The sequence below is a fragment of the Colletotrichum truncatum genome (genome assembly GCF_014235925.2).
Source record: "Colletotrichum truncatum strain CMES1059 chromosome Unknown Contig_0003, whole genome shotgun sequence".
Classification (NCBI taxonomy): Eukaryota; Fungi; Ascomycota; class Sordariomycetes; order Glomerellales; family Glomerellaceae; genus Colletotrichum; species Colletotrichum truncatum.
In genome coordinates this window covers 1-247,518 of record NW_027222400.1, presented here as the reverse complement: position 1 = coordinate 247,518, position 247,518 = coordinate 1, and the positions used below count along the sequence as shown (strand labels likewise).

At 48.5% G+C, this 247,518-nt stretch overlaps 67 protein-coding genes across 67 annotated transcripts; 38 read left to right on the top strand and 29 right to left on the bottom strand.

Moving 5' to 3' along the window:
- Window positions 1–260: 260 nt before the first annotated feature.
- CTRU02_204944 (transposase) lies at window positions 261–1,589 on the bottom strand (the record flags this gene model as incomplete). Its single annotated transcript, XM_070204457.1, has 3 exons — window positions 261–1,006; window positions 1,046–1,147; window positions 1,196–1,589. The coding sequence occupies 3 exons, from the start codon at window positions 1,587–1,589 to the stop codon at window positions 261–263; spliced, it is 1,242 nt and encodes a 413-aa protein (XP_070061561.1).
- An 8,868-nt stretch (window positions 1,590–10,457) lies between these two features.
- Window positions 10,458–12,113, bottom strand: CTRU02_204943 (transposase; the record flags this gene model as incomplete). Its single annotated transcript, XM_070204456.1, has 1 exon — window positions 10,458–12,113. One exon carries the CDS (start codon window positions 12,111–12,113, stop codon window positions 10,458–10,460), a length of 1,656 nt encoding a protein of 551 aa, XP_070061560.1.
- Window positions 12,114–12,406: 293 nt separating this feature from the next.
- On the top strand, window positions 12,407–14,062 carry CTRU02_204942 (transposase; the record flags this gene model as incomplete). Its single annotated transcript, XM_070204455.1, has 1 exon — window positions 12,407–14,062. The coding sequence occupies one exon, from the start codon at window positions 12,407–12,409 to the stop codon at window positions 14,060–14,062; it is 1,656 nt and encodes a 551-aa protein (XP_070061559.1).
- A 795-nt stretch (window positions 14,063–14,857) lies between these two features.
- Window positions 14,858–15,372, top strand: CTRU02_204941 (uncharacterized protein; the record flags this gene model as incomplete). Its single annotated transcript, XM_036732233.1, has 2 exons — window positions 14,858–14,948; window positions 15,035–15,372. 2 exons carry the CDS (start codon window positions 14,858–14,860, stop codon window positions 15,370–15,372), a joined length of 429 nt encoding a protein of 142 aa, XP_036576009.1.
- A 2,554-nt stretch (window positions 15,373–17,926) lies between these two features.
- Window positions 17,927–18,340, top strand: CTRU02_204940 (endoribonuclease l-psp protein; the record flags this gene model as incomplete). The annotated part of the gene is made up of 1 exon (XM_036732234.1): window positions 17,927–18,340. One exon carries the CDS (start codon window positions 17,927–17,929, stop codon window positions 18,338–18,340), a length of 414 nt encoding a protein of 137 aa, XP_036576010.1.
- A 4,131-nt stretch (window positions 18,341–22,471) lies between these two features.
- On the top strand, window positions 22,472–23,548 carry CTRU02_204939 (uncharacterized protein; the record flags this gene model as incomplete). Its single annotated transcript, XM_036732235.1, has 1 exon — window positions 22,472–23,548. The coding sequence occupies one exon, from the start codon at window positions 22,472–22,474 to the stop codon at window positions 23,546–23,548; it is 1,077 nt and encodes a 358-aa protein (XP_036576011.1).
- A 298-nt stretch (window positions 23,549–23,846) lies between these two features.
- On the bottom strand, window positions 23,847–24,295 carry CTRU02_204938 (glyoxalase bleomycin resistance protein dioxygenase; the record flags this gene model as incomplete). Its single annotated transcript, XM_036732236.1, has 2 exons — window positions 23,847–24,019; window positions 24,079–24,295. The coding sequence occupies 2 exons, from the start codon at window positions 24,293–24,295 to the stop codon at window positions 23,847–23,849; spliced, it is 390 nt and encodes a 129-aa protein (XP_036576012.1).
- An 821-nt stretch (window positions 24,296–25,116) lies between these two features.
- On the bottom strand, window positions 25,117–26,719 carry CTRU02_204937 (monocarboxylate permease; the record flags this gene model as incomplete). Its single annotated transcript, XM_036732237.2, has 5 exons — window positions 25,117–25,284; window positions 25,344–25,782; window positions 25,842–26,083; window positions 26,146–26,158; window positions 26,211–26,719. 5 exons carry the CDS (start codon window positions 26,717–26,719, stop codon window positions 25,117–25,119), a joined length of 1,371 nt encoding a protein of 456 aa, XP_036576013.2.
- A 1,984-nt stretch (window positions 26,720–28,703) lies between these two features.
- CTRU02_204936 (homocysteine S-methyltransferase) lies at window positions 28,704–29,768 on the top strand (the record flags this gene model as incomplete). The annotated part of the gene is made up of 1 exon (XM_036732238.1): window positions 28,704–29,768. The coding sequence occupies one exon, from the start codon at window positions 28,704–28,706 to the stop codon at window positions 29,766–29,768; it is 1,065 nt and encodes a 354-aa protein (XP_036576014.1).
- Window positions 29,769–30,046: 278 nt separating this feature from the next.
- Window positions 30,047–31,084, bottom strand: CTRU02_204935 (uncharacterized protein; the record flags this gene model as incomplete). The annotated part of the gene is made up of 1 exon (XM_036732239.1): window positions 30,047–31,084. One exon carries the CDS (start codon window positions 31,082–31,084, stop codon window positions 30,047–30,049), a length of 1,038 nt encoding a protein of 345 aa, XP_036576015.1.
- A 5,587-nt stretch (window positions 31,085–36,671) lies between these two features.
- CTRU02_204934 (h k atpase alpha) lies at window positions 36,672–40,520 on the top strand (the record flags this gene model as incomplete). Its single annotated transcript, XM_036732240.1, has 8 exons — window positions 36,672–36,892; window positions 37,017–37,084; window positions 37,172–37,711; window positions 37,795–38,065; window positions 38,128–38,368; window positions 38,422–38,828; window positions 38,891–39,239; window positions 39,294–40,520. 8 exons carry the CDS (start codon window positions 36,672–36,674, stop codon window positions 40,518–40,520), a joined length of 3,324 nt encoding a protein of 1,107 aa, XP_036576016.1.
- A 4,405-nt stretch (window positions 40,521–44,925) lies between these two features.
- On the top strand, window positions 44,926–46,551 carry CTRU02_204933 (hexose carrier protein; the record flags this gene model as incomplete). The annotated part of the gene is made up of 2 exons (XM_036732241.1): window positions 44,926–46,196; window positions 46,254–46,551. 2 exons carry the CDS (start codon window positions 44,926–44,928, stop codon window positions 46,549–46,551), a joined length of 1,569 nt encoding a protein of 522 aa, XP_036576017.1.
- A 3,208-nt stretch (window positions 46,552–49,759) lies between these two features.
- On the top strand, window positions 49,760–51,584 carry CTRU02_204932 (uncharacterized protein; the record flags this gene model as incomplete). Its single annotated transcript, XM_036732242.1, has 4 exons — window positions 49,760–50,586; window positions 50,640–50,873; window positions 50,931–51,153; window positions 51,258–51,584. 4 exons carry the CDS (start codon window positions 49,760–49,762, stop codon window positions 51,582–51,584), a joined length of 1,611 nt encoding a protein of 536 aa, XP_036576018.1.
- A 1,975-nt stretch (window positions 51,585–53,559) lies between these two features.
- Window positions 53,560–54,227, top strand: CTRU02_204931 (uncharacterized protein; the record flags this gene model as incomplete). The annotated part of the gene is made up of 3 exons (XM_036732243.1): window positions 53,560–53,841; window positions 53,892–54,108; window positions 54,163–54,227. 3 exons carry the CDS (start codon window positions 53,560–53,562, stop codon window positions 54,225–54,227), a joined length of 564 nt encoding a protein of 187 aa, XP_036576019.1.
- Window positions 54,228–56,780: 2,553 nt separating this feature from the next.
- CTRU02_204930 (nmra-like family protein) lies at window positions 56,781–57,927 on the bottom strand (the record flags this gene model as incomplete). The annotated part of the gene is made up of 4 exons (XM_036732244.1): window positions 56,781–57,037; window positions 57,103–57,455; window positions 57,517–57,755; window positions 57,823–57,927. 4 exons carry the CDS (start codon window positions 57,925–57,927, stop codon window positions 56,781–56,783), a joined length of 954 nt encoding a protein of 317 aa, XP_036576020.1.
- A 767-nt stretch (window positions 57,928–58,694) lies between these two features.
- On the top strand, window positions 58,695–61,172 carry CTRU02_204929 (uncharacterized protein; the record flags this gene model as incomplete). Its single annotated transcript, XM_070204454.1, has 6 exons — window positions 58,695–58,754; window positions 58,815–58,942; window positions 59,022–59,167; window positions 59,189–60,515; window positions 60,565–60,871; window positions 60,924–61,172. 6 exons carry the CDS (start codon window positions 58,695–58,697, stop codon window positions 61,170–61,172), a joined length of 2,217 nt encoding a protein of 738 aa, XP_070061558.1.
- A 1,102-nt stretch (window positions 61,173–62,274) lies between these two features.
- Window positions 62,275–64,114, top strand: CTRU02_204928 (uncharacterized protein; the record flags this gene model as incomplete). The annotated part of the gene is made up of 2 exons (XM_036732246.1): window positions 62,275–62,496; window positions 62,546–64,114. 2 exons carry the CDS (start codon window positions 62,275–62,277, stop codon window positions 64,112–64,114), a joined length of 1,791 nt encoding a protein of 596 aa, XP_036576022.1.
- Window positions 64,115–64,538: 424 nt separating this feature from the next.
- Window positions 64,539–64,997, top strand: CTRU02_204927 (uncharacterized protein; the record flags this gene model as incomplete). The annotated part of the gene is made up of 1 exon (XM_036732247.1): window positions 64,539–64,997. One exon carries the CDS (start codon window positions 64,539–64,541, stop codon window positions 64,995–64,997), a length of 459 nt encoding a protein of 152 aa, XP_036576023.1.
- Window positions 64,998–66,660: 1,663 nt separating this feature from the next.
- CTRU02_204926 (litaf-like zinc finger domain-containing protein) lies at window positions 66,661–67,180 on the top strand (the record flags this gene model as incomplete). The annotated part of the gene is made up of 2 exons (XM_036732248.2): window positions 66,661–66,962; window positions 67,024–67,180. The coding sequence occupies 2 exons, from the start codon at window positions 66,661–66,663 to the stop codon at window positions 67,178–67,180; spliced, it is 459 nt and encodes a 152-aa protein (XP_036576024.2).
- A 1,098-nt stretch (window positions 67,181–68,278) lies between these two features.
- Window positions 68,279–71,398, bottom strand: CTRU02_204925 (opt oligopeptide transporter; the record flags this gene model as incomplete). The annotated part of the gene is made up of 9 exons (XM_036732249.1): window positions 68,279–68,494; window positions 68,563–69,076; window positions 69,137–69,392; window positions 69,444–70,241; window positions 70,293–70,626; window positions 70,682–70,890; window positions 70,948–71,108; window positions 71,171–71,226; window positions 71,312–71,398. The coding sequence occupies 9 exons, from the start codon at window positions 71,396–71,398 to the stop codon at window positions 68,279–68,281; spliced, it is 2,631 nt and encodes an 876-aa protein (XP_036576025.1).
- Window positions 71,399–77,281: 5,883 nt separating this feature from the next.
- On the bottom strand, window positions 77,282–79,046 carry CTRU02_204924 (chromate transporter; the record flags this gene model as incomplete). The annotated part of the gene is made up of 4 exons (XM_036732250.1): window positions 77,282–78,554; window positions 78,630–78,751; window positions 78,818–78,865; window positions 78,924–79,046. The coding sequence occupies 4 exons, from the start codon at window positions 79,044–79,046 to the stop codon at window positions 77,282–77,284; spliced, it is 1,566 nt and encodes a 521-aa protein (XP_036576026.1).
- Window positions 79,047–79,846: 800 nt separating this feature from the next.
- CTRU02_204923 (uncharacterized protein) lies at window positions 79,847–80,898 on the bottom strand (the record flags this gene model as incomplete). The annotated part of the gene is made up of 2 exons (XM_036732251.1): window positions 79,847–80,563; window positions 80,719–80,898. The coding sequence occupies 2 exons, from the start codon at window positions 80,896–80,898 to the stop codon at window positions 79,847–79,849; spliced, it is 897 nt and encodes a 298-aa protein (XP_036576027.1).
- Window positions 80,899–84,633: 3,735 nt separating this feature from the next.
- Window positions 84,634–86,990, top strand: CTRU02_204922 (tbc1 domain family member 12; the record flags this gene model as incomplete). Its single annotated transcript, XM_036732252.1, has 2 exons — window positions 84,634–86,418; window positions 86,487–86,990. 2 exons carry the CDS (start codon window positions 84,634–84,636, stop codon window positions 86,988–86,990), a joined length of 2,289 nt encoding a protein of 762 aa, XP_036576028.1.
- Window positions 86,991–88,434: 1,444 nt separating this feature from the next.
- On the bottom strand, window positions 88,435–90,828 carry CTRU02_204921 (eukaryotic translation initiation factor 3; the record flags this gene model as incomplete). Its single annotated transcript, XM_036732253.1, has 3 exons — window positions 88,435–88,860; window positions 88,929–90,459; window positions 90,557–90,828. The coding sequence occupies 3 exons, from the start codon at window positions 90,826–90,828 to the stop codon at window positions 88,435–88,437; spliced, it is 2,229 nt and encodes a 742-aa protein (XP_036576029.1).
- Window positions 90,829–91,726: 898 nt separating this feature from the next.
- Window positions 91,727–93,520, top strand: CTRU02_204920 (T-complex protein 1; the record flags this gene model as incomplete). The annotated part of the gene is made up of 4 exons (XM_070204453.1): window positions 91,727–91,729; window positions 91,786–91,949; window positions 92,024–93,398; window positions 93,461–93,520. 4 exons carry the CDS (start codon window positions 91,727–91,729, stop codon window positions 93,518–93,520), a joined length of 1,602 nt encoding a protein of 533 aa, XP_070061557.1.
- A 1,787-nt stretch (window positions 93,521–95,307) lies between these two features.
- Window positions 95,308–98,478, top strand: CTRU02_204919 (capsular associated protein; the record flags this gene model as incomplete). The annotated part of the gene is made up of 4 exons (XM_036732255.2): window positions 95,308–95,348; window positions 95,489–95,550; window positions 95,625–95,917; window positions 95,998–98,478. 4 exons carry the CDS (start codon window positions 95,308–95,310, stop codon window positions 98,476–98,478), a joined length of 2,877 nt encoding a protein of 958 aa, XP_036576031.2.
- A 6,888-nt stretch (window positions 98,479–105,366) lies between these two features.
- Window positions 105,367–106,878, top strand: CTRU02_204918 (fatty acid desaturase; the record flags this gene model as incomplete). Its single annotated transcript, XM_036732256.1, has 2 exons — window positions 105,367–106,405; window positions 106,469–106,878. 2 exons carry the CDS (start codon window positions 105,367–105,369, stop codon window positions 106,876–106,878), a joined length of 1,449 nt encoding a protein of 482 aa, XP_036576032.1.
- A 3,728-nt stretch (window positions 106,879–110,606) lies between these two features.
- On the bottom strand, window positions 110,607–111,110 carry CTRU02_204917 (uncharacterized protein; the record flags this gene model as incomplete). The annotated part of the gene is made up of 1 exon (XM_036732257.2): window positions 110,607–111,110. The coding sequence occupies one exon, from the start codon at window positions 111,108–111,110 to the stop codon at window positions 110,607–110,609; it is 504 nt and encodes a 167-aa protein (XP_036576033.2).
- A 2,433-nt stretch (window positions 111,111–113,543) lies between these two features.
- Window positions 113,544–114,746, top strand: CTRU02_204916 (deuterolysin metalloprotease; the record flags this gene model as incomplete). Its single annotated transcript, XM_036732258.1, has 3 exons — window positions 113,544–113,772; window positions 113,831–114,510; window positions 114,576–114,746. 3 exons carry the CDS (start codon window positions 113,544–113,546, stop codon window positions 114,744–114,746), a joined length of 1,080 nt encoding a protein of 359 aa, XP_036576034.1.
- Window positions 114,747–119,520: 4,774 nt separating this feature from the next.
- On the top strand, window positions 119,521–123,350 carry CTRU02_204915 (serine threonine kinase irei; the record flags this gene model as incomplete). The annotated part of the gene is made up of 2 exons (XM_036732259.1): window positions 119,521–119,667; window positions 119,829–123,350. The coding sequence occupies 2 exons, from the start codon at window positions 119,521–119,523 to the stop codon at window positions 123,348–123,350; spliced, it is 3,669 nt and encodes a 1,222-aa protein (XP_036576035.1).
- Window positions 123,351–124,918: 1,568 nt separating this feature from the next.
- CTRU02_204914 (E3 ubiquitin-protein ligase hel2) lies at window positions 124,919–127,371 on the bottom strand (the record flags this gene model as incomplete). The annotated part of the gene is made up of 2 exons (XM_036732260.1): window positions 124,919–126,901; window positions 126,964–127,371. The coding sequence occupies 2 exons, from the start codon at window positions 127,369–127,371 to the stop codon at window positions 124,919–124,921; spliced, it is 2,391 nt and encodes a 796-aa protein (XP_036576036.1).
- Window positions 127,372–128,564: 1,193 nt separating this feature from the next.
- CTRU02_204913 (DEK C terminal domain-containing protein) lies at window positions 128,565–129,593 on the bottom strand (the record flags this gene model as incomplete). Its single annotated transcript, XM_070204452.1, has 4 exons — window positions 128,565–128,753; window positions 128,833–129,288; window positions 129,382–129,521; window positions 129,581–129,593. 4 exons carry the CDS (start codon window positions 129,591–129,593, stop codon window positions 128,565–128,567), a joined length of 798 nt encoding a protein of 265 aa, XP_070061556.1.
- Window positions 129,594–131,166: 1,573 nt separating this feature from the next.
- On the top strand, window positions 131,167–132,317 carry CTRU02_204912 (short-chain dehydrogenase; the record flags this gene model as incomplete). Its single annotated transcript, XM_036732263.2, has 4 exons — window positions 131,167–131,253; window positions 131,310–131,909; window positions 131,964–132,129; window positions 132,184–132,317. The coding sequence occupies 4 exons, from the start codon at window positions 131,167–131,169 to the stop codon at window positions 132,315–132,317; spliced, it is 987 nt and encodes a 328-aa protein (XP_036576039.2).
- A 382-nt stretch (window positions 132,318–132,699) lies between these two features.
- Window positions 132,700–133,845, bottom strand: CTRU02_204911 (uncharacterized protein; the record flags this gene model as incomplete). Its single annotated transcript, XM_036732264.1, has 1 exon — window positions 132,700–133,845. One exon carries the CDS (start codon window positions 133,843–133,845, stop codon window positions 132,700–132,702), a length of 1,146 nt encoding a protein of 381 aa, XP_036576040.1.
- A 1,808-nt stretch (window positions 133,846–135,653) lies between these two features.
- On the bottom strand, window positions 135,654–136,722 carry CTRU02_204910 (uncharacterized protein; the record flags this gene model as incomplete). Its single annotated transcript, XM_070204451.1, has 4 exons — window positions 135,654–135,884; window positions 135,937–136,035; window positions 136,090–136,610; window positions 136,662–136,722. The coding sequence occupies 4 exons, from the start codon at window positions 136,720–136,722 to the stop codon at window positions 135,654–135,656; spliced, it is 912 nt and encodes a 303-aa protein (XP_070061555.1).
- Window positions 136,723–138,521: 1,799 nt separating this feature from the next.
- On the top strand, window positions 138,522–141,481 carry CTRU02_204909 (carbohydrate esterase family 9 protein; the record flags this gene model as incomplete). Its single annotated transcript, XM_036732266.1, has 2 exons — window positions 138,522–139,748; window positions 139,808–141,481. The coding sequence occupies 2 exons, from the start codon at window positions 138,522–138,524 to the stop codon at window positions 141,479–141,481; spliced, it is 2,901 nt and encodes a 966-aa protein (XP_036576042.1).
- Window positions 141,482–142,011: 530 nt separating this feature from the next.
- CTRU02_204908 (extradiol dioxygenase domain-containing protein) lies at window positions 142,012–142,984 on the top strand (the record flags this gene model as incomplete). The annotated part of the gene is made up of 3 exons (XM_036732267.2): window positions 142,012–142,051; window positions 142,105–142,416; window positions 142,488–142,984. The coding sequence occupies 3 exons, from the start codon at window positions 142,012–142,014 to the stop codon at window positions 142,982–142,984; spliced, it is 849 nt and encodes a 282-aa protein (XP_036576043.2).
- Window positions 142,985–143,408: 424 nt separating this feature from the next.
- On the bottom strand, window positions 143,409–145,029 carry CTRU02_204907 (uncharacterized protein; the record flags this gene model as incomplete). The annotated part of the gene is made up of 2 exons (XM_036732268.1): window positions 143,409–144,357; window positions 144,416–145,029. 2 exons carry the CDS (start codon window positions 145,027–145,029, stop codon window positions 143,409–143,411), a joined length of 1,563 nt encoding a protein of 520 aa, XP_036576044.1.
- Window positions 145,030–148,301: 3,272 nt separating this feature from the next.
- CTRU02_204906 (membrane transporter) lies at window positions 148,302–150,264 on the top strand (the record flags this gene model as incomplete). Its single annotated transcript, XM_036732269.1, has 4 exons — window positions 148,302–148,677; window positions 148,756–148,925; window positions 148,980–149,580; window positions 149,636–150,264. 4 exons carry the CDS (start codon window positions 148,302–148,304, stop codon window positions 150,262–150,264), a joined length of 1,776 nt encoding a protein of 591 aa, XP_036576045.1.
- Window positions 150,265–151,213: 949 nt separating this feature from the next.
- On the bottom strand, window positions 151,214–152,215 carry CTRU02_204905 (Endo-beta-1,4-glucanase D; the record flags this gene model as incomplete). Its single annotated transcript, XM_036732270.1, has 1 exon — window positions 151,214–152,215. The coding sequence occupies one exon, from the start codon at window positions 152,213–152,215 to the stop codon at window positions 151,214–151,216; it is 1,002 nt and encodes a 333-aa protein (XP_036576046.1).
- A 3,899-nt stretch (window positions 152,216–156,114) lies between these two features.
- CTRU02_204904 (cytochrome c oxidase-assembly factor cox23) lies at window positions 156,115–156,585 on the top strand (the record flags this gene model as incomplete). The annotated part of the gene is made up of 4 exons (XM_036732271.1): window positions 156,115–156,197; window positions 156,258–156,365; window positions 156,451–156,478; window positions 156,538–156,585. 4 exons carry the CDS (start codon window positions 156,115–156,117, stop codon window positions 156,583–156,585), a joined length of 267 nt encoding a protein of 88 aa, XP_036576047.1.
- Window positions 156,586–157,182: 597 nt separating this feature from the next.
- On the top strand, window positions 157,183–160,543 carry CTRU02_204903 (uncharacterized protein; the record flags this gene model as incomplete). The annotated part of the gene is made up of 8 exons (XM_036732272.1): window positions 157,183–157,317; window positions 157,376–157,660; window positions 157,716–157,796; window positions 157,850–157,939; window positions 157,990–158,345; window positions 158,398–159,530; window positions 159,585–159,703; window positions 159,755–160,543. The coding sequence occupies 8 exons, from the start codon at window positions 157,183–157,185 to the stop codon at window positions 160,541–160,543; spliced, it is 2,988 nt and encodes a 995-aa protein (XP_036576048.1).
- A 359-nt stretch (window positions 160,544–160,902) lies between these two features.
- CTRU02_204902 (uncharacterized protein) lies at window positions 160,903–161,634 on the bottom strand (the record flags this gene model as incomplete). The annotated part of the gene is made up of 3 exons (XM_036732273.1): window positions 160,903–161,204; window positions 161,266–161,404; window positions 161,497–161,634. 3 exons carry the CDS (start codon window positions 161,632–161,634, stop codon window positions 160,903–160,905), a joined length of 579 nt encoding a protein of 192 aa, XP_036576049.1.
- A 482-nt stretch (window positions 161,635–162,116) lies between these two features.
- On the top strand, window positions 162,117–163,555 carry CTRU02_204901 (prenyltransferase and squalene oxidase; the record flags this gene model as incomplete). The annotated part of the gene is made up of 3 exons (XM_070204450.1): window positions 162,117–162,822; window positions 162,905–163,224; window positions 163,286–163,555. The coding sequence occupies 3 exons, from the start codon at window positions 162,117–162,119 to the stop codon at window positions 163,553–163,555; spliced, it is 1,296 nt and encodes a 431-aa protein (XP_070061554.1).
- Window positions 163,556–163,916: 361 nt separating this feature from the next.
- On the bottom strand, window positions 163,917–166,928 carry CTRU02_204900 (uncharacterized protein; the record flags this gene model as incomplete). The annotated part of the gene is made up of 5 exons (XM_036732275.1): window positions 163,917–166,252; window positions 166,315–166,462; window positions 166,531–166,648; window positions 166,718–166,746; window positions 166,881–166,928. The coding sequence occupies 5 exons, from the start codon at window positions 166,926–166,928 to the stop codon at window positions 163,917–163,919; spliced, it is 2,679 nt and encodes an 892-aa protein (XP_036576051.1).
- Window positions 166,929–168,682: 1,754 nt separating this feature from the next.
- On the top strand, window positions 168,683–170,017 carry CTRU02_204899 (acetylornithine deacetylase; the record flags this gene model as incomplete). The annotated part of the gene is made up of 2 exons (XM_036732276.1): window positions 168,683–169,763; window positions 169,833–170,017. The coding sequence occupies 2 exons, from the start codon at window positions 168,683–168,685 to the stop codon at window positions 170,015–170,017; spliced, it is 1,266 nt and encodes a 421-aa protein (XP_036576052.1).
- A 136-nt stretch (window positions 170,018–170,153) lies between these two features.
- Window positions 170,154–171,317, bottom strand: CTRU02_204898 (S-methyl-5-thioribose-1-phosphate isomerase; the record flags this gene model as incomplete). The annotated part of the gene is made up of 1 exon (XM_036732277.1): window positions 170,154–171,317. The coding sequence occupies one exon, from the start codon at window positions 171,315–171,317 to the stop codon at window positions 170,154–170,156; it is 1,164 nt and encodes a 387-aa protein (XP_036576053.1).
- A 550-nt stretch (window positions 171,318–171,867) lies between these two features.
- Window positions 171,868–176,568, top strand: CTRU02_204897 (tmem1 family protein; the record flags this gene model as incomplete). The annotated part of the gene is made up of 3 exons (XM_036732278.1): window positions 171,868–171,901; window positions 171,969–174,814; window positions 174,865–176,568. The coding sequence occupies 3 exons, from the start codon at window positions 171,868–171,870 to the stop codon at window positions 176,566–176,568; spliced, it is 4,584 nt and encodes a 1,527-aa protein (XP_036576054.1).
- A 724-nt stretch (window positions 176,569–177,292) lies between these two features.
- On the top strand, window positions 177,293–177,640 carry CTRU02_204896 (uncharacterized protein; the record flags this gene model as incomplete). The annotated part of the gene is made up of 1 exon (XM_036732279.1): window positions 177,293–177,640. One exon carries the CDS (start codon window positions 177,293–177,295, stop codon window positions 177,638–177,640), a length of 348 nt encoding a protein of 115 aa, XP_036576055.1.
- Window positions 177,641–179,588: 1,948 nt separating this feature from the next.
- Window positions 179,589–184,058, bottom strand: CTRU02_204895 (reverse transcriptase domain protein; the record flags this gene model as incomplete). Its single annotated transcript, XM_070204449.1, has 1 exon — window positions 179,589–184,058. One exon carries the CDS (start codon window positions 184,056–184,058, stop codon window positions 179,589–179,591), a length of 4,470 nt encoding a protein of 1,489 aa, XP_070061553.1.
- Window positions 184,059–184,513: 455 nt separating this feature from the next.
- On the bottom strand, window positions 184,514–184,684 carry CTRU02_204894 (uncharacterized protein; the record flags this gene model as incomplete). Its single annotated transcript, XM_036732281.1, has 1 exon — window positions 184,514–184,684. One exon carries the CDS (start codon window positions 184,682–184,684, stop codon window positions 184,514–184,516), a length of 171 nt encoding a protein of 56 aa, XP_036576057.1.
- Window positions 184,685–185,107: 423 nt separating this feature from the next.
- Window positions 185,108–186,978, bottom strand: CTRU02_204893 (benzoate 4-monooxygenase cytochrome p450; the record flags this gene model as incomplete). The annotated part of the gene is made up of 8 exons (XM_036732282.1): window positions 185,108–185,273; window positions 185,344–185,504; window positions 185,567–185,831; window positions 185,887–185,997; window positions 186,049–186,220; window positions 186,272–186,667; window positions 186,725–186,794; window positions 186,856–186,978. The coding sequence occupies 8 exons, from the start codon at window positions 186,976–186,978 to the stop codon at window positions 185,108–185,110; spliced, it is 1,464 nt and encodes a 487-aa protein (XP_036576058.1).
- Window positions 186,979–187,395: 417 nt separating this feature from the next.
- On the bottom strand, window positions 187,396–188,304 carry CTRU02_204892 (uncharacterized protein; the record flags this gene model as incomplete). The annotated part of the gene is made up of 2 exons (XM_036732283.1): window positions 187,396–187,936; window positions 187,988–188,304. The coding sequence occupies 2 exons, from the start codon at window positions 188,302–188,304 to the stop codon at window positions 187,396–187,398; spliced, it is 858 nt and encodes a 285-aa protein (XP_036576059.1).
- A 729-nt stretch (window positions 188,305–189,033) lies between these two features.
- On the top strand, window positions 189,034–190,872 carry CTRU02_204891 (major facilitator superfamily transporter; the record flags this gene model as incomplete). The annotated part of the gene is made up of 3 exons (XM_036732284.1): window positions 189,034–189,915; window positions 189,966–190,315; window positions 190,374–190,872. 3 exons carry the CDS (start codon window positions 189,034–189,036, stop codon window positions 190,870–190,872), a joined length of 1,731 nt encoding a protein of 576 aa, XP_036576060.1.
- Window positions 190,873–192,357: 1,485 nt separating this feature from the next.
- CTRU02_204890 (major facilitator superfamily transporter) lies at window positions 192,358–194,043 on the top strand (the record flags this gene model as incomplete). Its single annotated transcript, XM_070204448.1, has 3 exons — window positions 192,358–192,592; window positions 192,691–192,791; window positions 192,856–194,043. 3 exons carry the CDS (start codon window positions 192,358–192,360, stop codon window positions 194,041–194,043), a joined length of 1,524 nt encoding a protein of 507 aa, XP_070061552.1.
- Window positions 194,044–194,370: 327 nt separating this feature from the next.
- CTRU02_204889 (uncharacterized protein) lies at window positions 194,371–194,736 on the bottom strand (the record flags this gene model as incomplete). The annotated part of the gene is made up of 1 exon (XM_070204447.1): window positions 194,371–194,736. One exon carries the CDS (start codon window positions 194,734–194,736, stop codon window positions 194,371–194,373), a length of 366 nt encoding a protein of 121 aa, XP_070061551.1.
- Window positions 194,737–195,368: 632 nt separating this feature from the next.
- Window positions 195,369–197,024, bottom strand: CTRU02_204888 (transposase; the record flags this gene model as incomplete). The annotated part of the gene is made up of 1 exon (XM_070204446.1): window positions 195,369–197,024. One exon carries the CDS (start codon window positions 197,022–197,024, stop codon window positions 195,369–195,371), a length of 1,656 nt encoding a protein of 551 aa, XP_070061550.1.
- Window positions 197,025–202,729: 5,705 nt separating this feature from the next.
- Window positions 202,730–204,043, bottom strand: CTRU02_204887 (Inorganic pyrophosphatase 1; the record flags this gene model as incomplete). Its single annotated transcript, XM_070204445.1, has 7 exons — window positions 202,730–203,059; window positions 203,109–203,185; window positions 203,231–203,297; window positions 203,353–203,413; window positions 203,468–203,651; window positions 203,705–203,864; window positions 203,918–204,043. The coding sequence occupies 7 exons, from the start codon at window positions 204,041–204,043 to the stop codon at window positions 202,730–202,732; spliced, it is 1,005 nt and encodes a 334-aa protein (XP_070061549.1).
- An 8,461-nt stretch (window positions 204,044–212,504) lies between these two features.
- CTRU02_204886 (uncharacterized protein) lies at window positions 212,505–213,195 on the top strand (the record flags this gene model as incomplete). The annotated part of the gene is made up of 4 exons (XM_070204444.1): window positions 212,505–212,544; window positions 212,589–212,641; window positions 212,695–212,898; window positions 212,947–213,195. 4 exons carry the CDS (start codon window positions 212,505–212,507, stop codon window positions 213,193–213,195), a joined length of 546 nt encoding a protein of 181 aa, XP_070061548.1.
- A 129-nt stretch (window positions 213,196–213,324) lies between these two features.
- CTRU02_204885 (uncharacterized protein) lies at window positions 213,325–217,254 on the bottom strand (the record flags this gene model as incomplete). The annotated part of the gene is made up of 3 exons (XM_070204443.1): window positions 213,325–215,229; window positions 215,302–215,539; window positions 215,609–217,254. 3 exons carry the CDS (start codon window positions 217,252–217,254, stop codon window positions 213,325–213,327), a joined length of 3,789 nt encoding a protein of 1,262 aa, XP_070061547.1.
- Window positions 217,255–221,588: 4,334 nt separating this feature from the next.
- Window positions 221,589–222,335, top strand: CTRU02_204884 (Intracellular hyphae protein 1-like protein 2; the record flags this gene model as incomplete). The annotated part of the gene is made up of 2 exons (XM_070204442.1): window positions 221,589–221,648; window positions 221,703–222,335. The coding sequence occupies 2 exons, from the start codon at window positions 221,589–221,591 to the stop codon at window positions 222,333–222,335; spliced, it is 693 nt and encodes a 230-aa protein (XP_070061546.1).
- Window positions 222,336–229,528: 7,193 nt separating this feature from the next.
- Window positions 229,529–230,638, top strand: CTRU02_204883 (uncharacterized protein; the record flags this gene model as incomplete). The annotated part of the gene is made up of 3 exons (XM_070204441.1): window positions 229,529–229,889; window positions 230,211–230,420; window positions 230,499–230,638. 3 exons carry the CDS (start codon window positions 229,529–229,531, stop codon window positions 230,636–230,638), a joined length of 711 nt encoding a protein of 236 aa, XP_070061545.1.
- A 303-nt stretch (window positions 230,639–230,941) lies between these two features.
- On the top strand, window positions 230,942–231,853 carry CTRU02_204882 (uncharacterized protein; the record flags this gene model as incomplete). Its single annotated transcript, XM_070204440.1, has 2 exons — window positions 230,942–231,478; window positions 231,512–231,853. The coding sequence occupies 2 exons, from the start codon at window positions 230,942–230,944 to the stop codon at window positions 231,851–231,853; spliced, it is 879 nt and encodes a 292-aa protein (XP_070061544.1).
- A 708-nt stretch (window positions 231,854–232,561) lies between these two features.
- Window positions 232,562–233,080, top strand: CTRU02_204881 (uncharacterized protein; the record flags this gene model as incomplete). Its single annotated transcript, XM_070204439.1, has 2 exons — window positions 232,562–232,745; window positions 232,833–233,080. The coding sequence occupies 2 exons, from the start codon at window positions 232,562–232,564 to the stop codon at window positions 233,078–233,080; spliced, it is 432 nt and encodes a 143-aa protein (XP_070061543.1).
- Window positions 233,081–233,206: 126 nt separating this feature from the next.
- CTRU02_204880 (uncharacterized protein) lies at window positions 233,207–236,144 on the top strand (the record flags this gene model as incomplete). The annotated part of the gene is made up of 4 exons (XM_070204438.1): window positions 233,207–233,409; window positions 233,524–233,639; window positions 233,820–236,030; window positions 236,101–236,144. 4 exons carry the CDS (start codon window positions 233,207–233,209, stop codon window positions 236,142–236,144), a joined length of 2,574 nt encoding a protein of 857 aa, XP_070061542.1.
- Window positions 236,145–240,527: 4,383 nt separating this feature from the next.
- On the top strand, window positions 240,528–242,318 carry CTRU02_204879 (uncharacterized protein; the record flags this gene model as incomplete). Its single annotated transcript, XM_036734132.2, has 3 exons — window positions 240,528–240,589; window positions 240,714–241,250; window positions 242,000–242,318. The coding sequence occupies 3 exons, from the start codon at window positions 240,528–240,530 to the stop codon at window positions 242,316–242,318; spliced, it is 918 nt and encodes a 305-aa protein (XP_036574144.2).
- A 4,347-nt stretch (window positions 242,319–246,665) lies between these two features.
- CTRU02_204878 (uncharacterized protein) lies at window positions 246,666–247,272 on the bottom strand (the record flags this gene model as incomplete). Its single annotated transcript, XM_036734133.2, has 3 exons — window positions 246,666–246,803; window positions 246,870–247,045; window positions 247,131–247,272. The coding sequence occupies 3 exons, from the start codon at window positions 247,270–247,272 to the stop codon at window positions 246,666–246,668; spliced, it is 456 nt and encodes a 151-aa protein (XP_036574145.2).
- Between the last annotated feature and the right edge of the window lie 246 nt (window positions 247,273–247,518).

Genomic DNA, 247,518 nt, shown 5'->3' with positions numbered 1-247,518 from the left:
GTGAGACAGACAAGCGAGTGAGACAGTAAACCAGACCTTCGCGACAATAATATCGAAATCTATAACAAGAAATCTTAGATTGATTAATACTACTCGGATTCCTGTTCTTCGGATGTTTCCTCAATAAATTGACATGTTCTCGCGTTGTGGCCTGTATTCCCGCATACGCCACACCGACGATGAGTCGTCTCAGACCTCACTTTGCGACCACTACTCCGTCGCGTTTCCTCTTGTAGTTGCGTGTCTGCCTCTCTTTGCGACTATATATCCTCTCCAGTAGATATAGTAAGACTTCCTCCTTTCTGTAGACGTGTTTTCTTAGCCCTTCGACGCCGACTTAATATTGCATTCTCCTCTCGAAGGATTTGAACCTCTGACTCTAGTAATGCTACCCGATGCCCTAGTCCTTCTGTCCCTCTGGCTAGCTTACTCACAGCACTATAAATTGATGCTGGAGAGCTGCTTCGGTGGCGTGAGATTCGACTCTTAATAAAAGTAGACTGTGATCTTGCTTCGCTTGGGTTGCTCGGCGTCCTAGAGATCCAAGGGTCTGGTGTCTGAGGGACCCCCTCCTCAGGCGTTGGCGTTCGGAACTTTACATCCAGCTTTGAGAGAACACTTTCTGCATTCAAAGGGACAAGTCCAGCTCCTCGGAAACCTCCCTGGATATTTTTCCTCGTAAAAGACTGCTTAAAAGCTTCGTGAAATGCTGTAAAGAAATCTTCCTTCGAGATATGGGTTGTGCCTCGCCGCATCTTATTCTCAATTTGCCGACCGTAGGCATTCTTTAACGGCTGAAAACAACCAACATCTAAGGGTTGAAGTAGATGAGACGAGTGAGCCGGCATGCACAGTGTAATAATGTTGTTTTCTTGACAAAAGAGCTCGAAGGCTGCGGAGTGGTGACTTTCATGACCATCAACAACGAGGAGGCGATATTTCCCAGACGTACGTGGTTTTGTATAAATGTCGAAGTGTCTGATCCAGTCAATACCTCTCTCGTTTGTTGTCCATCCATTTTCAGACGTTGCAATAGCCTAATCGCCCGGAAGAGAGGTTTCTGTATACCAGCTTGAGAGGTGATACTGGCCTGCAACGATGATGTATGGCGGGATGCTCTCCCCTTGGGAATTAATAGCCTGGATAACTGTAACCCATTCCCTATTGCCAGGCTGTGTCATCTTCGTATTTGAACGCCTTTCAGCACTTGTAACAACCATTCCAGAAGCAATAACGCCCATCATAAAGCCGGTCTCATCAAAGTTGTAGATATCAGCATCAGCAATACCATACTTCGCAATTGTATTCTTTACAAGCGAAAACCAGCCACGAATCACCTCTGGATCTTCGCATTGAGCTCTCTTATAGTCATACTTGCGAAAGAAACGCGTCCTAAGCTGTGGTTGTCGCTTGACGAAATTAGAAGCCCAGCGCTTCCCAACTGGAGGCGCGTCGCGCTCTGCGAGAAGTCGATTGGCCATTTCTTCCACACCACTCAGCCGGGGAGGAAATGATCGCGCATCTAGGTCGAGAATATACTCAACTATTGTCTTCTCTTCTAAATCTGATAAATTCCGTGAATTAGGCATGCTGTCGCGTCGTGAGACTATTCCCTTTAGTCGCCGGCTTAATGTTGCGTGACTGACTGTATAGAGTGCACCTGCGGCCCGAGCACTAAGTTTTGGGTCATTTCTCATTGCTTGAAGGGCAATTTGTAACCTTCTTTCAATACTAGCTGATTCCATGATTTATTGTAGAGGAAAAGGTGCCGGTCGCGTCAAGGTGCGACGGTCGCGGTTTACTGTCTCACTCGCTTGTCTGTCTCACTCGCTTATCATGTACGTTAGTATATTATTATATATATTTAATACCGTCTATATATCTTTACTAACTATAGTTATATATAGATAAGAACGAAAATATCGAGATCAAGCTTTATTATAACTAAGCAAGACCTTATAAAATCCTATACGACCGTATAATAACTAAAGATAACGTAAACATATATTTATATAATATTATAGATGCTTACTAAGGTATATAGAATTAGGAATCTAGCGTATAGAAACGATAGGTATACTTATAAGAATAAGAGAATAGATATAAGCGTTTATAGTTAGTAACTTTAGTTTATAAGTTAGGTATTTCTATATAGGGTTTAACACCCCTATATAGAAGCGTAAGACTATCTATACCTTTGCGTTTTTAGGTTTTTTTTAAGATACCTAATTCGTATTTCTTTACTAACATCTATATTTTCCCGTTCTCCCTCGTAAATCTCCGTATAGACTATTATAATACCTTATTATAGCTAGCCGGCTACGTATCGACCTTACCCTTTTTCAATCTATTATTACTAAAAAGTTCTAGAATAGCTAGACTTATTCTAATATAATTATATATCTTTCCAAATTATTCTAAATTTAGGTCTCTCCGTTAATATTTAAACGTTTCTTATAAAGCTTAAACCTCCGCTGCGAAGTCCGTATAGAATTTTCAAGTACCTTACTATAATATATCTTTTAGCTTTTCTTTGATTATAAGCTATCTGATTTAGATATTCTTTTATACTTACGGACGGAAGGCTTTATAGTCTTATAACGTAGCTTAGAAGATATTCGAAAATGCTATAAACTATAGCGCTATTAAACCCCCGAGCAGCTTTAAGTAGTATTTTACTAAGCTATAAACTTCCTTGCCTCTATAATAAGTAATAAAGCATACGTTATATAAGACTTTAGCTAAGAATTCCTCTTTATATATATATACTAACATAGCTATATTATTAGCTGCTCGGTCTTATATAAAGCATATCGTATAGTTTTTCCTAAGGAAGTTATAAACTAATTAAAAGAGATCTAATACTAGCGGAAAGGTTAGACTATGCTAGGTCTAAACTTTATATAGTTACTTAATATATATAATAAACTACTTCCGTTTAGGTTTAAGATATATGCTAGCATCGATATATACTCCTATTATATTATATAGTTTTACGTTAGGTTTTCTATATATATAGCCTGTTCTATATTAGCTTAATATCTATCTATACTTCTATTACGAAGTATTATATTATAAACTATTTATTTAGACCGTAGTATAGAAACTATCTTAACTACTAATAGTTATTAGTATCTATTATAAGACTATATAAAGAAGGCTTTTTTATAGCTAGGCTAAGACGTTTTTATTTAGTTCCGTAACTATTAGATCTTTAATAAAAGTATTTATAATGTTAAGATTAAAAGCTAGTAGAACTAACTTTATTAAGCATAGTCTATAACTTAGAAAGTATATATTATTTACTTTTATATCTATTTATTTACTAATAGTATTAAGTATATTTCTATCGATTATAAGCGTTAGGTTTATTTTATAACTAATCGCTTTCTAACTATATTACCTTATTATTTATCTTTATACTATTTATCTATAAAGACTTTACTTCTTTTATTTAACTTTAGAATAACTATCGTATTTGCTTATAAAAAAGTCGCCTATATATTATTTCTAGTTAACTATAGAAACTTTATTATTATCTAGATTATTAAACCGTATAAGACTTTGCTTAGCTAATCGATTACGTAAAGATTTAAAAACTTTAAAACTTACTGTTGGAACGGTAGGTAGGAATCTCGTAGATAGTACGATATCCTTATAACAGGGTATTAGAGTAAGGGAACTTGTACTTATGAAGTAGGGCTTTAATAGTAAAGAATGTATAGGCTTATATTGAAGCTGAGTTGGTTGAGGAACTAATAGCTAGCTAAGGGAGAGAATTAGGCTAGTTATATAGTAGTATAACGTCGCCTATAATAGCTAATATAGGAAGCTATAAGCTAGGTTTAGTATACGTAAGTATATACGTCAACTAGCTTATAAAGCAGCTTATAAATCAGACTAGAATCTTCTTTAACTAAATAGACTTTTAGATAAGGTTAAAGAGAGTATTCCATAGGGATCTGAATATCATATGTTTAAACTAGCAAGCAGCCATTCTTAGCTAGTTACTTTTGTAAGTCCTACTAAGTCTTAGATAAGACTAAATAGGATAAATAAGTAAAATAGAAGTATAATATACTTATACTTCTAACACCCCCTCTTTTATACTATTTAGTAGAAAAGATAAAAGGGTAATTCTAGTTAATACTAGAAGAAGGATCTAAACCTATAAGTTTAATAAACTTAATAAAGTTAGGTCTAGATAGAGGCTTAGTTAACCCGTCAGCCGGCATACTAGTAGAAGGAATATAGGATATAGAGATATTTCCTTTTTCTACTTCTTGCCTAGTATAATAATAGTATATCGCCGTGTGTTTTGTTCGATTATGATATTCTGGGTTATAGGCTAGGTTTAGGGCTCCGTTATTATCGGTTTTGATTGGTATCGGCTTATAGTTAAAGCCTAGTTCAGATAGGAGACCTTGAAGCCAAATAGCCTCTCGTATAGCCTCTTGAATGCCGTTAAATTCAGCCTCAGTTGTAGAGAGGGCTATAGTTGATTGTTTCTTAGATTTCCAGCTAATAGGGCCACCGTTTAAAGTAAATAAGTAGCCGCTAGTTGATTTCCTAGTAGTAGGGCAATTAGCCCAGCTGGAATCCGTATAGCCTATTAATTCAGGCTGTTGAATATTCGATTTAGACTTATAGTTAATACTAAAGTCTTTTGTAGTTGAAAGGTACTGAATTATACCTATAACTGCCTTTAATAGCGGTTGAGTAGGATTATGAAGAAACCGGCTAATAAAGGAAACACTAAAGGCTAAATCAACCCTAGTCATATACATAGTGTAAATCAAAGAGCCAACTAGATGTTGATATAGTTTTAATAGCTCTTTAGAGGGTTGATAGTTAGGGTTATTCTGCCCTAAGTCTTGCTTTAGAATTCCGGGAGATATAGGGATATCTGAGCCTTTGAGGTGTTTAAAGTTGTTGTTTTCTAGGATTTGTTGAATATAGTGGCTTTGAGAGATTTGTAAAGACCCATTAGGTCTATCTCTAGTGATCTTGAGACCTAGAAAATAGCTGATTTCGCCTAGATCCTTAATTTCAACGAATTTAGAAACCAATAACTTAAGCTTCTTTATTTCGTTAAGATTCTTAGCGAATATAATAAAATCGTCGACGTGGTTACTATGATAATAGGATTGTCCTTATTATTATTATAGTAGGTTGCCTCGTCGGATTTAAGAGGTTGTAGGCCTAGTTGTTTAAATATAGCCTTAACCTTAAGTTGCCACTGTCGAGGGCTCTGTTTTAGGCCGTATAGGGCTTTTTCTAGCTTTAGAACCTGATTACTAGTAGGATTATATCCTATAGTGTTTTGTTTAGGGTTCTGTTTAAAGAATTCAGCTAGAAGAATATTAGAGGGATCTAAATAGATATCTTCCTCTAATTCGCCGTTTAAAAAAGCTCCTATGATATCGATATGATGAATTTCCCAATCGTAATAGGCGGCAAGGGCAAATAAAACCCTATAAGTTGTAGGGTTAGACCCTATAGCGAAAGTCTGGAAATAATCGATTCCGTAACGTTGTTCAAAGCCTCTAGCCACAAGGCGGGCTTTATATTTATCGATTTTTCCATTAGGTAATAATTTCCGCTTAAATACCCATCTAGCCGTTATAGGCTGGGTTGAGGCTAACTTAGAATTTATAGCCTTAAAGGTGCCTTTAGAGATAAGTTGGGAAATCTCTTGATATATAGCTTTAAGCCATTTGTCTTTTTCAGGGCTTTTAAGAACCTGTTTAATAGTAGACGGTTCCTTAGTATAGTAACTAGAAAAGAGATAGTGAATATAGTTATTCTCTTTAATAGTTATATATTCCTCCTTGTTCTTAATAGAAGGAAGCCTGATTTCGATTTTGTTTTCAAAGTCTTTAGAGACTATAACGTCTTTAGAGACGTCTTTAGAGGGTATAACTTCTTTAGCTTCTTTAACGTCTCTAGAGACGTCTTTAGAAATACTAGAAGTGATGGATTTAGAGGAATCTTGAGCCTCTTGTTCCCCCTCTCTTATAGTATTTCGTATAAAACGAATATGAGTAGCCCTTATGATTCGTGATTTATAAGGCTTAGTAGGGCAGTATATAATATGAATATTCGTTGCCTCTGTATAGAGGTATATGCCCTCTTGAGTATAGGTATAAACCTTATTCGATTTGACTTGTTTTTCCTTAGGATAATATATATAGACCGAATCTCTTATGTTATATAAGGAAGATAAATCAGGTCGATTATCCTTATTAGGAAATATATAGTTGAAAAATGCCTCGTATGGTGTAATAGGGAGTCTTGAAGTAGCTGTATAGTTTAATAACTTAATAACAGCTTTAAAGACTTCATCCCATAGAAATAGAGGTAGTTTTAAAGCTAGTAATATAGTTCTAGCCTTTTCAACTATGATTCGATTTGCTCGTTCAGCTATACCGTTTTGTTCTGGCGTGTATGCAGTAGTAAGCTCTATAACTATCCCTTTAGGTTTAGTATAGGCTTCTAATTCGCTTATAGCGAATTCAGTACCATTATCAATTCGTAATGACTTAGGGTACTGGTTATACTGCGTATAATAATATTCTAGCTTATTTTGTATAAGAGATAAGATTTTATCCTTAGTAGGACTGAAATCTATATCTCTATAGCTAGTATAATCGTCAGTATATGGGATAGCGTAGATATTCCCAGCTATAGTAGAAGGCGTAATCTTAATCGTATCGATACATAGTCGATCGAGAGGTTTAGTAGCCCTGTTATAGTTAACTATAGACTGTTGTCTAGTTAACTTAGCTTTCTCACAGCTAGGGCACTGTAAATCGTCCTTTTTAAGCTGGTTGATAGGAATCCCCTTAGTTATCTTAGCTGTCTTATATAGGTAAGAGTAACTAGGATGTCCTAATTTGTTATGCCAATCCATAGTAGGATTAGTAGGGTTATTACCCTTAAGATTAGGGTTATTTTGACCCTTTAGACCCTTAGGGTTAGGGTAACCTTGTAATTCCTCAAAAGCCATATAGTTAGAGGCTTCAGAATCGGAAAGTTCATCGATTCTAGAGGATAAATCAACCTCGTTATAATTAGAGGTAGTAGACTTTTTAGTCTTATTAGTTGAGGAGGACTTATTCGTCTTCTTATTCCTCAAACTATGAATATCAGGTTCTAATTTCCCATATATAGATAGGAAAAATCCCCTTTTAGGGATATTTAAGGCAGCAAAGGCTTTGTGAGACGGGGTATATAAATAATTCCCGTTAATATAGCCTCCTGAGAGATAGTGCCTTAGACCTGAAATAGTATTTATAGGGAAATCCGGTATATATAAGGCTTGTTCAAGCCTAATAGTTGACCTTTGACCTTTAAAGTAGAGCGGTAGGTCTATAGTACCTTGGCCCTTAGGTTTTATAGGTCCAGCGCCTGTTTTGACTTCTGGGAGGTTGTCTTTAGAAGTATAGGCTGTAAAGAATTCTCTACTGTTAGCTATGTGAACAGTAGAACCGGAATCATACAGCCACCAGTTCTTAGGACTAGAACTAGAACTAGGGCTATTAGGCCTCTTATTAAAGTAACTAGCATCAATCCCACTATAATATTCTAAATTATAGAAAGAGTAGGAGTTGCTAGGAGGCTGTTGGTTTTCCCTTTTATTATTGCCTTTTAAGGCATTAGGTCTATAGTTAGACCTCTTAGTCTTTTTAGACCGTTGTTGAGACTGTTGCCTATGGATATAGGAATTAGACATAGGGGTGTCCTCATCACGCCTATTTTCATCTAATATATCCGTAATAAGGGCTTCTAAAGTAGGTATCTCTTTAGAACGTAAGGCAGCCCTTTGCCTTTCAGCCCAAATAGGAAATGATTTTGATAAGGCAGCTATAAAGACCGTATTTTGGTCTATAGTCTCGATTTTTGCTCCTACAGAGGCTAATTTAGATAAATAAGCCTTAAAAGAGCTAATAAATAGATTTAAAGAGCTATAATCCTCGAATTTAATAGCGTGGAATTCGAGATATAGCTGTTGCCTTAGAACCGGCCCGGAACCTTCATAGGTATCCTTTAGTAACTTTAGGGCTTCTGCTGGGTCTTTATTATTAAAAACCAGGCTAAGAGGTTCTGGCTGTAAATTTTGCCTTATAACTAGTAAGGCTTGTGATTTTTGCTCTTCGGTTATAGCTGAATATTTCTCTTGATCCTCAAAGTATTGGGATAAATTCAGCAATTTAAAATAGATTTGAAGGGTAGTAATCCAGGTATTCCAGTTATCTATACCCTTTAATCGTTGATTTTCAGGCATTAAACAGCCTGTAACGGCTCTTATAGCAGTAGTAGTAGTCGTAGTAGTCGAAGACATATTGACTTTTAATAGGGTGCTTATTGCCCTTAAATATAGGGACTTATAGCCCTTGGGTACTTATTGCCCTTGAGATAGGGGACTTATAGCCCAAAAACTGCTTATAATATAGGGAATTTATCCCTTAATAGGCTGCTGAAGATACTAAGGAGCTATGCCTTGAGTAAATAACAGGTATTTTGCCTTGTTATTAAGTGCTAAGCCCTAGGATATGCCTTTATAATAGGGTATATAAGCACTAAAAGCAGCAAGTAATATCTTAGAATAATAGTTTCTAAGACGTAATCCCCTTAATAGTCTCGTATTTAGTAGTACTAAGGACTTACACTTCGTCTGCCTTAATAGTACTAGAATAGAGTTAAAGTTTTAGACTTTTCGTCTTAGGGGAATATAGCCGTTATAATAATAACCGTTATAATAATATACGGTTTAAAAGAATAATAAATATAAATTCCTAAAACTTATATCGTTTATAGGAATAAAATAGAGTTTAAGATATTTAATAACCGAAGAGTTGAGGATAAAAGAATAAGTAAAGTTATTACTCCGCTGGGCTCATAACCTGTTGGAACGGTAGGTAGGAATCTCGTAGATAGTACGATATCCTTATAACAGGGTATTAGAGTAAGGGAACTTGTACTTATGAAGTAGGGCTTTAATAGTAAAGAATGTATAGGCTTATATTGAAGCTGAGTTGGTTGAGGAACTAATAGCTAGCTAAGGGAGAGAATTAGGCTAGTTATATAGTAGTATAACGTCGCCTATAATAGCTAATATAGGAAGCTATAAGCTAGGTTTAGTATACGTAAGTATATACGTCAACTAGCTTATAAAGCAGCTTATAAATCAGACTAGAATCTTCTTTAACTAAATAGACTTTTAGATAAGGTTAAAGAGAGTATTCCATAGGGATCTGAATATCATATGTTTAAACTAGCAAGCAGCCATTCTTAGCTAGTTACTTTTGTAAGTCCTACTAAGTCTTAGATAAGACTAAATAGGATAAATAAGTAAAATAGAAGTATAATATACTTATACTTCTAACACTTACTTAGAAGTAAAGAACTTAATTTAGATTAATTCCTTCTATACGAAGTTTTTTAAGTTTATAAAGGTATTATAAAGCCTATATAAACCTTTCTACTAGTTATAAACTTCTACGGTATATAATATCTACGTATTAAAGTATATAACTTCTTATAGTAACGTTTTAAAGAATATATTAAGGCTAGGATTTAACTAAAACTTTACTTATTACTAAAATAAAATAAAGGTATTAAATAGGTAAAAGAATAGTTCCGTAGCCGCGGGATTAATATAAATAAACTTTATATATTACTATTCAGAAGTAATAGTAGTTTAGAAATAGATAAAACTTAAGTATATAAAGTATACCTAAACGATTATTTCCTCTTATTATACTACTATTTTATCCTCTTCCTTATCTTCCTAGCTACCCCCTTTAAAAGTTATATCCTCCTAAATAACGTCTATATAGCCTTACTACTTAACTTATAAGTATATATGCTTATATAACTTTATTCCTTCTCTTTCCTACTTTATTACTTCTTATACTTTAAAAGAAGGCTTTCGTTTAGTTTAAGTTTAAATTCGAGTTAGAGGTTTAGGCGTAAGCGCTTTCGTAAACATATTAATAATAAGTAAAAGTATTATATTAGTTATTACTATATTAAGCATATATTATTTTAGTTATAACTTTTTTAATACTTATAGTTTAGTAATAAATAGATCTACTTAACTTTCGGAAATAAGTATAATAGTATAAACGTCTTTATTAAAGGTAATTAAGGCTTTATAAAGAAAGGTAAAAAGGTCTTTAGCTTCGTACGCTACCCTACGAAACTTATATATATCTATAAGATTTTTTAAAGTAATAGGCATTACCTTCTAGTTTCGGTTAAGGAATTGCTTCTTAGACGTAAACTTTACTAAGACCTTACTTATTATATCTATATATAAAGTAAACTTAGAAGTTAATAAAAACTAACGTACATGATAAGCGAGTGAGACAGACAAGCGAGTGAGACAGTAAACCAGACCTTCGCGACAATAATATCGAAATCTATAACAAGAAATCTTAGATTGATTAATACTACTCGGATTCCTGTTCTTCGGATGTTTCCTCAATAAATTGACATGTTCTCGCGTTGTGGCCTGTATTCCCGCATACGCCACACCGACGATGAGTCGTCTCAGACCTCACTTTGCGACCACTACTCCGTCGCGTTTCCTCTTGTAGTTGCGTGTCTGCCTCTCTTTGCGACTGTATATCCTCTCCAGTAGATATAGTAAGACTTCCTCCTTTCTGTAGACGTGTTTTCTTAGCCCTTCGACGCCGACTTAATATTGCATTCTCCTCTCGAAGGATTTGAACCTCTGACTCTAGTAATGCTACCCGATGCCCTAGTCCTTCTGTCCCTCTGGCTAGCTTACTCACAGCACTATAAATTGATGCTGGAGAGCTGCTTCGGTGGCGTGAGATTCGACTCTTAATAAAAGTAGACTGTGATCTTGCTTCGCTTGGGTTGCTCGGCGTCCTAGAGATCCAAGGGTCTGGTGTCTGAGGGACCCCCTCCTCAGGCGTTGGCGTTCGGAACTTTACATCCAGCTTTGAGAGAACACTTTCTGCATTCAAAGGGACAAGTCCAGCTCCTCGGAAACCTCCCTGGATATTTTTCCTCGTAAAAGACTGCTTAAAAGCTTCGTGAAATGCTGCAAAGAAATCTTCCTTCGAGATATGGGTTGTGCCTCGCCGCATCTTATTCTCAATTTGCCGACCGTAGGCATTCTTTAACGGCTGAAAACAACCAACATCTAAGGGTTGAAGTAGATGAGACGAGTGAGCCGGCATGCACAGTGTAATAATGTTGTTTTCTTGACAAAAGAGCTCGAAGGCTGCGGAGTGGTGACTTTCATGACCATCAACAACGAGGAGGCGATATTTCCCAGACGTACGTGGTTTTGTATAAATGTCGAAGTGTCTGATCCAGTCAATACCTCTCTCGTTTGTTATCCATCCATTTTCAGACGTTGCAATAGCCCAATCGCCCGGAAGAGAGGTTTCTGTATACCAGCTTGAGAGGTGATACTGGCCTGCAACGATGATGTATGGCGGGATGCTCTCCCCTTGGGAATTAATAGCCTGGATAACTGTAACCCATTCCCTATTGCCAGGCTGTGTCATCTTCGTATTTGAACGCCTTTCAGCACTTGTAACAACCATTCCAGAAGCAATAACGCCCATCATAAAGCCGGTCTCATCAAAGTTGTAGATATCAGCATCAGCAATACCATACTTCGCAATTGTATTCTTTACAAGCGAAAACCAGCCACGAATCACCTCTGGATCTTCGCATTGAGCTCTCTTATAGTCATACTTGCGAAAGAAACGCGTCCTAAGCTGTGGTTGTCGCTTGACGAAATTAGAAGCCCAGCGCTTCCCAACTGGAGGCGCGTCGCGCTCTGCGAGAAGTCGATTGGCCATTTCTTCCACACCACTCAGCCGGGGAGGAAATGATCGCGCATCTAGGTCGAGAATATACTCAACTATTGTCTTCTCTTCTAAATCTGATAAATTCCGTGAATTAGGCATGCTGTCGCGTCGTGAGACTATTCCCTTTAGTCGCCGGCTTAATGTTGCGTGACTGACTGTATAGAGTGCACCTGCGGCCCGAGCACTAAGTTTTGGGTCATTTCTCATTGCTTGAAGGGCAATTTGTAACCTTCTTTCAATACTAGCTGATTCCATGATTTATTGTAGAGGAAAAGGTGCCGGTCGCGTCAAGGTGCGACGGTCGCGGTTTACTGTCTCACTCGCTTGTCTGTCTCACTCGCTTATCATGTACGTTAGCTTATATCTTTCTATGTTATAAATATAGATAGAATCTCTATTCGAATATATACTCGGGTTTAGTTTATTAAAAAGTTTATTAAGAAGTTATAACGTACATGATAAGCGAGTGAGACAGACAAGCGAGTGAGACAGTAAACCGCGACCGTCGCACCTTGACGCGACCGGCACCTTTTCCTCTACAATAAATCATGGAATCAGCTAGTATTGAAAGAAGGTTACAAATTGCCCTTCAAGCAATGAGAAATGACCCAAAACTTAGTGCTCGGGCCGCAGGTGCACTCTATACAGTCAGTCACGCAACATTAAGCCGGCGACTAAAGGGAATAGTCTCACGACGCGACAGCATGCCTAATTCACGGAATTTATCAGATTTAGAAGAGAAGACAATAGTTGAGTATATTCTCGACCTAGATGCGCGATCATTTCCTCCCCGGCTGAGTGGTGTGGAAGAAATGGCCAATCGACTTCTCGCAGAGCGCGACGCGCCTCCAGTTGGGAAGCGCTGGGCTTCTAATTTCGTCAAGCGACAACCACAGCTTAGGACGCGTTTCTTTCGCAAGTATGACTATAAGAGAGCTCAATGCGAAGATCCAGAGGTGATTCGTGGCTGGTTTTCGCTTGTAAAGAATACAATTGCGAAGTATGGTATTGCTGATGCTGATATCTACAACTTTGATGAGACCGGCTTTATGATGGGCGTTATTGCTTCTGGAATGGTTGTTACAAGTGCTGAAAGGCGTTCAAATACGAAGATGACACAGCCTGGCAATAGGGAATGGGTTACAGTTATCCAGGCTATTAATTCCCAAGGGGAGAGCATCCCGCCATACATCATCGTTGCAGGCCAGTATCACCTCTCAAGCTGGTATACAGAAACCTCTCTTCCGGGCGATTGGGCTATTGCAACGTCTGAAAATGGATGGATAACAAACGAGAGAGGTATTGACTGGATCAGACACTTCGACATTTATACAAAACCACGTACGTCTGGGAAATATCGCCTCCTCGTTGTTGATGGTCATGAAAGTCACCACTCCGCAGCCTTCGAGCTCTTTTGTCAAGAAAACAACATTATTACACTGTGCATGCCGGCTCACTCGTCTCATCTACTTCAACCCTTAGATGTTGGTTGTTTTCAGCCGTTAAAGAATGCCTACGGTCGGCAAATTGAGAATAAGATGCGGCGAGGCACAACCCATATCTCGAAGGAAGATTTCTTTGCAGCATTTCACGAAGCTTTTAAGCAGTCTTTTACGAGGAAAAATATCCAGGGAGGTTTCCGAGGAGCTGGACTTGTCCCTTTGAATGCAGAAAGTGTTCTCTCAAAGCTGGATGTAAAGTTCCGAACGCCAACGCCTGAGGAGGGGGTCCCTCAGACACCAGACCCTTGGATCTCTAGGACGCCGAGCAACCCAAGCGAAGCAAGATCACAGTCTACTTTTATTAAGAGTCGAATCTCACGCCACCGAAGCAGCTCTCCAGCATCAATTTATAGTGCTGTGAGTAAGCTAGCCAGAGGGACAGAAGGACTAGGGCATCGGGTAGCATTACTAGAGTCAGAGGTTCAAATCCTTCGAGAGGAGAATGCAATATTAAGTCGGCGTCGAAGGGCTAAGAAAACACGTCTACAGAAAGGAGGAAGTCTTACTATATCTACTGGAGAGGATATACAGTCGCAAAGAGAGGCAGACACGCAACTACAAGAGGAAACGCGACGGAGTAGTGGTCGCAAAGTGAGGTCTGAGACGACTCATCGTCGGTGTGGCGTATGCGGGAATACAGGCCACAACGCGAGAACATGTCAATTTATTAAGGAAACATCCGAAGAACAGGAATCCGAGTAGTATTAATCAATCTAAGATTTCTTGTTATAGATTTCGATATTATTGTCGCGAAGGTCTGGTTTACTGTCTCACTCGCTTGTCTGTCTCACTCGCTTATCATGTACGTTATAGGTAAATAATAATATCTATAGTTAGGTTCGGAACTAGTTTCTTCTAGGTTTGCTAGATACTAGCTATATACTCTTCTAAGCCTTTAATAAGAATAGTAAGGAGACTATTATCTAGCTATATATCTAGTATATAAAGTACTTATTCGATCGGGTTAGTTATAGTATTAGAAAGTCGTATACGTAATAAAATTATAGCCGTTAGAGTTTTGAAGTCGTTAGTATTTATAAGGTTGATTTCGTCCGGTTCTTATACTTAGGATAAATCGATTAAACAAAATGCATACGTCTTCTACTTCTATAGCAGTTTTGCTAAGAAGTAGTCTAAGTTAGCCTGCTTAAAGCACCTTAAAAACATATTCGTATAAAATATAGTAAATATTATTATTAAGAATTAAGAATATACTCCTATATAGCCTCGTAAAACTCTATATATATATATACGAAACATAGAATTTGCTTAAATTTATGATAATTACATAGTAAAGATAAGAAGCTTAACTATCTATACGGGTGGTGTATGCTTATCTCGTTTATGCATCCTAATTAGGCAATGTTTGAATTTTGACCCAGTGCGCCCTGCGGACTGCCGTAAGTCAGTGCCATATTTAGTGTCTTCGCCCACCTCACCACCATTTTCTTTGTTGAGGGTGTAGTAGATTCTCCAACGTCTCCAACAATCACTGTCATGGATGATCACAGAGATAGGACACACATTTGTTCATTTTGCAATCGGGGTTTCCGCAAGCCCGAGCATCTCCAGCGGCATAGAAGAATACGTACGTAACCGTTTCCGTGCCCAAGTATAGTTGGGTCCATGTTGCTGGTGAATAATATCACTGATTCCAACTCGGCTGTATTTCAGATACAAAAGAGAAGCCATACTCGTGCGAATGTGGTTCATCCTTTGCCAGGAAAGACATGCTACAAAGGCATAGACGTATTTATCACAACCCAGATAGCGTCTCGACGAATAACAATGTCCAAAGATCAAGTCGTGCTGGTATTCAACCCATGGATCCACTAAGCGATACAGCGTCTCAAACGCGATCGCAGACTGTCTCGATTAGAAGTCACACAAGACCTGAAGAATATGAAGCGCCTTTAGAAACGCCAAATGACGCCCAAGAATCCATAATATCTTTAGGAGAGGCAGTGCCGCTGCCCCCCGAATATCATAGTCTAAGTGAGCACCCAATTTGAGCAAAGCAGTAATGAAATGGTGGGCTGAAGTGTAGTCTAGAACCCTCTTTTCAGGATTCTCGATCTTATGAGCATGTGCTATTTGAATTTGAGAGATTCTTTCGTTGCAGTGGACTTCAAGATATAGCTCGCAGCCTTCAACGAACTAGTGAGGTTCTGGAAGAACCCGATGCGCTAGGAGTTTCAGACACAGTAGGCAGGACATATTCTTTCGTCAGTCCCGAAGTCATGGCGCCGCAAATAACAGGTGCCAGTCCGTCTGATATGACAAGGTCCGAAAGAAGTAGGGACCCCTCGCTGCTCTCGATTCACAACTATTTTGGTCGCCTTGTTTTGACTGACCACTTGCAAGACACCTGTGACATCGAGTTTGCCTGGCAAGACTATAAAGACGAGAACCCAGAATTCGTTTCTCCGTCTACTCAATCATGCCTTAGATATCACAAATCCTTTTTAAACAACAACAGGTTACCATTGCTTCACTCCAGTATTGACCTAGGGACTTTACACGTCGCGTTGCAATCAGCCATATACGCCTTGGGGGCACTGCGTCTGTTTGAGAATCGGAACGCGATCATGCTCTATATGGCAAGTAAATTCTTTGCTTTCCGATGTTTAAACAGCCCTTTTGAACCTATGACCAACGGCAATCTTCAGTAAGTCAACTCCCTGCTCGCACATAAGTCATTCACTAAGCTGCTTCCAGGCTTTGCTATCAGCTAACGGATACATTCATTTTGCTTTGCGAATACATTAAACTGGAGCAGCCGCAAGATCTAGTTACTGAGATCCGTTTACTTGATACTGGTTTAAACTTCTGGTTGCGCGTCGTTAGGAGCTCGGCCGATGACTTACCCAACGCTGATCACCGCTCTCTCATCATGACTGAGATGTCCCGGCGCAGTCGAGCCTTTGGCATGTGTACCTTGATGACCCAGAGCCTTATCCTTGGATCATGCGGGATCTCCCTGTCCACAAGCCTTTATACAGAACTCCCATGCTCACCGTCTCTTTGGAAACAGCTTGCTGAGGATACTTGCTTAGAAACTCTTGACAGTGATTACTGGCAGGTAAACGAGGCCGCTAATGCTTGCGAGAAGTTGATTCAGCAAGCAAATACAGAACATGATGCGTCTATAATAATCAACGATCGTGGAAGCTACCAGGACATCTTGCCTGAAGCCATGTGGATTCTGATTGGATGTATCGCGCAGCGTATGAAGTTGACACAAGAGGCAGCTCAACTTCCTCTCTTGGAACGATCGGCCTATTTAGAGTATCAGAGTCTTATGTAAGTCCACACGATATCTTTACGATTCGAAACAAATAATCATTCTGATCATGTTCAGGAAAACTGTGGCTCTTCTTTTGAAGTTTTGGGCGACCAAACAAAGCGTGCCTACACAAGAATTGAACAACCAAGTGTTACTTCGGGATATAGAAAGCCTTACACGTCTTATTTACCACCAGGGGGTTCTGGGCTGTTGTGTTTTTGATACCGAAACATCGAGTACCGACAATTCAACACTGCTCGCAACCGCACTAAAGACCTGCTCCGGGATCTTTCAGGTCTCTCTAGATCTTCTCCTGTTGGCTGTGGAAGACTCTATCAAGCTCCTGGAAAAGCCCGCAGACACAGGGTTCGAATATTTTGTACGCACTTTCGCCAGTACATGGGGGTTTGAGTCGGTACTGTCCGTATTTTATGCTGCTGTTGTTCTGGGTGAATGGACCCTGCAAACCGCAACTAAAGAATTGCCAAGCCAAGGTTTGTGGACCAGAACGCAGTCTTTGTGATTTTGCTAACGAAATAAAGCCGAGAAGGCCTTTCTTGAACGAGTTAGGGTGCTGGTCCCAATGGCATGGTCCTCTCTGGACGACGGTTTCATCTCATCAGCTGAGCCTGGAGTTCTCGCTTATGCAATTTTTCACTTCTGGGCTCGTGTTTTTCAGGCACTTGAAAACAACGACTTTGCACAGTCATTGGGAGAAACTCTGAAGAACTATGCTCAAAAAATACATGTTTTCTAGGTAAATTAGAAATGATGTGTCTGTTCTGTTTCGTGGCCGGCGGGTGTGCTGTCGGTGCTCCTAATACGGCGACTCTCCAACATCTCCAACTTACCTAGGTCTAAAAAAATGTTTGTGGGGCTCCAGTGACAGAGACCCCGAGATGTAGAAGCAAGAAACAAATGCCGAACTTAACGTATTTAAAACTGGGCTATTGACTTTTCTCTTTGATTCAAATATTCATTTCTTTTTATTCTTCTTAGTCTGCTCTCTTCATAGGTGCTGTAGTTGCACGTCCAAACGACGAACATCAAAAAGCCGCGATCCGCTGCCGACAAAGGCCCCCCATGTGCTGGCGAAAACGTATTTGCTGTATGGTAAGGTCTCTGGACAGCATATCAGCATTCAATTCTCCACGCGCATAACTCCGCTTCCCAGTAATACCTCTATGATATTCTTCAATTATTTCAAAGTAGTTGTTAACGCTTCAAGCGCCTAGAACTGTAAAGTCCACGCATCCACTGTTTCGACATATCCCAACACAATGTCTTCCCTCCAGTACAATAATCCTCCTGGTGCTGCAGAGAAGCACAGCGAACTCGGACACTACTCACAATCGGTTGACCTCGGAAATGGCATAGTCAAGTGCTCAGGGCAAGGAGGTTGGGATCCCCAGTCTGGTGCACTTGACGCGACCGACAGCGACAAACAGATTCGTCTGGCAATGGAAAACGTCGATCTTGTTCTTAAAGCGGCAGGCTTACGCGGGTGGGAAGATGTGTACTTATTACGGTCGTATCACTGTGATGTTAGAACTTCGTGGGAACCAGCTGCAGAGGCGTTAAAGAAGCGCATTCCGGGCCACCGACCAGTTTGGACAGCAGTCGCCGTTCCACAATTGGCCTTCCCTGGCATGCTAATCGAACTAGAGGTCGAGGCTAAGCGTCAGAATGAATGAAGAGTTCCAGTGTCTTAGTTCCATAGAAATCATAAAAATCATATTTCGTCTGCTCCTTCGTAAGGACCTTAACAGGATAATGTCGAGATTCATGTTAGTAAACTATATCTACCCGTATTGATAGGTTCTCTTAGACATTTCATCAGATCTCCCCACACCTTGTCTACAACTTGACACGAACACGTAATTTTCGTGACGTACTATACATCGTCGGCAATCTGGAGTTGGTCAGAGTACTTAACTTAGCATCGCGTAAGGACGTTGATTCATCTAGCATACTGAAATATTGAACGCGGCATGCGGGATCTCTGTTTACTAGCTATGAGTAAGGCTTATGTTAGAAAAGGCGTTGCAAGTGTCGGAATTTCGGGTGGAAGTGACCCCGTGGCCTCCCAGCCGCGGTGGGCTGCCGGCCACCAGGCGTCAAGTGGGTAGGCGATCTCAACAACACACATGGCGAGCAAACGGAAGAATATATATCTTCTTCCCATTTCAACCCCCCCTTCTACAGCATTTTCTTACATAGACTGGACGATTTTTTAACTTTAACACACAATTGGAAGGAATTCGGCTACTGCACCCATACAAGCAACCCTCTGATTCCAGCAAAATAAATACATAAATTAATAGTTTCCGAGTTGTTTAAATTCCTTAGTGCATATAATTTAGGATCTATAAATTTAAGTAACATAAGATAATGACTTACTTTTATGCGCTTGAAACTCGAGTAATTAAGTAGTGTTACTATTTGGGTGATGTTATGGTAGGCTTAGATAGCATCGTAATAAAGTACCCGGGCTTTGGCGGTACCTGAAATAAGTTAAATGCAGTGAAGGTAAGTCGATGTGACTTTTGCATCATTAGCTTTCGATAGCTGCTCCAAAATGTCGAGCAAAAGGGAAAAAAAGACAAAGAACGATTGGTGCGCTACCCCTCAGACGGACTTCTGCATTCTTTTTCCTACGTATGTGGCTGACCGATTGTTGCCCATAGGTCTGTAGAGCGGAATCTGCTCTGTTTTAGATGGGTGATTGCGCGGCAGCATTGCCAGCCGCACCAACATCGGCGATGAAGGCTCCGTGGAGACTAAAAGATAACGCGATGAGTGCCTCATGGGACGTTGAAATTGCAGGATAATTTTCATTGGCTTCAGCTCAGAGAAATTTTGTCCAGTACGCTTTGGTATTTTTAACAATAGTCATGCCTAAAAAGCTTTAGGGGAGGTTAAGAATGCAATCAAAAACAGTAATAACATTAAAGACCGCCACGTGGTGTGGCTTAACATACATGTCGCCAGCCGAGGTCTGCTCATGGGGCTGTGGAGGTGAGATCGATTCTTTGAATAATGTAGGCAGCCGCGCGGCACGTTGACAGGGATTGAAGAGTGGCTCGTTTTGTGGTAGGGCGTCAAACGGACACCGGCAATAAGTTCAACCAGCGTTGAGCTTGGCTTGCAAGCAAGCCATGAGCACATAAACATAGCAGCAAGGAAGGACTCATAGCTCTTGGAAAGTTATCTAACCTCGCCTAAAGTTTCATCAGGTAGCTATATGATAGTTAAATAAGGCAACGACCTCATGTATCATAAAGGTGGCTCCTCAATGCCACTGTTTTCGAGAGTGCTGTTACCAGAGCATTCGTCAAGCAACGGGGCAGGTCTTTTAATAATTTGAATTACAAGCTCCTGGCTGAAATCTGCCGATAAAGGCTCCCTGGGGAGAAAATGTGGTATTTATTTGAACAAGCAGCCAAGCGGCATCTTCTCGGAAAAGGGTCATCAAGCGGGTATCGGCAGTGAATGCTTGGCTTACTTGTAAGTTACGAGCACGTACGCATAGAGGCGGAGATGCCTTAATACATCTTGAAAAGTCACTTGTGGGTATCAACGAGGCATCAAGGGGCGGAGCGAATTTCTCCTGCCTCCGTTGATCGCTTGATTGGGCCGGTAGCTGCCGCCCTTATATCGAAGACTACCAGGCCTGAAATACCAAACCAGCAGTCTGTCAACCTGACACAGGCATACGTAGAGTCAGAGTCATGCAACCATGCCAGTAGAGGCAGGATTGTCACTACGAGAACCTGCGCTAGTCCATGTCTTGACGTTAGTAGATGCCCACGGCAGTCACAGTCCTGAGAATAGGTAGCACATGAGCTGATGTGGAGGATATCTTGGCCTCAAGATTTCGGTTTTGCAAATGTTAAAAACGCGGCAAAAGTTTTCTCCTAGGCTTCAGAGTGCTTGTGCACGGCGAGAATGCTTTGAACATCGGCAAGCCAATGACCGGCAGGGTACTTGTGCAGGGCTTCAAGCTAATTCTTACACTCACAGATAACTAAGAAACGGGAGACATACGTGGGATAGCGCCAGGCGGGTGCTGATACTAAAACCAGTTGGCGTGGGATTGAGTTGTAGACTACTTTCGAGCCCCTGATGCTGTGAAAGATGCCAATGAGGTCCATCGATTCGAATCCCAGTTAAGGGACCAAGCCCGATAGAGCACGGAGCCATAGGATTTCGGGGAGCTCGCCGACGGCCGAAACCAAATCTGCAAAACGAAACACAGTGTGCGCTATGCCCACTCTCTTGGAATCAGAACTCTTCATCTCGACGACAACCCACCGCACAGAAAGGGAGATGATCATCCAACATCCAGCCACCAAACAACGAGTGCCCGAACACGAGCTTGACGTGTCATCCATGTTACATAAGAGTTAAATTGACAGGATGAACATTTGTCGGCTCCCCAAAGAACACTCTCTCGAGATGAGCTGTTCTCGGCGGTACAGCATCCCTTTAGCATCAATGGGCGGAAAAATATACTGTTTAGTTGCAAAACTTTGCCTGAGATAAAGGGATCCTTGTCTTGTCATCAGACTCGCCAATGCAACTTAATTGCTATTTACCTTACGCTGGTTCATGCTATCGGAAACCAACTCCCGAAACCTCAGTTTATTAGCCACGTTGCCCCTGCGATCCACGGGACCTCGATGCGAGGCTTTATAACTACAATCTCAATCTTTTGAGAATTTCACAGTATGAGTGAAATATTTTCTCTGCTAACAATTTTTTAGTCAAGATAATAGAAGGAAACGAGAAATACACCAAATTCCATGGTTACGAACAAAGAAGCAACCTATTTCCAACTAATTACACCAGAGGACGCCTCGATGGTGGTTCACGGAAGTGCTGCCCGAAGCCAAACGAGTTGTAAGCTGGTTCCTGAGGGACGTGCGAATCCATCCTGTATTTCATGATTTACAAATGTGAATGGCGTCTGTAAGTCACTATATTTGGGAAGAAAGATATTTCGGGGTGGTGGCTGAGGTGGATGGACTGTTATCGAGGCTGAGCATGTCTTTACCGTTACCGTGACCACGTCTAAATTCGATCAACACATGGGTGGTCGTGGGGAACAGCCATTGTGGCTGGTCCCCGAGCTTCTCGGATTTTCGTACTGAGGCCCATATCCTTGCGGTGACTCGTATTACAGCACGACATCTTGAAGGGGCCCACGGTTAAATTAAGCCCCCAATAGAATTGACAGATGAAACATAAGGGCTCCTTAACGCTCGGAACAAATTTGTCTGCTTAGGTCTCGGCTGTGTTTTTCATCCTTATTAACTGCGGATGCTTGCAAAAGACTTTTGATCGAATGCTTTAGTTTCCATGGGATAGAACGAAGAGAAATCATGGGTTGAACATGGCATGCAGGAAGCTCTTGATCTTATTTCATTTTAATCCTGTGTATAGGGCTCCCTTTGAGCTTCTTCCACCTTCAGGAACATACAAAAGTAATTATGCAATAGATTCGCAAGCAGACGTCACATGTGCTGTACAGTGGAGAGAAAGAACTGCGATGGTGTGGAGACGATAGCCCTAGGCTCTTGAGGCACCACCAACATCTGTACTTGAATCTCTAGGACTAGACCCGTTAAAGAATACGAACTGGGCGCATACAAGCAAGGGTTTAGGTATGAGGGCATCATTCAGCATTCTTGAATGGATCCTGTGTGCTGCTAGTGGCGAAAGGGGTAATGTGAAGCGATGTTGATAAAGGATGTCGAATACCAATCTTTCAGCTTCTGCGATGAGAGCCATCCTGTCCTTACCCCCTCTCCTTTCCTCTCATTATGCTTCAATCAAAGTTTCCTTCGTCTCTGACGTCTTTATTCCTCGTCAAGGTTGTTCTAGCCATCGTTTTTATTTTGATTGCGTTTCACTCTTTATATGTCTATTCCGAGTTAAGAACGGCAACGCGAATCAACCACATCTCATCACCCGCTTTGCGGGCTCCCAGAGGCGGACGATGTCTCCCACAGTATTCACCAAGTCTTTTGAAGAAACTGGAGTCTCTGAAGTCTTCATGCCAACCACCACCAGCCCAAACTTCTCAATGGCGGGTAACCACCGTAACAGCTCACTTTGGTAAACTTGAGAAGCACTACCAAAACGCCCTGCAGACACACGTCCTGCATACTATGCTCCACCGCACGAAACTCGAAGTTATGTGCGCGCCCGTAATTGACGACCTCTGGAACAAGCCTGCTTTCATACTGTCCCTTCTTCTCGACGAAATGCTCAAGAGACCAGAGGACCGAACGGACTGGATCTTCTGGGTCGACCGCGATACTCTGATTCTCGACGAATGCCGACCTGCGTCTAGCTTTCTGCCACCATATACTGTCGACGCTGATGGCGAGGCTTCGAAGCAAATAAAGGACAATGATGTACAGCTTCTTGTCACGGATGACTGGAACGGATTGAACAATGGGGTTTTTCTGCTTCGCGTTGGTCGGTGGGCCGTCGAGCTTTTCAGCGCAATAGTCGCCTTCCGGCACTACAGGCCTGACGTTAAACTACCGTTTACCGAGCAGAGTGCCATGGAGATCCTAATCAAAGAGCCGAAATTCAAAGACGCCGTGCAATTTGTTCCTCAACACTGGTTCAACACCTATCCTGGCGGCAACGCAACTCGATTCCTAGAAAGAAACGACGAAGAAGGCCTGGCCGACTACCAAGCTAGACGAGGAGACTTTTTGGTTCACTTTGCGGGGGTACCAGCGAAAGATAAGAGCATAGACGACTGGGTGGATATTTTGGGTGGGATGCCGGATGTGTGGGATGCCGAAAAAGTACAACGGAACACAACGACAGATGTTGAAGCGTTCTGGGCGAAAATAAATCCTCCCGATACTTTGCCTCTGTAGATATAGCCACCCTAAGCTTTCGTACTGCATAATGATCACTAATCATTAATTCCATGTCAATCACGCTTCGTTTCAGTAAAGCATATTAGTATCCTGTCTAAATTGTGATGACATCTAACACGACAAATTTGCATTCGGTTACTACCAAATTATTTCTTCGACTTCAACTTTTCCTTACAACGCCGTCCTACCGCAATCCCCCCCACACAGACTTAAATGCCCGTAAAACCACGAATCTCTTTGATAGTCATCGAATAATTGTTAAGGCTACATTTCCATGCCTTCTTTGAATGATGCTTTACTCAGCAACCTCGGGCTTGTGGCAGACGACTTCAACATTGTTTCCTGCGGGATCGAAGACGAAAGCTGCATAGTAATTGGGATGATACTGAGGTCTTGGACCAGGGGCGCCGTTGTCCTTTCCGCCGGCGGCGAGAGCAGCCTTATGAAATTCATCGATAACCTTGCGATCTGCAGTCGAAAGTCAGCTTTATCGAATTTGTGTTGGGTAGGATTTTGGTACTACTTACTTTCCGCCTTGAATCCAATGTGAGTGGGAACATCGACCTTCTCGGCCTTGTGAGAGGCGATCCAGAAGTCTCCAGCGTGGATGCCTAGGCCGCAAGCGTACTCGTTGGGTTCGGCGAACTTCTTGAGCCCAATAGGCGCAAGGGCGGCGAGGTACCATTCGACGACTTCCTTGTGCATGCTGGCAGGGACATAAATGCCAATGTGATCGAGAGACATGTTGACGGCGGTGATAGTAAATGGCTAGATAGATGACGGATTTTGTTGCCTGTTGCTGAGATTGCTGATATCTGAGGGAAATGCTTGGAAACCTGATGATGAAGGAACGAGATCACGGGAGGCCAGCGGGGTATTTTGTAGACAGATGACGTTCGTCTCCCAAAGCCAAGATCTCGCGCATTGGATAAGACAGTTCCCGTGTTGGACGGGCAGTAGGGCGGCGCGAAGGGAGCGCGTGAGCACGTGGAGTGAGACCTGTATCAAAAGGATCACCGCCTTAAAGACCGGTGTGACTCAAGTTTCTTATCATTTGCTGGTATCCTAGCTCAGTGAAACGCGGTAAGTACATAAGCTGTGCAGCCAGCACGCATACTTCCCCGGCCATCGCCCGGGGTTATCGGCGGGGTAACTCGGGGGCTTGCAGCGCCAAGCGGGGCCGCGCAGGCAGCAGCGGCACGGAAGCTTGTTCGTGCGATGGACCTGCGGGGTTAAGGAGGAAGTGAGACAGAGCTGATGGCAGCTGAACAGCAGGGATTGAGAGTTTTGGCGTTTCACAACCTCCCAAGTATTATAGGCGGTCGAGTGTGAATAAGGTCGGTTAGGGAATTCTGGGATTGCAGTGTGGTATGAGCATCTCGGCACACTAATCTCGTCTGTCAGTCGGTCTTCGGGATCTTGAGTTACAGTAGAAACATTCTATTCTATTCATCTATCTTGCTCTAAGGAAACGGGGTAGAGTCCACTCTCTACAGATAGTTTCTCTCTCTCGTTGAACACCACATTAACCCCGCTGCTGCGCTGAATCATGCTATCCAAAATATTTAAAGTTTGACCAAAATACTCCTGTTCATGCGGAATCTAACCATGGCAACAAGACCTGCAGAAGCCAGTGACAACGATCCCGCGTAGAACATGGCAGGTCGATACGCCTGAAGGCCATTATCGGCGCCTCCGTATGCCTCCAAGAGATATCCAGCGATCGGAGCACCCTGTGCGACTTCGTTAGCCTCTGCTTTTAGCCTTCCAATAAGCATGACAGCAAACTTACCATGAGATAACCTCCAGCCCAACCCGTAACGATCATGCTCATGGCCACAGACACACGCGCAGATCCAAAGACGTTCCCCACTACCGTGGGCATTGTTGAAAAGAAGCCACCATTAGAGATGCCGTTCACGATTACAAAGATAATCATGGGAGCTAGGGTAGTCGACGCGGGCCAGATCGCAAGGATACTCACAGCGGACAAGGCCAGTGAGACGAAGAGGACATTGAGTGCGCCAAAAGCGTCGCACAAGACGCCGCAGCAGACACGACCCACCGCGGATGAGAAGTTGAAACCTGCAACTAGGCCAGCACCAGTTGAAGAGGACAGGCCAATGGATTTGGAATAGAGGGGCAGGAAGAAAGGAGGGACAAAGAGAGGGAATGTGCCAACGGCACCGGCCAGGAAGATGACGACAAATGTGTACGATTTGAACAGGCGCCTGTCAATACCTCGTCAGCCTGGGCGACCTGACCCAATCCAGAGATTGATAAGACTTACCACTCAACGAAACCAGAGCCGCGGACAGGGGTACGCTCTTTGACAAGCCATGCTGCCGGGAGGCCGGTAGCTAGTGTCATCAGAGCAAGGACGCGATAGGCCCAGGCCGGACCGAGACGGTTGAGGAGAGCATCAAGGGCAAAACTGTTGACGGCACCACCGAGGCCGCCGCCGGCAAAGACAATGCCGTTAGCCAAGCCGCGCTTACGGCTGAAGTACTGCGCTGGAATTACGGATACAATCTACTGCTGTTAACCATTCATGCACTACGAACAAAGCACCGTGCTTGCTTCGGTCGACTCACGGAGAAACACAAGCTAAAAAGGTGGTCAGCATTGTCATTGTGGTATGGATCGAGACAGTATTTACCTGACACCCAAGCCAAGCATGACACCGCTAGTGGCAAACAAAGCCCCGATATTCTTCACGGCAAAGCTACTGAGAACCTCACTCAGACCCATGAGCGTTATTCCCAAGAGTCCCGTTCTCTGGGGCCCGAAGCGGCGCATGACACGCGAATTTACGATAGCCAAGGCGGAAATGAGAGCAGCGGCAAGGGAGCCAACGAAGGAGAGCACGGCAGGTGTTGAGAGGCCCTCGTCTACAAGAGCGCTTTGGATCACACCCCACGAGTATGAGGTGCCGATTATCCACCATGCCATGATGAAGCAGCCCGTAACCACCACCCAGCCGTACCCTCCTTCCGGGACGGAGGAGTCGGCAAGGCGGGAGGCTTGGAGAATTGGATCGGTGCTACCGTCATCATCTGCCTGGTTAGTCAAAGGCGGGGATTTGTGATTTAGCTGAGCGGGGAGAGGGGCTAGTTCGATGCCGGAGGCGGAGGCCGAGGTTGTCGCTGTTGTTGTGATCGTCGCCATGTTAGGCTTTTCGTTAACGCTCAATTGTGAGGTTTCTGATTGAATTGAGCGATTGATATTCCGGAAAAAAAGGGAATTTTAGTACAAAGGTAAGATTCTCGGCGAATGACTCGACCCCGAAGCTGGTGAAGAAAATTATCTTCAAGGCCCACTGCCGTCCAGCGCGCCCTTTCATCAACATGCTAGAATATTACGCTAGCTCCCGGCTCGGCGGAGGACCCCCGGACCCTTAGTCCTGCCCCACTTAAACCCGGCATGATCCATTATCCCCGGGCTTTCGGATTCAGAGTGACCGTAGATATTTAAGGTGAGGTGCCTAACTGACCAATGAATAAAAGTTTTAGGGGTATGCGTAGGCCGTTTGTTGGACCGATAGGAAACTGTGGCCGAAAGGCAACTAATCGCTGCTTATGCTATCTAGTAAGGGTCTTTAAATCGCAAATTGTCGAAAGACAGCTTAGGTGATTCGACGGCATAGTCTTGAAAGTTTACTACATTGTCTTCAGAGGCATCAGAGAATGATTCTTGGTGGGGTTTTTCAGCCTTCACCGTGGGTTAAAGTTAGACGGCGTTACATCGGTGGGCACGGAGTATGCGGATCCACGTTACGCACGGAATTCAGCGGGTTCCTCGGATCGTCCCCTGTCACATTGGCCTTGTGAACGTAAGTGGGTGTGCTCCTTATATCTCATTTAGATGTCTGCATTGTAATAACTGCTATAGTCATTCTAATGAATTAACAGGTCCAAGTGCTTCTTTGCCATTGAGGTTGTGAGCCTCGTTTGTGAATATCCACAGGCAAGTCTGTCATGTGTGGCATCAGAAGCCGTCATTGGCCCGCCAGCAGAAGGAATTCGTTGAAATTCATTACCCCGCGATCTCAAGCATGAAGCGATGACACATCGCAACCGTCTAGGGTTCAGCCGTGAAAATGGATATCACTGCGAGGAAGTCCAGAATACATTCAAGTTCCACTCCCGCCATTATACTCTTGCTCATCATTGCGATCAAACGTATGTGGCGAAACAGGTAGAAGTACATGAAGCTGTGTAGGTAGATATTGATAAGACATAATAGCTTATTTCACATTACACACACGCGTGAGGTTACGCATTAGCGCTGGATCCTCCCGTGCTAGTCTTTCATTAGTACCTGGCGCAGAAGATCCTCACCTTTTAAGCATGAGATGACAGAAGTTAATTTTTGCAACATTACATCAAAGCGTGAGCTAGGTATTTCATACGGAAAATGGCTTTTTACATACATTTACCTCTTAGGAAGTCAGTCATGTGAGATTGTGTGTGTTTGTGTGTGTATATGTGTGTGTATTTTTCCCTTTCTTTCATTGGTGATGAAATTGAGGCCCCCTTCGGCACTGCGAATTGCCCGTAAGTCTTGGCATGGTTGAGGCCGCCAACACGAAATCCAGGCCCAAAAAAAAAAAAAAAGAAAAACAACCTCGCGATGCTGCGACCCGTCTCATATCTCAGCCGATGGCACCTTCCCTATATAATGTATCGAGCCTTCCCTCGTTCTGTGACGTATCGTTCCTTCTAGTTGGGATTAATTCATTGGATGCCCTTTCCTTGAAAGGCTGAAAAGAACGAAGGAGGCAGTGATGCAAATTAACGGAAGTCGCTGCCGGGTGATTCTTGGCAACTGGCGAAAACAGGTGTTAGTCAGCAGGAAGTCGTCGTAATGCTTTCCCAAATTTTTCTCCAGGGTGGAACCCTCCCAAGCCCAAGCTTCCCACCCGCTCCTCCCCCTCCAAGACCCCAAGACCCAAGAAATCCCCAAGCCCCCAAGACCTTTACTTTACGCCCGTCGTGGTCAATCTTCCATACTCAAATTGGCCCTTCTCCCCAGACTCATTTATTCAACGAGCCCAATCCAATACTGCGCCTGAATCGGGAAGTCGAGCCAGTCTCATTTCTTTACCGGTCTAGACCTTGCTCTCTTCTTCTCGTTTTCGGATTGCAGAAAAATGACTGGCAATACTGAGAAATCTAGGGTCCTTATCCTCGACGGCGGGCTGGGCACGTCGCTGGAAGACAAGTATGGCATCAAGTTTAACTCATCCACCACGCCTCTTTGGTCGACTCATCTCCTTGTCGAGGGCCAGGATACGCTGCTTTCCTGTCAGAAGGACTTTGGCGACGTACCCGTTGACATTATTCTCACAGCCACCTACCAGTTGTCTGTTCATGGCTTCGCCAACACCCGTACTGCCAAGTTCCCCAACGGCATTGACAGAGCCACCATTGGCAACTTTATTCAAGATGCCATCCGCATCGCTGATGAAGCTGGACGCGCCCACGCCACCACCACCGCCCTCAGCATTGGTCCCTATGGAGCTTGTATGATTCCTGGCCAGGAGTATAGCGGCGCCTATGACTCGGAGCACGACTCTCTTGAGAAGCTGCGCGGCTGGCATCTGGACCGCCTGCAGCTCTTTAGAGATGCCGGCGCATTTACCTCTCCAGTCGGCTTTGTCGCAGTCGAGACTATTCCCCGCGCCGATGAGATCATGGCCGTGAGGCAAGCCCTGGACAAGAGTGGCGTACTGGCTACTGAACCTGCCATCCCCTTCTGGATCGCCTCGCTTTTCCCTGGCGAAGATGAGCGTCTTCCTGATGGATCCTCGATCGAGGAAGCCGTGAGAGCCATGCTCAGCCCCGACGTCGCTGCCAGTCGTCCATGGGGTATCGGTATTAATTGCACCAAGGTCTGGAAGCTGGAGTCTCTGGTCAAAAGCTATGAGTCGGCTGTTCAGGCGCTAATCAAGGAAGGCGTTATCGCCGATACACCGGCCCTGATCCTCTATCCTGACGGCACCAACGGTGAAGTTTACAACACCACTACGCAGAAATGGGAACTGCCTGAGGGATCAAGTCACCCTGCCACATCATGGGAAGCTCAACTCGCACAAGTGGTTGCTAACGCCGAATCTCGTGGAAATTGGAAACAGATTGTTGTTGGTGGATGCTGTAAAGCAAGCCATGCTGATATCGCCAGGCTCCGGGCCACGGTAGAAGGCCTATCTCGGTAATATAGGAAGAGTGTCTCAAACTCGGCCCCAGTTTCCGGCCCCAATCCCCCGGTATCGTATCCATTACCGAACTCCTTCCGTTCCGAGACCGTCCTCGCCTCCGAACTGGTTGTACCACATGCACCTTGCACCAAAAGGAAAACCCATGCAAGAAAGGACCCTCTATCCGGTGGTATCGCCGCCCAATGCAGAGAGGGAATCATATCCCCTCATGGCCAGTACGGCCAAAGCCAAAATTTTACATTCATGTCGTCGTTGCCAAAATATTTTCCTCATTGTCACGTTTTTTTCCATCTTTGTCTTACTGTTGTCGCTTGGGCTTTCCACTCGTCGAAGCTTTTTTGTCTTCTTTTCCGCTCTTTCTCGTCCCAGGCCGTGATGGGCTGGATGGGTAACCTGGCGAGCATCTCATCCATGTCGAAGTCGCGGCGCAGCTCACCGTTGACGCGGATTTGAATGCTGCCGATGCCTTCGTAGAGGGCGGCGCCGTAGTCGGCCCAGTCACGATACATGGAAAGGAGACCGCCAATCTGGCTGCACATGAAGAAAGCAAGCTTCTCAGCTGGTATCAGGTATTCCTTGCCTTCCGGCGGACGGGGCCAAGTGATCCCACGCTTTTCGCGGCTTTCCGCGTCCATCACCATGTGGGTGAAGCCCTCAAACAGGTCAAGAGCGCGGCGAGTGCTTCCAGGCACAAGTCGATCGTGCTTTTCGTTCATGGGCGGCGCGATGACGTCTATTATCAGCTTCCTAATGGTGAAGTCTGACGAGTCGGCTACGACACTGCTAAAGGCGGTCGGGCCGTACCGCAAGTAACCGGATAACATGGCATAAAAATTCCAGACGATGAATGGTGGACCGCCATCACCACCGCGAAACTGTTCCTCGTTTTTCCAGTCCGGATGGACATCGGCGGGGGGATCGAAAATGCGGAATTGAACGTGGACGCTGTCTGCGTGGCGGGTCGTTCTTGGCACGGCAAGCCAAGTCGGCCACAAGCCACATTCCTTGACGTACATAACATCCAGACGGCAATGGGTTCCTTTTGATGCAATCAGGGCCTTGGCTTCATCGTGCAATTGTTGATTGACGAGCAGAATGGCGGTGTTGGGTGAGCCGGCGGGCGGGGCTGGGTTTTGCGGTCGCTCGACCCAAATGTCGTGGCCATCCGAAAAACCTTTGCCCTTGTACTCGCGCCTTTTGCGGTTCTGACTGGTGGAAGGGTTCTGTGGCGGGTCGCGGTCGGGCAGAAATATGACTTGGTCGAGGATCAAGTCGCGAATTTCCCTTGGAATGCTCAGCAAACCGATGGCCATTGTTTGGACGGGATGCTGTGCTAGGTTGCGTTTTGCAGTTGCGGTTGCGGTTGGAGTTGGTGAGAATGCACGCAAACTCGAGGCACCGTCGGAGGTGAGAGGATTGTGTTGCACAGAGAGGGGGGCGGGCGACGACCAAACGATGGGCGACCGACGGACACTATTACAACCCCCCAAGAAGCCAGAAAAGCTGGGCAAGCTGCGTGCATGCGGAGGGCAAAAATTTACTCCGAGTGCGAAGCCGTGCAGCGACTGGACCGACCTGGCTGGACCGACGTGGGAAGCACCACAGAAAGGACGCAGTAGACTGACTTGTGCAGTAGGGGTCTGGTCGATTGAGGCGCAGCAGCAGTGGCAGCGGAGTCGGCCCTTTGGAACGACGTCATTCAGTTGGGCGACCGGCCTTCACGTCCGGAAGTCGAGGCGGTGGCGGTAGTGGGAAAAAGCCAGGGTAAGAGAAATAAACAACAAACGGACAGGTTCTGGGAGAAATATATTGGAGGAGTGAAGAGAGGATAAGGAGCGAAACAATTCGAAGCAGATCAAAGAGCAGCAGAAGAAGGATGAGGGGAAACCAGCCAGTCGGTGCACCACAAGGTCCTCCTTTCTATCTATGCCTGGGGGTCGGATAAATCAGCGCCATGTTGCGCCACCCTTGACGGGCAAAAGAGGTAATTTTGAGTTTTTACGTGCTTTGCTCATTGAACTCGACTGGATGAGATGAGGTGGACACGGTGCCGAAAGAAAAATGCACAATGGATGGATGGATGAATTTGGGGTAACGGGCTGGGTATTGTACTGAGTCGAGGCCTTTCGGTCTGGTCTGGCCGGGCTCGCCTATTGTCCTTTTTTTTTTTTCCCTTCCGTCCCTTTTGGTTAACCTAAACTACTTTCTTGGGTCATTAACTTCGGCTGGGCTGGAACAGTAAGTATGGTCGACATGGATTGGCAAAGAATGCCATGCGTATGCCTATGCAGTACTGTACATGCGAAAACGCTTGACAACAGGCACCAAATTTAGGGATGTGGTCCGTGTTGCCCTTGGTTCAAATTGTCGGCAGACCCCGACTTGAGTGTCCAGCAACAGTCATCAAGCAAGCTGGGGAGCAGTCAGGGCCGCTGTACTGGCTGACTGAGAGTAAAATTGAACGGTGTGCGTGGCCCACGACCTTTCTTTGTGCGGGCGTACGCCGGTGACGAATTGGGGTACTGTGAGCGCTACTCCTCTTTGCGCCCCTCAGCGACAGCGACGTATTCTAAACCTGTTACGGGTGCAATCGGCACCCCACGGACTGGCTATACGATACACGTTACGTGTTTTACATAGTACATGACCCCCGTGAGGTCACGGTCTAGATGCTCCAGGTCTGCTGCAGTGCCGCCATGTTGGCTGACTGCTGCGCCTTTCTTGTCTGTTGGCAATGTTACGGATGCGCAGCCTGTACGTACATTGCGGCAGCACATCCATTTGCTATTCAATACGTACGGATACGGGGGGAGGGGGATGAGAGCAACGAACATGGCCAGTAAGTAGAGTCAGTTACTGCAGTGCAGTGCCAAAAGAATGGGCGGTAATGCGCTGGTGTGTGTGTGCGTGTCGGGGCAGGTCTTGTCCGTCTTAGTACTGAGGGTCTACCAGGGGGCTCGACATGCTGTCCTGTCGGGTCTGTCCCCTCTCTCACGCGAGCAGGATCCTCGTCTTTCTCACCAGTCAATCAATTTTCTCGGAGGGGGGGCCCCTTGGGGTCGGGGCTGGGAAAACCTACCTACCCCTACCCACCAGTTCTCTCGCCTAACTGCGTTCCAAGCAACCCCAAAAAGAGGTGCAGAGAGATGTCGGTCTGGGCATGCGGGACTTTAAGGGTGTGGTGCATCTCGTCTGCCGTAAGGAACCAGGGCAATCGTGGAGAATCCTAACGAACGAACAGGAACCAGGGTGCGAGGCCAGGAGGCCGCCTACTAGTACAATGCAGTTACAGGCGCGTGATGAGATCGGCACTAGTTTCGAAGAGACACAATCAGAAAAAAAAGGTGGATGTCTCTTCAACATCAGACAACAACAATAAGATGCAGCATTACCCATAGGGTTACTCGTTTGGGTGATGAAGGGTTAAAAAAAAAAAAAAAAAAAAAAAAAAAAAAGGCTCAAAGCACCCATCCAGTCGGGGCAGGGCCTGTGACCTTTTTTTTTTTTTTTTTTCTTTTTAATTCCCCGGTCTTTCTCATACCCCAGTAAACGTCCACAACTGGTTGGTTGACCGGCCCCGGGTTGTATATGCTCGGCAGGTGGGCTTGAAACATTTGGGAGACCTGCAAGTGACTGGCTGGCTAGCTACGCTGCGGTGATTTAGACTGATTGGTGACCGAACCAGATGCAGCACTTGCATACGCTGCTCCTCGTCTTTGGCATGACTAGCTTGAGGGTTTAGTTAGAAAGGGCGGCGTTCCTTTGAAGATGAGGGGAAAATTGTGGCAGTGTGGAAAGTACTAGTACGTACAAGCTGGATGAGCTTTTTGAAGATGAGGTGGGAGGAGAGACCAGGTTTGGCCAATTGGGGGAGGGATATTCACGGTTACGGCCAAAATGACCTGCTGATGAAGTACAGATCGAGTAGTACTATTGGCGGCGGGAAGGGAGCAGCGTCAGCAGCAGCAGCAGCATCAGCGGCCAAGCGAAGGAGAAGCACGGAAGAGGCGTGGAGCGGGAGCTGATTACAAGCTAGGAGCTAAACAACCGAATAAGCGGAATGGCTTGTGGAGGTTCTAGCGATACGTCGTCCACGCAAGGTAAGGTACGGCATGGTCTGGTCCACAGGGCAGCAGAAGCAGCACCAGCAACAGCAGCAACAACAACAAGGAGCGGTGGCCGCGGGAGTCTAGAATGGCTGGGCGACTTAGAAGAGGTATCGGCGATGCTGGCGGTGCCGGGAATTTGTACAATGGTGGCAGTGAACTGCAACTAACAAAGGACAGTAGAGCAGAGAGCTACCGAGGGTTGAAATCGTCGGACACTTTTTCATGTAGCGGATATTGGGGAAAGTTCCTAGACAGGAAAACAAACAAACAAATAAAAAAATAAAGGTTCCAAAGAGCCTTGGCAACAAAAGTGATGAAGGTTCTCTCCGACCAGCAATGACGCGGTGACGCCTCGATTTTCCAGACCGAGTAGAAAGGGAATTTTAGCTTGCAGCACTGCCAACAAGCCCACAGAGGGAGAGAGAGAGAAAGGTCAGCAGCTAAAGCAATTAAACGCGCAGCTTGTGAAAGAGCTATGCCTCCCCCCCCCCCCTCGAATGTGGGAATCCGGGTCATCGGTGCTAGCCTCTTTGCAGCAACCCGAGGCAGGCCCAGTATCTATTACACAATGGGCGAGCTGGGTAGGGAATGGGTGAAGCGAGGTTTTTTTTTGGGGAGGGAGTAGGTGAGGTGAGGGAAATTGGTAGAAGGGGACGGATTTGGGGGGGAAGAGAAACAGAATTGTGGCAGTGCTGGCCAACCAGACCCTTTGAATTTTTTCTTCTTTATTTTATCTTTATTTTTTTTCTCATCCGCCCCATGGGTACGGAGCATAATAGTACAGCACTCACTATCGGTAATTTATTGTAAGTGAAGTGTGAGAGCGAGAGTGAGTGAGTGGGTGCTTAGCGGCCGCTGCATGCAACGGCCAGCAAAAGGTGGGTGAGAGGCCGCACCCCCCCCTCCAGAGTGGTCTCCATCTCTCTGCTTTTGCCGAAGCTTGATCTATTAATTCCCAGCTAGGAAGTTGCCTTGACCACATAATGGATGGAGTCAGGACACTACAGGGCTGGAGAGGTGAGGAGGAGGAGGTGGTGAGGCAACGGAGGGTGTGAACTATCTTAGGGCGTAGATGGTGGAAGGGTTAGGGGACCTTACTCCCTCCGACTCTCACTCTCTCTCGCTCTCACTCTCACTCAGTCATGTATCTCTCTCACTTGCCTCTCCCGCGTGGTCTCCGTCATCCACCCACCCTCGTCAACTAGACACTCGGCCGGGGGGGCAACAAGACAAGATACAAGGCCGCAAATCCAAAAGTGGATTCTACATAATAGTATCCACATCCACATCTCATCCCCCTCCCCCCTCCCATCCCGTTCTTAAGCAAGTTCACGGGCCGGGGTACATACCCATCCCATGCTTTAGTCTAGGGCAGAAGCAAAGGAGAGAGGCGTGTGCAACGAGAGGAGTGTGGAAAAGGGTGAAAATAAATAAAAATAAAAAAGCACGGGGCAGGATGCGACAAAACCTTGATTGGTTGTCACTGGCAAGTCACAAGAGAGCCGCCTTTGTGCCAAGAGATACTTGGATATCCAACTCCAACGACTTCAACTCGTTGTAATTTCGCATCAACACTATCCTGCTTTTCTATGAGCGATTTATTCTTGCATTGCCATCCTTTTTTTTTTCTTTGCCCTTTACTCCTCTTACTCTCCGTCTCCTCTCCCTCTACCCCCTTCCAGCAATAAGCGCCAGCCCAGCCTTGCCATTGCGGCCGCACCACCACGTAACGTTGTTTTCTGTGACACGCTCTCACTCCCCTTTCCACTCATTTCAAAACAGCAATCCGGCTTTCTTGACCCGGCCTGGCTTAGCCCACGGCCACAAAAGAGCTTGAACCTGACTGACTCTGCATCATCGTCATCATCACCCCCCCCGTCCGTTGCCCTTTGCAGTGAGGCTAAAGGGAGGCATCCCGCTCTGTCGCTCACAGTACGGCGGGCACGTTGGAGTTGCTGTGCCATTTCACCGCCTCTTAGCCTCTCAGATACAACGCCCATCTAACCTCCATCCATCTTCGCACGTCGCTGTCATCGGCTTCCTTTACATGGCCCTTTTGTTCGTTGATGGATCAAGGCTCAGGCGGCTTTTCCCTCTAGGCTACACTTTCCTGTTTGACTTGTTGTAATGTGCACACCCCCATACCATCCCCCATTCCTCTCCCATCTCTAGTCAGTCTCCTCACTCCCTCTCCCCCCTGGTGTCAGAGGAATATGAGGGACTTACCAAAAAAAAAAAAAAAAAAAAAAAAAAAAAAACCGCCGTTGCAAAACCACCCCCCCAAATTCTATCTTTGTGCTATGTTTCCATTACCTCTTACTTACCGTCCCAAGTAAGTCGATCCAACTCGAGCAAAGCGTTACAGCCCATGCCATGTGATATCTGCGGATGCCGCAATTTCCGCTGCGGCGGATGTGCCACCTTTCATGACTGAGTTTGGGTTGGTCTCTCGTAAATATTTGCAGATGGAAAATGCCAAGACCCATGATAGATCTGCTTGCGACCGTCCCTTCCTGCGTCCGGTCCCTTCCATGTCATGCCTTGACGTTGTCCACGCGCAAAAGTGTATATAAGACCCTGCCGGCTTTGCGGTGTAAAGGGCGTTTGTAGTCCAGAACTGTTCCCAAGCTCGCCCTCTCTTTCTCACGGACTCTCCCTTCTCTCCTCGTCTTACAGACAAAACACTACATTGCTCGTCTAGAGAACCATCGTCTTCTTGCACCCTCTGTTAAGCCCCTTTCCACAACCCCCATCCGTGTTGAAGAAACTCCCCACTCCCCTCAACCAGGCCATGGACGAGTCTGAGCCCAAAACCGAGAGCCAGCCGGCTCAAGGAGGTGAACGAATTCGTTGGGATGCCGACGAGGAGGCCGGTAGGAAGCCTCATCGCTCTGGCCCTACTCCTGCTCTCCATCATGCTCGTTCAAACACCTCCATGTCGATTCACTCGGTTCGCTCTCGACGCAACTCCATTGATGTCGCTACCGAGCTTCCCATTCAATACCGCACGGTGTAAGCGCAGTCCAACAGTCTTTTACTAACCCTCAAGCCCAAGAGGAAAAGCAAATGAGAATCAATGGAAAATAAAATAAAAAGATTAAAAATGTCATCGGCTTGATGCTGATGTCAAAAAAAGGTCCATTGAGATAGAAGAGTTCAAGACTAAAACCGAAGCGGTCAAGAAGGCCAAAAACGTCGCTACAGGTTCGTGAAGAAAACGCAGACAACCCAAGTGTGCAATGTGATGACAGCAACGTGCTAACTCTTGTTCTCTTTTTTTTTTTTGCTTAGAGCTCTCGGAACTTGAGTGGCACACTCTGTCCGTCGATGAGATCCTCCGCCGCCTCTCCTCCTCCCTCACCGATGGCCTCTCCCCGGACCAGATCCAGCGCCGCATGGCACACTATGGCAAGAACGCGCCTTCTCCCCCTCCCTCGCACAATACCAAAAAGTTTCTCGGGTACTTCTTCAAGGGTTTCGGTACGGTCCTGCTTGTGGCGTCTATCCTTGTCTTCATCGCCTGGAAGCCCCTCGGTAGCCCGCCCGCCATCGCCAACCTGGCCCTCGCCATCGTGTTGCTCGCCGTCTTCTTCATCCAAGCCGGCTTCAACATGTGGCAGGACTGGTCCTCTTCGCGTGTCATGAACTCTATCAAAACTCTGCTTCCCGACAACTGCATGGTCATCCGCGATAGCAACCAGGTCGAGCTCGTAGCTGATCAGATCGTACCCGGAGACATCCTGATCGTCAAGAGTGGCAACAAACTGCCTGCCGACGTGCGCTTCCTCAAGGTGTCATCGGATGCCAAGTTTGACAGGTCCATCCTGACTGGTGAGTCAAGGTTCTTGCTTTGTTCTGTTGCGATGTGTGGGAATTAGGATAAATAGTATGCTGATGTGTTGATCAAAAAACAGGCGAATCGGTCCCTTTGCCCGCTGCTGTTGATTCCAGTGATAACAACTACCTCGAGACGCGATGCATCGGTCTCCAGGGCACGCACTGTGTCTCTGGTACTTGCACTGGCGTCGTCGTGGCTACGGGTGACAACACCATCTTTGGCCGCATTGCGAAGCTGACCAACGAGCCGAAAAAGGGCTTGACGACACTAGAGCGCGAGGTTCTGCACTTTGTGCTCATCATCTGCTCCATCATGTTCCTCATGATCACTCTCGTCTTGATTGTCTGGTAAGTGCATAAACATGATGGCTTTGAAGTGGACAGTTTGCTGATAAATCGCGTGCGCGCAGGGCTGCCTGGTTAAGAAAAGAGCATCCCAACTGGATTAATGTGCCCAACTTGATCATCTCTTGCGTGTCGGTTGCTGTGGCTTTCATCCCCGAAGGCCTGCCCGTAGCCCTGACGGCTAGCATGACCATCAGCGCCAACATGATGCGAAAGAACAAGATCCTTTGCAAGTCGCTCAAGACTGTCGAGACCTTGGGATCCGTGTCTATCATTTGCTCCGATAAAACCGGTACCCTGACTCAGGTAAGTTAACAGATTGACGCAGAGGAGACAAAAACAAGTTAACAAAATGTCAGAACAAAATGATTGTTACCGAATGCGCCATAGGAACGAACAAGATGACAGCTCAGACTGCCAGAGATACCCTCGCGGTGAACAAGCACAATTCCCCCAACAACAACGCCCTTGACCAGCTTCGAAGCATTGCGGGTCTCTGCAACGCCGGACAGTTCGACGCTGCAACCAGGCACCTGCCCCTGCACGAGCGTGTTATCCACGGTGACGCCACGGATCAGGCCATTCTGCGCTTCTCTGAGGGTTTGGGACAAGTTTCTGAGCTGCGCCGTTGCTGGTCTACCAAGTACGAGCTTGCATTCAACAGCAAGAACAAGTACATGATCCGCGCTCTGGGCCTGGCCCACCCTGACGGGTTGTCGCTTGCCCTGCCTTCCGATACTGCCTCAGTCTTTCAGCCTGGTGATGTGTGAGTGCTCTGACAGAAGGCTGCAAAAAAGAAAAAGGAGATAAGCTGACTTGCTTTTGTAGCCTTTTGACCATCAAGGGTGCCCCTGAGATTCTCATGAGCAGACTGAGCAACTATGTCAGCCCTTCTGGATTCACCACTTCTTTGGACCCAGCAACGCGTGCTTCCATCGAGAAGATCAAGGATGAGTGGTCTGCCCAGGGACGCAGAGTTTTGCTTCTTGCGCGCAAGGCCATTTCCAGATCCGCTCTGAAAAGCCATCCTTCTGACAGCGCTTACGAGATGGAGATCAACAACCAGGCCAAGTCCGGTCTCACCTTGGTTGGCATCGTTGGTATCGTCGACCCTCCTCGCCCCGAGATTCCAGAGGTTATGAACACACTCCGCGGCGCCGGCATTCGTATCTTCATGGTGAGTGATATGTTGGCACTGAAATACCATGATCAACTGCTAACCCCAGGCTAGGTTACTGGTGACTTCGCCCTTACTGCACAAGCCATCGCGGCCGAGTGCAACATCATCAGCGTCCCTCCTTCGCAGATTGACGACATTTCGGCCCTTCGACGCAATACAACAGTTGATCCCTCCCTCAAGCCCCACATGGACGATGTTGAATCTTCCCCTCGCCAGGCGATTGTCCTCTCCGGGCCCGACCTGATGACCCTCAACGACGACCAGTGGGACCAGCTGGCGCAGTACCAAGAGATTGTTTTCGCACGCACGACGCCCGAACAGAAACTCCGCATCGTACGTGAGCTCCAAGCCCGTCACCAAATCGTGGGTATGACCGGTGACGGCGTCAACGACGCGCCCTCCCTGCGCGCCGCCGACGTCGGCATTGCTCTCGGATCCGGGAGTGACATCGCCATCGAAGCCGCCGACATGGTCCTGCTCGACTCCTTCTCCAGCGTCGTCGAGGCTCTGAGGTACGGCCGCATGATGTTCGACAACCTCAAGAAGACCGTCGCGTACCTGCTCCCCGCCGGATCTTTCTCCGAGTTCTGGCCCGTCATGACCAACGTCCTCTTCGGCATCCCGCAGATCCTCAGCAGTTTCCTCATGATCATCATTTGTCTCTTTACCGACGCCGCCGCCGCCATCGCCATGGCCTACGAAGCGCCCGAGGCCGACGTGCTCCTCCGCAAGCCCCGTGTCCCCGGCAAGGACCGCCTCGTCGACTGGCAGCTCGTCGTCCAGGCTTATGGCCTCGTAGGCGTCCTCGAGACCCTCGCGAGTTTCGCAATGTCGTACTGGTACCTCGAGCGCAACGGCATAAAGTTCACCGACATTTGGTTCTCCTTTGGCGACCTCCCTTCTTCCATCGACCAGGACTTTTACCAGCAGAAACTCAACGTCGCGAGCTCCATCTACTTTGTCAACCTGGTCGTCATGCAGTGGTTCAACCTCCTCGCCGTGCGCACCCGTCGGCTGTCGCTGTTCCAGCACCCGCCCGTCGGCAACAAGCGCACCCAGAACTGGTACCTCTTCCCTGCGGTCCTCTTCTCCCTCGTCATGGTCTTCTTCTGGTTGTACGTGCCCGAGTTCCAGGAAACCCTCGGCACGGCCATCGTCCCCGTCGAGTACTGGTTCCTGCCCATGGCTTTCGGCCTCGGTATCCTGCTCATTGACGAGGCGAGAAAATATGCAGTGCGCGCGTGGCCCAACAGTTTCTTTGCGAAGACGGCTTGGTAAGGGGGTTAACAGGGGGCGTTAGAGTCTGGGGTTAAACGGTCATGGATGGAAATACCCATGTGTTGGGGTGCAACGCATACGGAAGGCTTGGCGTGTGGCGGCATACATCTATTTTTTTATTTTTCTCTTCCTCTTATCTTTCAGTACAGCAAGCGAGCAAGCGATGACTCTTAGGCACTTACATCGTTATATTAATGCTACGTTTTTATAATACCGTTCTAGCAAGTGACTTCAGTGAGAGACGCCTTAGTTGTTCGTTAAAGGTAGGCAATTCACTCCTAAAGTCTTTCACGATTTGAAGACGAGATGTTGTCCGGTAAACTTTATTGTGTGTACTTTGTTTCAGGGGGCACCAAAGGTAAACATTGTTGGGTCTTTTTCTGTTTTTAGCTGCAAGTATCCAAATGCGCATTGTTACAAGTCTAGCATTAGAGCTGGTATTTTTCTGTTTTTCTGTTCTTTTCTTTTCTAATGTAACTGGGCATAGTATCGGGGCACACTTGCATTCAATTTTGTGAGTTGTTCAAAAACTGCAAATATGAACTTCCTTACTCGTACCAAAAGATCGGCACTATTTAATTTCTGTCGTTCTATAATGCAGTGCCATATTGCAAAAGCTTGTGTTGTCCCGTCGCCATCTGTTATAGACGCTAAGTCCTTCTCGATACTACCTTGCCATCAGCAATGAAACATGGTGCAGACCTATCCCTGCCCCTGCCGGTGTGGCCGATATACCTGCATGACTACGCATCTAAGCGTTTTCTACAAGGAACTATCCGAGGGGACGGACATGCTAACGGTGTTTCTACCCCAGTCCCCTTGCTGATCGGATCTGCAGATCGCAACGTGCTTGCAGCAGGCAATCGCTTTGGCTACTTAGCGTGAGTTCTTCCGTTCATCTATTTTCAGACCAGTTGCTCGGTTCACCACAACTAGGTAATATAACCCGAAAATTTGTACTGTTCTCTGAGGTATGTGTTGTTCCGCGTGAAACTATTTCCAAGCTAACGTGGTATTGCCGGTATTGCCCCTGACTAAAGTGATAGTATGCAAGTTGCGAGACTTGGCAAAGATCACTGCGGCATGACTACTGGCAGACACACAGTTATACATCCTTTTTTTTTTTCCCGTATGAATGCAAGCTACTGGGGTAGTAAAAAATTGATATTGACAGCTATTTTTTGCCTTACCAGGGCTTTACAGACAAAAATGTCCGAAAGCAAGATTCAATTGACAAGCATTTGATAAGAGACAGAATTGCAGTAACCAGGATGTAACTTAGACCATGTGATAAAGAAAATTCCGGTATGAACAAACCGCAGAGGCTTAGAAACTGTCCGCTGCAGTGGTTCAAACTTGTTGTAATACCGCGCATATGCCCGTATTTGAAGGTCTGCATTGTACCCAAGTTGGGGACAGTCTATTTGTCTCTGGTCAAATTAGACCGTTGTATGGCCAGCAACCGAGTAAACAATAAGGGGTGTTTTTAGGTTTCAATTTTGTATTGAAAAGCCAAAATCTCTGCTGCCAGTACGCAGGCTGCGTATTGAACGTCAGCACCCTTGCTTTCTCTGGGCCACGACGTCGTGTAGACCAAGAGCGGGCGCAGGGCTTTCAGCATGCTTGTGTCCAGCATAGACCGATATGCCGATTTTCAGCTCCAAAATCTAAATCGAGTTGAAGCTTCGGCTATTCAATAAACTCTGCACTTGTTGGTTCGCCAAATACATTCACAGACTTGGCCGCACATCACGAATGAAGTTTCTCCGGTATACTCCCCGTTTCGTTGGCTCATTTGAAGCACAAAGATGCGCCGCTGACAACTTGTGGCCATCGGCGTTGGATCCACTATGTGCATGGCCAACTTGCACAGGGAGATGCACACATGGCCTTGCACTGAGCGTGGCCCTCCTTTTTGAAATATCCTTCACTTGATTTGGCGGGCTCGCTCTCCTTTCCTAAGCCTGGGCTTATCTGACCCAAACACCCGAAGCTGCCGTTAATCCAGCTGTCACTTACCCTGTATGGGAACAATTATGACAATCCAGGTGCTACCTGTCGTCAACTTCGGAGACTCTCCGATTTCCACTTTGCTTGACGTCATTTGAATTTTCGTATGCTCAACGGCTAGCGCCAGACTGTCTGGCTATGTCGAGGAGGGGAATATGGCCGTCCAGCCAGTTTCAAGGCAGCCTCGTTCAAGCAGAGCATCAAGACAACCACGGGGTGCGCATACGGGTCCGCGCGCTGGCATCTCGGCGGCATTAAGCTCATGTGCGCCTTCACCCCGAATCCGGGGGACGAGAAAGGCACGGAACCGCTCTTCTTCTAAGGTTTCAGAGCATTACGGGGGGGCACGGTTCGCAACTTCGTTCGTGATTTCTCGCCCGCTCTGCCCGTTGGGAAGACGATCACCCCGCGGGGAGGCCTGCGTTATCTCGCCATGCTGTTCGCGTTTCTGACCTTTGGCAAAGTGGGCAGCACGAAAACTAGACGGAATGTAAGTTACGCTAGAAAACCATCCCGCACTTCATGCCATCCGATGATTTGCTGACCTTTGGAAGTTACAGACCTGGACCCATCCCCCGCGCTCTGCCACGCTGCGGGATTGTGCCCGTGGAGAGAAAGCATTGCAAGATGATGATGGTTTTGGAATGCGGAGGCGGAGGCAACGGGCGCAAATGTTGGAGTAAACATTGAAGATGGCACACGAGATGCCACACGAAGGACGAAAAGGTTTTCTAGGCACGTTGCGGGTTCACCAAGGAGTTGATCATAAGACCCTGAGAAAGCTTGTGCAACAGGGTGGGACCATGGTCGATAATTGACACATTATTTACTGTCACATCGAACTGATCGGAATTGATCAGAAGCTGGCAAGATTCCACGTTTCAAGTTTCTGTTCTTGGCTCTCCTACTTGTTGAGGCAACGTGGTGGACAGTCATGAAAGATTTTTTGCTTTTTGCTGGACCGTTGCCGCATTGCAAGGTGGGCTCGGTAATCCTCCGAAGGCTGCAAACCAGTCTGGCTGGGGCGGGTGGAATGCCGAATCTCGCATGTAGGATCATGCTCCAATCCCTATTGCCGCTTTGCTAAAGGTCAAACTACATCGGGCGTTTACTAGCTGCGAAAAAAGGAGGCGACCCAAAGGCGAAGCCGATCGGCTCGCTCGTCGCGTCATTCAAAGTACCAAGGGTAGGCCGGTTGAGATGAGGAACACAAAAACAGCCCCCAAATACTTAAATATTTTGTCACGTCCACAACATGTAATACAACAGAAATGAATCTACTGATTTCAAGGGGGGAGGGATAGCTTATGTTTTGAGTTCGTCGTTTGATTGCGCTGTGCTAGACGGGATAAAAAGTTCTTGTTGGACTTAGGCCGTTATCCCCGTTCGCCGCTTTCACGAGTCAGCCATGTGTTCGTGACGTGGGGGTTCACCTACCTGCTCATCCACTGATATCGGACCTTTAGGTCGCCTCTTGGCTGACGTTGGGGCCTTGGCGACCGCGGTCTGCCGTCTTGGCTGTGCTTAATTTTCGCCGCATTCCATGGCGTCAACCCCATGATTGTGAACAACTTCAACGACATTTCATCCAAAGCGCGATATGCCCCCTTGTGGGACATTTTGAACTCACTTTTTTCTTCACTAAACTCTCCACTGCATCCGACAAACACTAAGACTTGCATTGAGGCCAGTACGATGGATTCTATTAGTTGTTTACGCTGTTGGACCGACGCAAATGCCGACTCCGCAGATGCAGATCATAGTGAGAGGGATTAAAAGCACCAAGGCGGACCCCAGGAGGATTTTTTTATGAAAAAAGCGACCAATACTCCAGCAGGTGGGACGACAACCCATCTGAATGTCTCCATGAAGGAGGTCTTCTAAAGTCATCAGACGGAACGGGTGTGGCTGCCCTCGGTCGACTTCCGTCGTGAGCCCTGGCCGACTCACCCGGCCACGCACAACGGAGCGCGTTCGGCATTGATGACACAGGCGACCTGGTAGAGCTCCTCCAGGGCCCCAGTGACACACTCCAGACCTTTGATTCTCCTCAACGTTTCTCCATCTTTTCGGCCCTCCACACGTCCGGTCCTTACGAACGGAGAAGTAAGCTGCTTTGGATTATGAATCTGACTTTACGGTCAGAATCCCGCGGGGTCTCCGCACACCTCTCCCCACAAGGGTCATAATGAGATGAACGCGAGCGGTGTCTGAAATTCCTTTTAAGAGAGAGGCCATCCTCTCTCTATGAGATCGTCTCTTTGGTTCTCTATCCCATCCTCGTCGACTGTGTGTCCCTCCTCCCCCCTTAGACACCCCCCCGGCTGTATCTTGTACCTATCTTTTCCCAAGTGCTCGGGCAACATCCGTGCGTACAAAATATCAGCCGTCGACAATGGGCGCAAACTTCTTCGGCCTCACGGGCAAGGCCCTGAGCGTTCTTCAGATCGCCCTGATCGTCTGTCCGTCGTTTATTCTTTTCGGATACAACCAGGCTGGTCTTGGTGGCTTGCTCACCACGGAGGACTGGACCAAGACCTTCCCTGAGATCGATACGGTTCACACCACCGGCTCCACCAAGAACAAGAACTCGACGCTTCAGGGCTTTGTCGTTGCGACTTTCACCATTGGTGCTCTGATCGGTTCCCTATCATGCTCCTGGTCCGGTGACAAGTTCGGCCGTCGAAACATCATCTTCTTCGCCGGTGTCTGCTCTCTTATCGGCGAGGTCCTCGAGTGCTCTGCCTTCTCGCTCGCTCAGCTTATCGTTGGCCGCGTTATCGTCGGTCTGTCCATCGGCCAGCTGTCCTCCATCGTCCCAGTTTGGCAATCCGAGACCTCTGGGGCCAAGAACCGTGGTAAACATGTCGTCCTTACTGGTCTCTTCACTTGCGTCGGATATGTCCTTGAGAGCTGGATCAACTTGGGTTTCTGGGAGTTCAAGACCGGCCCCGTCACCTGGCGTCCTCCTATTGCCATTGCCATCTTCTTCTCCCTGGTTCTCATGGGCAGCATCTATTTCCTCCCCGAGTCCCCTCGTTGGTTGGTCATGAAGCAGAGATCTGAGCAGGCTCGCGGTATCATCGCCGCTCTCCGTGGCCTCGACGAGAACTCCATCGAGGTCCAGGCCGAGCTTGCTGGCATTGAGCACTCCCTCGAGGAGACCACCCAGAACGCTGCCAAGCTTACCGACATGCTCAAGATGGGCGATGACAAGCTTCTCTACCGCTTCGGCCTCTGCATTCTCCTGCAGTTCTACCAGCAGATGTCTGGCAGCAACCTCGTCTCTGTCTACGCGCCCATCCTGTTCCAGCAGAACCTTGGCATGAACAGCGAGTCCTCCCGCGCCCTTGCTGGAGGTGCTCTTACGTGGAAGTTCCTCTCTTCTTTCATTGCCTTCTTCACCATTGACCGCTTCGGTCGTCGCGCCGTCTTCATCTTCAGCGGTTTCGGCATGGCTGCCTGCATGATGTCTCTGGCCATCACGACCTCTTTCCCCAAGGACAACAAGGCTGCCCAGATTGCTGCCGGCTGCTTCATCTACCTGTTCAACACCTTCGTGCCAATTGGCTTCCTGGGCGCCAACTTCCTTTACTGCACTGAGGTTGCTCCCATCCGACTCCGCATGGCCATGTCTTCCATTTCCACCGCCAACCACTGGCTTTGGTAAGTCTACCACTCGAAAATCTTTCAAAAAACATATTGACTAACAAAATACCTTAGGAACTTCATCGTCGTCATGGTTACCCCCGTTGCTCTTAACACCATTGGCTACCAGTACTACATTGTCTACGCCGTCATCTCTGCTTGCATCCCCATCAGTGTCTACTTCCTCTTCCCTGAGACCATGGGTCGCAACCTCGAGGAGATCGACATGCTCTTCCGCCAATCGCCTTCCGTCTTCGCTACTGTGCGTTTCGCCAAGAACCGCCCCGTTGCGATGCCCCAGGAGTTCGAAACCGAGAAGCCTGGCAACAAGGCCGACTACATCGAGCAGAAGCCAGAAGACTCTTCTGCTTGATCGGGTAATATGAAGTAATTTGTGATTGGGGTTTAAGCATTTCACCCCAATAAAAGTCAAAAAGCAAGCGGTAGTGATTTTAGCAAGTGTAATAAAAAAATACACAATCTGGTTTGATTCAACCAGATTACATAATACTTAAAAACAATTCGGTTCCAATTTTTTTGGGTGAATGTGTGTCCTCCATTTGTGTCAAGCTTCGATGAGCGCCCGTTGTGGGTGACTAGCGTGTTAGCTTGGCAGAAAAAAGCTTCTCGATCGTGACAAGAAAGCTAGACCAGACCAGAAGGGGGGGGGGTTGCAAGACTGTCGAGTTATCCAATGGGCTCCTTGCATTGTCATGATCCATTCATATCCGGCTCGCCTTGAGCTGCATGCATTCGGCGATATTTCCAGCCCCCACACCACCCCTGTTCTGGCATGAACGGCCCTGGCTCCGGGACCCTCCCGGGTGGATGACGCCAACGAACTGATTATTTTATTTGGCGGAGTCTTTGGTCCTTGATCCAAAGTACGGATTTATGTGAATAATCTCACAGCCAGTTGCTGAAAGCTTCATTATTATTGTCATATCGGTTGAGTGAAGCGAGTTCTATCGCCAACTTTCGAAATGCAACAACCGAGTCCACATCGAGTATACGGCAGTAGAGCACGGCGCTGATGGAGAGGGATGTCTAAGCCTCTAAGTCTTCGTCAATTCTGGTCCAGATTACCTAGGTAATTCATGGAATAGTCCGAAAGATTCAAGATAGACGTGGCTAGCTCCAGACCTTTATTTTATGACCTTTAAGTAAGCACGCATCATCCAGAAGTATTTTTGAAGTATCTTCATGGCAAAAGGGAGCGTGAGAACTAGAAATAGCTTAACATGAATATATGGGCTTGATCAAGGGCTGAGTGGACACCACAGGGCATTTCCATTACAAGTTTTATTAATCTTTCTTGAGTTTTGCCACTTTTCATATCATTCGTCCACAACCGGGACCATTTCTGTTCTCAAACGGTTTAGTTCACCTCGTATTCAATGGGTTGTACATCTATCATCGGCAGAATAAGCTACGCTCTGCATCTAAGCATAGTTGCATTACTGTGGCCAAGTCAAGTGGGGGCATGTCACTAAAACCACTAGACAGTTGTTCACTTAGACTAGGCTCACATGAATGTCTTCGTCAGTGCGAATTTTACCAGCCTCCTCACCTCCAGCAGTAAACCTGGGTTTGTTATCCGCCATTAGGATAGCTTTATCGTAAGACCCGATGCTGTGAAAGTAAGGCCAAACACGCCGCTTCTCACCCCATACTACAAAAAGCACAAATCAAAAGCTATGTGAACATCGTCTTTCTTCTACCTTGCCACTTTTGACTCAACCTCCATCATGGACTACGTGTCAACATGACGCGGCACGTCATCAAACTATTCTACATCGCGGTCCATTCAATGGAGGGTTTAGCCATTGCGAACGGCGCTTCTTCTGGTCTTTAGCATCTTTCCGTTTAACATCGCGGGAGATCTCATGGATTTGTGTAGTAATTACACCACATTAAGGATTATGAAGTCTTCCTTTGCAGCACAGTGAGCCACTAAGTAAGACGCAGACTTTCAGCAACAAGTCGCTTCGTCAACGGACTCTACATATTACTTGATTCACAATTTTTACTGTGAACCCTAATCAAACACAGTCATCAAGGCAGGCACTTTCCAATCCCTGCATCCGGTCGTACAGTGCCTGACGTTTTATCTGTGCTAGCAGTCGGTGTATCGAAGAATGACATTAATAAAGCCGAGTTTGAGAGTCGGTTCGTTTTAAGTGATGGATATAATGCAGCGTCCAGAATCAAACTCCGGATCCGGTAAAGATTCATCTCCTATGATGTCAGCTGGTAATTCTTGATGTGCTAAGGGTTAGGGTTATCAACTCTCTTCATCATCAGCTTTAGCCGATTTAAAGAGACGTTTGCAAGGTATAAAGTAAGGGTTCTTGCCTGCCATAATAACGCGGTACACTCTTTCTGGAAGCAGTGAGTAGCCGCGACTGTCTGTTACACATACACTTAATAGTGATTAAGCCTGGCATACTTGAGCAATGCCCTCATAGAATCAATGAGAGCATGAAAATTTCCGCTCAAAATCTAAAACCCTCCAAAGATTCATTTTGATATTGGTTCGTGCATCATTCACAACAAAGTGGCCAAAACTGTCTGCTTTCGATGAGCAGTAACTTGGGTAGTTTGTTTCATTGATACTTATTTTTTGCTTTACGATGAGCAGCCTTCTGTGTACCTGGGAATTCGAAGCCTATTCAGCATATAGATAATTTTCCGACAACTGGTATATAAGTCTGTACGTGGCACGATAGGCGCACGGCACTAATCTGCCGGATTCTTTTAAAATATTATCTAAGTATTCCTTAGTTTGGGAGACATACGACTCTGACTACCTGGCTGTCATTTGTGAACTTGCTTCATCGTCAATTGCCTGTTGGGCTGACTAGACTGGCGAGTCTTTGCGTGGGATACTAGTAAATATCTCTTAACCCCTCCTAATGGCCAGGTAAACGCGGGGGAGGAGGCGTGGCACAGGCCCGAATAATCAGCCCAATGTACGGAAGCGGGGCGAGCCTTCTGAGATTGGATTACTTCCGCGGTGGTCCATCCGAAGAATGAGCTGACTGCGACCTTGACGTATGTTTTGGCGTATATATTTGATTCTCCCTTATTACAGAACTGTTGCCGCCTCATCTCTTTGAAGGGTTAATGGGCGATCTACGAACCGTCCCGATATCATTGACCCTCTTCCCCAGAAGTAGCAAGATGTTTCGTTCGTCCCTTTGATTACTCGCAAGCCAACTTACTGTGCCACACGTCAAGAGCTATTTCGGAGCCCTCGGATATGAGTCATGAAATTAATGAGAACCATAATATGTAAGTAGCACATATAAGATTATTGAAATAAACCGGATAACCCAGTCAATGGAAGGGCGCGCTAAAATACGAAAATCCCTTTTTTTCGGAATTGTAATTCCGCCTTTTGACTAAATGTCGGTCAAATGATGCTTCAACCATCCAATTCCTGACCGTCACATTTTCTTGCAACCTGCATGCATGTGAGCTCTTGGAATGACTGCTCAGCTGTCTTAGGAGTCACCAGCAGCAAAAACCACTCAGTCTAACCCCTTTCGCCCATCCGCTGCTGCGGACCTCCCAAAACAATGGCTACCCAAACCGCCACCGAATTGCAGACGTTCGAGCCTATCGCGTCAACATCCGGTGCCGCGTTTCGAAAAAGCCATGAAGCCCCTACGCAGATGGCAGTATCGCCCGGCATACCTCTAGTGACTGAGACGTCGGCGATGATGCCGGTTCTGCTTTCCAAGGGCCGTGCTGCCATTGTCATCACCCAGGTCTGTGGCCAACTGTTCTTCAGTAGCTTCTGCAATGGCATCGTCGTCGTCGCCTTGCCCGCCATGCAACACAACTTAGGCCTGGATGAGGGTCTTCTTGTCTGGCCCAGTTCCAGCTACTTTCTCACAGCGGGATCTTGTCTTTTGCTGGCCGGTTCCATTGCCGACGTCGTTGGCAACAAAAGGGTGAACCTTGCCGGGTCCTTCTTCAGCGCCATATTTACCATGGCCTGCGGTTTGTCCCAGACTGGGGGCCAAATTATTGCTTTCCGCGCCCTGCAGGGCGTCACGTACGCCGTCATCACCCCTTCGTCTATTTCCATGATTTCCAACAACATTGGAGAGGGACGGCCACGAAACATGGGCTTTGCTTTCATGGGGTTTTCCCAGCCTCTAGGCTTCTTGTCTGGTCTGGTTCTGGGCGGAGTATTCACTGATAATGTCGGATGGCGACCAGCTTTTTACTTTGCTGCGGCTGCCAGTGGGACTTTGTTTGTTCTTGCGATCTGGGCTTTGCCAAAGGATGTACGGTCTTCTTCTGGCCCTTCAATCCCGAAGCGACTCGCCTCGGAGATTGACTCTGTTGGAGTACTTCTGGCGAGCACGGGATTGGCGACCCTGTCGTATGTTTTGGCGTATGTGTTTGATCCTCCCCTAGCAAACTACATAAGCAGCTGACCAGCCCAAGATCTCTATCAGCCGATATTAATAGCATCCGCAAGGCCCCTACCATTGCCTTGGTTATCATAGCTGCATGCTCCATTCCATCTTTCATTGCCTGGATGCACTACCGAGTTAAAAACAACAAGACAGCCCTGATCCCTAACTCTCTCTGGCGTAGTCATGTTTTTACCAGCTGTTGCATCATGGTACTTCTCACCAATGCCCTCACAAACTGTATGGAGCTGTACAGTAGTCTGTTGTAAGTCACCCGCCCTCCTCCTTCGCATCGGCAGTAGCCCTTACAAATACATTGCAGCTTCCAACAGGTTCAAGGGAGCTCCGCCACCAAGGCGTCACTCCAAGTTGTGCCGTCCCTCGTCGCCGGTGCACTTACTAGTATTGCAACAGGACTATTCGTGCACCGCATGCCAGTCTTGTGGATGTTGTTGATCTCAACAGCAATGAGTACCGTGGCACCGCTTCTGATGGCCCTCATCCGGGTAGATCAGCTGTACTGGGAAAACGCCTTCTTCGCACAGGTAAGCAATTAAATCACTGCACTCAACTCGCAAGCAATGTTTCCTCCTCTGCTAGAATGAACTCCAGATCTTTCGTCGCCAGACCACTAATGCCTCGTCACTAGATCCTTACACCAATCAGTTGCGATATTCTGTTCACCGTCGGCCTGTTAATCATTTCCGATGTCTTTCCTAAGCATACACAGGCCCTGGGCGGCGCTGTATTCAACACCTGTGCCCAGCTAGGCGCTGCGATGGGAATGAGCGTAACTCAAGTCATTGCCTCGTCCGTGACTAATCAGTCTGAATACACCGACAAATCTTCGCCTGTCGCCCTCATGAAAGGGTATAGAGTCTCTTTCTGGACTATGTTTGGCTGGATGATGTTTATCTGTCTAGTGTGCATAGGAGGAATGCGCAGAGTGGGTGTCATTGGCGTTAAACGGGATTAAGCTGTACCTACCTCTTCCAACTCCCTCTCTTTTTGGCATGTGTATATCAGAATCTGGGGCTGCCGCAACAAAGAACCCAAAAGTGGGTTGCTATCATTTTTAGAGTACATGGCCCGCATAGTGGCTATTAGCTCTCTGAGCTTTTCCATAGACGTGGTAGACAAAACATAGAGATCTTTCTGAGGCCACAAAATTGCAAACACCTTCGCTACGCCTCAAATGTCCAAGTCTGCAGTAAGATGCGCCCCTCAGATTCGATCTCACATATCTCTTGTCTCATCCTAACTAAATCTTAGCTCATAATGTTAGTCACATGGGGTACATTTCCGCAAGGTAAGGTTCAGTTACAACGAAGCATTCTGCGCTACAAATCTCACAGATGGGGTTTCCTGCTACTGACGGTCGAGGTCTCTGAGGGGTTACGTACTGCAGGGCAACATAGAATGTGGAGTAGCCTGAAGGGGGCTGCATGCGCACATGTCGTGAAACATATCTGCAGGGCTGCATTGAGCCATCCATTACACGAAAAATGTGTGGTGCCGCCGGCCGGTCACCAGCCCATGAGTATTTACTGCGACAACTTCATCACTTATGGGCTTCATGCAAATTTCAATAATCTTAATTATGAGGACTGTCGAAATAACGAGGGTGCAGTTCCGTCATCATTCAATCGTCATCGATGTATCAACCTCGCATGATCAAACCTTATGTAAACGGTTAGCCGCATTACATAAACGAAGCTATCGGCCTGAGGGCTGGTATTAATTCACTAGATTCAGCTCAGCAATCGGTATTCCTATGAGAACATAACTAGGCTCATGCCAGGGTAAGAATACTCTTTGATGTACTAGCCATACCGAAGGCAGAAACGCCTCTTATTCCCAGATCTGGAAGTAATGTCCATTCTACTTGTACGGGACATAACGTTCGGTCGATAACCATCACATGCCTACCCTTTTCCAATAACGCAGCATTTTAGTCTGAGAATCCGTACTATTTATTAATTTGACACCCATGAAAAGACTAGTTCAATCAGGCTTGAAGAGTCTACAGAAAATGTCGGAACTCTGTGCTTAGGATTCATGTAACAAACAAGACTACGGGACAGCCGACCTTGCCGAAATACCTTACCGACCAGTCTTAACCAGACACTCAATCTATCGCTGCTTCAGTGCAGGTCTAAATTCGCTCCCGCATGTCATTGGTTAGTCCGAGAGCATCACCATCGTTCTTGATATCTTGATAATGTTAGAATCGCTACGCACTTCTTCATCCAGCTCAAGATGTCGCACACCTTGCTGATTGAATAAGTGAAGTTGTGGTATCAGTCCGATTTGACCACAAGGGTATCGTCATGCTCATTAATGAAGAAACTATCACTTTCAACAGGTCAGTGGCCAAGCCAAACACTATCTTGGCCGCTTCTCCCACACGCATTGCTACAGTAGCTGAACTTCGGGAAACTATCGAGTACTCCAAAGCTATGTAAGCAGGCGACAGGGAAACTAGCATCTTTTTGTAAGAAATATTGAATCTTCAGCCCCTGCTCTAGCGTGAGGGGTTGTTCTTACCTGCAGCAATACTAGATCCAATACGGAAGGAGTCAGCCAGCACCAAGCGCTGGAGGTAACATCAACAGGGCTGATATGCAAGGGTAGCACAGCAGGGTAGCACCATATCTTGTCAGCTCTAAGGCCATAGGAATGGACCTTGCATCTCTGCTGCAGAAATATTCGATATTCAACGGTCTCGAAGCCAATCCGGACCCGAAAACAGTAGACTATCAACGGTTCAATGCAACAAGCTGATGCATTGTCTCGTATTCGGCATTATCTCAGCGCGCATAACCGTGGCACACTGGTCCGGAAGGATATATCATGAGAAAGGGTTCCCGTATTTTGATGGCCGACATGTTTGTCGTTGCCCCATATTCTCTCTCACTCAAATTCCCGCTCTGAGAAAACCTCCGATCAAAATGCTGTCTCTTATTACCACAACCTTGTTGTCGGCCGCAGCTGTGGTCTCCGCTTGCACCCCGCCAACTGAGCCTCTTTCCAACAACATCACCACTGGCTTCAGAATCCAAGTTCAAAACCCTTCCGCGCCAATCGTGCACAACCGTTACCTGAACTTGTGGGCGGCAGGAGGAGGTGATCAACACCTGTATCTCAGCCCTGCTGGAGCTGATGCTTTTGACCTGACTCTCGTCAACGGCGTCATCTCCAGAGGTATCATCCATGCGGTGATCAATGGAGAAGTACGATACATGCTTTTCAACGCTGTCTAAATGCTAATGAAGACTTGCAGTACACCGCCGATGACAACACCACCAAGCTCTTCATGACTCAGCGTGGGGACCCCAAGGCATTCTTCCAACCTATCTACGGCTGCAACCCCGAGACTGATGCCGTACAAATCGAACTGGATTTCATCTCCAGAGCCGCTCTGCCCGGTGGCTTCATCTGCGTCAGAAGTGCATCTGGTGGAAGACACGAGTTCCGCTACTCTCCTCCTGGCAACACCGGTGCGTATATTCTATCTTTGAAAACCAGAAGCCGTACTAATGCTTCTTATATAGTGATTCGAGAGGACCGCCCTTGCTACGAGGTCACTCTGGCTCTTGTTCCAGCTTCCACTTCCTAGGCATGCAGATGAATTGGGCGTCTCCATACTGCCCGTAGATACTTAATCTTCTATTCGCGCCCGAATGTTTAATGAGCCAACGAGATTATGGTAATTGGTAGAAAGAAAGTACCTATAGATATGAACTCAAACATAACTATAATACCATGGCCCGTTGAAGTGATTCGCTGCTATGCTGTGACATGAGACTTATTATGTGAAGGAGCGTCGTCATGACCCTAAATTAATTAGGAGCCTGACAGGATCGATGAGTATTGCTGACTTTCTTCAATCGCAAACAAATGAGTTGATTTTATGACAATTAATTAGAACGTGGTTCTTGTTTCTGTTCATTTTAATTTGGCATATTCCAAGAGCACCTCGCAGCTTGAGGTAACTTGGGAACTTTTACCCCAATCGGACCTATGCGCACCCCTCGTATATCAAATACTCCATTGTTCTGCAGAAATATATCAAAGTATTTACCTACTCAAGAACAATACTACTTCGATTATAACTCTCTATTATTTTCAAACTTTACAAATCGTTCTTCATCTAGGAAAAGTTCAAGTTTTGAAACGTTACGTAGTTATCACACCTCGGCAAGCGCAAACACGTCCCAATCATCTGGCAGGTCGGCAACTGTCGTCTCTATGACTGATATAACCATTTAAAAGAGACTTATCACTATGTAGGAGATGTATTCTGTGCCTCCCTTTTTTTTTTTTTTTTTTTCTTGTGATAGAGAAGTCTCAAAGTCTTGGCTTCAGCCTTTGGAAGCCCTCTCATGATGGCCGATCAACCCAACAAAAACCGTACCTGAAAACTTCAGAGTTCCTGTGGCTTAGTCATTTGATTTCAAAATTAAATAAAAAAGCCTAAGAATCAGGCACTACCGTAGTTGATAAGGTTTAGTATCTATTAGGTGTGTAGCTACTTATCTAGACGTTGATGCCCTACTTCCCAAACTGTCTATTCTACACGCGCATCATAATCGTGATTGTCGGATCATTCAGACACTGGCATATTTTTAGAGTTCTCTTCGCGACCTCACTTGTGGTTTCATTTGGTTTAGAACAATATTCTTTACGCTTGTGTCTGATTGAGAGCTGAAAAAGAGGATGGCGTGCGAAGGATTGCGCATGAGGAGGATTGTGCTTGAGAATTTATACTAATTGGAGACCTGATCGTCAGGCTGCATTGTCGCAGTAAGGCTTTTTACGACTCAGCCATGCTCTCTCTGTACAGCAAGCCAAGTGTGATTATGCCTGGCGCTGCCCGTACCCTTGTCTACAATAATCCAACAGCAACGCTGTTACCGCTTTAGGTGATCAGCTCTAGGCAGTCAGCTCTTGGCAGTAGCCCTACGACTATTTTTATTTCTACCACTTGTTCGGCCTCTACAATGCCCATCAAGTCAAACAACATTATAATTAACGCAACTAACCATCTAATTCCAGCATACAAACCCAACTCACACTCAACTCACAATCCAGATCAACCAAAAAAAAAAATCATTTACGAAGATGCGCTTTATTTCTCTAGTCCCCATTCTTTTCTGGTCAAGCCAGGGTCTTGCTAACCCAGTCCCGACACTGGAAGCAAACGCTGATACGGTCGTCTCCACTGACCAAGTCGACAACGTTCTTGACTCTCGTCAGATTCGGATCTCTTTACCTGCGCTTCATGCCTTCACCGACCGAGTTTCTGCCACACAGGCAACCCTTCAAAAATCAATGAGCGACTTGATTTGGGAGTATAGCCGGCTACAGAGCGAATTCCATATTGGAGCCTCCCCAAACATCCATCAGACATTCGTACAACTGGCGGATGGCTGGGTCGACATGAACCGGCAGCTAGGGTACTTCCATAGTCAGCTGCAGCAACTCTCGAAGTCTTATTCAAGTCCTTGAAACATTTTTTGGAAACATTTGCGGCGGTGACTGAATACAATTTGTTGCGCGACATACACAGAACAGTGTTGGAGACTTTTTTTAGGATTCCGCTTCGCTGAACCTGACTCAGGGCAGGCCTACAGCCTTTGAACATATCTTTAGTTGTTATCTTTCCTATAGCCTAGGCCCTCAATGGAATACAAGACGGAAATGCTACGTCATTCGTGCCTCTCTACTGGTGTATACATCAACAGAATGTTCCGTCATCAGTTGCAGCGCCCGTGCTGGGTCTGCTATTCATCTGGTTGAAGGTTTGATGAATCATGACTAAGCCAAGAATGCAGATGTCCTCGCTAACTAAACCTCTGGCTGGCCACATGTCTTTGTGGCCATGTTACTTGCCGGGTATTTTGATGAAGTAACCTTTAATGATTGCTTGAAGAGAGGCGATATAGCTCCAATGGCTTCGCTTTCCTTTACAAATACTCAAGCCAATAGTCCGTTGTCGTAAACAAACAGCATGCATATAGCCATTTTGACTACTGCAATCGAGTGTCGTCTTCATCAAGGGCATACACGAACATATGGACTCAAACGCTTGTCAATATTTGTTTTTCAGTCATCTAAGTAATCAAGTCGTGGTCTGTACAATTATCATATCAGATTGGGCCCTACTGGCTTAAGCCTTCCAGGCTTTATTCAAAATGTCTTCCACCTTCCAAGTCTTGATCTCAGGGAAAACCTCATTCAAAGTCTTCGTACCAGCGGGAGGTATATCAAAGGCCCCTCCCTCAAACCACAGGCCAAATGTTGAGGCTATGCCCTGGTAAATTTCCTTTGGCAAGAACGGGTACGCCGGAATTTGTCCAGGAAGTTCCGTGGGTTGGCGGGCCTTCAGTTTCTCCACGCTGTCATAGGCGACATTGAACTTGGTACCTATTACATCTGTTAGTCAACCATTTATGAATCCAATCTGGTTGATTTAGGTAAAGTGCGCTGACCCTTGGCTTTTTCCGCATACTGAAGGAATTCATTGAAAGTCACTTTGTCTCCAACAATGTACAAATCGGTATCCCACTTCTTCAGATCAAGTGCAGCTGCCACGAACTTGGCAACGTCTGTTGTATGAGTAAATGCTGCAGGGACGTTTCCGGATCCAGGGATGGCCGCCGCGTTGTTAGGGATATCGATGAAGAGAGTGAAAGGGCTCATGTGAGACTTCTCAGCCTGCAGTCCCCAGTAGTCCAGGAAGAAGCCATTGTGTACGACAGCGTACTCAAGGTCCTTGGTCTCGTTCTTTAGAAAGGCCTGTGCCTTAAGCTTGTGGGGAACCGAGCCCAGATCGTTAATTTGCCTTTTCAATTGTTAAATTCCGACGAGCCAACAATGTATCGTTTTTAAAGCAAGAAACTTACCCTTCATGATGAGGAACACCCCAACCGCTGGTAATGATTCTTTTAGTTGTCTTTGACGCATCGGCGGCACGGATAAGCTCGATTTCCTGGGGGACTTGGCCCGGAGGGGGCATCATGTTAATTGCCGAGATGACAGTGTGCACATTGTTATCCTCCAGAATTTTGGTAGTGGCTTCGACATTGGCATAGTCGAGAACTAAGATTGAAGCTCCAACCTGCTTTTCCAACTCAGGATTTGCCTTTTTTTTTTTTTTGCGTTAGCATATGTATTGCAGAGGCATACTTTATGGCGCTTAGGCAGCTTACCTTTCTCGCTAGAATCTTAACATCATGCTTGCCGGTAGCAACAATAGCCTCAACAAGAGTCTTGCCGACGTTTCCAGTCCCGCCCGCAACTGCAATGACAGCCATATTTTCAGTTGGTGTGGTTTAGATGGGGAGATCGGGTTATTGTGTAGTGGCACGTAAAACTGGTAGAAGCTGGTAATGTACTTTATAAACTTCAATTTATGTTATTAGCGTACTACTAGACTACGATCGTAGAAACTGTTCTCATATATACTGATTCTGATTGTTGCAACGGACACAATTCACAGCACTTTGAATCCGCTAAACATCCGTCGGTCGAATTGTTTTGGCTTTCATTATCTAATTTTGGAACCTTCTAAACGCCATCGCAATGCTTGATTTGCAAACCATCTGTGGGGAAAGTGGAGTTGCTTTGGGGAAGACTTTCGGCTACAAAATGCTTCCGGCACAGCTGTAAGCGGAGTGGACGAATTTGGACCAGATTGCTCTCGGGAAGTTCCTTGGGCTGAACAGGCCCAACTTACCTAATATGGTGATTGTCCGGAACCAAATTACTTCCGCACATTACGTGACCGGACCAATCATGAAACCTCTTTCTTTGACATCCTTCGATTACCTACCCCATGGGAAGAGAGGTCTTTTGAATTTGCAACCCATTCGACTCCGAGGCTTCGTATAGGCTTTACGTTGATCTCTGGTTTCGCGGGCTTTCGGCAGCATTTCTCACCCGTGGCACATCAGACAAAACAAGTCACCACGGGGCCCGGAGCAGTGGGTCACTTGGCATTCGGTAAATCGGACTTGCTCCGAAACGGATATTCCAGACTCGGCGAGTGGCCGGGGTGTATATTCCGGATCTTCACGCGATGATGGACTCTGAATCTGTTCAAAGCGGCCGAGCAAGAGACAAGGCATCGCGTATTTCGCAGGTATGCATCGTCAAGTAGGTATGACAGACGCTCGCTTCATCGGCTGACACAGAAACTCAGGCCTGCTTAAGATGTCAATCAAAAAAGATCAAGTGTGATGGGAAACAGCCGTCTTGCACTCCATGCACAACTCGCAGTCATGACTGCCAATATCATCAGGTGCAGAGGCGGCGCGGTCCAGGCCGAAGGTATGACATCCTTAAAGTTGCTATCCCCAACTAATCAACCTACTCAACGGGACTGGAGAGTTGACTTACTTTTTCAAAGCAAAATGTACATCCAAGCTTTAGAGGAACGGTTGTCAAAAATGGAGGCTGTCCTTAACCAGGCCAGACTACCTCGTCCAGATGCACCACTTACCAGGGTATCTCCATCAGAGACCGATGCTGCTTCAGTATCAGTAGCCCCTGGACCTGCACCCTCTTTTTACCCAGGAGCCATCATTGCTCCAAGCCAAGCCAGCACAGTTAAATTCAATACCCTGCAGAGCTCGTTTAACAAAATGACAACCAACCAACCAGTTGTGGATGGGTCAGCGCCACCATTGGCTGTCGTTTCCACCACCCCTAGCGACTCATCCGATCAACAACCAAACAAACCGCCTGCGCCTCTAGATATCTTTGAAGCGCCCAAACCGGCGGCAGCGAAAATGCCCGTATTCGCCATTATTGCGAGTCGCATGAAGGAGATCAACTCCGCTTCGTACTGCTCCACGTTCAACAGACAAGTGTTTACTCCACGTCTTGATAGGGAAGAGGCGATTGAATTGTTGATGCCTCTTTACGATGACGTGATTGCCAACTACCCGCTTCTCAACTTTCATTACTTCGCTGACCGATTTGAGACTGTACCGGACGCTGAAGAGACGTTTAACAGTACATCCGGTTGGGCGTACATGAATACTGTCATCGCTGTTGGTACAAGGTGGAAGACAATCAACAGTGCGTTCCAGGAAGTTTGCCAACTTGCATGGCCTTTTTTGAAAAACGCTTTCTCCGTCCTTACAGAGCTCATGGTAAGAGGCAGCGATCTCTTGTCGGTTCAGGCTATTGTGGCTATGGCTGTGTACATGCAGGGTACCACTTGTTCAAGGACGGCAGCACTCCTGTCCTCTGCTGCGGTGAGGCTGTCGCAGAACATCGGACTTCATAGACAATCTTGCACAATGATGTCGATGCGCGTGCAGGAAGTAGAAGCACGCAGTCGGGTTTTCTGGGCCGCCTACATCTTGGACAAAGAGATGGGCCTCAATCACGGGCTGGACTCTACCCAGGATGACGACGATATTGAGACTGAGCTGCCAACCGGCTTGGGAAATGGAGTTGATATCCTTAATCTACGGGCCAAACTTGCAATGGTGGAATCATCTATTCGAAGACGGCTATACACGACGAAAGGTCTTCGGTTAGCTGAGGACGACGTGGTCAAGGCCATCATCGATTTAGATGCTCTACTAGAGGAGTGGAGGTTAAGTTTACCAGTAGACCTTCAGCCCAGTTACGACACTCCACAGGCTGGTTCGGATATCGCCCCAGACGTTTTGAATTTGCACCTAGCGTTTTACCGTTGTGTCCTGATGGTGCATTGGGCTGCCAGACGCCACAGTCAATACAAAACTGTCGCCATTCTCATGGGAACACCTGCGGGGTTCGAGATGCCCTACATACAATTATCGTTCTCCCAGAAGCGATGTCGAACAGCTGCATATGCTACTCTAGGCCTTTTCAGAACTATCTCAATACCCCAATATTCAGATCTTTGGTAAGATTGGAAACGAAGCGTTTCGAAGACAGTCAACTAACGAGCACAGGCGGCTTCTCTGCTACCCACTGTGTGCAAGTATGACGTTGTTCACAGATGTTCTTGAAAACCCAGGTTCATCACGTGCACGGAGTGACCTAGGGGCTACCAGGTCGTTCGCACATTTTCTTCAGAGATTTGAGAAAACAGAAGGATGTGATTTGAAGCGGGTGTTAACTGCATGCGCTATGATGCAAAGAACTGCACAGCATGCTGTAGACGACGCTCAAAACACCATGCGGGCCCAGAATCTAGTCGGAAGTAATGGTGGTGGTGTTTCACTGATACCAGGTTTCAGTTTAACCGAAGACGCACAAGTAAGACATCAACTTGCAACAAGCCCGACATTGGTATCTGACTCTAGTACAGGCTTTACAATCACTGCTTGGCGCAGCTACACATCCCATGTATCTCATTCAAGGTCTCATGGGAAACCTCCCAAACAGAGACCAAAGTCTCACTGTCAGACTGGCCCACTTGCTCGGAACCCCCTTTGAACGAGGGAAGCCAGGCAGTCCGCTTGGATCCCAGGCACTGCAACCAGAAACTTATGGTTTCGGTTTTGGACAAGGAGAAGCCGGGAATGACCCGACAGCGAACTGGCCAGAACATAAATAATAATTCTCGAGTACTGCAGTTGAAGTTTACACACTATTTCCACTCAAAAGCGTGAAGGACAGATCCGGATGGGACACAGGCGAGGGAGGCCGCCCTTTTTCCAACGCCGAGACACGTCCACTATACTAGCGCAGTGTAAGCAAGGGGTTGGAGCTGAATTTGTTTATTCAATTCACAGCGAAGTAAGGGCTGCATCACGCTGGGTACATTATGTCGAATAAGAAATGAGGCCAAGCTGTGGCAAGCTTCTTTCGGTTGCTGTGGGTTCACGCCATGCACTTCTTCGGCAATTTGAGCCGAGAGGGCCCAGAAGAAAGCGAAAAGTTCATCTCATCAAGCAGTGCCTTTTGGAGCAGTGTTGTTCAGCGAACCAAGATGTGGACGCCACTATATTAACAACCAAAATTCTCGTATTTTACATAGTTAAATAGATAGCTGGTTTGCTGTTTGGTGTGTGATTAGGTTTACCTTCATCACAAGCCAAGCCGAAGTCAAAAGCTCCAGGCCTTCCCCATGCTATTATATGGGCTACCCCGCCAAGTTCCGGTTGGTGGCACCCCGCCGCTGTATCCGGAGCCAGGGGCGGAAATTCTCTAATTACCACCGCGCTTCCGTCTGTATGACCAGTCGGAATCACATAAAATCCTAGCCAGGGACAGCCCACTGAGCCTGGGCAAAGGCTTTTCGTCCTATGAAGAAATGGACACGGTCACCCATAGAACATGTTCGCCCCCTTCCGGGCGTACCTGTCTTGTCGTAAGCTGCAGGGCGTAGGAGAGTCAATTGGCCTACCCTGCGCTGCCTACGTAGCGCCAACACTTTGCCAGGGGAGCACACTTACAAGCGACATACGTCTCATGACAAGACATACCGAAAGCCCCGAATGCTTTTTCCCACAGTCATCTTTTTCCGTTTAATAAAATGGAGCTGGGTTGTTTCCCACGCGTTGGGTCCGCGAGGAACTTCCAACCCACACCAACTGTGTAACTTCGCCTTTTACCATCACTTCACCATGACAGTAATCTAAGCCCCGAGCGATCTAATAGATTCTCACGCGTCCGCTCCTTTCTACCTTCTTCTTCTTCTTCTTCTTCTTTTCACAATGGCTGTTGTCAAGAGTTTGGCGACGGGTTTCACGGCTTGGGCAACAAAACAGCGCTCGCCAGGCTATAGCAGGATATACGCTGAAAATGATACCGAGTCACTGCCATCCCCTGCCTTTCGTAAGAGAAAGTCTTCAAGATGGCTTCCGAGTTTGTCTCCTAGAATGTTGTTGGCCGTAGTGGCGTCCATTCTACTCTTTTCTTGCATTCTGTTCACGGTGGTTTGTCGATTCCCTTTCCATCTTGCACCACGCGAGCTAATGTCGACAGAGCCATGATCGTGTTTCGACCTCCGAGTCTTCGCCTTTACAGGACGGTTTAGCACCGCTTCCTGCGGTAGAAAAGGGTGGTCCCCGCCGCCTGCGAGTTATCGTACCGGCAGATGGTCCTTCGCCTGATTTGTGCAAGATGCTCATGTCGGGTCTTGTTTCCGGATATCCCAGTCCGGTTATCGTCAACTGGGGTCGCGATTTTCACAAGTCCCCAGGATGGTTTGGGGGCTCACATCTCGGCAAGATAGACGGCGCACTCGATTTTCTCGACGCCATCACCTCCGACCAAGCTCCCGAAGACGAAAGATTAGGGCCAGATGACCTGGTTATTGTAGTCGACGCTTACGATCTTTGGTTCCAGCTGCCACCTTCCCTTCTCATTCGAAGATATATGGCCCAAAACTACGCGGCGGACCAGCGTATCCGCAAGGACTGGGGTGCTGATTCTCAGACCTGGTTCTCCTCCAACGGCAACACAACCGAGTTCGTCCCTAAGCAATCGATCATCATATCCACTCAGAAGAAATGCTGGCCCGATCCAAGCCTTGGTTCCGACCCCCACTGTGACAAGTTACCCCAGTCGACCGCACGAGAGGATCTCTATGGTTCACACACGGATGAGGATCCTCTGCAATTCCATGACGTACGCCCGCGATACGTTAACAGTGGCAGCTTCATGGGCCCCGTGGGCGACATGCGCCGTATGCTCCGCCGCGCTCAGGAAAAAGTCGAAGAAAAGCGTGCTGCAGGAATTGACATCTTCAGTGATCAAGGCATCTTCGCCGAGATCTTTGGTGAACAAGAGATGTGGCGAACTTCCAAGCGCGAACATCGTCGGTCGGGAAAGATATCCGAGGCCGAGAACGCTGAAATCATGCTCGAGGCGGCGCATTTCGATTACGGGGTCGGTCTGGACTACATTCAGGACTTGTTCACCCCGACCGTCTTCGAAGAAGACGACGGAGAGTACATCGTTTTGAGCAACAAAACTGCTCTTGAGGTGGCGGCCAATGAGCGGGTCATTATTCCCCCACGTGTCGAAGGTGTACCAGAAGATATGCTGGAAACGCGCATCCCACTCTCAGAAGCCGGAATCAATACTAAACTGGGATGGGCTGATGTGCCGCTATATACGGACTTCTGGACTACCTCTGTGCCGGTTATAGTCCATCACAATGCCCACCGAAATGGTCTCAAAGGCTTGAGACTTAAAGACTGGTGGAAGAACAACTGGTTCTTCCCGTATCTTCGACACCTCATGGAATTTCAAGCACGGCCCAGGGCGCTTGAGCCTCTATTCAAGATCATGGGACAAGATGGGGCGAAAGATCTTGTTTACTGGGCACCTGCATCAGATGCCAACAAGAGAAAGCCACGAATCTTTAACAAGGAGAAGTTGAAGAAAGAGGGCCTTCCTGAGTCAAACTGGAATCCGTTGTGTACGAATGAGGGTAATGAGGAATGGTGGAAAGAAGTATTCCAGGACGGGAAGGGTTCCGTTGACCCTGAAAGCTCTGATGCCAGTGATAAGAATACACCACCAGAGACCGAGGATGGTCAACGGTGAGCGTCCTGTTGCAATTAAGATCAAGAGCAGCATCTGAAAAAAAAAAAAAAAAAAAGAATTGTGCATATCTATATTTTCTAAGCACTTAATATGATAATTTTTTGTTCTCTGAGTCTCTTATGCTTGACTTTTGCAAAAAGAATTGTGGCGTAATTAAGCATTTTTCACAGAAACTGGTCTCACGTCATCTGGCATTTCGGCTCTTACCGAGGCTATCTAGGCTGAGGGCTACATGACCTTGGGCGGGTACATCTACCAATAGCAACAGAGTAAGAATATGTAAGCACTAGTTGAAAGCAGGAAATAAAAGGCATCCCGTTTCACCATGCTTGTTGAAACCCGTCTGTTTCCTTCTTCCTAGTTGTGTTGTATTCTCAATTTGAACATTCTACACATACCAAACAAGGATCACTTCGACATTACAATGGCACAACCGAACATTCACAGCTTTTACCGCATCTGGTTCACGGTGATAGACCCTCTCGTACTCGTTGTCAGTGCCGTTGGCTGCGTAGTTTCTCCAGCGGCTTTATTGGATGGCTTCATCCCAGCCACGATGTCAAAACCGGATCCAGATCACGGCTTCCTCTTCCAACAGATTGCTGCTCTATATCTGTTCATGGCTACAATCATGATTGGCGTCCTACGTACCAGTTCGGACATGAAGATTTGGAGGACAGTCCAGGGCGGCGTTCTAGTCGTGGATATCGCGCTTCTCATAATCATCTATGTTAGTCTAGATCATCAGGCTCGGCTTAGCCCGTCGAAATTGAGATTGCAAGACTACGGAAACGTCTTGTTTACCGGATGGGTGGCTGTCGTTAGAGGTCTATTCTTGGCTGGAGTAGGGGTTCAGGACGTGACGCCGAAGAAGAGCAACTGAGCGCTTGGGCGATGAAGACACGCTGCTAGGCCGAGAACTGTCGCATTTGAGTTATCCGGCGTCATTGACTTGGCAGATAGCGCAGCCGTCACGTCTCACGTGTTGCTGGAGAGGCACCAGTGGGGAAGCACTGGTGTGATACTATCAGAAATAATAGAGACGTTGGTAGAGAATGCAGAAGTGGTCCGCTCAACTTGCCGCTAGTCAAGCAAGGTTCACTAGATATTGTCTACAGTCTCTTGCATTGTCAATCACTGATTCTTTGTTCTATCGCGCTCGAAATATCACAAAACCAGAGGTTCTAGCCCAGCAACCGTTGCCGCATGCGGTGTTTTAATTCATAAGATTTATCTCATTTACCTAACGAAAATAACAATAGCATGGCAAAATTGTAGTTTGTTTACAAGGACCGTCTTTACTAGGGATGAAGCTTGGCTACTCAACTACAAACCCACGCACTTATACGAGTTACTTACAGCAGAACATTTCAGGCTTATGCTTCTTTATTACATAGTATGATGTAATCATTAACCCTTGTCTAATTAACCGGCACATTGAACATGAATGGCCAGTTCCCCTTATCACCGTGCTTCTGTCGCGTACCTTGGCCGATACGAGGGCGGGATGTCTTGGCAGCAGATACGTGGGGCTTCTCTCTGGCTGGCTCTATCTGGACCAGGCTTGAGGCCAGGAAGGGGGTGGACCAAGGGCCGCGTAACCTTCTTTCGATATTAGATACATCACCGAGTCCGAGGTAGTTGATCTGATCACTCCATCCATTGTCTCCTCGATAGGTAATGTACGTTGTCAAGCTGAGAGATCCCAAGTGCGAGGGCTCCTCTGCGTTCGCGAGTACACTCCATCTGACTGCGTACCACGTTCCCGGATCTACTTTAAGCCACTTTTTAGTTTCTGTCAATCTCTGCATTTCTTTCCAGCTTTAAACATCTATGGTGGCTACCTTAGTCGCACCGTCACAGGACCAGAGCTGTGGATGTGGAGAGTACGTTTTGAGCAATGATGCCCCATCCGGATGGGTCTGGATCATAAGCCATATCTACCTTAGTCGGGCGAGCCCACTGCTCAAACGATTACTGTAGCTGCAGGTGGAAAGCGAACGGCGATCGACAGGGAAGACGAGGCTGGGTTGCTATTTTGAGGCGTTCTAGGCAGCAGCATTTAAGGTACTACTTTGCCCGAAGGATTCGATTTCCGGATTCGGTAACCGTAACGCCAAGCATCCAAAAACTACTGGTCGTAAAACAATCGTATTGCGTTCCTGGTGTAACTTTTCCGCGATTCAATTGGTTGGGCCTGGGAGGGGGGCCAGCCAGACTGGCGAGTTCGTGGGTAGTGCATTAACAGTCATGTAAGTGACGCGTTCGCTTCTCCATGTTTCATCAAAGAGAATGGCTACATCCGTCTGTGGTTATTGGTGGATGAAGTTGTTGTTGTTCGTTGATCTGGATACCATGGTCTGGGATGAGGGTTCTACTTGAACGCTCTCTTCCCGGTGGTTTTATCTTGTTCGACCATCAACCAGTTCACTTTGCTTTCGTCTCAACCTTCATTTTAACGCACTAATGAACAAGCAAACAGCCGGTAAGCCTCTAATATTCAGACAGATGTCGTATCTTTTTCCATTAACAAAATCGCAGACATCATGGCCAACAACCAGATCCCAGAGGAGCCAATCATCCGATCCCCCTTACCTCTCTACCAATCCATTCACACTCCTCCTTCAACCATCGGTTGTCAACACACAGGCAGTGGCCACCCCAGCCACTGCCACGCCCACGCCCCTTACGCTCAGCCATGTCACCACGGAGAGGCCATTGGCGAAGGTTCCAGGGCCAACGTTGTGCCTCTCCCCATGTTGGGCAGATGGCCTGCTCTGGTTGAATGTCCTGGCTGCAGGGGAGTTGCTCCCACTACAACTGACCACACCATTGGAAAGGGAACACAGTAAGACAACAATATGCCTTTGCCTACCTCGTCAGTCACGGTCAACTAATTGCGCGTTTAGCTGGATGGCGGTTCTGCTCTTCTGCACCACGGGACTTGGCGTGTTCATCCCTTACTCCATGAAGCCGTTCAAGAACGTGCGTCACAACTGCTTGCGCTGCGGACGCACTCTCGCTACCCGCAGGTTTGGGGGTGGCACCAAGGCGCACCTGATGTAAGGATGAGAGGGTACCGAGTTCGATGAGGTTCCATGGTCATTTCTTCGGTTTGTTATCCAGGGCGAGTGTTCACTCTTTCTGTCTGGTTACAGAATGATCTGTGAGCGGAAGGGATGGGTTGTTATTCGGCTGAGCAATAGAAAGTCTTGAATAAATACAACAAAAAGTTGATATGAACCGGACTTCTATTGAGCCAAGTTACATTTACTCGAACAAGTAATGTATTTGCAAAGCAAAAAAAAAAAAAAAAAAAAAAAAAAACAGGGAGATTAAAGTATGTTGTCAGGTTTCTACGAAGGTCCAATAATAGCCGAAAATGTGAGTTGTAAGCAGGGGTGTTTTCACAGAGATACAGTCGTGATAGGAGTTCAACATCACCTTCGTAGGTTTTCAATCACATGAGACGTTCGACAGTAAACTCATTCCAATATTTTTGATGACATAACTCATTTCATAATATGAAATGAACTGTATAATTCACGTGTGATATGATATCGGTTTCACCAGTGGCAAACGGACACATTTATGATTTTGTTTGGTATCACAGGGGTGGCCGTAAGAGGGATTAATGAGGGTAAAGGTGGTTGCTTGCCTTGTGTCTGATGTCTATCTGTAGAAGAAGTTCCAGCAAAAGTGCTGGAGGAAGTGGCTGTTGACCTCATAGCCGTCAGTCGGTCTGCCTGTCATGTGGGCAGCGCGAATGCCGGCAGGACTGCCGGCGACGGAGCCTTTTCAACCCGAAGTTCCGGCTATTCAATCAGTTTCAATTAAACAAATTTCACAATTTCACAGCGCAGCTTGGGACCAAGAGGTTATAGTCAGAGATTGGTATTATCAGGTTACACTAAGAGAAGCAACCTATTGCGACAAACATGTGGGGGGAATCAAGAAAAAACAAAATCTTTTTTGCAAATTCGGCCGTAAGCCGCTTTCTCTCATCTATTTCATTGAAATGCGTCAAGATGTTCAACGAGCGCGGTTTGAATTCAAAACATTGACCTAGCGGGCAAGCCCGCAGGCTAGTCCGACCCCGAACGACATCACTTCTTGTCCAACCAAAGCAAGAAAGCCCAGTGAGACCAGCAGCAATGAAGCAGCTTAGGGGGCCGGGACCTGGGAGGGGTTCCACCAGGGGTAAAACCGCTCGCCCGGGGCAAGGGTCTTGAGAGTACAAGCCTTGCCCTCGCAGCCGGCGGCGATCTGCTCAGTACCCCACCAGGGAACCTCAGCACCGACCCACTGGACGGTGAACAGCATGAGGATACCGGCGATGGCGATACCGGCAGAGAAAGAGGCAGAGAGCACAAAGTTGTACTGTTGTAGTCAGGTTAGCCTGGGGGGCTGTTGTTTTTTGGGTATCAGGGGTTAGGAGGGAAACGTACCTTAGACCAGAAGGCGAGGTAGCGGTTGCGGACGTAGATCCATGACAACCAGGCAATAGGGACAGCGGGCCAGGCGTAGGAGAAGCTGTACGGGGCCCAGTTGACGCCTCCGTAAAAGAGGGCGACGGGGTGGAACTGGCGGAGGTAACGGTTCTTGGGGGCCCACTTGATGCAGTAGTAGAAAATGATGGGCAAGGCGATACCGACGGGGAATCCGAGCAGCAGGTAGTTGTACTGTCCCTGGTGGCCGAACACCTTGAGGGGGCCAATAGTTCCCCAAAGGACAGCGGCGGTGAAGAAGGTGTTGGGGCCCGGGCAGAAGAGACGCATGGGGGCATCAGGGGTGCAGATGTTGGGAATGCTGATCTGGAAGTTGATGACGGCGGTGCAGATGAAGGTAGAGATGAGGGTGGCGACCATCTGGCACGCGAAAGTCTGCCTGGGGGGGATCTTCAGGTAGTGGGCAACCTTCAAGTCGTTTGCGAAGTGGACCGCGTGAGCGCAGGTGACGTATCTGTAATGAGGCGGTTAGCTCTAAGATCCAAAAGACAAAGGCACCATGTGGCAGACGTACCCGAAAGACTTGAAGAAGTTCATGGCCAGCGCGTTACCCTCAACCCACATACCACCGATAAACTCGGCCAAGACGTTCAAGGTAACCTCGATACCAGTCATAGCCTTGATAATACCGATGGGGATGACGAAGATGACAGCCAGGAAGACACCGTAGGGGACGACACCAGGAGTGGTGTAGGTAGGCCAACCAGCAACACCAGCAAAACCAAAGCCGGCAGCAACGATCAGCGTTCCAAGGTACCACCACTCGGAAACTGGCTCTGTTAGCATCTATACGAGATCTATTTGTACGTCGCATTACTCACCCTCAGGGTACTTAGACATAAGGCGGTTGTGGATATCCTTGTACTCGCCCTCTTGCGTACCATCCTCGGAGGTATTCTTCTTGCGACGGATAGTATTCCACAAGTTCTTGAAACCCATCATAATTTCGTAGCGGTGGAAAATGGCGACGTGCGTGATGGCAGCGCTGTACAAGGCGAAGAAGGAGCCATAGACCAAAGTGTTGGCGGCACCGAGATAGGCAGCCGAGTAGTCCATGTACTTCTCGTGGTCGTACATGCCACGGTCGTCAAGCGCTCTTGACACATTGTAGAGCTTGCCGAAGTGGTCATAGACACGGTTGGAGTTGATGGGGATATACGCGGTGTTCCAGGCGTTGGTGAAGTAGATACCCATAATAACGAATCCAAGAAGCCACATGCCCAGGGTACGGTTAAAGGTCGAGAAGGCCGGCACCATGAGAGGGTCGACACTGTCGAACAGCATGACGTTCCAGTCGAAAGTCGGCCAAGGGTTGAACATTCCCAAGCCGTTGCGGAAACCGGTTAGGATCTCCAGGTTGTGGTTGCTAGGGGAGATCCAAGTCATCCAGCTGAAGAAGGTGAGTACCTCAAAAATGTAGTTGGGGAACCAGAAGTAGATGAACATGGCACCGAATGACCACAAGAAGAACTTGTAACGGGTCATGGAGTACAGCTTCTTGAAAGGTCCGGGCACCGCAGTGTTGGTCTCGTTGTGGAGGGCCGAGTTCAAGGCGATCGTGACAAGAGATGCGGGCCACACGCAGTACGAAGGGTAGACGATGAACCGACGGGTAAGACCTAACCGCTGTCAGTGACTATATTTGGCTCCGGATTAATACTAAAACTCACCAGCAAGGCCGTAACCGATGAAGTTGGTAGACAGAGCAATCAAGATCTGGTAGGCGAAGCTCTTGGCGTACGGCTGGTTGAAGTACTGTGGCAGAACCTGAGTCCAGACAATGTACTGAGTGTAAGGCAGAGACTTGGCGGTGTTGGCCATAATGGCGATAAGCATGTGCTCCTTCTTGTTGAAGCGTCCGGGGTTCAAGGGCAGCTTGACGCCGAATCCCACAGGGATCATGACGTTTGGCATGAACTTCTCCCAAGCCTTACCAACTGGGAAAGCCAAAAGCTGGGCGACGTTGGACTCGATACTAATGAGCGGCTGACGGACACTGAAGAGCTGTTCTTGCCGTTAACATAGTGTTTAACCAGCCATTGGAGGTTTTGTGACTTACCTGGTTGATGAAAGCGAGGAAGACCGAGAAGAGGACACCAATGGTCCAGGCGCGGATAGTACCGCAGGGCATCGACGGGTCGTCTTTGTTGTCGACGACGGCTCGTACCTCTGCGTACGGGCTGTTGTTGGTGATCAAGGCAGCCTCCAACTTCATTTCCCAGATGATTTCCTCGTGCTTCTCGGGGTTTTCGAAAATGCTCTCGTTGTCTGTCTGGGAGTCAATGCTGTGGCCCTTGAGTTGAATATACTGTTCGAACTACTTACCGAGAAATTCATGAATTTTCATAAGAACGCCGTGCGGGAAGTTGGGGTCACGGTCGTGAATCTTAATCACGGTCTGCATCATGGTGCGCACTCCCTCCAAGGAGAGGTTGGCCGCGACGGCCTTGGCTTCAATGAGATCATCCTCGGTGACGTTGAGGTGTCTGAGGTAGCACAATGTCAGCCAGCTTTATCTACATTAAGGAACTTTTGAATCACGACTTACGACTCAAGTGCCTGCTCCTCGGAGTCAAGACGATGAAGCTCCTCGTAGTTGGTACCCTATGAAGAATGTTAACCAGGCCGCTGCTTGTGCTCCAACCACGTTTGGTTGGTTTGTGATAGGGGCGGCCGTGAGGACACTTACAGCAGGGATCTTCTCATCAGTCAAAACTCCCTGCTCCCTCCCAATCTCAATGGGGGCGACGGGCGGGTCGTTCTTCTCGTTCGCCATTGTGCTCTTGTACGACGTTGTCGTATGGCAGTTGGGGGTAAAGAGCAAGAGGCCACAGGTCAAGAGCGAGTCGAGTCTAAGGAGCGGACCTCATAATTAAATATTTTCAAAAGTAAGAGAAGGATGGCGAGGTCGCTTATCAGCGGTGCCACACGGTTGGTGCCCAGCTGCCAACCGGGTTGGTCTGTACGGATACACATGATGGGCTTCCATTTCTGGTAGATGCGAGCCGGCTGGTGAGAGGTGGCAAGGTTTCGTGGTGTTTTTCGGACGCATGCCCAGTCTAGGCCGCCTGGGCACAGTCTTGGCCAGTTGCCAGAGAGGATCGACCTTCTCGGTCAGGCATGCGGCCGATGTCAAGGGGTGTGGAACGCAGATATGCAGGAGGGAGAAGATTGGCTTACCAGCCGGGGTTACTCGCCTCCTTCAAGGACAAGACCGGGTGTGGCAGAACTACGCCCAGACGTAGGTAACATTCAGGATGTCACGACATTGGCCAATTGCTGGATGTTTTGCGACATGAACGAGAAGGCGGGGAAGCGTGGAATCAAGTTGCCAGGATACAAAGAGACACCACAGCCTGGGACCAGGGCATGGGATCCTTGTCATGTGTACATTCGGGTACGTGGGGGAGAGGATCACTGCTAGTAAAATGGGGACACAAAGTGCACATGGCCCTTTGCTCTAGGGATTGTTACAGTGCATGGGAGTACAGAGGGGAGATTTCAGCTGAAAATCGAGTGCATGCCGTACCTGTGCTGGAAAGGCGGTGGTTTTAGAAAAGATTGGTCGACATTGTGATCAGCCCTCACTTTGACTTTGATGGGTTTGATTAACCTCACTTGATGGATAGCAAGAGCGGAAGGTTTGTGTGGAAAAAGTCAATATGTCGTCATCCAATGCGACAACGAAGCGAGCCATGTCGCTTGCCGATTGAGGAATTAGGTGAGAAAAATTGGGACGATACCAGCAGCAGGTGGCAGGGAGCAGTAATGGATATGAAAAGGCATTTGTGTCTGTGAGTAAAGATGGCAGCTACGACAAGCTCAAAGCCTAGTCGTAGGGCAGCAAGGGACGCTCCTGGATAGAAAGCTAGACGCTGGATTAGACGCAGAAGCGCCGAGACTCGCAAAAGTTCCGCGTGGAACTTTTGTTCCACTTGATCTTTGGGGGAGTGTGTGTGTTAGCAAGCCAGGAAGCATGGGTTCAGGATAACTGCTTGGGTCTCGAGAGGCGTCGCCAAGATAAGGATGGCTGCTTCGACATTGGTGGTTGCAAGGGGGAGGTACCGAGTATATGGTTCGGACACAAAAGAAGTCGTAACTTTCTTTGATTGTTGAAGAGGCCGCCAAGAACGTCGACTTTCCAAAGATGCAAAAATCAAGGAGTTCCATGTGATGTGTGATGATGGCAGACTAGAGCCAGAGCCCTTTTGAGGTTGATGTATTTTTGGGCCGTAAATACACAAAATGAGGATGTGAGACGGAAAAGAGCGAAACGATGGGTCGGATAAGATGAATCACGTGCTTGACTGCATGTAAGTTTAAGGTTAAAATTGGCGCCAACAAAGTCCTTTGGTAATCAACCGTAATAGGCGCTTTCCGTAAGCTTCATTATCGACCTGCCAGCTGGGGACTAGTTCTGGCAGCCGTCAATCTCCTCACGAACCCCTCTCTCTCCTTCCCCGACTGATAGGTAAATTCTAGCTCCACCTACCTTCCTGGCCATCCATCTTTGATCCTTCCCAACTCACTAACAACAACACATCATCTGCTCCGTAGAGTGTGTTGGGAACTAATACGATACGAAAGCCTCCGAAATGGTCGTTGTGAATGATAGTAACGATAATCATCGTCAGCATCGCCATTGGTTATCAAATCTTCTATCAGCCTTCTGCAGCCCAATTTGTGACAGGAACTTTTGCGAATTGAGATGGCGTCAACGAGGGTCATACCGCCCACCACACGAAGCGGGGTGGGTTATGCAAAGGAACAAATTGAAACAAGCTGGCTCTAAGAGAGAGAGAGAGGGCAATTGAGCATGATATGATAGGCTACTTCCAATGACCAGACATACAGATACCTATCGCTCCTTCCGATTGAGAATGATTGCGCGGCAAGCGAGCACTCTTTGGCAGGACCGAGTAAGCAGTATGAAGTTGCCCTCTTCTTGGTATCGGCGGATTTCCCTCTAGCGGCCGTTTCTACAACCCTGCAATCACCCCCTCCCTCTTTCTTACCACCCCCCCTTGTACGTCGAAAATGGGCGGGTATCGGCAGTGCCCAGATCTTGCCCAGAACCAGTCGAATCATCTCATTGCGTGGACACACTTACATCCTGCTTTTTACATCCCGTTCGGGCAGGAGGATAACGCTCACGCTATATAAAGTCGGCATGACCACTCTCTTGGCTTTTCTTGGAGTTTTCTTGGAAATTTCTTGGGTCTTCGCCCAGCCCTCAGCGTTAGGCCTGTTGGCTTTATCCTATCCTACCCTCCCCAATCGTTTGACCCTTTCTCCGCGCTGCAGTCTCTTGGCGTTTCTAGCCTATCTCTTCTGCCACTCACTATTCCTCTCTCCCCTTCTCGCCCGACCACCCTTTCGCGAACTCACCCTTCCACCGCTCTACCAATCCTATTTCGGCGGCTTGATAGCTACGGGCAAATAACCAACGCCTCGCAGTAGCATCGATCGATCCCTTCCATGGCTGATATGTCCCGGCTTGTCATGCTGCAGGTGGCGTTGACGGCCACCCTCACAGAAAAAGGAAGGTATTCTGGAATCCGAGCAGAACCGACCAAGCTCAGCTGATGGTCCCTCTCGATTGCGATACGTCAACCACCCCTGAAACTATCGCAATATTGCGCCAAGCCCCCGGGAACTCTGTTTGAGTGCCTTGTGTGTTTTGCTAGCCCTCCTGCGCCCGTATCTTCAACCACCGTCAGCAACCAACTATACGGCAGATGCTACCCGGCCTCTGCCCACTTTCGTCCACGCTACTCTTACGAGCCCTCCTCCCAAGGGCATCTCACGGTTACTCTGGCAGCGCCCTCGGAAAGCTCCTTGGACCCACAGGTCACACTTTAGCCTGTCTCCTTTATTCTGGGAGGCCGCTTGGGGCCTGGACTCAAGACCCTGAAGATTGTATCAAGGTCGCTTACCTCTGTCTGGTGAAGCGCGAGCAGATCCCCGGCACAACACATCAAATTGGAATCCACCCCTTCTTTTCCGACTCACCTCGGAGAAGATCGGCTTGCTTCCAACAACTTTCTTACTCCGCTACTTACTACGATTGACACTCTTTTGACAGTGCTGTGTGGCTGCGTACTGTTATCGGTATATCATCGCCAGTATCGCCACATAGATCGACGACAAAGAATGCGGCAGTGCGGAAGTCAAGAGGTGTTTTCTTATGACATTAGCCGTATGATGTAGGGTAAGAAGCAGCACTGAGCAGAATATCAGGGACCGTTGCCACCTGACCACTCACGTCCAATCTGTCTAGTACACTGGTTCTCATAGGAAGGCTATCTACGCCATCCCGCGAGTGACGGAGCAGACTTCTTCTTTGGGTGGCCAAGATCTCACATTCCGGGGTCTGCAGGAGACAGGGAACAGCTGCAGAACGCTATGTAGAATGCGTCTTAGGTTCGGATGACGCTCCTGTCTCTGGGCGCGCAGCCTTAGAACGTTGGCTCTCGATTGATATCGTGCACGACACCCAGCATGCGGCCTTCATCAGGATGTCTGATGCTGACTTCCCAAGAGCCGCGGCTCTCTTCATACACCATCCTGTGCGAAGCCTCTGCTACCCGCTACACTGCCCAAGCACTTTTAATAGCACCTTCACTCTTGGTGCTCAAGCAGAGCCTTGGTATTGCTGGTTAAGCCATCACTTTCCGTTCAGCTTCCTTGTCGGGCTCATGCACCACTGCAACATGTTTGCGGGGTACGAGAGCCTCTGAGGCAACCAGATGCTTGGACCGCAACCGATATGCCATTTATGGCCTGCCAGGTATCACCTCCTGCCGTTTGTGATGCCATCATCGTATGTCAGGACATTAGAAGTCTTGGGAACCGAAGTTGCGAGACCGAAACGCTGGTACCAATGTGGTATTGCCTAGGTTTGTGTACATGAAGCCCATGTCATTGAGTCTATTCCACATCCGACGGTCCTCGAGGTCTGCTGATCCCAGTCTCGGACAATCCATGATAAGGCTGTATATCATCACCAATCGAGACAGACAATAGAAAATGATGGCCGTAAGATTCGTCGAAGAGCTTCATCGGAGGCAAAAAGCATGATCGGACCCATGCTCAGAATTGAAAAAGAGCACAGTAAGCAGGTCGCCTTGTTACGATAGCCGGGGCTTCCCATGAATTGGGTTTGCGGGCGCAGCTCGGTTCTCATCATGGACCGCGTGGCAACCTCTTCCCGTTGTCGCCTCCTACTGCGCAGGTATGCAATGCAGGCCTCTATGTTCCCGGCAGCAGCAGTGGGTTAACCCAGCGGATCAATAACTCGGCGCATCTCGATGTCACCACATCTGCGTCTCGATCTTTTGTTCGGGGCCCGCGAGGTTGGCACGGCCTGGTAGGAACCAGGACCCCCCCTCGCCTGTGTCTTATCTAACCCAGCGTGCCACTCTCTTCCTAGCTGGGCCGCATGTTGCCGCTCAGTCGTCATATCGGATCCGAATGGCAATAGATAAGCACGAATGATGTTTGCCCCGATTCCGAGCTTATCCTCTTCCCAAACTGAGGCGACTCGGCGACTGATGCGGCACGTCAGTCGTCGTTGCTGGCCAGATGCCAGGTGTTTGTCGTCCCAGATTATGCCTGTGGTGCAGCAGCAGCCTAACTGGCAGTCTTGGACAACTATCTGGGTGATTTGCGGGCTCTTGTGGTGCCGACTCTGCACATCTAAGCAATCCGCCTATCGAACCAACAATGTTTGGCTTGGTTTTTCCAGGCCACATCCTCAGTAAAGGTAAAGGTGAATATGAGGTTACCATCGTCATTGCATCTGTCATCTTCAAGGCTCCCAGAGAATCATCTCCTTTTTGGACAGAGTCGACGTCACGATTGTTCCGAAACTTTATCTTGCCGTTCTGTTGTAGTAGATGCCAGGACAAATGGCATTCGAACAATGCCGATTAGCACTGTTTTGTCACCTCTCAGTCGAGTTCCGTCTTCAAATCCTTCTAGATGTATTGGCTACATAGTCAATCTTGACCTGGGAAGTTTCCATGAGCGTTTTTACCGGGCTACAGATCAAGTGTGGCGGCTTCGCTCTGTTGGGGATTGCATCATATTACAACCAAGCTGGGCGAATAGTTGGAATCATGTCTCGTCGGGCTTGATGTGGAGAGTCTGCCAATGTGGAAAGAAACATTCGGTCGCCACTGGAAAGGCGACTTAATCCACAGGTGATATTGCCTTTTTCTTAGTGCACGAAAGACTTCATTATTGGCTTCAAGGATTCGGTGCTCTGTTGAAGATATCCTCGCGTTATATTCCTCGGACCTGTCCGACGTCATTATAATTTGGCAGTCATCAGAGGAGCGTTTTCTTGGGACTATGAATCCATGAAGATAGGTCGAAGTAGAACCCTAGGCTTAAATAGTTGGGTGCTTAGAGTGTAACCAACGATATCAGAAGCAATGGGTGTCTGCCGGTGATTTACAAGATCTCACATTGTTACTCGCTCTTATATTTACAATAGCTAACTGAATAACAAGTAAGCAGTTTCAGGACTTCTTTCGGCGTTCTTTTCTAGCGACACTTGAATCGACACGCGTATCAAGTCAGATATGAGAACCTCCAACATAGGCAAAACATCGTGGGTTCACATAGAGTTCGGCCAACCTGTCTAGGCATCTCTCTACCCCCGCCCCGAAACAACGCCATACCGAACCAGTCCCATCACAGCTCCAAGCAAGATTGCAAACGGCGCCGCGACACCGTAGTACCTGCCCCCGATGTAGGCCGTCGCCGTAATAACAACCCACCACGGATCATCTCCCAGACTACGCCCGGCCTGGAATCCCTCGTCAAGGTAGCCGACTTGCCATATACGATAGACGGCGGTATATATTAGACCTACAGCCATTGCGTTTACGCCACGGACGACAGCCTTCACCCACGGCCGACTCCGCAACACGCCCCAAATGCCCATGGTGCCATGAACCAGCACAATGCCTGGGGTAAAGATACCGATAAAAGCGATGAGGGCGCCTGCGATAGATGACTGACCCGCATTGATCGCAGTCAGTCCGCCTAGAAATACGGCAAAGTTAAAGTTTGGTCCAGGGAAAGCTTGGGCAATGGCCAGGCCGATGAGGAAGTCTCGCGGGGAGACCCAGTTCTCGGTCACGATATACTCCCGCAACAAGGGGATGACAACTGGCCCACCTCCAAAGATGATGGTACCGGCGAGATAGAGGTTCGAAAACAGCCTGTAAAGGATAGGCAGGTCCTTGACCACTCCGCGGACAATCATCACCACGATGAAAGTCAACAAGAAGGAAAGGGTAATGGCAGTGCCGGCTTTCCAGGAGAAGTCGAGGCGGAACTCCTTTGGGACAACACGAGGCTCCGAGTCGGCTATCGATCTGTGGGTGGCATCTTCATCCTGCGACGGTGCGCTTTGTCCCGCCCCATCCCCGGATTCACGGGCGTTTGGCTGCCCCGGCACCGAAACGCGGGATGCTGTTGCCGAAGACATCCCGACGACACCCTTTCCGGCATCTTCACCCGGGCTATCTTGTAACTCGACTCCTCGGGCATCTTCGTCTCTGCTAGACCTCTCTCTCTTTTTCCCGGTTACAGCTCTCACCATCGCCAGCACCCTCCGCGCAGGCTTGTGGACCCAGCGGTAATCATGGACGACGGCCGCACATCCGCCCGCCACCATGAGAACAGGAAAGTACCATAGGGCGTTATACATCATGCCCGCCGCCGCGGCGAGGAACACGAGGGTGCGGGTGAGCTTGTCAGTGATGGCCTTTTGCGAGAGCTCAACGGCCGCGAGGGCGATGATGCCCACGGTGGCGGCGTTGAGGCCAGAGAGGAGGGCGTAGACAGCACGTGGCAGAGAAGAGCCGATGTTGGAGACACCGACTGAGAGACCGTACATTCCTAGCGCACCGGGGAGACTGGCATTGTCAGAGAGATGCGTTGCCGAGACGTGTGACGAGTGTGTAAGTGAGTGAGACGTTGATTTGACTTACCTCCAGATGAAGAAGGCCAGGACGGCGCCGAAAAAGCCGTTCTGAATCAGGTTGATGCAGTACAGCATCTTGGTGCTTGCTGGACCCGATAGGGCCTGGCAGATGCTGAAAAGCTCTTGATACTATTTTTTCGCGAAGGGGTCAGCATCTCCGACTTGTGTCTGTGTCTGTGTCCAGCGGTGGCATACCATCTGCTCGTCGATCCATCGCAATCGCAGCACGAATCGGTCGTGAAACTACTCGCTCGTAAGCAAAAAAAGTCATTTGCCATCGACGGCGGAAGCAGTTACGGACAATCTTGAAGTGCACCGGCGGCCCTCCGAAGGAGGTGAAGCCGAGATGCCAATTGCGCCGGAGGACGTTGGCGGCGCGGTCGGCGGTTTGCCGCAATCGGCCTTCCCAAGATGGGGCGTGCATGCTGATTTTACAGCTGATGCTATTTATTTTCTTTTTTTCTTTTTTTGTACGTCTCTATATGTAGCAATGCGCCGATTCAATTCCCCTTCCCAGCAAGTTTAATGCCGCTGTAAGCGATGGGTCGCGAAGAAATGGCGAGGACATGGATCACCCGCAAGTTCTCAAAAAGTTTATACTGGGATCAGCATTTCGACGCACGCCATACCCCGTGACTTGGGGGAGCGCCAAGCAAATTGCCAAACCCGTTCTGGCTGCTGCTGCAGCTGTGAAGACTTGAGAGAGACCAACATTTAGTGGCGTAAATTGAACTTTTGACCAACACAACATGGAGTCGTAATGCCGATTATGTGTGAGATCTTGCATCTCTGAGAGACTGGAATATGGCTGGATCGGTCGGGAGGGGGAGAGAGCTTATGCATCAATGGTTGATTCGATCGGCTCTGTTTGCCGTGCCGATCGTCATCAGTGTTGTTGAGGAGGGCTCTCCCCGAGGGAGGGACCGGGAGGGTAGAAGACGGGGTCTGGTCTCTCGTGAGACCCAGAATAGAATTCTTCAAAGTAGATCACTGATCCAGAACACTGTGGGTGTTTGTCCCCAGGGGATGTGAGACGATCGGCGGGTTTGGAATGTTTCTTCTGCGGAAACCCGCATTGGCCCGGGGACGGATGGGGTAAAGTATTGGAATTAGACATTATGATATAAAAAAAATAAAGTAAAATAATCATCAAAAATAGCAAACGCTGGTCTATCTATCTAGGTATCTATCTAAAAGTGCGATAATATCTGGAACTTGGGTATATCAGGCATATTCTGTTTTCAACCGAGACCCCGACGGAATGCTACGATTGCTGGCCGTGCTCCTGCGGTTGCTGCGAGAGCGTGCCAGAAAGACGCGGACGACGTTGACTGCGACGGCCAACAACTCGGCGAGGACACCGCACCAGGCGACGATCAGGAAACGCAGTCCGATGGAGGCGCCTGCGGGGATTTCCGGGAACTGGTTGAGGTACCTGACGAGGGAGCTGGCGTTGTAAGTCAACAGCGAAGCCGAGGCGATGTGGCAGGCCGCGGGCAGGGAGGACGCGCCCGTCCTCAGCCACGGGTGACGCTTCTCGACGCCATTGTCGGAGAAGAAGGCGAGGCAGCTGAAGACGGCCGGGGTCACGAAGTCGAGGACGACGGCGGCGATGTAGATGACGAAGGCCGGGCCGTTGTTGAGGGTCAGGCGCGGCACGGAATCAAAGGCCGCGAAGAAGGCCTTGCTGGCGCGGACGCACGTGTCCTTGGCCAGGGTGCATGTGTTCATCATGTGGCCGGCGACGTAGAGCGAGCTGGTGACATCTCGGAGAGCCGCCGGCATCTGCAGGGGGTGCAAGGGCTGGACGAATACGTAGCCGGCGGCGTTGATTTCGGTGCTGGTCTCGAGCCATTCCCAGGCGAACGAGTTTAGGAACCAGCGCATTCTGGTCAAATAGGGAAGCGTGGTACCGGCGTCTTTTGCGGCGATCCCATTGAACTAAGAAGACGTTCACTGGTTAGTAAGGGTTCTTCTGGTTCTTCAGCCATTTTTTTTTTTTTTTTTCCCTCTCTTTTCCTCTTCCGTGCCAACGGCGCGAAAAAAAAAAAAAAAAAAAAAAAAAGAGCTTGGGCGGTTATTAGCGTAGCGCTTACAGAAACCATTGAGAACGATTTGCCGAGCAGGTCGTCTCTACCACCATGGCTGCCTCGAAGGATGCTCGTGCCGCATATCAGGAGCAGCAGGGCACAGGCGATGGCACCGAGCTTGAAGAGTGTGAAGGCGCATGTGGCGGCTTTTTGGGAGGCCGTGCTTGGTGATCGTTTCGAGGCCATCGACGGTTGTACGGAGGGGGCTTCGGTCGAGGGGGGAGGGGTTGATTTTGGTGGTTATGCTTGGCACTAGATAAGCTCACTTTTGGTTCATGACGGCTTCAGATCTGTTTATTTCGGAGAAGAGGAAAAAAAAGGAAATTTCCGTATATTATATGAGGACATTCTATCTGTAGATGAGGTGAAGTATGTAGTGTGGATATGGAGGGGAATGAGTGAGAACATGGTGTGAAGTCTATTCTCGTGTCGTGCGGGCTTTCCGTGATAGTGGCGCGCTTACTGAGGGCGACAGATACGACTTCGTATCGGGTGCATATACCAGCCACTTGCACTGGACGAACCCGCTGTAGGCAGCTATCGTCGGCATTGTCATCCGTATTCTGTCGATAGGATGCGATAGTGCGTGTAAATGGGGAAGCCGATAAAAAGGGCGGTGTCAGATAAGCCGCAGAAGGTGGAAGACGAGAGAGAGGGAAGAAAAAAAAGAACAAAAAAAAAGAGATAAGCAATTGTTAAGTTAAGCATTTGTCGCATCATAGGCTCTCGGATGGTGGCAGATCATCGTGGGGATCAGAAACCACCGGTTCGTTTCAATTGAGAAGTGCTTCTGACCTGTGCCTGATCTACCTACTGAGCGTGTGTGTCTACTAGTATGTTCGATGTGTGTACACGAAAGAGGAAGTGGTGTGATGTTAGGTAAGCAATATGATGATGCTCAAAATTACATAAGCAGGTCCATCTTCACATGGATGAAGGTGAAGGGGGGATCAAGGTAATTCCGAGGGTGGTTCGCACTGGATGCAATGGACTAATGACAGGTGGATAAGGAGCTCTGGGCTCTGGGATGAATCTGGGAGTCGCGATGGCAGTGCCCGGTGTAAGTGGGGTGAGTCGCCAAAGAAGTGGAGATGGCGGTACTTTTCTCCAAGTACCGCCGTTCCCCTTGCGAGTACGTACCTTGGCGAAAATAGGGCCTGCACCAAGGTGGATGACGTCCAGAGTCTCGACTCGTCTGGCCGCCCCCCCCCTTTTTCTTTCTCGCTGGCAACACTGCTCATATTTGATAATGTCCGAGTGGATCAGGCACATATTAGCTTGGACTCCACGGCGGTCTCTGAGTGGCTGGCCATCTGGGATGAACCTCCTTGCTTGCGAAAGCATTCAGGCACGTTTGGTACCTGAACGACAGCGGTAATATCAGGGGGAGCCACCAGCAACGGTTAGCCCTTTCTTTTCTTTTTTTCTGAAATGCCATTTGTGCTATGCATGGTTGCTGTTGCTACTACTCCTCTACTGCCGGTGTTTTTTTTTTTTTTTTTTTTGTATAGCTTTCCGAGAGTAAACCTGTTTCTCCCAACTAAGCACTACCAACACCAATGACATCCACCACACACACACACACACACACACACACACACCACTAGAAGGGGAAAGGAAGGGGAGGAGGAAGAAAAAGTGGTGTGCACTTACACCTAATTCGCTATAACCTGCATTCGTCCAATCTACCACCTGCATTGATCCCCCCGACCGTCACCATCACCTCACAACGGCCCTTACGAATTGTGCACGCTTCCCTTATTCAGTTATTACTTACACTTACGTCGTACTACGTACTAGGTTTTCGGACAACTCGATTGTGTGCTGTCGCTGCATATTGTTTACATCACCCCATCCGCAGCTAACAAACTAGCGCAGGCACAAATTTGCAATTGATCAGCGCTACGTATCTCCCAAACTTGATGAACCAGTACCACCCGTCCCGCCCCCAATCCAAGTCCAGACTCTTTTTTATTTTGCATTTGCATTTGCGGGAGATTGGAGAGATTAGGTCCAGCTGAGAAACCCCTCCCTCCCCCGTAGCGTAGAGAAACGGAACCACACACATGAAGAGAGGGGGAAGGAGAAGAACGAATCGAACAGGAGAGAGGAAGAGGAAAAAAGAAAAAAAAAAGAATTCTTCTCCACGCTCAATTCTATTCGCTCGCTGTCGCTGTCCGGCTATCTTTCAGCTACTATTGTTCTCACCTGTCCCTGCTGCAATGCCTATACGTACATTTGCAACAGCAGGCTACCTACACTAAAAGTACTCCCAACTTTCTCTACCTCCCCCCGTAGTGTAGACAGGAAACCTGCCCATCTCCCGCCCGTCCACCTCCATGATCCATATCCATCCAACTGGCATCCCATCCCATCCATCTGCATCGGATCCTGTTTTCCCCTCCCCTCCATCTCCCTCCTCCCCCCCCCTTTTGCCCCGTTTCTGAGTTTCTGCCCTGGTTTTTTCTTGACGACACCGCCGGCAGGTTGTTCGTCCTGTTTCGTCCATACCTTCCTGGTCCTTGTTTGGTGTTGCTGTCGTTGATTGTCGCTCATTTGCTGCTTGCTTGCTTAGCATCCATCAATCTACCGTCATTTCGCCTCTATCCAATTGCCAATCGCATCTGAACCCCCTCATCTCCTGTCATCTCCAGTTTCTCGACTCTCCGCTACCTACCCGCTTCACTCATGTTGTAATCCCGAGATCCTGTCCCCAAAATCCTGTTCCGAAACGTCCGCCTTACGGCTCCCACGCTCGCTATCTTACCTTATTCTTTTTTATTCTTTCCCCCCCTGTTGTTCTCCTACTACTCCTCTATTACTGCTATTACTGCTATTCCGGATACTACGGACTCCTCCTCCAACGAAGCAGCCCTATCCTGTCCGTGCCCAGAGGCAACCTGCTTTCTGTTTATTGTATCTTTGGTTCACCGGACATTCTTACGGCCATCATTACGGCATCCGATCTGTCTGCGGCATTGTCGCTCGCTTTTCTTTCCCTTCGCCGCTCACGGATGTTTTAGCCGTTTTCTGTATCTGTACATTCGACAAAAGTCATCAACATTCTTCGCAATCCCTCCCCCCCTCGCTACCCCTAATCCGACCAGAAACCCATCTACCGTCGCCGGGATCGTCACCTAGGCCCAGGCCTCACACACGCACACCCCCCGCTGTTCGTTTCTGCCTCTCCCGTCTTGAGACGAGGCGTCTTCGAACGACAGGTACACACACACGCGCGCACGCACGCACGCTCGCAGACAAACTCACCCGCACATACATTACATACATACATTTGCGCACTGCGCATCAAGTAGCCAAGCGCCGCACTCAGCAGACACATTCAGCCAATCTGACCGTCTATTTCCGTCAATCTTCTGTTCGACACAGACAGCTCTTCCAAACCTTGTGACCATTGACACCGGCCACCCCGCTACGAGTATCCCCGTCATCTCGAGACACTTGACCTGGACTTCTCGCACACTGAGCATCAAGGGGTCCGTACCCACAGACGCTGCCTTCGTCTCGTCTCATTATCCCTCGTCAAAAAGACAGGACGACCAAGCACCAGCCAAGCCCAAGTCAGGGATCTGCCCGCGACTCTCCATCCACGACCGGGTTCTACCCTTCCGCATAACTACGCTGGGGAACCACTCTTCACGGCACATCAACATTACACCATACAAGCCCACTATACAAATCAGCATAGCATAGCCCGTACCTTGCTCCACGTCGACGCCTGTCCGCAATTATACCCTGACATCCACCCTGTTCAGGCCTGTTGCCCCGTCCTCCCCCAGCCTGCGAGGAATCCCAAGCAGGACGTCTCGGCATACTCTCCTGCTTCGAACCATTGTTACCTCCAAACAAGCTTTTTTTTCCTTTCGTTGTTTTCCCCCTTCTCAACACCGACTTGACGATGCAATGATGATATACGGGCACCAAGACGTTGATCTCGCTGGTCCCAGTCCAGGTTCTCCTCCAGGCATGACGTCCTCCAAATCGTCAAAGTCCTCTTCGTTCAAATCCTTCCATTCCGACGACAACAGCGTCCTGGATGACGTTAGTCACTTTGAAGATATCGGTCTCGACGACGATGCAAACCACTACGAAGCACACCGCGTGCGCGATCCTCATGCCGTAAAGAACCCTCACGGCCAGCCCTACTCGAGATCCTACTCCAACGAGTTCCGCTCGACATCATGGAAGCGTCCTCCCTCTCGCTCTCCTCCCGTGACGAGGGACCTGGCCAAGCCCAGGAGTACCATCGTTACCGCAGACCTGGCTCCCAATTCTCGCTCTCGTTCACGACCCCCTTTTCTTTCCCTCAAAACCGACAGCCACGCTCTCAATGGCCGCAGCCCGAGCGCTGGCCGCCTTCCCGATTCTCGTCGAAGCCCGGTGAACCCGGCGAACCACCGAGGCTTTGCAAGCCACTCGACAACCTCTCTCCCCTTTGCCCGTCGAAACCGCAGCCCGAGTCCCAACTTCTCGCTACTTCCGAGGGACCCCAATATGCCCATGAAGCCCCGGCGGGGCAGCTGGCAATCGAACCAGGATAGGAAATCAGTGTTTGATCTGGAAAAGGAGTGTGACGAGGACGACACAGACGACATCCCCGACGGTCTCATTCTCGACAACGTCCCCATTTCTCCCCGTCCGCGTTTGGAGCGGACACCAAGCCGCCCAACGTCGTCTGGGGCGTCGAGATCACCAAACAGACCACAGCAAAAAGAGCGCGTCCGCAGCGTCGGAAACGGAACACCCCCTGTCCCTGTTGACTCAGGAAGTCTACGATCCCCCTCCTGGAAGTCAGACACAGCCCTCTCATCCATTGGAGAGAATGGCAGTGCACCAGAACCACTCAAGACCCGGGCCAGAAGCTGGAACCTCGCATTGGCCGACCTCAGCGCCGAGGCCAAGGACTTGACGGAGAAGCTCGAGGAGCACTCGGATTATGTTCGCGAGCGTGCCGCAGAGAACGCCAACCCCTCCGGGCGCCCAAACACTTGGAGTGGCAAGCAGCTCGAGCAGCACACCCAGAAGCCCAGGGTCAAATCTGCCTTGCCCGAGCTTCCGCCGATCCGGCATCAGACGAATATTATGATCGACCCACTTCCAATTTCTAAGGAGAAGGAGGCCGTCTTGAGTCGTACCCGGCCATCATGGCTGCCGCCCAAGGACCCCGCAGAAGAGAAGCGACACCTACGCGAGTACAAGAAAATGATGGCACGCAGTGCCGAGGCCGACCGCCGCCGCGAGGTATCCCGTCAAGAAAAGAAGACTTCACGTGACACGGCGGCCGACAACCTGATGCGGGTTTGGGACGACGACATCATCCCCAGATGGAAGGACGCCGTGCGGGAGCGCCGTACGCGTGAAATGTGGTGGCGGGGTATTGCACCGCGCAGCAGAGGCACGGTATGGGCGAGGGCAATTGGCAACGAACTCGGCCTCTCCGAGACTTCTTACAAGGCCGCCTTGGGTCGTGCTCAGGAGATGGAGGGCCGCGTCAATGGCGGCAGGGGCGACTCGGAAGACATTCGGAGGGCTGCGTGGATTTCCAACATCCGCAAAGACGTGGCCGAGCACACATGGCAAGATCTTCGCATCTTCCAGGTCGGCGGGCCGCTTCACGACAGCCTCGTCGACGTGTTGTCTGCGTATGCTCTGTACCGAAGCGACATCGGCTACGTCAGGGGATGCAACGTAAGTATCTCCATGCCAACACTTACAAAACCGCTCTGGACTTTGACACTAACGTCACTTGTGTATAGACTGTTGCTGCACTATTGCTGCTGAACTTGCCTTCGCCCGCGGCGACCTTCATCGCCCTGGCCAACGTTCTCAACCGTCCGCTGCCGCTCAGCTTCTACGCAGAAGATCCCGGCGCCAAGGCTTCGGCCTATAACCTCGTGATGCAGACCTTGAGCGCCAAGTCCTCTCAGCTTCAGGAACACCTTACCAAGGACATCTCTGAGGACGACGCCGACTTTTATCTCGGCAACTTCTTCATGGGTCTCGGCACAAATCACTTGGCCATGGACGAGGCCGCTCGCCTCTGGGACGTCTACGTCTTCGAGGGCGACGCAGTGCTGGTGCGGGCGGCCGTCGCCATGCTCATGCGCCACGAGATGGCGCTGCTTGGTATCAAGTCCCCAGGCGAGGCCAAGAAGTACATTGAAGGAGGCAGCAACAAAGACGGCCGCAAGGCCGTTGTCGGAGATGAAGGCTCTGAGGACCGCTGGATGAAGTTGGTCCGGGAGGCAGGCAAGGCCTGATCACCCATATTCTCCGACATCACAAACCGTTTTAACGCTTGATGAATATCTCGGACTTTTGGAACATACGACATGATCCTAACTGTTTATATCTAATCTCCCGGGCGCGGTCTTCTGGTGTTACAGGACACCGCGACCCCCAACGGAGCAAAATCTTACACATACACATTAAAAGACACCAAGCCCAAAAAGGTTACAGGTTTGATGGGCGTGTATAAAGAAGCACCGGCGTCAGTGGCGCGATGGCACACATCATTTTATGGGAGCTGGTTTTTTGTAGCATTTATTGTGTTCACTTCTTCTTCTCTTTCCCTTCACAGCAACTTTCACTTCTGGTTTGGGAGGCGTTTATCTTGTACCTGTTTCGTCGACGGGATTGTTTCGCAGTGCGCGGGCAATTTCCCTCTCATCAAGACGGCAGGACAGACACGGATGGATAAATGGGATTGTAAATGTACATCACACACATACACACATACGCGCGCCGGACCTCAACCGTCCATTCCCCTATTCTCATGTGGATAAAAGAAATGTCTTTTGTTTCCCCTTTGGATACACGGGAGTTTTTTTTTAAACCTATATATACCTGTATAGAATCTGCATTTCGCTCGTTTCTACGGGAACCAGCGAGAACGGGAGTTTTTTACTTTATTTTTAGCTGCTGGCATGTTGACACTTTTTTTTTTTTTTTTTTCTGGAGGGGTAGTGGTCGCATTTACTGTCTAAAACATTCCTCAGCGTCGCTTGCGATGCGATTCCGCATATTCTATTTTTACGTTCGGTTTTTTCTTTTTTTGTTTTTTTTTCCCCCGGGAAGTGAGGGGGAAACCCAGGCGGGGGGTTTTCCGTACTCCCAAAGGAGAAGGGAAGAAAAAAGAAGAAGAAGACTCGGAACGCATTATAAAGGTGTTGAACACCTTTTTTTATCGTCTTTTTTTCGATATCCTATTCGTATCATAGTCGTATTGTAGAAGAAAGGAAGAACCATTTACTGTAAAAATCTATTCGCCTATTTCATCTGTTGCATGTCTCGACTTTATTTAACTTGTGCAGAATAGGTACAAGTAAAAAAAGCATAGGAGGTTCAAAATCGAGGCTGGCACATATACACAAATGGACACAGTCATGCAAAATCATCATTCGCTGATTCTCACGACACGATGAATAGCGACCAAGAGTTTGGGAAAAAAGTTGTGTGTTGTCTTCAAATCCATAATGAATTAGCCGTCCCTTTACCGCCTCAGCCCTCCTCCACCTAACCGCCCAAATGAACAAACAACTGGGGAGGGGCTGGGCGCCTCCTAATGCTTTTCAACCCTCTTCCACTGCTGCCACTGCTGCTGCTGCCTCTTCTCCTTCTGCCCCTTTTGCACATGATCCTTCTTCCCCTGTTGCGGCTGATGATGATCTAAACCCCGAGAAACAAGAAGAAAGAAGAAATCCTTTAGCTGACAATCTCCTCCGACTCCTCGAGCACCTCCTCCACAATCTCCTCGATGACCTGCTCCTCGCCCTCCGGGACGGCCTGGGCCTTCTTGGAGAGCAGGTAGGCGACAATGTCTTTGGGCAGGCCGAGGTCCTCGCGCTCGAAAGAGAGCTCCTCCTCGATCGACTCGCGCCACGCGAACCACTCGGAGAGCTGGCGGCGGCGGGCCTCGACGACCTCGCGGTCGGCGGACGCTCCACGGTCCTGGTCCTCCTGCTCGAAGACGCGGCTGTACTCGCGGAGGTTCTTGCGGATCTGCTTCTGCTCCTCCTTGGTGAGCAGTGTCGCGGGGCGCGGGCGCCACGCCCACTGCTTGAACTTCTCGACGGGCTCCTCGCGCAGCGCCTCACCCTTGAAGTCGTAGATGTGGTAACCGTTCTCCATCTGAGGTTCGGGTCAGTAACAATTATTTAGAGAAAGCACGAATGGGGGAAGAGAGAAGTTAAACGTACGGAGTGCTTCCAGGCAGAGGCCCATGATGCGACGAAACGGCCTGAGGGGTCCCACTCGATGTCGGTAACACCGTAGTGGTCGCCCGTGTTCATGAGCTGGAGGTTTGCGGTCAGGTCCTTGTCGGACTCGGGCTTCTCGCCCTCGAAGTCGAGGTCGAAGAAGTCCAGGTCGGAGCTCTGCTGGTTGTGGACGGTGGCGATGACGACAAAACGGCCGCGAGGGGACCAGTAGATGGCGTTGCTGTTCTTCTTGTCCAGAGTGCGGAGGTGCTTGAAGTTGCCGACGGCGTTACCCTTGGCCTTCTCGGGGCAGAAGAAGGCGACGGAGGTCTTGGGGGCAACGGCCGTGGGGCCGGCGGGCTCCGTCGTCGTGATGATGACGAATCGGTCGCCCTTGGGCTCCCAGGCGAAGTTGATGACGGTGTCCTTGATGGTGTCGACAACCTCGACGGGGACGCCCTTCTCCTTGATGCGGAAGATCTCGAGCGTCGTGGCCTGAGACTTCTTGGACTTGGAGTGACGGTCGACCTTGACGCAGAGGTAGGAGGCGTCGGACTGCCAGTGCAGCTTGGCATCTGAGACGCTGAACAGAGGCAGTTGTCTGACAACCTCCTTGCTGGGGATGCTCATAAGACCGACCTTGGCGGGGTTGCTGCCGATTTCAGGGGTCCAGTAGGTGAGGAGCTGCTCGTACTGCTTGACGCCCTCTCTTTGGGGGGTGGCGGGGGCCCAGTCGAAGTCCATGATGCCCTCGATCTTGATGGAAGTCTTGTCGAGGAGGTTCATGCGGGGGAGCTCGTAGATGGAGATACCGGTCTGATAGTTGAGACGGGCGACGTACTTCTCATCGGCAGACCACTTGAAGGCGGGCCAGAGGAGCTTGCGCTGCTTGGCCTCATCCAGACCCTGCATGTCCAGGTTGGAGAAGGAACGCAGAGGCTTACCGCTCTCAACGCTCCAGATGATGTAGTTCTTGCCATCCTCGTCGATGGACAACGCGGGGTGGCCCTCCTCGGGAATGGAGATGGGACGAGCAGACCAGGTAACAAGGTACTTCTCACCGGGGGACCAGTCGACAAAGGTAACGGCCGGGTGGGCAAATCGCTGCTGCCGTGTCCACGAGGCACCGCCCCAAATCTGAACACCCTGGTTGTGGACCGAGGTGAGGTAGGTTCCCTGCGGCGACCAGCGGATGAAGCTGTCAGTCCAGTTTTGGCGGTCGACGATGTTCTCAGGTTGGTCCTTCTCGTTGTTCCAGAAGACACCAACAGAGTCGCCACGGTACATGGCAAACTGGTCTCTTCCACGGCCGCTGGGGTCCTTCATGAACGATCTCAAGTGCTCCTTCTCGGTGAACTCCTCAATCTGAGGCGGCGTGTACTCCTCCTGGACCTTGCCTTCGCGGCCATAGCGGTCGATATCGGTGAGCTTGTTGACTCGGAGGATGTGCTTCTTGTCGAGGGGAACCTGGTCAAGCTGGCGAACGGCGGCGGCAGCCTCGCCAGGGGAAGAGAACTCAACAAAGGCGAATCTGTCGGGTCGTCAGCATCACGAATGGTTCCATCCTTTGCGCCGATCTGAACCCCTAGAAGGACTCTGGGTGCAGATCCACCGGGCCAAAAACGTACCTCAGCGACTTGCCGTTGTCGCCGATGGGCATGTAAATCAGGTCTTCCCTCGTCTTTCCAACAGAGTTGAGCTTCTTCAACAGGAACTTGACAAGCTTGGGCTTCTGTTCCTCAGTAACTTCGGGGAGGCCATCGATAACCACGAAGGTGTCGTATCCCAGCTCCAGCTGAACCTCGTACTTCTCGCGCAGGTCGGAAATGTCAATCTCCTCCTCATCGTACTCATCATCGTCGAGATCTGCCTCGCGCAGATGGTCGAAAGAAGGCGCCATGATTGCGACCGTTGGCTATGGATCGAACAGTCGAAGTTGCCGGCGGCTGTTGTGGTGGCGGTAGGGGGAGGGGGTGTGTCTCGGTGAAGGGCGTGATTTGCCGTGCGATGCTGTTTGATCCTGTGGTGGGAAAAAAAAGAGGTGCCGGGGCAGTGCGAGATGTGGGGGTCGTGGCTTTCTTTGGGAAAAAAGTGCCCCGCGATTTTTTCGGTTTTTGAGGGTTTTTGGGCAGCGGAGCGCTTCGGTTGGCTCTGGATGCAAGTCTCTACAAAGAGATATTCGGCGCAAAATCCACGAAAATGCCGAATTCTTGGGTACCAGTGACTATAATGACTGGATTGCGCCTCAAAGGGGGTAGATACCGGGGGGGTCCAAACGACTCTCGCGCACAATTTAGGCGTCGTTTGTAAAGTTTTCGGTGGTAGAACTGTCAATCGTGTGGGCTGGAACAACTCATTATTCCGGGTCCGGAGGAAGCCCCTCGCTACCTGCTTCCAGTCACGTGGGATTTGGAATTCTGCCGCAAGCTCTGTCACTGGCAGTAGCCTCTCACCGCCCGCCACTTTTTTTTTCCTCCCCTAAACCCCCGCCAAGGGGGGGTAGGCAGTAGCTGCCCTGTAGTGTGTGGCGCGCACTGGCCACAGAGCACCTTTCGTGGAGGATGGACGTCTGTAGAAACAGCAACAGCAGCTCTGTTTCGCTAATCACAGTGCCTGGAAGCTGCTGCCCAGTCCACCCCACTTCACCAGGCTGAACCCCCCCAAATTTTCGAGGTCGATTTTCTCAGTGAAGCTCCCAAGGCTGAGGAATCCGTACAACTACGACACTTTGCTTCCCCCACCTACTCAGTCACCGTCTCGATTCCCGATACAGCGTGTCTGAATAACTCATATCCATCATGGTTCGTTATCTCGGCCTAGCCCAGCCCTTCGCCGTCCCTTTGTCACTGACTTTGAGCCATCGCAGTCGTCCTTCAGCCCGACACAAATCTTCGAGGATGGAACCACGGAGGAGAAGGGAGAGAACGCCCGTCTCTCCGCCTTCGTGGGCGCGATCGCGGTAGGCGATCTCGTCAAGAGCACCCTTGGCCCTAAGGGTATGGACAAGATTCTGCAGTCTGCGTATGTTGAAAACCCCGTGAACCCCGCCTACCAGCATCATTTGGGGTCCACCGCCATGGCTGACAAACCTTTAGGTCGACCGGCGAGATCATGGTCACAAACGACGGTGCCACCATCCTCAAGTCTATTGCACTCGACAACGCAGCGGCGAAGGTGCTGGTGAATATTTCCAAGGTCCAGGATGACGAGGTTGGCGATGGCACTACATCTGTTGCTGTCCTCGCCGCAGAGCTCCTCCGTGAAGCTGAGAAGCTGGTTGACAAGAAGATCCACCCCCAAACCATCATAGAGGGTTACCGGATAGCGAGCCAGGCCGCTCTCAAGGCCCTGAACGAGTCTGCCGTCGACCGCAGCAACAACCCCGAGGCGTTCAGAAAAGACCTGCAGGCCATTGCCCGCACAACCCTCAGCTCCAAGGTCCTGGCCCAGGACCGCGACCAGTTCTCCAAGCTTGCGACCGACGCCGTTCTGAGACTGAAGAACTCTTCCGACTTGAGTCATATCCAGATTATCAAGAAGGCAGGTGGTAAGCTGAGCGATTCCTATCTCGACGAGGGTTTCATCCTCGACAAGAAGATCGGTGTCAACCAGCCCAAGCGTCTGGAGAAGGCCAAGATCCTGGTGGCAAACACATCGATGGACACGGACAAGATCAAGATCTTTGGTGCCCGCGTCAAGGTAGGATCGACCAGCAAGCTGGCCGACCTTGAGAAGGCAGAGAAGGAGAAGATGAAGGCCAAGGTGGACAAGATTAAGGCACACGGCATCAACTGCTTCATCAACAGACAACTCATCTACAACTGGCCTGAGCAGCTTTTCACGGATGCGGGCATCATGTCTATCGAGCACGCCGACTTTGACGGCATTGAGAGACTGGCGTTGGTCACGGGCGGTGAGATTGCCTCCACTTTCGACCACCCCGATCAGGTAAAGCTGGGTTCTTGCGATGTGATTGAGGAGGTTATCATTGGCGAAGACACTCTTATCAAGTTCTCTGGCGTCGCCGCTGGTGAAGCTTGCACGATTGTGTTGCGTGGTGCCACAGACCAGCTTCTGGACGAGGCGGAGCGCAGTCTTCACGACGCGCTTGCTGTCCTGTCACAGACGGTCAAGGAGCCGTGGACGACTCTGGGTGGTGGATGCGCTGAGATGGTTATGGCTAAGGCTGTTGAGGGTGCCGCTACCCGTGTTGAGGGCAAGAAGCAGATGGCCGTTAGCAGCTTCGCGGTGGCCCTGCGCCAGCTGCCAACCATTCTGGCTGACAACGCCGGTCTCGACTCTGGCGAGCTTGTTGCCCGTTTGAGGAAGGCTATTTACGACGGTATGACGAACTATGGTCTGGACCTTCTGACGCCTGGCGGCGGTATCGCCGACATGCGCGACCTGGGTGTTGTTGAGAGCTACAAGCTGAAGAGAGCCGTTGTTTCTTCTGCCAGCGAGGCAGCAGAGGTGAGTTGACACTTTTTCCCCCCCTTCTCCTGGTGACTATACATATAGCTAATATGGAGCAGCTCCTTTTGCGTGTGGACGACATCATTCGGGCTGCCCCCAGAAGACGGGAGAGGGCTTAATGGAGACACGGCAACGACGACAGCACACGGAGGGGTTCCCGGCAAGGTTATGAGGGCAGAAGACAAAAAAAGAAAATAGGTCATGTTCGCATGTTGACGATCGGAAGAAGATAAAAGTCAATACCATAGATGTAGGGATCGACCTCGGGGCTGGACGAATCAAGAAGTGTCATGAATGAGCCTCAACTCCAAATTACATTCCACTGCGACTTGTGCCTGGTGGGACAACCCGACTTTACCGTTTTGGGTGTATTAACTCCTTGAGAAGAAATCGCCCATAATTACGATTACCCAAGGGATTGGGTGAGCTGACAGGCATACAACATTGGCTGAAGGGCCTTAATAGGCAACTGGCATGGTCATGGGCTACAGAAGAAGCTTCGTGTATGTAAAGTGGCACAAGCGAACGCCCAGTTTACTAGTCGCCAAGAAGGGTCTCCGGCGCCGGATCTGCGCGGAATCCCGACGCCCAACCAGGCTTCTCCACACGCTACTCTGAAAGTGTCAAATTACCTCTGCAGCCGTTCATCGTATGTGGTGAGCTGCCCCTCCACGTAACGGTGTGTGTATGTGTGTGGTTTTTTTTTTTTTTTTTTCCCCTTTCGTTTTATCCACATAAAGAATGGGCATGTTCATCTCATCACCGACTGTTGTTATTTTCCGTCTCTTCTCATTTCTTGTTCCCTCTCTGTTTACGTACCCATGTCCATACACAACCATCTAAAACAAGTTTAGGTCCACAGGCCCGCTGATCGGAATGTTGAGGGACGGCTCCAAAGTGCACACACAGCATTGTCCATGACACTGAGTCGCATTATGCTGGTGCCTACTACTTCCCCACAATGGGCACCGCCTAATACCTAGAGCGACACGCGTAAGGTGGTCCTGGGTGCTTACAGAGTCGCAGCACGCTTGGAGCATCTTCTGGTACTGGTTGATGCTCTTCCTTGGAAGAACAACCACATAAATACCGACTTATACTGGGGTAGCCACGGGGAGCATCTGCCGTTCCACAATAGATGTCCCGCCGTTGGAGCTTGACTTATCCTATCCATGACGCCAGCCCACCTGTCCGGTAATAGAACCTGGCTCTCATAAAATCAGGACCAAGTGCAAAAACAGGCGGCTGGAACAACCCAGCTGCGTTCCTTGGACAGCAGCGTCAAATACGGGAAACTAAAATGGGAAAAAAACCTGCGAGCAGGGGACACAACAGATCCATTCCGTATCTTGTGGATCAGTTACTGCGGCACAGCTACACACAATGTGCCGCACACTCCCTGATACTATTGGCTCTCATGGGTAGTCAGAGGTAGAGAGAAGTTCCAACAGAGTTCGACTCTCATACGTCGTATGTACGCACTCGTGTAGCCAAGGGGTGACCGTCTCCCCAATTGAGCCAGCCGGGCAACACGATGTGCGCCCGGCGTGCGCTAGTAATCGTTCATGGAAGCGCTACACTCGAAGCTGGCGGCTTTCCTTTCTTTCTTCCCCTTTCTCCAACTTCTACTCCTAGTCACAGTCCAATCTGCTTTGACCTTTCCCTCGTCATCCTTTCCTTTTCCCATCCTGTTGGGTGCTTACTGAAGCTCCCCTCTCCCCATTCTCTCGGAGAGAAAACAGTGGTCATGGTGATCGTAATGTACTCAATGATGCGATAATCTTGTGCGCCTCTTTCTTCTCGACCCATCAGTCAACATTAACCTTTTCATCGTTTCCGCCGTCCTCCGTCCCTCCGCCCTCCGCGCGCCAAGCCGGCCTTAAAATAAGGTAGCTGGTGAGGACCGATGGCGGCCCCGCTGAAGAGGCATGGCAACTTGGCCGCTTGGTATGTACAACGCTCTCATCTTTGTAGTTTTCCTTGTTTATATTCCCTTTTGCAATTGTTTAAGAGCTGTGGATTGCTTCAGTCGTCCTCTTTTTGGTCATGACGCAGAAGGTCTAGTTAATCTGACTGACACAATTTAGTGTTGTCTTGCTTGCCTGCACCGCCTGGCTATCCGTACGATACAACAACAGCGCTGCCTTTGGTATGTTATGTCGTCGCTTCCGCAGCCTATTCCTACGGCTCCCAGATCAACTGACACCATTTGAACTCAATTAGAGCGACCAATACACTTCTCCATCCTGGCGCTCCTTGGGTCCGGCCTTTTCATCACGGCCTGGTGTAATTCGCAATCACCATCCATAGCCCCGCGCAACGAGGGGTATCAGCTTGCGACATTTATTAGTTCAAGAGCAGATTGGCAAAGACATCTTCAAAATTCCATTGACTACGTACGGAACCGCCAGTTTCTGGCATCTCCCTCCGTACTTCTCGGATGCGCCATCATCCTGCGAACGCTCCTGTTCTGGCGCACGATACGCACGATTCATTGTTCATGGGAAAGTTTCGAGGTATGTGAAACGAGCGATCTTCATCAGATTCATGCTTCTGTAACCATGAATAACTGACAAGTCGCCTTCTTCCCTCACAGGCTTTTCTACCGGCCTTGATCGCTTTGTACGCTGCTGCATCCCCAACCGCGATTAAGCTCCAACAGTCGATTGGCGACCAGAACCGTTCCCGGCGCTGCTTCACTGCCACTTACACCCGCTACCTCTTCCTCGCTGTTGTATGGGCATATGCCGCGAGAGCTACGCTCACGTTGTCAACTCAGTCGGCTGGCGCAATTTGCCCACCAGGTTTCTTCCGTTGGGAAAGGCAAATCCCTTTAGCGCAGATTGTGACCGTGGTTTTGGATGCGCTGCTAGCGGTTCACTTTTCAAGATGGCGGCAGGACACGGCAGATGATGCGCCGCAAGCATGGGCTTTCGCATCCCGTCTGTTTTTGAGCTGCGCGGGCGTCTTGACTGTCCTCGCCTGCTTCTCCTTCTACAACCTGCACAACATTAGATGGGCCTTCTCTCTGCATTATGTTGACATCCGGGACCTGTTGGCCGACAGCGCCGTCACCTCTATTGCTGTCCTTGCCGGGCTCTACTTGATGACCGACTTACACCCTAGCACACTGGCGATGATCACAACGGCTTCAGGGGTATACGCACACCAGCTCGTCCGCATAGTCAAAGCGGCGGCTCCCGCGGACGACCCGTTGATGTACATGATATCCGGCGGCATCACAATTGCAGGTGTCGGGTTTCTTTTGCGGTACGACAGGGATATCGCGAACACATCTGGAGCTTCGGTCGACCCTCGCCTGATGAGATTCCTGTCCGGCTGGTATGTCGTGTTGATCGGCTTCCTCTGCGGCACGTACCTCATCTTCTACCCTGACTTTTCAACGACCGATACCCTATCATTCCCGGACCTCCTGTCCGTCGCAAACCGCAGATCCAATGAATGGATTGAGCAGGCGAACCAGAGTAGGACGTTGGATGATGCCGTTCAGAACTACCGCAACCGTTACGGTCTCGCCCCGCCTCCGAATTTTGACAAGTGGTTCGAATATGCCGTGGCCAACGAGTCGCCCATCATCGATGACTTTGGACAGATCAACAACGACCTGCTACCGTTCTGGGGCGTGCCACCAAAGGTACTGAGGGAGAGGACGAAAAACCTCCTGGAACTGCCACGTCTCGGGGCAGGAGGTATCCAGATACGCGGAGGCAAGGTAAACATTGCGCCTGGGACACCTGGATCGCATCGGTGGATGATGGAGTCAATGCAGCGCATGATTGAGCCGTTTGCGAAGCACCTCCCCAACATGGACTTTGCAGTCAACCTTTTTGACGAGTGTCGGGTGGCCATCCCCTTTGAAGATGCCCAGGGGCTCGAGAGGAACGCGCTGGCATCGAGAGCAAAGCTTCTGAGCAAGAAGGATCCAAAGGGTTTTGAAGAGAAGAAGGGCATCTGGAGCGATAACCTCAAGATCCAGAGCCAAAAGGTCAGGTCACCACACTTTGCCGACCACATCCGCGACGAGATATACTACGACTACGTTGCACCAGCTTGCCCTCCGGATTCGGCTGCCAGGAGCACACGGTGGTGGAGCCGGAAGGAAGCATGTCGTGACTGTCTCCTCCCTCACGCCACCCGTGTTTACGAGAACGGGCTGGAGGACTTGCCGGTCGTAGCTAATTGGAGCACTTCGTTGGACCTCTGCCACCAGCCCGACATGGCGTATCTGCACGGGTTTCTCCTCTCTCCGTCAGCGGCGGTGTTCACAAAGACGCCATACCCGGTCTTCAGCCAGAGCAAGACCGCAGGCTTCTCGGATATCCTCTTCCCATCGCCGTGGAACTTTGAAGACAAGACGGCATACGACGAAGACGAAGACAAAGAGTACGAACACAAGAAAAACGTCATGTTCTGGCGCGGCTCGGCGACGGACGGGTACGCCGCAAGGGGCTCGTGGCAGAGCTTCCTCCGCACAAGGTTCGTCCAGCTTGCGAACGCCGTGTGGGAGGCGCCTTTGGCCCAGCACGATGGGCAACGGGCCGTAAGTTCTGGAGCCGCGCCAACGTTGGACGTCGGCTTCGTGGGCGACTGGGGCAAGTGCCATGATTATGACTGCCAATCTCAAAAGGAGACCTTCTGGGGCCCCGGCCGCGACGAGGCCGTCAAGTATAAAGTCCCGTTTCAGGAGCACTGGAAGTATGCGCACCTGATGGACCTCGACGGCGCGGGCTTCAGCGGGCGCTTCATCCCCTTCCTGCGCAGCAGAAGCCTGGTTTACCGGGCCGGCATCTTCCGGACGTGGCTCGAGGAACGGGTGCACACATGGCGGCACTACGTCCCTGTTGACGTCAGGCTTCACGAGCTGAGGGGTCTGCTGCGGTTCTTCGGGGGCGACTACGAGGGCAAGATCAGAGCCGAGGAGATTGCCGAGCAGGGCCGGTTATGGGCGGAGAAGGCGCTCCGGAAGGAGGACATGAGGATTTACCTGTTTCGGTTGCTGTTGGAATGGGGGCGGCTCGTGGATGATGGGAGGGAGGAGCTTGGATTCGCCGCATGATACCCCCTGCCCCATTCCGTGCCTTTTCTTTCATCTATGGCATGATGGCATTTGTTTTTTGGCTTTTTGAACAAGCATTGGCGGCGGCGTTTACGGCATGTTGAAAGACGATTTATGATGAAGCCAGTTGTTGTGGTCCGCACATCATGTGTATAAAGCTTTAGAACATTACAGTATAATATTTTACAGCATCATGGTTGGTGCTTGCGCATCAGGATCTAATCCGGGGTCACGTCAATTTCTCTGTGACCTGTTTTTCCGAGTTTTTAACCATCAACCGGAATCCTAAGACAGCCTTATCGCTGGGACAAGATTCAGTTGATCATTCGTTGGCACGGTGGCAACTATCTCTGTGGACCAGCTTCATCGTGTTCACTCTTGAATGTGAGTAGTCTCAAGAGTGTCTGTATCACATGCAACAGCTAGTCTTGCGTGTATGAGATTTCCTATTAAATGACAACCTTTATCTCCATTCGTCTGTTGAAACCATGCATCGCCGACCTACGAATGATCTTTCGTGGAGGCGACCCTTGGGCAGCTGTACCCGACCAAATCAAGATTGCTTATGCAGGAGATCTGATTGGAACACGGAGCTGCTGGCAACCGCTTATAGCGAGACACAAAAACCGTCGCCGGTGGAGTTACCGAGCTGGATCTAGCAATTAGTCTCGATAAAGACTTGAGCGCGGACAGGGCGGTGTTGGATCGAAACATGTCTCAGTGAAGGTACGATGGCGGCAAGAACATTACGAGAGTGCCAGAGAAGCTTCGTTAAATATTGCAAGTTACTTCTACCATTCGCCCATGTTCTGTTATAGAACTACAAGATGGACTGTGGTGCACTAAATAGGAAAGCAGAAAGCAGAGAAAGAAATCTATCTTACTCGAGTTTCCCGAGGAGATATCACAGCAATCCCCTAAGATAACACTTTCATACCCCTTACGACAGACACAGTGTACCACGAGGCTAGATACGAATGACACTCTGGTTTTCAGTCTGATCTGACATAGAATGAAAAAAGAAAACAAATATCTATGTGTAGCCACGTCATGCCTCGGGCGTTTGAACTGGTCTGCTATCGGCCGTCAAGCGTCCTCAGCTTGGGGATCAGCTGAGTGTTCAATGCTGCAGTTACTGTCACCAGACATTCCCAACGACCCTGAGGAGGGGCGTTGAGCTTGCCCGCTTCGATAGTAGAACACTTGCCGTCAAATCAGAGACCGACGATTGAGAAACTCTAGAGCGGAAGACAAGGTGCCGGGGTGAAAAGAGGAAAATTTCCATTTGGATTGGGGTCAACAGTTGAACACCATCCTGCTGACCGAGTTGTTGGATCGGTTCGGTGAATGGATATAATGGGGCCCAGAAAATGGATTTGCTCAAGTTAGAGGTTTGGAATAGCAAACTAACTGGTCTTGTTGAAGGCTCATAAAACGCAGTCAGAGGCCGAGGTCAATCGCCGATCTCACTTCCTCTTCACTCGCAGAAAGCCCGATCTCATTCACACATCAGAAGGGATTGTGCATGGCGACAAACAACCGCTTTGAGCGCGCTATGCCGCCAAAAAGAAAAAGAAATGCATTGCCATTGCCTCATGACTGCTGCATGACAGGTCAGGCGGTGAAAAAGGGGCTCGTGGGAGAAGACGCCAAGGACAAGGCCAATCAACCGCGAACATTTACTGCGTATGACAGTGGCAATTCCCCAAACCTTCAGATTTGGTAGGGTGCTTTGCTTTCTACGTAATTTCCAGAAACCGTTGATCGGGGACGGAGTTGCACAGCAACGGCGCCGTTGATACCCAAGGGCTTGGGACCACAAGCACAAGAGGTTCCGTACCCCCGAGGCAGAGACAAGAAGCCCACATCCGGTATATGTCACTGCGACCTCCATGCCAGATTCGTTGACGGGCAATGAAAGACAGCTGTCGTTGGCTGAAAGCCCTACGAGGCTATAGCCGCACAAAGTAGGAAATATGGCTTGCCGATGGTGATTGGTGCTGCTAAAAGTTCACCCTCCACCAGGACCGCAGCAATGTGCGCACAATTTTGGCCAGAGATCGAAGATTTGGCGTGTAATAGGATTATAAGCAATTGGCCACCAACAGCAGAGGCCGCGGGGCAAAGGATGGGGTTACGTTTCGAAAAGCCAGGTGATTCGTGAATGACTAACTCCTTGGTGCGTCAACTCGCAGGGCACTTGCCGAGATGGGGAGGTATCAGCAGTGTGCCAATGCTGCTATTACCTGATTCCTTTGGAGAAAAGGTGAGATCCAAGTGCTAGCAGGGGGAGAAAGCATTGTGGTAACTTCTGAGGCAACCTGTTTCTGTGTGCCTGTTGCTAGTCTAAATCACATGTAAGTGAACGTTTGGTCTGCGCACAAAAAGAAGACCAGCCTCGGGTGCTGCAAGAAGGAGCAGTGGTCCACACGACGGCTTCATGTTGAGGTGGAGGGTTTAGATTGTGCGGTTCTCGACGTAGTACTGTAGAGCAGAACAATGACCGAGTTGCTCGTGTTTGATCTCATGGGTTGTGGCATCCAGGATCCCACAGACACATAGTTGCCCCAGGTGCCTTCTAGGGCCGCTCCTATTACGGATGTTTAACCAGGCTTGGACGACGGTGTCAAGGTCGAACAATTCCCATGTGATTATTGCAAATTAGGGTGTGAGCTCAGGACACAAGCGGGCGAAGGCATCTAACGCTCTGTGTTACTCAGGCTCCCCGCCCCCTGTCGAGGAATTGAGTGCGTTGGGATTGGTCCTTGGATTTATGGCCTCAGCTTCTGGGTCTAGTCGTGCGAATACCGAAGGAACCCCACGATGAACCGAAATGCCAAAACGTCGGTATGTATGGAGCTCGATGGATACTGATTATGGAAAAAGCTGTAATGGATGATGGACGAGCACAGGTTGTTGGTGAAGAATGGACTGTTCTAAGCTTCCCGAGATACGTATCCCTGGTAAACAGCAAAAGTGGGGACGCACTGGCCATGCTTTCGTCCCTCTGAGTGGGGGAAAAAAGATGGTACGTACCAAAAAGCATGCATCTTGACAAGGCCAGCCCTGGCCAGTGAACCCTCTCAACAAAATTTTGAACCCCAACAGAAAATTTCGAGAGTGCAGTTAAACGAAGAAGGGGGAAGGGAAGAGGGGGGGAAATAAGGGGAATGAATGTTCGATCAATGATCACCACGCTACAGATACTACTTACTTACAATTACTGCTTTGTACTCTACAGAAGCGAAGCAAAAATTGGACCCTGGAATGCCACAGGCTTCGAGAAAACGGTGTCCCACCCTGTTTCAGAGAACTCAGCGTGCACTCCACGTCTGCAATCAATCGACTCGGGCCAGAGGGCCGTTTCATCCAGTGTCTCGCGGTTTCGCCCGAGTCGAGCACTTTCACCCCCTTTGGCTTTTCTAGATTAAGTGTGGAATTGAGTGCACTGCGACTCAGGATGCTCCTTCAAAAGATGCATCCTACCGACATTTGACGACGTCGTTAACTGCGGGCGTCAATTCAAGATTTGCCCGTCTCCAGCTGGTAAGTTTTGATTGGCTGGCCGTGTCAGTGGTAAGCTCTGCTCCCGATTGGTTGAAGCTTGGCTGTGACTGGTGCTGTCCAATCGAAAGGCTCCAGTCTGTCGTGCTGGTCTTCATTCTGCTGGTTCGTGGGGTTAAAACAGAGCAGAGCCACTGGCGTTGCGTGCAGCGGTACATGTCCCGCTGGTCCTGTTCTTCCCCCCCGCTCTCAGTTGGGAGCGTGGGGAACTCAGGTACGTATCCGCCATTCCTCCTGTAGGAGTACCTCGGGCTGTATGAACCTTTTCCCCAATGATTCCTGAATCCTGTCAACACGATGGAATCGGAAGTCCAACACTTTTCGCCCTGGTCCATCACGGCACAGATGACCATACATATAATGAACCTCGCCCCAGAGACATACCACAATTCCGTTGAATCTCCTGATGTCAAGCCAGTCGGACGGAATCGGCGGCACAGTAGCAACGAAAAAAGCGAACAGGCAGGTTCCCAGAGACCAAGAAGACATGCGCTAGTGTTGAAAGGCAAGAAGTGATGGCACCGGCGTCTATCTGACTCGTTTTCAACCACGCTGCAGCGCTACCGGCAGCGCCTAGAGGATTTTCCGATCTGGATGTGGCCTCTAACAAAGTTCCCAAGCGCCATCTTCACATGCACCAGCGGACAGCTAACGCTTTATGTTCCATGTAATACAAGTTCGACACTTGGGGGTGACGGATGACCCGTCGTGGCTGTTGCATCGCTAGAGACAAGACCAATTAGTGTCTAGAGAATGTCATGCTGCTCAAATACAGGACGTCAGCCAGCGTTGTTATGACACAGCAGCAGCCACCAGATGCTACGGGAGCGGCGACACAATCTCATGCAGCGGGGACGGCACGTCAGCTCTGACTTGGACCGGTTGATGTCTTGGAGATGCTGCCAAGGACGATGTTTCTGCCACACAGAGGGTGCAACCCCAGCCACCCAGTGACCAAAGACCAGCTCGGGATCGACGAAACCTTGGGTATGGGAGCAGGCAGTTTTGCCATTGTCTCAATGTCCAACCATCGAAGCTGTCGATGAATATGCCCTTGGTCGGAATGATGCTGATAGACGAGCGAATCAAGTCATACCGTTGATGGGCCAGGGCTGAAGGTGCCGTCGGATTCAGTGTGTACGCGAGGTTCAGCTGCAACATAGAATCGAAAGGCGGTGAAAAGTTGGAACATGCGTGGAGTGGACCACTGGTAAGGATGAATTAGAGACATGAGCCGCGCGTGGTTGGTGGGAGAGGCAAAATGCGATCGGTCGTAGTCGCCTCTTGCATTTCGGTCTACGTAGCACTGTAGGTACTTAGCTCAGGCAACTTGGTGATGCGGCCAGGGCAACCACAGCCGATAGGTTCCGCTAGTCTGAAGGAAGGAGGGGTGTGTGAGTGGCTGTTCGCTCAGGTGCAGAAGCAAACTACAGGAAGGCAAGCAGATTCAGATGCGCCAGGGAAAAAAGGTGGGGTGGGAGTGAGTGGAAACTCCCTGGTTCCTTCCCGCCGGAGAGACCCCTCATCAGTCCCGGCCTTTGGGGGGAAGGACTTCCGCCTGCTTCAAACTTGCAGTGGCTCTGTTTGCTCTTCCTTCGTCTAAGAGAAGTTCCCTGCCCAGGCCCTGGAGTACATTGGCCACCAATTTGCCTCCTGAAAGGGGTCGATGTTTCTGCTTAGTATTGGCCACAGCGGAGCTTCACCGAGTATCCAAACTTGTTGCAATCTCTACACAGAGAGAAGAATTCCTTCGAGGGGCGTCTCGGCTCATGGTTCGAGATCGTCTTGCCCGTGTCCGTGCAGCAATGCAGAAGGGGCATGGAACAGCGGAAGGAAAGCAGGTGCAGGGCAGTGCGGCAGGGACGAACTTAGGGTAGGAAGGTACCTGTCCCAATGGTCATCACTCCTTAGAGGGCCCTGCCTAACACTATGACACAGGATCTCGGTACGTATCTTCCAAGACCCTTTGGACCGCCGACTTCGTCCCAAAAATATTTTTGAGCTGATCTTTTTTCACCCCTTCGATACCTTCTTGGGTACCTCTTTCTCTCAAAATTAGTTCCAAGACCCCGTCCATATTCGGCATCTCTTAAGCAGGTGGCTTGAGAAAGTATTTGGCCATCTAACTAGTCACAGTAAGGATGGGTAGGATATGGCTTGTGAAGCCGGTTCTGTAGTTTCCATCTAGTTTAGATAACGGAAGCTACTTAACAGCTGTTGCCTCAAGAAAAAAAGACAGCACGAAACCACAGACGCCGAGGATGAGTTGGCATGTGTAGATGTACCTGAATACATATCCGCAAGTACGGAATACCGGGATAATAAAAGGACTGGGCTTTCCCCTTGTGTTGCTGGGAAATGGTTTCTGCTATCAAAGCCCGTGTTGGTTCTCATTCGGAAATTTTGGGTTATTCCTGGCCTGACCAGTGCAGCTCCCAGCTCCAGTCCCTTCCCCCTTATGTCCGGCTTCCAAGCAACACCTCAGTTTTCATTCGCCTTAGTAACTGAACAAAATATACTTTCCTTGCCGCCTTGCTATCGCCTTACGGCGTTGTACCTCTGGCTCTTGTCTCCAGTCGGTGGATAACTCAATAAAGACCCAGCAAAAAAAATAGGATAAAAAAAAATCCAACAGCAAGCAGTAACATCGGGCACCCCCCTGCCACGCACTTGACCCTCTTTGCTCCCCTTGCACCGTGCCTTGCAAACCCCCGCGGCGACCATCAGTGGCCTCTCCAGTTCGTCCCCAACAAAAAATTGAAGGCGTGGGAACCGAGGAACAAGGCCAGCGCAGCGTATTTGCATGAGAAGGAAAGAGACACCACACACTGCATAAGCATACCTTCCTTACCTTAGCTACACACCATCCCCCATAACCCAAAGCACACACCACCTTCAGGGAAGGGAAAGAGAAAGTGAGTACCTCCTGCTTCACGCACCACCCGTGGCGGTACCTGACCGGCCCTTGCCAGCCTTGGCACTTGCACAGAGATCGAGACACACACCACCCACCACAGTTGACAACGGGTCCCGTCCCGCGCCATATCGTTTGCTAACTATTTTGTCTTTTGCCTCCGCCGTGACCCGATACCGACCTTTTTTTTTTTTTTTTCCCCCTTTGGATGCTTCCTTTATTAATCCCCTCCCGTCCACCCCCGTCCCGCCCTTCGTCTTTCTTCCCCCGAGTCCTAATCGGTATCCCTTACACCTTCAAGGGCCATTGGAACTTTGTTCATCGTTCCTCTGAGTGTGTAGCCATCGACACCAAGGCCACATAGTTGTTGCTCTCTTCTCTTCAGCAGCATATCGTATAGCCCAGCAACCATGGCTGCCACCACCTCGTCGACGCCGGCGGCTAAGAACCCCGTCCTTCGCCGCACCGTTACGTCCACCACCGATACCGACGCCTCGGTGCCCTCGACTGCCGTTGCATCCCCCATTGACTCTCCCCGTGCCTCGGCTTCTTCGACCTCTTTGTCCTCCCTTGCTTCTGAGGGTGCTGCCGCCACCAAGAAGTCCAACTATGGCAAGCTGTACGACACATACGGCAACGAGTTCACTCCTCCCGACTTCACCATCAAGGACATTCATAATGCCATCCCGAAGCACTGCTTCGAGCGTTCTGCCCTCCGTGGTTTCAGCTACATTGCTCGGGACATCGCCTGCTTGGCCACCGTCTTTTACATCTGGTACAACTTTGTGACTCCCGAGTACATCCCATCCAAGCCTGCTCGCGCCGCGCTCTGGGGCTTGTACACTGTTCTCCAGGGTCTCTTCGGTACCGGTCTTTGGGTTATTGCACATGAGTGCGGTCACCAGGCCTTTTCGCCCTCCAAGACTCTGAACCACACCGTCGGCTGGGTCCTCCACTCTGCTCTTTTGGTCCCTTACTTCAGCTGGCAGATTTCCCACAGCAAGCACCACAAGGCCACTGGCCACATGGAGCGTGACATGGTCTTCGTTCCCCGCACTCGCGAGCAACACGCCACTCGTGCCGGCCGCTTGGTTCACGAGCTTGCTGAGCTCACTGAGGAGACCCCTGCCTTCACTTTCCTCATGCTGGTCCTTCAACAGCTTGTCGGCTGGCCCAACTACCTGATGACCAACGTCACTGGCCACAACTATCACGAGCGTCAGCGTGAGGGCCGTGGTAAGGGCAAGAAGAACGGCTTCGGCGGTGGTGTTAACCACTTCAACCCCGCCAGCCCCATCTTTGAGGCCAAGGACGCTAAGCTCATCATCATGTCCGACATTGGTCTGGCTATCACCATCAGCGCCCTCGTCTACCTTGGCAACCGATTCGGATGGTCCAACCTCCTGGTCTGGTACTTCATCCCCTACCTCTGGGTCAACCACTGGCTTGGTAAGTTACTCCGACAGACGTTGTGTTTTTTCCATGACAATAACTGACCATTTTTTTCTGCAGTGGCCATCACTTTCCTCCAGCACACCGACCCTACCCTGCCTCACTACACTGGCGAGCAGTGGAACTTCGTTCGTGGAGCTGCTGCCACCATTGATCGCGAGATGGGTTTTATCGGACGCCACCTCCTTCACGGTATTATCGAGACCCACGTTCTTCACCACTACGTCAGCACCATCCCCTTTTACAACGCCGACGAGGCTTCCGAGGCCATCAAGCCTGTCATGGGTGCTCACTACCGCGCTGATGTTAAGGACGGCCCGGTCGGCTTTATCAAGGCGCTGTACAAGTCTGCTCGTATGTGCCAGTGGGTCGAGCCTAGCGCTGAGGCCGAGGGTGAAGGCAAGGGTGTTCTTTTCTTCCGCAACCACAACGGTCTTGGTGTTCCTCCCATCAAGGGTGAGGTGTCTTGAGTTACAGCGTTGGAAAGGATAAAAAAGTATATGGTCGTGTTCTGAGAGTTGGCCTCCTGGTGGCTGTCTTCTAATGGTCCTTCACAGGCGGCAGCAGCCTGCAATTGTCGATCCGCCGGGCCTCGGGCCCGACAGCCATGTCTCGTTAATGTGCGATCTTTTGAAGACGCCGTGATAATGTTGAAATCGGGACGTTGTCACTAAGTGCGACGGCAAAATGTTGCAGAAGCGAAGGTTTGAAACTCGCAAGGCGTTAGCATGGTTATACCAATCCGAATGGATAGAGCCTAGAGACAGAGATATTGGTAGAAGAAGAGAAATCATAGAAAGGCTGCATCCGGGCATTCCGGCCAAAAGATCTGATCTAGAACATTGGTGATGCGCGCTCTAGTGCCTGTCCCTGAGCCGGGAGTCGGAGAATCGAGGTTGAAAGAGGTGCTGTATCATGTCCATGCCTATTTCCTGCGGATGTGAAATGGTAGGAGTCTCGTGTGCTGCCAAGATTCAAGTAAACTGTTGTGGACAAGGAGGGTCACACGCGAGCTGGTGTTTGAATGGGGATGAGCATGAGCGTGGGGATGAAGATGCGGGGAAGCAAGCGAATCAACGGACCAATGGCCTTTCGCCTGATGGTAACCTCCGGGGAGAGGGAGGGAGACTTCAGGTTCCCGGTGTTAGTCCGCCGCTTGACCCAACACGGGTTTTGCTAACCGAAATGACTTTCTTTTTTTTTGCCGCTCCGTGATTCGGGTCCGTAGAGCCTCCCGTCCGCCAGCCAGAGAGGTCCGTAAAACTCCACGTTGGGTCCGTATAGAAAGATACCACAAGATGTCGCTGAGCAAGTAGCTAGCTAATTTTCGACTGAATCTGGCTGGGTGCACGTGGGTGATTGGCCTTTTTTTTTTTTTGTCACTACCTGAGGAGCGGATTACAATTTCATAAAGACGACAGGTTCACAAACCTGAGCATACGAGCTCGCAGTGTGAGCAGTGATGGAAACGGCAGACGGCCCCAGAGATAAACCACCAGTGCTTGAAGTGCAAGAATCCCATAAAATAGCCCCGTTTGTACGAATCTATTCGAGGCGAATGCAATCAAATGTCAACAATATGAAAAAGTCGACCGTTTGGCGGGGCCCTCGACAGCGCGCTCTGGGCCAGAAATGTCTGCGGGGCTCCGATCCGGATGCGGCTGCCACCAGAACACCAGAGGCATGACTGAGACAGTGACGAAGGGCTGGGGCGAATCTCGTATCAGCAGGGCGCAGTGTTGGCTGACGGAGATTTTTTTTTCAGGGTTATATTCGTCCCCCTGGTTGCTTTTTCTTTTCGCCCTGTTCCTTTGGCAGGAGGATGTTCAACGGCGACAACGGGCCGCAGGCTCAGCCACGCGAGACACCCAAGGATTTGAAAGCGTACTGGTGCGCGAAAAAAAACAGAGCCGGATATGGCTGGCTGATTGCCCTGCGGTGTTGTTTGCGTATATGCCTGGCCAGGTCCTGTCCGAGTCCCAATTTCTGGGCCTGGGCCCTTGTGTAAACTACCTAGTTTATCAGGGAGGACTGATTGCGTGCTAGTCGACAGATAGAGAGCCTCGAACACTGCGATGCTTGTGTTCAGAGACTGACGTTCTGCTTACTGTTACCGCTGACCGGCTTTGGCTACCACCTCGTTTCTTCGCCTATTAGGTGGTTTCTCGCTGGTGATAGGCCAAGTTGCGCGGTTGTCTGTGATTCGGGCGTTGCGAGGCGTTGCTGAATTCAAAAAATGCATCGTAGCAACTAGCTCAACGTTGACCCTAGGTCTCAGTCACTTTGATTTCCAGGATAGTAGTAATCCGGGGTATAGAAGATGTGTGCATACTGACGATCACATTGCAACGGAGGCTGAAACCTGAATGTCACCTAGAGAACAAGTTAGCAAGTAATTACTCTGGGGGAGAAACCTGCCAGGATTGGTAATACGGCCTGTAATTTACCATTATGAGTAGCTGTAGACTAGACTTGAAGGTATCAGGTGGCCTTCGGGGGCCGTTCCCCTGAAAACACTTTTTGCTACAAGCTGAGGAGTTTAGGTATTGTTGTAGCCATTGTCAAGTTACACACACGGCAGCGTCTAAATAACTGGTACACGGTTGCGTGACGGGCAAATGGCATGATATTATCGAACCATCCAGACCATGAGACAAGCATGCTCAAGAACTCAGAACTTCATAGGCAGAAGCCAGTGATTTCTTCGTCCAGAAGGACATGAAGAAGTTGTGATGGGTAATAAGTTCTAGAGTTCTAGAGGATGGCAGCTGAGGGCTGCGTGCGTCCTGGCGAAGAATAGGAGCCACTCATCTAGTAGAGGTGATTTGTGTGATGAGATGTCAGAGTTCAGAGAATGGGGTGATGTTAGGATAATGTGGAAGCCGGTAGGGGTCTGGCTTGCGGTTTGCGAACTGCCTCAAGCACAGCAACCGGAAAGTCACCGAGTTTGAGAGGGGCATGCACGCTGTAGATGACAACCATCTTCCCTTTTATTTTCTTTCTGCCCCTTCTCTGGGCTTCCCTGGTCCGCGATCTTCAGCGCCCGGTTTGCCAAGCTCAAGCACATGGCGATCGAACAACGTTGCCTTTGGGCGCTGACAATTTCAAACGCAAACGGAAATACGCGCTTTCAAGCCCAGGATACTCGAGGCACTTTTGAGAAGAGCGCTTGGATTTGAGAAGGAAATAGGGCTCTAGAGTTGAACTAAAGTTGTGATGCCGAAAGTCCAGGGCCTTTTAGCAGCGCTAGGCACCTCGATATTGAAAGAATTGCCATGAGAACCATCGCAAAGAAACCCAATATCGCAACTTCCGCATGCGGACTTGTATGTCTTGTTTGGAGAAAGGGGAGGAGGTGCGCTTCTTACGCTCAGCTAACGTGGACTACACAAGGAGGCCGGGCCTCGGCCGTCTCAAAACTTGTGGCTTGCTAGAAGCTGGCAGAATTTCGGTCTTCGTCGAGCTAGGTGAAGCTATTTTGACGGGAAGACTTGTGATGATGGCGTGCTGCCGGCAATGTGGCAAGCTTTCAACTCCGTCGAGGATCCGTGAACTCGGGCCCGATGCTCAAAGCTATGTAGTTTGGTCGCCTAATCAGAAGGGTGACACATCTTGGGCTTGATTTTAGGGCCAAAAGCGACAGCTAACATACTCTTTAGAGAAGTTTAATGCTCTCATTAAACACAGCTGAATCAGTCCGACATAGCTGCCCCTTGGGCTAGCTGTCAAATGGAAATGAACTCGATATTGCGGTTTAGCCTTCGGCTCTGTGGCTTTTGAACAACAATACCGGACCTCAGTTGTTTTGTCTTTCAAAACCAACACTCAAGGGCATTTAGCCAAAGTGCAGGGTGTCAAAGTTGTAGGATCTAGGGACAAAGGGCGTGGTAAAGGATGGCCCGGGTTGGTTAGGATGGTTCCTGAGAAGGCTTTCCGATCAAAGGTCTCCGAATACTTGGGCTACAAATGTCTTGCTCTCTGTTGAAAAGCCAATTTGGTCTTGGCATACGTCACTCACACCTTTGCTTGGATATCATGGATCACGTTAATATCACATTTCGAATAGATTCTCAGGTGTAACGTGAGGATGGAAAAACGATCTTCAAGAACGGCCCCTGGGCATGGCTAAAATCAAAACGTTTGTGTTGATTCACTATTGTGTGATACATTAGGCGGGGTAGAACCCATTTGATGCTTATTACGAGATAGTAACCTCTATCGCCTCCGTGGCAAACTCGCCTGTGAGCACACCTTCGCCGAACTGAAGCTTCTCAATGGTTTCCTGGCTAAGCTTTTCTGCCGTCGTGGGCCACACAGTCTGCCACTTGCCCTTGGCTGCCACGCGAGGCGTCTTGCCAAGCTTGTCAAACGGCAGCATGGTCTCCCTCAGGATAATCTCCTGCTCCTTGCTGTCGCCCGGCTGAAGGGTGATGAGGTCCTCGGCGGGTGGCGGCATAACCCGTCGCAGCGCGATGGTGTCTAGCTCGAGCGGGGCATCTTTACCCTCGGGCGTGACTGAGAGAACCCCGAGTTGCAACGCTAGAGGATCAAGGGGCGTGTTCCAGCGAAGGATGGTGAGGGGGAAGGTGTGGTCGTTCGTGACGGAGAGTGCCAACGTGGGAGGAGATGTTGAAGATTGACGGATGCGGACGGTGAGCCGGGACAGGCCTTCAGCATGTTGGGTGGATTCCTCGTGGGACATTGTCGTGGTATCTCCTGAGCGGCCGTAATTCCAAGATAGTAGGACGAGGAGGATGACAATGGCAAAGACTAGTGGACGGAAGAGTGAGCGACCTGGGAGATTAGTCATTAGTCCTGTTGTTGGCGGTGCAAAAGTGTTTGATAGTTAAGAATTCTGACAGAGGAATGTGCGAGCGATTATTGTTGCCGGGGGTGCCAGGTGATTATTGGAAATTAGATAGGCGCTGGCAGGCAGCAAGTGTCTAGAGAAGCAAGTGTGATGGAAGAAGGCCGATGACGTCAGGCGAACGAAATTGGTGATATCCACGAACAGCGGTTTGTCGGTTTGCCGTCGTTTGTGATCGAAATACCCAAAGTACGATGATGAACAGTATACGCTATAGAGTGACGAAAAGAAATAACTAACTTTGAAAGCAGCAGGCGCCGTGATTGTGGAATGTTGGGCTGAGCCACGTGAAACACCCACGGAGAGACTGATGGTTCAATCCAGCACAATTCAACCGCTTAAGATCTGGAGTTGGTCCGCGGAGAACCTGGTGATGCTTCAGGTGGCGTTTGTGACTACGGAGAAATAGCCCTTTCAGGTAACAAGGTAACACGTGCTGTGGTGAGGCTCAACGTGTATCACGAGTTATTGAGTTTTGGTTTTAAAGTCCCAAACAAGGTGGCAGATATCACTGTCTTTCTCTTAACTTACGCGCGTAAAGTAGTGCGATTGACAGGATGAACTACGGCGGGAAACCCCGCACTCTGCAGCGAAGACTGAATAAGCAATGCCGCTACCCCTCCCAGCTTGCCAGCCTCAACAGGCCTATTAAAAGATGGCAAAAGTGGTGAACTTGGCAGGCATGAGACGACGCTAAAGAAGAATGCTAGAGAAAGCTAGAGAAGAAAATACGACCATCTCTCTCCGTGCATGAAAACCATCTCGGTCCATGCACCAAAAAGGCAGGCCGGCTAGTTAGTGGCCGCCCATGCACCAAAAAGGCAGGCCGGCTAGTTAGTGGCCGCCCATGCAGATGTGTGGTGGGGTTCAGGCCCGGGAGCCGGCGCCGATATTTTCGTCCGACAAACACCTGCTCCGGCAGGTGCACGTACCCACTCGGACCCGAGTTCGAAGCTGGTTGCGGATGGAACAAAACCCCATTCGTCCAACATGGCCAATCATAATGTCGAATACACAATCCAGATGCAATAACGAGCATGTACCGTTCGAAACGGATCGCCACATCTTCAAATGCCGGCTATTGGGAAGCCGAGAGCAAAGACCCTTCGAGATCCTCAAAGTGACATGTCTCATTCCTACGCAGACGTTCATTGTCGCCGGCCATCCCACACAGTTGCGGCCATCTAGGCCAAACCTTCATTACGCCTGTCTCATAAACGGAGTATTGTCTTGTCTCCTTGAGAGCTTTAGCAGGGGTCTAGTGATGCTAGCGCGGCTGAAGAGGCTACCGCCTTGGCCTTCTTTTCTAGGAACCGTTCTTTATCCCTCTGATACAGGATGCCGGTTTCGTTCAGACCTGACCTTGATCTCCGTCGTATGGTGGAGTTTTATCTACGGACGGCAAAAGACTCCAAAAAGAAAGAAAAAAAGAACTATGCTGGGCATCGTGGATCAAGGTTCTGTTGCGGAGAACAGTTCCTAGAATCCCCGTGGCTCTCATGACTTGTGCCCGTCGGATACAGCTCTGAGTTTCTCTGCCGTGTCATTGCCGGCCTTGATCGAGACAGATAGCCGCTGCGAAGAGGGGCTACGAAGACGTCAACTCTAGCGGCTCGGCTTAGCGAGAGGCGCCCTTGCTCACAATGCTGCGTCCGCATCTGTAGCTTGGGGCTTTCCTGGCATGTCTTTCCCTTCCGCTGGAACCGTAGGCCCCAAGACTAACAGCCAGGCCTGGGCGCCGTCCCGGCTCTTGGAACCTCACCGTCGTGTTCGAGTATCGTATACGGCTGATTGCGTCCCCTTCCTAACTGCTTTGGATGTATCGTAGACTTGACTTCTCTGCTTTCCACGGAGCAGGCCTTTCCACAGAGCGTCTGGGTCGGCTAGCAGGACGCCTTCCGTCTCCACAAAGCAGATCTCTTTCTATCTGGCTCGCTAGTACGCCTCTTTAGGATTTTTCGAAGCGTCGGATCTTTTCCTGGGTCCCCCATGTGCTCGTAACACCTTTTCTGGTGGCGTGGGCTTCGATGGCTCCATCTTTGTTGTAGGCGTTGTGCTCAGTACTGACAACGCCAAGTTCCAGTAATGCGGGTGTGTGTGTTGGCCTTGTCCTTGATTCAATATAAGAACGAAATCAGTTGCATCCTCCCAGACATATTGTTTGGATCATCCCTCTCAGCACCATTGCCGACAACAATAATCACTTCATCAACTCTTCTCGAGATTCATCTATAATACCCTCAGCAGCAGTTGATTTTGACAGTCAAGATGAAGTCTTACCTCGCCGCTCTTCCTCTCATAGTCCCGTTGGTGTCAGCTAGCCCAGTCACCCTCGGCAGGAGAAACAGCGACCCTCTCGACCTCGAGTTGTCGCGCGACGGCAACACTGGCGTCAAGGCAACCATCACCAACGCCGGCAACATCGAGCTCAAGCTCTTCGTTCCTGGAACCATCCTAGACAAGTCTCCCGTTGAGAAGGTGGCAGTATATTCTGGCAGTAAGTTCCTTCTTCCCATCCCCCAATTCACCCAGTCACATGCTTAGACAGAAAACAGATGACCGGGTACCGTTTGACGGCGTCCGCCTGCGCATGGCACCTCCCGGCCTCATCACCAACAAGGCCTTCCGAACCCTCGCGCCCAATGAGACGGTCACGCTCGACTTCGACTTTGCACAGATGCACGACGTCAGCCCTGGTGGCGAATACAACCTCACATCCAAGGGTGCCATCCCCTACGCCGTCGGTAACACCACCAGAATTGTCGGCTACGTCCCCTACAAGAGCAATGTTCTCAACGTCCAATCCGTCAACGGCACGCTGGCCACCATCGCCCGCCGGGAATTCCACGCCGAGGCCAAGCGCATCGTCATTCAGTCCGGCTGCACTGCCGACCAGGAGAAGGCTACCACGGACGCTCTCATCCACTGCACCAACCTCGCCAAAGATGCCACTCGCGCCGTCGCCCGCGATAACAGGAGGATGAAGGAGTACTTCAAGGCCACCGACATGAACACCAAGAGGGTCGTACAGGCCGTCTTCACCCGCATTGCCAAGGAGTGCGGCACCCGCCTCCTCGAGCAGAGCGTCTCCAAGCTCTACTGCACCGACGTCTACAACTCATGCAAGGACGGCGTCCTGGCCTACACCCTACCGTCCCAGAGCTACATGGTTAACTGCCCTCTGTTCTTCAACGCCCTGCCTTCTCTGACTCCCACCTGCCACGCTCAGGACCAGGTATGTTGCCCTACTCGAATCGTTCATCTTTAGCATCCGCCATGTACTAATATGTTTTCCTGCAGGCTACTACCACTCTCCACGAGATGACTCACCTGGCCCAGATCAAGGGCACTCTGGACTACGGCACCTACGGCTACGAGGGCATCAAGAAGCTCCCCGCCGACCAGAACATCAACCATGCCGACACATACTGCCTTTTCGCTAACTCGGTCAACCTTGGCGCGATCTGCTAAGATGGCTGAGGCTTTGACGAGTCCATGAATACCCGAGCTGGTTCTTGATGGGAGCCGAGGAAGTAGAAGATGAGATTTTCCCATACATGTCCATATTGCAGCTTGCCGAATACGCCACAGACGTTCCCATGATTACCCTGTACATAGGCACAGGCACATCTTTTTTTTTCTCCTCCTTTTTTTTTTCCTACCCTTTTTTCCGATAATGTCTTAATAGCTTGTTAGACAGACGCTGGATGGCGGGGGGGAACACAGATGGATGGGTTTCAGGGAAAGCTTCCAATTACCCCCCCGTCTTCGCGACCGTACATTCCAAGATAGAGCGAAACGAATATAATGATCTAATACTCTGGACCGTTGGTCTCACATAATTTTCACTGCCCTCAGTTTTGACATTTTTTGACTCGGGTTCTCGCGTTTCCATTCCAACGCCAGGGCAGCCGAAACAGTCGGCCCCCAAAATAACGCCATCCGAACCGAGACAGTCGGCGGTCAAGGGGGCCGAGGGGGGGGCCCCAAAGATGAGAAAAGCTTGTGATATGGACGAAAAGTTTGGTTGGTTGGGAGGGCAGAGGGGGCGAGATTTTGCAATTTGCACATGGTGTTCTAGGGATGGCACTTTACTTTTTTGTCATGCGAGAGTGAGGTATGCATGGCAAGTATGCATACCATCAGCCCGCAACTCTTCCAAGGGAGCAAAGTCAATGGTAAAATGCCGTTGCTGCACACAGGTATTGTGGCTGCTCCCAACGTGTGTGGGCGGATGCATGGAAGCTGGCGCAGCAACGAAGGTTGATTCCTTTTGGAAAGGAAAAAAAAAAGTCAATTGATATTGTGAGCCAGATGGGAAAGATAACGAGAGACCCCATTCCGTTCAATAGATTGATTCAATTATTTGGAGGGGCCGTAATTTTGCGGGCTGTGTAGTGTACGGACATCCAGTGGGAAAAATTTCACGTGCGGTCGTACAGCAACAGTATTGTTCTGTACTGCGCGCCCCTGGGAGATGGAGGTCGTAAATAACATCGTATCAATCCTGGCTCTGAAGACATGGGTCGCGGCCCTGAACCCGAGATAACTTGAGGTGAATCATAGGTGCACTTATGTTTGCCCCGCTGGGACGTGGACCGTGTCGTACCGGCGACCTCTCTCTCGGGCCCAACGGGCGGAGACCGGCAGACGAGGGGGTGCGGTGGACTCGGAAATGGGTATGCTACGTACTTACTTCGTATACTGTTGACGTGATCTCCAACATAGTTTTGGCGAAAAAGGGGTGATGATGATGATGATGATGATGACTGACGGCGGATGAACAATCAATGTGAGATGAACATGAGGCGTCGAAGGGGGTAAGGCGGCAGCGTCATGATACACTTTGAGCTGCAAAACCCAAAGTCTCACGAGTCGTGGTCCAGTCTAGAGGTTTTTCGACCGCGGGCCCGGCGGGCGCAAGCGGACGTCATGCGTACTAAGGTTTATTCTTACAGGAGTGAACGTTCCGGATATGAGGTAGTGATGAACAACAAGGCGGAGGAGAGTTTTTGTTTTTTGTTGTTCTTCATTTTTTGCGGCATCGGTAAAAAAAATTGGTAGCACTGGCATCAGCCAAGACAACATTTTGCTTGGTTTGCGGAAAATGATTCGACGTAGGGCATGGCAAATGAACAGGAAGGTAAGGGATATCAGACGGATGAGGCGAAGAGACAATCCGTCCCAAATAGCTCTTCTTTTGGTTTGGCGGCAAGAAGGAATTGCGTCGGTAGGGGTGGTGTAGCGGGATGTCTGGGATGTCTGGGATGTCTCGTCTTTTTGTCATTTGTTAAGTTCCGGAAGGAAAGGGAAGAAGCAGAAGAAGGGTGGTGACAATCTTCGGCCGGCCTTGTGAGACATCAAACATGAGAAGAAAGGCTGGGTTCAGACTTTTGCCATGGTATGTCGTATGTTTGTGTGTTTGTGTTTTCATATGCATGTGTATACTAGTATGTATGTGTGTGTTGCGAGTCTGCGTGTTTGAGCGAGGCACAACAGGCGTGTGTAAAAATCGACTGTGTGGATATTGAGAATGATCAGGGGGTAAGGCATGAGTTGAGGAGGTGAGTGAAGAGGGTGTGAGAGAGAGGTATCTCGGCAGGGGGAATGGCATGTGCTGGAAAAGGTGGGGTATGAGAAAGTGACTGAGACTACTACATGGCATGGCATGGACATGGCATGGCATTGGAGAGGCCGGCAGGTACGGATACGTACCTTTTCCCATCCATGTGCCGACCGACGTTTATACTATGTAGGCTACCTTCCTTCCTTAGCACGCAGGTACCTCAACTTACCTACATAGTACGGAGCACACGCTGTGGAGCGGAGCGACTGCAGATGACTAAGATGAAAGGCACAACTTGATAGGCTCTTGGGCCCAGCTACTCACTCCGCCATCCATCTCAGTGAGTTGGTTAGGCTAAAATAACTTGGTTTGTGTCCCGAAGCAGGTAATATTATGTACGAAAAGATACGTTTTTGTTTTTCCGGCCAGTGACAAAGCAGTGTTCAGGAACAGCCGGATATCATCCTTTTTATTCGATTGACACTCGGCGCTGCACCTGCGAGACGGTCATTTCCTGATTGAGGACACCATGTCTGATCTTCGCGATCCTTTGGATCAGCGATTCCCGCTCAACGCATACAGACATACTACGTAGTGGGTAGTCATGTACTGCACTTGGTCGTCGACAGTCGCTCGCGCCGACCGAGGTGGCTATAGATCCGCTGCAGAGACGGGGCAATGGGTGACGAACCGATGCTCGTGGATAGGCACCGATTTGCCGGTCAACAATGCGGGTGGATGAAGAATCCACCTACCTCATGAATGGCGCGTACGGATACTTGCTCCGTAGTTCCAGGGGGAGAACAATGTTGAGGTAGTCGGCCGTCAAGGTCGAGATCAATTTCGGACTGAACTCCAGGATGGATCGAGTGGATTGGGGGTTTTTTTCCTTTTTTTTTCTTTTTTTTTCTTTCTTTCTCTCTATGTCTCTCTCTCTGCAAACCTTGGTGCTCTAGCTTTATTATGGATACCAGGAAACAGGACCAGCTTGCCAGCCACATTCGCAAAGCTCCCCGAAGGTCTACTGGTAAGACAGCCGTGGATGCTTGTCGCTCCCTTGTTGCACTGTGCTGACCTCATCAACGAATGCAACCTTGCGACACCGGCCGCTAGGCACCTGGGACGTCGAGCCTGGGAACGCCCAGGTTGTGACGGGCGCGCGGCTAGGGGGCTGCTGGCGTCAGGGTTTAGCAAGTGAGAACCCTAACAGCTGGACCCTGAATCCCGATGATAATAATTTGAGAGGCGATGAGCAGGCAGTGCTTGTATGCCTGTTGCCTGTTTTGTTTGTTTGTGTTTGCAAGTACCGTCTTTGTAAGTGACGGTCGGTGTAGCCAAATAGTATACCAAAAAATTGCATGATGATGATTGACAGCTCATCGCCATTATCCACCGCCCATCGTTGCCGCCCCCTCACCTCGAAACTGTTTTCCCGCTTTTCTTACATGCGGATAGCTCCCAAAAATACCAGAAGGCAAGAGTAAAAACCCCCTCCCCGCGATTTTAGTTCGCCACGGTTTGAGGTTCCCAAGGGGCGCCCTAGCCTGAGATGTACATGACAAGCCGTGCCAGTGGCCTTTCTCCTCCCTTTCGAAACTGGGGGAGGCAAATCGTGCCATGACTGGTCCATTCAGAGACAGCCGGTGGATCTCGCTTGACGGGAATGGTGGGGCACACAGTGTGGATACTCTACTCGCGACAGTGCGCTTTCTGCGTCGCTGCCCACTACCAAGTACAGCTACTGGCGCTGCGGCCACTGTCTGCCCACGTCGTCCCCCTGCGCTTTCAGTGTTTCCTCTTCCCCTGAGCTTCCCTTCGGCCCCCCCTTCCAGACCTAATCCTAGTCGTCCGTGGTACGAGTCCCGCCTATTTGCTTCCCTGGTCTTCCACCTCCCCCAATACCTCTAGACCCCACCCAACTACCACCACAGCGCTCCAACTGAAGGCAGGCTCAGGGCCAGGCTGATTCGCTTGTTACTGCTGCTGTGCTATGTTGCTGCTCTTGTCTTGGTTTGTACTTGGGAAAAATTGCTGGGTGCTTCCCTTCCCACCCCCCCCATTCCCTGTAGGAAACGGGGGAAAAAAAGGAAAGGAAAAAAAAAAAAAGGTACAACCAAAGCACTGTCTGTACATAGTAGTGGGCTGGGCTGTGTGTGTGTGTGTGTGTGTGTGTGTGTGTGTGTGTGTGTGCCTCCCCCGAGCTGACAAGGTCAAAAAATAAAATAAAAACAAAAAAAAGAAAGAGGCAGAGCATCAAACCCTCTCATCCCGCTCCCGCTCCCTCCTTCCGAACGAACCACCACATCTCCCGTGCATCCTTCCCACATCTTCCTTTCCTCAAACCGTCAAACCTTCATCTTACCCTCCAGACCAAAAGAGGTTCTCTCCTCCCATCGTCATCCTCTTTTCTTCGCATCCATCTTCGGACATATACATACGATACCCACAGCCGGCCCATTTGTCCGTTGCTGTCTGTACCTTCTGGGCTCCGATTTAGTTCGCTAGCCCAACCCACCTTCACATGGTGCATTTCCACTTGCTCTGTCGCACCACCTCAACTATCACGACATCCTCTTTCTCCACGACTACAGCTGCTCCTATGTCTCGCCTGCATCTCGACAACGACTGGGAACCGTTGATGTAAATCCGTCCCGAACAAACAAAACACTTCTCTGAACCATGCTGCGACGTCCCCCAGGGGAAGGGAGGCGCGGCGCGACTCAGAGGACTTACCTCCTCGCCCTCGCCGTACTCGTCATCTCTTGCATCCCTCTTGCCGATGCCCAACAACCTATCGATTCTATCCCTCGTGTCCAGCGAGTTCAGGTAAGAACTCTCTTCATCCACTTGTCGAGACGGAAACCGCTTTTCCTGTTCTTCCTCTCTCGTCCGCCTCGGCCTCGGCCTCCGAGTCATCATCTACATCCCCGCTATTGCCCTCGTCGTCTTGCTCTCTTTTTGTTCCTATGCTGACCCAAGAATAACAGCAACCCGTCGCTGGAAGCAGTCAACATGAGGGAATCCATGATATTCACGCCGAAGCCGCCCGCAACTGGGCCGCTACCCTCGAGGCCGACAATGCTGTCGAGTCTCCTAGACGTCGCAGCACCGTGACGTCCTCGAAGCCACTTAACCGTCGGAATGACCCCGACAACATACTTATTCCTAACGATGCGAGCGCCGTCGCAACTTTGGCTCCGGCTCAGTCCGTGCGAGCACCATCTCCTTCTGGACATCGACCCATTGTGTCCCGTGTTGGCGGGGCCTCTGGGATCTCTACGCAGCACCATGCGCGGAGTCTGAAGGACTGGGAAGTAGAAGACTTTGTCCTCTTGGCGACCGTCGATGGACACCTCTACGCCAGCGATCGTGCTACCGCACGCGAACGCTGGCATCTCGAGGTAGACCAGTCAATGGTGGAGACAAAACACTTCCGCCTAAACGCGTCCGACTTGGACGACGATTACAACTTCATCGACCACTACGTCTGGGCTATAGAGCCTAATCGCGACGGAGATATCTACTACTGGGTGCCTGGTGCTAGCGAGCCCAGGCTCCTGTCTACCGGCCTGACCATGAAGCAGATGGTCGACGAAGGAGCTTCGGCTTTGGAGAACCCTCCCATTGTATATACCGGCACCAAGAAGACGACCATGATCACCCTCGATGCTGCCACCGGCCGCGTGTTGAGATGGTTCGGTTCTGGTGGGTCCCACGTCAACGAGGCCGAGAGCTGCCTGCGTCCGAACGCCCTATACGACCAAAACAATGAAGAGTGCAGCTCTACTGGTACCATCACTCTAGGTCGCACAGAATACGAGGTTGGCATCGCTCGTAAAGACGGTCGTCCAATCGCTTCACTCAAATACTTTGACTGGACTCCCAACACCAACGATTGGGATCTTTTAAACCAATACCACCAGTCCATCGACAATCGATACCATACTACAAGACACGACGGCCGAGTCTACGGTCTTGACTATGGCCGGGAGAACTTTGACTCTGAACGGCCTGAAGAAGGATTATTCTGCAGCGAGAAATTCCCTTCGCCGGTGGTCAAGGTTTTCGATGTCTGCAGACCTTGGGGGGTTCTTCCAGAGAGCAACCCGGATCTCATCGTTCTCCCACAGCCTGTTCCGCCGGCCAAAGATGAGAGCATTGCTCGCGTCAGAAGCCAGCGCATTTTTGTCAACCAGACCGAGACGGGTAACTGGTACGCTCTCTCCGGACGTTCGTATCCTCTCATGGTTCTTGCCCCTACTGCAAAGACTTCTGAACCAGACTGGCTCCAGCTTGGCCATCCGTGGGAGAAGATGAACGAGACACAGCGCATCAGGGCCATGGTTGGCACTCACAACATGGACGCTGTTCACAAGGGAAAGATCTACCAAACTCCTAGTCTGCCCGGCCGGGCAGAGGTACAAGATGATGTCGTCGTGGACCCTGAAAACGATTCGGCTCTGCCCCTGCCCAATGCGGTGCCTGAGGAGCCGGTCGAGACGACCATTGTGAACAAGGTCAAGGCGATCCCGCAACAGGTTTCCAATAGCTTCATCGATTTCTTTTCTAACCCAGTTTTGTTTCTCCTCGTCGGTTCCCTTTTATTCTTATATCATAAGGATCTACGCCGTTGGTACAAGACGAAGACGACAAAGTGGTACATGCGCTACGAAGCTGCTTCGGACAGCGAGGACAACGGTGCTGATGTGACCCCTGAACACACTGTCCACGACCAGATCCCGTCATCCGCAAGCGCACGAGACGCTGCGCCGCCCAACGCTGTACCCAAGATTGAGGAGCCTGCTCCTGACTCGAAGCCCGAGGCGGCCGAGGCAGCCGCACCCGGCTCTGCAACCCCTGAAGCTGCGATTGCTACTGACAAAGACGAGGGACAGCCAGATGTTGTTCCTCAGTCGGCCGCTGCTAACAGCCAGGCCTCTTTGACTCCTCCCGAACCCGGCACACCCGAGGTTAAGAAGAAGAAGCCGGCTCATCGCGGCCGTCGTGGGGGTACCAAACATCGCAAGGGCAAGAAGAGGGAAGAGGTATCGCAGTCAAGAGAGGACGAAGCACCCGCTTCTGTCGAAGATGCGGTCAACAAGGCTAAGAAGTTAGGCGGACAAGTCACACAACTTGAGCCTGACGTTGTCACAGTGACGAACGATATGCAAGCTGTGTCAGGGCCGATTATTCGAATGGGAAATATTGAGGTTGACACCGATAATCAACTTGGCACTGGCAGTAACGGTACTCTTGTCTTTGCCGGCAAGTTTGACGGTAGAGAGGTCGCTGTCAAGCGCATGCTTATCCAGTTCTATGACATCGCGTCTCAAGAGACCAGACTGCTCAGAGAGAGTGACGACCATCCCAACGTCATTCGTTACTACGCCCAGCAAGTTAGAGACGGCTTCCTCTATATTGCCCTCGAGCGTTGTGCTGCCTCTCTTGCCGACGTCGTTGAGAAACCGCACCACTTTTCAAAGCTGGCCCAAGCAGGCAAGGCTGATATCCCTGGTGTTTTGTACCAGATCACCAATGGTATCAACCATTTGCACCAGTTGCGTATCGTCCATCGCGACCTGAAGCCCCAGAATATCCTGGTCAACGTGGACAAGCACGGCAAGCCACGCCTCCTGGTTTCCGACTTCGGCCTTTGCAAGAAGTTGGAAGGTGGTCAGTCATCTTTCGGAGCAACCACTGGTCGCGCAGCCGGAACGTCAGGCTGGCGCGCCCCCGAGCTTTTACTCGACGATGATGCTAGAGACACTGCCATGGTCGACAGCATCAACAGTGGATCCGGCTCGATCCTTGTGGGTTCTGATATGGTCTCGGGTCGTCGCGCCACCCGTTCGATCGATATCTTCAGTTTGGGCCTTGTCTTCTTCTACGTTCTCACCAATGGCCTCCACCCATTTGACTGTGGTGACCGTTACATGAGGGAGGTGAACATCCGCAAGGGCAACTTCAATCTGTCGCCGCTTGATTCGCTCGGTGACGCCGCTCCCGAGGCCAAGCATCTCATCACACAGATGCTTAGCCCGGATCCCAAGGAGCGGCCTACAGCCCGCGAGGTCTTGGCACACCCTTTCTTCTGGCCTGCCAAGAAGCGTCTCGCTTTCTTGTGCGATGTGTCTGACTCTTTTGAGAAGGAGCCCAGAGATCCGCCCAGCGGACCGCTGTCGCACTTGGAGACATATGCCCCAGATATCACCAAGGGTGACTTCTTGCGTCAATTGCCCCGCGAGTTTGTCGACTCCCTGGGCAAGCAGCGCAAGTACACTGGAACGAAGATGCTTGATTTGTTGAGGGCGTTACGTAACAAGAAGAACCACTATGAAGACATGCCCGACACCTTGAAGAGGGCTGTAGGCCCGTTACCAGAGGGTTATCTGTCGTTCTGGGCGGTTAGGTTTCCAAGATTATTGATAGACTGTTGGGAGGTCATTTGGGCCGTGCGGTGGGACACGCTTGATCGATTCAAGGAGTACTATGAACCACAGGGTTTCTAAAATTGACTTTTTGCTTTTGAAAACTTCGTCTGGTGCCAGATTTTGAGTTCTTGATGGTGCCAAATCATATTCTGTGAACTAAGCTCATCTCTGCACGTCAATATCGGATGAGACGTCATATTTGACTACACGCCCAAAGGCGAAAGGCGTGGACCGATTGTATTGGCTCGGGAGGAAACGTCAGCTGATAGTTCCATCCTCGTTCGGCATTTGGTGTAAGAGGGCCAGCCGCTCGCCGGGTGTTCCGACCACGGATCGAGATAGCCTAATCAGAGCTGCTCCTAACCCTGCAGTCAGCGTCAGCTACATGTGATTACTCAAGAGGTCGAGTAAGACGACCATTAGCTACATTTATGAGCCAATCGAGCAAGGTTTTTTTTTCTACAATTTACACGTAATACATGACTAGTCTAGATCAGTTTTATCCCAAACCAATCGAGTTCCGCATCGATAATTTGCTGGTTTGAGGTAGGACGCTTTCTACGCTTATCAGCGCTACAGCCGGGTATCGAATGGTGACTGATGATAGTCTGTTCAGCAGCCACGGCCAGTCTTCGTGTCTTCAGGTACTCGTGGGAAGGTTGAAGTCTTATAGTGGCGGTTGTCTATGCTTTGACTGAGAAGAAGAGGCTGGAAATAGGGTGTGTTTTGCGGTGGTACCTAGATTTAAGTATCAAGAAATTGGAGCTCTGAAAAGACGGTGTTTATGAGAACGATCCGACAGTCGATATCTGTTTGTTTGTGTGCACTACGAAAGGCTAGATGCCAGGCGTTGACTGATGTGTTTGTCACGTCGTCAAATGAATTTTGAGATGTTTCTGTTTACTATAGTGTGTACACTTAGTTACATCTTCATACCTTGTTTGTGAGTTTCATTGAATCGTTGGGACTTAACTGGGTGTGGTTTCGAGTGAGTTATGGTGTGAGGTAGGATAGGTAGAGAATAAGCTCTTCAACTCCCAGGTTATGGAACTCTCCGTAGATAACCCGAACCCCTACCATTTTGGCCTCCTCGCTTTCCCCAAGGGATTGCTACTGATAAGGTACCTACTCAGCTCACTTGTTCGCACTTGTGAAGGACCCCACATATCCAGCACGAGAACCACCGTACGCCAATACAGAAGCCGTCCCTGTCCGTATGTACCTCTGCAACGGTTAGTAGACGTATGCCGTTTCGCGTTCCCGTAGAATTGTATAGGCTTGGGGGTTCATGCGGGTCACATTGTTAAAGTTAAGAGGGAACCTACTGTCACTTGCTAGTATCACGTAAATCAAGGGGCTATCAAGGTTCTCGAAGTGGACAATCCGCCAGATGCAACATTTCTCGCGTTGCTACCTTTTGTCTTCTTTCCTCTCATCTCTGAATCTACAACATTTGTTTTTTCTCAGGTGCCATATACTTTTCCCTTTTCACTTGCTACCCCCGGGCCACGAATGGCACACACGACTCCTGTCAAGTTTCCTCCTCCACTTTTAGCGTAATCGACGCCTCTGTCGACATGTTACTCCTCCTCATCTTTTCCCCGCCAAGACGTTTTATCAGTGAGAACTAATCGATACAGGAGAACTTATCCCCACTGGACAAGCACCTTCTTGCCCTTCTTCTTCTTGCCGCCTGAAGAAGCGCCTTCCTCATCTTCCCTCTCCGAAGCGTTCTCGCTTGCCGCGCCGCTTCCGGGAGCCGAGCCCCAGCTGAAATTGCTTGAGGCGCCTCCGAGATCTCGCCGGACACCTCTACCGCCGCCGTAACCAAAGATTGTCGTGAGCGGCTTCTGTGCCGGAGGCAGCGCCGGAAAGGCGTCGCCACCAGCAGCTGGTCGCCCTGCAGGTCGCGCTGCAGGACCAGATGATCTGCTTCCGCCGCCGGATGAAGGGTTGTTCGGGCCGATCCAGGATGGCCGGGGAGCTGCCGAAGATGACGAAGATGATGATGACGCGGCGGGGAGGGCGGGGAAGGCGGATGATGGTGGCGGGCGGACGGCCGGCGATGACGATACCCAGTTACTTGACGAGGCGGACGGTGTGACGGGCTTTGGGCCTGCAGCACCCGCACGCGTGCTGTTCTTGAGCCGCAGAACGCGGTTAGAGTGCTTCTGGGTAGGAGCCGCGGCAGGCGCCACGGGAGAAGCAGTGGCGGCACTGGCCCAGCCGCTTGAGGCCGTGGTGGCGCCTTGCATACCACCCAAACCAGGCAGGGACGGATAGTCCTCGTTGATGGCTCGCCAGTCCTGCCATGCCTTTTGTAGAGCCTGGGCCTTGGTCTTGTCCTCGAACAGATCGGCAACCTCACGGACCAGTGTTCCGAGCGCATTGGACGAAGCGTCGGCGAAAAGAGAGAAGAATGCGTCGACAAGTTGCGGCGCAGTAAGCTTTCCTTTTCTAAAAGACGAGATGTGCTCACGGAAGGTGTTCATCTTAGACTCGTCCTTTCCTAGTAGGTTTGAGGCGCGCTCAATGACCGATTGGTGGCGAAGCATCGTTGCGCGCTCTTGAGGCGGCAAGGATGCGACGTCGGTTACGTTCAACTGCTCCATTGCAGAGGTAGGGAGTGTTGGAGCAGGTGCTGCGGGACGAGCAGCGGAGGAAGCAGCAGCAGCATTGCCTTGACGGGATGAGGTAGGTTGTGCTGGAGCAGAGGAGCCGGAGAGCTGACCACCAAAAGTGCGGTTGGATACTGATTGCGCCGAGTGGATGGCCATCTGTCTCTGGAAAGCAAGCTCGTCGCGGCGAAGAGGTTGAGCAGAGCTCTGAGGTATCGGCTCCGCATTGGGGTCTCGGCCACGTCCACGTCCTTGCCGCCCGCTACCTGATCCTCCTCCGCCGCCTCCGCCTCTTCTCTCGTTCTCATAGCTTGGCCTGAAGTCGAAGCCTGACATGTTAACCACACGAGCGTCCCTACGGACGTCTTTGGAAAGTGAATTGGCGTGCTCCGCCAGCTGGTGCGCCTTCAGATCCATCTCCGACTCGAACACCACAAACTTCTTCTCCAGACACTCCTTGTCAAGACAGGGGAAGTGGTCCTTTTCAAAGTGCTTTTCCAGCGCATTGTAATTAACAAAGTAGTGGGGGTGCCTAGAATCTCTCCGGTCACAGATGAAACATCTCTCGTGCTTCTCACGGCAATGGTCGAAGAGCTTATCGTCGTCGTAGAATCGCGATCCGCAGAAGCCGCAAAGCGGGTGACCCTTGAAGCCAGTCTGGTCAATAGCGCCAGGCTTATCATCTCCGTGTCTCATGTGCCTCTCAAGCTCCTTATCGGCGAACAGTTCATGCTCGTGGGTGAACACCTTCTTATTACGGGTACACAGATCACACATCTTCCTTTGATGGGCGGACCGGACGTGCCTGTGTAAGTCTGGCCAGCCTAAACCGGCAAAGACACAGTCGTCCGCCGGACAATTGTAGCGGAGAAGGACGACTGTATCACCCACGATTTCTTCATTTGTATAACGGATGCCGATATTGTTGTCGAAACTTGTAATGTCGGCGTCTGTGTACTCTTCGTATCGCTTGTTTGCATCCTCGGTGAAGATTACGAAAGGCGAGGGTGTCTAATTGTACATGTCAGCTTCGGCGCATAGGGAGTATGAAGTATAGGGGGAGGAGCTCTTACTCTGCAATGAGGGCAGTCCTTAGTTTTGTACAGAGCTCTCATACGCAGACCACAAATGTGGCATGTTTTGTGGTTGCATGGCGCAATCGAGTGGAACTTGATAGGCTCTGCGCAAATAAAGCACACCTCGCCGTCGGTGCTTGCGGTATCGTCACCCTCCGTCGCGGCGCGAGCAAGCGGCTTGGATTCGGCCTTGGGGGCGACTTGCGGTGCGCTCGGGGTGTTTGTATGAGCTCCGGCGCCAGCATTGTTACCGCCTCTGCCGCGTCCGCTCCTCTGCCCTCTACCGCGAGACCCAGCGTTGTTTCCTCCGCCTCCACCTCCACCTCCACCTCCACGGCCTCTTCCACGGTTGCGATTGCCCCGGGAGGGGTTCGACGAATCGGCAGCAGGTTGCGCGTCAGCCATGGGAGCAGTTGCCGTCGAGATTAGTGTTTGGTGTATAGGTGAGTGTTCGAGATCGTTTCGTCAGCAGGCTGAGGCGGGCGGTTTTGTTCCCAATGTTGCTCTTTGCGTGAAATTGCGTCACTGGCTAACACAGTTTCTTCCCTGCGGGAAAACAGTAGTTTAGTGTTGCGTGGAGAGAGTATTCAAGCGGATAAGCGACAGCAAAGTTGTAGTATGGGTGAGGCAGAGTTAAGGCTGGGAGAGAGGCAGGCTGGAGGGCGGTTTTATTCGGGCGCCGCAAGACGAGGGACGTCGAAATTATGATTATGTGTGGCTCCCCAGGGAACCTCGAGTGGGTTGGATTGGCACTGGTATTGGTGGATGCACGACAGCGAGGATGGCGGGGTCTAGCAAAAGGTCCCCTGTTGTTCGACCCAAAAGGAAAGAAAAAAAAAAGAGGCAGCCGGGGTTTCTCCGTTTCTCGGTGTGCGTCATTCACCCTTGACAGCTAGTGAAGCTTCTAGTGGGGCCCAGTTGCTTAGATAATCCTTGCAGAAAGGTGACCTGAAAGCTTCAAGAGTCACCGGCCAAAACCTGTAGCCCCTAGCATTGTGTCGTAAACTAGCTTGGTGGCTCGTAAATGTAACCAACCATATACCGAAAACGCTGCCTCTCTTGTAGTCGTCTGATAATTCGGAGTGTCTCAGTGGCGTAGACTTATGCTGTGTGACTGCATTTACAAACTGAGCATTGTTGCCAGAACGATAGCAAGCCGATTGTGCCTCTGATACAATCAATACATGTTACTAGATGGCCTAGCTGTGTCTCTCCAATCATCAGAAATCACACAAATACCGCCTTGGATTACGTCACTGGACCGCGGTTGATGCTAATGAAGCTTGTTTAAATAATATGGAGACTAGTGTCGACCTATTCCCAAGGTCGAGCTGGACCAGTCTCTCCATGGCTAACAGCTGCAGACACAAATTGCAGCCATTGCCTGTATCGTCGGCCACCTTCGGTGACGTTGCCGAGCTCACTCACTCACGTCTACTGGAACCACCCATCAAGTAATGCTGCGAACTATCCGTCCGTTTACTCTCCTTCCCCGGATGCCCAACCAAAGAACCCGTAAAGTTTGCTTACACCAAACCAGAAAGACGCCTATACCTACATCTTCCGCCTCTTGCCCGCACCTTTGTGACCCTTCTTTTTTACTGCTCTTCAACGGGGTAGAGATGGCTGCCAATCATCTTGTTCATTTGAAACATGTCCACCTTGGGCTGCTTGAAAATAGCTTGCATTCTGTCGTCGCATAGAATTTGTCGCTTGTTTTCGGGGTCCTGCAATTGATTTCCCTTGATATGCTCCCAGAGCTTCTTGACCACCTGCGGACGGGAGAGCTGGTAAGAAGGTTAGTGCATGCTCACAGGCATGTGCCAAAGCACAGATAGGCTAAAGGGATAGAGATGGGTAAAGTACCTGTGTTTCGCCGACCAGCTCCGCTAGAGGGTCGCTCAGGTTGAAGGGCTTCTGGAAACCTCCACCAGCCTTTCGCTTTGGCGCCTCTTCGCTTCCATCGACATCACTATCGTCACCGTCGCGAACCTTCTTATCGCTCTTCTTTCGAGGAGCGGCCTTCTTCTTCTTGGTCGCCTTGGTGGTTGCGCCGTTACCGCCGCGAGTTGTACGTCCCCTGGCCATGCGATTCTCCTGAGCCTGCAGCTCAGCCGCGAGCTTGGCATCGGCATCTTCCGAAGAGTCTTCACGCTTTTGCTTCTTTCGGACGGGAGAGGTAGAAACTTGAATCTCACCGTCTCCATCGTCGTCATAGCCGTTGGCTTCCCTCTTTGGGGCAGGGCTCGCAGATTGTGTTTCGGGGGCGTCTTGGCCGGAGATGGCGTCGAAGCGCTCCTCGATCAGGGCCTTGATAGCATCCTGGAGAAGGGAACGTTTAGCTGATGGCTGGTCATGACTTCGTGCGTTTCCTGCTACTGGTGCGGGAGGGTCGGAGCATGGGGGAAAAGTTACCTTTTGGTCGCTCAAATCCTTGCCGCCAAGTGCCTTCTCCAAGCCCAGGCGGATCTTCTTCCGGGTGACGGTAGTCAAGTCCGCAGTCCCGAGAATACCATCAATAATGGAGGTGTACCGAGATTCCTCCTCTGCGCTTACTGTGGATGCGATGTTAGCGGCAGCAACGTGAATGGCACCCCGGGCAACAAGGACGCACGTGGAAGAGACATGATGCCGCCAGTTTGACCAAAATATTCCTGCACCAAGGATTATGTTATACGTATTTCGTTCGCTGACCCGGTTCGACTCGATATCGCGGTGCACGGCCGGTTGTGATATTTTGAATAAATTGATACTGAAATACAGGCAGAGCTCGCAGATAGATGGCAGAGAGAGAGAAGGGGGAGAGGCGAGATGGAGTTGGGTAGGTAAGCTTGCGACCTCGGGTCAAAGCATCTCTCGCAATAACGGATGTTGGATTTCGCGATGAGCGGGTGTTGTCAAGCGAAAGGTGCGGAGCCGGAAAGCGCAATCCACGCCTCTGGTCGTATCGCGGCAGCGTGCATCAACCCGCAAGAAGTGGACGCCGCACACAAGGCTGAAAAGGAAGCGAAGGACGATCTCTGGTGGGGCGTGGATGCCAAGGCGGGCAAAGGCTCAGGTTCGATGATGAAGGCTGCTTCGAATGGGCGACTGATGTCGGGCTGGGAATGAAAGGGCGACTTGGATGGCGGATTGGGGCCAGATGCGACGGGGGAAAAAAAAAAAAAGGAGGGCGTTGGATAAGGTTGTTTTGTAGTGGTGTTGTGATGCACAACGGTGGTTGTCAGTGACCTGGGGTGAGGCTCTCCTTCCGTTGTTTGGCTGCAACAGGGGACTCTGACTCCTACTCAGCCTTTAGTGGTCTGTTCCTTCCAACCAACTGGACGCGGGTACAAGCAAATGGCGTGGCTGGCAGAAAAGGCCCAACATAACACACGCACACACAAAAAGTGGTCATTGGTCTTGCATTAGACGTTGGCTCGTGCTTTGGCAGTCCAGACCATCTGGCAGCGCCAATCACAGTTCCGAATTGACTCCCGGCGGATGTCCCGTCAACCGTCCCCACACAAGTCGACTGACATTCATCACGTGGCCCGGCTTGCACGGCCGGTGGAGTTTCACCTGCCGACGATGAGTTGTATTATATAATCCGTCTATTTGCCCAGTATCCGTGATAAAGCTACTAGTGCCGTATTGCTAACGTTGACTTGATATGCAAGAAATCAACAAAACTGTTATGATGATGATACGCACAGCATGGCCATAAGCGATAATACAAAATTCGACAAGAATCATAACTAAAACATTCTTATTTTCCCTGAATCTCAGACATACATCGGTTGCCCTTGCTGTCAGCACCTTGTCCATTCAGCAGGGTTTGCGGTCCCGAAATACGTCCAATCACATCTCGCCTTTCTCGGTGAAGAGCTCTTTCCCGTCCAGAATTGGCAGTGCACCAACTCTATCTCAAAGGTCGTCCTGCCAAAAAGGTACTCCACTACTTTTGGCTTAGCTCCGGGTCAATGAAGCCTCCGGCGACCAGGGAGGCGTGATCTTCAAGACCTTTTCTCCCTCCGCAGATAGTCTTGGACTGTGTGTTAATGACGTCGCTGTTTTTCCGCATTTTGCCAACATACTACTGATATATCATCGACTGTTTTTATCCGTGCATTGTCTCTCAGCCACATCGGTCTGAACACAACCAGTACGCCTCGCTACGCCTGTTATCAACCACAGGGAGATATGTTCTGGGTTGCCACAATGCTCAACCCTTTCAGTATCTTCACACAGGCCTTCCCGCCCCGGCCGCAATTCACAGAGAAGGATGTTCCTGATCTCACCGGAAGGGTTCGTCAACCCGGAAACATTCCCATAATTTTCTGCAAAAATCTTACGCTGTGTAGGTATGCATCGTAACGGGAGCCAACACAGGAGTGGGCAAAGAAGTCGCGCAGATTCTCTACTCCAAGAACGCTACCGTCTATGCCACATCGCGATCTGAAGAAAAAGGGCGTGCTGCCATCGCTGCCATCAAGGAGGCGGTTCCCGAATCCTCGGGGAAACTGGACCTTCTTACCCTCGATTTGGCAGACCTCACCACCGTCAAGCCTGCCGTTGAAGCCTTTCTCGCCAAGGAAACCCAGCTTCACCTTCTCATTAACAATGCCGGCGTCATGATGCCGCCGCAGGGCAGCAAGACCGTTCAAGGCTACGAGTTGCAGCTGGGCACAAACTGCATCGGCCCCTTCCTCTTCACCAAACTTCTCACGCCTACCCTTGTGAAGACGGCCAAGACAGCGCCCAAGGATAGCGTCCGCGTCGTCTGGGTTTCCAGTTCCGCTGCCGAAGTCCTTTCACCTTACCCCGTTATTGACATTGATAACCTCGATTACTCCAAGAGAGACAGAATGAAGGAGTTCAAGTACGGAATCAGCAAAGCAGGAAACTACTTCCACTCGACAGAGTTCGCCAAGCGACACAAAGATGATGGCGTCATTAGCGTAGTATGAGCAGACCATTGAACGTGCGTTAAACAAGCAAAGTTGACACTTGGATAGGCGCTGAACCCCGGAAACCTGTCGTCGGAGTTGGACCGGCATCTTACTGCCTTGATCCCCCAGCTATTCAGAAAGGCGACAACATACCCGGCCATCAACGGTGCTTACACTGAACTTTTTGCCGCTCTCTCACCCGAGGTGACCATCGAAAACACTGGAGCTTGGGGTAAAGTTCACCCCCAAACTGTATTGAGACATTGCTAACTCTGTCGGGCTCTAGTCGTTCCTTGGGGCCGTCTCTACTCGATCAGGGATGATTTAGTCCAGGGTTCCAAGTCCCGCGAAGAAGGCGGCACTGGGCTTGCTGAAGACTTTTGGAAATGGACAGAAGATCAGGTGAAGAAGTATCTTTAAGAAGCGACCATACTAGAGACAGCGTAGATAGATAGCATTCTGGCAGATACCATTTTTCATCGCATTCCCGCGAGATATAGAATTCAACCATGACTTGCAGCCTGATTTCCAACTAATTTTTCTTTCATCGGCATTGATCTCTACCATCACAGTTTTAAAAGACATATTCACATTGCCAAAGGTGAGTTGGGAGCATCTTGATCGTACACTGAAAAATGTATTCAAAACTAAATCCAATAGGCACAGTGTCAAGTCTTTATGTGCAAAAAAGATATGTACATGAGAATGCGCACCGCTCCTCAGGGTCTCTGGCTCATCACGTCCAGAGAAACCTCGGGGTTCATGCTAAGAGTGGTCCAGGGTCATTTAACGACCCGTCCATTTACTTGCGCTGCTGGTTGCTGCGGCGGCGGCGGCGACGGCAGGGCTTTCCGGGCTTGGCGGTGGCCGAAGCGACGGGAGCAGAGGTGGTGGTAGCAGCGGGAGCGGAGGGCTCCTCGGAGACAACGGGGGCAGCGGAGGAGACGGGGGTGGCGACAGGAGCCTCGGACTCGACGGGGGCCTCAGACTGGACGGGAGCAGCAGAGGAGACGGGGGCGGCGCTGGAGGTAGGGACAGCGGCGGGGGTGGTAGGAGCAGCAGCAGCGGGAGCAGAGGAAGAGGCGGCGGCGGCAGGGGCAGAGGTGGCGGCAGGGGCAGCGGAGGAGGCAGGGGCAGAGCCGGAGCCGGTGCCGGAGCCAGAGCCGGAGCCAACAGCAGTGGTGATCTCGCCGTCCTCGATGTAGACGCCGGAGAAGTAGAAGTCCTCGGTCTCATCGGGGTAGCCGTCGCGGGGCAGCTCGAGGACACCGACGTGCCAGTCGGCACCGTTGCTCTGGGCAGAGGCGGTGACGGGGGCGACGACCTGCTTCAGGGCCTCGGAGCCGGTAGAGTGCCAGAAACCGACGGAGCCACCGTCAAAGTCGATCTCGTAGGCAACGTTGTGCCAGACGTCAGCGTCCCAGTTGACGCTCCACTCGGTCTTGCCGCCGACGACCCAGCGGAGGAGGGGGTCCTCGGTGCCGGAGGCGCCGCTCTGCCAGCCGGACTTGAGCTCGACGAAGTGGCTCTCGAAGAAGGCGATCTGGTGCTCCTTGTTGAGGGAAGGAGCGTTGGTGTCGCTGCGCTTGATGCTGAAGTGGTAGTACTTCTTGCCCTTGGCGATGGCCTCCTTGGTCTGGGGGATGAGCTCGGTACGGCGCATGGTCTGGCCGTTCCAGAAGGAGGTGCTGGTCAGGGAGATCTTGGCACCCTGCTTGGAGCCCGTGTCGGCGGGGTTCTTGAAGTCCTCGGAGAGGTTGACGTACTCGGTCGTCTTGCCGGAGCCGTGGATGTAGTACTGGTAGGCGCCGACCTGGTTGCTCCAGGACCACTTGTCGAGGTCGGTGGACGAGGTCATGTCGTTGAAACGACCATCCCAGAGGATGGCGCACTGGGCGCGGGTGGCCAGCAGAGCCGCGCTGGCGACGTTCCAAGCGGTGAACTTCATTTTTGCAAGGGTTTGTCTGAAGAGACTTGTTTCGGTGTGGAGGTTATGATGTGTGTAAGTGAGTGTGTGTGTGCGTATGTGCCTAAACCGACCCTGTCGGCTTGGAGAAAGCTTGAATCAAGGGTTGAACGAATGAAAGGTTAAGAAAGAGAGGACGCAGGTCGCAGCAATCGATGCCTTGGCCTTGCTTCAGGAAGTTCAATGGACGAGAGAGAATGTAGCTAAGCTCAAAAGCCAAGGGGAAGAAGGGGGTCTAGCACACGTTTGGAGGCCATGCTTCCTTATGTATGCCTCCTGGGTTTTCTCCCCGACTCAATGGGACGAACCGATGTCGAGCCCATTTCGCTGCATGATTCCTATAACGGAGAAGCCCCCGCAGGCCTAGCTGCGAGGAATAGAGTAGAATGGTTACCTACGGGCAGATGCAGATGCGTTCTGTTTCACGGCAAGGCTACCCGGTTGAGCGGGTGCTGGCGCAGCAAATGTCATTGATTGTAAGTGGTTTCTATGCCTGGGAGGGGTGATGAAAGCACAAATTAGATTACGGAGGTATCCCCTGACTTCAGGTGAGGCCATGGGCTCATGGAGGCCACGCCATACAACCACAGCAATATGCATGCAGCTCCCAGGTGCGGCGGCAAGGGCAGCGTCTACAGAAGAGTAATGACCCTGCGAAGGAGTCAGGAACACGACCAACAGACCGGGGCCTGGACTCGACAGACGGGAGGACGGGGGTACAAAGAAGCGGACACGGGCTCCAACAGGGTGGGAAAATTATAATCAAGGGGTTGTTTGTGGGTGCTTTGTGTTAATGAACAAGAGCCCACATCTCGTTTACATCTTGTTTGGGAGAAAAAGCGGCAAGTCAAGCCAGGGGGTTCACCAAAAGGTGATGGAATGATGCCCTGGCAAAAGCTTCTCTGGGAAATTTCCACGGGGCTCGGTGCGGGGCCACTAGGCCCGATCAGGGGGCATCTCCAGACATGCAAACCCGGTGGGTGCGCCCCTATTCGGCACAACCGGGAGCTCCCTACTGAGCGCTACGCTGTGCTCATTGATGCAGTTCATCCCAAAGCGAGTCAATCGCACTTTGATCGCCCTTTTGCCATGCTAGTAAGCGATCAAAGGAAAAAAGAAAAGAAAAGAAGAAGAAAAAAATGCCACTGAACAGCCACCGCTAATGAAGCTTCTAACGGGCGTCTAAGCTGACGCACGGAACAGATGGCGGTGGAATCTTACATATTAAATGACGTGTTATAGGCGAAAGGTTCGTATCTCGGTTATCGATCTTAGTGTAGTACTCCGTAGTAACCATGAAACGGGAGATCGCCTAATAGCGATAGTACGATACTCCGTAGTAGTAAGCATGTTCGGGGCCGCCGTTCCGAAATTTCTACTGCTCGTCCCCCCCCCCCCCCCCCCGTTGAGAGCGGGCCTTGAGTCGGCTCCGGCGCTGACACGTCACAATCAATTCATCTCAACATCCCCGATGGCACAATTGGCTAGCGCGTCAGACTGTTAATCTGGAGGTTGGTGGTTCGAGCCCACCTCGGGGAGATTCAGTGGTTAAAATCCACTTTCGGTTGAAGATTTCTTTTTGTATTTTTGCGTTTTTGCAAGTTACATCTGCTCTGAGGAACATTGGAAACACTGGGAACATAGTTGTGATTTCCCTGGGGTGCAACGAGGTGGCATGACAATGCCAACCTTTGCAAGTTATGTGTGAGTCGATGTACTTGTTCCTGTCTTGCATGCTTGAAGTAATTGTATCCGTACGAGTCCTTCCAGCACTCATAAACGTACCGATTCTATGAACGGAGAAACTCGCACGCACTCTTACCCCAACGGGTTGCTCCCTTATACACCCACATGCCCGGCGCGTTCCCCGTCTTCAATCCCTCAATGGCATCAGCAACCTGAGGTCCGAGACCCTCCTCCTTGATCTCTTCCAATGGGGTAAGGTAAGTTTTGAAGGAGAACATTATAGCGCCAGTCTTGGGAAGTCTCGTCAAAGTTTGAAGCTCTTGTCTGAGTCGCGTCTTGGAAAAGGTCAGTTCTTGCACGTCGTGAATGTGGTACATGGCAGCCAACCTTGCTGATGTCAATGTCCTCGTCCTCCTTCGGCTTGTCGCCGTCGTAGATATGTAACCCGCTAGGGCTGAATAGACGCTCATTTGTCGAAATTGACCACTATGCTTGCTCGTTAGTAAAGGACATCGGAAGCTCGCCGAACTGACGACTTACGTTCATTCTCTTTGCGCTCTTGCCAACTTGTAGCCGGCTGAAGAAACGTTCCATGCTCGCACCAATCTTGTCGTATGAAGGCACTTCCGTGTGGATTTCCTTCAGCAGCTTCCCTAACTTTTCAGAAGGATCGAAACCCGCCGGATGGCAGCAGACGAATGCCACTGAGCGATGACCATCCGGAGTCTCAACCAGGAGAAAGATGTCGTCTTCCACAGTCTCTCCGAGGAGTTGCAGCGCAACGTTTGGATCCTCTGGTGGCGTCAAAGGTAGTGAAACATTGGTAACCTTGTTATGGAAAGTACAACCCTCATCGATCACGGAAAACATGGTTGGGTACCGCGCTGGCAGGTATTCTGCAAGAAGATACGTCCATACTTCATGGATGGCGGGGATACCTTCAGGTACGGCACCCAGTACTGTAGATGTGTGTTGTTTAATTGTCTCGCGACGTTCGGTTACACGATCCAGGTAGTTGCTGTCCATTATAATCAGTTCCTCTGGTGAGCTTGCTTGAATGGCTACGGAAGACGTAGGTTAGTACCCTGCCGTGCATCATTGATATACTCTATGACCAAACTTACCCATGGTAATGTGATAGACCGGCTTAAATGGTCGGTATTTGGTTGGCATGTTTTCTTGCCAGTTGAAGTCCTTCACAGGCTCAATGGCAGACTTGTGATCAGGCTTTTCAAGGAGATCCGTCTTGTAAGGCCGCTACTTACTTTCTGTTAGAGAGTTCGGAAGCCTAGGATAGAGATTACTTGAATACCTTGGCATCGTTGTGACCTCTCCATCGCCATGTGAGGAACACGGCCATGGCAAATGTCAAAGCCACGACTATAAAAATGGACATGATGAAAGCAAAAGACCATAAACAAATGCGGGACGAATATTTAATCTGGGAAATCGTGTCGTTCTGATAAAGAAGTATGGTAGAATGAAGTTGTTGCCGACGTGACTCATGTTGTCGAAACGGGAGCGAGACTAAGGTAAGTATCCCATATATAAATATATATCTTGATCGCGGTCAAAATAGAGCGTTATCGGCCCAGCCAGTTATACTACATGCCGCAGCTCCGCAAGATACTAGTTTCCTTATCAAGTCATGCCATTTGGGAGGATGCGACCTGGGGTCAACTTGCCAAATGTGGATGGTCAAATGAGACCACCAACAGCTGAATGGCTGGAAAAACTTGGGAAGATAGGCATTGGTCAAGTGCAAACCCCGAACAATTCAAAGGCACAGCACAGCAGGCTTGTATTCGCTAACGATACCTGTAACGGTTTCAAAACTGGAGAGGGCGTCCTTCTTCACCCCCCACGGTAGATCTAATCCGCGGGGTAGTTGGTCATGGCGCCTATGATTCCCCGCACGCCACGCTGCCAAACACCAGTGGTGACCTATTTTGAGTCTGGATGTGCCTCCTGCTGAACAGCTGTCTTGAAACTAACGAGAGGCTAATACGTAATGAAAGCTTGCTGTCGCCTGTCACGTAGTCATGCCTCTGGTGGGGATAGACAGCATGTAAAGGCCGTTGCACTTGTTAGGAAGATGATACACTGGGTGGTTATTCAGAGGAAGAAATGATTAAGGAGACATCGATCTAACTGCTTAGGCATACAATATAATAAGGTTCTTGAGCCTACCAGTCATTGCAGAAGCGGCATCTTGAGGGATGTTGATGTGAGGAGACATCATAGTAACTGAGGCAATTCGAAGAGTGGCATTCTGACGATGACGAGCGGAGTAATCTTAAGAGATACTTGATAAAAAAAAAAAAGAAAAAGAAAAAAGGAAGCATCATCCAGAGCCGATTACTTTCATTTTGGGCTCCCATATTGGACGGCGACAAGCTTGCGATATCGCACCCCGAATGACGTTGCTGTCGATAACAGGGAATCAGTCACAGTAACAGATAGTGAAATGCCCCGCCATGGCTGATAAGATAAGAGTCTTCACCCGGAGCTTCCAGACCTGAGACCCACTATTCTCGGTGGAAATTACACTAAGAAGAGAAGAAAAAAAAGAAAAAAAAGAGAAACATTATATAATCAAAAGCTTATCACTCCAGCTACGTAATCACGCAAAGCTCCTTGACTGAGACAACTGGGGTGAGCTCCTCATTCGACTCCACGCGCTCACCATCATCCATGTCGTTGACCACTCACAGTGGCCGAAATCGCGACCGAGGAGCACCGATAGCTACCCCAAAGCTCTGTCTCGGCGACGATGTTTGCGTTCTTGGGTTGAAACGCCGGCCGATTATCCAGCCGGCCCGCCAGTCACCTTCTCTTTCGGGCAAAGGACTCGGCCAACCGACCGCATCCTTTGAGAGATGTGGGCTCGATACTTAGTCTGAGTCGAATCCTATTTCTTTCCAGACCTTCAATTCCTCCCCCTCGTTTTCAACACAATTGACCACCAACTGATGGTCGCCAACATGGACCCGGAGAAGAGCGGTCTTCCGCCTTACAGCGATGCCCCACTGCCCTCGGGCTCGCGGCGCTCGTCGCACCACCATCACCACCACACGCATTCGAAGCGCTGGCTACGACCTAGTCGTAGCATGAAGCTGATCGTATTGTGCCTTGGCTTTATTGCCTTCGCTCAATGGAAGCAGCTCTCATTCTTGCCTTCCAGCAAGCCGTCCAGCAACCTATCGGCTGCCCGCTTGCAGCAGGATCTGGAGACTTGTGCCGCCCTGCGACGCAAGCCTCAGGACCCCATTGGCCTCGGCCGCAAGAAGAATGCACGATACGTCGAGGGCCAGCGTCCGACTCTGATTCGAAATGCCACCGTCTGGGTCGGCGAACCCGCAGAGGGTACCTCTCCTGCAGATGATCGCGCCGGCAAGGGATACTCATGGATCACTGCCGATGTCCTGATCGATTACGGTCTCATTCAAAAGGTTGAGGCTGACATTTCGCTCGACTCCCTTCCCAAGGACACTCAGGTCTATGATGCAAAGGGCCGCCAGCTCACCAGTGGTGTCATCGACATGCACTCCCACGCCGGTGTCGGCGCTCTGCCCGAGCTCAACGGCAACCAGGACGTCAATGAGATGTCCAACGATATTACTCCCTACGTGCGCTCGATCGACGGCCTGAACCCTCTTGATCCCCAGATTCAGGTTATCAAGTCCGGCGGTGTCACCACCTCGCTGGTTCTGCCGGGCTCTGGCAACAACATTGGTGGCGAAGCCTACGTTATCAAGCATGCCGTCGGTAAGCCCGATGGTCGTACTGAGTTCTCTGCTGAGGATATGCTGGCCGACCCTGACCGTAACTGGCGCTACATGAAGATGGCATGCGGAGAGAATGCGAAGCGCGTCTACGGAAAGGTTGGCCACAGCCCCTTCTCTCGCCTCGGCGAAAGCTGGGAGTTCCGTCACGCCTTCGAGCAGGCCGCAAAGCTTGTACGGGAGCAGGATGACTGGTGCGATGCTGCCGACAAGTTCGGTGTTGAGAGCCAGACCCAATACTTGCCTCAAGACCTGAAGTGGGAGAGCCTTAGCGCCGCCTTGCGAGGCCAAGTGCACATTAACACACATTGCTACACTATTCCTGACTTGGAGGCATTTGTTGACCACACCAACGAGTTCAAATTCCCCGTGCGAGCATTCCACCATGCTCACCAAACATATCTTGTTCCCGAGGTACGCCTAAATGACTCTCAAGTTCGTGCTATGGGAGTAACCACTAACGAGAACCACAGATCTTGAAGCGAACCTGGGGAGGCCGCCCGCCTGCCTCTGCTCTATTTGCCGACAACATGTACTACAAGTCAGAGTCGTACGTCGCTTCTGAATACGCCGGCAAGATTCTTTGGGAGAATGGCCTTACCCCTGTCTATGTCAGTGACAACCCTGTCCTGAACGCCCAGCACGTTCTCTTCGAGGCTGCGAAGGCGTACAAGTACGGCCTCCCTTACCACGCAGCTTTGGCCAGTGTCACATCCGCCCCTGCGGAGCTTCTGGGCTTGGGACAGAGAATCGGAAAGATCAAGCCTGGTTTTGATGCAGATATCGCTGTGTGGGACAGTGATCCCCTCAGCGTTGGCGCTGCGCCAGTTCAAGTTTGGATTGACGGAGCCGCTCAGTTCTCTGACCCCTTCGAGCTTGATAAGCCATTGACCGGGCCCATCTCTCCTGAGCCGGAGCTGGCAAACATCACTGAGGAGGCGACCGACTTAAAGGATGTAGTTTTCACTGGAGTTGCCAACGTTTGGCTGTCCGGCGAGGAGAAGTCCTCGAGCGCTGAGCCAGTCAACGTCGTGGTTTCTGATGGTGCCATCAAGTGCATCGGCACTTGCACCGAAGAAGTCGCTGCCGCTAAATCCTCCTCAAAGAAGATCATTAACCTCAAGAATGGCCATATTACCGAATCTTTCACTGCCTTCGGCTCTAGCATTGGCCTCAACGAGATTGACGGCGAAGCTGATACGGACAACGGCCGCAGCTCTGGATTCAGCAGGGGCATTGACGGACTTGCACTGGACAACAAGAAGCTGCACGTTGCACTCCGTTACGGTGTCACCAAGGCCATCTCAGCCCCCAAGTTCTCCGGCCAAGCAACTCACTCTGGAACCAGTGTTGGCTTCAACACTGGTGCCCTGCACGCTTTTGAAAAAGATGCCGTCTGGGGTGAAGATGTTGCGCTCCATCGCACCTTGACACTGGCTGCCAAGAGAGGTGATAACCCATCCATCTCTGGAGCCATTGGCGCACTCCGCCACACCCTTTTGGAAGCAGTTGCGTCCAACGATACTGGCTCGGATCCCTTCTCGGAGGCCGTCTATCTCAAGAAGGTCGTCAACGGAGAGCTGCCGTTGATTCTCACAGTGCATAGCGCTGACACTATCATTGCGATTCTGAGACTCAAGTCGGCCGTGGAGGAGGCTCTGGCTGCCAAGAGTCAGTCTTCAGAATCCCCCAAGCTCCGAGTTGGCATCATCGGAGGCGCGGAATCGCATCTCGTTGCGACCGAGCTGGCGTCCGCTGGTGTTGGTGTCGTTCTTGCACCTTTCCAGTCGTACTCGAACACCTGGGATCAGAGGCGTTCTCTCACTGGTGCACCTTTGACGAATGGCACTGCGATCGACACTCTGCTCGATGCGGGAGTTGTAACGGCGATTGGATTGGAGGAGGATTGGCTGATTCGCGACCTGGGATTGCTTGCGGGTATTGCGTACCAAAACGGAGGCAGCCGGCTGAATGGCAAGAAGGCCTTGGATTTGGTTTCCAGCAACATCTACAAGATTCTTGGTGTCGAAGAGCCGCAGGCCAAGGGCTCTCGCCACTTTGTTGTGCACGAGGGCAGCCCGCTCGAAATTGGCGGAAGAGTGCGTGCTGTCGGCAACGGCCGCGAGACGGTGTCAGTTTTCGTGTAAGCGAACAAGGTGGAAATGATAATAATCAGATGTTGGAAAGGCAACTGTATTAAGAACCGAGATTCCGTTGTTCGGAAGTGGGCTTCCGCGCGCGCGCGCACGTTCGGAACGCCTCTTTGATGTATTCTAAGTAGGCTCCTTCACGAGACCCATAGAATTATTGACCATACGGATACAATGCGTAGAAACGGCAGCCCCATTTGCCGCTGACAGTGCCGGTGCGGCGGTATCTTTTCTGTGGTCCCGCGCGGTTATTACCAATCTGATCCCGGTTGTCACAGATCCGGGGGTATTTCAAACTGACCAATGAGAAGAGCCGATGCGAAGCCTACTGAACGGATGCGGTTGGTATTTGAAGTCCCCCTGCCTCGCTCTCCAGTGATCTTGGAAGTATGGGCCCAATGACAACCAACAAAATTCGAATGACACCAACCTTAACAACTCGCTTTAGAAGTTTACGATTCCCCGGAACTATCCTGGCTTTTGGCAGAAACTCAACTAGACAGAATACATCATCATCATCATCTACCATGACGCGTGCTGCAGTTGTTTGCGTTTCACACGGTGGTGGTAAGCCGGCACCAATCAGGCCCCTGGATTTCTTCTCACTAACAGACACACAGGTCCCATGCCCGTCCTTGGAGACCCCGGCCATGCGTCCATCACAGCTTCATTGAAGAACCGCGTGCCAAAGATTCTCAAACTAAACACCCCAGAGGCCCCCAGGGCTATTGTCGTCGTAACGGCACACTGGTCCGAAGTCAGACCAACCATCTCGTCAGGCGCTAGCCATAACCTTTACTATGACTATGGCGGCTTCCCGCGGGAGGCATACTCACTCAAGTACCCCGCCCCCGGATCGCCAAGTATCGCAGAGGAGGTGAAGACGGCTCTTGAGAAGGAGGGTCTCTCACCAGTCCTCGACTCACAACGAGGTATGTCTTAATGCCTTATGATGGCCTCTCCCTACCCGAGAACCAGGTCAAAGACTAACACGAGACAAAAGGTTGGGACCACGGCGTGTTCATTCCCATGCTCCTCGTCAACCCCGCTGCCAACGTCCCTATCATCCAGCTCTCCGTCCTTGTTTCCGAGGACCCTGAAGAGCACATCCGTATGGGCCGTGCCCTCTCGGCACTACGGGACTCCAATGTCGCCATCTTGGGGTCCGGCTTTGCTTCCCTTCACAACCTGTCCAAGATGCGCTTCCTCTTCATGGGCGACCCTAGCGCCGCTGCAAAGCTGGGCAAGCAGGTCAACGAGTGGAACAAGGAGCTCACAGACGCCACCGTCAAGGAGAAGTGGGAGGACAGGAAAGCGGCGCTGTCAGGCTGGAGGAAATTCAGCCACAGCTATGACATGCACCCGCGTGGCGGCGGCGAGCACTTTATGCCGCTGTTAGTGTGCGCCGGCGCTGCCAACGACGAGGTTGCCAGGGTCTACAAGGACGATTTCCTGGGTCTCGACATCAACACCTACTACTGGGGAGATGTACGTGTTTGATTAATCTAACTAGTAGCCCCCGAAGCTCGTCTATATAATGTCCTTTCCTAAGCGCCGGCTCCTGTCCGCACTCATTTCAAGCGGGATTACACATTTTTCCAGTTTTAATTTTTTTCTTTCCCAGTAGGAGACAATACAGAGAGATCATACCCTTGCGTGCGCCCCGTATCTCGTACTCGTAATACATCGATTCGTATCATCGCATCATGATTCTCCATGTGTCCAAAAAAATTATGAGAACACCGACGCCGAATGCTGATGGGAAATCCAGTTCTCCAAACCCATCAATCGCCGAATATCCTCACAAAAAAAAAAAAAGCGCATCTTTCATAGCCTCATTTTGAAAACGCAAAAAAGAAAATACAAAGCTGGCGTGTCACATTAATCTGTTAAAACATTCGGAATAGGGGGGAAAATAAAGTGGTCATTGGTAGCCTCCAATGCCCATGGCGTTGACGACGTGCGAGTCTTTCACGACCCAGCCGGTTTGCACGTATTTGGTGAGCCAGCTGACTTCACGTCCGCGGTGGCCGTCGCAGTCGCGGCAGCCCTTCCGCACCATTTCGAGGCCCATGACGCCATCCATTACGCCGTTTTTGCCGCCGACGGTGGCTCCCAGGCCCGTCCAGCTGAGGCGGCGGTTGTCCTTTCGAGTTCGTTTTGTTTGTGCGTGGTTGGCCATGGCGGCCAGCTCGCGCCTCTCGGCAACATCACGGTCAATGACCATGACGTAGTCGAGAAGGCTACTGGGCGCCGAGGGCGATGATGGGTCCGGGAACAGTGCAGAGAGGTAGTCCGTCAGCAACATGACCGGGCGCGGGTCGGGAATCCAGTGGCCTGAAGGTTGGGGGATCTGGTTGTGGATGATGTAGACGCCGCCGCAGAAACGACCGTCGAACTTCTTGTTCACCGCACGCAGGACGCCCATCTGCGCAAAGGGGTCGTTGGCGTACGCGAAGTGCTCGATGTGCGGCCCGCGCTCGTCGACGACGGCTTCTTCGAAGCGGGATTTGCGGCTCTCACCCAGCGGGACGACAAATTCCGGCGCGGCTGCGCCAAAGGTGTATATCTCGAGCTTGTTGAGTTTCTCGGGGTGAATATCGGCGCAGAGACGGGCGAGAACCTGTGCCATGGGGATGGTGCCGTTGTTGTGGGCTAGAACGGCGACCCGGATCACGGCGGTGTCGAGGAGGGCGGTGCGGAGCTCGGAGTAGAGGGTACGCGAGGCTTGGGTTTGGAAGGGGAAGCAGCGTTGGATCGCGAGGAGGAGCATGTCGAAGGGGAGGCCGTACGTGGCCATTTGGATTCCGCTGAAGGACTTTCCAAAGAGCCTTGCGAGTCGGGGGAGGGTGCATTGTGTGAGGTGGGTGGAACTATAAACACTGTTGTTAGCAATGTCCGGGTCTCGGAGCAAACTGGAGAAACACTCACCTGGTTCCCATGCCACCGATGAAGATCCATTTCTCCTCGTTTTCCTCTGGCTGTGGGGTGTTATTGCCAAACTCGTCGCAGCTTGCCATGATATCACTCCCGTTCATCAACCAGCTCAGACCCAGGACCAAGCTCATTGACGTTCCCAGCCATGCTACAAATAGGATGCCAGGCAAGACGATGAATAAAGGTAGGGCAAGAGTGATCACAGCCACTTCGACAATTGCAAGACTGAGCTGAACGATAATATCCTTCAGGTGGTTTTTCGACAAATGTGTGCGGTGGTTGGTGATGTGTGTCCTTAGTGAGGACATCAGTCCCGGCATCATCCGCCACATCTCCCGCAAGTCATCATGGAGCAGCGAAAGCATCGGCTTCTGAGCCAGTGGTACCGTACCGCAAGCTCCGTCGATCAACGGCGGGATGTATGTGACTGATGGGCCATAGTTCTTTATCGGACCACACAAACTTGATCTCGGCGAACTTCGTGGTGAGCTTCGAGGGGACTGGGAGGAACGAGGAGATGTGATGGGCGACTGGTGAGATGGCGACCTCGCGAGCCAAGGCATGCTAGGCGAGGCTGTCGGTGACCTTTTTGCTGCGATGGACGGCATCGAGACCAAGACCTCCCGAAGGAGGATTTGCTGTTGGTGAAAATAATGTAGGGTTAGGGTATTCTGGAGAGCAGAACGAAGCTCAGATGTAGCTACCTAGCTAACCACGGGGTAAATAGGCCGAGTATTCGGAAAGCGGAGAGCAAGGGGTTCAGCCAGAGCAGATAGGTAACGTTCGTTAAAGACTTGGTGTGCAGCTGGGTTCTTTAAACCTCAGTTGCGTTGTTGTTATTGATTTCTCGTCGTTCTCGCCCTCCCTTATCATTCCTGCCGCTCGGGCAATCTTGTTGCAGACACCGGCGCGGAGCGCTTGTGTGGTGGCGCATTCCACACCCAAATCCGCCCCGTGCCTTGACCGTCTTGAGTGCGACCTATTGGGAAACGTAGTGAGGAGTGAGAAATTGGTTTAGGAAGTTTGTTTTGGCATTTATTCGGTTTGTTTATTTTCTCAACGCCCCCGTTGCTCTGGAGGCAAGGCTCCATCATCATTGTGTTGAGGAAGTTCTCGTCAGTCGTTTCCCGCCTCCGCGAGTGACGCTCAATGCCAATGTCTTAACAAGATACCCCTAGTGCTCAAATAAGAGAGCTGCAACCCGCAACCCATTGAGCTAGTCTTACCGTACCTTGCAGCCGGCAACGACCCTGCAGCGAACCATTGGTTTGCTCATGACCCCAACCTTTGGGAGCGAGGAAAGACCGGATGGCATGAATGGCATTGACCATCCCGGCTCCGCCGGTCCTGGACCCGAGTTGATTCCGCTGCAGCTAAGTTGGACTTTTGCTGCCTGCGCATCTTGGGACGGGCCCCCCAAGCAACAACAGCCCTAAATGTTGATGCGCATCTGGGCAGAATTCTGGTTCTTTTCTCACATTGGTCCAGTTCTTTGTGAGAAGCCGCAGAGTGGCCAGCGCCTCTTTCAAGACCTAGAATTACGCTAGATCTGGTGGTATTTTCGTCCAAAGTTTGTGCGGGGGGGATCTTTGCATGTGAAGCTCTGACGTATCCTTGTCCGTGCTCGCGTCCTTTCCTCTGCATGGGAGCACATTTTTGTAGAAGCACCAGTCCGACCTCCCTTAGGGGCCGTGAGATCTTGTGCGGCTCCAGATCAGCGCATTTCGCCCGTCCAGTGGAGGGTAGGATGGAAAAACGTGGGAAGAAGAGAACTCAATACGCGCCAGGCGAATGTCGAGGATAGGTGGATCGGAATTCGAAAGACATCTGCATTGGGCCTGGGGGGCGTTTTTGTTCGGTAGAGTATCCGCGGGTTGGGAATGCGAGACCAACTCTAAATACACAAAAATGCCCAGCAACGCGTGCCAATGCAAAAAAAGCCGAGGGAACAGTTGCGCGCATTCCGCGGCTTATCTCGACATTGCAAGCAGTCTTACACCTGAACAAAGAGCCTCGTCTTGGAGCTGTCTTGAACCCTAGCGATAGTTTAGGCCTTCGTTTCTAGCTCGGTTTGCCGCACCAATTGCCCAAGATCAAACAGGAGGCGTTCTCGTCTCCCGTCCTGGGAACCTACATTTCTCGGGCGCGTATTCCTCGAAGTTAAGCTATGATCACGAAGCACAGACCGCACGTGGAGACTGGCGATGGATTTCCCGTTTGCCGTCCCTTGAACTATGAAACTTTTCCGTCAGCGGCTTATGTGTGCAACCTTGAATACCGAATTTGCTCAAATGGGGGTTTACCCATCTCGAAACTGAGTATAGCGTGTATCAGGCTGCGACTGATTGTCTGGGCGAACAAGATGCGGGCTAAGAGCTCATCTGTAAAGGAGAGCTTTCTCCGCCGCCACTTCTAGCCTCGTGGGAAACATGCCAGTTGATAATGATCCGGGCAAGAAGTCAACAAACATGCGCCACCAAAAGCCACAAACCATAACGGCTGCCAATGATTCCCAGGGCCCAGAACTATGGTGGGAAAGAGTATCGATGATCCTAACACCACTTCTGTCCAAGGCAGTAACGATTTCCCTTCATCCCGTGACAAGGAGATTCATATGCTTTGCATTACTGGAATTTGGCGCGAGAAAACTCAGTTAATGTCTATCGCGTACCGAACTCTCGGTACCTAGTAAACAAGAAATCCAAGACGCAGCCCTTCAATTAAGGAGGCGGCATGTCCGAATGCCTGCCTGAAATAGGGCCACTCAAGTTACGTGCCAAGTATGGGGTAAAGAGTTAAAACGCGGTTGTTACAACGCTTTCTTCACAACTGGGTTCATTAAAGATAGTCTCAATTGTGAATTCTCCGGTATAAATTTAAGAGCATGATATCTCTCCTTGACTTTTTGTCGCTCGAATACAAGTGCCATTGATGAAGGCCTCACTTTCCAGATACTTTGGTGACCTTTAGGTTCCAAAGTTGAAGGTTATATCTGTCGCCTGAATATATTGCAGCTCACTCTTAAGCAGGACCCTGCGTTTTTTTAATGGGAGCAAATCAAACGAGTCGTATTGTATTTATCTCTAGGTGAGACTCTCAATTGTAGAAGGCTTAGGTGCTGCACTCATTGACTTGGGCGTTGATGACGTCAACAGTTCCAGTGTAACTTCGATATTATCAAATACTGCTGCAAGAAGTGACTTTCGAAGCTTATTCCCCATCTACTGTCAAATTCCCACTTCCTCACCATGGCCTAGAACGAATTTCTTGTCGAGTATGGGGTCGCTAGGCTGAGAGACTAAGTCAATGACGGAATACTTACTCAACTCTTCAGTGAGAGCCAGGAGCCGAATCCGCTTCGAATGCTCCCACACACTTGTAGATCAGCAGTGGCCTGTTACTTCTCTACCTAAATCTCACGTGTTTTGAGTTTGTTTTCGGCTGTAATCTGACCGCTTCGTCGAACCAAGCTATCAGCCAACACCCTCACACGTGGCTGCCAATGACACAGAGCCAACCATGTGGTTCATCCCAACACCGAACTTTTAATTTTCGCATGATCATGTCCGCAATGGTATTTTCTCACATGCATGATGCAACATAAAAAAGGTTGGGCCAATTGTGGCCAGGTAATGACATGACACTGTATCTCATCCATTGGTCCCCTCATTCATGACATCAACGACTCCAAAAGTACCTGTTCGTCATTGAGAGCCGCTTTAAACGCCTCAGCCGAGCAGAGAAACTTTTATCTCACAGCTAGGGCTGCCCTGTCACATACATATTAATATTGATCTACGTGCTGTTTCAATATTCTGACAGCTATCTTGACTCTGGTCTAAATCCCCCTTGCTTGAGATATCCGGGATCAACAGGCACAATGTCTGGCTCTGATACAACAAAGTTGCCCCTCGACAGTGGGCCGGCATACGGATTAGGTCATGCAGAGAGAAGTGGCGCGGAAAGTCCCATGCTCCATGGTCTAGACGGACTGACGTTGTATGAAAAGAAATGCGTCCTCATCAACCGCGAGATCGATACTCAAGGCATGGGAAAGTACCAATGGTACATATGGGCTTTGTGCGGCTTCGGATACATGCTCGATCTTCTTTGGGCGCAGGCATTCGGCCTCGTCCTCAGCCCTCTGCAGCAGGAGATGGGCTTTGGTGACGGTGCATCGGGCAACATCGCGACTAGCTTCAATGCCGGATTGACGGCCGGGGCGTTTGTTTGGGGCTTTTTAGCAGACATCATTGGTAAGTGATGTTCATTTTCAGCGCTAGGTCCTTGTTTTGAATATCATTCCTGTGGTTGGCGTAATTGACGTCAATCAGGTCGTACCTGGGCTTTCAACTTGACTTGCCTTATCGCCTCAATATTCGGACTTTGTCTCGGTGCCTCGAATAATTACAACACCTTCCTCGTGCTCACGGCCTTTGTGGGTGTCGGTGTGGGCGGCAACATCCCTATCGACACTACGATTACTCTGGAGTTTATCCCACAAGTAAGCAGGCCTGATTTGTCTTTACTGTTCTTGATAATCCTGACTCCTAAGCAGAACAGACGCTTCCTTCTTGCTTGCCTGTCCATCTTTCAACCTATCGGCGTAGTCGTATGCAGTGCCATCGCCTTTGGCTTCATTCCTGTTTACTCATGCTCGCCAAACTTTTCCGAGGATGAGCCGCTGCCATCATGCAACACCGCCGAACCTGGAGTGGAGTGTTGTGCGCGCGCTGACAACATGGGATGGAGATACCTACTCTTCACACTCGGCGCAATCACACTTTTCGTCTTTATCCTCCGCTTCTTCGTCTTCAAATTCCAAGAAACGCCAAAGTATCTCATTTACCGTGGACATGACGCCAGAGCCATCGAGACCCTTCAGCACATGGCCAAGGTCAACAAGAAGCATTGTGGCCTCACTCTAGAGATGTTCGAGTCTCTAACAAGTGACGAGCATGAAGGCTCCGTGAGCAGCGCACTCAGCGCGACGCCTGCGCTTGGCGGCGGAGCAAGGCAGCAGAACATGAAGTGGACAGCAAAGGCGAAAATGGAGCTCGGCCGGTACAAGATGCTCTTTGACGGCTTTCAGATGACTCGTCTAACGATCCTGGTCTGGCTGACGTACATTATGGACTTTTGGGGATTCACCGTCGCGGGTAAGTGTTTTGCACTCACCAAAAAAGAGAACTGGTTACTGATCACTTCGTTTAGGCCATTACTTGCCGCGAATTTTAGCTCTCAAGAACGGCTCCCAGTCGGTGAGCCTTTCGGCCACCTATGCCGCGTACATTTACACGTATGCGCCAGGCGTCATCGGTGTGCTGCTCGGCGCACTGATGTATCACATCCCGGCAATTGGACGGAAGTGGACGATGGTGTTGTCCGCCGCGCTCATGGGCACGTCGATTATTCTCTTCTCGACAGTAGATACGAGGGCCAAGAACGAAGGGTTGTTCGCGATGGAGTACTTTTTCCAGTCCATGTTCAACGCCGTTCTCTATGGATGGACTCCCGAAGCGTTCCCGGCACCAGTCCGCGGCACGGCGTGCGGCGTTGCGGGTTTCTGGGGCCGATTGTTCGGCATCGTCAGTCCTCTCATTGCGCAGCACTTATACGGCCGGACAGATGGCTCAGGAGACGGAGACGTCAACAGTGTGCTGTATCTCGCTGGCGGCGTCATGCTGGGTTGTGTTATCAGTACGGCGCTGTTACCGAACGAAATGATGGAGACGAAGGATGAGCGCTCCCTGACCAATGCTTCCACTGAGGAGACCAGGTGGCAGGAAACTCAAAACTTTAACCAGCGAAAGAGCCAGGATGTTCAGGGTACACTCAGGTGATAGAATCAAGCTATGGGTATTCTCATTTCTCTTGGTATTGATAAATTCTGTTCGTCGGTTCCAATCATTGTGCCGAAAAGGCCCTCTTTTCCGGCTTGGTATTGTTTTTTGCAATGTCGAGGATAGATAACCACATGTTAGGAGGTCCCTATAAGCGCAATATATTGACTGAGCGGAAACGGTCTTGGCGATTCAATATATCGCACGCGCCAGCCCGATCCACTCACCACAGCTAATACATGCGTGTTGACTCAATATCCTTTCCATATTACTTAGTGCGGATCCTCATTGCGACATCAACCTAGCCCGATTCGACGACAAGCATCAACCTGTGACGGGAGTTGCTACTTTAATATCTGCTGACGAACAAGGAGCATGACGACCCAGGTAACCATCTCAGAGCAACGCAAAGCTTTTTTTCAATTGACTGGATTTTATATGCGCCCTTTTTGGGAAGTAGATTCCGCCTATCAATACCACTTACTGGGATAAACGTATATGCGATGCTTGCTCCAACAATATGGAAACGTTTCGACTTTCTAAAACTAGAAGTTCAGGAGGACATCCAAATCACACTTGAGGGCGGCAAGTCACGTTTGATAATCACACACGTTTGATGATCACACACAAATGATTGGAACGCTGAAAAATCATGGTATATGCAGGCTTAATGCTATACAAGGTACTATGTACAGGAATGCAGAATTTTGAGGCCGAGTCCAAAAGAAGTGCGAACTCGAGCCTCGGGAACCGTGCACCGGGCAGGAAGCAGGAAGCCTGGATTCGCACATCTGGTGTCTTTGGTGTAAAAAAATATGAACAACTCCCATCCACACACAGCTCTCATGAGACCATCATAAGGACTTCAGAAACCGTGTACTCTAATGTGTGTCTTTTGACTAACTCGTCTCCCTCCCATCGCACCGCTCTGAGCGTCAAGAAAAGACGCTTAGTGAGCAGAGCGGCGAGCCTTGCGGGCAGCGCGGCGGCGCTTGCAGGTAGAGCCGGGGGTCTTGGTAGGGGTGGCAATGGGAGCGGCAGCAGCGCTGGAGCTGGCGGCAGCGGGAGCAGAGGGGGCGGCAGCGGGAGAGCTGACGACGGGGGCAGCAGAGCTGACCTGGGTGGCGAGGGTGGTAGGGGCGGCAGCAGCAGAGGAGGCGGCGGGAGCCTTGGTGGTGGTGGGGGGAGCGGGGGAAGAGCCGCTGCCGGAGCCAGCACCGCCGGTCCAGACCTCAGGGCCGGGGGCCTTGTAGGCGGTGGCGTCGTCGTTGTAGAGGTTGAAGTGGATGCCCTTGTCGGAGTACTTGTAGCCACCGATGAAGTCGAAGTTCTGGGGGGGAACGTCGGAGCCACCGCCGGTGACCTCGATCTGGATGCAAGAGGGGTAGAACTGGGCACCGCGGGCAGGGTTGACATCGTAGGTGGTGTCGGACTCGTGGTGGGCGATGATCTCGTGGCGGACGAGGTACTTGCCCTCCTTCAGGGAGGAGGGGATGGTGACACCCTGGGACTTGCCGGTGGTCTTGAGAACATCGACGGGCCACTTGCCGTTGGCGTACTTCTCCTCACCGATCTTGGTCCAGATGGCGCCGGAGCCATCACCCTCAGTGTAGGGGGCAATGTAGGTGACGAGAGGACCCTTGTGGGAGCCGTCGATGATGTCGTCGTTGCGGTTGTCGTGGTACCACTCGAAGACGAGGTCCTTGCCGGCGGCGATGGTGGCGAACTCGTCCTTGGCGGTGGCACCGGCGGTGTTGCAGACAATGTCGGACTTGGTGATGTCCTTGACGGGGCTGTTGCTGGGGGGGCTACGGATGTAAGAGTCCTTGCCGGCCTTGTCACCGGAGCCCTTGACCTCCTTGCCGTCAACCCAGACACCGTAGACACGGGCGTGGGCAGCGACCTGGCCGGTCAGGACAGCAAGAGCAGCAGCAGTGTAAGAGAAGCGCATTTTGGCGGTTTTTTGGATAAGTCTCAAAAAAGAGGATAAGAGTAGTTTGGGAGTTTGAAGAAGTGAAAGTGCGTTTTGCAAGGTTGTGCTTAGTGAGCGTGGATGAACGTCTAGTTCGAAATGAGTGTATGGCACAGCCAACAAGAGAGAGACCTGAGTACAAGGAATGAGAGAATGACACCAGTTGTGATGATGGGGAAAAAAGAGAGAGAAGGGGAAATGCGTAGACGTGTGTGGGATGGAGCAACTTTATAACAAAGGCATATCTGCAGTTTTGCAGGTTGCGTATGTGTGCGTGTGAATGGATCCTCTTTCCAATCTTGGGTACATCTCCTAAAGCCCATTTCCCATCTCAGCACCCGTCTCTCCCATCTATCGTGCGCCCAATCTCGAATCATCTATGCCCATCTCCGGTGGTAGCCCCATCTCACCGCACTAAACAGCCATGAGCAACCAATCTGGAAGGCCCATCTGGAGTCCTCATCGCGCGGCTAGAGCTGGCGATTCCGTCAGTAGCTAGGATACCAGGGGGGGCAACTGGGGCAACTGATATCCCTGAGGGTTGAACAGCATATCCAGCGACTCCAGTTCGCAGTAAAGTGCCAAGATGGACTCGCGGAGGGGCATGGGGGTCCCCCCTGTATAGGAAGGCCGTGAGGGCGGTGATGGAGACTTTCGTCTCATCTGCTTCCCCTGCCAAGGCTGCAAGAAGCTGCAAAACGTAGGGAAGGAGATGAGGCTGATGGAGCCATGTGGTGGGCTAACAGCCTTTGACGTCTGTCATATCCCTGTCAATCGGCGGCAACCGAGAGGTGGTCATTAATGAAGCCGTTGCGACTAGAGTGAGGGTGCGGATATGAAACATGCAAACAAGGGGATAGTGGAGTGCGGCGAAGCCCCCTGCAGCGGCGCGGCTAACCCAAACAACCTTCTTGGGCCTCGGGTTCCCTGGGGTTCCAGCAAGTCAGAGTTGAAAGATTGCTCAAGGATATGATGGACGGTGACCCACCGCCCCCTTGTTGCCAACCAGGATAGAACCTTGAGGGGAATCCCAAGGGCAACTTTGCATTTGAGGGAAACATGTTGGCACCAGGGAGTGAAGAAAAAGCACTACGCTGGTTGGTGGCCACCCCGTCAACAAACCTGTCAAGTTGGTGGCATTCTTTGGGGGAAAATACAAGAGAAGGAAGCATATAATCGCCCAGTTTCAGGTTGTCAATGCACGGTGCAACGCTAACATCGGTCGTCACCAGTCAGCCAGACCAGGGTCCAGGTCAGATCATGGCCTTGGTGATGGGGTCGGTAATGGGTTGACAAGCTTACTCTTAGGGCCCCAAGAGTCTATCTTTATCGCCAACTGATGTCGACTGACTCCTCACTCAAGTGCAACGTCTGTATGTAATGGCGCGTTTCGCCCGTCTGTTGGCGTATCCGAATTCTCTCCTCGAATCGGGTGTCTTCTGGCTGCCTGCAGTGGCGGCGAACCGTGATGACGAGCTTTCGTCCTTTTCCTTCTTCTTCTCCTTTCCTTGTCGTGTACTACGTAGACAGGGGAGGGGTAAAAAGGGGAAGGCAAATGAACGAGGCGAAATTGATGCGCGAAAATTGCGTCGGGGCCGGGACCCGGGCTGTGTGCGGGCAAACGTTAATCATCAACGATCGGTCCTGGGAAGCTGGCGGGGCCATTTACTGGCCTGGGATGAACGATCTGACCCGTGAGCCTACAGATGAGATTGATGAGTCTTCCCGTGGTTCAGACGGTCCCGGCTGCCCGTTCACCATTCATGCCGTGTCCGGCTTCTGGCCTGCACTCACAGGTTGACTCAGGGGGCTCGGCCGAAATGAGAATATTCCTCAAAGAGGTTGAGCCCCCCTCAAAAGAGGATGGGGCTCAGAGTGGTAAGGGAAAAAAAAAAGTTCCTCGACAGCCTCACGGTATCCGTAATAACAACGCGTTGTGATGGTGGTGGTCGTCCCACGATCGCGTGTTGCATGATCTTCATCTTAGTCGCATCCAGATTACACCACCCATTCTGGATCGCATCTCATTTGCTCGCTACCACAGAAGCGAAGAGCGGTACGGTAGCAGTCTGTATGTCTGCGACAATGGCTGGCGACGGCCTGACCGGCCAAGCAGAGTCAGTGAGCCGAATCCTTCGCTCTCATCGGAATGCAGGCGAGGAGATGTGGTGTGGGGAAACAAAGGGTGGATGTATGAGTGTTCTTCTGAACCAGGCGCTAGAATAGGGGACGGAATCTCGAAGAAGGAATAAGTTAGGCCTAGGCTCACGGAAGGATGAACTACCTTAGACAAGCGAGCAAAAACCAGTAAAATACAAAATAAAATAAACAAGCAAGCACTTTGCTCGCTAAAGCGGTGGACCACGTAAAAATCAGCTTGGCTTCGGGGGCTTCTGGGGGGGTCCATTTGGAAAGCTCATTTCGCAAGAACCTGGCAGACCCAGCATCCATCCGCAGATCCGATGTGAAGATGCTTGCTTAGGCGCTGAAGGGGGGTCCTATTGTTGCTGAGTGAATCAAGGAATCAGGGCATATTTTGGGGGTGCAATTTCAGCGTCCCGTCCACCGCTCTGCAGGCGGCGGTGAGAATAGCTAGCAGAGGCAACCGTAGCTGCTAGGGTTTCGCATCTCTAATCTTAGTGGACTGGGTGGACGAGTGCTGGCGCCCGAGTTTTCCGCAGGCCAGTACCGGATAGTGATAGACGAATACGAAATTCGTTAAGGGAGGTGGAAAACCGCTACTTTGTATCCGGAAGCGCTGCCGCTTCGTAACCGCTCTCCCGCGCATTGCATTAGAATGATGAATGTGTTGGAAGTGAGCGATGTGCACATTTCCATCATGAGTCGTTGAAGCACGCTACAGACTACATCATGGCGAGACATAGGCGCCCGAGGTTGAGGTTTGGGTGTGAGACAACTGGGGGCCTGACAGCGCTGCTCGATTTGAAACTGTGCTAGATAAGCGATGGCTCGGCCCTTGGAAAAAAAAGAAAAAAAAAAAGCAACTTTGTCTCTCTCTCACGCCCTCGGTACCTTTCCCGTAGATGCTCTCCACTGTTCGGGCCTAGGTGCCGTGCCAAGCAGGATGTACTGGAGTCTGGAGTTTCCACTGGATTATCTCAGTAATGGTGAATGTGCCCCCTAAGTACTCCGTATTTTAGCAGAGAAACCCTGTTGATTGGAAAAAGGCGTTGGCAGGACTTGACAGGGCCAAGGTGGACGTTGAAAAAAAGTTGGACACGATCGGATTAAACACTATATCGATATGCAAAAGAGAGGATCAAACAAAAAAGACCACCAATCCATATTTTTTATCTTTACTTTAATTATAAAGTTATAGTTTCTCAGAAACTCTATTGCGTGTAGAGTGCGACTGTCGGCTATATCGGCCTGGTCGGCACTTTTAACCGGCCTTTCCACCGTCACAGCACCTGTTTATTTTGCGCTGCAACGCTGCGGCAGCCAGTTGGTCAATCATAACAGCGGATCTTAAGGAAGGAAAAGCCCGCCGTATCATGTCTTTGTACCGCCTGTAAGGTTCGCTCGCTAAACAGCCTATGCGGGGAACTCCTTTTTTTTTTTTTTTTCCTTTTTTTTTTTTTTTTTGTGAATTTGAACACCTGAGGATTCTGACGAACCTGAGGCCGAAAGCTCTTTGGAAAGCTCTTATCTTATCGCCACAATCAATGTCCGTGCACAGTTGCTCGATCGTCGCGTCACTTGATCAACGTCTACTGTCACAATTGAAGCCGCAATAGCTCCTGTGTAGCGACAACTGCCACCCCGCCATCGTTCAATTGACTCAATTAATTCCATTTTTCCCTCTCTCATCGTCCTCAGAAACTCAACTGCCGTCTATAATACCCCGAAAACACACCATGTCGTCCTCAGAAGAGCCCCCGAAAGCCGTTGTCGAGAAGGTGGACGAGTCCTTCAAGGAGAGCAGTCGCAAGTTCGATTCGTAAGCCGGCTGCGACATCCCCTGCAAGATCATATCAGTCGGCTTACCGATGTGGAATAGAAAGGACAGGAGCGAATATTATGACCCTTGTCAGGAATTTGCCCAGAGGAGCATCAAGTGTCTGCACCGCAACGGAGGAGATAGAACCATGTGCAGCGACTATTTCCAGTATGACTAATCCCTTACCCCAAGTCGATATTGGCGTTTCCCCAAGTTTGGCATTGAGCACTGCAGAGTACTGACCATGTCCCAGAGCCTATAGGGATTGCAAGAAAGCATGGGTTTGTGCCATCCAACCACCTTCGCCGTCTTACCCAGAACGATACTGACACAATTCAAGTTCGAGAAAAAGAGGGAGGAACGTAAGAAGAATGGCGCCTGGTGGTGATTCAAATCCTCAATAATACGACCTGCAAGCATTACGACGACAGGAATGTCCTCTATAGCCGAGAAAAACTCTAGTCGAGGGATTCGAGAAGGAACGAAGGATGTTGTACATTTTGTAACATATTTGCATGCATGGAACGGAGAAATCATGTTGTACGAGTAATATGGTCATGCCGGAAAAGAATTCTACTTACTCAAGAACCCCCAAAAAGATGTAATTCGTTGCGGAAGCGACGGACAATGGGCGTAGGAGCGTGGTTTACATCGACTTGGGGTTCTCTGAGACTATTGAGCAGCTTAGTGGCAGACATGAGGGGGGAATGCAGAAGGTTTGAGAATGCTCTTAGGGCAGTATAGTGAATCTCCGGCGTCATCATCAATACCCGGAGCCGGAGCGGCATGCCTGCCGAGTCCGTCCTTTGACGATTCCTGCTCCGTACCCCGGGCATGATCGGGTTCTGTCGGGATACATGGGACAACATTTATCCGAAGACCCAATCGCATCCTGTCTCTGCGCACACCTTAGCTTCCGTGTACCTCAGTGCATAGTGCCCCTCCAACGCCAATTCTGCCCCGCCATCCGATCAGAAGCATCACGATGTCCTGGAATCGGCCTCAGCTAAAGAGCGGCGTCGATCTGCAGCTGCAGTCTGCCTTCAACGACGGACAGTGGGCCAATGTTATTCGCCTCGCCGAAAAGAGATTTCGGACCTTTAATGATCCCTATTATGAGGTTTCTCACTCACCCTCACCGCTCACTTGGCCGAAATCACAGCTAATCATACATGCAGGTCGTGAAAATCGTGGCCGAGAGCCATCTGGAATCTCCCTTGGACAAGGCATCACCTCTGATAGCCGTGCAGAAGCTTGTCAAGGATGCATCCGCCGTGAGAGATGCCGACTCCCTTGAGCTGTTGGAATGGGCGTCGGAGGGTTTCCTTGACGATCAGGAGTTTTCTGAGACGTTCGGACCCCTGAAGTTGCGTTATGTCAAGGCGAACCCAAAAGACAAGAACGGGGGCACAAGGTGTCTTGAGTCCTGCTTGCTGCACTGGGACTTGGTTAGCGCACAACAGGTGAGCGGCATCGGTTTCTGAGAGCTCGGTAGACCCCCCTAACGTGTGCAAACAGATCGCTGCTGTTCTTGATAAGTCCTTTCCCCAGGAACGGAGCTTTCTGTTCTGGAACATTGCTATTACACACTTGCTTGCAGTGAGTTTCCATCAGCTCTTGGTGAACTGGAGGCACCGCTGATCATAACCCAGACTAGCGACCAATGTCCTGCCGGGAAGAAGCAGCTTTACGGCATGTTAGCATTGAAGCAAATGCAACGTGCAGCGCAATTCACCGAACAGGTAATGACCCCTGCCAATACTCAAAAGTGTTTTACTGACATTTTACACAGCACAGCGGTGCTGAGAAGAACGGTGACGTTCCTGACCGAGCGATCAAGACCGAGGAAGAGATCCTGCTCTTCTACCGAATTTTGGAGGCCCATGCTTCCGATGCAGAGTGGGAGGCTGCCCTCAAGGGCCCTACGTTAAACCCTGTATACCAGCTTAAGGCTGGCCGCAAGGACTTGTTTTTACTTACTATTGAGGTTTTTGAGCGGAAGGGTCAGTGGAAGGTGGTCTACGACCTCTGCAAGGAGTGTTTCTCGGTAACGGACGACAAGGGCCAGCTGAGTATTCTCGCATGCGATTGGATTGCATGGAAGAAGTTCCTCAATGCTGCTGGCCGGATAGCAGAATCTGATCAAGAGTACGTCGAAAATCCTTCTTGTTGAAACGGTCGCTAACAATATCACTCGCAGAGTCCCTGCTGAGGTCTCGTCGCTTATCGACCGCTTCCTTTCTCAAGAGGGAATCCTGTCCATCTTCAAGCGCAACATCCGCCTGGCCAGAGTTGAAGCCGCTTTTCAGTTTGCTTCGCTGGAAAGGCAAGCCTCCGAGGGAAAATCGAACCAATTCCAGGAGATCTGCCGCTATATCGACATTGAATGCGCCTCCCCTGCTTGCTTCGACGACGTTAAAGGTTTTGTAGAACGCCTCCCACCGCATGAGATCAAAGAGCTTGCCTATGAGCACCTCATCACACTGGCCAAAGAAATCGATGATGTTTCCAAGTCTGCGTCTGTAAAGACACTGGCTTTCAAGTTGCAATACCTCGGCCTCTCATCAACAAAGACGATTGTTCGCGTGCCGAACGAGGAGCCCACAAAACCTAACAACTGGAAGTGTATAGTCTGCGCCGCTGTCAACAAGTCATCTACCTGCACTGCCTGCTTGCACAACATCCTGGAATCGTCCCTTGCTTTGTACTCCACCCTCATCAACTCTTCCGACATTAGCTCTTCACTCGACTGCATACCCGAACTCGCCGTCCTCGCAGCAACATGCCTCGTCAGGCTGAGTGGCTGGCACGAGCGCAGCATCGATAACACTACTTCGCTTTCGAAGAATGGCCGGCGAGATCGCCTCCTCCAGGCAGCCCTCATTATCGAAGACCAACTCACAAGAACCCCAAAGCACGTTAGACTAACACTGGTCGTGGTGCGCATCTACCTTGTGCTCGGATGCGCATCCCGTGCCAAGGAGCTGTGGGATACGGTTGATGTGAAGCGGACGATTATCGATGCTCTCGGCCCATTCTTCTTTGACCGATTATCAACGATCGCTCCCACACTGGTCTTGCCGCCCAACAGACCAGAGAGAGGTCTGCTGCAGGGCCTGAAGGCCCACTATCAAGCCTCTCTCAAGCTGAGAATGCCCAGGCGACTAGCTGATGCATTCGATTCCGAGAGTTACACTTCCATTCTCGAGATGCCCAAGTACATTGAGCGCTTGCGGAAGAGCTCCACGCTCGTGATGGGCCACGTGGAGGAAGCAAGAGCTGCTCGTGCGCTCGGCATCCGGGGCGACTCCGTGTTCGATGAGCCCGCTGTTGGTAAGAGAAGCCCTAGATTTCAAATGCTTTTCATCTACTAACGTCAACTTTCAGAGGAGATTGTCGACGAAACAGTGCTGAACGCAAACATCGACTATGGATCTGTACCAAACCTCGACGCGGCGACAAGCCGGCCCATCTACGACGTCTTGCGTCTGGGTCCCGACCCATCGGTATGTGAATCCTTTGACCGCCCCAAAGCAAATGCTGACAATTGAAATCAGAACATACGCTCGCATCTGTCACTCGGCGCCGAGAGGTTTTTCGAAACCCTGTCATACAAGGCGCCGCCCTCCTACAAGGTTGCCAACGTCGCGCAAACGGCGGCAGCCGAACAGACGTTTATTCTGGAATCTCTCCAGCACCTGCACACCTCCATGAGTAGGTTCCTCCACGCCCGAGGAAACAACCTTACCCAGCAGGAAGAGATATACTACGAAATCATCTCCCTGCTTACAGCCCTGATCCCGCTTGCCATGGCCGCCGGCCAAAGCCCGCCGCCCCCGGAGCTCTTTTCCAGCATAGTGTCGGCCGCCAAATCCGGCCTCGACGTCCTTCGCGCCCTCTCCCTGTCGACGCCCCCCGGGGCCGCAGAAACCAAGACGTTGTCGATGCTCGGCTCGCTGCATGGCATCTGGGTTCTCCGCGACGCCGCTGTAGCGGTGAAGCTGGCTACAAACTACATTACTGCGTTCAGCGAACGCCTCAAGGAACGAGACCGCTCTGGACAGAGCAACATCCCCAAGGACGTAATGGCGCAGGTGAAGTCTTTGGAAACCGCTGCGGCCACAGCCTTGGCGGAGGGCAAGTCCCACGTGTCGTTGCTCAAGAAGGAGAGTGACACCCTGAACATTCGGTTGAACAAGTGGACGTTCGAGGCGGAGGCAGGAGAAGACAAGTTGGCACAGCAGATTCGCGACGTGGCCGGATCACACGTCGGCGTATGGACGCAGAAGGTCACCGACAGCTGGCGGACCAACGTGAAGGGATGGGACATGGTACGCTGGGAATGAAAACCTTGCAACAACCAAGCTGGAGGCAGCCTGGCGAGGATATTTTTGTACTCACCCTTTGGACGCAAAAAACGCAGAGACGCATCGGCCTCTTCTTTGTAGATGAAGCGTGCTGGGGTGTCACTGGAAAGCAAGGAGTTCAAAAAAGAAAGAAAGAAGAAGAAGAATTATCATGCTACCCCGTCTCTTTCCTCATAATGATACGCTCGCCGGGTATATCCCTCCCATGGTGCCATTTTGATAATCCCCCCACAGATGCACTGACGGCCCTCGTGTCCCCGAGCTTCCTCCCAGCATTTTACACCGACAACCTTGTCATTCACTGGTGCCACGCCGGGCAAAGTGTCTTGATATCTCATCTAGTACTCATGCGACTGGGCACCCCGCTTCTTGACACGTTGTCGCGCAATCTCCTCCTGCTCCTCGCGCAGAGTGATCCAGACCCAAAACCAAGTCAGCATCTCGAGGAAGGCAAAGGTGAGAAAGACGCGGTTCTTGAGGCCATCGCCTCCCCAGGTGGAGGGCGTGTAGTTGGGGTTGTGAGTGTGAGCCGAAGGGTGGGAGAAGCGGCCGCCGCGAGAGCCGCCGTAGATGGGGGAGGAAGGGCCGAAGGCGAATGTGTAGATGACGAAGACGAGGCAAATGAAGAGGCGAGCAGGTGCTATTGCCTTAGTTAGAAAGGAGGTTCTTCACGAGGTTTCTCAGAATTCTATCGGACGTACCCTGCGTTCCCCAGTGGTGGTCAACCCAGATATCCTGGGGCATGCTGAGGGTCACGAGGTCACTGATGCCCATCATGCCGAGGACGGCAGCGAGGAAGGCAAGGGCAGGGGATTTGTTTTCGAAGCTTCGTGCGTGTGGCTGGATGAGTTACACCGGTTAGCATACCAAAAAAACGGCATGAAATATCGCTATCACGGCAGCGGGCAGCGGGGCGCAACTCCGAGACTTACCATGCCCATGGCCTCGCCTAGCACGTAGACCAAAGTCTGGTCGGCGATGGTGACCGGGTCTGTGAGAAAGAAGAAGGCGAGGGTGACATGGAAGAGAGAGAGCGAGGTGATGATCGTCTTTGCTGAAATAAGCGCCATCTTGTGCGTGCGTACTATGGACACCAGAGTTGTCCTGCGGTTGTGAGGAGAAGACGGAGTTTCGAACGTAGCCAGACGGGGGGTTGCGTTGGACAGAAATGAATATTTGGTCAAACTGTACAACCCGAAGATCCGTCACATGTCTTATCAGAGGTAGCGTGTGAGCTAATCCTGCAGCTTCAAGTCTTATCGAAGCGCAGCTTCTCATTCGCCTGTTTTGTTGACACAAGGCGAGGCTTCAGCGACCTTTCAGTGGTGCCCCGCTTCCTTGCTAGCGCGGTTGGAGCTTAGCTTAGCTGAGGGAGCATGTACATAGTACTGTGCTAAGTCCCTACCGTTGAGTGGGGGTGGGGTCCTACACCTGGTCTCGGCATGCTCTGTCCTAAGGTGATGAGGACTTGGGTGTAGTGATTTTCCCTGTTACCCAACATCACCAGTCTTGAGTCTACTCTGTTCGACCTGACCAAATTGAGCTGTTAGCCATGGCAGCCGATTCTAAAATTCCGCTCGAGAAGGGGCGCCACATCAAGTACTGGCAGCGCTGCCACAAGACTTTCCTCCCGCACCAGTACACGAGCCATGACAGCACGCGCATGGCTCTGACCTTCTTCATCCTTGCCGCCCTCGATATCCTCTCGCCCTCCGATTCCCCCGCAGAACACCTCCTCACCGCCGCCGACAGAGCCAATGCGCGCAGGTTCGTCCTAGGGCTCCAACACCCCGACGGCGGCTTCTGCGGCTCACCGAACCACGCCCTGCCGACGGAGCTGTACGCTGGGTGGGATTTTGAGAAGAATGCCCCGAAAGCGCGCCATTCGAGCTCTGCCAATGTTGCAGCGACGTATTTTTCACTCTTGGTCTTGGCTATAGTCGCCGACGGTCCCGAAGGAGCCAAGACTGCGTTTGTGGGAGTCGACAGGGTCAAGACGCTGCGGTGGTTGAAGCGTTTACAGCGGTCTGATGGCAGCTTCGGGGAGCTCGTGCTGGACGATGGGCAGATCCAGGGCGGTACAGACATGCGGCTTTGCTACCTTGCTGCCATGATACGGTGGACTCTGAGGGGAGATATGAAAGAAGGAGATGAGGACTGGGTGGAGGACATTGACGTCGAGGCGTTGATTGGACATATCCGCCGCGGCCAGACGTACGACGGTGGACTCGCAGGGAGCTCACAGCACGAGTCCCATGGTATGCCGCTTCCTCTCACTATAATTGCCCCTTCCAAACTCCATGTGTATGGCAAGAAAGCTAGCTGACTCGGATCTTGCAGCTGGTTACGCTTACTGCGCCGTAAGCGCGCTCTATCTTCTCGACCGACCGAACGAGCAGGGAACGACCCCGCATCGCAGCGCGACTATCGAGAAAGGCCTCGTCAACGTGCCGCTACTTGTAAAATTCCTGGCCTATCGCCAGTTCCAGTACCTCGAGCCGGACGAGGACTCGGATGACCCCGACACGGCCAACTTTGCCTTGCCAGAGACGCTAGACCAGCTCTCACTGGACGACAACTCCCGCCTTGTTGGCTTCAATGGGAGATGTAACAAGGTTGCGGATACGTGCTACTGCTGGTGGGTGGGAGGGACGTTGCAGGTGAGCCAGCAATGACTTTTTTTGCGTGAAATCGGGGAACCGTGGCTGATGGCAAGCGCAGATGTTGGGCCAAGTCGACCTCATTGACGAGGAGCCCTCGCGTCGTTTTCTCATGAGCAAAACGCAGCACCTCATTGGCGGATTTTCCAAGTACCCCGGTGGCCCGCCTGATATTTACCACGCATATCTCGGCCTCGCTGCGCTAGCGACCATGGGCGACTCTGCTCTGAAACCATTCGATTCCTCTCTCTGTGTGACCCAAGAAACCATCAGCAAGATTGAGATTGCAAGAAAGGCCTTGGAGGCGTCTGCCAGAACAATAAAGGAGTAGCTTAACTCAATTAAAATCTTTTGGGCTTGAGAAGCTTTCATCGCGACACAAGTGACCGGACAACACTGAAGAGACATGCGGCGTCGACTTGAACATTTTTATTTTCCATCGCAAAAGTATCAGCACCCTCTGTTTAGTACAAGGTATCCTCTAAGTATGGTACATGGCGCCGAAAGGGGAAATATACAGAATATAACAATAAGAGAGCTTTTGTCTCGGCTCGTTCCATTCGAGCCTGTATAGCAGGAGTCGCAACAAACAACATTCCAAACTGGTATTTTTTTTTCAAAAAAAAAAAAGAAAAAAAAGAAATAAGAAGAATAGTGCGATTGAGAAGGTTATTGTGTAATCGATTCTTCGCTCACGTTGGGACTGGCGGGGAGGTTGCCTTTGGTGTAACAGGAGGGCCATCGGTCTTTTTGTCGGCAGACTTGGTCTTCTTGACCGGCGCCTCGCCGTCCTCGTAGATTTGTTCTTCAATGCGCTCTCCAGGCCCCCCAACGACGGGGCTGAAGGCGTCCACCTCTTCGACCTCTTCCTCTGCCTCGTCGTCTTCCTCCTCCTCTTGGATAGTGACTTCACCAGATCGGCGTCCCATCCCCGATGCGCTGGCGCTGCGTGAATGGCTGGAGCTAGTGCTCCTCGTGGCGCTGCCCGCATTATTCCCACCAAAGGCCAGCATGGGGCCTTTAAAGATGTTCCGCTTGCGCCTGGCGAACAAGATTCCCCCGCCCTGTGCGAAAGGATTTGGTGAGCCTGGTGTTTGCGCTGCTCCTGGTCTGGATGGCATGCCCTCGTTGAACAAAGCGAGAGGAGCCGGAGGGCCAGGGCCACGCACAAGACGAATGTTGGACGGAAATGCCGAGGATGTCGGGGTGGCAGGTAGAACCTTGACAGAAGAATGATGAGGTGAATGGCCCCGTTGTAGCGTGTTTTTAGACATTGATGTGGACACAGACCCATTGGAGCTTGTTGAAGAAGCCTTGGAGTGGGAATGGTGATGGTGAGGCATTGAACGAATAGAAGATACCGATGAAGAAGTAGACTTGCGGCCCCGCAGTCCTGCTGAAGAGCGTCGCATAGTAGATCGGGGTGTCATAGGAGATGGGGACAGTGACTGTCGTTTGTAATTCGTAGTTATCCGGGAGGGCATGTGCCCGGGTGTCGATGTTCCAGTCGATGCTGGACTGGTGCCGAAGCCGCCAGAGCCCCCGTGACCAGGAAGTGGCTTGTTTACACGGCCATTAGACGTAACTCCACGGGGAAGCCCGGCTTTCGCTTGGGTTACCGTACCGTCGGTTGTCGGGTGTCTACTCGTCTGCGGTCGCGGACTAGTGTCTTTTGAATGCTTGCTGCCACCCCCTGTGCTGCCGTTCTTATCGACGAGGTTCGGTGTCGAGTGGCTTCCTCTCTTGTTCGCATTCCTTCCCCGGCGAGTGTTCTCGAAGAACCAGTGCGTCCAGTTCTTCCAATGGGCGATAAGAGCCTGCGAAGGCTTCTTTCGGACTTTTTGTTGCTGTTCAGGGGGTCGCTCTGGCGTCCCGTTAGCAGCCAAGGCTTCCGAAGTTGTCACCAGGTGAAGGGTCGAACCCCGAGATCTCGCGCTTCGAATGAACCCTTCCTTAGGGGGCGGTACTGGGCGCCGATTTCTGGACGTACTAGCAGACCGGATCGAATCCTTATCAATCGGGGGTGGGGGTTCCTCCATATTTGGGCTCCCATTCTCTTTGCTATGTTCTGGGAGACCGGGCAGATCTCCAAAATCAGAACAGTGTGCGCTTCTTCTTTCCGAACGACCTCTTGCTTTTGGTGTTATCGGTGCGTCCTCGAGTCTGATGAATCGGTTTGTCAGTCCACCATCCTCATCGACCTCTTGGAGCACTGGCGCAACTCGCTCCAGCCTGCTTGATGCGGCAGACAGACGCCGCAGACTCCTGTTCTCGGCCTCTCGCTCGCGACGTTTCCTCTCTCTTCTGCGCACTTTCCGCGCCTCCTTCTCAAGGAGTAAGGTCCACCAGCCAGCCAAAGCGTCGCACCGTTGGGAGAGAACACTCTCGATTACAGAGTCAATGTCGACGCCCGCGCTTCGCATGCGCTGCAAGGTCTCCTTCTCCAACGACGTCGCAAATGGTGGTGGTCGTTGCAGCTTAAGAATCGCGTGCTGCGTTGGGGCATGCTCGGCGAGGAACGGGTGCGACAGAATTTCCGGAAGCGAAGGCCTGAGCAAGGGCCGTTTGGAGAGGAGAGACTTGATCAACGGTATGGCAGCCAAGGGCAAGTGGTCGGGGTATTTCGGTTCTTCGCTCAGAATTCGCGTCCGTGTAACGTTGTCGTCGTCATCGTCAAAAGGGAGTTCTCCGCACAACAAAGCGTAGAGGATGACGCCCAAGCTCCAAACATCGACCTTCTCTCCTGCGTATTTCTCGCCCTTGAGCATCTCGGGTGCCGAGTAGCATATAGTACCACAAAAGGTCTGTAGGTGGTTCGACTTGCCCTCGTACTCTCTCGTGAAACCAAAATCAACAAGCTTAACATTTTCATGCTTGTCAAACAGAATGTTCTCTAGCTTCAGATCGCGGTGGACGCATGATTGCTGATGTACGTAGGCGACAGCGCCAACGAGCTGGGCAAAGATTTTCTGGACTTTGTGGACGGGAAGAGGGCCGTGTTCTAGCAGGTAGTTGTACAATTCATCACCTGCAGTGTTGCTATTAGCATTACCGTACCGGCCGTGACAATTGCGCAACACGCAGGCTTACCAGCACAGTATTCCAGAACTAACCAGACCAAATTTTCCGTGACTATGACCTCGTATAATCTGGCAATGTGAGGGTGGACGAACTGTCGATGGTGGTGGATTTCTCGAGCGAGGTTCGAGTCGCCTTTGTTCGCAGACTTGAGAACGACCTGTACGTCCCAACGTCAGCCGAGCCGCCAGGAATTTGCCATATCATCGACCACTCGAAGTGGCTTACCTTGGAGCCATTGGTGAGCTTGTGGGTGGCCAAGTAGACCTTGCCAAATGAGCCTTTTCCTATCAAACGACCGAGGGTGTAGTTGCCGACGGAGCCGAGATCCTTGCTCGAGAATTCGCTGGGGTGAAGGGAGTAAAGTCAGTCATGGCCGTGAGGGCGGTAACAGAGGGCGAGAGTCGAGACTTACTCGAGGAGCTCTTGATATGATCGAGCAAGCTGCCGCAGTGTTAACAAGAAGTCATCGTGAGTGTTAAGAAGGACTGCGAGCGATTTGCCAGTCCTAGCCAGGGGCCAGTAATGGGGCTTGCTCGATGGTCGCGATGCAACAAGATTGAAAGGAGACAACGCACCTTGGCCTTTCGACCCAGGGCCTCGGCATTCCCTCGATTCGCCTGCATCCCTTCACAAGGCGGTGACCAGCACGTCGAGGCCGACCGAAGCGAAGCTCGGCTTCGGAGGCGGGCTCAAGCAAGACACGCGACAACTCGGGGTCGGGATCGGGTCCGGGGTGCGTGAGGAGGTTCAGGAGCGGCGTCTCTGGAGCCAAGAGCGGCGCACAACGAGCATCAGGTGCATCTAGGACTCTGGCGAAGCAGAACGTAGGAGGATAAGAGACGGGCTGGGTGTTGTTGGAGGCGATCGCAGGGGTTGAGAGTTTGCAATTGAAGCTTGTCGTCGTCGAGTCTGGTTCAGGGTCTTTGGTCGTAGGATGTAGTGGGTGGCTTTGGGGGGGAAGGTTTAGTGCTGTGCTTGTGCTGCATCCACGAACAGACCCAGCCAGGTCTGTCAGTCAAGTAAGGCGAGGCAAGGCGAAGCAAGGACCAGGTGCGACGGTATGTACCTTGGCTGCTTGGCCACTCACTATGGAAGTAGCGTGGCAGCGTAGGAGCGCAGTACTAGTAGCATAGGAGCAAGGATGCAAGGCAAGAAAAGAGAGAGGAAAAGGGAAAAGGTACAGTAGGGTGAACCGCCACTTCCCGCCTGCAGACGAAACGACAGCCAGAAACGCAGAGTGGGCCGTTCGCGACGGTGTCTGTGGGATTTTAGTGGATGGTGATGGACCCATCAGAATTCCAGTACCAGAGATCAGCAGGTCTATCTGGGGAAAGGGCGGGCAGATGAGCCCACTGAAGCCGCCTGGAACATTTAAAATGTTAACCTTTTTTTTTTTCTTCTTTTCCTCTTGTGCTTGTGCATACCAACCGTGATTCTCGCATCATTGACCTTACCTGCAAAACTGCAAATGCACCGACCTGGCCCTGCGCAGCCTCGGGCCGTCTCGCAGGTGACCGGGCTCTGCTGTCTACACTGCGATTTTTAAGTTTGGGGCCATGGAGCCAGCTCATTAATCAGCTAAGGTAGCTCGATACCCTGTTGCGTTGTCCATCACAATGGCTAGCCTAGCCAGCCTGAGGTTATTAAATGCTGCTCCAACAATTCCTCCACACTGGATACAAATGAAAGTAATGTTTCTTATGATCCAGTCTCACATGTTATAAATCGGGCATCGAGATATGCCATTTTTTGCGTAAGGCAACGGCATGTTTCTCAAAAGAGACACTCAATATTAGGGATATAGTGGTTGTGAAATTGGATCATTAGATAAAATCTATCCAGTTTCCCCCCACTGCAGCTCTCACTACCTTTATCAGTGGCGAGAAAAGTGGACACGCCAGGGGATACACTACACTATGTGCAAGGAGGGAAGCACTGAAACTGGGCGACGAAAGAGAAGCTCATGTCACCTTATGAACATGAGCATGCGGGAGTATGGGGGTGGCTAGTGGCTGATGCTCCCACTACGCTACGACGTAGGGAGAAGGTACCTAGAACAGGAATGTGCCACACGGGGTACCGAGCACAGAGCACTACGTACTGCCTGTGGCTAGAGCCAATGGCGGGAGCTTGGATTGGAATGACCTCATTGACCACCTGTAGCTCCATGTCCCCTGTTCGGGTCCAAACATTGGAGACAACGCTCGCTTCGTTTCCGTCCCCCTCCATCCGACACCGCTCCGTTTGCAACCTCTACTTGTCGGACTTGGGCTATTGTTGGTGTCAACACTCCGCTAGCCATTGAAGGCGCACAACCACTTTGTTCGCCAGCTGAAGGCCACCGTCGACACCTGCAGTCGTCCCTCCGCCAAAGAAGATGCACATTTCTCAATTCTTGGCCGTTGCCGCCCTGCTGCGGCTGGCCGCGACATCCCGCATTCAGCAACCCCTCGGCGCCGATGCTTCCCCGCAGACGCCTCATGGCCCGGTTGTCGCAGCCACCTCCGCCTCCACCACCTCCTCTGCACCTTCTTGGCGCAACGATCTTATTTCGCTGCACCGCTCTCTCATTGAGATTCCCTCCATTTCGGGCAATGAGAGTGAGGCCGGCAAGTTCCTCGTTGATTATTTGACCGGCCGAGGTTACGTCTCTCATCTGCAGTTTCTGCCTCCGCGTGATAACAACACCAACGAAACTCCACGATTCAATGTCCTGGCTTGGAAGACGAACCAACGTCAACCTAAGCCTCGCATTGTCGTCACCTCTCATTATGATGTCGTGCCGCCTCATATTCCTTACAGTATCTCAGACGAGAAAATCACCCCCGACACCCGTATTAGCGGCCGAGGCAGTGTGGACGCCAAAGCCAGCGTAGCTGCTCAGATCATCGCGCTTGAAGACCTGCTCGCTCAGGACAAGGTAAATGAGGAGGATGTGCTACTTGTGTTCGTTGTAGGAGAGGAGGACCGCGGTGATGGCATGCGCTTCTTCTCCGACTCGCTGCATGAAGTCGACCCGCCCGTGCAGTTCGAGTCGGTTATTTTCGGAGAACCTACGGAGAACAAACTTGCTTGTGGCCACAAGGGCGGTCTCTATTGCGACATCAAGGCTAGGGGTGTTGCTGGCCACTCTGGCTATCCTTGGCTGGGCAAGTCAGCCAACGAAATCATGATCAAGGCACTGGCCAAAATCATTTCCACAGACCTCGGAAGCAATGAGAAGTGGGGAAACACCACTGTGAACGTCGGCCAGATTACTGGTGGCGTTGCTCAGAATGTTATTCCTGAGTCATCTGTCGCTCGTATTGCTGTTCGTGTCGCTATCGGCCCTGAAGCAGACGGTGGCAACATTGTCAAGGCCAGAATCCAGAAGATTCTTGATGAGACGGACGCCGAGGATCTAGAGCTGACTTGCACTCATGGGTACGGTGTTGTCGAGGCCAACTGTGATGTTGATGGTAAGTAACAAGCTTCCCCCTTCCCGCCCTGTTGCCATCCGAAAATAAAACAAAACTGATCGACGCTAGGCTTCGAAACACTGGTTGCTAACTACGGCACTGATATTCCCAACTTGAAGGGTTCGTACACGCGCTACCTCTACGGACCTGGTACAATTTTGGTTGCTCATGGCCGTAACGAGAATCTTACGGTCGCAGACCTCGAGGAGGCTGTGACGGGCTTCCAGAAGTTGATTCTGCATGCTCTCAAGTAGTTTGCTGGTTCCCATCTCCTGGATTGGATTTCATGTAATCATCATGCCTCCATGCTCTCTAGAATCTAATCATAGAGAAAATAATACTAAACTACTTCTTCATAATATGAAAATACATGTCAAATTATGAGCCTGCTTACTGGCCAACAACCTGCGCCCATCTCTCTGGCATGACGTGACGGAAATCAAACTTGCCCTCGGCGTTCTTAACTACAGCACCCTTCTCCGTGACAACAGCATCAATCAAGTCGTGAGGAGTCACGTCAAAGGCAGGGTTCCAGACGTTGATGCGCTGGTCGGCCGTAGCCACGCGGGCAGTCTGCGAAACATCAACACTGCCGTCGGCCTGGACGACAGCACCCGAAATCTGCGTCAGTTCCTCACTCTTGCGCTCTTCGATCTTGATGCCGGCGCCAGTCTCCGTCTCCAGATCGATACTGGTGGTGGGGGCCGCGACAATGAACTTGACGCCGTGGTGCTTGGCCAGAACAGCCAGCTGGTACGTGCCGATCTTGTTGGCGGTGTCGCCGTTGCGGACAACACGATCAGCGCCTACGATGACAGCAGCAATGTTCATCTTCTCCCTCTGCAGAGCGAACAGCGCGGCGGCCATTGAGTCCGTGACAAGGGTGCTGGGGATCTTCTCGTAAACGAGTTCAAAGGCAGTCAGTCTGCTGCCCTGGTTGTAAGGTCTCGTCTCGGTGCAGTATGCGTGCTGCAGCAGGTTGTTGGAGTAGAGAGTTCTGATGATGCCGAGGGCGGTTCCATGACCCGATGTTGCCAGGGAACCGGTGTTGCAGTGAGTAAGAACGGAGATCTTGGACTCGGGGGATGCGTTGGCCGTCTCCTTCAGCCACTGGGCTCCATGGTCACCAATGGAGAGGTTGGTCTGGAGATCCTTCTGCAGGATTTTCTCAGCCTCTTCAATGTACGCAGCAATAATACTCTTGGCGTCGTCTTGGGGCGCAGTGCGAATACGAGCCTTGAGCTGGTTGATGGCGTTGGTCAGGTCGACGGCGGTAGGTCTGCTTTCTTTGAGATAATCCAGCCGCGAATCGATATAGGAGACGGTATCTTGCGCAGAAGAGGCGGTGCAGCTTCCGTTGTGGAGTTCGACAGCGTGCGCGAGGGCGGCGACAATGGCAATGGCTGGGGCACCACGGACTCTCATTGACTTGATGCAGTCAAATGCCTCTTCGCTCGTCGAGACCTCATCGTAGTGGAACTCGTGGGGAAGTCTCAACTGGTCGAGAACCTCGAGGCGGCCTCGAGTATACTTGACGGCTTGCAATCCAGACATGGTGGTAGGCTTCAATATGATAAGTATATAGTGAAAAATAAAGAGGGTATCACGGAAAAAAATATGCTGATGGAAGCAGGCGCAAAATTAAACTCACTTGTACAAACCACTTGACTTTTTTTAGGCTGGCGAGGGGCAACTTTCGAGGGGAAACAAACGTTCTGCCGTGCCCCTCCATTGGCGCGCACTACCAGCGTCATTGTTGGCCAATCAATTGGGCAGGTGTTCCTTCACCGCTCTCGGCGAATCATCGGGGCTCAGTCTTCAGAGAAAGCTGCCCCTGAGCCCCGCCACAGGGGTCTTGCCGTTTCGGCTGCTGCCGGCCGGCGCATTTCTCACCGCAGCGCAGCTTCCGCCAGTTGCTAGTAGTACCTTAACTACGTACTGTTAAAGCGCCGGTTTGCGTCTCCACCAAAGCTTCAACCTTCCTCCTCAAGCGCCTCCAACAATTGAAATTCACCTTGTATAACGGCTCAGCACCCGCAAAAGCTTTGCAGTGTTGTCGCGGATGACAATGTGATTGAAGCCTCTGTTGGAGGAGCCATTCAAGATGGAGCGGCCTTTTTCAACCTCCAAAGTTACAGGTATGTTGCTTCCAATGCAACGTGTCGTTCGTCGCACGTCTTCAAGAGCTTCTCCAACTAATTGGTCGTGTGCGCATTGTAGTCGAGTACTTCGACCCCCACGATGTCTACAAGCTTGTAGCCCCTGGTCTAGTTCCTCGTCTTCCTCTTCGAAACCTGCACTGGCAATCCCACGCTGGCCCCTTACGATCGATCGATACTCTTCATGTCGAACTCATATCCGCCAGTGGAGAACCAGCCCCTCCAACTTCACCTACCATTTCTCCGTCGCTCCGAAGGTCGGCCAGCGCTAGTACCAAGGATGATGGCTTCCAGACGCAACAAATCGGAGGGAAGACCACTTCCACAGATACTGCCGATACACCTACTGCTGCAGCGCGTCAGCCTGGCACCCAACGCCGACACCAGATACCAGGGCTGAGGCGGACACCATATCTCAAAGTTTTGCTTGTCCGATGCGACGATAGTGACACGTACAAGTCCCAGACGCGAGCAGAGATCCGGGAGTGGGTCAAGGAACATACGCCTCCATCGCAGTCTACGCGAAAAGCGAGTACACAAGAGAACCACGACGCCTTTGAGTGGCTGATTGTTCATGTGGTGATACCCAACACGTTTGCTGCCAACCAGCCACGACTTAGCGGCAAGGGTCTCGATGCTGCCGAGAAGTCAAGGACGTCTAGATGGGGATCCGGTTCCTCCACGCTTTTGGAGAAGCTTCGATCGGATTTCAACAGCTCCAGCAAGAGCTCCCTCGATCGCGTGACTCAGATTCGGATTGGCATCAACGATGTGCCATACGACATTCTTCCGAGAGTGGTTCCTGCGACGCCAACTGGCTACTCTGAATCTCGTGAAGATGCGGAGAATGCCTGGGAAGATCTCATTGGCAAGTTCAAAGAGTTGATCCTTTCGTCTTTCGACATGCGGGTGACCCAATACGAAGAGGATATTAAAGAAAAGGACTCCCAGCGTGCTCTTCCTGGTTGGAATTTCTGCACCTTCTTCATCTTGAAAGAAGGCTTAGCTCGCGGCTTCGAAAGTGTGGGCCTCGTTGAGGACGCTTTAGTCGGATACGATGAGCTTAGCGTTGGGCTGGATACTGTGATTCAAGAACAAGCAACATCTGGGGATCCGGAAAGACATGGCGGTTCACTTTTGAGCAATACGGAGGACCTGGTGAAGCGCGCTGAAGCAGCTATACAGGCACTGGGGGCCAATGATGGTGACGGCGAAGATGAACAACCGGTGGACTTACAGGCCAGCGACGCCCCCAACACCGACACGTTTGACGAGATTCCTATCGGTTCTACAAAGAAACCGTATCGTGAGATGATTGTGGCCAACAATGTGTCGGTCTTCGACTTCCGCTGTTACATATTTGCCAGGCAGATTTCGTTGCTTCTCCGCCTTGGGAATGCTTGGTCTACTCGCGAGGAACTTCTAGCAAAACTCAAGGAACAGCAAGAGTCAGTTCTTCATGGCGTTGCCCCTCGAGCGCCGCCGCCCAAGCAAACGGAAGAAGCTGAGAACTTGTCAATGCTGGCTGAGATTTGCCGAAGAACACTTGAATTTGTTCCCGCCGTTTCGCAGGTCATGAGGACAGATATCCTGTCAGCTTTGAAGACGAAATACTCACAAGAAGACACGGCTATTATCGACCCGGTTCTGGCTGAGGCTATTGACAACTTAGTCGCTTCTTTTGCTTTCTCTGTCGCGCAGCAAATCCTTGCGCAGACTTCTACCAAGGCACTCCCTATTCCACCATCGACGCTCACGAATGCGGATAGCCACGAACCCAAGTCTTCCATCCCTGAGCTCAAAACTATGATGCACCCTGCTCGAAACTCATCTCTCGTAGTGAGAACGAACACGATACAACCACCCAGTCCTGGCATATTCCCCGGTGCTCGACGACCCAGTGCAGAAGATACTACTGGCCCCAGCTCTCAGTTTCTGAAAGCTGGTTTGGAAGAACTAGCCGCAAGGCGTGCAGAGCTCTATGCTCTTTCCCGCAATGTTCTGCAAGGAAGCGGCAAGAAGCGAGGTTGGGACAGTGGATGGACCTCAGCGCCTGTGCTTGGAGAGTCGGAGAGCAACGAGTTTGAAGACGTGAATCTCGATGGCGATGCCGACGAAAAGGAATCCAAGCCAGATGATTCGGTATCGGCTTGCATTGGACTGGCTGGTATTGAGAATGGACTGCTACGTGCTGCTCTTGACAACCACGAGGACTTCTACCGCCTCTATGAAACGCTCACAGACAAAGCTTTACGACATTATACTGTCGCGAACCATACTCATGCAGTCAAAACCAGCATGGCTGATCTCGCTGTTCTCAAGTACCACCTCGGCGAGTACGGCCCCGCTGCCTCTTTCTTTTACATGACGACCCCCTTTTTTGGAGAGAATAATTGGAGCTTATTAGAGCTGTCCATGCTTGTCATGTATTCTCACTGCCTCCGAGAACTGCAACGCAAGGATGAGTTTGTTCGCGTGGGACTAAAACTGTTAACCAAAGCGGCAGCCGCTGAAAACGAGAGGCTGATCCGAAAGACATCACTGGCTGTTGGACCTCATCAAGAAGTCGCATACCCTGAGAAGAGCGCAATTTCTGGCTTTTTGAACGAGCTTCTAAGCGTCGCCGCAACACTGTCAAACGAAGTTAAGGTTCCCTTGCAGCAGCTTTTCACACAGGTTGAAGTGGTGGGGACTCCAGATTATCACGAGGGGAAGGATCGGTTTTCTCTGACAATTACATTGAGGAGCCTTTTGGTTGATGAATTGAGTGTGGAAAAGGCCACGCTTCGTCTAACTCGGACTATTCCTGGAGGAACCAAAGAGGTTCGATTACATACAACAGAGACGAGCATCCTCAAGCCAGGCGTTAACAAGCTGCATTTCATCAGCACAGTGAGTAGTCTCCTCAATTGAGACCACGTGGCTTCACTAACTCAATATAGACCAATGTGTCAGGTCCTTACAGAATCGATCGTATAGACATTGTTTGTGCCAATGTCCACCTTCACTGGGATCGCGACATCAACCAAACACCAAGCAAAACTGCACATGTTTTCCGTGTGCCTGATGTGCAACTGTATCGACCAGCAGGAGGCTTGAGATGTCGCCTGACGGCTGCAAAGGACATCCAGCTTGACAAGAATAACTCGGTCGATCTGGAGGTTTCAACGGGATGGAACGCCATCTCGTCTTGTGAGCTATCAGTGAAGCCTGCAACTGGCGGCCTCCGGATCAATTCGACTGAAGCCGACTTCATCGGTCCCTCTTTTGAATACGAGAAACCGCCTGAAGCAGGTCTTTTTCACTTCGGAGCTGTTCCTCAAGCAACAACGATCAAGATGCGCTTCCCCTACACCATTGAGCAAGACGTCGGCAACATATCTGTTCGAGTTGAGGTCAATTACTCGACGGACGATGGCACTTATCACTATTCGAGTGTCGTCTCAATTCCTATAGCACTTGCCTTGGGTGTTAATGTCCAGGATGTTTTCAAGGATAAAGCACTTTTCTCGCGCTTTAGTGTCTCGACAGCATCCTTTAGCCCACTTAAACTTTTTGCGTCAGAGCTTCTTGATTCCGAGGTTTTCAAGTCACACTCTGCACCTGCGGCAAATAGGATTGTGACAGTTTTCCCCAGGCAGCCTGCAAGCTTGCTTTACAAGATTACTCGCAAGTCTGCAGACGTGATCACTGCTAAAACCCCACGAACTCTATATCTCAAGCTACAGTACAGCGTCCTGTTAGATGAGATTATTAACCTTGTGGAGGAAGTATTTGCTGAAGCCACCAAAGAGTTACCGTTATCAACCTTTTCGGGCTTCCTCATTGGAAGTATTCTTGCAGAAGTGCACTCTAGTCTTTCTGCTTATGAGCTGGAGCGCGCTGCTCTGCGTGGTGAAGTGCCAACTAGCTTCATAACACCTTTACTCTCAGAAACAGCAATGCCTGGCCTAGGCGCGGTTCCAGGGACCGGAGAAGATGCCTCAACTATGCTGAAGGCCTTCCTTAAGGACTGGCAGAAAGCCCACCCAAAACTCACCATTAGGGAGATGGAGTCAGCGAGACGCTCTATCCTTATCCCTGTTGATGTCCCATCAATTCCGGTTTTCCATTCAGTCGATATCCAGCTGCCCTCACCCAAGGAGCAGACTTTTAGCTCAACTGTGGCAGTCAACCAACTCCTTCCCGCCAACCTCCGGTTGCGATGGACGCGCATATGGGATACGGCCGTCAGTGATGGCAAGAGCATCAATAAGAACTATGAGTTCAGCTACGAGGTTACGGGTTTGCCTGATAGCTGGCTCGTTGGCGGTCGAAAACGGGGTCATTTTAGGAGCTTAGGCATCGATCAGTCTGATACCAAGTTCGGCGAGTCAGAATTGCAAGTTCCAGTCCTCCTAGTTCCCCTGCGCGAGGGACGACTACCTTACCCCAACGTTGAAATTCGTGAAGTCAAGGAGGAGAAAGAGGAGACTACTCAAGCACATGGCCATCACGAGATTGACTATCAGAATATTGGGGAAACGGTCCGAGTAGTGACCGACTTGCAGAAGGTGACGTTGAGTTTAGATGCCAGCGGTCCTAGTGGTGGTCCCTTGGTGCTTGAGAGTGAGCGACGCGAGTTCAACGAACGAATTCTGCTGTAGATACCAAACTCCTTTGCAATGTCTGTCAGGAATCGCATTATGTGTAATAATCAATAACGAATTCTCCGTTTGCATGAACATCTTGGTGGAGTGGGAAGTCGTGCAGCATCATATGACCAGTTTTATCCATTGGGACTCTACCTCGGGTTGCTAAACCTGAAATTCGGTTCCAACATCTCACATTGGCTGTTACAAGTCGCAGTAAATGTGCTCCGCTGGGGTACTGTCTGCGGGGACTTTTGCCCGAGAGGCTCACGTGTCGTCAGTCCCGCATGTTGGTTGCCAATTCAACCAATGGTGGTGGAGAGATCGTCGAACGAAGCCAACCAACAACAGTCCGTAAGTAGTTTAGACAACAAATAAATCACCTGTTGCCTGAATTTTGTGAGCCGCAGTGGCTGCTTCGCCCTGTTACGTTCACGATGATGGAGTGGCGTGCTCCTTTTAGGAAGGTGTTACGCGCCAACACAAGTAAACGATCCACAAAGTCGCCCGCCACATGAGGCGATCCCAGGTGCGTACGTACAAGTTCTTATTAAAACCAGAAGTTCCCAAATCCCTGAGCAAGACACAACTTTTGAAGTCTTCACATAAAATTCAACAAAGCCACGATTGATACGACGAAAATCCTGAGTTTCAAACACACCCACTTGCAAAGCTGTTCAGATCTTGCAAACTCACAATTCCCCTGACCTTCGATATTGGTCCTTCGATATTGGTCAACATGGCCACTAAAACCGTCACCAATGACGCCCAGATGCAGTTGAACGCAGAAACGGCACAAAAGCCTTCTGCGCCGCAGAAGAAGTCGCTGTATCAGCGATATAAAGATTCTAAGAGGGGCGAAATCTCAGAGGAAGATCTCGTCAAATACACGGGCCTTACCAAGGCTGGATTGAAGGAGTGGGCCAAGGACCGTCCCGGTGTGGGCGGGAATCAGGCAGCTGGGAAGATAGACGTTGGAAACACGACTGGACTTGGTGGAATGATGGCGGCATCGGGGTATGGGGGCTGGGGACCGGATTCAAATGCCCCAAATAAATTTCCGCCCAACAAAACAAACAAGAATTAACAGTCAACAATTATCGAAGGCAGGGTTGTTGCATAGAGTTACAAGCGATGGGAGGCCGGTGGTTATTGTGCTTTGGCATGTTCTGAAAGAAATTTCCTTTTCATTGACTTCTAGATTCACAAACTGAGGTGGTGAACATTATTTTTCCATGTTTCAAAAACGTCATGGACTTCCTCGATACTTGAAGAATGCCGTGCTTGGTAAGGTGAGGTCGAATAAAGTGGACACATTTGAGCCAGTAAGGCAAACCAAGTTTGCCCATGGTCCAGTAATACCACGAACATGGAGCTGGGTCCAAGCTAGCCCTCGCGAAGGCCTTTGTTGATACTTTGCGCTGAACCCTCTAGAAGCTTTGTTTACAGGGCATACCGAAACTCAAGAGTGTTAGTATTCATATTTTATCGAGTCTTCGCTGAAAAAGATTGAGGATGACTTCTAGGGAAAGTCTTGCTGAGCACCTGCTGGGCAACGAGTAGCTAAGAAAACAATAGATTAAGTAATTTAAACTATGTTCTGAATATACTATGCTTACGTTAAGTACAAATGTGATATCAGACTTTGAAATGGAAGACATGTGATCTTATAAGACTCACAGTGCCATGTTTTGAAGAGTTCTTTGGAGCAATGCGTACGCCACTACCTAGAAAGGTGAGAGGTGTGTAAGGGACGCATTACCGATACTCACTACAAACATCAATTCATGACCACTAATACCAATTCACCGTATGTGCATCTTATATAGCCCCGTTATTGGAGACAATATGTAAGTTGGTGGCTAATATGATCTCTATCAGCAACATGATTCGCTGTGCACAGCCAGCAATGGAAATGCACTCTACTTCCTCCGCCTTTCTTCTTACTTCAGAAAGAAGTTGTTGATTCAATCTCCGGTTGAAACATCTCAATAAGATTTATGAAAGACTCGCCTGAAAGGAGGTTGGGCATCGCATGACCTAAACAGGAAGTCTTCATTTAGTCTAGTTAGCCTGCCGAGGTTGTTTATATCCCATCGGGGCCTGGTAGGCCACAGGTACAGTGCCCGATTTTGCACCCACCTTTTACCCCCACGAAAGAGATACATGACGGTACGCTCTTCAGACGTGAATTTCCTAGGTGTGCTCACCAGCCACTTTGTAATTCTGATGATTGCAAGTACATATATAATAGCCAGACACTATAGATGAAATAAATATCTTTAATCAGATGATTTGTTTGGTTAGAAAAAGCCTTAACTAGTCTCTGAGTGGCTAGTCCTCCTCATGAGGAAGTACCTGTAGCCCACTAGGCCCCGATGGGATACCGGTGCTGAAAGCATGGTAACCATTGCGGCCAGGCGGCTGTACGGAGTAGTTTTCGGCGTTTTGCTATCATCGATGCGCCCCTTGTTTTGCTGCTCCAAGCAATCACACCGCCAGCCTGTCACTGACTTCGATCACATCTGCATTCAGTGCAACCAGAAATTAAAGTTTGATAAATGGCGGTGAGAGCCATTGCAATAAATGACAATGCTCAGTTGGGTAGTTTCATTTGTTTAGCTCGGTATCACCGGCACGGCGTATTTACCGATCTGGGCTTTAGATACCCACAGTTATTGTGGGCGAGAACCGGCACAGAACGCTCAGAATGGGAAAAGTGGTGTTGTTGGTGGAAGAACTAACTAACTGGCTAGAGGGCTGTGGAGGCTGGCTAAGACCAGTGGTGGCGGCCGTCAGCCCACGTGACGGGCCGGCGAGGCCTGCCACCTACACCCCCTCTCAGACTCCTTAGCGAAAAAGCAGTAGAATAATAGGAAATACAGGAAAAGTCCCAAATCCTCCAAATCCGAGGAGTTCTCAACTATTAGAAAACTCGGTCAATTACCGGTTAAACCTGGCCAATAGGAGGCCGTGAAATCCTCCGAATCCCGAAGTCTCAATATCAATAGTCCCACAGTCTCAAAATCCCCCTCTCAATCCAATCCCTCCGCCATGCCCAACAAACGAACGAATTCCTTGTGTTTGACCGCAACCAGTGGCTTCGTGAGTCCATCGGCGGCCATATCAGCGCCCTTGATGAGTCGGAGTTCGATGCTTTTCGCAGTGTGAACCTCCTGTATGATCCATTTGTATCGGACGTCGATGTGGCGGGTTCGTGCCTCGTTGAGTGGGTTCATGACGTTGTCGTAGCCGTTGGCACTGTCAGTGAACATGATAGTAGGCGTGGTGATGGGTTTGCCGAGCAGTTGGGAGAGGCAACGTCTGATCCACTTCACAGCAATTGCCGTAGGTGTGAGATTGATGAATTCAGCCTCCGTGGTGCTCAAAGTCACGAAAGTCTGTTTCTTTGACTTCCAAGCAATCGGCGCACCAGCGAGGAAGACGACGTAACCACCTGTCGAGACTCGTGATGGCTTGTTGTCAGCGAAAGAGGCATCTGCAGCAGCGTAGAGCCCCAACTCGTTGATCGTGGGGATGCCTCCAAGTACAATACCGAGATAAACGGTGCCCTTGAGGTATCGGAATAAGTGCTTAATAGCACGAAGATGGGCCTTAGAAGGCCCTGAATTCGCCTGTGACAATTTACTGACGGTGTAGGCCATGTCAACGCGAGTTCCAGCCACCAGGAAGTTAAGGCAGCCGGTTTGTTCGATGTAAAGTTGTTGTTCGTCAAGCGAGCACTCGTTCTTGTCCCAGGTGACGGGCAGATCGTCAGTGGTCGCCATAGGCGTCTTGACAGCACTCAAACCATCAAAGTCGAATCGTTGAAGCACTGCTTTTGCGTACTTGGCTTTGGAAACGAAAATCTTACCGGCAGCTCTGTCGCGTTCAATCTGGAAACCGAGAAAATCGGTAGCCTCGCCGAGGTCTTTAAGAGAACAGACCTTCTCGAGGAGACGACGAACTTCCATCATGACTTGCTTGTTGGGAGCGGCGATGGCGTTGTCGTCGACGTACATAAGAACGTACGCTTTAATCTTGTGATTGACGAAGAGACAAACCTCCCCATCAACAGCAGTGAAGCCAATTCGTTCCATTTCACCCTTGATAAGTCGAAACCACCAAAGTGGTGATTTTCTCAATCCATAGAGTGCCTTGTGGAGCAGCCAAACCTTGTTGTCTGCAGTGGCGTAGCCAGCGGGGGGCCGGACGTACACCTTAACCCCCTCTGGAATCGAGGCGGCTAGGAAAGCAGTGTCGAAATCATATACTTCGTATTCAAGATCGAGAAGTGCGACAACTGCGAAGAAAAGGCGGGTTGCGGTGGCAGAGGCAACTGCAGCGTAAACCTCTTGCGATGACCAGTCACCTTTCTCGTGGTTTCCACAAACCACATATCGGGCCTTGTAGCGCACGATTTCGTTGTTTTTGTTGGTTTTGATGTCACATACCCACTTGCCGGGCAGGACTTTAGCGTCACGTGGTGGGTAAACGACTTCGTAAACCCCCTTTTCCGTGAATTGAGTCATCTCTCGTTCGAAGGCTTGTTCCCACTGGGGCCACTGTGGGCTCTTCTGCGCCTCACGGTAGGACTTCGGGATCACCACGCCGTCGGGTAGGACTTTCGAAAGGGCAGTAGCAGAAAGCACGCTGAGAGAGAATTGACGAGAAGTTAGTGAAGCTGGAATGTCAGCAGATAGAAAAGTCTTTTTAGCATAGGAGCGTACGCCACTGGCGGCTCGGTAGTGACCAGGTGGTCGCTGGGCTGAGGCGCGGCGAGGTCGAGAGGACTCTGCCGGTTGACTCGTTGCTTCCTCAACAATCGTGGAGAGGGAATCAGGGTCCTGGTGATCAGTTTCCATTGTTTCCACGGAAGCGACGAATTCGTCATCATTCAATTCGTTAGTAATGCTGTCACGAGGTGTAGCAGTGGTCTCCAACAGGTTCTCTGGTGGCGGAGACATGAGATGTGTATCAGTGGGTGCCATCGCTTTTTCAACGATGGTCTCATCTGGTTTGGGATCACCAGTCACGGGTTTTTCACCTTCAATAGGCTTCTGACGGATGGTGTACTGGATGATGATATCTGGTTCGACAAACGCAGCATCATGTTCAATTTCATCAATGTTGGGTGTGCCAGTAGTTGGAGGCAACACTGTCTTGTGCGGTTCCTCACGAAATCGAACATCTCTGCAGCGAATAACCTCCTTTCGATCAGGCAGGTAAACGTAGTAAATGTGGCCACGAAGAGAACCGTAACCGACGAGGAATCCCTTGATTGCTCGTGGTTCCATCTTGGCAGAGCGCATAGGGCGTCGAGGGCCCTTCTTGTGTACGTAGGCAGCACAGCCAAACGTTCGGAGATGTTCAATGTGGGGGGCCTCACGTTCAGCAGCCAAGTTCAGCTCTCTCGCCATGATCTCGTGAGGGCTCAAGTTACCCTTGGAGGGTGTGGGCAAGAGGTTGAGAATCTGAGTCACCGAATCGATGCTGTAATCCCACAGTTCCTCTGGAAGGGACATGTCAATCAGCTGTGTCCGGGCGCCTTCGACGATGGTACGACCAGCACGCTCAATAGTACCGTTCATGGAAGGCGTGTAGGCAATAGTCGTGTTGTGGCGAGTACCCTCGAAGTAGGGGTCGTTGAAAACCTTGATTAGCTCGGGAGCATTGTCAGAAACCCAAACCTTGGGCTTGAGGCCGGTGAGACTGTAGAATTCAGTATCCCATTTCTTGATAGCTGCCAGGATGGTGGCAAACTTGTGGTTGGGCAGAAAAACAACCCAGTGGTAACCACTATACTTATCCATGAGGTGTAGAACCTGACGGTTCCCTTTTGTTGATAGGGGAAGAACACCAACGAGATCAAGGTGAATTTCATCGCCAATACTCGTAAGTGGAAGTGGGTGGTCTCGACTAATCCGTTCAGTGGATTTGCTGAGATGGCAAGACTCACAGAAGAAAGCGTCAATTTCTGACGTTGTGAACCGAATGCCAACACGGCGGCAAGCCTCCACAACACGTGATGGGTGGGCGTGAACCAGCCGGCGGTGCATCAGTTCAAGAGACGGTCGCTGGGTAGCCCGGAAGGCGGCGAGGCTGACAGCAATATCTCGAGGCACGTGATTTCCAGTATCATGAGTCTCAACGACGCAGACGTCAGAAACCCAATGAACTTTGGCAAGGGAAGTGCGCTGTGTCACGTGTATGAGGCTTGAGGTCTGCCAATCATATTCCACGTGATCACGACGAAGTTTTCCAGGGCTCAGTAAGTTGGCTGGGCTGGAAGGGTTGTACTCAACGTTGTGAAGTGTCCAATCGTGAATAACGTCAGGGTTGGTGGGGTCTTGGGTCTGGAAGAAGACGGTGCCCACGCCAAGTGACCGGACTGGGGCGCCGGAGGCAGAAGTGGAAGGTGTCAAATCGCTCTTTTCAGCGTACTTGACGAAATATCGCAAGTTGTTGAAGGTTGAAGTAGTACAACCAGAATCGAGAACGATATCGTCTCGGGTGATGAGGTCATCGCGGGCAGCAGTGAAAACTGCTGGGCTGGCGATGGAGGCAAGGGCAGACTGACCCAAGATGGCAGGTGACGCTCTGACAACAGTCTGGCGGGTGCCATCAACAGAAGTAGGCTGATCCCAGCGGCAGCGATCGCCACACACGTGCTTTCTCGCTTTTTCAATCAACTTATCCCGGTTGACGTAGTGTAGAGGGATGAGATTGGGGTGGGCGACATAGCACTTTGTGGTCTCGTGATCACAGTTGCAGTGGTCGCACTTCTTCTTTTCCTTGGAGGCAGTGACAGTGGAGGTGACGGTGGTGGTGACGGCTGGAGAGGCAGGACCCCCACTGCCAGCAGACTTGCCTCCAGGTGTGTTGCGAATAGTGGCATAACTGCGCTTTTGATCCTCGTCTTGGGCAAGCGTGTAAATCGTATCAGCCACCTCATTCCACGTGGGATGGGTGGCGCCCTTCGATGTGAAATGCTTGTACGTATCGGGAAGTCGGTCCTTAAAGAAGTTAAGGAGGAAAACAGCGAGGAAGGAGTCTGGCAGACGACCGTGAATGGTCTCAATACGCTTTCTGAGGTGGTGACAGCGATTGAGGGCATCGTGAAGAGTCTTGTGATCGTTGGCGGTGGTCTTGGCAAACTCGTCAACAAGGGCAGCTGTGGCGTCTTGTGAGATTCTCGGAATGTGCTTCTCGAGCGCCTGCCACAATTCGTAAGGGTTTCCATCGTCAACCCAACCCGCTGTGCAGAGTCTGTCAAGAACCGATTCGCTGGCGTTCATGAGGAGACCATTCGTGACGTTACGGTTCTTTCTCCATTCCTCTGCAGCGATAGGGTCAGCAGGGCGAGGGACGTCAGTCTCGAGGAATATCTCGAAGTCGTATCCTCGCAGGGTCGCTGTAACAAGCATGCGCCATGTGTTCCAGTTGGATTCACCTTTCAGGCGAGGAAGAGGCGTGAAGACGGTCTTGAAGTCGTTTTGAGACATCTTGAAGTGAAAGTGAGGGTATCACAACAGTGCGGGACAGACTTATAGTCGCACCTCGATCACAGGCGTTTCTCCGAGGCCGCAGCTTTGGAGGCGTGTCTGTACGTTAGATGGCTTACTTTCGCTGCCACCTACGCGTGCTGTTGGATTGTGTAGGAGGGAGAATCTTGCGTAAGAACACGAGAAATGGGTGGAATTGTGAGATCCGACCGTAGAAATACGGTGAATCGAAGGGAAGAATGAATACTCGTAGAAGATACGAGAAACTGATGGGCTGGTTCGAAAAACCGAAGCTGAAATGGTTGAATTCTCGTGAAAAACGAGGAATCGAAGTAAAAGTTGTAGTTGTGACTGAAAAGTCTGTTGTTGACCGTGGTGTTCGTGAAAACCAGTGGGTTGTGGTGGTCGGTCGCGTGCCACGTGATATTCGTGCGCGCCAGGCAGCCAATGTCGCGTCAGAAAGTGAAATTCGTCAGCGAAGAGGAAGGAAAGAAAGCGAGAAAATCGCACAGAAGGGTAAATAAAGCGAATAAAATCGCAAAAATTCGTGAATCAATAGAAAATTGACAGACGAGTAGAATAATGGGTAAAACGACGTTATTCCGAAAGAATAACGCTGGGCTCATAACCTGTGGGCGAAACCAGCACAGAACGCTCAGAATGGGAAAAGTGGTGTTGTTGGTTGGAAGAACTAACTAACTGGCTAGAGGGCTGTGGAGGCTGGCTAAGACCAGTGGTGGCGGCCGTCAGCCCACGTGACGGGCCGGCGAGGCCTGCCACCCACACCCTGTGTTACCTTACCTTATCCACACTTGTCCGATCAAAACCATAGCGGGCCCAAACAGACAAACCAAGATAGGCTGCTACTACCATGAACAGTTATTGGTGGCTTTATTACGCATTACTCACTAGATACATAACTACATGCAGACTGGGCCAACCTTGGCTTTGGTGAGCGTCAGTCCTCAAGTGCAGCTCTTGGATTTACAAGGACACATAGGCTGCGCACTTATGGCTGCGCACATATGAAGAACAAAATCTAGAAAAAGCTATGGAGACGTCATAACAGAATGAAACCTTATGTTCACTGCTGGTTTCCACCACATCACATGCATGTGGCTCTGATTTAGCCAGTCCAAGTCCTTATCAATGAGTTCAAGGTCGTATGCGAAATGCATCTTCGCTAGTATGAGATTAATCTCGACGAATGCAAAGCTGAATCACCAAATAAAAACGTCCATTGATTAGCTTGGTAATAGTTTGGTTTAAAGTCAAAGACACTTACTTTTTACCAAGACAGCCGCGTGGTCCGAGGGAGAACGGCTGACTGGCTTCTAGGATGTCTTGGCCGTGTGAGCCGAGCCATCTCTCAGGTTTGAATGCGTATGGTTCGTGGAAGTTATTTTCGTCGTGTGTAACAGTCCATGCACTGGTGTAAACTTCTGCCTTTGAAATTGTTAAAAAGTCCTGTAACGTCTGATTGGAATCTACATCCATGGTGGGCTTACCCCTTTAGGAACCCAGTGGCCGTCGATTGTGGTCCCAGGACAAGTTCGGGGGAAACCTTGAGAGCCTGGGGGGTATAATCTCAGGCCCTCAGAAATTACGGCCTGCAAGTATGGAAGTTGTTGAGCAGATGTAGCTGTTATCTCGCTCAGACTCGTATAACGACCTCTTATTTCCATTTGAAGCCTGCGGTACACGGTTGGATTCGATAATAGAAAATAGGTCACTGCGGCCAAAAAGGTTGCCACCGTTTCGCCTCCAGCAATTCTTTGTTCATTGTCAGTAAAATATTGTCTATTAAGACAATCTGCTCGACACTTACACTAGCGTTGAAGCATGAGCAGTCATTTCCTCTTGAGATATTTCACCTGCCTTAACCTTTTCTGAGATATTTGTCAAAAAGTCTTGGCGACTAGATCTCCTTCTAAGCCTTCTACACAAATTGTCAATCATGGCCTATAGCGGTGTAATCCTGCCAACATACCTTTGTACCTTGTCTCGGCTGTAGCCAGAATGTCGATCACGAACGGAGACTGTCAATTTCGGAAGTAGAACTTTACCTATTGCTGCTAGCAACGGGAACCGGCGTAAATTATCCAAAACGGTGACGAAAAAGAGGTGTTCCACAATCATATCTGACCAGAAATGTGGTTTCCCTGTTCCTATATTGAGCACATTCCAATTAACAAGGTTGTATGTTGAAGTACCTGTTTCAATGCAGTGAAAGCTTTCACCAAATGCCATTTCTCCCAAAATATCGAAGGCAATCATTTCGAACCATTTTGTCATGTTCAAGCCCTCTTGAGAATTGCCCTCAGATCTTAGTCGTTGTATGAAATTGTCCACACACGTGTGCACAATTCTCTCTTGTTGCACCAGTGCTTTAGTTGAAAAGGCAGCCGAGAGAGACTTTCTCATCTGAGCATGTTTTTTTGGATCTCTCTCACTGCCTACGCACATGGAGTCAAAGCCAGAACCGTACATATCGTAGAACTCACTCTTTGGCATGGTGCGATTTCTTCCCGAGCCATGACCATATATATCCTTCCATGACATGACAGACGCGAATGACAGCTCATTAGGCGAGACTCTAACAACAGGGCCTATTGAGTGTGAGTGTTGGAAGGAAAAAAAAAAAAAAACAGGAATCATGTTATCACCATATCTCCTATGTTGTTCTTGAATTGCTAAATGAAAATGGCCAGTCATAGACTGCCGAATTCTCCACAGCTTGATGACAGGATTAGCCTAACAGACCCCCAGGAATCTAGCTGTAATTGTCAAAACCCACTAATGATGCACGTCCTACCAAAGGACCAGGAAAGTTCGCTAACGGATGGAAGAACAAGTTAAATGTTATTAAATAGGTGGTGTGAATCGCAGCCTGCAACGTTGTTAGAATCAACCAGGACATGATTGTCAGTCAAATGCGGCATACACAAAGCAGTATGAATCCTCCGATGAGATGGACAGACTTGGTGTCGTACACCAGGTGCAAAAAATCGACGGCGATAGCCATGATCATCAACTGATGTACTATACTGAGTTTCGAGATCAGAACTGAGTTTATCTTTCTTCAAGCTTTTTACTGAATACTCATTAAAACTTTCTTGATTGTTCCTTGAGCATAGTTGAGAAGGAAAGCAATTGATTTCACCGTTACCCCGGAGTTTGCTCGAAAGGGACATGCCCCGAGCTCCGAGACCCACCTCTAGCCTAATGGGGCAGTAATGCTAACACTGAGACTGACGGCTCGTTGACTTGTGAGATACGCGACAAAAGGGAAAAAGAAAAACAAGAAAATTTATGTCCTAGCATTTTTGTGTGAGGTTCAAGTCCTGGTAGCATCATCTTCATGGAAGACAAGTACTCTCACTTCAATACTTTGCCTCGGCTCTCGATCCACCATGTCCGGATCAGTAAACGCAGCATGCGGAACTCTTCGAGCGCGACCGTCCATCTTCCAATCGTAACATTTGATTAACATGACTTCTTCTGGCGTCTGTTGATTTTTAAAATACCATCGATGGTTTTTGTTGGGGAGAATAGTACATGGTTCCCCTACCCAATCAGGATAGATTAACTTAATAGGCAGAATGTCCTCATCTGGAACTGAGTGAGAGTCGCAGACGGCAAGAGGATCTTTGTAGATCGTCTTGATGGGTCGCCAAACATTTATAACCTGAAAACGAGACTGTAAAAGCTGCTGTGCATCAGACCCCAGGTGGCGAGTTACTTGATTCATTGCAGCCCATTCAGACTGATCAATATGAGCTCTTTTGACTGGTCTCCTTTCCTCGTCAGAATGAGCTGCAGTTGGATTCGGTCGGCGAATCGTATGATCGAAAACAAACAGACGACTTGCTCCAGTCCTATGTTTTGCTTAGCATGTGCCATCTTATGGGCATGTAGCTGAAACCTACACCTCGTATAGCAACCTTTCCACTTCAGGATAGTACAGTTCTTTGATGCGTTGATCATCGGTGAATTCCTTTTCCTTGCTGACATGATGACAGAGTTGGAAGCCGTGACTGTCTAGTGTATATTTGTCCTCATTTCCCGAGATGTCGGTGATGATTGTCTCCAGATCCACAGAAGGTTGGTTGAATGTACTTCTCTTGCCTGCAATGCTTGGAGCATGCTCACTGCCGTCCCTGGGGTCTTTGTAATAGTTGATGCTCGATTTAATGTTGCGAGATTCTACCGGCAGGGATAATGTAAAAGCTTTAGTTGAGGCCATGATAAAGTTCAAACTACAGCAGTACCAGAAAGTCAAAAGTGTTGTTTCCTTAGTTACGAAGCTGGTTTTACTGAGAGGAACAAAAGTCCCCAGTACGTTGGGTCAGGTTATTTTCAGGCTAACCCCATCGGGAAAAAGGCCGTTGCGAATTGAAGGCAAGATATGGCTGAAAGTCAAGAGACTCTTATGTAAGCCGTCTCATCTTGATCGTTTTTCTCGTTCGTGAAGACAGACCCAAGCTGGTTGTAATAATGTAAGTCAACATCAAAAGTCATCTGCGGGTTCGTGCGAACAAAGACAATAACTAAGCGCTCACTGTTTGCCAATATCAACGCATGGTTCATTTGCAAAGATCGTCAAGCTTCAATTGATGGGTAAACTATCTCTCAAACTATGGCGATCCTTGTTAAGCGTTACAGAGTAGCGTTGCCAAACTTCTGTACAAGGCACGCATTCAACTTCTTTGAACTACTGTCCTTAGAGGATGATTTAAATAGTTCAAATTGTGATGCATGATGGCATATGTGACTCATTCCTGGTCGCGTGATTGCGGGGAAGCGTACATGTGGAAGATGAAGCGAGGGACAGTCCGCTTACGCGTCCATTCCTCGGAAAAATGATACATAACTGGGCATTCCCTCTTTCCGGACTAATTGCCATTGTGTTTTCTCTCTTAATCTACTATTTTGCTAATAAAATCAATTGTCCCCTTTCGATTACGTTCGCAAGATGATTACCTCACCTACTATAAAATCACACAAACGGCACAGTCTTACTGAAGCCACTAATACAAGCGAGAATTTCCAGAATCAGCAAGATGAAATTGAACTTGAGAGAGTTAATCCTGCTGGGCAAGAAACGTCCCGACTCGGTTTGGAACTCAACCACCCTACCGAGTGCACTGGATCACATCATCTGGCCAAAGATGAGATATTTGACCAATCTTCAAGACTTCCTCTAGGTCGCCTTATAATAGCATATCTATGCCTGGCAGCCATCTACTTTGTTCAAACCCTTGATATCAATTCTGTAGCGACCGCTTTGCCGGCTATCGCTGCGTCGCTCGATGCCGGAAACAGCATTACCTGGACAGGCACAGCTTACCTCATGGGCCAAACCGTATTCCAAGCTCTGTATGGGCGAATGTCAGATATCTTTGGTCGAAAGCCTGTCCTTATGGTATGTATCGGATTCCTTGTACTCGGCGACCTTCTCTGCGGATTCGCAAAAAATGCCCTGTGGCTGTATGTTTGCCGCGCGTTGAGCGGTATCGGAGGTGGCGGGATCAGCTCGCTTGTCCAGATCACTGTGAGTGATCTTGTGAGCTTGAAAGATCGTGGGAAGTATCAAGGCCTACTTAGCGCCTCAATCGGCCTGGGTGCCAGCACCGGCCCCTTCATTACAGCGAGTATGCTCAACAAGGGCGCGACCATGGGCGTCGAGGCATGGCGATGGATTTTTTGGGTTCCCCCAATTCTCGCTACGGCATGTGCCCTGGTAATTTGGATGTGCCTTCCGCTAAAACCAGTTTTTGGAGGTTGGCGAGAGAAATTAGGCAAGATTGACTGGTATGGGCTGGGCGCTGCAATGGCAGGGATCCTGCTCCTGCTGGTAATATGCCCTCTTCGTTGGTTGATTCATCATTGTAACTTCTTTTGCAGATCCCACTCAACTCCGGCGGCAGCATTTGGCCGTGGCATAATGCGCATGTCATTGCCTTATTAGTGCTCGGAGCCTTTTTTCTCGTCATATTTGTTATTGTTGAGAAATCAGTGGCCACAATCCCATTGATCCCTCTCCGTCTCTTTAGCCAAAGATCCACTGCAGTCATGTATGTGCAAAGCGCCCTTTATGACAGTGTGTGGCAGGTAAATCTATATTTCCTTCCCATTTACTTCCAAGAGGTCAGAGGGTATGGCCCATTGAGAAGCGCAACATTGGTTCTGCCCCTCTTGTTAGTGCACAGCACTGCCGGAGTGGCATCCGGGCCTCTTATGAGTAAGCTTGGCAGGTGAGTTAAACTTATAGCGTTTGTTGTGTGACCATTCTAAATCAAGTCGGTTTACCAGATACGCCCCTATACTGTTTACAGGCATGGGCCTATGGACGCTTGGCTCTGGACTCAAGATTGTTTTCTCACGAACAACATCCGTCAGCACTCATATTATCGTGCTAGTAATTGAAGGAGCTGGAATTGGATTGGTTCATCAGCCAGCTTTGGTTGCGTTGCAAGCACTTTCCAAACCTGAAGACCGTGCTGTAGCAACATCAACTCGCAACCTGATGCGAATGCTGGGTTCCGTTGTGGGAATGGCTGTCTCGACGGCTGTTCAATATGCGGTCATGAAGTCAGCATTGTCGGAAGACATGCCGATGACCCTTCGATTAAGAGTAACTGGGGGAACCTGGCATCCAGGGGAAGTCGACTTTAGGGAGTGGGAGCCAGCTATTCTGGATGCAAAGATGAAAGGCGTTCGAGCCGTTTTTATTATGCAAGCTCCGCTAATGTTTCTCTGTCTCATAGGATGTTGGTTTATCCCCAATGTTGCTCTCCAAGGAGATAACTGAATAGGCAGAAATATCTCAGGGCCACCTAACATCAAAGAAACTCGGATCTCATGGAGAAGCATCAAATGTTTCTTCTTTTCAAGATTAAAATATTATAGTAGGAATATTCAACATCCCAACATTGAGCACTCCGCGAGCTTAATCCTCCACACTACTAAATAATCTAATTTTTAGGAATAGGAAAACCATATGTAATTTATGGATATAAATGAGTGAATCAGCAACTTCAACTTGGACCTTGGTTAGTAAATAACTAAACCACGTTGACTTGTCTCAATGTAGAACCTACTGACGATCCCCTATGATGCGAGGCCATCAACGGAGAGCAAAGCTGCAGGTGCCCGAGTTGGATCAACTTCAGAAGAATGCATCCAAAGGCGCCGCAGTACATCCATGTGGAGTTGAGTGGTTCGCACCTTTATTAGCGCTTTATTGGTCTCAATTCAGAGTTGCAGCGATGTATTTGTTCAATGATACTCATTCATATCCACTTCTTACCCATCTTCCAATTGGTCGCTTTTACTTGCTCTCTGCCAAACATAAGAAACACTTTCGGTGCATGTGCTTGGTTCTACACACTTAGATTCTTGGTATTCACGTCTGATAGGCACTGTACCAGAAAAGCTTTGCGTTTGGCCGGAGTTTTCAAAGGAAGGAAATGGACCATGCTGGCCCCTTGCATTGACTTCACAGTCTGATTCAGCGACATCCAAATTGGTCCAACAATGACAGCCAAGGCTTTGTGCCTAGAAACAAGCGAGATACCATAGGGGTCTACGAGTACGCTGTTGCCACGTGAATGTTTTTTGCGGCCAAGAATTCCGTCTTCCGGTGAACCGCCCCTATTCTTGTTGTTATTTGGAGATGTTCTCAATTCGCGTCTTGTCCGCTGAGGCCAAGCCGCATGGCAATGCCGCCACGCTGTCAGACATGCGACCTGGCGAAATTGCGACCAATAAATGGAGGAATAATCATTACATGTATAGAGGATTTTCTTCTATCTTCCCCGCGAATCTTTTCCATTCACCCCAGACCCATTCATTGCCCAAGACTTTCCCCCGCATGCCAATGCTCTTGGTGTTTGGCAACACAATCTCCAGCCTGCCTTCAGCCTGCGAAGCAACAAAATTTTCACCCGATGGGGAAACGGATGTCCGAGTGTCTACATGGGCGCGCAGGGATTGGGATAACAAATCTTTTTGACCCGTTGGACCAGGTGTTCATCCCCCGTATGTCCGCACCTTGGCACTATGTTGCTACTTGGCACGATTTCAACGCGTATCGCCCTCATTCATCTCGTTCCTTAAGTTGATCTCAAATACCTGGCATTCCCACAGACGATTCTTTGCACTAGAACCCACAGCCTTCATTTCCTATTGACTGTGCTCTTTACCAGTCATTATTCATCTGTGTTACCTTTTAGCCAAGTCCAGCTTCTCTTAATTATTTTACTCTTCAAGATTGTCACAGACAACATTGTCCAATATGGCGACCAACGGCGGTATGCCCGACTCACAGAAGGCAGCAACTGCCGAGGAGAAGGCATCTTGGCCTCAGAACTCGGACGCCTCGTCTGGCCAGGTTGAAACCGTGGAGCAGGCTTTTAATACCGATAGTGACATTGTTGACAAAGCGACTGAGCGTGCTGTTCTACGAAAGCTCGATTATCGTATCGTTCCAATGGTCATGTGGGTTTATTTGATGAACATGATGGACCGAGGTATGAATCCTACATTTGCGCAACTGGAAGCGCCCAGCGCCCAGCGGTTATGGGAATTGACTGGGCTCTTTGACATATTTTAACCATCATACGTATAGTTAATATCGGCAATGCACGTCTTTTCAAAATGGAGAAGGACTTAAACCTTCAAGGGGGACAGTTTCAGCTCGCAGTCTCTGTCTTGTTTATTACATATTGTGTAAGTCGAGTTTAATATGAATATCTACAATACCAATGTCTAGCTGACTTTTCGGAATTTGCAGTTGTTTGAAGCACCGTCAAACATGATCATTAAGCGTCTCCAACCCGCTAGATACCTTGCTGGCTTGACCCTTTGTTGGGGGTTGGTTGCAACTTTCAGCGCTTTTGTGCAAAACTTTGCTGCTCTTGTTGCGTGCCGTCTTCTTCTCGGTCTTTTTGAAGCAGGTTTCTTTCCTGGCGTAGTCCTGTACCTTTCTATGTTCTATAGCCGTCGAAGCCTCGCCTTAAGAATCGCCTACTTTTACGGGACTGCTGCAGCATCTGGTGTGGCAGGAGGTCTTGTCGCATACGGAATCAGCTTTATGGATGGCACGGCTGGTTGGAGCGCGTGGAGGTGGATCATTCTCATTAATGGTCTCCCAACTATCGTTACTGGATTTGTCATTCCGTTTGTTCTTCCCAACAGCCCTGAAACGGCGAAATTTCTCTCCGATGAGGACAAACGCAACCTGGTGCGCATTCATGAGCAACAAATTGGCCGGGCCAGGAACCTTCGGGAGATGGAATGGGACGATGTCAAAGATGGCATCAGAGACTGGACAACGTGGGCTTACTGCTTTGCCCTGTTTCCCATGTTGACCATGCTCTACTCTTTTGTCGTGTTCCTTCCAACGATCATTCATGGCCTTGGACAATGGAATGCGACTGAAGTACAAGCAATGACGGTCCCGGTTTACGCTGTTGGCGCCATCGTATATGTGGCTTGTGCTCGTTTGAGTGACCTTACCCAACGTCGAGGTTATTTTGTCATGGGTTCTATCGTCTCATCGATTGTGGGCTACGGGATGCTCATCGCCGAGAAGGGTAACGCTGTTTCTTATGCTGGTACCTTTTTCGTGTCAATCGGCATTTTTACTTCAGCTGGCATCTCGTTTGCCTGGGTTCCTTCAAACAATCCCCGGTATGGCAAGCGTGCATTTTCAACGGGAATGCATCTTACCATTGGAAATTCTTCCGGAGTTGCTGCTCCCTTTTTATTTGCCGACAGTAACAGCTTTGCAACGGGATACGCTGCCAGCATGGGTATGCTGGTTTTTTCTTTCGCTCTCAATGTTATACTTCATATGCATTTCCGAAGGCAGAACAAGTTGAGAGATGAAGGAAAGCAAGACTACTTAATGGAAGGCAAGACGGAGGAAGAGATTGAAGCTATGGGAGAGAAGAGCCCTAGATTTCGTTTTGCAATCTAGCTCTGAGAGTTATTTTGTGGATCATTTTGATTCTCACTTGTAACGCGGAAGCTGCCAGTAGGCCACTCGAGACATTGACCGTATTATAGTAACTGTCCATAAAGGAGGCATATTTAAAAAAAGAAAATTAGCAACAGGTTGTTGATGTTGAGCTTTATTGAAAAGATTTATTGACGAAGGCAAGGCGATTGCTACACTTGCTGTCGTACTAACCGGAAATTTTAAATCCAAACCTAGGTCGAAACACCAATATGTGACCACAGATACCCAAACTTGGTAGAGGTTTTCGTCTCATTTTCTACAGCCGTGTTCAACAAGACCCATGGTTCATGGATCATCAGGTTTTACTGTTGAGGTCGCACATGCAAGGGTCGTTACGGTTGTTGGTGTTGTCGCATAGACAAAAATAACCTTTTCAATCTGAGGTCCTATGCCACCCCAGAAAGGTGCTGGTTCCACCGTGGTTGTTATGGAGTCACAACCGTGACAATCTGTAGGCTTCGTAATGGTGATTGTTTTGTTGAAAATAGTTATCGTGCTCGTAGGCTTGTAGTCACCAGTAAACCCAGGGTCGAATTCTGTGACTGTTGTCGTGCAGCCACTCTGAGTCAGTGTTGTGCTAGGTCTAACTGATAGAGCGGCATCGGCGATAGTCGCAAATGCCAAGATTCCAATGCGAATTGAGATGATCATCTTGGGAAAAGGGTTTTTAAAAATTTCGAATGTTTGATGGGAATGCGCTGAAAATTTCGGTGAGGGTTCCTCAGCAGTACTTATGTTTCCTTCTTAATGTCCGCACGCTCCTATTACGTGCCGTTGCCGGAACCTATGGAGATGAAGTTCTATGCAGGCCCGGGTGTACGGCACGCCCACATGGCTTTGACAGTTTACACAGGTAAGAAAACTAGTCCTATAACAACACATGATGACATTCAATTTCTTTAGGTTTATCAGGCATAACAGCCCACTTGCTAACATCCAACCGGGGAATTTGTTTTCGTATGGTGGAGCATTGAGGGTGTGGTCAAGGCGACCATGGGGGGGGGGGGGGGATAACCTGACCAATTACCTACTTATTTAAATAAATTATAGGTCTATCTGACTAATTTTATAATTAGCTATATTAAGGTAAAGTAGGTTTACTTAACTATAGAATTTTTAATCGGTTAGGTATATAGACTAGTTACTAATTACGTCTTACTATTGATTAGGGTATATAACGTACATGATAAGCGAGTGAGACAGACAAGCGAGTGAGACAGTAAACCAGACCTTCGCGACAATAATATCGAAATCTATAACAAGAAATCTTAGATTGATTAATACTACTCGGATTCCTGTTCTTCGGATGTTTCCTCAATAAATTGACATGTTCTCGCGTTGTGGCCTGTATTCCCGCATACGCCACACCGACGATGAGTCGTCTCAGACCTCACTTTGCGACCACTACTCCGTCGCGTTTCCTCTTGTAGTTGCGTGTCTGCCTCTCTTTGCGACTGTATATCCTCTCCAGTAGATATAGTAAGACTTCCTCCTTTCTGTAGACGTGTTTTCTTAGCCCTTCGACGCCGACTTAATATTGCATTCTCCTCTCGAAGGATTTGAACCTCTGACTCTAGTAATGCTACCCGATGCCCTAGTCCTTCTGTCCCTCTGGCTAGCTTACTCACAGCACTATAAATTGATGCTGGAGAGCTGCTTCGGTGGCGTGAGATTCGACTCTTAATAAAAGTAGACTGTGATCTTGCTTCGCTTGGGTTGCTCGGCGTCCTAGAGATCCAAGGGTCTGGTGTCTGAGGGACCCCCTCCTCAGGCGTTGGCGTTCGGAACTTTACATCCAGCTTTGAGAGAACACTTTCTGCATTCAAAGGGACAAGTCCAGCTCCTCGGAAACCTCCCTGGATATTTTTCCTCGTAAAAGACTGCTTAAAAGCTTCGTGAAATGCTGCAAAGAAATCTTCCTTCGAGATATGGGTTGTGCCTCGCCGCATCTTATTCTCAATTTGCCGACCGTAGGCATTCTTTAACGGCTGAAAACAACCAACATCTAAGGGTTGAAGTAGATGAGACGAGTGAGCCGGCATGCACAGTGTAATAATGTTGTTTTCTTGACAAAAGAGCTCGAAGGCTGCGGAGTGGTGACTTTCATGACCATCAACAACGAGGAGGCGATATTTCCCAGACGTACGTGGTTTTGTATAAATGTCGAAGTGTCTGATCCAGTCAATACCTCTCTCGTTTGTTGTCCATCCATTTTCAGACGTTGCAATAGCCCAATCGCCCGGAAGAGAGGTTTCTGTATACCAGCTTGAGAGGTGATACTGGCCTGCAACGATGATGTATGGCGGGATGCTCTCCCCTTGGGAATTAATAGCCTGGATAACTGTAACCCATTCCCTATTGCCAGGCTGTGTCATCTTCGTATTTGAACGCCTTTCAGCACTTGTAACAACCATTCCAGAAGCAATAACGCCTATCATAAAGCCGGTCTCATCAAAGTTGTAGATATCAGCATCAGCAATACCATACTTCGCAATTGTATTCTTCACAAGCGAAAACCAGCCACGAATCACCTCTGGATCTTCGCATTGAGCTCTCTTATAGTCATACTTGCGAAAGAAACGCGTCCTAAGCTGTGGTTGTCGCTTGACGAAATTAGAAGCCCAGCGCTTCCCAACTGGAGGCGCGTCGCGCTCTGCGAGAAGTCGATTAGCCATTTCTTCCACACCACTCAGCCGGGGAGGAAATGATCGCGCATCTAGGTCGAGAATATACTCAACTATTGTCTTCTCTTCTAAATCTGATAAATTCCGTGAATTAGGCATGCTGTCGCGTCGTGAGACTATTCCCTTTAGTCGCCGGCTTAATGTTGCGTGACTGACTGTATAGAGTGCACCTGCGGCCCGAGCACTAAGTTTTGGGTCATTTCTCATTGCTTGAAGGGCAATTTGTAACCTTCTTTCAATACTAGCTGATTCCATGATTTATTGTAGAGGAAAAGGTGCCGGTCGCGTCAAGGTGCGACGGTCGCGGTTTACTGTCTCACTCGCTTGTCTGTCTCACTCGCTTATCATGTACGTTACCCTATATTAATATTTAAATCCTTATTCTATTCTGATTCTCTTCTTTTTCCCTCTGTAACCTTTTCAAATCGTATACACCCCCCCCCCTAGCATACCGATTCCTAATTACTTCCGAATTAGTTTAGAAATCCGATATTATGCCTTTATATAAGGATTCTATAAGTATAATAGAATCGGTTTAAGATCGATTTAGAACTAATTTAGAATTAAGACGATTATAAGACTTATAAAGAAGGTCTTCTCTAAGGCGGTAAGAACTACTATATAGAGGATCTTCCTCCCTTCGAGTTTAATAAGGTAAGTAATTTAAAAGCGATTTTATAACGATTTAGAAATAGTTTTAAATCGATTTAAGCTAGCGAAGACAAGCTTACCCCTAGCAAACTCTACTACTGCTAAGGTAGTAGATCTAGTAGTATTATATATACTAAAGTAATTTAGAATTAGTTTTAGATTAGTTTAAAACTAATTTTAAATCGATTAGATAAAGTAGTTCTTAAGTAAGTCAAACCTTAAAAACTATATTAAGAAGTATAAGCTTAATAAGGTTTTAGCTAAAGTTAAGAGTCGTAAGTCTAGCGTAAACTCCGTCGAAAAGAATAATAATATAGCTAGTAAGTAATTCTAAACTAATTCTATACTAATTCTAAACTAGTTTTAAACTAATTATAAATAGAATTTTATAACTATATTTACGGTATTACTATTAACGTTTATAATAATAGCAAGTTATAAACTCTTTCTAAAAAATAGAAGGTATAGACTCTTCTTCCTTTTCTTACTATGCTTACGCGTAAGTAAAGTAACTAAACTATAGTAAGTAATTCTTAATTAATCTAGAATCTTTTTAAAACTTATTCTAAATCGATTTTATAATAAATTAACTTTACTAAAATACGTTACGCTACTAGCTTCTTTACTAAAAGTAAATATACTTACTATACTACTATTTATAATACTAGTAAGTTTAGAATTAGTCTTAAAATAGTTTAAAACTAATTACGAATCGATTTAGAATATCTTCCTACCTTTCGTAATTAAGAATATAAGGTCTAGGCTTGCTTTAAGGATAATAAAGAAGATAAGGCTTAAATCAATTTAAGATCGGTTTAAAACTAGTTTAAGACTTTTTTTAAAACCGTTTTAAAACCGTTTTAAAATTAATTCTTTATAAATACCTAGGGCGTTCGGTTTTTAAGCTTTTTTTTAAAAAAAGTATTTCTAAATCAATATAGAAGTAATTTAGAATCGATTCTCTACTTATCCTATATACTATTAAAGTCCTAACCTTCTCTACTACTTTACTAACTTTAGTTCCTTTTCTTATAGTTTAAGCTTTTATTTTTTAACTAGAAGTTTTCTTACTTTTAATTTTAATTGCTTTTCTTTTAATTCTAGACTTTGCTTTTATAAGTTAAAGTTATCTTATTATCCTTATCTAATTTCGTTTCTTAAGTTAGAAATAGATATTCTTTAGAAAGTATTTAACTTAATAACCTTAGAAGATAAAGTATAGGAAAGACGAGGGGATCGATTCCGAATCGCTTTTAAAAGACTTCGGGATCGATTCGGAATTAAGGATAGACTTTTTAAATTAATACCCCTTAAAAGACTAGACGTAAAAAGTCAGGTTAATAAAAGCCTTTTAATACGTTTATTATCTAGTTGCTTACAGGATTCCCTCTAGCGTTAGTATTTAAGTTTTAAAATAATTTAGAAATAATTATTAATAAATATTAAAGTATTTTTAACTTACGTAAACGACTTATAGCTATATTATAATAGCTAATAATAGAAATATCTTTCTAAGAAAGCTAGATTTTTAGTATTATAAATACTATATCTTATTCTAAAAGATAGCGATCGTATTCTATATATCTAAGTATTTTTAAATTAGTTCTTAACGTATTCTAAACTAATTCCGAATCAATTTAGAAGGGATTCTAAACTTACTTCTAAATATATATAAGTAATAGTAAATACCGATTACTCTAAGTATATAAGGCTTTATATAAAACCTTAATAGTATTTATATTAAGTATAAATTAACTTTAATCTAATAAGGGGATTTTAGAATAGTTCTAATTAAGTCTAGCTATAATTATTTTTCAAGCTTTATATTAAGCTTATACTTTTATTTAAGGTTTAGCTAAGTAAATTAGTTCCTAAGTAATTCTAAAGCGATTCAGAAGCGATATAGAATTAATCCTTACTCTTAAATGCTTAATATAAAGCAAAATAGTCTTCTAAGGAATAGTAGAATAGTAGGCTATATATTTAATTCTATAGAGAGTTAAGGCTATAGTCTTCTATATAGTATACCTTAATCCCTCGTTAGAAATAAATTAAATAGAAGTATATAAAGCGTTTAACCTGCTATGCTTATAGTCTATGCTTTAGGTTATATTCTAAAGATAGATATTTCCTAAACCCTAGATAATTAGTTATAAATCGGTTCTAAATCGGTTTAGAAACTATTAAAAACCTATACTAATAAGGTTTTTATAGTCTTAATTAACTATAATACTTAGTAGACCCTTACTATAAAGGTATTTCTACTTAACTTTTTATCTAAATTTCTTATAAAGTAGTTTAAACATAATTATATATATCTATTAATATATTTCTATACTTTTAGAATTAGTAAAAACTTAGATAAGTAGAATTGCTAAAATAGTTAGGAATCTATTAAAAATCTATTCTAAATCGATTTAGAAGCGATTATATACTTTTAAAGATATCGAATTATACTATCTCTAAATAACCTTAACTTCCTCCTTTCTAGCTAGATATTTATAGTTTATATCTACTTAGAAAGTATTAAAAGCTTTTTTCTTTTATAATTTAGCTTGCTTTATATAAAATATAATATATAGGTATATATTGCCGTTATTATTAAAATACTAAATATATTATAAGTAAATTAGTATTAAACCTACTTAAAACCGATTTAGAATTACTTTATACCTAAATTTAACGCTTAGTTTAAGCATATTAGTATTTATACTAAATCGCTAGACGTAAATAGCCTGCTAGAAAGCTAATTACTTCTTATTTATAAATAATTAAGCGTAAAAAGTCTATATTTACTAGACTTTAATAAACGCTTATAATAGTCTAGTTATTATAAATATTATAGAATTCCTAAAGTTTATAAGATTATAGGAATATATCTAGAATTAATACTAGATTAGTTCTAAATCGGTTTAGAAACGATTTTAAAAGGATTCTTACTTAACCTTATTCTAGGTTAATTAATCTTCTAGACTACCTATTATAACCTAGATATAATACTAGCTAAGGCTTTAACTAATAATAGTAATAGATATAAATAGACCTTATAAGAAGTTAGAAAAATAACTAAGGTAGCTTCTAGATTAAGTAAGACTTAGAAGTTTTATTTTACTAAATACGTAATTTAAAGAATTATTTTAAGAACGATATAATTAGCGTCTAGATTAATTTAGAATTAGTTAGGAACCTATTTAGAATCGATTCGATACTAATTTACTTACTATATCGTATAATTCTCTTCTTATTACTAGTAAAAAGATAATAGCTATTAATAAAAAAGCTTTCTTCTATACTTCCCCTTTAAAATGGAGTTTTAATTAAAAGTAAATATAGTTAGAATTTGATTAAAGGAAAGCTAATATAATAGTTTTCTCTTTAGAGACTTTATAACTAGTAGATATAGTAGGCTATAATCTAGGAAGTTCCTAAAATATACTAAAGTAATTCCGAATTAGTTTTAAATTAATTCCTAATCTATTTAGAAAGGCTTTTTACTTTATACTCTATATTAACTACTTTAAGACTATATCTTTTTATAAACGGTTAGTAGGCGGTATATTATTAGAAACGTTTTATTTATACTTATACCTATCTATTTATAAGGATTAGTATATTATTTTTAAAAAGGTTTTAAACCCATCTAGAATCGATTCTAAATACTTACGAAACTACTTTCCGTTTAAGATTATATTGTAATACCTCTATTTATAATACTTTAATACTTTATAAGATTTCTAAGGTAACTTTCTAATACTTTTAGTATAGAAGATTTTAATCGAAATAAAAATATACCTTTTTACTTATATAAGTATAAGTTAAACGTAAATAAATAGTATTTTAAAAGAATGCTAAAGTCGTCTGTTTTAGTAGGAATTGCTAAGCATAGTTATACTAAATCTATAATATAATTAGTTTTAAAATAGTTTAGAATCGATCCCGGATCGATTTAAAAGTAATTCGTTTACTATTCTCTAAGGCGATTTAATATCCTCCTTATTTAAAGTCTTTATATTAATAATATAAAAGACTTTATTCTTACTTATTTCTAGATATTCTATAAATATAAGTAGAAAGATTACTTTTTAAGTAAGTATATAAATATCCCTAAGGCTATTATGCTTAGAATAGGTTGCTTTTAATAAAATAAGTATTAAAAGTATTTCTAAATCGGTTTTAAGTTAATCCTAAATCGATTTAGAACTAATTCTAAAGTCGTTCTTATATATCCCTACCTCCTTATTTACTAATAAGCTAGACTAGGCTTAGGCTAGTAGTTAATAGTAAAGATTTAAGTCTTCTTTAGCTTCTATATCAAGACTAGTAGGTTTTAATAAAGGACTTATTCCTTCTAGGCGAGGGAAGAGATTTTTAATCGATTAAAGAGCTATTATAAATCGATTCGGAACGGATTTAGAAGCGTTTAAATATCGTATGTTCTTATAAAAAGTATGTTAAGGGTAAGGTTTTAAACCGCGCTAAGGAATTTCAACCTAACTATAGCTAACTAGCTAACTATGGTCAGCTGATCTCAGGGTAGCCTTATAAATCATAAAATAAGTAGGTAATTGGTCAGGTTATCCCCCCCCCCTAATGGTCGCCTTGACTATACCCTCGGAGCATTTGAGTAAGTAAAGTTGGGGATTGCATTGCCCCTGAAAGCTTGAATACGAATATTATAGAGCAGTTTATTATCGAGTTATGTACCTATATTAACTGAGAAGCAGATCTGCGTCATGACGGAACCCTGGCCATACGAATGACAAGACATTAAGAGAAGATGATACGCCTATGCCTTTGAACTACCGTGATGAGTTGAACTATGTCAACTTGGAGGTTGGAAGTGTTGCGCTTTCATATTGGCAAGTATGATGAGAGTCATGCTTGAGAGTAGCTTTTGAATAGAGAAGGCAGTTGAACGTCCTAGGCCTACAATGCAAGTGTCAGAAGTTTTTTTTCATCCACTGGGCTACTGCCGAATTCGTCCAGCTTGTACCCACGGCCAAATCATCATTTTTGGGGGCTAGGATACTCAATAGTGCGCACATAATATTCCGCGAACCGCCCTTTAATTGCGTGTCACTTTTGCATTTCTGAGACTTTCCAGTGGCAAAAGGGAATTTTGGGGGTTCCTTTTGTGTGGCGCTTTGCTGTAAACAGACTCTTGACCCGTAGTTGTAAGAGACCTAGGGAACAGACCAGTCAGGAGGCCGAGGTCCAAATGATATTTTGAGTTCCTCTAAAAGCACTACACATTAAGTGATTAAAGTACATGGCGTTGAAGATCTATTACAGTAAACAACTTTCAGGTTCTAAACAGATCCCGGAACATTGATCAAAGCGAAATCTTTGTCCAAATAGTACCACTGGTCGTACATATCAGGCTTTTTGGCTTTGGGTGCGGTCCGGTTTTCTGCAGGTATGTCGAATTTTTGTGCCGTTTCGCATTTGCTGACAAAACTAATGCTGGCTTTCGGGCTCGAGGTCTGATTATAGTTGATCTTACCGGTGTTGACATCACCATTTATCAAGCCCTGCCAGTATCTATGACCTCTCTCCAGAACTTCTGTGATGAATTCGACGCCTTGGTAAGAATCTCCAATTATGGGAATAACCCCATCTCCGCGGGCGACCTTGTAGTACTAAAATATGGAGTCAGAAACGTCAGATTGATGATGAACGGGTACGTACAGTGAACCAATCTCGGAAAGCCTTGGTGGTTCCGGGGCGATACTTGTCAACATCCTCCCAAGCTGATTTGTCAGCACAATTACAAAAGTGGCTGATTTTCATGACCGTGTACTAAAACTTACAGTCGACCAGGCGTGCCAGAGGGTCGCGGATATCAATGACGAGTAACTTCCAGTCTGTTTCCCCGCCCTAAAAACAGCAGAGGTTAGTATCAAATGTTTCTTCACTCCTCAGTTATACATACATCGTTAGGAGCCAGCCCGCCAAGAATTTTCACCTGTTTTATCTGGCCCGTGTATCCAATGCTGCGTAGAAGTAAGTTCTCAGATATACCTCGACATGGATAAAGAGTGACGCACTCTTGGCCAATATCAAAAAAGTCAATCGGATCGTTGTCTCCCGGAAAACCAGTAAAGTTGTGGGGCTCATTGGGGCTCTCCCACGTTTGGGGGATAGATCCATACAAAAACGGGTAAGATTTATGTGGCCAGACGCTTTCGACAAAACGCACGGCTCCGTTCCGGTCATTGTGGAAAATAGGATCTTTCACAGTGTCAGTAGAGTTCCAAGGTATAAATTAATTAAGAAAAACGTACTTAAAGGTTCAGTCCGCTTAATTTCAATTTTCCCATCTTCCCAACGAGGAATCTCAACAACAACGTTGATAATCTGCTTCTCCCTCTCGTCCGGCCACAAAGGTACGTCGTGCCAAAACGAGATTGGATCGCCATTTTTCTCAAGCCACATTCGCCATTCCTTCAAGCAGGGTTAGCAAAGGGGGTTGCCAAAGGGTTAGCTTGTATCCTTACCAGAGTATTACGGGCGCCGACTTCCCTTAAGCTAAGAGAATTGTAATCAAAGGTCCGGTTGAGCGTCGCTGCTATGGAAAGATGCAACGTCGCCACTAGGATAGAAACATGTATAAGGGAAGCCATTGTTCTTGATAGAGTAAATCTAAGAATAAAATGTGCCTGTGGTTACTTCTGATGCAGTCGACCCAAGCTTTAAATCAAACCGAGAGCCGCCAAGAGCCACGATAAAAGAAACCAAAACAATGACATTGAGCTGTGGGGGTACTCAACGTTTCCTGTGAAATAATGACAGGAAACTCACTTCAGGAATAAGCGTGAGTTAATACTCACGCGACATTGGGTGATGTCCCTTGTCTGGATGCTCATGGTCCAAGAACTAGTGTGGGATGCCAAGAAACCTGCAGTACAGGGCAGTGATACAAGACCAATAACAATCGACGGTGGCGCACGTGGTCAGTTTGCTGCACTGCGTTGATTGGTTAGATAACAGGAGGAATAACGTGCAGCATAAAGGGATGTACTCAAGCAATGGATTGTGCAAGTTGATTAACAGGAACTGGGAATAAATGATTTTCAGTGACATAATTTCCCGGACAACATCGATTCGCAGCAAAATATACCTGTGCACTAATATTTCAGCGGTGGTTATTTATATGACGTATCAATTTTCGCTACTGTTATTTTGCAAATAGCTTACTAATGAGAATAGAGCAATAGCCAGCGGCCTACTCAGGTAATTTTTGAGATTTCCTAAGGACCCAACTAGAGTATGACCATGGAAGAAACGAAAGAGATTTCAAAGTGCAGGCTTGCGAGAATGGAAGTTCCTGGCAACAGGTCTTAGCACACATCAGCCTAAGTATCCAACACACAACCTATCACTCGTAGTTACTAGACACTTTACGTTTTGGCTTATAAGATAAGTAGTCTTTCAATACCTTTGCTCTTCATGAAACTTAGCAGTGAGTCAAATACCGAACTAGCTAAGCTACAAGTCACAAGTTTACGTAGATTGCTAAATCTGGGTCCAATGGCCTAGTTTCATATAACCCTATAATGGCGGGCGAAGGTTTCTAGAAAACTGGGTCGACTTACGTGTTGTCTAATAGTGGCCAAGTTGACAGCCTAGCCAACTTACGAGTATCTATAATCTGATAATTCATAGTTTCTAATGTATGCTCTAATTAACACTAAGATTTGGGAGGAAGAGATGTTAGCGAGAGCAGAAAACTTATACCTAGTTGGCTTGCTAACATGTTGGGAGAAAAACATAATTGCTCATGCCTTCGAGCAATGAGCCATATTCCCCTGACCCATAAAACATTTTTAAGCTATGCCCAGAATGTTGGAACTGATGAAACAGACGACTGTAAAGCGTTACTACATGATTTGAGAGACCAGAAAAAATGATAAGAGATTTGTTCTTGCGCGTGCTTTGGTTTTATGCCACGATTCTCGCTCTGACTGTGCTCAAGACATTTCAAGGCGAGGTGCTTTGATGATCTATCCAAGGCATTTGTCATCTACCCTCCTAGAACTGAAGATCTGTGATGATAGTATCAACGTTACCGTACACACCGAGCGGGTGCGTTTTCGTAAGTCACATGAAACGCACATCGTAAACTTGTAACTATGTGCTTTGCCACACACATCCTCCCTTTCAGAATTAAGTTGCTCTTTTACACCCTTTCAAGCCTGATTGATATGTGCCTGTTACGGTCAGCTATCCGACAGTAGGGTCTGCTAACAGAAGTTAGGGATTGACGCTAGTAAACAGTATTGTCGTGTCGTAAGTCTGGTTCGTAGGTCGTAGGCTGTGTCGTAGATCGGTAGTCAGAGGCTAAGGTGATCAATCTTAGGCTCAACAAGTATTCGTAGTAAAGGTAAGCTGAAAGTATCTTGAAGATAAATACAAAGTTGATTGCTAAAAAGCTATAGAAGTCTGACTATAAGTCAAGCTTAGGTTATACTATATATAAGTCTGAATAGTACCTTTTATTTGTTTTACTATTCTTAATCTTAACAAGGTCTATTCCTCGTTTATACGGATCCCGTATATGCTAAGGACGGACTCCGTATTCTTAGCATACGGATCTAATCTCTTATCTTATTATTACGTAACTTATACTATAGTTCTTCTATTTCTAAGTAAATCCTTATTATTTTTATAATTCTATAGTATAAATATCTTATTATAACCGCCTAACGTCTAAGTAGGTTGTTTAGCTATTATCCTTATTTATAAGTCGTAATATTAAGTCCCCTTTCTAAAGGTCTTATCCTTAAGACTTAATATAAGTAAGTCGTTAGTCTTAGGTTAGGGATCTATTAATCATGCTTCCCGATTTACTTATAATACTAATACTATGTTAGGTTGTATTTAAAAATCGAAATAATCTAAGTCGGTATTTCGTTCTATTTATAAAGACGTTTTTTATCGCTTTAGTTCTAACGACGTTATACCGTATACTTACTACTTCTATATAAAGTATATATATTAGATAGTAGAAGGCGTAAAAACTTATTAAGGTTATAGAAACCTAAAACGTCTTTATAATAGTCTCGTAATAGCGTCTAGTCGTAAGTCTTCGTAGCGTTTATATGCTTATATATATGCTAATTAGTCGTAATAAAAAGGCTAAGCGATTAGCGTTAGGAGTAGGAAGAGAAGGAGGAGTAGGCTAGTAATATACTGCTAGATCTTTATGAAAAGTTAGCATAGGTTTAAGCCGAGGTAGCTAAAGCGGCTAGTCGATTGTCGCGGATCCGCGCGATTCGGAAGAAAGTAAAAGAATAATATATAGAGACGTTTTCTCAAAGGATATAAAAGTTAAAAAAAGACGATATTCTTCCTATATTAAATACTTATAAAAGTAATATAGTTAGTAATCTTTAGTTTTAAAGTATAGAGAATAATCCGGATTAAGCAAGTTTTAGTATTAGTAAAGAGTTTATAAATCTTAGCCTTTTATTAAGGGATTCGTAGTTAGTATCTTCTAATAGTTTTTAATTACTTTCTAATATTCTTAAGTAAATAAATAGTTTTCCTTATTATAGTCTATTTACTTCTATTATTAGTCGTATATACTTATAAGGTTACTTAATACGCTAGTAACTAGTAGTATTTATTAAGGCTATTATCGCTAGCGCTATTAATATCGTTTCTTATTCTTAGTATTATTACTAGTAGGTTATAAGTTTGTCTTTTATATTAGTAATATTCTTAGCTAGTTCCTATATATTATCTTCGTAACTATATCTTTTCTACTTAATAAGGTATTAATATCTTTTTAGTTTTTTAAGGTAGTTAATAATTCGTTCGACTTTATACTTTAGTTTATTATCTTTTATAATAATAAGGTTATTTATCTATAATCCTTATAATACTAGTTCGAATAGTAAAATATAAAATATTAGAAAATACTTTATTATATTAGGTAGGTTAAGTTTATAATTAACTAGTAAAACTTTTCGGAAGATCTTAAAAAGTCTAAGTTTTTTAAAATCTAGTTTGTCGTTCGGTTGTTTTATTTTAATATTTCGCTGTATAAAGTAGGTACTATCTCCTTCTTTTAAGGTTAATCCCTTAATCCTTCGTTTATTACTAAATTTCGTTATTCGTTATTATACGAATTTAAGTTCTTTATATACGTTATCTTAGATATCCTTGATTTATTTAACTATAACGATAGCCTTAAGTACTACTAAGCTAGCTTAAGGTTTTCTATAAGCAGTTAGTTTAAATCCGTAGTTAAGGTAGAAGAGGGATTCCTTAATACTTTCTCTAATTATGCTATTATAAGTAAATTAGGCTATTAGTAGGAGTACTACCTAATTATCTTAGTTATAATTAATATAGGCATAGAAGTAGGTTTCGAAGATCTAGTTAACTCTTTCTATTTATCTATCGGTTTATAAGTAAAATACGGTAGATATTACTTACTTAATACCAAGTTACGATATAATTAATTTCTAAAATTTAGAAGTAAAGATCTTATCTCTATCTAATATAATTTCCTTAGGTATTCCGTAATTAGCGATAATATACTTAAGGAATATATAAGCAAATTCTTCGGCGTTACTTATTTCCTTATATAAGATAAAGTAGGTATACTTCGTAAGTCTATCGACGATAATAAGAACGCTATTAAAGTAGACTCCCGTAAGGGGTTCTTAAGACTTTAATAGTTTAATAATAAAGTCGAGTAATATAAAATACTAAGCGGTTTATAGTATAGGCAAAGGTTATAACAATCTATAAGGTTAGTATTAAGCTAGTTTGCTTTTAAAGCAAACCTTATAATTCTTAATTACTATTACGATACGTTCTCTAGTAACCTTTTCTCTATATTATTATTATAGTCGTTTCTAGGTTTTTATAATTCCTTAGTAACCGTATGCTAGCCGAGCGTAAAACTCTATAATTACTTTATCGTCTAGTTTGCTAGTCGAGCTAGTACTAGATCGTCTAGCTATTATCAAGAGTTTTATAATAGGCATAAGGTCTTTATTCTCGTTATATTTAAGAATTACCTAGGTCTTATTTAATACTAGGATATTATAGTCTAGTTATCAGCTAAGGGTATTAGCCTTACTATTCTCTAATCCTTTCTAATAGATAATTCGGAAATTAAATTCTAAGAAGAATTCTAACTATCTAATTTATTATTTATTAAGTTCTTTCGAAGTAGTAAAGTAGGCTAGGTTCTTATAATCTATATATATAAGTACTTAGTAAATAGTTTTTAAAAGTTAAGGTTGCTATTCCTTAAATACTTCGATAATTACTATAAGTTCTTTATTATAGATCTAGTAGTTAAGTTCTAATCCGCAAAGCTTACGTAAGAAGAAGCTATAGGGGTATAGGCATCCTTCTAAGTCTTATTAAGATAATTATACTCTTAATATAAAATCTAAAGCATCTATTTCTACTTTAAATTATTCTAGTAGGTTAGGAATTATTAAGACTAGTTTGCTAGTAATATAGTCTTTAATTATTTAAAAAGTAGTTTCCTATTTTTCTTTCTATTTAAATAGTTAGTCTTTTTTACTAAGATTTATAAGGGGTATGTTGAATTTTCCGTAAAGTCTAATAAACTTTCGGTAAAAATTAATAAATCCGAGGAATCTTTAAACTTCCTTAAGGTTTATCAGTATTAGCTATTTTTTAATAGCTTAAACTTTCTTTTTAAACATACTAATATATCCGAGAGTAATAGTAAATCTAAGGTATTCTACTTCTTAGGTATAAAATATACTTTTCTTAGGTTTAACTAAGAGTTTAGCATCTTAGAAGGCTTAAAGTACGAGGTATATATACTTTTTATATTATTCTATCGTTAGTAAGAAGATAAGGATATCGTTAAGGTAGACGACTACGAAGATATCTATATATTTCTTAAGAACTTAATTAATTATATTTTAGAAAGTAGTTAAGGTATTAGTAAGACCGAAAAGCATAACAAGGTATTCGAAATATTCTCTACGTATTTTAAAAGTAGTCTTTTATTCTTCTCCTTGCTTTATTCTAATAAGGTTATAAGCACCTTTAAGGTTTAGTATCGTAAAGTAGTTAGCTTTGTAGAAAGGTTATTATAGTTTTTCGATTAATAGTAGTAAGTATTGATTTTTAATCGTTATTTCGTTAAGCATTCGGTAGTTAATATAAAGTCGTAGTTTTCCGTTCTTTTTTAATACGAATAAGATTAGGCTTCCTATTAGTAATATTAATTCTCTAATATAGCCTTTCTTAAAGTTTTCGTCAAGGTATTTATTAAAGGCTTTTATTTCTATTAGGTTAAGTTTATAAATTTTGCTAAACTTAGGTTTCTTCCCCTCCTTAATAAGGATTTCGTAATCGAAGTTTATATATTTAGGTAGTCTGGTTTCTAGTTCGGCTACGAAGAGTTTTTCGTAGACTCTATATTCTTCTAAGATAGATAGAAGGGGATCGTCTTTTCGTTCGAGATCTATTTGCTTTAATAGTCGTAATATAGCTTCTTTTACCTTAAGGTAGTAGATATATCGTTTTACTATTCCTTGCTAGATAGATCTATTTAAAGCCTAGGTTTTATAAGGCTATTTAAAAACTAGATCGTTATTATCTTAATAAAGTTAGCTTATTCTCTAATCTATTTATAAGTTATTCTTCTTAAGCTATAGTATTCCTAATATAATATCGTATATACTAAGTTTAGTAATATCGAATTAGAGTTATTCGTTTCGATCTAGGTAACTTATCTCGAGGGGTATAGTCTTGTTTTTAATAATTCCTCCTTCGTACTAAACTTATTCTCCTTCTATATTGCTAAGCTAGTATATATATTCCTTCTTCTACTATAGTAGTTATAGTCGGTTTATTACTTAAGGTAATATAAAATTTATTTCGGCTTTACTATTAATAAGCATGATAGTTATTATATCGTTAATAGTAACTATAAGTTATAAGTATACTTTCTAGTCTAGGGATACTAGATAGATAAACCTTATCGTTATTACTTATCTTGGTTTTTTATTAATAAGTAAGTCTAGTTTTTTAACTATTTTAGTTGTCTTAGGTAAGTAATATACTTCCTTTCTCGTTATGCCTTCGTAAAGCGGTTTTCCTAGAATCAGAGCCTTAGGAGGCTTAATCCTTCTTATAAAAGTCTATAGGCTTTTGCCTTTTAAGTTACGTAGATAAGGCATTCGTCTATTCGACATTCTTCCTACTTTATATTTTTATTATAAGTATACCTTATAAAGTATTATTAGCTAGGGGTAAATATAGCGATATTACTATCGAACTTCCTAAGTTCCTACCTTATAAAAGTATAAGCAGTATGACGTTTTATAAGGGGGTATTATCGTATTTCCTAGGTTAGAAGTAGTATTTATATTTTTCTTTTATATACGTCTTATAATAGTCGAAAAAATACTAGGCCTAAAAGAGGTAGCGATAGCTTAAGTTTATAATTCTAAGGTAGGGGTAATCTTCGATCCTAAGTTGCAAGGTATAGTACGTCCTAGGTCTTATATTTATTACGTTATAAAGTTTGATAAATTGCTTATTATTATACTAATTTACTTACTTATATATAATACGTTCGGAGGTATTATCTTTCTTAGGTTTCTTTTTAAAGCTAGTATCGTCTATACTAAGGGTAAGCCTATAGGCGATCTCTGTCTAAGTATGTTAGCAAGTAACGTTACGAGGTTTATCTAAATCGTAAAGTAAATCTTCTCCTTCTCCGAACGTCTAGTTGCTAGTAAGACTAAGGATTTATTATTTAGTTAGGGGGTTATGCTAATGTTTAGGTTCCTTATCCGAATCTTCTTCGTTTTCGAATTCCCTAATTCGATTTATTTCGCGTTAAACTTATACTTTATTAGGTTTCTTTATCATAACTTATAAGATTATTATAAGTAGCTTGCCTTAAGGTAATATATAAGGCTAACAGGCCTATAGGTTTAAGTTATTATACTCGTAGTATCTTGTTAAGTTATTTAGTAGTTTTTCTAATTATCTTACTATTAGCCTAGGAGGCTATTATAAGGGTTTTGCTAGTAGGCTAGTATCTTATTATTTCTTTATTACTAAAGTATATAAGGCATTTATCGTCATAGCATCCTATCTACGATAAGGATACGTAAGGTATCTTAGTTACTATACTAGCTTGCTTAGTTTGCTTAGGTACTAGCTTCTAGTTAAGCTTCTTAGGTTATCTATAGTCTTTAGCAATATATCTTATTTTTTCGTAATTATAGTACTTAGGGTTCTAAGGTTTCTTATCGTTACTCTTAGTAGTAATACTAAGGTTTATAGGTTTGCTATATTATCTATAAAAAGTACTTTGTTAAGTATTATTCTAGTTATTATAAAGTCTATTATCGTTCTGCTAGTTATTAAACTTATACTAAGGCTGTTGAATGGGCTCTCTGTACGATCGTACTGTCATAAATGTAGGGTGAACCAAAGATTCTATTTTCCGTGATTACCTTTCCTAACTAGATGTTGCCTTCCGTACGAACAGATATATCTCTGTCCATACCTAGACACGAGTCGTGCATGACAGGTAATAAACCATGATCCCTTCCTCAGACATTTAGGTGTTACAGGTGCTAGTCATGCCACCTATACACCCCTTTGCCTGTGACAGCCTTGTCGTACGGTCATGTGATTATCGTTATTCCAACACTCACAACTTTTCTTTTTATGACCGTACGTGCCTATCCTTTGTCCAATTAGGTTGCGCTATTCCAGTTCGTAATAGCTTTACTTGATTAATATGTGTCGTAAGGGTAAATGTAGGAAGTCGTCTCGTACGCCTTCCTCTCTTGTCGGTTGAGTAAGTCGCGTGTCCTACGTGCCTTCCTCTATTGCTTCACCTCACTTTTTCTTGTTTTTTTTTTTTTTCCTGCCTACTTAGGCAGAACTTTCCGTATTGAAATGATAAAAACGCGTCTTTTCTTCTTTTCCTCTTACTTACCTTTTCTCCTCTTCGTACACCACTTCTTCTCTCTTCTCTTCGTACGTTGAACAATCATTCTCATTCAACGCTTTTTTTTTTTTCTTCACATTCGACGTACGATTATTATCTTCATCATGTCTCTCGCCAACGTTCAGCAGTTGCCGACTCCCCTTGGTACGATTGCCGTTCGTAACCACGATGGTGCTCGCTGGTTGCAGATTCCGACTTCTCACCCGGGAACCGCGCCTTTCTCCTCTCGTTGGCTATCAACGTACGTACGAGTGCTTTTTCTTTTCCCTTTTATGTTTTCTAACCATGGTCTAGAACGATGAACGTAATGCTCTTGCCCTGCCGTCGCACGACATTGAAGTGCGTATGACTGGCAACATGAGCGTTCAAGAGTTCGTCGCCTCTATCATACGACGCTCTAGTTACTTCATCGCGATCATCATTCAGTCTCGAGGTCGTACGATGCCTGCTTGCGCCAGCAAGTGTGCGACCTCTGGCTCTCCTCGATTCCGGGAGTGTGTTCGTCTCAGGACCCTCTCTGATGGCTCGTGTGCGGAATGCGTCTAGCAGTCGCACGGCGCTCGTTGCTCTCACCGTGGTCAGGAGGATGGTTCGTCCGATTCGTCTGGTGGTAGCAACCATTCCGACAACGATGATGATAATGAGTCTCCCCGTCGCTCTAACTATCGGAAGCCGTACGCCCGTGGCGCTCGCCAGCCCGACCGTACGCCTGGTCGCAAGCTTGGTCGTGGTGTCGGCACCTCTGGCAGCTTCCTTGGCTCTTCTCACAACCCGCAGCTGATTGAGAAGGAGTAATTGGGGGATTGGTTCATTCGTACGGTGGTTATCTATGATCTCAAGGGTCCGGCTCTCATAGACTAACATCTGGTGGTGGATCTTGGTATTGGGGTTTTCGTACGATAGTAAAATCGCACGAGTTGATTGTCATTCGTCTTTTCCCCCAAGTCTATCCACGTACGCTTCGATTCTTATCCTGAGCTTGCTTGTCGTAATTAACTGCTCGAGCGCTGAATTTGGTGACTTCTTTGTGAAAGCATCTGCTGGATTGTCTTTGCCATCGATCCATCTCACTTCTGAGATTTCTTTCTTCTCGTACGACTCCCTCAGGCTCATGATATCGATCATAAGTCTTTTCTCATCAGTAGTTCCTAGTCGTACGAGGCATTCATACAGAGATCTTGAGTCTGTACAAATCACGACTGGAATTCCTGGGAGGTTGAGCGTACGAAGAATCCGGTTCAAGGTACTGCTTAACGATATGCCACTGTCAAAGCCTGTAGTCATTCCGTATAGTTCGCTAGCTAGTATGCTTCGAGTCACTCGTTTGCATTTCGTTGAGCTCCAGTGGATAATATTTCCATTGATCTCAAAGTCTGTCGTCGTACGAGCTGTTTCCTCTGCAAGTACGATAACAAATCCAAGCTGTGATGAAAGGTCTGTATTATTTGCAAATGATCCGTCTGTGAAGATATACATCTTTGTTCGTACGAAGTCGAGTGGAATATATTTAAGACCTCGATCAGGGTTGTCTATTTGCCATTGAAGTCGTACGTTCAGAGCTTCAATGTCCTCTTTACTTGGTTCTTTGATCTGAGCTGCGACTGCTAAATCGTACGATGCCTCTGGCTGGCATATTGAAGCAAGGTATGCGCCCCTTGCCCGCTGCGAAACGTACTGTTGTCGTGCATCAAGTGCATCTATCTCTATAGTATTGAGCTGCTTAACTTGTCCTTTCTGTAAGAAAGTAAAGTAGTCTTCGTACGACTGAATCCTGCCGCCATTGAAATCTACTTCTTGGTTATGTGATAGGATTGTTTTCGGCTTCGCACGAAGGCCCTTCTTCTCCAATTGTTCCTCTTCCCGTACGGAGAAACTTGCTGTTGCGAAACTCATTGTATCGTCTGTTTGCATTGCCGTGATACCAAAGTCGTCTGCTCCTGTCGTAGTATAAAGGAGGCATGGGTCGTACGTTGACTCTATCATTCCAAGGTCCTCCTTGTGGTGTGTAGCGTACGTCTTATACCAGTAAAGACCTGATTCTGCTAATCCGTAGAGCGGCTTCACGATATGTAGGAGTGTTCTTTCTGGGTATTTACCCTCGAGTTCCCTGGGAAGTCGTGCGATAATTGTTCTTTTTAATGGATCGTCCGATTGGGTATATGCCTGCGTAATATCCCTGAGTTCTCCTTGACACTTGAAGTCTCGTACGAGGGTAGGTCCAAGGGCGAGGAGTAGTCTCTGACTCATCCTCTGGATCGTTGGTGCCTGTGTAAGGATTTCCTCCTTTTCCTGGTCACCATATCCTTGGATTACTAGTCTTGACTTTTCGTACGGCTTCGTGGTTTTGTTTTTGATTTCTCTAACCATTCGTGTACGAAAGATCCGTATGTTGGAGTGTTTGTCTGGGTCGTACCGAATAAAGGTAAAGACTCCCTGGTTGATTAACGCGTCGATCTCAATCCTATCCGACTCTTCGTACGGTAATCCTGGTGTTGTGATTATGTTGTCAAGTCGGAGTTTTACTGCTAACTCGTAGTTGTCTTTCTCTTTCTGAGTGAGAAAATGTCTTGGGGATTGTCGTACGGCCCTTCTTTGACCCTTCTTTGGCCGTCCTCTTTTCCTTGGTTGTGGTTGAGGGATTTGCCGTGCGACGTCTGGTTCAGACTCTTCCTGGGGTTGTGTATCGTCCCTATAGTATGGTTTGACGTGTGTCGCCCGAAACTGTGTAGGTCCGTTTATCATGTTCACAGTTACATTATGTCCCTCAATCCCCTGTACTTCGTACGGTCCGGTCCATCCCTTGTTTTCTCTCCATACCATGACTTCGCTCTAGATAGGGAGGGATAAGACTTGTTGAATATTAGGACCGTTCCTTGTATTGATCGCACGGTTGATCTCAACCTCTGCGCGGATGCCTTGAAGTAACTTCCTTGCCTTCTGGGCGGCTTCTGCCCGTTGTACGATTTCTGGTGATGGTGGTGAATCCTTGTTAATACGTGGATAAGTACCGAATACCAGAAGTGTTGGTACGATTCCGTACGGTCCAGCTGTATCGTTTAACGCTTTGATAGCCATCTGTAGGATTGTCTTATCGTCTGTATTATGACTGAGTTCGGTATGAAGGATATCGTACGCTCGCCTTAAGGGAGCGTGAGCTCTCTCGACTTTGCCGACTGCCTAGTGTGCTTCTACTGGCATCTCATCGCACGTAATACCCATAATTTCGGCATGTTTGCGGAATTCAGTAGATGCGAAGTTTGTCCCCGGATCGTGTACGATATGGTCTGGTGGACCGACATAGGTGTTAATCCAACATTTGGTTAACGCATTCCATGTGTCTCGTGCGGAAAGGGATTTTAGGAATGTTGCTCCTTGAAAGCTTGTTTCCGTATCGATCACATGTAAGGCATTTTTGTCCTTCAGTCGTACGACATCTACTACGATTTCGTAATTGAAATAGCTCTCGTCCTTAAGGGAGAACTTAAATCTCCTTGGAGCTGGATCGTGCGACTGGCAGTTGTGACAGAACTTCTGGACCTTTTCTAAAATCGACTGGCTAATATCGTCGTGTCCAGCGTTTTTCAGAAGTTGGTATAGTCGTTCCGTACGAGGATGTCCAAATCGTCTATGTAAACGCCTTAGTTGTACCTCCGTAAAGAAAATACTTGACTCTCTTTTTCTGAGATTGAAAAAAGCATGGCCCCATTTGCGTACGACTGGAATATGTTTCCCATCTCGTCGTACGATAACATTCGCAATGTTGTTGAAGTATGCCTTTAGTCTATCTGCATCTTTTAAAGAGAATAAGAATGGCGTAGCTGACTCGAAGATATGGTACTTTACTCGTCCGATTGGATTCTCTATGATGATAGTCCCGATTGATGTGTTTAAGCGTCCGTCTCCGAATCGTACGTAGACCGACCCTGGTTTCCAGGATACTTTTGCTTGTGGGTTTTCCCTGAGGTATGCTATGACCTGTGACTTGCCGACTGTAGAAACTTTCGCTGCACCTGTGTCCCAAAGTTCCCCTTGGTAAACTGATGTATATGGGTCTTGTAGTACGAATTGAGTTGCTTCTACTGTCTTTGGAGCTGAGAAAATGTCTTCCCCTGTCGTACGGTGGAAGAATGCTGCTGAAGTAAGGAAAATTGAAACCTCCTCGTCTCCAGTATCATCATCGTTACTATCAGAAATATTTTCAACAGGGTTATCTCCCTCTACTTCTTGTAGATATGCTGTAAAATCATCGTACGGCTCCTGGTGGAGTGTATAACATGCTTGTAGGTATTGGTCTCTTGCATATTTGCGTTCCTCATCAGAATGGTTTGTCGACCAACAGCCTGTCTTCTTACAGATGAAGCATCTTTTGCTTGTGTTCGTACGGGTAGGTTTTCCTTGGGATATGTTCCCTTGGTCTTGTCTTTCGTACGTCTGTCCTTGAGGTCTTCGGTAGGGTTGTTGCTTATGTCTGCTTCTCTGGTTGGAATTATACCGCCTATCGACAAAGTTAATGTCGTACGATATTGTCTTCCTATCGATTGCAACTTGTAGCGAGGCTCGTAAGTTAGAGAATAGCTCCTCACATGTCTGGTCAGACTTGTGATTACTGAGGGCGTTCTCTAGCTCTGGTACGCCTCGGCATGCCTGGATAACTTGCGTGCGAAGCATAATTTCTCCTTGGAATCCTGTACCTAGTGCTCGTTGTACGAGAGATAACTTATCAAATAATGCTTCGAGGACCTCGATCGGTTTCTTGTCTGGTTCCTCACGTTTAACTCGTACGAAAGATAATGTTGTCCAATCTGTATAGTAGAGATTGTGGTTGATGTCTGTATTGAAATGTGCATCTAGCATCTTGTAAATCTCGTCCCACCTCTTTGTTGGCCCGATATGGTGGAGGTAGAATTCCTCCGTACGATCGGCTAAGATGTCTGGAAACACGGCATGGTATTAGTCCTCTGTTATTCGCAATCGTCTGCAGAAGCTGATGAAAATCTTGGCCTTGTCATACAGGATATCGTACGGTTTGCCAGTATAGTTCCTCTCTTTCTTCCATCCCTTCTGAAAGACCGCAATCGTGCTTGGTTCGCACGGTCCATTCTGGACTATGCGTCGTGGTGGAAGATCGTAAATACTGTTTGCTGTATAGATACTTGTTGTACGATCCTGTATCTGTGGGAAGCTCTCGATCTCCTGGGTATATCTTGCCCCTGGGGGTAGATTCTGTGTGCTTGATTGATCTCGAGTATTTGACTTCCTGCTTGCTCGTTCGGTATCGTACGAAGGTTCGATTGACTCTATCGCTGGTTCAGCTAAAGTCTGACGTGTAGTTGTCTCTGGGGTTCGGACCGGTGTGCGTGTAATAATGTTCGTACGGCTTGATGTTCTTGTCTGGGAATTATCCCGGTCGTCCGTAGAATCGAATCCTTTTGCTATGTCTGAGACTATATCGACTAATTGTTCTGAAACCGTCCTTGATTTAGGTAGTTGAAAGCCTTTTAGTTTAAGTAGTCGTGCGAACTCGGTTTTGTACGTCCGGTTAACTAAGTCCCATTGGTATGGCGACCATTGATGGAAGTCCTCGTACAATTTCGTAGTAAGTACTTCCTGTGGAGGGTCTAGGTGTATGATTTCCATCATTACGTAGCCGACGTATGTTGTTAATTGTTTCTCCGAAGGTCCTGTTTCGATATCGACTAAGTCTCCCCAGTATTTCGGATCTGTAGACTTCTTCCATATACTAATAGGAATAGTACTCTTTGCACTCATGTCTTCGTACGTGACCTCATAGTCATTTTCCTCCTCCTGGAGGAGGTCTTGCTGTACGATATCAGGTTCTCCTGATGTCGTCATGTTGGCAACCGTTTCGTATCGTACGGTATCTAGTTGGATGGTTGTTGAAATGTGCCGTTGCGCACACTATTTGCTAAAGTATTGCACGATAGGATTCTTGTCCGGTTACGACTCACCGCAGCGACAACAAGAATCTGTCTCGTACGATATTATAACAAACCGTCTTCTCAGGCTAGTTGTCCGGTTACGACTCACCGCAGCGACAACAACTAGGCTAAGGCTCTTAGCACAAGAGATTTCCTAGCGTGACCCCTTAGGTATTCTTTCGAATTTCTCGCCTCGTACTTGCGTACGAGACTACCCGGTAGCCCGGCCGTAAAACCTCGATCTTGTCTCTTCACTCTTGCTAATCTGTGATCGCACGATGCAATCACTCGTGACTGCCAAGCAATCACTGATCAGTGTTGAATGGGCTCTCTGTACGATCGTACTGTCATAAATGTAGGGTGAACCAAAGATTCTATTTTCCGTGATTACCTTTCCTAACTAGATGTTGCCTTCCGTACGAACAGATATATCTCTGTCCATACCTAGACACGAGTCGTGCATGACAGGTAATAAACCATGATCCCTTCCTCAGACATTTAGGTGTTACAGGTGCTAGTCATGCCACCTATACACCCCTTTGCCTGTGACAGCCTTGTCGTACGGTCATGTGATTATCGTTATTCCAACAAAGGCTATTATTAATACTTATATCCTAAGTTTAGGTTTTATCTTTTCTCTTTTTATTCTTTTCGTCGTTTGTAAAAGTAGTTATCGATCTTAATAATATATTCGACGTAAGTAAGGAAATTAAAAAGTATTTCTAACTTAGCTATTTCGTCCTTAACGTTATCTTTAAGTCTTTAGTAGAAAGTAAAAACCTTGCTTTTATTAGTTATATAAAGTCTTATAGCTAATCGTCTAAACTTAATAGCGTAAAGTATAGCTAACTTAGTTTATTATAAGTATAATAGGTCTTGCTTAGCTTGCTTTTGCTTATCAGGGTTAAAAAAGAAGGATTTTAAGGCTTTAATATAGCTTACGAAGCTAAAGAAGATGCTTTTTACTTCTTTACTATATTTTTTAACTAGGTTATTAAGCTATTCTTATTATAAAGGCTTAAACTAGGCGAAGGCTTTTCCTCGTAGGAAAGTAGCTATATATACTACGCGTTCGGTATCGTTTTAAAAAGTATTAATATAGAAGGCTTAGTAAGTCTATACCTAAACTAAGTATCTTTTAAGTTATCCTAAGGTCTTGTCGAAGGTAGAGGGGGTGTTAAGCTTAAGGCGTTCGCATCCTTCGACTAGGGCGGAAATTACGTTAGTAGTAGCTTAAAAGGTATTAACTTCCTTCTTAAGTTCCTAAGTCTTACATACTTACTCCTAAAGTTCTTTAAAAGTAATAGCGTTTTAGTTAAACATGTCGCGTATCTCCTTAAAGTCTTTAGTAGTTTTATTAAGCTATCGCTTAAGTTCTTTAGTATCGTTTTTACTTTCTAAGTCGTCTTTTATTTTCTAGTCCTTAACTTCCTAGGCTAGGCTTTAAGAAGCTTTTCCTCTAGAGGTAGACGAAGATCTAGGGGTAAGAGACTTAATAAAAGCGTAAGAAGATATTCTATACTATTTAGTAAGTATTAATAGTTAACTTACTAAATAAAAGTAATTAAAGTATTATAATTAGCTATCTAATAGTAAAGTCTGCTAATAGAAGTTAAGGATTAATACTAATAAATAGTATTATTATATTATAAGTCTAGTTTATAAGTTATAAGCTATATCGTAGATTAGTAGTTAGAAGCTAAAGTAATTAATCTTAAGCTTAATAAGTATTTATAATAAAAGTAAGCTAAAAGTATCTTAAAGATAAATATAAAGTTAATTACTAAAAAGCTATAGAAGTCTAATTATAAGTTAAGCTTAGGTTATACTATATATAAGTCTAAATAATACCTTTTATTTATTTTACTATTCCTAATCCTAACAAGGTCTATTCCTCGTTTATACGGATCCCGTATATACTAAGGACGGACTCTGTATTCTTAGCGTACGGATCTAATCTCTTATCTTATCGTCACGTAACTTACACCATAGTTCTTCCGTTTCCGAGTGAATCCCTGTTGTTCCTGTGATTCTGCAGTACAAATGTCCTGTTACAGCCGCCCGACGTCCAAGTGGGTCGTTCAGCTGTTATCCTTGTTTACGGGTCGTAACAGTGCCTAGTTCGTCACATTATTATACACATTCTAGCCACTGCCAGTATCCAAGCTGCAGGCGGACTTTATTTCCAAGCAAAGTATGTTGCAAACCTTAATTGTGAGGCCTGTAGGATTAATCTTCCAAGGAATATTGACTATTAAGCCACAAGGAGCCGCTCTGCAGCGGCAATGTTTGGGCAGATCAGTCGGTATAGGGAGTGGGTCTAGCTTTTTTAGCCAGTTGGTACGGGATCACTTTTCAAAATTTGATCCTGCTCTGGTGACTGACTCAGTGTCTATACACCGATCGTCACTAACCCTCCTGAGACTCGTAAATCAGGTCTTTCGCACATGTTTGTGCGTTGGTAAAATACAAACGTAAAGCAAAGCCGCATTCTTACGGAATAACATACCTGTCATAAAGGAGCGTACCAAAGATAAATTTGCTCTGGCTATATGAACCATATAAGGTTAAAAGCAGCTGGCTTTGGATTCATCTACTTTTGAAAAGGTTTACCAGCAAAGTGGCATTTATCAGACTGAACTACCCGTTCTTCTGAAGAGAAAACCCAAGCACCAGGCCGGAAAAAGAGTTTAACCGCTAATGAGACGGACATAATAGAGTTTTCAAGGTCTGTCAAACGGGCCATCGGCGTTTATATCGTAAGTGAAGTGACAGGGATGAAGGAACATGCGGATGGAGGTCAGTAAAATTGAAAACCTAATCTAGAAAAGTTCAGTCGCTGTTATACGTTGACTGGGCTTTCGCCCCACACAAGAGTAATAAAGATCATCTACAACGTGCTTGATTAAAGGGAATAGCCTTCAAGAAAGAAAGTCTAAGTGATTAGAGCCATCTCGTTTCCAAAGACCAAGTTCGCTAATACGATGGCTTCGGATGTTCCATAGAGTGATTTATGGGATTGGCACACCTCATTGTAGCATACCAAACTTGTATTTAATCACGCGCTCCCCCTACGTTGTTATTAACGAAGACTTTTATCACCCATCTTTGATAATTATTTTCTGAGGTTCCAACTACCCCGTTCTTTTACTTGACTACTCTAGTCTGTCCACTCATTTCAGCTCCTACCATCAAACAATCGTTCATATATCTTTTTAAAAAAAAAAACGATTCTTATTACACTTCACAATGCAGATCTCTATCTTAGCCGCCGTTATTGCTGCATCCAGCTTTGTTGCAGCTCTTCCTGTGTGTTGAATCCAGCACTTCACCCGTTCTTGAGTTTATGATCTAACTTTTTGACAGACTGGTACCAGCTGTGATACCCCTACAGCTACTACAACCACCACCCCGACCGCGAGCTGCAAGCCTGGCCATTTCAAGAAGCACAAGGTCAAGTCTGGCGAAACGCTTACCACCATTGCCGAGCGATACAACTCTGGCATTTGCGACATTGCATGGCTCAACAAGCTCGAGAACCCTAACGTCATCGATCTTGGCCAACTTCTGCTGGTTCCCACTAAGCTGTGCAACCCCGACAACGAATCTTGCCTCACTTCTCCGGGAACTGGTACCTGCGTTCCCAACGGCGAACCCACCTACACTATCAAGTCCGGCGATACCTTCTTCGTTCTCGGTCAACGGTTTGGTATCACCACTGAGTCAATCATCGCCGCCAACCCTGGAGTCAAGCCAGAATCTCTTGAGATTGGTCAAGTTATCAACATTCCTGTCTGCAAGAGCTCTCCGGGCACCTGCGTCCCTAACGGTGAACCCACCTACACTATCAAGTCCGGCGATACCTTCTTTGCTCTCGGCCAACAGTTTAACATTACCACTGAGGCAATCATGGGCGCCAACCCCGGAGTTAAGCCAGAATCTCTCCAGATTGGGCAGGTCATCAACATTCCTGTCTGCAAGGCCTCTCAGAACTAGATGGGTTTTTGGTTATAGAGCGTATGCGACGTGTGGATGCTAGTTAGTCTTGCCGAGAGACCGCAACAATGCAGCTTAGTACAAGCAACATACTTGAACGGCACAGAGTCTGTCAACGATAATTTACCACTTACCTTAAGTAAGCTATAATTACAAAGTAATTGACACTGTTTCGTCTTACATGGGCTCAAACCTTATGCCTAATAGCACTCAATGAAAGAAGCAACCCGTCTTGAGTGACACTTGATGTATTTACCTGCAGTGACCAAGTCAATGCCTAAGTCGACCAGACATAATCCTCATATACTGGTTATTGATGACGGTAGGATTGTGCCTAGAATAACATTACCAGTGGCAATAAGGAGCTATGACGACAACAGAGTTTCCGACTTAACCATGTTGCCGCGCCATTACAAAGTCTTTAATAATTTCCGTCAGCCTCAATCAATCTAATGGTTTTGTGCTGTTTATGCTGCACGTCTCCAGTTTCATGTCGTAGGATCCCTACATGGCACGTGCAGGCCCTGTGGCCCGGAAAAGGAAAGCATTGCTCCTCATCTCGACTCAAAACCGGAATTCTAGAAACGGAGCAATTAAAGGCACTTGAAAATTTAATAATGGCGCTGGAAAAGCTTTAGAAGGCTTGGTAGGGTTGTGAGAGGCGGTCAACGAGAACCTGCCGAGAAACATGGGTGCTGAAGGTGCATGTCATAACGGCAATTAGTAACATACCCACTTCCTGTTAGTAGTTTAGTAACAGAAAGCTTGATGAATGATTAACATCCTGATATTAATTGAGTCATTTGAGAATATCAAAAACTTGAAATACAAAAAGTGCGAGGATGCCGTAAATGATTTCAACAGGGCTACAAAGCTGAGTAAGTACGAAAACCTTCCCGGCAGCACTTTATCTCAGCAACTTCCGAAGACAACATTTCCAACAGAAAGTGAATCATCAACTGTAGGACATTCTAACGCTGCTTCCAGCAGGAATTGTGTGCAATGTTTAGCGTGAGGATAATCCGCAACCTGCATGTCCTGACGTTCGCCATTTACCAACGCATGGGCAACACGCGTGAGAATCCAGGCACAGTGAGTTAAATGCCAGCGAGCTGAAGCCCACCACTGCACCTCACCTTCCTTGCTATCGCTAGGGTAGTAACAAAGTTAACACAGCTCTAGTCCTCCTCGGAAACGGTTTGCTCTTTTCTTCGAAAGTACAAGAAATGTTTGCTTACCGTGCCATCTCTTTCAGCTGACTAACACTAATTTCACGCTTCAGTTCCGCGTCCACAAAGTAACGCCATGATGAATATGAGGTTCCGTTACGGGACTCCCATTCCTGCCCAGCGGCCACAAACTCGCTGCTGCCAACTCGCGGACACGACGCTGGCATCCATGCTGGGATAAGCTCGTCGAAAACACATCCTCGTGCTTTTGCCTCCTCCACAGAGTGACCACAGTTTTCAGCCATTGGCGGCGATGGTGAGGCTTCGTGTAAAAGACGCAAGTACAAGGCCGTCACACTGCACAAGGCAATCAGCAGCACCACGATAGCCGTGGTCGTAAAGCCAACAAGAAAACGAGACCAACGGTCTGCGATGATGTTTTTGGGTTTCCTGGTAGAAAACTTATCTTCCAAGTCAGGATTAAGAGGAAGAGAGTCATAGTGCGCTGTTTTCCAAGAAGCCACCACTGGGAACATAATGTTGGCGTTGTGCGGTGCGTAATCGGTGCAAATGCAGATAAATAATATGGACATAAAACAGAGACTGGTAGTGCGAATGGTTGCAGTAAGGATGTTTTACGCAACTTAAGTTGAACAGAAGGAAAAGAGGTAATCAGAGGGAAATATTTGTCTCTTTCAAGAGTGGGAGTCTTGAACCTCAATTTTTTTTCTCTTTCTTTTTTTCTTTGGCCATGTTCCACCTGCTTACCGATTCTCGGAAACAACTGTTTCTAAGACATATGAGAACCACCTACCTAACTAGATATAGTGGCATGTCGGGACAGTATGCAGTCGGAGTTGCGCTGGTGTTCCGTCTGGCGCGTAGATTTGTGGAGCGGCCTGGTAAACGCAGCGCTTACACATAACGACCCGCACACCCAACAAGGACCCCTTGTTTTAGAAAGTCCGTCACCGCAGGCCAAAGCAACGTCTTTCACTCTTAACCGAATATGCGTGGTATACTGCAGTATCCTAGACGTGGCAAGGACGAAAATCCGAATGAAACCCTATCGCATCACGCTGCGGAATCCCGCAATATATTGATCACGGCCGGCGAGCCAATTATTATGATGTGGAGGCGTAATTGAAATGTGTAAGAGAGACTTGCTCATCATGATGATACATTTTCTCCCCGATCACCTATCTCCTCTCTCAACCGTACGGCAAAACACCTAGTTGCACTATTGAGACTAAGAACGAAGCTCACCATGTCCACGTATGCTCGTTCGGAAGACTCTCTCGGACTCGACCATACCAAAGAGCTGGAGTGTGATTCTCCCGAGGATGAGCTACTCATGGGGTCTAGGCCACGATGCCGAAAACCTTTGATATCCTGGTTCCAAAGTCACACCTGGTCCATCGTCGGCCACCTGATGTTACTATCCCTCAATCTGATCCTGGTAAGCGTTTACGGGCAAGCTCGATTCGCGAACAAACATGTCACGGATTCACTATATTCTTCAAGTAAGTCTGCCAGAGAGAGGTACTACATTTGGAAGCTGAGAGAAGAATGCCTATCAAGATCCACTTCGAAATTTCATCGAATATGAAGAGCGTAAATTCAGCATCAGGCCAATTTACAAAGGCAATGGAGATGTTGATGATCATCAAGCAACTGCCTTTAACGGGCCTCCAAGACCGGAATTGGAGGATGAATGGGCTAGGCTCATGAAGTGTAAGTTTGTTACAACAATCTACCTTTGTTTTCGGCATCGTGTTTGACAGTAGTGGGCGTGCCCCGCCCCGGTAGGGTCAGGTTAGGGTTAAAAAAAAACGGGGTAAAGAAATTTTGTTTTAAAGGAAGTAAGTAAGTTCAAGTAAGTAAGTAAGGTAGGTTTTTTATTTTAGAGAGAGATTAGGCTAGGCTAGGCTATGGCTATGGCTATGGCTAAAGGCTAAAGGTAAGGTAATGTGAGATAAGGAAATGTAAGATAAGGTAAGGTAGGTAGGTATAGGTATTATACAAGGTAAAGGTAGGGTTATGGGGCCTAGGTAGGTGGAAAAGCCCCCGGGGGCTTTTCCTATTCTCGTACTAGAGAGGTGAAGTAGAATAAGGGGAGCAAGGCAAAGTAAAAAAGCCCCCGGGGGCTTCCTCTGTTCTCGCCATGGAGAAGGTAAAGTAGAAAAGCCCCCGGGGGCTTCCTCTGTTCTCGCCATGAAGGAGGGAAAGTAAAAAAGCCCCTGGGGGCTTCCTCCCTCTATTCTCACCATGGAGAAGGTAAAGTAGAAAAGCCCCCGGGGGCTTCCCCTATTCTTGCCATGAAGAAGGTAAAGTAGAAAAGCCCCTGGGGGCTTCCTCTCTTTTCACCATGGAGAACGTAAAGCAGAAAAGCCCCTGGGGGCTTCCTCTGTTCTCACCATGAAGGAGGGAAAGTAAAAAAGCCCCTGGGGGCTTCCTCCCTCTATTCTCACCATGGAGAAGGTAAAGTAGAAAAGCCCCCGGGGGCTTCCCCTATTCTTGCCATGAAGAAGGTAAAGTAGAAAAGCCCCTGGGGGCTTCCTCTCTTTTCACCATGGAGAACGTAAAGCAGAAAAGCCCCCGGGGGCTTTTCCCATTCTCGTAGTAGAGAGGCAAAGTAAAAAAGCCCCTGGGGGCTTCCGCTCTTTTCACCATGGAGAAGGTAAAGCAGAAAAGCCCCCGGGGGCTTTTCCCATTCTCGTAGTAGAGAGGCAAAGTAAAAAAGCCCCTGGGGGCTTCCTCTCTTTTCACCATGGAGAACGTAAAGCAGAAAAGCCCCCGGGGGCTTTTCCCATTCTCGTAGTAGAGAGGCAAAGTAAAAAAGCCCCTGGGGGCTTCCTCTGTTCTCACCATGGAGAAGGCAAAGTAAAAAAGCCCCTGGGGGCTTCCTCTCTTTTCACCATGGAGAACGTAAAGTAAAAAAGCCCCCGGGGGCTTTTCCCATTCCCATAGTAGAGAGGCAAAGTAAAAAAGCCCCTGGGGGCTTCCTCTGTTCTCACCATGGAGAAGGCAAAGTAAAAAAGCCCCTGGGGGCTTCCTCTCTTTTCACCATGGAGAAGGTAAAGTAGAAAAGCCCCCGGGGGCTTCTTCTGTTCTCGCCATGAAGGAGGGAAAGTAAAAAAGCTCCCGGGGGCTTCTTCTCTTCTTACCATGGAGAAGGTAAAGCAGAAAAGCCCCTGGGGGCTTCCTCTCTTTTCACCATGGAGAAGGTAAAGTAGAAAAGCCCCCGGGGGCTTCTTCTGTTCTCGCCATGAAGGAGGGAAAGTAAAAAAGCTCCCGGGGGCTTCTTCTCTTCTTACCATGGAGAAGGTAAAGCAGAAAAGCCCCTGGGGGCTTTTCCCATTCTCATAGTAGAGAGGCAAAGCAGAAAGGCCCCTGGAGCGCTTTTCTTGCCCCTCTTATAGACAAGGTGTAGCAGAGGACGGAAAGCGAACTCATATTACCTTATCACTAATCTCTTTAGGTAGCACCTTATTTATAAGTGAGTAAGGATAAGTCATACCTAGATAGTAGTAATAACTCTTTTAATCATATAAACCGTAATCATCTAACAAAAGTATTATACATAGTAAGAGAGCATGTTAAGAGTAAAGAGTGAAGAGGTAAGCAATAGGACATAGGAGGAGGATAGGAATAAGAACGAGAAACTAAGGGATAATATTCAAGAATGAGAAATGACGTATAGCATTAACGGAGTATCTAATCCTCCGAGAGAGGGCGAGAGTAAACACAAGAAAGGGATAATAAGGGACCACTAGGCGCGGTTTATTCTTCGTACGGCGCTAGGGCAAGCTGCCAGGGTGGGGGAACAGAACGTAAGTAATACGCGTCTACGTAGAGCTATTGATTTCTCAATATATATCAGTCCGACGCTAGAAATTAGAACTAAGAAAATAACTTATCTTATATCGAGATATTATAAATATCATCCTGTTCTAGCTGCTTTACGTCGAATCAAGGCGAATGAACGAGCCCGAGAGCTGAGAGAAAGAGAGAGGGTTGGGGTAGGAAGGGAGAGATTGAGAGAGAGAGGACGCGAACGACGAGTAAAAATGGCAAGGATGGCTGCAAACATGTTGGGTGACGGCGGGAGGAAGGGAGCCACACATTCCGGCACTATATTACATAAGATGATCCATATTACATAACAACGACAAGCTTATGTAATGCCCAAGACTATCGCGACAACGGCCTCACAAGCGTCTATCACGAAGGAGTAATCTAGAGAAGTCAGCCGTATATAAAGCTAACATAAAACACCTAAACTAAGAAAAATCATGGTTGAATGAGTATTTACATATATACTATCAATTTGATATAAATAATAAACAGCTCCCTGCCACGTAGAACCGTGAATAAATTTTTTATCTTCCATTTTATTACTAATTAAATCCAGTAGATATATAAAAAGACTGTTGGCACTCTACCACCCCAACGATCTCATAGTACTAAGAGCTCATACTAGTAAGCCTAGGAGTAAGTATTTTCTACAGCTAGTAGGTCTAAAACTAAAAGACATATAGTTACTAGCCGGGGGAGTACTTAAGGGAATCTAAACCATAAGAAAAGAGTCCGTAGGTAAATAAATGTATTTACTAATAATTATTCTTTATCTTTAATAGACAAACCTAAATATCTATGGACGCCTTCTACATAGGCTATTATATGCTAGCCTATCGTAAGGCTTTGGTATAAATATTCCTATAGTTTATAGAAGTTGATCCCTACCTGTAGTATTATGCGTATAGATAGACTAAGAGTAAACATCAGGATTAGAAGGCTATACGCAAAGTTTAATAATACTCCGATAGAAAAGCTATTATCTGATCTTAGGGCTCTCCCTTCGATAACAGTTCCAACAGAAGTACTAAAGGGAGTATTCGCGGAACCCATCACTGATTGAGGGATTGCCCAAGGCGTGGGCAGCCCGAGTGCCGGTGGTTCGACCTCCCGGCGATGGAGCCACTTTAACCCGGAGCTCAGGTTATGGCAAATTACAATGCGGCAGCCAAATAGTTAACATGCATGTATAGCATTAAAAGTCTTAGGAGGGGAAATTCAAGGACAGCAATTTTTACTATATATAAAGCTTGGTAATAAATAAGAAAGTACAAGAGTAGGAAGTACGAAGCCTACTATAGGAAGCACAGTGTGGGAGCCATGGGGAATGTACGCATGGTGGACGCATAGAATCGGTATCATACGCGTAATAGTAAGTCTATACGAATAAGCGTCTCAGGACGAACGAAACTACCTAAGGAGCCTTATAAAGGTGCAAGCCCCCAGGGGCTTTTTACCAACTCTTTCACGGGGGAGAATCAAGCTTCGGGAGACGCCAGAAGATCCATACCACATAGACAGGGATTACAAAACGCGAGTAGTAGGCTCTCCAGATCCTACTATTTAGAGACCCCAATATGTATAAAGCACCATATTACATCCCAAGATTTTGTATAAAACATAAAATCGATGCAATAACTAAGTAGTTAGGATCTGGGAGAAGATAAATTACCTAGTAGGAAGGGTATAGCATCAACTAAGTCAGGAACGATCACTATCCTAAAAGAGAAGTAAGATATCATAATAATAAAGGCTCGGATATGCTTCAATACTAGGGGGCTTGAAATTAAGACAGGGTTTGGTATGTACGTAAGAAACCTCTTGATGCCCAGAATGCATAAAAACCAAAACAAAAACATCACACAGGAATGCCTGCACACCTTAACGTGCTAGTTGTTTTATATAAGCTATGTAAGGGAGGGTTGTGATTGCGCTTGGCGATGGCGACCACGTAGCTGAGACACTAGCATAGATAAAGCCTGGGACGAAAGCAAATAACAAAACCCCTACTGGGAATGTAAGTCTGGTGTAGTTATGCCCGCATTCATTCTTTCTGTTCCTCTCGTATGCATACTTTCCCTCCAGGAGTGCCCACCATCCAGACAGACATAAGAGTATCTAGTCACACATAACTAATTCTGTCTTACTCTACAGAGCGGCCGAGAGATGAAACGGAAGCAGAACGGGGAAGACGGCGTGGCAACGCGCCCAAGCCCTAAGCGCCGGACAAGGGATGAACCCTTCCGAGAAAGCGAGTCGGTTCGAGAACAGGCGAGGCCCTACCTGCTGGCAGTCGGCAGGCTGCATATAGATGTTCTGGAGACGACGTGGAGTATAGGTAGAAACCGCCGTCTCGAACCTGGTCACGTCCGGGAACTGAAAGAGGCGTTCATGAAAGGTGGCCTTGAGCGCGGCGCACCCGAGAACCGTATTTTCGTCCTTTGTACTGCCGAAGAGGTCTACCGCATCCGCCGGAGCAGAGATAACGAAGACGATAACGACGACAACGACGATAATAACAATAACGGTAACGATAGTAATAAGGAAAGTAATAACGATAACCACCATAACAATGCCAACAGGAGCAGAGAGCATAGTAGCGACGAAGATCCGTTTCTCCGTTAGGCTGCCGTTAATAAGACCAAGGTAGAGGTTATGGCCGGACAGCACCGACTTCGCGCCCTCCAAGAGTATATCAAGGCAACAGGCGCTCCGGAGTCGGATAACTAGTAGACGTGTAAACTATATGATAAAGGTATGCTAAAGCGTCACCATTAGGGATACTTAGCAGCCTATAGTTTTATATATATATATAACCATAGGAGGGCTAACTATAACTCTTGAGTAGACCGACTCCCGGCAGACCTCGACATAAAGCTACGTATCAACCGTAGAGACCCGAGCCTACCCGATAACCACGGTCAGATCTGGACGCAGCTTGTATCAATCGCGTCAGATACATCAGGAGGATCCACCAAAGGCGGAGCCGCCCAAGTGATTGTCGACTATAAACTCGTGGAGGCCTTACGGCTTGGTGGCGAGAAGAGCTTCCCCACGCGTAGGCTCGTCACGTTATAGAACCACGAGCGGTAGAGAAAGATAACGACGCGATGGTGCCAGACTCGCCTAGGCCTAGAGACCTTCAACATCTCCACCTTTGAGTGGATGGCCAGCCTCCGTATTGACGACTACTGGCTTACGACACTCGAGGCGGCGCTAGGCACACTTAAAGCCCTACCCCTCGACGAGACGCAGGACCTCGGCCAAGACGACTAGAATCGGCTATCAACAGCGATACAATCGGCGACACGTACGCGCGATGCAGTCGAGGCTATATTCTTTACCAGCGACGGCAGCAAGGGCAGCAGCGCGCCCCACCACCGCAAGGTTGGTCTCCTCGAGACCCTGGACGACTCGAATTATAGGGAGGTGTGCCGTGCAGTATAGGCAGTCCCAAGCCTCGAGTTCGTCGACTTAAGGCGCTTCCTCCGAAGCAAGAAGCCCGAGACGGAGGCTGCAGTCCGGATACTACAGCACGTCATCAGCTGGATCCACCACGCCAGCGCAGTCGACCTCGCAATGGTCAATCCCAAGTCGAAAAACAAGCCCCAGCTGCTCAAGTACCTACAGGCTGCTCTCGATAGTTTAGGCATGTCGAGGGGTATGACTAGTAGGTATCCGGCGGACGCAGCACTACAGCTACAGAAACGCGTCCTCGACTTTGCCCAGCGAAACGCGTCTGCCTTTCAGGCGCCGGAGGTGCAGGCATATATTACCGACAAAATCACACTCGTAAACACACCCGACTATAGCAAACGGTTTAACTACGTCGTATGGGCACGCCTACTACGGATTGTCCGGCAGGTCGTCGACGCGGAGGATAACAGCCACGTCCTTAGACCCGAGTGGGAAACATCGAATACAAACGAGGGAGGTGTCCCCCGGGCGGAGGTTTCAACACTCATAAATACATTCTGCGCTAGTCTCTTCAAACTCGGAGATCGGCCGGTTAAGAAGAACGACTCTGCACTTATCGCTCTCCAGCGTAGGGTTGAGAAGCTCCTGACATCGTCTACTACCGAATTACAAGGTATACTATCGACTAGTCCAGTTTCGTCGGCTAGTAAAACTATACCTTACGCCACAGAGGGTGATGACAGCCTCCTACAGAAGCAGAAACAGCAGCAGCAGCAACGAAAGGCGGGGGCTCTAAGAGATCTGAGCCCCCCGCCACCAGCGCAGAAGCCTAGAAACTCTCGGGAGAACAGCAGTAAAAGAGCACCTCCAACCCGCGGCGCAAGAGTAGATCTCCTGTCGGACGAAGAGGAGTCTCTACCCTCCTCAACCCCTCCTAGGCGACTACCGAGTGACCGGCAAAATAGAGTAGAGGTTACGTCGCCAATTCTAGGGGTCTTAACAGCTCTGAATACTCCTACTCCCAAACCAATACCACACTGGAAGGTAGGCCCGAGAGCAGGAAGGAGACAGTAGTGTAGGCCTAACCTAAAGTCGTAGCCAAGCATAAACACGTCTATAGGATAAGGCTAGGTCTGAATCTAAATAAAAGACAATGGAGAATGAGAGTGATTTTGTCGTAATGAGCAACGCTTACCTATACAAAAAAATAATGCCATAATCCCAGTTATGTCTCGTCATCTTATCTTACAACATTTTCATTTACCTTATTGCCTATGGCTACAGTATTATTATATTGCTTTTTTTTTTCGACACAGAGCCTAGAAACATGAGCTAGTTACCTAATTTTGTTTTTTCTTTCTTTCTTAGAGAAGCAACAGGGGGATAAGAAGGAGAGGCTAAGAGAGATACAGGTATAGATCGGAGGGGGAAAAGCCCCTGGGGGCTTTTTCATTATTTCAAAATACCGCTTATGAGTTCACGTGTGATTTTCTAAGTGTATTCTAAGCATCATTATCATTCCATATTTCTTGTTTGTTGATTAATTTATTAGAAAAAAATAAGAAATAATCTACTAACAAAACAAAGAGTTGTCTTATCAGAATATTTTAGTACTTATAAGAAGGCTAGTAATAAGTAGTAGCCTTCTTTCAGTAATACTAGAAATTACAGCACCTACCATATAGAAACAGACGGAACACCCTAGGCTACTCAAAAGTATATAGACGCTATCGGTTTTCCTTTTAGACTTAACTTACAAGTAAAGCTAAACAGCCTAGTATAATGTCTATCCATGCCACCCTCTACAACAGGCCCTCTGCTATCGATGAGGCAATCTTATTCGCCGACGCGTCATGGAGGAATGAGGAAGAGGACGACGAAGAAGAAAATAGCGACCAGCGAGGCCATGGCGGAGAAACACAGAGGTGGGCGGTTGATCACTCTACAGGCCATCATCGCCTCCGAGGTAAGGAAGCATCTCAGGGCAGGGGGCGCCTAGTAGAAAATCACCTTGGTTAGTAAGCTATCTACTATTGCTAACACTAAAGAACAGTAGATCGCTTTATCCAAAGGGTTTTAGCAAAGGACTTTGAGCCCGATAACGCACTGAAGATGATCCAAGAGAAGCACACCATCGACTTCGGGTCTATCCGGACCGGGTGCACCCAGGCGCAGCCGTCAGATGGATACTACCCGCAATTCTTCCTCGACTTCTTTAGCGTTATAGGCAAGCCTGGTCAGGCTATATCGAAGCGCGACGGCCCGATCTTCGACAACATTATCGTATCGTTCCAGCGATAGTCAGCTCCTTACGGCGCCAAGCACATCAGCAGGATCCCTTTCGACATAACCAGGCGAACCTTTCGGATTGCGCAGGCGGCCACGCGCGAGACCTGGTTCATCGTCATACACCCAGTGACAAGCGAGATGTCGGAGTTGCCCTCCTCGTCCGCCGACGCCCGCCGGAGGCGGGAGCAGGCCGGCGAGCGAAGCGGCATGCCCACGCAGTTAGCAAGCGAGTTAGCCTCCTACATCACCAGCGTATTTCAAGTTCCCGAGCTCCTGGGGGAGGGCGTCGAGCCCTCGTGGCGCCTCGGCAGGCAGGAAAGCCAGAGGATCAGCTCCAACCGGTAGATAACGTTCCAAGAGAGGTTTATGGAAGGCTAGGCAGCCTGGTCGCACCAGCGCGGGCCTAGGTCGTTCTAGGCGAAGCACGAGCCGGCCTTCCATGCTTACGACTATAGAGTAAATATCGAAATCGAGGTAAACGATAAGCTCTATAATCTACCGCGAGAGAGACACTACTCGATAGACGAGGATAGCGAGGATAAAATTAACGGATACGAGTACTTAGAAGAGAGTAGTAACGAAACATACTAGCTAGAGGAGCTCTCTATAACGGACGATAAGGTTCCTTCTATAACAGCAGACACGAGGGGTAATAAGCGTATAGGAAGCAGCGGTAATAGCATCGACAACACGCGTTACAAGGGTATATTATCAGAATATAACAGCCTCCGGAAACTAATATCTAAGTTAGAAGCGCGCTTCCACCTAGAAAGCATAACCGCCGTATCATACGCGCTCGCCGTCTATATCAATAGCGACAGGGTAGTAGCCGACAACAATAGCGAAGCCAGTCAGGCAGAGACGAGGAGCCTGCTTATCGACAGGAACATGATCACGAGGGAATTCGCAAGCGCTCGGGACTACACGTTCTATCCGCAGGCATTCCATCCAGTATATGGAAACATATCGTCTAGCCGCCCGCCCATGTTTCTGGACTCACTCTTCGCAGCCATGAAGGGTAATATGAGCGACCGGAACGAGGGTGCTGATGTGTTATCCTTTGGGTACTTCCAGGGCTACTCGAACATCAAGCGTAGCGTCCGTCACAGCCCCCACGACCTGTTGGCAACGAAGGGCTATGCGACAGCGGCGCTAACCGTACCAACGTCAGACGCCGGGGCCACATGGGCTACAAGCCAAAAGCGCGAACGACTATTACGCATTGTCCGCGGACCGGACGAGTCTAAACCCTTCGCAAGAGAACGACAGCAGATCAACGTTGCGATCGGGGCCGAGGAGGTTGCCTTCCGGCTCGAGCAGGTAGTCTCCCTGGACATGCGGCGTATGGTCGGCGGACAGCGGACGTTCGAAACCGTCATCAGACCCATCTTCCAGATGATGCGGTTCTTCCTCGTCGAGCACGAGTCGTATGTACACATCTTCCGGTCTATGCCGCTCGAGATATTCCCCCGGATCATGTGTGCCTACTCCAGGCTTTTCGAGGTCGTCATCGGCGAGATGGAGCGCCAGTTCGTCATCGGAGGGGAACAGGGGCTTGATCTCGCGCGCTCCGAGGCGATCGCCGTCATCGATCGCCTAGGCGGTTATATGTTCTCGGGCCACCCGCGGCACCTTCCCAAGACCATACTGCGGCCGCTCGGCACGCTCGGAAGCCTCTGGGCCGGGGGCTGGCCCTTCATCGACCCGGCCGTCTTAAACCTCGGAGCTTCGGGGTCGTCAGGAGGGGCAGTCATCAACATGTCGCGGTGGCCCCACTCCGCCAAGACGGGCCGGCCCGAGCTGCTCCACGTCCGGGAGCTGCACCACCACTATGGCGCCCGGGTGGCCTCCTGCCGCGAGAGCGCCGTATGGTTTGCACAACTCGGCGAGGCCGCGTTCACCAGCAAGACGGCCGTCACGTCATTCGCCCAAGAGCTCATCCGCGAACTCTGGATCCCGCAGACCAAGGATTTCATCATCCAGCAGCTCAGGCGCCGCCTCCACGAGGGCAGCAGCAACCAGGGTAGAGATCCCATCACCATGGAAGATATTGCCATGTGCGAGAGAGCAATATCCACCTGGGATGCAGCGACTGACGCATTCACGTGGAGGGCACTCCGGCAGCTCTGTCAGGGCTTGAAGCCCGGTGGGAAGCGTGTAGCCGTGACGGTATCGGGCCAGCGCGCGCGGCAGGATTTCGTATCCGAAATGGTACGAGTAGTCGGAAGCGAGAAGGGCAGAGACGCCTTCTCGGCGAAGAACGCGACATGGCCCCTGACGCTTCACTTCGCCATCGCCAACAGCCGCAAGTCGCAAGGTGGGATCGACCTGGGAATGTGGGTTGGGGCCGTCCTGAGCTGCCTCGTTGTTAGCGGTATCGAATGGGTACCCGACTCGGTCCGCGGCCGTTTTACCTCGAGGAGTGTCGTACGGCTGGGGGGTGCAGCCATACCGGAGCCGGTACCGTCGGGGCCGCCAGGATCCCTGCGTCGGGAAGCACAGGATACAGAGATCAGACACAACCGGGTCCTAAGGCAGAGGGCGCAGCGCCAGGAACAACACGGTGCCCGAATCGATTTCGGGTGTCCCGTCCCGTTTACAAACATTCCCAACCTGATCCTCTCCGGGTTCGAGAAAGCAAAGGCGATGTTTTCCAACAAGGGGGATAGTAAGGTACTCGAACACTATCAGCTTGCCATCAACTGCCTCGCCGAGAACATCGACGACTATAGGTGTCAGCTTATGCTGATGATCACGCTGACGATATGTTCGTCCTCCGAGACGCCCGAGGTCGCTCTAAAAGCGAATAAATTCACTATAGCGGACAAACGAAAGGACCCAGGGCAACTCGCCCTCGTCATGGTCACACGAATGATGTGGTTCCTCTACCCTGCGTCTTTCCCATGGGCTAAAAACTCTGGCGGTACTGCATACGACGTAGCCGAGATGACAAAAAAAGTTGGTAAGTTAAGTACGGAGCCCCCTAATGTCTCCATCCAAGAATCGTACTGATATAACCCACTGTTGATTAGAGCAGAAAGGCTGCAACAACCGTGTGCTCAAGGTGCTTTGTTAGGTCAAGGCAACCAGCGGGCGGCCTACCCCGCGGAACACGGAGGTTACGCTCCAGTCGTCAGAGGAGATGCTTAGGACCCTCCGGGGGTTGCAGTCCGCAATGAAGAGGCCGGAGGATTTTATCGGCATGGTTTTCCACAGTAGCGATGAAGTATGGGTGGATCGGTGCGCTAGTATCATTAAGCAGTAGGTTAGCCATAGCGGTTTCGATTATATTATCCATCTCGAAGCCGTGAATATAGCTATTAGGCGAAAGAGTGGTCTCATTATGTTAAGCGGAGTTAGGCAGGCAAGTGGAGACGTGCCGAATTAGGTCAAGCCGTCATATATATTACTCTTGTAATCAATGATGAGGCAGAACATAATGTTTTCTATACTACAACGTATGTGGATTTTCCAGGAGGTAAACAACAGTTATCAACGCTACACAGATGCCTGGTAATACTTTTAAACAGACTGCCCCAAGGGATTAAGGGAAAAGTTAAGAGGCAGGGTAAATTAGAAGATATACAACATCATAAGCTTAGCCAAAGGTCGATATAGCATACAGAAATTACCCTATAAGGCAAGTGGGGTAGCAAGATTTATGGGGTAGACAGGGGCAAATTACCGGATGAGGGGAAGCCGTCACATAGATTACAAGAGTAATATTTGTTACAACTTATATATTATATACTAATATGCAGTTAAAAGTAGCAATATTCCCGTTATTCCGTATTGATAGTAGTCTTAGTATTATTAATGTTACCGAAAGGGAATACTATTCGTTACCGCTTATTTAATAGGCGTTAAGTAGAAGAAAGCTAATATGCCTAGTCGCACTGTTTAGCTTACTATACTATGAAGCCTGCTAAGGGTTATAGAGAAAACTAAAGGCAACGCCGTGATTAGTACACCTCTAACCCTACTCCCTAACGGAAAGGGCGGTGAGTGGAAGAACATCAACATGTCCGGTCGCACCAAATGTATCCTTCCGTAAGCCGATAGAATGATACTCATATTAGATTATCATTTCTTCCGGCCTTTACGTATACTGTAGAATACCCTGCGAATGTCTGTTAGGATAACAAACAGCGGTTACGGGGAAAGGCGTTGCTACCAGCCAATGGGAAGTAGGAAAGTAGCTAAGCTAGTAGGATGTCTAGCAATGCGTGGTTGTCTGGGTTGTTAGTGATATTTCGGACTGGTTCAGGTGCCGAACGGACTCTGATTTGGACTTGGTTATGCTGCTATTGATCTATTACCCTTTTATTCCACACCCAAAGGACAGCTCTGTTAGTCTCACATTCCAGCCCTTGATAAAATTCCCCCAGATAATACTCCCTCACAAGAATACGTTGATTCGCAACCGCAAGAACATGAAGACGTCGGTAGCCCCTGGTTTATCCATAGGCACCCTTGCCTAAGGTAACCGTTCCTTTATTACTCTCGAACGGATGAGTTGTAACGTGCCCTTTCTCATAGCTAAAGACACTATCAAAAAAGAGCCCCTCGAACGGAGAAACGAAAGCATCTCCCCTCGTCCTCTCTAAGAAGTCCGGTATATTATCAGATAATATATCCGAAATCAGTCCTAAAGGCGCTAAGACAATAGTAGAGAATATACAAACGATAATAGAGAGGATGAATAAAAATGACGACCAGGGACTGTAGGCGACGTCGCCGACGACAATGTCGCTCAGCCGAACGATGGTCTCCTGCTTTAACTAGTCCGTTATTGGCGGAGGCTGTCTCGCCTGGAGTTTACACCCCCCCCCTGTGACCAGAGCTTGGGTTGTATTAGTGCATTGTAATGCCAACAGACCACTCCTTACGCTTTCCAGAGCCCCAGATCGGAAAGTATTTCGAAAGGCTCTTTCTATGTAGGAAGGTCCTATGCTTAAATCGATATCCTATCGCGGATCGGAAAAAGGAAAGCAGCACGCTAACCCATCCGGTAGCCCCGGTATATTACTAGGCAATACCTAAATAATACTAGCAGGGCTGTTGAGAATACATTCGGTATCAATCGACGAACCTAAAGTAAGCTACTCCTCTAAGAAAATATCACTAGGCCGGATCTCTCTAGTGATTTTCTCTCTTCTAGTCGGGTTTACCGAAGTTTGAAATATTCGGTGATGATTCCAGGTTATGAATTCGGGATAGTAGGTTATATCCCTACTCGGCGAGAGGACTTGGCCTGAGTGCCTCTAGCATACTGCTAAATGGTAAATGGTTGAAGGAAATAACGGAGAAAACAGTCCCCGGTTCGATATTCCCTGCTAGACCGGGAAAGGTAAACCGCGCCCTAATTTCATCGGTAGCTCCAAAGTATCCTTAAACAATACACAAGCAAAGATATAAACGATAGTGGAGGAGCTAACTAAAAATGACGACCAGGGACTGTAGGCCACGTCGCCCACTTCGACCGTCGCCTAGCCGCCCGATAGTCTCCTGCTTCAATCAGCCTGTCGTTGGCGGAGGCTGTCTCGCCACGAGTTCGCATCCCCTGTGACTAGAGCTTGGTTTGCATTGGTGCGTTGTAATGCTAACAGACTACTCCTTACGCCTTCCAGAGCCCCAGATCCGAAATCGGTTCTGAAGGCTCTTTCTATGTAGGGAAGTACTCTCCTTGGTACGGCATCTTATCGCGGATCGGAAAGGGGAAAACAACGCCTAGCCCCGTCCGGAAGGCCCGGTATATTATTCGGCAATACCTAAAGGATAGCAGCAAGGCTACTGCGAATACGTTCGTTATTAATACACGATTACATAGTAAGTTCCTCCCCAGAGATAATATTACCAGGCTAGATCTCTCTGGCGATTATCTTTTCTTTTCCTGCCCTCATTCTTACTTCGACTTGGCCTGGCAAAGCCTGTGCAGTAGTATAACACCCTTGCAAAGGGAAATAGCCACGTAGTTCAGGTAAGCTATCGCTCCAACCTTTATAGAGAGAGGATAAGAACTTACAACTCAGAACGGCCCATCTCACAAGTGCTAGGGCCGACCCCGCGTCCTTAGATAGCCGCCTGACCCTTCTTGCTCTAACCGCGGAGATCGACGGATGGAACCATAAGAACCCTCGTTCTACCGAGTTTCTCAAGTGCTAGGGCCGACCCCGCGTCCTTGGATAGCCAGCCGCCTGGCCCTTCTTGCTCTAACCGCGGAGATCGACGAATGGAACCATAAGAACCCTCGTTCTACCGAGTTTCTCAACAATTCATTCTCTCTTCTATTTTGGTTCGCCGAAGTATGGATTCTTGGTAATGATCCTAGGTTGTAACTCGGGATAGTAGTTTCTACCCTTACTCGGCGAGAGGTCTTGGCCTGAGTGCCTCTAGCATACTGCTAAATGGTAAATAGTTGAAGGAAAGAACGGAGAAAACAGTCCCCGGTTCGATATTCCCCTCTATTCTGGGAAAGGTAACCTACGCCCTAGTCTGATTAGTAGCTCCGAAGTATTCTCGGATAATACACGAGCAAAGATAGAGGTAAAAGGAAGCCTAGTTTCTTCGACGGCTCTGATATATTATTATACAATACATAAACAGTGGCAGAGGGGCCGGGCGGGACATATATAGCATCGAGAGAAGCGTCGAGCATGAAGTTCCTTCAGCCAGTGACGTCTGCCGCGCACACACCAGATACACCCCAAACAAACACCAGAATCATGTTCGCTTTAAAGACCTGCGGCTTCATAAGCACTAGGGATTGCAAAGGTCAACTGCATGTTCTGAAAGTTGCGGCCAGCAGCATATCTTTCAACCCCCTCGGAGACGCTGACCGCCGAGGCTTGCTGTACGATGCTAAATGGATTGGCCGGGTGAAAGAGATTGGGAGGATTCTCAATATCAACATGGGAACTTTGTATGATGGGTGTGGTCGGTCTACCGGACACGTAAAGAGGAAATACGATCAAGGAGCTCAAGCGTCTTAGGACGTGACTTATAGAGCAGAGATACAGGCCTCAGTACGGAGATCCACCTAATCCAGGGACATATAGTAGTATTCTGGTCTGCGCCGACCTGATAGTGGGGGGAAACCAAGTTAAGCTGATAATCAGTTCAAGACCCAAGAGTGATGCGACAACCTGATAGTGACGACCCCCTGTTAAGCTGATAGACCCGTGCACCTTACTAAGCAGGAAACCGACGACAAACGCGGGAAGGACGGCCTTATATGATAGAAAAAGCAAGTCCTCGCCAGGAAAGCCAGTTAGGTATCCAGGCGGGAACCTTATTAGGTAAGCTACTAGAATCAACCCCTCGATAATCAACCCTACTCGTCAATAACCTTCCCTCGCCCCGCGCAGACTTTATACGCACTTGATAAGTCAAACCAAAACCAAAGAAGCACTACCTCTCCGACAAAAAACCATAAAACCTCAGGTAATATAGACGGAATATGTCCTCTTTACCGCAGCAGGTCTGCCCTACCTGGGTATTTGCAAGCGGCTCAAACGCCCAGTACGTCATACCTCCCTAGTAGTTATCCCTTGTTTAGCCCCCCTCCTGTATCCTTCCTAGATTTTACATCTACTTCCTCAAAACCATCCTACTAACGTTATCTATCTCTTTTCTCGTCGGAAAGTGCATGTAAGAATCGCGCCTGGTTTACGGAGTATATACCTTTCGAATCCGTAACGTATAACTACGTCGGCGAGGGCCCTCGTGTCTACGGGGTCGGCACCGTTGAGCTGCCTATCGCACAGCCTCCCAGGGCCGATGGGCTCAGTATGCTGTCTACTCTCCGCCTTGAGAACGTCTTGCATACACCGGACAGCATTTGTAACGTCATCGGAGGCATGCTGCCGCTTAACTTGATCGGAGGTAGGAAAGGTGGCGACGGGTTCGGCCGTTATGCGCTCCACCAGGCGGACGGCCACCCAGTGGTCTACTCCCGCCCAGGACAGACGCTCTTTGTTGTTCAGTTGCGAAAGCCCCCTAGCGGGCTACAATACGGGCCTTCTACGCTAGAGGAGGATGTTAACTATGTAATTAATGTATCATGGCCAGAAAGCGAGAGGGAGCGTTTCAAGGATCACCTCCGCCAGTCAGACGGGGTTAGTCAAGAGGCCGGGTATACTAGGAAGGAGAAGCAATGGCTGAAGAAACACTTTGCTAGGGAGTATGAGTTTCTTCTAACCTATGGGGCTTAAGATCCATAACGAGGAGGACCGGGAAGAAGGCAGGAATATTGCACGTGCTATGATGGAAAACGAATCAGAATAGTTATAGTAGCTATACACTAGTTTCGAGCTTACCTAGGCGTCTAGGGTTTAGTAGATATAATCTAAATAATAATAAGGATATATTACTTAGGGTTATTAATAAAGGACTAAACATTGAGTTCTTTAATCGACTATATCTATAGTATATACGCTAGATAGACTTGTTTATTTCTGAGTTACATGATAGACCAACTACTAAGCTCCCTTAGTCGGTAGTATCTGCTACGTATACGCTAGGTAAACCTCGAGTAACGAATAAAATAATACTCCCTCTAAAGACCTATGGTTTGTTAAGTACTAGGGATTACAAAGGCTAATTATATGTTCTGAAAGTTGCGGCTAGTAGTATATCTTTCAAGCCCCTCGGAGACGCTGACCGCCGAGGCTTGCTATACGATGCTAAATGGATTAGCCGGGTGAAAGAGATTGCGAGGATTCTCAACATCGACATAGGAACTTTGTATGACGGGTATAGTCGGTCTGCTACACCGGAATAAGTCAGTATATAGGCAGCCGGGCACGTTGAAAAGACGATCGCAACGCATATTGTCTTTATTTACCTAAAGAAGCCAGGGATTCAAGCCAATAATATCACGATCGAGGAGCTCAAGCGTCTGAGGACGTGCTTCACAGAGTAGGGCCGCAGGCCTCAGTACGAGATCCATCTCACCCGAGGACCTTGTGGCGTCCCTCGACTGGGGAGACTCACGGGGATTCAATTTAAACTCTCGTCGTGGGAGAAGAATGTTATATTGCATGGTCTTGAACCACGCATTGTATACGAGGGCAACAACGAGGGCAACAACGAGGGCAACAACGAGGGCAACAACGAGGGCGACAACGAGGGCGACAACGAGGGCGACAACAAGGACGACAACAAGGACGACAACGAGGGCAAAAACGGGGGTTATTTAGGCAATTACCTCCCGTTCGTCTCTCAACTAGGGAGACTTACGGGAGTCTAATTCAAAATCTAGTCGTGGGAGAAGAATGTCGTATTGGATGGCCTTGAACCACGCAAGTCAAGAGTAGACATATTAAAGAAGGAAATGCTGGAACGATTTAGGTATCGAGCTATCCCCCCTAGTCAAGGGCCTTGTAGCGTCCCTACCTCGCAGAGCGGGGCTGCAGGCCTCAGTACGAGATCTACCTCACTCGAGGACCTTATAGCGTCCCTCAACTAGGGAGACTCACGGGGATCTAATTCAAACCCTCGTCGTAGGAGAAGAATGTTATATTGCATAGTCTTGAACCACGCATTGTATACGAGGGCGACAAGAAGGGCGATAACGAGGACGACAACGGGGGCGATAACGGGGGTTATTTAGGCAAGTGTGTCCCGTTCGTCTCTCGACTAGGGAGACTCACTGGGATCTAATTCAAATCATCGTCGTGGGAGAAGAATGTTATAATACATGGCCTTGAACCATGCAAGTCGAGAGTAGACATCTTAAAGAAGGAAATGCTAGAACGATTTTGATATCGAGATATCCCCCGTCCTCGAGGACCTTGTAGCGTCCCTACCTCGCAGAGCGGGGCTGCAGGCCTCAGTACGAGATCCACCTCACTCGAGGACCTTGTAGCGTCCATGAATTAGGGAGACTCACGGGGATCCAATTCAAACTCTCTTCATAGGAGAAGAATGTCATGCTGGATGGTCTTAAACCACGCATTGTATACGAGGGCGACAACAAGGGCGATAACAAGGACGATAACGAGGGTAATAACAGGGGTTATTCAGGCATCGAGATCTCCCCCTTTCTTAAGGGCCTTGTGGCGTCCCTCGACTAGGGAGACTCACGGGGATTTAATTTAAAATCTGGTCGTGGGAGAAGAATGGTATGTTGGGTGGCCTTGAACCACGCATTGTATACGAGGGCGACAACGAGGGCGATACCAAGGACGATAACAAGGACGATAACGAGGGCGATAACGGGGGCGATAACTAGGGTTCTTTAGGCAAGTACGTTCTATTCGTCTCTCGACTAGGGAGACTTATAGGAATCTAATTCAAAATCTGGTCGTGGGAGAAGAATATCACATTGGATGGCCTTGAACCACGCAAGTCAAGAGTAGACATGTTAAAGAAGGAAATGCTGGAACGATTTGGGCATCGGGATATCCCCCTGGATAACGAGGTAGAACAGGTCGAGCAGGAAGTCGAGGAAGATAGCTAAAGAGATATTGAATACAAGGGCGACAACGAGGACGGCAACGAGGACGATAGCAAGGGCGACAACAAGGACGACAACAAGGGCGATAACGGGGGTTATTTGGTTATCGAGATATCCCCCTAGATAACGAGGTAGAACAGGTCAGGTAGGAATTTAAGGAAGATAACTAGAGAGATATTATATAGAACCCAGCGCTTCATTAAGCAAATCCTATTTAAAGAGCCTACCAACTAGAGACTATAGTATATCAGAGCATACGGTCGGCTCCGAATTACCGGGTATATCACATCGGTTAGAATACGGGGCTACAAAGCAGCCCGCCCAGCCACCCGGGCAGCCGCGCGGCCCGCGTGACTAGAAGAGGACCGAAGTCTCCCTTCCACACGTCACGGGCTAACCGCATCCTCTCGCCTGCCTTTAAGTTCAAGGTTATTTCGGATTCTCTCAACAACGACGGAAGGCCACGTAGCTTGGTAGGCAGAGCACTCCTCTAACTAAGGAGAAGACCCGGGTTCAAGTCCCGGTGTGGTCGGTCATTTTTGCTACGATGGCCTTTTTTTTTTTTGCTCCGGAATGGCGGTGCTTTTCCCTACGTGCGCGCGCCGCACGCCGGCCACCGACGCGGGGCACAATGCTGGAGGGGATCCCGGCGGCCACGCCGTATTCTTGGGCCTCTATAGCCCGTCCGATCGCTACGCAAGTCGGGGCTACTTAGCCTGCGGGAGGTTGCGTCGGCAGCTACGGGAGTATTCGTGAAGCCCCAGTCGGCAGCAAGCAAGGGATTCCACGTTTTCGCATCAATCACCAGATAGCAAGCCCAGCAGGATCCCAACAAATATAGTCCGTCGCAGTCAAGGTTTGCGAGAACACAAGGTAGCTTAACTATTTAATCCATCCCGACTCGGACAGAATCGGCCTACCCAAAGCCAACTACCAACTTCACCCGAAAAGAGCCTAAAGAAGTAGAGCAAGAGGACTCAGGCGCGATGTCTATTAATCAAGCGCTTGAAACTTTGGGTTAGGGTTACGCATACTGCCAGAGGTGTAGGCCCTCACAGTCGCTATGTAGGGAAGGGTTTACAGGAGCGGCAGTGAGCAGCAGCAGATGAGGAGTATTATCGGACGGGAAGCAGACAGGCTAGCAGCGGTCCCGGGGTCCGGGTCCAGGTCCAGGTCGAGATCTAAGATAATATAGGAGGCATAAAGTAGTAAGAAATAATAGGAAAAGAAGGGAAAGGTAATCAGTTCTCCATATGTACTACGGATGAGTATAGCTGCTAGTAAAACAGAGGCTATACGTAGTTACTAGTTAGCAGCTACAGTCCGAACTGCCAGAGACGGGTAATCGATTTGTTGTCTTCCTACCACCGGAAGTGGATCAATAGCTTTAAGCGCATTCCAAGTCTTCATAATCATCTCCAAGTATTTATCAAAGCCGCTGTCAGGCCCGATTGTTCCATCTCCAGCAAACTCAGAAGCAAGGTAGATAAGTTCATCAACCGTGACATCCCTGTGATCTACAACAGAGATACAAAGAATATAAGCTAGGATATTCTTATGGGTTGAGATTACACCCGAAGTTACTAAAGTTATACTTATAAGTATACATATCGACGCGAATGATTGCGTTGCTATGGCTAGTCAGCTAGTCTATTAAATATCAACCTATAGATCTAGGACTTACTGCTTAACGCAAACAAAAAACTTCTTATCATAGCTCTCACCAGCCGAGGTGTCGCCAAGAATGGTTGAGAGACCGGTTTTAACAACAGCTTTGAAGCCATCGAGAACGCCTCGACTTCCAGTATCAGAAGAGCCGAAGAAGGCATCCACAGCTTCATCTACCCCTTTGCCTGGCTATAGAAGTATATGTTTAGCTTGATATCCCTTATAAGGAGTTAACTCCACTCACTGTCTTCTCAGCGTCAACTTGGACATGACGCTCAAATCGGAGTGCTCTCTTTCCAGGAACACTCGTCTTCATTGCGGACTCATGGTCCAGAAACATCTTCTCCAGCTCTGCCTCAAACGTGTCTAATCGGGCATCAGCAAGCTTCATCATAAGCTCAAGCTGTTCTTTAGCCTTTGCTTCCTATTCCTTGCTATTGTCAAGCGCGTTCGCAATAGCACTAGCAACTTGACCCATAGTGATAGATGATTAGTTTCGAAATAATAAAGTAACAAAGTAGGTATTAATCTTTTTCTAGTTCATTAATAAGATAGAGCTTGGGGGTTGGTAGATTACTTTTGAGTAGCATATCAATTGAATACTTATATACTTTGCTTATTATAAGATGAGTAAGCCGATAATAACTTCAAGAGTTGGACGAATAGCTCCTTATTCGCTCTAGTTGATTGAATTTGTAAGCTACGCCAGCAGACAATACTAACTACTTGCTAGTAACAAGACTGTGTTTCAGTTGCATTCGTAAATCAACCGCCTCAGGTCTTCTTTATACTTGTATAAGTGCATAGTAAGCGTATAGAATAGTATAGTTGATTTCTACTTTTGAATTACTTATTTAGTTAGTGGCTGGTTAAGAGGCAGAGCTTCTTCGAATTAAAATCACCTACGGTTTTTAGTGGATAGCTGACTTTATTTGCTAGCTTTCTTAGCTCTATGCATGCAGCAACTACTAGGGTAATAGAGACAAAAACAGTAGGGAAGCCGAAGCATCAAAGGTATAGTGGCTAGCTGAAATACTACTACTACTCAAGTATTCCGTCCCGTAAAGCGTTGCGGTTCCTACTAAACCCTTACTATCATTCCACCCCGATTCCGTCTGATTCAGACAGAATCGGCTATATAAACGGTTGCAGGTGGTCCGGGGTCTCATACAAGATTGGCTCATTCAAGATCTGGATTTTCCGTTCTTTCCAGATCGTGGGCCAGGGTCCAGTATTCCACCCCGATCGGGCCCACCGATAGACAGATAGGTAGACAATACGAAAGGAGTAATAGCAAAGGCAGGTAATAAGTATAACACCGAATACTAAATCAAGGCAATAATTTATTTACTCAAGTAGGTTATTATTTCTATTAGGTCCCAAGCCGCTTAGGATATAATAACAAACAGCACATATCCGCGTTTACGCAACTAATAAAGTACGTTCTCCTGCTCTGTAGGCGCAGGTTCCTCAAAAGTTGCGGAGTGGGTCACCAAAGTAAACCCCAATATTGCCAATATCAATTGGCAGATACTTGTTAAAGATTCCGCCAGCAAAACCAGCAAGTACACTACCAAGTTTCTGTTTAATACTTGCAACGAATCGCCACTATAAGATAAGGTTAGCTCTTCTTAATCAAACTACCTTACTAAGTTATACTACGTAACAACTTACCTGGTAAGGCGTTCTGTTCTTATCGTGGAATACCAGCCAACGCTGAGTCTTTTCTTTATCCTGGCCGTACTGGAAAGTTTCGTCGACAACAAAGGTGAAGTCTTCACCAGCCGTCTTCTTCTCCTTAAGCTTATCTAGCCAGTCCTTCTGGATAAAGAGGACGCTCTCCTCGTCTCCTATGGTTGAAGTTAGCCCCATATCCCCTGCAGAAGAGAATACCAGACATGAGGAACTAGTATTATCCTATAAGAGAAGTCATACCCTTATCCTTGTTGAAAAAGGGGACAGAGTAGTACTGTTCCTTCTTCTGTTTGAACATCTGCTGCCACTCAATAGTGATCTCATTCGTCGTAAGATCGCCGGCGCGGACGAAGATCTTATTATTCTTCTCAACAATACCCATTTTGAAGGTTGTTTTAAGAAGTATTAAAGTAAAGGTTAAAGTTGTTTAAAAGTCTGGTAAGGTAGCGGAGTAGTATTATGATAGATAAAGGCTTGCCGGTTGGAAACAGATGCCAGTTTACCAAGTAGGAAACAGGATATTTATAATTTTTTTTTCCCTCTCTCTCAAGTATGTCATCATAACTAGAGGGGCCCTAGATACCACCGCCTAAGACATAATAAACATAATCCGTATCATAAGTTGCTA